The 288,358-nt window shown below is 37.5% G+C and overlaps 6 protein-coding genes and 1 long non-coding RNA gene across 10 annotated transcripts in view; 5 read left to right on the forward strand and 2 right to left on the reverse strand.

Annotated features, from left to right (window-relative positions):
- The first annotated feature begins 9,911 nt into the window (after nt 1-9,911).
- On the forward strand, nt 9,912-208,435 carry znf385c (zinc finger protein 385C). Its single transcript, XM_055005249.1, has 10 exons — nt 9,912-10,059; nt 75,187-75,516; nt 167,715-167,857; nt 182,435-182,545; nt 188,426-188,615; nt 196,860-197,228; nt 197,775-197,962; nt 199,864-199,962; nt 201,709-201,798; nt 205,717-208,435. The coding sequence occupies exons 2-10, from the start codon at nt 75,189-75,191 to the stop codon at nt 205,951-205,953; spliced, it is 1,755 nt and encodes a 584-aa protein (XP_054861224.1). The 5' UTR covers nt 9,912-10,059; nt 75,187-75,188; the 3' UTR covers nt 205,954-208,435.
- Nucleotides 208,436-224,433: 15,998 nt separating this feature from the next.
- On the reverse strand, nt 224,434-228,709 carry nkiras2 (NFKB inhibitor interacting Ras-like 2). The gene is made up of 4 exons (XM_023293506.3): nt 228,573-228,709; nt 227,544-227,666; nt 226,919-227,160; nt 224,434-225,641 (listed from the first exon to the last, which is right to left on the reverse strand). Exons 2-4 carry the CDS (start codon nt 227,635-227,637, stop codon nt 225,399-225,401), a joined length of 579 nt encoding a protein of 192 aa, XP_023149274.1. The 5' UTR covers nt 227,638-227,666; nt 228,573-228,709; the 3' UTR covers nt 224,434-225,398.
- On the forward strand, nt 228,602-241,167 carry dnajc7 (DnaJ (Hsp40) homolog, subfamily C, member 7). The gene is made up of 14 exons (XM_023293505.3): nt 228,602-228,747; nt 231,298-231,386; nt 231,521-231,645; nt 231,986-232,099; nt 232,386-232,460; nt 232,539-232,657; nt 233,594-233,747; nt 233,941-234,105; nt 235,791-235,882; nt 236,036-236,109; nt 236,993-237,139; nt 238,095-238,247; nt 239,727-239,789; nt 239,885-241,167. Exons 1-14 carry the CDS (start codon nt 228,674-228,676, stop codon nt 239,920-239,922), a joined length of 1,482 nt encoding a protein of 493 aa, XP_023149273.2. The 5' UTR covers nt 228,602-228,673; the 3' UTR covers nt 239,923-241,167.
- A 1,494-nt stretch (nt 241,168-242,661) lies between these two features.
- On the forward strand, nt 242,662-255,323 carry odad4 (outer dynein arm docking complex subunit 4). 4 transcript variants are annotated; one of them, XR_004845942.2, is made up of 13 exons: nt 242,667-243,122; nt 244,066-244,197; nt 244,271-244,424; nt 244,498-244,559; nt 245,217-245,373; nt 245,483-245,707; nt 247,930-248,137; nt 248,215-248,301; nt 248,585-248,781; nt 248,906-249,006; nt 249,094-249,195; nt 253,776-253,924; nt 254,836-255,323. XR_004845942.2 is itself a non-coding variant. In XM_023293513.3 (11 exons), exons 1-11 carry the CDS (start codon nt 243,003-243,005, stop codon nt 249,127-249,129), a joined length of 1,476 nt encoding a protein of 491 aa, XP_023149281.2. In that variant the 5' UTR covers nt 242,662-243,002; the 3' UTR covers nt 249,130-249,512. The 4 variants fall into 4 exon arrangements, 3 of the variants coding, with proteins under 3 accessions (XP_023149281.2, XP_023149282.2, XP_054861302.1); XM_023293513.3 differs by lacking the exons at nt 253,776-253,924; nt 254,836-255,323 and having other exon boundaries at nt 242,662-243,122; nt 248,218-248,301; nt 249,094-249,512; XM_023293514.3 differs by lacking the exons at nt 253,776-253,924; nt 254,836-255,323 and having other exon boundaries at nt 242,664-243,122; nt 244,066-244,176; nt 249,094-249,512.
- A 6,926-nt stretch (nt 255,324-262,249) lies between these two features.
- On the reverse strand, nt 262,250-263,499 carry LOC129347635 (uncharacterized). Its single transcript, XR_008599829.1, has 2 exons — nt 262,900-263,499; nt 262,250-262,755 (listed from the first exon to the last, which is right to left on the reverse strand). It is a non-coding gene; the product is annotated as an uncharacterized LOC129347635 (long non-coding RNA).
- Nucleotides 263,500-263,577: 78 nt separating this feature from the next.
- On the forward strand, nt 263,578-273,171 carry cnp (2',3'-cyclic nucleotide 3' phosphodiesterase). The gene is made up of 4 exons (XM_023293508.3): nt 263,578-263,714; nt 268,004-269,470; nt 269,546-269,673; nt 271,934-273,171. The coding sequence occupies exons 2-4, from the start codon at nt 268,042-268,044 to the stop codon at nt 272,372-272,374; spliced, it is 1,998 nt and encodes a 665-aa protein (XP_023149276.2). The 5' UTR covers nt 263,578-263,714; nt 268,004-268,041; the 3' UTR covers nt 272,375-273,171.
- A 2,849-nt stretch (nt 273,172-276,020) lies between these two features.
- Nucleotides 276,021-288,358, forward strand: part of aclya (ATP citrate lyase a) — a 35,343-nt gene continuing 23,005 nt past the window's right edge. The window contains 3 exon segments of the mRNA XM_055005181.1: nt 276,021-276,176; nt 281,609-281,789; nt 286,406-286,528. Of these exon segments, the coding sequence (XP_054861156.1) occupies nt 276,061-276,176; nt 281,609-281,789; nt 286,406-286,528 (420 nt within the window). The 5' untranslated portion in view covers nt 276,021-276,060.

Consider the following 288,358-nt stretch of genomic DNA (forward strand, 5'->3'; position numbering starts at 1 on the left):
TCACTATACTTGTCCATCTTTGTGAAGTGTCACTATTAGATTTGTTATTTCTTCTGTTCAGTTCTTTTCCATGGGGAGCCATGATGCAGACACAGACAGACACAGCGCAAAACTGAGAAAATTCTGCTGTTTCCAGCCCATTTTAGAACCAAGTTAATGCACTTAGACTGATTGGAAATCACAGGTGGATTGCAGATATACTCAGATTTGTTTCATATCATCTTAGTATTTTAAATATATTCTCTCTAAAGTTTGTGTTTTTGATTGTTCGTCAGATGAAACATTCTCATATTCATCTTAGAAATAACGCAGTTTTTGAGATGTGGTACAATTTTGAGTCATTTGACACTTAAGTGGTTCTGAACATGGCAGCAACGATGCTAACAGGACAGCGTCAGATGGTTTATTGTTCTTCAGGGAGCTCAGAGAGACTCTTGTGCATCACTTTGACAATTAAACATGCTGAGACCTGGTCGGCAATCATCATAATGAAGGTTCGAGAGTGAAACGGCCTCCGTTGCTGCCTGCTGAAGGGCTTTCCTCTATTTTCATTCAGTGTCACTGCTCAGATGCAGCAGATGAGAGATCCTTGGCTCCATTTAAATTGTTATTCTCAGCAGACTTTGTACAATAAACTATTTTTAGAGGTTGCACACAGAAACTCGCTCACATCAGGTATCCATGCCGGAGGCTGAGCTGCTCAGTATACTGTCAGTGGTTCAACTCCTCTGTGTGAAAGGTGTGAGAATAGACCTTCCCGCTTATTAATATGTATAGCTTTAGCTTCCCGGTGGAATAAAACCTGTGTAGCGGCGGTTTGAGAGCTGCGAGGCTTTGTTCCTCTGCTGCTGCCTCGCTGGGAAAAATGCCATGAAAGTCACCAGCAGCTCTGGGAGGTTAATTGCAAAGTTATAAATCACAGAAGACAGTGGGGCTGTGGGTGCTGTTAGCATATGGCTGCACTTATAGGTTATGGCAAAAGACTCTTTATACCACAACGTGAACCTTTGTTGTGATTTATCACACTCCAGCTGAATTAACCACGATCAAGACAAGTTGTATCGTCTGCAAAATAATCCAATCTGTGCATAATTTGATTAATCATGATAGATTCATCAAATTCTGCCAATTAGGCTCATTCTAAACTATCGAAGAACATTTTAAAAAGCACTTTGTGTTTTGATACTGTCAGTTTTTCTTTTTAAAAATACCATGAAATTTTTTTGATGCAAAATATTGAGAAGGTGCACCAACCAGTAATATCTAATATACTGTCTTTTCTTCTTTATGAGCAAATACAATACGATTTGTAACAAAGCTACAACAAAAGTTTTGAAAGGAACATGTAATAACTCAGAAGTAAAATCATAGAAATAAGATAAATCAATAGTTTAGGAAAACAACAACAAATAAAGACATACGTGAGACAAAACAAAAAGGCCACAAAATGTGATGCATTCAGAACAAAAAGACGAGTTCTTTCTCATCATTTACTATGACTCTGTTTGCATTTTCCAAACACATTTTCACTTTTTAAAATTTACTCAAATTTCATTGAACAGTGAATTGTAACCGTCCCTGACCAAAAGAAAATGAATCAAAATCTAAGCTTAAAAATGTGATATTTCATCAAAATCAATTAAAAAAATTCTCTAAAAATAAATAGTTTGAGTGAAATCCTGTAAAAAAAAAAAAAAAAAAAAAAAAAAAGTCAAAATCAGGTTGAACTGCAGGGAGTGTTTCTACAGAGAGACTGAGACGAAAATCAAAGCTACTGGATCAATAAAATAAATTTAAAAAACAGTGAACAGAGGAGAAAGTTGTTGAAGATACATCCAGCATGGAGAAACATGTTTCTACAGCTGCTGAGCAGAGTAGAGAGAAAAGTTTGATGATCTTGTAAAAATGTAAATAGTGAAACATCTATAGTATGTGGAGCCTCCTTTTTCTTCCAATGTTGATTACACCTGTTGAAAAAAATGGTAATTTAAATTTTTTCCCCAGTTTTTGTACATTTAAAAAGAAAAATCAAGGAATTTAACTTTTTAAATTTAAAAAAAAATAATTTACAGCCTTATAACTGTGCCAGGCTGTGCAGAAGATAGTTTTACTTTTACACTGCCTGGCAAAACAAAAAACAAAACAAAAGTAGCACACTAGTACTTTGTTGGACCGCCTTTAGCTTTGAGAAAGCATTCACTGTGGCATCATTTCGATAAGCTTCTCCAACGTCACAGCATTTATTTCTGGCCAGAGTTGCATTAATTTTCTACCAAGATCTTCTATTGATGATGGGAGAGTCAGACTGCTGCACAAAGTCTTCTCCAGAACATCCCTAAGATTCTCAGTGGGGCTGAGGTCTGGACTCTGTGGAGGATAATCCATGTGTGAAAATGATGTTTCATGCTCCCTGATCCACTCATTCTCAATGTGAGCCCCATGAATCCTGGCATCATCATCTTGGAACACGCCCACACTTCACTGATGGAAAGACCTGGTCATTCAGTATATTCAGGTAATCAGCTGACCTCATGCTTTGGGAACATAATGTTGTTGAACCTGACCAACCCCAGATCATAACCCTAACCCCCACAGGCTGGTAGGCACTAGCCTTTGCATTTGTATTTAATTATTATTAATTATATATTATTATTATCATTTAATTAATTTGCATTTAAAACTATTTAAAATAAGCTATAATAGGAAAGCAGTGGCAAACAGAAAGGTCTTGAGCTGTGATTTAAAAGATGTGAGAGTTGGAGCAAACCTACAGCTTTCAGGGAGTTTGGTCCAGATATGTGGAGCATAATGAGTAAATGCTGCTTCACCATGTTTAGTTGTAACTCTAAAGACTGAAAGCAGACCAGTACCTGATGGCCTCAGAGGTCCAGATGGTTCATAAAGTCACAGCAGATCAGCTGTATTTGGGGCCTAAACCATTCTTAACCTGATTTTAGTAATTTCATAAATCTCCTTAGTTGTTTTCTTTGATTGATGCAGGCCAATAATTTCACCCCTCTGAGACAGATTAACATCCTTTCTACGACCACACGATATGTCTTCCGACACGGTTGTTTAACAAATGAGAAGCTCCTCACTGCATCAGCTAGGGTTAAATAAGTTGCTCCAGCTGAAGCGTGTTCATCACTGCACTAATTATCCAATGGAAGGTTCTTATCTATTTGCTTAGTTAAATCCAGGTGGTGACTTTTTTTTTTTTGGCCAGGCAGATGGACAAAACAAAGTTTATTTCTATGTCAGAGTTGACCAAAGTGCTGCACATGTCAACAGTCAGGCAGCAACAAAATAAGTCCAAAAATCAAGAGAATAAAAATATTATGAAAAAATAAAATAAGGCAAAATCAGAAATGGAATCAAAACAGGATAATGAGCCAAAAAGAGTCAAAGTTATGATATGAAAAGAAAAGATTCATTTTATTCAAAACTAAGAAATATGTATAAAATTGATTAAAAAAATAATTAAATAATTTAATAGCATCTAGAACTAGTAAAATCCTGGTGCATCTTGAGATTTTTTTCTTGTCAACAGTAGACAAATGTTTTACTACAAGAGGAATGCTCTTCTATAAAATATGAGCTTCTTGGTTTTCAGAGGGTTAATACTAAAAGAACTGGTCCCTGATGCTGCATTCAGGGTCCCAAACATAAAAAGGAAGTTGTCAGTGATATTTAATGAAATGTCAGAGTTGGTTTAATGTGTCTCGTATCATTATAGCAACAAAATGTAAATTTCTCTCATCTTTAATGCCTCCACGTCTCCGTCTTCATTTACTAACTGTCAGTCACATCTGGATCTGTGAGCTCCAGTAGAAAACCAGAGACCGGCTGCAGTCTGTCGACGGATTATTAAGCAATTTCTCTTCTCCGAAGTCAATAAATGTCTGTGGAAGCTGCTTCTTTGGCGTTTTATACTCTCACCTGCATTATTCCAACACGTCACCCTTAGATTTATTCCAGATTTTTCATTCCATTAGAGCCTCGATGGCGATAATTAGCTCTCTGATAATCCCACCAGACTGTTCTAATTAAAGCCAAAGGCAACTGTACAGTTTGGATTTTTTTTTTTGTCAGTTTTTAGTCACTGGGATCCTGTCTGGAGCTTTGAAGTTCTTTGTATTCTCATTTCAGTTAATTCCATTTAGTTTTTTAAATAGATTTTTTTAAAATTTAAATTGTTTTATCATTCATTTTGTTGTCTTCTAAACTTTATTTATTTGCATATTTATTATTATTATTATTATTATTATTATTATTATTATTATTATTATTATTATTATTATTATTGTTATTGTTATTAGTATTATTGTTGTTATTATTATTGTTATTTTATTTTATTATTTATTCATTTATAGCCTTGTGCTTATTTTTTATTATATATATATTACTTACTGATTTGTTTTATTCCACTTTTTGTTTTTCCTTTTCTCTATTTTTGATGTGGCATTTTTGATGCTTTTATTATTTTATCTGGTGTTGTGTTGATTTATTTTGAAAATCTGTTCTCTCTATTTCTTACTAGCTGTTGTTCACCTTCTATTCCGACTGATTGGCCTTTTGCTGTTCTTTTGTATTGTTTGTTTTTAATTTCCCCCTATCTGTGAAGCACTTTGTAGATGTAATAAATGTAAATGTAAAACATATTATTTATTATTATTATTATTATTATTATTATTATTATTATTATTATTATTATTATTATTATTATTATTATTATTATTATTATTATTATTATTATTATATCGCAGAAGCCGGACAGACAAGAGTGACAATAAAGTGGCACTTAACACCAAAGCATGAAATAATAAAGAAATGCTTTTATGAAGACATGCAGGATGAAAAAATGCTTCTTACTGTAGAGTTTAAAAGCAAAGACAGCAGAAATCCACCATTAGATGCTCTGTTTTTGAACAAAAAAATCCTCTATTGCATAAATGCACTGTAAATGTGCACATTTTTACAGCTGCACATAATTTTAAAGCCTCACACTGTGTTATAGAGATGTGTGTTAAAAAGGGAATGTAAATGGAAACACTCAAGTATCTCCACTCCCCGTTAACATCACATTCCTTTATTCTTCTTAATTCGCACTCTTTGTCTAAAAGTTAGCTTGTTTTGCTCGACTCCACTCCACTTCCTCTTCTTATATTTATTTATTTTTAAAAGATGGCTTTTAAAGTTCACATCGAGTGGACACAGTGTGCCACTCCGGTTGCCGTGGAGACCAGGTCGACGCAGGGACGAGCAGCGTTTTGAGTGGGCGCTTGAGAGGCTACAGAGGCCCATCAAGATTTATGGATTGTTCTGTACAGTCGCACAGACCTTGTTGCAAATTATCCGCCGGGAGGAGAAAACAGAGTGCAGCGTGTTCACATGCAGATGCAGAAAATAGCCCGGACCAAAGGCATTTAATCAGAAGAGAGTGATTCACCTGATTTTACCCGAGTAAAATCATCTTTAGTAAGTGTAGGTGTTTGCTCTGGTGTAGAATTAAAAATAACAGTTTTACCATAGTAAAAAATACAGACCCAACAGTAGGACCAAACAAAAGCCAGCACTCAGCATAGAGGATACCAGGTTGGAGGGGTTGTGTTTGTGCTTCACTGTCAGGACTATGCATTCACTGTGGTAGTCCTGGTCAGGTTCACACCAAACATGTTGGACTCCATCTGAGCCCAACAAATTTATTTTGGCCTCGTCTGACCAAATAATGTCCTCCCAGCATTCGTCAGCATTTATCAACATTCATTGGGCTTCTCTTCATGTTTTTTAATCTGAAATTTTGCTCCAAACAACAAGCGAAGGTTTGTTTTCTTGTCCTTCATCCATAGAGGTTGTTGATCTGAAGTGTCCTCTCTAACTGAACTGTCACAGAAACTCTAATTTCCATTAATAACCCCTGTGGAGAGTATGAAATGCTCTGTTTTTCATGGCTAGATTATGAAATTCAGAATCTTTTCCACGTGGAGCCATGATACAGACATAGATAGAGCGCAGAGGCTCAAAACTGAGAAAATTCTGCTGTTCCTACCTCAATTTAAAACCATGTTAATGCAGTTAGACTGATTGGAAATCACAGCTGGACTCAGTTTAGTTTCACTGATTGCAGATATACTCAGATTGGTTTCATATCATCTTAATATTTGTATGTCTTTTTTTTAATCTTTGTGAAGTTTCCTGATCTGATTTCCGACTTCCTCTGGCAATTCTTTTCCATATGAACCCATGGAGTTCTTCACTGTCAGAACCATGCATTCAGTACATAATTCTGGTGTTCACTCCTCATTTTAGAACCATGTTCATGCATTTGGGTTGATTGGAAATCACTGTCCTTTTCAATGCTTTTGAAGTCTCACAATAAGAATTTTTCTCATTTTTCTGTCAATTGTTTTTCACATGGAGCCATGATGCAGACGTGCAGATAGACACAGTCCATTGGTCCAAAACTGAGGAAGTTCTGGTGTTCACAGCTAATTTCCCATCCATGTTAAGGAAGTTAGACTGATTGGAAATCACAGCTGAACTCAGTTTTGTTCAGTTTCTGTTTTGGGGCCTAAATTTTCAATACGGTCTTTCTAAAGTGTTTGTTTTTGGATATTTAAAAGGAAAAAAAAATCAGCTCTTCAAAGTAGAAATAATGCATTTTATAAGAGGTGATACAGTTTTGAATCATTTGAAATTTAAGCCATATTGAATGGGAGTTTACTCACTTTATTGTCTACTGTAAACCTCCTTAAAATGGCAAATTATCATTACTTTAGCTTTTGTACAGATTAAACAAAATAGTGTATTAAATGTGTTTATAAATAGATTCTGCTAACTTCCTATCCATTTCCCTTCATTTTCAGTTCCATGTCAAGAAAAAAAAGCAATGATATTGATCTTTTAAAGTAACTCAGTGCATCATAAATTGATTTGCTGAACTTTACAACAGGCATAATTCATAGCTTATTTAGAGGTCGTTGGTTTGTGAAGGCTCTGGACGACGAAGGTCACGAATGTTTACCCACCTCTTTATTTACCACAATAAGCGCTCTATAATCGGCGCTGTCAGCACCCAAAGGCCAAGTGGCAACAGTGTGGCCTGAATCCTTGCGTGAGGCAGGTGCTTGGTGGCTTAACGGGGTTCAGGGTTTGGGCAGCGACCAGTCAGATGCTTCTTAGGCCTCTGAATCTGGCTTTAGACACTCTGCATGCAGGCAGGAAGGATTGGTGCAAGGAAAAATAAGCATAAACTGGAAGCTAAGACGCCGATCTGTGGACAAGTTTGATTCTCGAAGGGTTTAACACCAGCAAGAAAACGATTAAAAGTGCACTAATGGACCGAGGAGTGACTGGAGGTGCTAATGGCTGCTGTTAGCGGTGTTGTGTTTCAGCCACTGTGGCGTTCGTGGCTCTGGGTTATTTTTACAGCCGCCACTCGTGCCAGAACATTTGCGTGAAGAAAGACGTATAGTGCTCATAAATAGGAGTCGCTGCTGACAACCTGTTTGTTCCATCAGTTAGTGGAGCTCCTGTAAAGGGACTCTGTGCATTATAATCAGTAGGAAAATGGAATTTAATGGAACCAGTGAATGACAAAAATGGTATTTTAGTCATATCAATCATGAGCAAAAATGTTTTTGTTGGATGAACAGGACAAGGCTGGTATTGTGGGATGTTTATTATTCCTGCAGGGGTTATTTTAGAGTCTGGGAAAAAAATCTAACAGCATAAACATGTTGAACTTCATCAATAATATTCACTTTTATTCAGATCAAAATGGTTAAATGTGGTGCAGCCCTTTATTATCTGTGTGGTGCATAGGAACCTAATTATTGTGCACATTGATTTGTTTTTTTAAACTAATTAACTACGTCCTTGTTGCTCAGATTGTCTTCATTGACGTGACGATTATAATTGAAATTGTATAACATTAGAGTGAGTGTTACGATGAGCTGGAGCAAAACCCAAAAACTAATAATGACCAAATATAGTCAGCAATGCGTTGATGTGAATATGTGATGTTATATGCCTGCATTTAAAGCATATTTTTCTTAGTTATATTTTGAGAACCGTGTTGAAGCTCCAGAACTCTTATATATGCTCAATCGGTTACAAAAGTTCAACGCCAATAACTTTTTTGATAATTTTTTTTGACCAAGTATTTCATATTAAAAGTATTCTAAATGTTGTGACATGCAACTACAAGTGGTTAAGAATATATCACTAGTTGACTTGGTAAAGGTGGACAGATCCATTTTGGTGAGCCTTCGAACATTGTGAGGGGTTTAACTAGTAAAAGGGCACCATGACAAAGTCTGCTGTGAGGCTCTGTGACCTCCGACCATCATATATGTATTCATATATGTGTATCAAATATTTATAGATGTTTTCTTTGATATTGTTGTGACATGCAGCTACATATGCTTTGGAAAATATAAATATTTTACTTCTGCATTATTTTTTCTCAATGAACTGAAAAATGGAACTTTTCATGACTTTTTAATTTTTTTCATATTTCAACTCAGCCGTAGATTCTGAATCAATGACATGATAAGAAATAACAATGAAAATTGTCCATATTTTCCTTGATTTGTTAAATTACAGATAATGAGAAAATAAAATAAAATTACAAGCTAAAACTATAATGGCCACATCAGAAATCTCTATTTTTTTAAAAATCAATGTTTATATGTTCTTTTACACCAATGACACCTTTTAACCCCCTGAGCTTTGGTTAGGCTTGCATTTTAGATTTTTTTCTAGTTATTTGGGATAAGGAGTATCCAATAAATATAATAATTGGATAATATATAATATTGATTATTATATTTATTATTTTTATGATATATCTATTACATTAATATTATGTTTATATTGTTATTTTTTATTATTATAATTACTGTGTCATTATTTTTTATTATCATTATTTTGAACAATACGCTCTTTGGGAAAAAAAAGATGTCACATCCTAGGAGGTTAAAGACTGTATTTAAATCAGCTAAAATCACCATTTTAAATTACAGGCATTTGCTGGTATTTTCACAGTTTTTACAGTTTTTCAACTTGCTCCTAGAATTTTACAGATTTTTTTTTATTTTTTATTCTTTGTCATTTGTTTATTTATTTAACAACCACCAGTTAAATGCATAGTTGCAAGGTTTAAAAAACAATAATTTAATTATTTATATGAACCTTTAAATTTGTGTTAGCATAATAATGCTGTTAAATTGCATCAGCTTAATATTGTGTGTAATTTAAAATCTAATTTCTGCTTCAAAACTAAATTTAAGTTGAAAACCTCTATCTTACCATGTGTTAATAATTCCAGACAGTTAATACTACTTGTTAAAAATAGATTTGACTGTCGAGAAAAAGCAAATTCCAGTAACTCAAACATAGTCTATTTTTTCATTTTTGTATTTATTTGTTGTTGCTGAGCCTAAAAACATACATTTTGAGAATGCTGGTGCAACGTATAGTCTACAAATAAAATAAGAAACTGTGAAACAAAGGGAAAGTTTGAACAGTAAAAAGGGTATTGTCAGTGTTGATTACAGTCTCAGGTGGGAAGAACGATGAAGCTCAACTGGAGTCCAGCAGCTGATTAGAACCGATTAAAATCAAGTCACAGGTAGAAAAACGCACATCTGGTGTTGGATTTCAAAATAAATGTGTATTTAAGTGGAATTGTAGTCGGTTATGAAAGTAAAATAAGGTAAATCTTTTAAATGTTGAGCTATGTTGTGATTTTTCTCGTTTTTTATGGCATTTTTTGCGCGTTTATGGAGCGTTTTTTTTAACCTGTCTCAAGCATTTACACGAGAAATGCCATTGTTTCTTGTCTTTTCTCATCTTTTTGTCCACAGAAGCTTTATGTGCCTTCATTGTGAAAACCCTCCTCCTTCCACAGCCTCTTTCACTGCGTCCACCTTGACCAAACCGCTGCTCTGGACAGGTCCGCTGCTCGCCTTGGCAGCCAGTCTTTACGCATCTGTTCCCGCTGTAGCTGGGCACTGACACGGAGCACTGGGGAAAGTAGGAAACGGAACGGGACCGGTAAGGAAACAAAAACGCTTTTCTGTTGCTTCAGTTTCACACACGAACATGGTCGAGGAGGAGGAAGAGTAGCGGTGTCGAGGCAAAAAGTTTGGTTTTGGCGACGCTGATTCCTGATGCGATATTTTCAGGTGGCTTGATTTACTGGAGTGAAAACGGCGAAACATGCGCTGCTGTGAAGTTTCATGTTAACACATTTCTGGTGGATTAACTGCGTCTGTGTGTTTGTTTGGAGAAATTGGTGATATTTTGGCGAATTTTTGGCGCTTATGCGTAATTGCGCATCAGCCGCGTAAACCGTCTTTCCCTGCTCAGGTGCTGGAGATCCACTTTTAGCTGGTTTCAGAGCGGAAAACAGGGAAGTTATTAGATTAATGTTCTAAATTAAACTGATGGATAAGCTAAATTCTTCAAACATAATACAAATATGGTTGTTCCTGTTGTTAAAAAAAGGACCACAGTGCGCAGTTCAGCGTGAATTTGGAGATTTTTCTGTCAAGATTTCTTGTAAATTCAAATTATTCAAGATGCTCACGTGCTCCATCTAATCCCTCTTCTTCATTAAGTTTATGCTCCAACTTTCTTGTATTTTCCACTGAAAATGACCCATAAGTGCACTTGTGAATCCGCACTGCTAATTAATATCAATTTGGTGCAATTATATCCAATTCAATGTTCGCTTTCCTCCTAAAACGAGCGCACTCTCTCTGCTGCAGACGTGTTAATTCACTTAAACTCGCTAATTAAATTACCATTTCTGCAAAGCTACAGGGGGATATTGTGGTTTGATGCATTTGTGATTTTTGTGAATTTGTGAGCTTTGACTGAAGCTCCAACCTGCAGGATTTGTTGGAAAAACCGCACAAATTCTGCACCAGATGTGGTCAAGTGGAATCCTTGAAGCAGCACATAAACACTGAAGGTGTGTATTGATGACAGAATCTCAGCTGTGGAGATGAAGCAGGGTCTGAAAGTGTCACTCCTATTGGATTCTGGGTGTTCAGCGGTGGTTGTAACAAATAAGAGCTGCTGATAAATCAGGTGAAATATCCCAGAGAGGCTGACGGAGGGCAGCTGCTCTCTGCACACTTTTATTTATGGACAGTTGCTGCTGAATGGCTCCGTCTGATGATTGCTGCAGTGTGTCTCCCTGCCGTGATAAAGCAGCCAATAAGTTTTCATACAGACATTTATGGGCTGTTTTGTTTTATTTTTTTAATTTGCAAGAGAGAGTTTTCAGACTTCCTACCAAGCATGAAGAGGAGATGTTTGTATGTTTGGTTTCAGGGATGCAACACTGTAATTATAGTGTTTATTGTGGATAAAATTGCACTCGGAGGAAGCATTGTATGTCTGTTGTTGGCTGTTATACCTATCAGACAAGTTGTGGTGGCACAAATTAGAGGGGAAAAGATGAAATGACAGTTTGAGAGTATTATAGGTTCCCAGTGGGAACACAGGGCAGATTAAAACCGTTTGAATCTTGTGTCACCTCACATGTGCATAGAGTCAGATTAAGGATGGGAAAGACATATTTTGCTTCTCTGTGATACAAAAATACACATGAATAACTGATTTTGGAAAGAATGGATCAGTCTAGAGCAGGGATGTCAGACTCATTTTAGTTTAGGCCACATTCAGCCCAGTTTGATCTCAAGTGACCATTAAAATCACAGCATAACAAGCTATAAATAACCACAACTCCAAATGCTTCCTTTGTTTTAGTGCAGAAAAGTGCATTCTGAAAATGTTCATATTTAAAGAATTATCTTTTTACAAAACATCATCAACAACCGGAAATTTCTTAAGAAAAATAAGTTCAATTTCAGCAATATTTTGCCTCAGTTTATCATTTACACATTACAACTTCCAGATTAGTGTTTCTACGAACGAACAAAACATTTAGTCTCATCTGTCTGGAACTGAATGACGTAGTATTTTACTTTATGATCAAAATGACAAAAAAAAAAAAATTTAAAAAACAAGACAAAATATTACAAAAATCAGATGACGACAAACGACAAAAATGAGAAACAAAATGACAAAAACATGAGACAAATGACAAATCAGACAAAAAAACAACAAAAACTAGACATTACAAAAATAAGACACAAAATGACAAAAGAATAATCTAGTATATTACTTTATCATCAAAACAACTTGTTATGGTCTAGAAATTATTCAGATTTATAGTTTTACAAATTTCCATCTACAGTTAATGTCTTCTCTGTAATTATTACACTTCACAAAGTCGTCTTGTGGGCCGGATTGGACCCTCTGGAGGGCCGCTTTTGGTCCGCGGGCCTCATGTTTGACACCCCTGGTCTAGAGTTATCAAAGTGATTTTGCACGGGAGTAAAACTGCAAAGAAAGCAAGAAATAATCTAAAAAAAAAAAAAGCCACTTGGAACCTTTCTACTGCTGGCAAAAGCTTCAAAAATAGTGTTTTTCTTTGCATGGCTGCACAATAGTGGAGAAAAACCTGATGTTGCAATCTAGGAATCTTCCCCACATGACTGGAATGACTCCATTTGGTAGTAAAATATCTGGTGCAACTCTGACAAAGATTTCTGAAATAGTGTGTTTTTGTTTTGGATGATATTCAGATTTGTCTTTGAGCTTTGTGCTGCTGATTTAAATGCTCACATTTGTCACTTTACTGACTCTGCTGACAGAAAACCAGGTTTTTTTTGTCAATATTATCCTTTCCAACTGTACTTTTGCTACCAAATCTTGCTTTTTAGTGTTTTTCTTCTGTTGTCTGCTCATTTTTCTGTGCACATGCGGAGTCAACAAACAACTCAGAGGCCTTAAATCAGATTAAATGATGTTCTATCAGACTTTTCTTGTAGTTTAGTTTGAAAAGTAGGAATCATGTGAGTTTTCCTGTTGTGTTAAGCAGCAAAATCAGTTGTAGCAGGATGTGTGGGGGTTAATTCAAGCACAAAAACAGTGTTTGTCTTTCTCCTTAAAGGATAAAGTCAGTTCTTCCAGCTCAAATCACTACTGACCTTCTGTTTAACCATCTTTGATTTACTTGAAATTTTTAAATCAAACTATAGATATTTAAAATAGCTTCAGTGACAGTTTAGCTTCATATGTCATATAAATTCCGAAGCCGTTTTGCAACTGAATATTTTAGTTTTTATGGCACAGCTTGTCAAACCTGCTCAATCAGTCATGAAAATTAAACAAAAATAACTTTTTCCCACCTGAATTTGCTGCAGTATAGTGTAAGTATTTCATATTAAAACTATTCTGTATGTTTAGTTTTGTGTTATTGTGACATGCAGCTACATGTGGTTCAGAAAATATCACTAGCTGGCTTGGTGGAGGTGAGCAGAGAGTATTATGAGGGGTTTAAATACTAAAAGGGCACCATGACATGATCTTCAGTGAGGCTTAATGGCATCCAGCCAGCATTATTTATATTATTATCTAGTTGTCTGTTGTTGCAGAATATAAATCAATGATATGATGAGAAATAACAGTGAATATTTCAGGTTTTTATCTTTAATAGTTCCTGAGATATTGTTGTTCAATCTTGATATTGAAAAAACCCGACTAGCTTAAATTTCACAGATACCATTTTAAATATCCAGAGTTTATTAAAAAAAAGTTCCATGCAAATCAGACATGACTGAATGGAAGAGTCGTGATGATTTAACGTGGAATAACCCTATTTAATATCTAGACTGGATTTGAGTTAATTCCGTAATTATTTTTTAAAGCATGATTTTATGCACATTTTCTGCTCATTTATTATGTTTTGCTAAGAAGATATCTGCAGCTGAATTCTGGGTTGAAGGTGTTTTTGTTGAACTTTTATAACTAACTCAGTAGGTTTTGTTGTTCCTGTGTTATTTCCACATTTTAAATCGTCTATAATGTGTGATTATTTGATCAACTTGTCCGATATTGCAGAATATAAATCAGTGACGTGATGAGAAATGGCAGTGGCAATTTCAGGCTTTTATCTTTAATAGTTCCTCAGATATTGTTGCTCAAACAACCTCAAAATTAATGTGAGAAAAAACCTGCTGAAAGTGGGTCACCGGTGTTGTTTTTTTGTGTGTCTGTTTGGTTGTTTCGTTTCTCTTAGTGGCTGTTTTATGTGTCTTTGTCATAATTTAGTGTCTCTTTGGGTGACTTTATGTCTATTTGTGGTCCATTTGTGTCTTTTTGTAGTTGTTTTGTGTGTTTTTGTGGTCATTTGTGACTTTTTGTAGATATTTTTCATCTTTTTGTCATTAACTTATGTCACTTTGTTGTCTTTTTGTGTCTCTTTATAGATATTTTTAATTTGTTTGTGGTGGTTTCACGTCTCTGTGATCTTTTGTGACTATTTGTAGATATTTGTTGTCTTTTTGTGATTGATTTATGTCACTTTGTTGTCGTTTTGTGTCTCTTTGTAGATAATCAGTGACATGATGAGAAACAACAGTGAGAATTTCAGGCTTTTAACATGAGAAAAAACCTGCTGAAAGTGGGTCAATGTTGTTTTTTTGTGTCTGTTTGGTTGTTTTTGTTTCTCTTTGTGGCTGTTTTCCGTGTCTTTGTCATGATTTGATGCCTCTTTGCGGAGGTTTTCATGGCTTTTTGGTCACTTTATGTCTATTTGTGTCTCTTTGTAGTTGTTTTGTGTTTTTTTTGTGGTCATTTGTTGTCTCCTTATACATATTTTTCATCTTTTTGTCTTGAATTTATGTCACTTTGTTGTCTTTATAGATATTTTTAATTTGTTTGCGGTGGTTTTGTATCTCTTTGTGGTTATTTTGTGTTTCTTTGTAGGTTCTTTTTGTTTGTGTGGTCATTTGTGTCTTTTTGTAGATATTTTTTGTCTTTTTGTGGTTTATTTATATCACTTTGTTGTCGTTTTGTGTCTCTTTCATAGATATTTTAATTTGTTTGTGGTGGTTTTGTGTTTCTTTGTTATTTTCTGTCTCTTTGTAGATATTTTTTTGTCTTTTTAGGGTTGATTTATGTCACTTTGTTGTCGTTTTATGTCTCTTTGTAGATCTCCATAATCAGTGACATGATAAGAAACAACAGTGAGAATTTCAGGCTTTTATTTTTAATAGTTCCTCAGATATTGTTGCTCAAACGGCCTCAGATTTCAATGTGTGGATGTGTGACTTGAGTACTTTGGATTCTGGAGATGTTTGTGAGTAAATTTTTGAGTTCTCTCTATAGAAAGATGTGTGACTGAAACAGAAACATTCAACAAATATGTGTATCCGCGTTTCACAGAACAATGCCAGAACTGTGTTTTTATAATCTGTCATCATCTCACCTCCAGGTCTGTGTTTGAATCACCCCGATATCCCATAATAATCCACCTACATGCTCCTGTGTGGATGATGCAGGAGAGGTTCAGTGTGAGAGCGGCTTTGAATCATTGTTGCAGCACAAATTATGACTGTAGAGCTGCTGCTGAAGCTTTTTAACAAGGATGGAAACTGATTTTATCCACTTCATTTTCCAGTAAACGTGCCTCAGTATTACCTTAAAATGTGACTTTTGGATTAAATAACATTCTGTGGGGACGATGTGTGTTTGTTGGAAGTCCTGTTTAGGTTTAGATCTTTAGTTTTTGGCAGCAGTGACGTGTGTTGTTTGTGTAAATGCTAGTTTTAGCATTTCTTCTAAGCTGAACATTTGAGTATATATAAGTACTTTATAAAGACTATGCTGAAAATAGAGGCCTATAGAAGCTCAACGAACCTTTGATTTCAGACGTACTTCTCAAATGAGCCGTGAAGCCCAGAACTATGTAGTGAATGCAGGGTCCTGACAGTGAAGAACTCCATGAATCCACATGAAAAGGAAGGAATTTCTTGCTTTGTGTAATTTTTTGCCTTGTTTTTGTCGTTTAGTGTGACGTTCTTGATTGTTTTACGTCTCTTTGTGACACGAAACTTTGATACATCCCATAATATCGATGCTCAAAGTTGCTTTTAAGAAAAAACAGGTTTAGTGTTTAGATTGTGACAACTGGATGGACATAGAACTGATTTATTTGGTCACTTTGTCTTGTTTTTATCTCCCTTCTTTCGTTTTGTGTTATTTTGTGTGTCTTTGGGGCAGTTTTTTCCTCATTGTGGTCATTTTGCTTGTCGTTTTTGTTATTTTTGCGTCTCTTTCCTCCTGTTCGTGTCTCGTTTTTCTCATTCTGTGTCTTTTTGTCTCCCTTCTTTCATTTTGTGTCAGTTTTGTGTTGTTTTGTGTGTCTATGGGACAGTTTTTTCTCATTGTGGTCATTTTGTTTGTCGTTTTTGTCATTTTGTGTTTCTTTCATCCTGTTTTGTGTCATGTTTTTCTTGTACAGCCTCTCATTTTTTTGGTTTGTGATTAGATTTAGACATTTTGTCTTGCTTTTCTTATTCTGTGTCTGGTTTTTGTTGTTTCGTGCTCATTTATGGCATTTTTTTTTGTCTCCTTGTCATTTTGTATCAGTTTTGTGTTGGTTTGTGTGTCTTTGGGATAGTTTTTTGTCAAGTTGTGGTCATTTTGTTTGTTGTTTTTATCAATGTTCGTTTCTTGTTTCCTGTTTTGTTTCATTTTTTTGTTTTTTTTTGACATTTTGTGTCTCTTATTACATATTTTGTGTCTTGTTTTTTGTCTAATTTTTGTCATTTAGTGTAATTTTTATCATTTTATATGTCTTTGGGACAGTTTTGTCTCTTTGTGACATGAAACTCTGATACATCCCATAATAAATAATAATATTGATGCTCACAATTGGTTAATAATAATACATTTTATTTGTGAAGCACTTTTCATTTAGGCAAAATCTCAGTGCTAATAGATGGTTATAGATATATGGTTATAAATGAAGAAAGAACTGATTCAGTTTTTAGATTGTGACACCTGGAGTGGCTGTAAAACTGATTCATTTGATCATTTTGCATCTCGTTTTTCTTGCTTTGTGTCTGGTCTTTGTTGTTTTTTGCACATCTTTGTTGTTTTTTTGCCTCATTTCTGTCATTTTTCGCTGTTTTGTGTGTCTTTGGGACAGTTATTGTTGTGGCCGTTTTTGTCATTTTGTGTTCTCTTCCTGTTTTTATGTCTCGTTTGTCTTGTTTTGTGCCTTGTTTTTTGCTTTGTCTAGATTTAGGCATATTGTGTCTTGTTTTTCTTGATTTGTGTCTCATTTTTGTCATTTAATGTGATCATTTTACATGTCTTTGGGACAGTTTTGTCTCTTTGTGACATGAAAGTATGATACATCCCGTAATATTGATGCTCAAAGTTAGAAAAAAAGAACAAAAAACAGATTTAGTGTTAAGACTGTGACACTTGGATGGATGTAAAACTGATCTGGTGTCAATTTTTACCAGAACTCAAATGTGTTTTTCATCCTAAAATGTCATGAGTCTCTCTGCTGCACTGATGAAGTTCCGAGGCTCAGAAATGATGGAAAAAGTCCATTAAAAAGCACAAAATATTCACAGTATAAAGGTAATACTTTGCATGGCTTCATTAAACAGACTAAGGTTACTGTAGATGAAGAATCAGCTGATTCTGAGGAGGTCTGGTGGAAACTTGTCTCAGACTTTTTAGATTTTCTAAAGAATGACTCGAACCCTTTGTTTATATTTCCACCTTTTCTTTCTTCTCTTCCGTCCTCTTGCTCTTTTATTTCCTGTTGTTTTCTCTCTTATTTTGCCCGTCTGCTGCTCACCTGCCCTCCGACTGTTTGTCTTTGACCTCCTTTTGCTGCTGTTGTTCTCTGCGGCTTCATGTCCTGCTGCTCGGAGGCGACCGGCTGCTTCTCACGCAGCTGGAAGCCTGCGAGGCCCAAACACTGAATCCGGACACTTTCTGGACGTTTGCTGACCTCCCTGGTTCGGGTTTTTTCCCTCCGTCTGGTGGCTGCTGCCCTTGAAACCCATCAGAGCAGCTCGGTGACCTCGGGCTGGATTCTCTGAAAAGTTTTTGAGCTAAAATTGCAATGCGCTCGCCGTTTGCCAGAATAAACAGGCAGCTAATTCCCCGATTATCCAGGGGTTGCTCTGCTTGGGGCTGGAGGACATTCGCTGCTCCGTTGTGACAAAACAGAGTCGAGGTTGTTGATGTGAAGCGCAGCAGGAGTTTATTTGTTGTGGTTTTAGTGCTTCAAATATTCGTATGTGGGATTTCTTGAAATTTCTGCAACATGTTTCATCAAGAGCTGCAGCTAATCTAAAAAGTCAGAGTTTATTTGATGAATGTGTTCGTTCAGAGGAGGTTCAGGATGAATTTAAAGTGCCACAAATTCTCACTGATCATATTTATTCAGATGTTGTATATCACATGGATTTAACCTTGTTGGTGTTTATTTAGTCACTTCTTCTCCGCTATGATTCGTTTTTCACTGCAATATAAAGTCCTGCACTTCTGTGGAAACAGAACAACCATGAAGGAGAGAGAACTCAGAACTCTTCTTGAAAAAAATTGCAAAAATCATAGGTAAAAATGACAGAAAAAGATGCAAAAATGATAGAAAATGTGTAAAAATGTCAGAAAAAGATGCAATAATTATAGAAAAATATGGAAAAATGACAGAAAAAGATTCAAAAATTACAAAGACATGAAAATGACATGATGTATTTTTACTCAGGGTAATTTGTTCTTTTACGTTTGACTATAAAAAGACACCATTTTCTTTTTAAAAATCAGTTATGAAAATTAAATAAAAATGAAACTGGCACAAATTTTGAGTGACGCATGCAAAATAAAGAGATTTTGATTAAAAAGAATCTTAATTTTAAAGTTAGATTTGGTAAATTTCTCTAATTAAACTGTACATTGCAGATGATATGTTCAAGGACTGCTGGGAAAGTGTGAAATCTGAGGATTATTTCTGTTTCTACAGCTTCCAGCTGTAATAAATGCTCTAATTTTTGGAGTTTTTAAAAATAAATCATTCTTTTCACACCCTCCAGAGGGTTTTGGGGATCAGAAGGTTGTGAAGGAAGCTGGATAAATGATGAATTTCTTCGCCGTTCTCCAGAGATCGGCTGTGAAGTGTATGATGAGTGGTGTGGGGTTTTGCATGACAGCAGCAGTGGGAACATTTCTATTAAAAAGGAATGAAAGTGGGCCTTCAGGATGAGTGAGAGGGAGGTGGAAGAGGTGGAGGGGAACCTGGAGGAGGTCAGGGAGGCTGACAGCCGCTCCTCCTCCACCTCCAGCCCCCCGCCTGGCTGCCTGGCAGCCCGACCCAGAGGCGCTCGTCCTGGGAAGGACTCGGCAGAGCAGCCTGGGTTCATTTTCTGTCTCTGGGCCTCTTTGTTGTCCTCCATCCATCCTCCTTCTGTCCTCATGTGACGTCCTCCTGTCCCTGCACTGTTTAAAAAAAAAAAAAAAAAAAAAGCATGTTTTTTTTAACTATAATTTTTTAACTGTAAAAGTATGAATGAAAGCTTATAAAATCTGAATAAAAAAGTATTAATTTAAATGTTGATGTAAAAAAGAAAAAGAGAAACAGGCCCAATTTGTGCATAAATATGTTTTTACAAATGCTTTTATGTTTAACTTTCAGTTTTTCTGCATTTAAATCAGCAAAAAGTAGTATTTAACAATTATTTACTGTTACTTCAAAAAGTAATATATAAAATTACATAGTCATTTTAAAAATATATTTTAACATATATATTCATATATATTTGTACCAGTTTTTGACATGTAAAAAAAACTTCTTCTGGCAGTTATCTGTAGTTTTAATCAAACTGTGAAAATTTGTAAAATAGCAATTAATGAATGTTTTTTAATTTTGTTCAGTAGAAAATTACTCGATAAGAAACATTTTTTGAACATTTTACTTTTTTTAATCACTGAAAAGTCCAAATTTACTTTTCTTTTTTCCTTTTTTTTTTTTTTTACCAATTTATTGTTTGAGATTTTAAAGACCCATGTACTGCTACTTATCAGATTTTCCTCTGTTTTGTTTTTGTAAAATCACTCAAAAGCACAAATTAGCATCTTACAATCCATTTCCTTTCTTCAGTAACATCAGAGGCGATTCAGATTCATTCTTTAATTAGTTCCTAAATGAGTTGTTCCCAGTAAACCTGTAGATTCACACATTAAAGCCTCACAGAGACTCAGTGTTTAGAGGAACTCCACAGAGCTGCGTTTATGCTGCTGCTGAATGAACAGAGCCTCAGTGTCTGCAGCAGGTAAACTCCGGCTCTAAATCAGCTTCTTGTTTGCTCTCAGGAAGGGCGGCGCTGCAGACGTTTGATCAGAAACCTGCTATTATGGGCTGCTTTCATGAATATGCAGATATTGTGCGCGGCTTTTTATGTTGTTTTTCCGCGTATTTGTGCAGGTTTGGGTTCGGCCGGCGACGCCCTGCTGCACATACAGACCCTCATTCACCTCCGTTCACACCTGTAATAGTCTTGCTCAAGGGCAGAACAGAGCTCTGCTTTCTGCGGCTCGGATTATTTATAACCGAGCTGACTGGTTCCTCAGTGCAGGATTATGATATTCATGTTGGTAAGCTCGGAGACTTAACTGTGAAATCCAGCCGGTGAAAAATAATAATGTCCCTCCTCAGCAGCAGCTATTTTAGTTGAATAAAATGCATTAGTTGAAGTAAAAACAACTATTTAGCTGCAGGGGATTAATCCGAATTTTGGGTTCATCCTCTTCTGAAAGCTTTGGACTGATGTCGCTTTTAAACTTTGCTCTGCACATTATCAGGTCATTTTTAAATAAAAGAAGCAGCTAAAGGTGCATTATAGTATTTTTGCTCTATGCTAGAAGACAAATCACAAGTAAAATAAGCAGAAAAAACACAGCAAGCAATCAAGGATGGGGAATTTCTGGGTTTCATACAAAAGAAACCAAAAGATTTGAATCCTGTTAGTTTGCGGAATCAGTTTCCAGCTTAAACTTGTGTGGCTAAAATACAGTTTGTAGAGTAGCTTTGAAGTGTTTAAGCAAAAACAAGCAAGGGCTGCATAATTTTCACTGTAAAAAGGACAGTTTTGTTATATTTTTATCTGTAAGTTGACTTGAAATTCAAGATTTACATGATCATAAACATTTTAAACTGTAGTTTTTCAACAGCTTAGTGTTACATTATGGAGTCTCCCTCTTTTTTTCTTGAAAAAAATCTATTAAAAGTTGAAATTTATCTTTTTAATTGTATTTTTTTTATTTGCAATTGTAATTTTAGGGACAATTTTCTGTTAATTTTGCAGATTTTGTCTTTTGTAAAATTTACATTTTGTTTTAAATATTTTGAAAAATTATTTACAGATTTGCCTGTTTTGTGGAAGTAAAGATAATATCTAGTGGAATCATTCAAGAAAACACAAATGTACAATGACGTTTACGTTGCCATAAAAACAAGCAAAAACAAGCTAAAATGGTCATTAAAGTCCACAGTTAATTTCTGTTCAACAGATTTTTACATGTATTTTATGTAATTTTACTAACATGTCTGGACTATTTTATTCTGCTAAATAACAAGCTTTTATTTTAATATTATTTTAATGTTTTAAATGCACATTCTAATATATTTCTGTTATTCTTCAGGTGATAATCTGTTAGTATTTAAAGGTAAATAATAATGCAATATTTTAATTTTGTTTAACATTAATTTTTATATTAAATTATAGTTTAAATTTGAGTTTTTAACAGTTTTTGATATGTTTTTACTGGCCCCTTCCTACTAGATTATTTATTTATTTATTTATTTTAAATTAACTACAGATACGATGACACAAATTTGTTTAATTATGATTGAAAACATCACTGAGGTCATAAATTATAAAGATTATTTAAACCTACACATGCTCCTGCTGCCTCCTACTTACCTACTCTGTAAATTAGGCTTTTATTTTATATACAAATCTGTAGATAAAGCTTGAGTAGAAATAAACAATATGTCTGACTGTAGCATTAATGCTGTGTAGATGGTTTTTTTTTGAGAAGCTTAAAGCATCTGACAGGACAGTTTGTGAACAGCAGGCTGCAGACATTCTGCTGGCGTCACCCAGATGTGAATTATTATCAGATGATGAATATGTAGAACCAATAAAGCCAATACTAGTCAGTTAAAAAATGCCCTTTGTTCATAAAAATGTGAATCTCAAATCTGAAAGCAGTCATTGTGGGGATTTAGCACAAAACGGGCATGATGACAGAGACTTCTTGGGTGATTAATGGTTGCCAAATATGCAGGAAATTGTCAACTGTACTGCCTTTTTGCTACCGATTTGTCAATTATTTGTCGGTAATGCTGCCAACTTTGGCTTTAAATTTGCATCCTTAATTTGTTTCATACTCAAATCTCTAATTTCTCTCTGAAGCTGAGCCTTGAGTCCCAGATAGAAACAGTCTTTTCTAAACTTCGCCAGTCAGCTGAGGATAAACCGGGCACACCGTGGAAGCAGCGACTCGCCAAACGGGTAAGAAATGGACGGCGACACGGCGAATCGATGCCGTGAACAGAAGTGATTTAGTGGCTCAGCGAGTCGATGAGTCTCGGCTGCTGCTTCGGGGCTGAGAGACGGATTTTAAACTGGAGGAAGTGGAGTTAATGTGGGAGCTTGAAGTGCAGAAAGCCGCCGCCGCTTCTTTCATCCACCCTCGACCCACCGGTTTGACAAGAGGCCCGAAGCAGCGTCACCCACTCACACTTGTGCAGCGGCGACATGAAAAACGCCTCCGAACAGATAAAGTGTGAAGGCAAACTGAGACTGTGGGGAGAATAAACAATCTCCTCAAGCTGCTTTGGCCTAAAGAGGGTGATAATCTGACTTTAATCAAAGGCCGGGCCTCCGCTGATCGGCTCGCTAAGCCTGGCTTCGTGGAGAGGAGATGAAAGAGGGGCAGCTGAGTGGTATAAGCGACTCTGAGTCACCGTCTTCGGCTGGATCTGAAGCCACGCCTGGACGCCCTCTGGTTCAATACAGTAAAACAAGAGGCTGCAGACAGTGATCAGCATGGATTAGATGTCTCTGCGGGCCGATCAATGGAGCTGCAGGAAGCTTCGGTTCCACCTCCTGCAGCGACTCTGATGGCTGAGGATGTTTGCTGTGCAAGACATAAAACAGATGCTTTCAAAGCCCAAAACAACAGAAACACAGTCCACAGACATTCGTGTACGAAGTTAAACACAAAAAATGATTTGTAACGCTTAAGGTGAAGCGATTTCTCAATTTATTTTCCCATTTTTTGCTAGATATATTGTTGAGATCATTGTGTTTTAACAAGAAAACTTGGGTCATGCGAAAAAGTACAGTTGAGAAAATCACACATCTACTTTATTAGACCAATATGAAGCAGAAAGAAGAAAAAATGCTTTTTTCATACAAGAAACTGCAAGGAACATCTAATTTTCACCAATATCGGCCTCATTGTTGCTCAGGGTGCTTTCTATTAAAGAAGATTAACCTAACAGGTTCAAATACTGTAGTTAAAACTCTATAATGTTATCTATGGTGTTATTTTATGTGAGTAATTTACATTTTACAGAGTAAAACCATATAAAAATGATTCTCAGTGCTTGATTTTAAGAGATTTCTCAATTTCTTTTCCTATTTTTTTGCTAAATAGAATGCAGAGCTCATTATGTTTAAACAAGGAAACTCGGGGTCAAGTGCAAAAGCAGAGTTGAAAAAAAATCGCACATCTACTTTATTAGACCAATATGAAGCAGAATGAGCTACTTTAACATGTTGATTGTGGAGTTTTGTACAGAATAAAAGTGGTAATTGATTTTATTTAATTTTTTTTTTACACATAGTGGAAGCAAAGCTGCAAGAAACATGTTAATCTCATCAAATCAGGTTATTGGTATTTAAATGAGTATATCAAGATACAGTTGAGGCATTTTTTTAACTGAATTTTTACTGGTATTGGCCTCATTTAGCACAAAAATACGTTTTTATATATGTAGCACTCTGGAAAAATGTGTGTTTTTCAGTGAACAGAACTATTATTGGTTATAGAAATGAACCTAACAAGCTCAAATGTTTGGTTTCAGATCCTGTAATACTATTTATGATTATAACAATTACACGTTGAGGATTAAAACCTTACAAAAACTCAGTAAAAGACTACATTGTTATTATATAATACATATTCCAAGGCCCTACAGTGTTAATAATTATGGTAAATTATCTAATGAATGTAATAATGTGGCTAAGATGCAATGGTGTTGTAAATTACAGAATTTAATTTAGACCTAAAGTTTTCACCGGGATACAGATTTCGACAAATACAATCTGATCAACAATCGGCAGCTTTGACGATCAATAACTGATCAGAAACTCATCAGGAAATACTATTTGGATGGCATGCATCATTTAACAATAGTTTTACAGAAAGTTAGCCTTAAACACATGAGCTCTGTCTAGAAGTCATTAAACATCACAGAAGTCTTAATCATTGTGCCCTAAATTAGTTTTAAAAAGCTGAAAAGTGACCAATGTGGGAGCAGATCTCTGTATATGTAAATGTAAAAGTGCAATTACAGCATTTTTCCTCCTAAAATCAATGAATAATTGCACTAAATATGCTCGCTATGATCTCATTTGATCAAAAATGATCATGCTAATGTCAGTTCTTTGTAGAGTTGTGCATTTTTAACCCACAAACAGCTCCTCTGGTTCATTAGTTTTCATCCTGACTCCTTCCTGCTCGGTTCGGTTCGTCTCAAACTCGCTCTATAATTGAACCATATATTTTAGTCTCGGTAAGAAGACGAAGGGACATTTTTCAGGCTCCTGGGAGCGTTTCTGCTGACAAAACAGGGTTTCTGTTAACAACAGCTAAAAGATAAAGAGACGAATGGATGAACCTGCTTTTAGTTTGTTCCTCCAAAGTTACAGAATAGAGAAAAAAGACTCTAAAAGTCTTCCTGAAACAATAAAAAATGCCTTTAAAAAGACCTTCAGATGGCTCGATGTGGGATTACATAACTCTGTTTAAAAAGAAACGTCTCTCTGCAGCGATGGATCATGATGTGGAAACTTTGAACCAGACTGACTTTAAAAAAGGATGTATAAATACTGTTTTAGAGAGGTTTCATTAAAAAGAAAAAATGTTTGAAAATGTTCAGTTTCTGCAGAATTATGTCTGTATCTGGTAGATATTTTATAAAGAACTTACAGTTAGAGGTGCAACGGGACACAAAAATCACAGTTGAATACAAAAACAAATACAAAACATTCAAGTACATCTTTTTTTCTTTTTAAAAATTGTATTTAAACATTGCCTTATTTAAAAAAAAAAAAAAAGCGAAAATATGTTATTTAAAAAAAAAATCTGACCATAACTGTAAATATTATCCACATCAAAAATCGCTAATTTTACCAATCGTCATTTGTTCATTTGCAATGTGTGAGTGTAAAATCACGCTTTTTCTCCTGGATTTAAATGTACAAAAATTGAGATTTTTTTTATATATTTGTCATTATTTGGGGAAAACATATAAAAGAAAAAAATAGGTGTATGGTGAAATCCCAAGGGGAAAAAAAAACACACATTTTGACTGTCAAACAAAACGGACAAAAACCAGGTCCATCCTGTAAACATCTATATATTCAGCATAATTTCTGGCTTTTTTATACAGTATCAACCATGAAATTACTCTCTAAAAACTGTATATAAAGCCACAAAAAGTGTGATTTTTTTTGAGAATAAAGTACTTTTAAAGTTAGAAAAAATATGTTAAAAAATATTGCCTGTTTTCATTAATTACAGACGTTATATAGTATAGTAAAAATATATATCTGCAATGTGTGCCTATTAAATGACACTTTTTCTGTATTTAAATTTCATGAATTTTATTTAACTGATATTTGTATATTAAGGATTTTAAAAAAGATGAAAAGAAGTTTGTTTTGTAAAATGACACTTAAAGCAGCACAATTTTAGTTTTTATTCTTTAAAAATAAAATATTAGTAAAAAATGTTTAAAAATTACAAATATTTCCTGTTTTCATAAATTACAGATGACTATTAGAAAAAAGAATTTCAGTTTTCACTGTAAAAATTGTTCACATTTATATTTTTGCAGTCACTTTGTGTTACTGTAAAATTATACAATTCTACTGTATTTATATCATTTAAAGTATCATTTTTACTACATGTATTTATTTCCAGTTTTTTCTTCTACCATTTCTAACCTACTTTTAAATGGATTTTTAATTAATTTATTTTTCCATGTACAGAACACAGTCAAGCTCTTTCTGTTCTTCAGACAGAATGAAACTTGGCAGCAGCATGAAAAGAAAACATCAGATCTCTCCACTTCTCTGCATGTTTTTCATAAGTTCGCTTGAGCGTTCTGCAGACGTTTGGCTGGAAACCTGCAGAGGATCCGTTAAACCCCCAACACCGCCTCAGTCTCTGCTGCCCACTTCAGAGTTGTGCAGCTTCTCGGTAAACTTTCCGGTGAGCGTTGAGGAGCCTCCAGCGTTCAACCCAACACTAACCGGCCTTGTTTCCTCTGGACGGACACTGCAGCCTTCACAGCTCCCACACATTGGAGCTCTGTGTTCCTGCTGCATCCCTCCCCCTCTGACTTTCTGCTTTTCTGTTTTTCTTGTCCACTCTGTGATCTCATGAAGCCCAGAACCTCTCAGCCAACTCACTTCCTCGATCCACACGAGCCCGAGAATCACCAACAGAGTTTGTAACTACATTTATGAATGTTTATTTCCACCTTTTCCCCAGCAAACGCTGTGAAAGCTGCTTAAAAATGAAGGACACACAGCAAAAGAATCTAACAAGAAGTCTTTTTAGCTGATTTCAGGTGATAGATGGGTCCGAATATGTTCAGTCGCTTCAGCAAATGCATCAAATTTAAACAGATTTTTTTTCAAATAATAACATATCTATAAACAAATCATTTTTGCTGGTTTAAATACAGAAAAAAGTGTAATTTTATGGTTGCACATGGTAAATGAACTATTGCAAAACTACAAAAATTAAAGACTCTTTCACTATTTCTGAAAATACAGATTTCTGCTGAGGACAATATTTCCAGTTTTCATAATGGTAAATGACTTTTTAAACCATTGTTTTGTTAAATTAAAAATAGTAAAGTCACCTGTTTTTCTTTCCTTTCTTTTGACAGGTGACAAGTAAAGTCATTCTTTTTTTCTGTGATTGCATTTTTTTGTTTGTTTCTAAATCCATAAAATAACTTTTAAACCAAACATTAATATTGCATTTTAAACAAGGTGGAATGCTGTAGTTTTTATGTTAAGTGAAAATAATAATGATTTTACTTTAGCAGATTGAACAGTTTATTATGTTCAGCTAATGGCAAATATCTGTGAAATAACTATTTGCTTCTGATTTAAATACTGTAAAATGGTATAATTTTAATTACTATTGTGGACATCATTTCCATTTTTGTCTTTTTCTGGAGAGTCAAGTTAAGTATTTAAATATATAGTTTCTGTGATTGTACTAATTTAACAAAAAGTCTGTCTCTATCTATATGTATCTCTATTGATCTGTATCTCTCTACATCTATTGGTCTTTATCTCTCTATCACTGTCTTTCTTTCTGTCTCCTTATTGATCTGTATCCTTCTCTCTATCGTTCTTTACTGATCTGTATCTCTGTCTGTTTATCTCTTCATCTCTATCTCTCTCTCTATTGGTCTGTATCTCTATCTCTATCTTTCTCTCTGAGATAGAGAAAGACAGATAAAGACAGAATCTTTATCTCTGTCTTTCTTTCTCTCTACTGATCTGTGTCTCTAACTCTATCTCTTCATCTTTCTCTATTGGTCTGTATCTCTCTCTCTCTCTGTATATCTCTTTATCTCTCTATCTCTATTGATCTGTATCTATCTTTCTCTCTACTGGTCTTTATCTCTATCTGTTTATCTCTCCATCTTTCTCTCTTGGATTGTATCTCTCTGTTGATCTCTCTCTCTATTTCTCTATCTATCTCTCTCTATATATACACACACCATTTCCAAATTCTAGTTTGTTTTAACCAGACATTAATTACAGGCTGCTATATTTCAGTCACATTTCCCTTTTCTTAACATATTATGTTGACATTAATTTCTGAATTCAAACCCTGATGGAAAAACAAACTCCTCAGTGAGATCAGCCTCTACAGTGGAGATGTCTCTATATGTTTGAGGTGAACATCAGTAATGGGTTCTGAGGACTCCTTTCAGCATCACGCTTCATAAAGGACAGAATCTGTTCCCAGGTCTGTTTGTGCCGATGATCCAGTCGGTCTGGAGAGGCTGAGAAAGCAGGAAGCGTTCTGACCTTGGCCCACTTCAGGGATCTGCTCTGGTTTCTGACTGATGGAGGATTCAGTCCTCAGAATAGCTCGGCACGGCCCATTAAGCAGCGTTTTAATTGTTAACACCATCACTCTGTCCTTGGCACACATTAACTACTTCATTTAAATGTCAGCCCCAATTAAAGGAGCCGCCACGTGATTGTTTAACAGGCAGGAAGCTGCAGCTCCCACCGACATTATTCTGATTATTATTATCATCTGGAGGAGGTAAAGAGCAGCAGCAGGTTTAAACGGCTCAGCACCTGATTTATTGTAAAATAATAAAAGAGGAATCCGTTAAACTTATGCAGCAAGTGTCTTTAAATTCAATCTGTAAAATACGGAAAAATCTACACATGTACCTGTAAGATTAGGATATTTCTGCCTTTAAATCAGCAAGAAATCATAAAATACTACTTTTTTTTAACCAACTTACCTTTATTTTACAAATTTTTTCCTGTTTTGTATATTGTACGTCTAGTAAAATTACAAAAAATGATGTTGATTGTAAAACAGATCAACCAACAAAAATCAGTATCTGCTGTATTTTTTCAGCAAAAACTATTATTTTACAGATATTTGCCATTAATTAAAAGAAAAAATCATGTATAATAAAGATTGACAAAATGGTAAATGACTTTTTAAACCGGTGTTTTGTTAAATTACAGATAATAGTTAGTAAAATCACAGAGAAAAGTAAAAATTTATGCATTCATTTTAAGAAAAACAGGCCCAACACTCCAAATAATGTCCACATGAAGTCAGTATTTTTACAAACACTAATTTGTTCTTTTGCAATGTCGGACTATAAAATATTTTTTGTATATAAATAATAATAATTTTGTAAAAATATTTGCTGTTATTTGGGAGAAACATGTATGTTAAGGATTTTTTTAAAAATATGAAAAAAGTTTGTTTACATTTTACAGATTTTCCTTGTTTTGCTAAATTACAGATAGTGTGTAGTAAAATCATAGACAAATTATAATTTACATGTTGACTGTAACACAGAACAAAACTGTAAATGACGTCTCCATCCAAGATCTGTATTTTCTCTCCTTCTGTGGTTGTTGTTGTTCTATGTTCTATTAAGAACCAGGATCTGTGGGTTTAATGGGGTCTGGACTGGACATTATTTGCTGGAACGCAGTGATAAAGCTCTGCTGTATTATATTTATATTTATACAGACATCTTTTTGTGCTTTTGTCATTTTGCATCTTTTTATGGCATTTTATGGAATTTTTGCATCTTTTTGCACCTTTATGTCATTTTTGTGTCTTTTTGTCATTTTTGCATCTTTTTGTGCCATTTTATGTAATTTTTTGATCTTTTTGTGCCATTTTCTGTCATTTTTGCATCTTTTATATGTCATTTTTGGATTTTGTTGCATCATTGTGTAATTTTTGTCTCTCTGTTCCGTTCTGTCATTCTGCACAAAAGACATTTCTGAGTTGTCTCTACTTCTAGTCAGGGGTTGTGTTGTTTCCATAGAGCTGCAGGACTTTATATTGACATAATTTTATTCATATGGATGTATGTTTACATTTTTGAGTTCTGTCTACATCTTTTTGGATCATTTTTGTATGTTTTTGTGTTATTTTTTTCTGTTAGATTACACCTACATCTTTCAGTGTTTTGTGTCAATTTCACATCCTTTTCCATGATTTTTGTCTCTTTCTTATGTCATAGGTACATTTGTTTGTGTCATTTTTGCATCTTTTTGCTTCTTTTTGATGTCATTTTGGCAATACCTTGTGCTTCTTTTTCATTGTCGCCTGTTATTGTTACATCTTTAGGTGCCCTTTTTGCCTCTTTCTTCCATTACACCTGCATCTTTCTGTGTTTTGTCATTTTAGTCTCTTTGTTCCATCGTAAGTGCATTTGTTTGTCATTTGTGCTTCTTTTTAATGTTATTTTTCCAATACCTTGTGCCTCTTTTTAATTTTTGCCTTTCTTCCATTACATCTGCATCTTTCTGTGTTTTGTGTCATTTTAGTCCCTTTTTTCATCTTTTTGCTTTCTTATGTCATTTTTGCAGCATGTGGCGGCTTTTTTTCCCCCAGTTTTGCTTGTGTCATTTGCGTCTTTTTGGTGCCATTTTGAGTTGCAGGACTTCATATTGCAGTAAAAAAAAAAAAAACTGAGTGAGGAGAAATGTGACCGGAGCAAAAAGCAAACAGGAGTGAAATGTGGTCAGGACTGGACACTATTTGTGACAAAGCTCTGCTATGACGGATGTTTGATTCCCAGTGTGTTCGGCTCCTCCCTCCCTTCCTTCCTCCGACTGTCGCCTGAGGCCTCACCCTGAGTGGAAACCTCCAGGACTGGCAGCTCCCTCTGGGCCTTCTCCACCCTCGTCAGCTGTGCAGCAGAGACACAAACCTCCAGCTTCCCCTCCGGAGAGCAGAGCAGCGTCGTTGGTCTTAGCTGAGGGCTCTGGCATGTCGCCGTCCGCTGCCAAGTCCGTTCCCAACGGTGTGGGACCAGATGGACGGCGAACGGGGACGCTTCCAGGTCCAGATCTTCTCCTGCAGCTGGACGATGGAGGCCCTCTGCGGGAAGCCCAGACCGGCATCTGATTGGTCGTTAGCCTTGCTGTTTACGCTGCACGTTTCTCTACCTGCTAATGCATCGGTGGCTGCAGGCCTAATGACAGAGACGGGTGGAAGGTGTTGTGTTGGCAGGCGAGCGTGGCGTTGTCACGGCGACGCGTGGGCCACAATAAAAGGTGCACATGCTTCCACACACATGCATGAATCAGTGAGGAGGAGGAGGCCGGTCCTGTCGCGCGGTGAATCAGTGTTTTAATCAACACACTCCGGCTACAAGTGACTCACTCGTGCACATCATTTGCATTCCTTGTCTCTCTGCCATTTTGATGCTAATGTCGTGCACCAGCGGCCCACTTCAGCACACTTTCCTGTCTTTTAGTGCGTCCTCGTGTCCCACAGAAAGCACATCTCCGCCTCCCATTAGGGAAGGAAATGAGGCGAGGTGCCGATGCAAATATCTGGGACCCTCGCTGCTCCCTGACTCGTCACCCGGAGACTGAAGAGGTTCAGCAATTAGACGGAAAAACAGGCTAAATGTGCTGCTGATTGGTGCACAATGCAAAAAAAAACAGCAAGTTTATTATCATGCAGAAAGCTTTCTGAGGCAACAGCAAAGAAACAAGCTGCTTTATTTCCTATTTCAGCCTCCATCATCCTTCTTCTGTCCTATCGTTCAGCCTGCAGTGATGCTTCTCTGCCTTTTCCGTCTCCACAGATCAGAATATGAAGTGTGTCAACTGAAAGCACAGCTTGATGATCATTAGTATCTTACACTGTAGAATAAAATAAAAAAAAAAGAAAATCTAGCCACAAAGGTTTAAAAACAAGTTTAAAAGATGGGAAAATAATGTCAAATATCTCTAAATTAGTAATTTTATGATCAGATATTGCAAAAGAACTGATGAGTACTTGTAAAATATTGGCTTGTAATGTGGACATTATTATCTATAATTTAACAAAACAGGGAAAATCTGAAAAACATCATTTTAAAAAACTATTTCTAAAACCTTAAATTTACATAATTTCCATTTCAAATAGCAGAAACTATCTGTAAACTAAAGAGAAAAAAAATATTTCTAATGTGGTTTGGCCTGTTTTTTTTGTTGTCTTTTTGCTTGTTTTTAGAGTCCACATGTACAGTAATTATTTTTCCTGTGACTGAAAAAGGTAATGTGTAAAATGACAAAAACATTATTTTAATTCTTAATGTACATATTTGTTCTTTCAAATCATAACTAATGTGATGCCAATTTAAATATAATCCAAAATTATGCCAAATTCATGTTCAAACATTTGAAAAAAAAACTATTTACAATTTGTATAAAACATAAAAAAATTCTATGATTATATGCTAGATATTTTCTTTATTTTAGCTACAGCTAAAGTAGATCTTATCTTACCTTTTATATTTTTTATATTATATTTATATTTTTGCTGTTTTAAATAAAATAGAAAAGAATATCCTTTATTAGTCCTACAAGGGGAAATTTGCAATGTCACAGCAGCAAAGTGACAGAAAAATCAAGAGAACACATCTATAAATTAAAGACATAAGATAGATACACTATATGTACAATATAAATAAGAAAAAATGCACACAAGGATACTGACAACACAAAATTCAGGAATATACACAAATGAATACAGCGAGAAAATGTAATTTTATGGTCAAACATAGTAAAACAACAAATTTCTATTTATAAAAATGCAGATCTGTTGATATTCTTTACAGTTTTTACCAGTTTTATTTCCACAGTAATACTTTTAAATGTGATTTTACTTATTTATTGTCTGTAATTTAGTAAAACAGGCAAAGTAACAATTATTTAAAAAATGCATTTAAAACATTGTTTCTAGAAATGATCTTGTCCTTCAGCCTGCAGAGCTGTTCCAGCAGTTGTGGGAGTTTCTTCCTTTTTTCTGGCTTCTCTATCTCCAGCTCATCTGATCGTTTTCTCGATTATTTTCGAAACTCGAGCGTCATCAGCATCTCAGCTTGTTCCACTGCTGTGTGTTTTAACTGCCGGACACATGATTGGTTCACGCTTTGGAGACAAAGAGGATGAAAGTGTTCTGAATTAGTCAGAACATAAAAACGTATTTGATGTGATAATTGGCAGAAAGCTGCAGCCTCCGCACACTTAGCAAAGCTGTCAGCTGCAGGTGAAACTCTAACGTTCAGCTTCTTTATCTGCAGATTATGAAAATGAAGATCCAGAATAGAAACTGGAAATGTCCATTAACTGTTTTCCTGGAATAAAAACTGCACAAAATGAGTTTTAACTGAAGCTTTGGCTGTATTTTCCATCTGATCTGTGGAATTTTTCTGCATGTAACTTCAAAAACATCTTAAAGTTGTTGCCCAAGAAAGTTGCGTTTAGAGGCACAAAATAAATCTGTGCAAAATGATCGGAAGCTTTCTGCAAGTAATAATCTAAATAGTGAATTCATTTTACAGAGCTGCTGCAGTGTTGTGCACACGTGCAGAATTTAAGGAATTGAACACATCTACATTTTCTAAAAAAAGAAAGGAAGAGTTAAAAACAAAAATATTCCACTGGTTGTGCAAAATCACTGTTACAAAAAATAAGAATCAAATACATTTTTCATAGTTAAAATACATCAAATTGACATGAGATCATGCATATTTTGGGACTTACAAAAATGAAGGATGTGTAAAAACTAAATATGAAATCACCAATCATATATGTTTGTAGAATTTATGTATAGTGATAGAGATAGACAAACAAAATAAAATCTGTATTTTGACAATTACTAATTCTTACAGACATTTTTGTTGTGAAAATAAGTAATTAGTTTTTATTTAACAAATAAATTTGTGTAAAATTAAAGAACCAACTCTTCTTTTTCTACTAATTTCTATTATTTTCACCAGTTCTGTCTAATTTTACAAACATATTTACAATATTAAACTTAAATTGAACAGTTTAATTTATTTGATAAAAAGGAAATATTTGAAAAATGTATTATATATGTGTGTATAAATTTAAAATATTTTAATAAAAAATCTTTAAAAAATATTTATGTTTATTTACAGTTTTTACATAAAAAATTTCACATAATGGTACATTAGATATGTAATATCAATTTTTTAAAAATATTTTTGTGTATTTAAAAAATACAGAAGAGTAAAATTGAAAAGGCAAATAATAATTAAATATTCTTTGGAGATGCTCATATGGATCCTGTTGCTGTCTGATGCTGCAGATATTTAAAAAAAACTCAGAGGAAATAGTCCTAAACAGCTGGAAGCACCAAACTAAACATCAGCTCCCGTTAGCGTTGCGTTAAAACCTGGATTACTTGGTGGAAATTATAGCACAAAATTAACGAGAAAAGATGTTTTTAGGTGATTTTTTTTTAAAAACTCTTTTGCCCTCTTGTGCTGAAATGTGGCTAAACTGTTTCCTCAATGCTTCAAACAGCTAAAAGTACTACAATTTGAGCATTTCTATCCATTATTGATGCTGCATGCAGTTAAGACCTGTTGAAATTGAAATGCCGCTGGGTCTAAGGTTGCTGCTGCTGGATGTTCATTGACTTGAAGTCGACAGAATTCGCCTGGAAGCGGCTTCAGAGTTGTTCCTGTATATCAGTTCACTGCCAGCAGATCCACTAATAAGACAGAAGCTGTACAGAAAACGAGGATGAAGTTTTATTGTTCTGTCGATGTAATGTGAAGACATTAGTCCCAGCTTGGTTCCTGGAGCAGCATGGCGGCTTTACTTTAAATTCTCGGGGAGCACAGTGGACTCCTAATGATTATCTGCAGCCAGCTGAGCCATTTACTCGGCTGGATTCTGACTTTGCTGCATCTCTGGCTTCAATCATGCCGTCTGATGGGACACACATGAACCGAGAGGCTTTTTTTTATTATCCTTAAAGGGGAAATATGGATCATCTCAAGGCTTTTCTTTTAGCTGCAGCGTCCAAGCTGCCTATGTGCATCTGTATTTGTGTGTTTACAAGCATCGAGGTCTGTGATTTTACTTCAACAAAATAATGCAAATCTGTAAAATAACGATTAAAGAGTTTACCATTGTCCAGTCATCAATATGCATTATTTTTTAAAGATTTAAAAAAAAATATATATATATAGTTTTATGTTAAAATGTCAATAATATACCAAGGAAAATATGAAAAATGACAACTGAAAAAATTACAATTTTCCAATCCTTAGCGTGCTTTGATTGCAGATTTAAGTCCAGTAAAATAAAATGTAGTTTTAACTTGAAATTTTATATAAATAAATAAATAAAATCACCATTTGTAAAAAAAAAAAAAAAATCTGATTTTTCTTTTTTTTAGTCATTGTATAAATTCAAATTAAAAAAATATTTTATCTGTAATTTAACAAAATGTAAAATATGCATTTTTCAGTGAAATAACAGCAAATATCTGTAAAATATATATTTTTTGCAGATTTAGTCACAGTAAAAAAAGTATTTTAAGTTTAAATACTTGTATTTGTAAAAATACAGATATCTGATCATTTTTTTTAGTCTTTATGTAAATTCATGTTTTAAAAGACTATTACATTAGCAATCTGTCATTTACCAGAACAGGAAAAATATGTAAAATGAAACTTAAAAAATATATACCATTTTGCTATTTTTCAATCCTGAATATAAATAATTTTTCTTTTAAATAACAGCAAATCTGTAATAATTGTATTCTTTGCATATTTAAATAAAGTAAAAAGAAATCTACTATTAAGTTGAAATGTTAAACAAAAAAAATAAACAACTATTTGTAAAAATACAGATTTTAGATCTGTTTTCTTTTAAAGTCATTTTGTAAATGAGTGTTTTTTTAAAATTAATTACTAGTTAAATTAAACTAGTTAATTAAAAAACCAAAACAAGTATTTGCCATTTTTCAGTTTTAAATATACAAAATTTATCTTTCAAGCATGACAAATATCTGTAAAATAATGACATTTTTGGTAATTTAAATACACTAAAAAATATATAATTTTACAACACTGTCAAGCATAAAATAATTGCTATCTGTAAAAATACATATTTTTATAATGGACATTATAATTTCGGCCTCTTTTTTGTTTATAGTCAACATTAACACCGTTTTTCTGTGATTTTACAAATTATCTGTAATTCATTAAACCAGGTGAAATGTGTACAGAGAAAGTTGTTTTTTGTTGTCCTTAAAGTGAAAATATGCATCATCTAGACATTTTTCTTTTCACTGCAGTGCCCAAACTGTGTATATGCGTCATTATTTGTATATTTTTACACATTCTGTTCATTAATATTCACTTTACCTTCAGTGTGTTGCTGCCTGGATTCACATTCTCTGCTGCTCTAATAATATTAGTTGGCTGGAACTGTGCTGAGAGCTAAATAAAAAGATAATTAGGCCACTGATTTCTGGCTAGAATTGAGTTTCTATTACAGTAACAGTGTCCACGCCCTCCGGACTCCCACCACACTCGATTAAAATACCACAGGACGAGACGTCTTTTTCTTTTTTATTCTCATCAGTGTGTTGGATTAAATGTTTGATGTATTTGTGCGCTTCAATGCTGAAATGTTTGCAGAGGAAATGGCAGATTGTGGAAATTGTACTTCTGCAATGTGGGAATAATTCAGAGGAAATAGCTGCTGGATCATAATTGTACAATTTTGGCAAAAACCGTCATGTTTTGTTTTTCTGTGACATTAAAATATCCAGGAATTTTCAGCAGACGACTTGAATAACTCTGTTTGGCAAGAATAAATTGTTCCAGAAGGGTTGGGGTGATTTTGTAGGTGAGTGCATCTATATTGAAAATAAAAATAGCACTTTTTGAGTGCAACTTTCTTATATGGTGTGACTGGTAAAGGCCTTCAAAATAGTATTTTGCTTTACAAAACAAGATTTCAAGTATTCTTCACCTGATTTCAGACCATCTAGAGGCTAATTATGAATAAAATTCCCTGAAACTCCTCATTTGCTGAACATCTGCCTGTTAAGACACTACAATTTACAGATTTCCCCTAAACGCATCGTATGGAGGCTTTAAGCTAGTCGACTGTGCACAGAGAAGCTTCTAGTCTCCACTCAATTAGTGCAGCTGCTCAGACAGCTGAGACTAAAAAGTAGTTTGAAAAGCCAGTTTAATGTTAGATTTACTTAAACTGACTTGTAAATTGTAAAAATTAACCAAGTAGGAGCTGCTTTCAAATACTGAGGGGAGACTAGAAATAAGTTTGAAGAGTGAAATAAGGTGTTCTAATGTTTGATAGTAAAAACAGTAAAAATCTGCAAACTTGTTTTGAGTTTTGTTTTTGTCATTTTAGTTGAGTTTCGAGTAATTCTGGACTTGGTTTAGGTAATTTTGGACAAATTTTTGTCATTTTTGAGAAATTTTGATTAGTATTGGACAGTTTTTGTTTTTTTTAAATATATCAGGCTACAGTACAAGCTAGCTAGTCAGCTGTGCACAGAGAAACTTCTCCTCTCCGTCAGTTACTGAAGACCAAAACTTACTACGAAAAGGGTAAAGTAAGGCGTTCAAATGTCAGACTTACCCAGATTGAAACCAAGCGGTTTTATCTACATTGGCTGTTTTCTATCACTGGAGCATTTTAAACATCAGTATCATACATCATGTTCATTTAATTGTGCGAAGCCAAGATCACCATTAATATTCTATTAAATATGCAGCATGACAACTAATGTTGCATCGCTTTTTTGCTACCAGATCTTCCTTCCCGGTGTCCGACAACCCTTAGATCGAAGTAAATGGCGTTCCATTAGACTTCTCTTGTAGATTAGTCAAGGAAAATTAGAACCGTATGAGTTTAGATTAATATCTTCTCTTTCTTGACTTTGAGTTTCTCCTTCCTCTTCATGAGTTCATGTTTTCCCTGCTCATCCCTTCTGTCTTTTTCAGTCCAGACAGCGAGGACAAATTAAGACGCAGCTTATTAAACGAGCGAGCCTTTAAATTACAACAGACCGGACCTGCATACTTGGCTGCCTGTCGAGGCCTTTTAGCCTTAAACCTCCAGCAGAACAACAAACAGCCTGGCGGAGGGTTTTAACAGTGATTTAACATGATGCTGATGTCCTGAGCTGTGAGTGTTTCATTAGAGGAGAAGCTAATGAAGCCAAATGTCGTCCCAAAAGGCCGAATCACGCAGAGGAAAGTCATTTTAGTTTAGTCTGATTGTGTTTGAATACAGAGTTTCTGTCGCTGATTGCTGTTGATGCTCCACTTATTGTGTTTTTGTGGCTGCTCGCTGACAGAAGATTGTGCTGCTGATAGAAAAAGGTTTAATCTAGAGGATGAAATCGCAGAGTTTTGTTTGTTCTAAGTGCTTCGGTTTGATGTTGAAGCTGTTACTGGAGCTGATTCTACGTTTCGTCTCGTTAAGGTCTTTTATGTATCGTTTATCTGCTTGTCAGTCGAGCTATAAACAAACTGAATTAGTTTTTTTTATAACCATGAAACACAGCTCAGTTAACAATGGAGTATTTCAAGAGTGTCTGAAACACAATTAGCTAAATTTAAAAGTGTTTTTTTTATTCATGATTTTAACAGAATACAGTAAAATATGTCCTTTATTCTGGATTTCTTACAAGAATGTAAACCAGTGGAATTTTTTACATTTGTGCAAGTTTACCATTTGTTTTGAAGCTTCTAAATGCAAAAATCCGACATTATATGTGATTGGACATAATTCCAAATAGTGAATAGAACCATCAGTTCCATTATTTCCTTAAAATCGCTTTTAAAAAAATACCAAAAATAAGCACTTTGCTATATCAAGGTTCTGTTAAAAATGAAAAATTCTGCAATTCTTTGCACAACCATGAAGTTAATTGTGATTTAGGTGCAACAGACAGTCACATGACTAAAATTCAAGGATTGTTCAGCTGAACTGCAGGCAGTGTTTACATGGAGAAGACTGTAATCTGTCCAGAATCGCAAAAAAAAAATCATCACAAATAGCTCATAATTTGTCCAAATTGTCAATAATCTATCCAAACTGACAAAAAATCCAAAATATAAAAAACTAATCAAACTTTTAAGCAGTAGAATATGTGTAATAAGAGTTTTGGTAACAACTGTGGAAAAATCGTTTCTTTTTTCTTCAAAAAAAAAGAAAAATGCTGAAAAAGGGTTGAAATCCTTTGACTGTTGATGTTCCAATGAATTAAAAGACAGGGAATCAACATGTCCAACATGTTTCCAAGTCCCCACAGGTGTTGTCAACACTGTAAAAAAAAAATGGTGGCATATTATACATATTTTACTACTTACACTCTTGATTTGTTTCCACACAGACTGCAATTCACTCTATTAGTTCCTGAATTTTTTTTCATGGACGTGTTAGTTGAAGCTGAGCCACTAATGGCTTAGTGGTTGCAACAAGAGGCACAGAATTTTTTGTTTTTTTCTTCAGCAAATTATTTATTTTTAGTGTAATTTATAAATGCAACATGCTGAAAACTTAATACGTGCATATAACATCATGATTTTAAGCTTGAAAGTCCAACATTTCTTTCTATTGTTATAGTTTCTGGCTCTGATAAATGCTGTAAATTGGTTATTGTTTTAAAAAATAACAAACCTTTCCAACCAACTGGTGGGTTTTAGTGTTAGAAGGTTTATTGTAATAATGCTAGATGCTTAAAAGGAACACATTTCCGTCATTTATTTCCTCTTTCATGTCCCAGTCTGCTCCCTGTAGCTTCAGTCTTGTTAAACTTCATGACCCTGTGGCTCTTCACCATTCAGCGCTCAGAAAATTAGCTGCATGACTCATTCGGATGTAACGTCGCTAATTTTTTGTTTACCTGAGGACAGAAAATGTCAAACACTCCGCCCACCGCCTCACTTCAGCTCTGCAGCCTCTGGTGTTTGTCATCGCTACTAAACAAGAAGAAGAAGAAGAAGAAGAAAATGTGCTGGCAGAACGTCCACAGCAAGACATCGGACCCGTGCATGACTCAGATGTTGTTTCAGACCTCGGCAGCCCACGTTTAGCTCCGCTGCTTTGATTTCAGGCTCTATATTTGGATATTTTACTCCAGTTTCTGCACGTTGGGTCAAAACGCTGCTTTGTGATGTTAAACAGCAGCAACAGAAGCCTACTACAGACAAATCTTCAATATGAATCAAAAGCCTACTAAAAAAACATTGAAAACTAATAAAAGACTCTAAAATGGACAATTCATAGTTATTCACAGTTACAAATTTTGAGTATTTTACATTAGAAAAATATATAGTCTAATTTTATAATTTTATTTCAGATTATTGTGCATTTTTAAAAATTATAAGAAAAATCACAAAATAAAAAATCACCTGTCAAACTTCCGCAATATCAGATAAAATGCAGTAGTTTTCTCCAGTTGAAATACATTTTTCATGCTTTTTGACTTCACAGTGGATAAAAATGTGTAAAAAAAATACTGAAATAACCTACAATGATGATGGTGATGATAATATATATAATGAAAAATGGATAGATATAATTGTTTAAAATGATTTTAACTGCATTTTTTTCTAAAATACAGAAAAAAATTAAAAGAAAAAATGTGCAAAAGATTTTTTAAAGAAATTGTGGTTTTACACTGCTTTTTTCATTTCTTGTCCAAAAAACTTGATAAATACCAGAAAATGGCCTTCTCATAAAAAACTGTAATTTTCTGTAATTAAAATATATTTTGTAGACTTAATTTTACATGAAATTGTATGTATTTTTTGCCTTTGTAATGTTTAATGAAGGATGTTTACATGTGTAAACACATTGAATGTGTAAAATGTGTAAAAATCTGTTAAAAAAAAAAACAAAAACTGAAATATCCTGTAATATATAATAATAATGCTCATGTCACTGGGTGCATTGGATCAATATATAATCCATTTTCAGAAAAAATATTTTAAAAACAGAAAAAAATCCCCAAAATAAAAATTCTATGAAATTATATTTTCGAAGAAGTTCTTTTAGAATGCTTTTCTCTTTTTTTTACTCACCTAAAAAATACTGTAAAATAACAGAAAATAGCAATCTCACAAAAAAACCCAATAATTTCTGTTATTAAAAGACATTTTCTAGCTTTCATTTTGAGATTGTGTGTATTTTCTGGCTTTGCAATGCTTGATTAAGGATATTTACATTAGTAAAAAAACTGAACTAACCTATAATACATAATAATAATATACATTTAGATGGATGGATAGATAGAAAAATTTAATGGTAAGGACTGTTTTATACACTGATAAAAACACATTTATTTAATGTTTTAGTTGCGATAACTTTGATAATTATGCAAAATATGTCTTAACAAATTTGTATGTCTTTGCTGTTGGTCAATAATTGTATCTAAATTTAGAAATATATTTAGTTTAATCTATTAAAAGAAACATATTTAATTTTGTTTTTCAGGGCTACAGATTTTGAATATTTTAAATTCATTCTACTTTTATACTTTTGTTCATATTTAGTGTATTTTAAAAACAATCTGTAATCTGTAAAATGAAAAATTTATAATTTAACAGTCACACAGCTATAATCGTAAGATTTACTAAATTAATCACACAAATTTCTTGATTATTAAATGTCTGTTTTTAAATTAAAGCTTCATGACGGTTTCTCCACCGTTTAGAAACTGTTTTAAAAGATTGTTTCTCATCAAACATAATTGAGAAACATTTTGGATGAAAGCGGAGCATCTATTATTCTAATAGATAATATTAAATCAAATATTTTCCACAGATACGCGCTGATGTTTGGACAGAACCTCTCAGTGGGTGAAGCTTAAATCGTAATAATCTTGCTTTTATTGAGTTCTCTTGACGGAAAACTCCATCAAACACATTCACGTCTAAATGCTTTTCATGCTGCTGCCACTCCAGATTCCTGCCATAATGCAGCCACTTGCCTTTTGACCTCTTTTTATTGTTGTCCTTGTCCATAATGTGAGAGTCCCATTAGCTGACTGGGGTCATGCAGCCCCTCAATGAAGCTTTAAGCCTCCATGCTGGAGATGAAAGAACTCAAAGAGACATATTAGACTTGCCTCTGGCTGGGAAACTGTGACCAATTTCCCAGAAAGTCTTCCCCATCTTGTCTGAAAAAGAGGCTTGGGTATGTGTTTATATATAGAGGCCATTCATTTAATAAAGTCAGCCACACAGCTTCCTAAAATACAGTCCGGCTCATCCAGGAATGACAGCAGGCTCACAGAGTCCGACGTTCAATTTTGATCTGATTCTGCCACATTCTCAGACTGTAATAACTGTGGAAATGATTGGAGTGACGCACTCCTTTTTTAATCCCATGTGGTTGTGTGTGACAATGTGTGTGTCTGCATGCGAGTGTGTGTTTGTGTGCGAACTAAAACCAAAATAATCCACCATGAAATGTTTGGCTGCGGGGCTGAGTATCGACGGCGTGGAGGAGTTGAGCATCCATGAAGCACAGATGTTTTTAAAGATGTAGGTGGGATGAGTGTCTTTAATAATTCTCGTTATTCTATCTTCTATATGATTGTGGATGATTTAGTTTGCACAGGCTGTATGGGGTTTCAGCAACGGTTATCAATTTTATGACTAATCTGCAAGAAAAGTCTATCTGATGGAACATAATTTCTCTGATTTATTGGTTCTTGGGTAAACTTTATTTAAAGACATGGAGTTTGTCGACCTGCAGGCTGCACATGTTCCAGCAAAATGATCAAACAACAGAAGAGAAATAATGAAAAGGAAGGTTTGGTTGCAAAAAGAAATTCAGCATCAGTCGTGAGCTGCACAATCGATCAATTCTGAAAATGATCGACTAAAGTATTGTAGTTTAAAACGCATTAGAATGTCTTATTTCACTCTTTTCAAAGTAATTTTGAAAAGTACTGCAACCTGAAATAAACAAAACCTTGTCCTAAACTTATCTCCTCCTTCTCCAAAATGATTTAAAAAAAAACCCCCATGTCTACATGTGTGGTTTTCAACCAGCTAAACACAGCACGTCACCCCGCTGTTCACACTTGAACTTGTTTCATGGCATTTATCCAGGTTGTTTTATCCTCACTAGATTCTTGCTTGTCTTGTGTCTACTCTCAGATGTGTGTCGCTTTGGATAAAAGCGTCTACTGAATGAAACTGTAGGATTGTAGAATTGTAGAATGTCCAATGACTTGTAATTTTTCCAAAATACGTTGAAGCTTTATCAAAATTTGCCAAAAATTTTGATAAACGGCTCAAAAAAGGCTCCAAAATTGTCTAAAATGCTCTGGACCTTGTCCAAAACAACAAAAAATATCTAACATTTGGAACACCTTATTTCACTCTTTTCGTCAAAATTTCTAATTGTTCTTCTCACAGCTGTCTAAGCTGCTGCAGTGACTTAGTGGAGACTAGAAGCTTCTCTGTGCACAGCCAACTAGCTAGTTTCTACTGGAGTTGGAAATGACAAAAACCTGTCCTAAATTAATAAAAATTACTCCAAATTAATTTAAAAAAAAAAAAAAAAAGTCCAGTGGCATAAAATTTTTCCAAAATATTGTAAAACGTTACCAAAACTAGTCAAAGATTATGCAAAAAAAAGTTCAAAATGGCTAAAAAAAAGCTCCCAAATTGACAAAAAATTCAAATTTTGAAACATCTTACTTCGCTTTTGATCAAATTTTCTTATTTGTCGTCTCACAGCTGTCTGAGCTACTGCAGTAACTGAGTGGAGACTAGAAGCTTCTCCGTGCACAATCAACTAACTAGCTTCTACTGCAGTCTGAAAACACAAAAAATGATCTAAAATGACTTAGGATTAGTCCAAAATGTCTCAAACATTTCCAAAATGACAAAATCTAATTAAAACTTCACCAAATTGACTCAAAAAATTGTCCAAAATGACTTAGAACTTGTCTGTGTACAATCGCCTAGCTAGCTTCTAATGTTTACTGCGAGGCATTTTGGGTACATCTTATTTAAATTTAGTCACTTGGAGTGCTATGAATTCAGATAAAGATTACTTTAAGTCTTATTTTGATGCTGAATGGCAGGAATTCAGTGAGCTTGAACATAAAAGCAGATCTATTTAAATGTGAAAAGTGTCAAAAATCTATTAATACTTGTGATAAATAATTGTAATTAACATTTTTGCCTCAATTGTGCAGATGACCAGAAACACCAAACTTCAAGCTATTTAAATCAGCACCACAAAGCTCTGTAATGCAAAGCAAAAAGCTATTTTTAGATGCCTTTGCCGGTGTTGCACCATACAAGAAAAGTTCCAAATGGCTTTTTAAAAAGCAGTTTTTTACTTTAAATTAAGATGCACTCCCTTATTAAATCACTCAGATCAGTCTAGACTGATTAATTCTCTCTAAATATCAAGATGTCTGGTGAAAATTCCTGCATTTTTTTCAATGTTTATTGCAGAAAAACACCACTTTCTCCAACATCACACAGCTCTAACACTGCATATAATTAATTCTGATTCTCTAGAACACCATTTGGTTTCTTATAGGCATTTGTAAACATTTATAGTCGCAGCCAGATTGATGACATTAGTGGATCCACATTGATTTGTTTGTGTCGGCGCTGATGCAGCAGGTGCCCTCCACATTGACTGGTATGTTAATCAGGTGGGATTAGGCCTCAAGTGAGTACAAATGTGATGGAAAATGGTTCGAATTACACGCTAAGCCTCTGCTGGCCTGTAATCCGCTGCCCTTCACTTGGAGGAGTCATGCACCGGCTCAAGTTTGTGTCTTTTCTAACAAGTGAAACTGCTTCAAGTCCTTCGCAAGACAGCGTCATCGACGGTAAATCCATTCATCTGAGCAGAATCTTAGTTAACGGGTGATGCTGTTATGTGGAGGAAACGGGGTAAAGATGGATTCTGGAGGCGTCCTCTCGACGTTTTCTGATCTAATCAACTCGTCCCCCCAGCCACAGATGGCCTGGATGAAGATCGTCTCGCCACTAGAGCAATAGATCAGTATCTCAAGGACAGTTTACCCCTGACGCCCATCGCCGGGGTAGATAGAGCGCCGGCTTTGGGACGGTTGTTTTTAACCGTTTTCATGCCGACCTCTTAACCTTCTCTGATAGAGTGCAGTGCAGAAATCCGTCTGACCTTCCCCCCATGGTGCTTCCTGCCTCCAGGCCAGGTGGTCGAGGCTACGACATCATCACGATTAACAGATGGTAAATAATCTGCACAGACTGGAATGAAGTTTCTTTAACCAATGAGGGAAAAGGTGATGTGGCCCAGTTAGAAAACTGGATGTGCACGGACAGTCAAGTCCTCTATTCCCAGTTATGTTTCGACAAAAACACATTTTCTACCATTTGTTTTTGGCATTTTACAAATTGTTTTACTGGTGTTTCTTTTCAGAAAACCAATCATAGACAAGATAGGGCAGGACTCATCACCATGGCAAGCTAGAAAAAGAAATAAAAGCTTCAAACATGTTCTAAAAGGGTTATATTTTAACCCAAATCATGCCATTTTCCTCAACCAAGCCTCTAGCATATAAAGTTGTAAGTCTCCACCAAAGCGTGATATTTTCTAATAACAAACCATGTATTTTTGATGCCTCACACTAAACCAATAGTAAGCAATGATCAAAAGCGAACCCTGAGTCGAACAACAATCACCACACGGCATAATAACCCCAGTTTATTGTATGAAATGTGGTATTTTCTGGGTTATTGCGTCTCAAATTATCAGGATTCTTCTGCTCAACTCTCTCTGATTTGCCTGAATTTTTTTGCAGCATAAAATGTAGATGTTTATAAAGATACTTGTATAATTTAAGCTACGTATATATATTACATGTATCTTAACATTAGTTAAATGTATCTTAGCATTAGATAATTGTATCTTAGCACTAGTTAAATGTATCTCAGAACCAGTTAAATGTATCTTGCCACTAATTATATGTATCTTAACATTAGTTAAACGTATCCTAACACTAGTTAAATTTATCCTAACACTAGTTAAATGTATCCTAACTCTAATTAAATGTATCTCAGCATTAGTTAAATGTATCTTAACACTAGTTATCAGAGAATATTTAATCTGTTTGTCCAGTATTGTACATTCCAAATCAATGACATGATGAGAAATCACAGTGAAAATTTCATGTTTTTATCTTGACTAGTTCCTGAGATGCTGTTGTTCAAACAGCCTTGAATTTAAATATGCAATATAAAGAAATGAATAAAATGTTTCCTCAGAAAGTCTTTGATGTGTCAAGCTAAAATTTCAAAAATGTCTTTATGAATATCCATATTTTATGCTGCAATGTGTAAGTAATGCACAAATTGTGCTGGTATTTCCAATTAAAAAGTATTAATACATCTAAATATAGTGTAACATGCACAAAGGAGAACTATAGAGTGTAATCAGGTGGTTTTAATGTTGTGGTTTAAACTATATAGACAGTTTTGGGTGCAAAAGACGATAAATCTTGAACAGTGACGTTTCTAAAGGTCAGTGAGGACTTCAGACATGCTGCTTTGTGAAAAACAATCATCCTTTTTTATAAGAAATTGTGTTATTTCTCAGATATGAAGCAGAAAAACTGTCGACTTTCCTGCATAAACAAACCTCTGAGCGATTTATTTTCACAAGATACAGATCTGAGTTTCCGGAGTGTGTGTGTTTAATGGTTTCCTGTTCAGATATGAGCACAAAGAGACCTGAACACACACACTCGTACATATATATATATATATATATATATATATATATATACATACATACATACATACATCTGCCTCATGAATAGATGGTCCCTGTGGAAGCAGAGGAAGGTAATTCTGTTTCACGCATCATTAGCTTCCCCTCGAGTTCAGCAGCCAATCAGAGCAGCTCGTTTCTGTCTGGACTGACTCTCCATCGCTTCATTTTTCCTCTCACTCTTTATAATGTTTCTTCTTTTTCCTGTCGGTGACGAGGCGACACAATCATAGTTGTTTTTCTCCCATGAGCGTGACGACTGGATGAATCGTCCGATCATTAACGTGAGAATCGTTTCGCTTCCGTTTCACATCCATCAGCCTCATTTAGTCACATGTAACACTGTCGGTCAGTACAGAGGAAGAAGAGGGTGTAAATAAGAGTGTAGGAGTGTCGGCAGCGAGCCAGCGTCGCTCACATTCAGATAAAATGAAGAGCTTTGGGAGTATAGTGAACATATGGACAGAAGATGAGTGGATTACTCTGCAGCAGCGCTTTGGGAAGCTGCTCAGGATCTCTTTCTTCTTTAAAGTTGTTGATTAAAACCTCCAAAAAACTCATCTCTGTGCGTCAAAGTTACAGATTTAGAAGTTTTATATACATGAAAATAATCCTTTCCTGTCTTAAAATGGTCTAAATTTAACTCTGCACACCAGCTCACCTACAGTTTCCTTCAAACACTGTGAAACTACTCTATGCTGCTTTTATTGTCTTTTAGTCTTTTTTTTTTTTGCATCTCCTTGTTTGTTTGTGTCATTTCAGTCTATTATTTCATCTTTTGTGTAATTTTTTCCATCTCGTGTCATTTTTGCATCTTGTTTCTTTTTGTCCTTTTTTGCATATTCTTGAGTTTGTCGTTTCTGCCTCTTTTTTGTATTTTCTGTAACCGTTTGTCATTTTTACATCTCCTTGTGACTTTTTTTGTCAATTTTGCATCTTTTTGTGTCTTTGTGTCATTTTTGTTTCATTTTCTTTGACTTTTGGGTGTCATTTTTTGCATCTTCTTGTACCTTTGTGTCATTTTAGCTTGCTATTTTGGCATCTTTTGTGCCTTTTTAAAAAAAATGCATCTTTTTGTGTATGTTTTTGGGAGATTTTTGTGTCTTCTGCTATTTTTGTGTAATTTTTACATCTTTGTGACATTATTACTTTGTCATCCTGCCCAGAAGTCATTTCCAAATTCTCTGTACGTTCCAGTCAAGGTTGTGATGTTTCCATTGAGGTGCAGGACTTCATATTGCTGTAAAAATGTAACAGGAGCGAAAAAAAAAAAAAACTGATTAAAGCATCAACTCTACATATTCACCTATCAGCAAAACCTTTTCATACGAGTTAACTCAGTGAACAAGAGTTGTTATTATAATACGTTAAAATTTAAAGGAGTTTCCAGAATCTCTCTGAGACTTATTTACTCCTGGATGGGAAACTGTCTAAAACATTATCCGTGCTCCATGCATAATTAATCCCTAATTAAAACTCAGATCCTGTAGTTTAAAGTCAGAGTTGTGACTCCTGCAGTCGATGAGAGAAAGTCTGAGACAGAAGCGAGTTCTTGGTTTCATGTCTGACTACATTTTTAGCTTGTCAGCGGCTGCCCTGGATATGGAAATGAGCTGTGGCTGAAAAGAAGCCACCCATGACGCCGAGTGGCCTTCGGTTGTTAGAACGAAACGTCTCCGCCGATGGAGGAGCTCATTAAGCAGGAGAGTTCAGAGCAGGTGGATGAGTGGCTGGATGCTGCTAGTGTGGACAGCAGAGGGGTGGAGGATGCCGTCACACAAACATCTGCAGGCCCACAGACTCTCCACACTCCGTTTAGTCGACTTTTTATTGGCTTTCAGAACCAGCAGCCCACACATGCAGCCTGATAAGAGGCTGTCAGATTTCTGTCAACAGAAATCTGGTGGGATGGATGATGGAGACTTTATGACTAACTAATCCCAACAAATACGAGATGGACAGCTCTGCTTTTTGCTGCTTTTATGCTGCTGGTTTGAATTTTTTTGTAATGTTGCAGCTTTAGCGTGACGTTAAATAAACAGAAAAGACATTCAGAATCAGTGTAAGACTTGATACCTGCCTGAACACATCAATAAGGAAACATTACCACAGCAAAAACCTGAAAATACAGTGTAATAATAGATGCCAGAACATGAATAAATGCCTCTTACAGTAGTTAAATGTGTCTAATACTAGTTAAATGTATCTTAGCACTAGTCAGGTGTATCTAATATGTATCTAATACTAGTTGAATTATCTAACACTAGTTAAATGTATGTAATGCCAGTTAACTGTATTTCAGCACTAGCTAAATGTGTCTTAGCACTAGTGAAATGTATCTAACACTCGTTAAATGTATCCAATACTAGTTAATTGTATTAAATCTAGTTCAATGTGTCTCAGCACTAGCTAACTGTAACTTTAACTGTAGCTCAGCACTAGCTAAATGTGTTTTAGCACTAGATAAATGAATAACATTACTTAAATGTATCTTAACATGAGTTAACTGTATCTAATACTAGTTAAATGTATCTTAGCATTAATTGAATGTTTCTAACATTAGATGTCTCTCAGCACTAGTTAAATGTAGAGATGCCTGAAGTTAAAATCTTCAGTTATTATAAATATACATGTACTCAAACTTCAACTTCCTGCACAGGCCGGATGTGACTTTAATCTTTTAAGAGCAGCAACTGTTCTAAAAAAGAAATGATTTTAGATGGAATTACCCACTACTGAAACGCTTTTCCATAGCAGTGTGGATATATGAAAATAAAAGCACGCTGCATGCACAGATATATCAAGAAAACTTAAAGGAGCACAGCTTCTATTAAAACAATGACCCTAACAAAATGAGGAATGCTGTCTGTTTCAACAGCAGGTTATTGTGATACCTGTCTAGAATGTGTATGTTGTGCAACACTATCTAACTCTACTTGTTATTCTGCTCGTGCCATGTGTCCTGGAGGGTTTAAGCTCTCAGGTTTGCTGTTGTCTCCCAGAAAGATTGAGTTCAGTAGCAGAAATACAATCTGCCTCTCTTTTATCTGTTCTATTACAGTCTCTCCGTGTGACCGTCGGAGCATCAAGCGTGTGCAGTTAGAAAGTTGATCAAACGGCTGAATTTATTTTCTAGCAGAAATCGATGAAAACAAAGCGAACCGCTGGGGACTCGAGGCACAAAGCCACCAGTTAATCCCAGTTCAGCTGATTGTGAAGTTGCTGTCTGGGCAGCCGTATGTCAGGTAGCGGCTAAGTTTAGTGCTGCTGTAACACCCAGCTACATTCTCACTTGTCACCAGTGAATCCACTGATCCATCACACTATTCTAAGAGTGCATCCTGTATAATAGCCAGGATGGAACAGCACTGGCAGCAGATCATCACCGTGTCACACTGACCCACTGAGGCGTTAGTCTTGTGCAGGTCGTAGAGGTTATTCATTACGGCTGGCTGGTACTTTCTCATAGAGTGACAGGAATTACTGAAATCACACAATTATTCTGGTTAAATGTTGAGTTACAGGATTTAAGTACTGACAGCTTTGGCTCCTATTTTAAAAAGCAACTCTGTGGGTATTTTTGGTACTTCTTGTGTGTTTTTTGCTTTCGACGTTTCCTCATAATGCTACAGAAGGACTTTGATTGTTGTAAACTGTAATCATTTGCATTTTAGTAACAAATTCAGATATTTTTTCTAACCATCTCAATTGCGTTTGCCAAGTTTGCTGTGGAAAACAACAAAATAAACAACCTCTACAATGTAGGAAAAATCTTTGTGGTAAATCTTCTAAGAGGCTCAGTTTTCCTCAGCATGAAGGACACCAAGTTTCTTGAGATGTTCTGCCACTTTTCATTTTATTTCAGCTGCTCTTTACTGGAGGGGCTGGATTGCTGTGCTTTTCATTTTAAACACTGCAAAGGTGTTCTGTTGGATTTAAGTTAGTTGTCAACATACTTGTCCAGGTTGGAGTTTTTCTCCTCTAGAAACTCTCGTGTAATTTTGTTGTTTGGATGGTTCTCATTCTGGAATATTCCTCTGGGGAGTCATCTAGTCATCCAGTATTTTGATGTATCCACTGACATTCATCTACAAATGTCATCTCCACAACATCTTTTACACTCATGTAGCCTTTTATCGCAGCTTGTCTTTGGTCGCAAGACCATGACAACGGACGTCCTTGAACTTGTCTCACTGTGCACCGTAGGACCACCGATTTAGATCCACGACCAAAGATATCGACATGATTCCCTCACGATTGTTATCTTTCATCTGGGACAGCTGAAAATCGCAGTGTGTAGTGACCTTTACACACAGGTGGAAAGTGCAAAAAGTGGGTATTCCTGATGAGTTTAGGCACAATTATGAGAATCCCAGAAGTTTCCCTTCTCAAACTTTGAGTGGATAATGACGTAAAATCTATGTGAATATAAGCTTTCGGCTGGGGGAATTAAACCTCTAATCTCCTTCTGCTCCACATTTTATACTGTTGCATACAAACACCTGCCACTTTAGAGGCTTCCTGGGCTTTTTGTACTTCAGTTTGTCCGCCTTTTGTGCCTTTAAACTTGAGGTTATTTCACATTTTGAATATTCCAGTGTCTCTGAGAGCCTTTCATCTCCACCTCCCTGCTCTTTGAACATAAATAGCAGTCGTCCTCTGTATATATATTCGTGCCTTCGCCATATACTCATCAACACCTCCTTGGCTATCCTCAGCTACTTGATCCTCTGCTTGTAAATAGCTGTTAGTATGTTTATTCCTCTGCCGTGCTTTAGCCGGTGACGGATGAGCAGCAGTTGGCGTTCACACGGTGATGGAGAGGCCGCTGATCCTCGCCGTTGTCCTGAAATACATTAGGAAAGCAGACGCACAAGCAGCAGCCATAAAGAGCAGCAAATCCTGTTTACTGCCAAGTGCTGAATAATTGATACGGTGATAAAACTATTTTCCTGGTGGAGTCGTTCCAGCAACAGTTATGACTGTTACTGGAGTGTTTTGTTATTAATAGTGCCGTAATTATGAGTGGCAACCTGATTGATTCACTTGCCGCCCCGCGAGAGCAATCGACAAAACGCACACGTCGCACACAGCCATGCGTTCGTGCACTCTGTCACGCCGTCGAAAGCGTCTGCTATATAATTAGCCCAGTTTAACAGTGTTAATAGGCTCCTCGGGGTCTTTTACATGCTGGTAGAAAGCGAGGAAGATGTGCCAGCGACTGCAGAGATGGAGGGAGAGGTTGTTATGTGGAAATCCAGCTGCTGTTTTTACATCATTTCATTACACGTTCGCACACTGCAGAGTTTTTCCTCCCTGACCTCCGTCTTCACGGCTCCCTCCACCTTCTCGCTTCAGACGAGGAGCTGGCATCCAGCTCAAAGGCAGCGACAGCTTTCAGAGCAGCAGAGACGAGAGGTTTTAGCTGCTGGAGGCGAATCTGCTGCAGCGTTAAAGGGCGACTCGATCGGCCTGCAGGGTTCAGAGGTCGCAGTAGTTTGGGTTTTACCGCGATGAGGCTGTTTGGTTTTATGCACTCATAGAAGCGCAACAGTTTACAACCATCTTTTTTGTGTTGATATTAACATTATTTGTGTGGTGTCTTTTCAAAAGCAAAGAAAACAGAACGAGATAAAAAAAAGTTAATGTTTTTTTTATGCAGCACATTAAAAGCAACAGCATCAGAGATGAAAAAGATTCAGATTTATTTTGTTTAAATATTACACCAAAATTACAGATTTCCTCATTTTGTTAATTTATAGATAACTAGAAAAATCAAACATTTACAGTTTCCATCAAATAAATGTTACATATAATAATAATAATAATAATAATAATAATAATAATAATAATAATAATAATAATAATAATAATAATAATAATAATAATAAAAAATTGCTAAATAATAATTTTTATATATTATATTTTTTTATTTCACATGTAAAAAAAATGTGTATAACATCTGTGCTTTGGTATTATTATAAATGTTTTCTGCTATTTAAAAAAATATGTATAGTAAAAATATTAAAGATTTTTAAAATACAGTAAATTTTTTTTTGGATTGCCATTTTACAGATTTCCTAAATTTCTTAATTTACAGATAACTAGTAAAATCAAACATTTAAAGTTTACATTTACATGTAAAATTTTAAAAATGTATATAACATCTATATTTTGGTATTATTATTATGAACATTTTCTGCTATTTAAAGGGAAAAATATTTATATTAAGAATTTAAAAAATTCTGTAAATAATTTTTTTGGAGTGTCATTTTACAGATTTCCTAAATTTATTAATTTACAGATAACTAGTAAAATCTAAGGTTTACAATTTATATTCACATGTAAAATTAAAAAAAATGTAAAAACATCTTAATTTTGGTATCATCATTATTATTACAAATATTTACTGCTATTTAGAGGAAAAATTGTGGGTATTAAGGATTTAAAAATACTGTAAATCATAAGACAAAAGTGTCAAAATAGCTTGTGAAAAGATTCAGATTTATTTTGATTAAATATTAGACCAAACTTGCCTACTTTAAAGATTTCCTTATTTTGTTAATTTATAAATAACTAGTAAAATCACAGATTTACAACTTACACTCACATGTAAACAATAACACATAACATTAAATAACATCTGTGTATATATATATATATATATATATATATATATATATATATATATATATATAAAAAATCGTAATGTTACAGATGTACAAAATCATAGAAAACATTATTTAAATGACTTGTTTTATTGTTAATTTACTTGTAAAAATATACATGATGTTCTCTCTAGACATCTCTATTTTTACACTATAAAATTACAGTTTCATTGTATTTAAATTAGCTAAACATTATTATGATTATTTTACTAATATGTGCTGTTATTCTCAGTTATTCCAGTTTTTTAATGTTGCAATTTTTAATGTATTTTTTCTGGCACCTTTGTCACTAGAATTGTCTCACTTTTTTTCTGACTTGATGATGCAACATTATTATGTTACCGCAACCCATCAAAATAATGAATCTAATTTGGCTAGTTCCATTCTTTTTTTTCAAATCACTTCTGCATTTATTAAATATTTTAAGTAGGTCCTTTCATTGAGTTTTTACAGTGTTGAGGTGTCACCTGAAGCACCCGAAGGCTGTAAATTGTGCATGTTTGTGTGTTTTCTGGTAATCGTGCTCCATCCATCATGGTGCATCCTCCGTCGGACTGACCCAGATACCAGACCGAGGTTGCTGCCGGCTGATTTATGACCACAAAACTCTCTGTTCGCTGCCGTGTTTCTCGCCGTAGCTCGTCGGCTCACATGGCTTTTTTGGAAAGCGTCCAGAACATGTGAATCGGTTTGTTTTCATCGGAGCCCAAGGGGTTAACGGAGCAGACACACCTCCTCGTCAGAGTATTAAAGAAACGTGGCTGGTTCTGCTCCATCTCTGACCTCACTTCTCTGATTGCTCCGACTTTGAGCATCACAGCGAGGATTCTGCATCATGGGCTGAGTCACATGAAGGGAGGCCTGATTAGAAGTCCTGCCACACCGTGACATCTATTATTCATGGCAAACTAAACAGGTTGTAATGTTTCTGATTGGACGTTTACTCACAATGATCATATATTATAATCTAAAATGGACATTTGAATGAAATAATTCAACACAACCTTGCAAGTTAATGCTAGTTCTTTGCAAAGAACAAATTGTTTAACCCCCACGAACCCCAAAACCGGCCTGTGGGTTTCTAAACGTCTTTGTTAAAAATTTGCTAAAAAATAAAGACGTTAGCAGGTGTGACTTTTGGTTTCATCTCTAAAATTTGCCAAATTCTCATGTTAAAATTGTGACACTTCATCAATATCCCGTCATTTTACACAAAGAACAAAAATGAAATCTTGACCAAAACTGCCACGACAAAAATTCTCTGACTTTTTGGTTAAACTGCAGGCAGTGCGTGGAAGTATGGAAATAAATGAAAAATGTAAATAGTAGAATACATATAATATGTGGAGTCTTCATTATTTCCCAGTGTTGGTTTTCTTTGTGTCATTTTTAGCACCTTTTTATGCAGTTTTGTGTAAGTTTTGCATCTTTTTGTGTCTTCGTGTGTATTTGCCCTGTCATTTTCCATTTTCTTGTGAGTTTCTGTTATTTTTGTATCATTTTGTGCAATTTTTAAATTTTTTTTGTAATTTTTTTGGTTGCTTTTTTCATTGTCTTGTTCAATTTTTTTGTCTTTTTAGTGTCATTTTTGCATCTTCTTGTGTCCCGTACAATTTTTGTGTCTTTTACATCATGTTTCCATCTGCTTGTGGCATATTTGCATATTTTTGTGTCTTTTTTTTGTAATTTTTACATCTTATTTTGTTTTAGTGTGTATTTTGTGTCATTTTTGCCTCTTTTGTGCCATTTTTGCATGTTCGCGTCTACCTTTTGCCTGCTACTTTTCCATCGTTTTGTGTGGTTTTTGCATCTTTTTACATATTCCTGTGTCATTTTTCAGTGTTTTTGTGTGTCTTGTGTAACTTTTACATCTTGTTTTGTCTTTGTATGTTGTGCTATTTTGACACATTTTATCATTTTTGCTTCTTTCATATCATTTTTGCCTGCCATTTTTGCATCATTTTGTGTGTTTTTTTTTACATATTCCTGTGTCCTTTTTGTGTCTTGTGTAATTTTTATATCTTGTTTTGCATTTGTGTGTATTTTTGCCAGTTATTTTTTGCACATTTTGTCATTTTTGCATTGTTTTGTGTCATTTTTGCCTTTTTATATTCGCATCTTTGTGTCGCTTTTGTTGTTATTACCACTTCATGCTGCACAGCAAATGTTCTGTCTTCTTCTAGTCATGGTTCCGTTCTTTATATTGCAGTGAAAAATGAACCTATAGTGAATAAAAATGTAACAGGAGTAAAGAAAGCTCTCCAGAAACCGCTGCTTTCTTTACACTCTAGTATATCTAATATATGTACATCCATTTCTAAAGAATATAGATGAGAATAAACGAGATCAGACATGATGAAAGAGTGGAACCTGACTGTGAATGATCAGCTGCTGTGTCTCAGTAGTAATCAGGGCAGTAAACATGCTATGAGTCTATTTGTGGATGTATGGAGATGTTCAGCAGTGGGAGCTCCACGGCTGATAATACGTTTACAGGTTCCACTGAAATGAACTCAGCGGGAGCTTCATGCGTCAGCGGCTTTTATTCCGCCTTTTTAGAGCATCGTTCTCCTCTCACCTACTTTCTCTTTGTTGTAGTTACAAAAGAAAATCAAAGAAACATCTGGGTTGAAATGATTAGGTTGTGTTTTTTGATTATTTAACGTTAATCATTGAAATCACCAGCTTATTTTACTTGGTTTAAGGTAAAGATGTTCCAGATTGTATCAACGTTGCACTTTTTTCTTCACCTGCATTTATAATTGAGATTATATTTTTTCAATAATTAAAATATAGTTTCTTGCCTTTAATTAACATAATGTGTAGTTTTGTTTTGTTTTTTTTGACTTTTTCAAGGCATTTACAGATGGAAAAACAATAAAATCACCAATAAAAACCATTAAATCATGTTAAAATACAAATAATCAGGCTTACTAGTAAGGAATTTCATGTAAAAAATCTTGAAAAACTCGTGTTTCGTTTAAAACTGCAAGAATCTACTGTTAATATTAGATCATATCAAGTGTAAGATGTAAGTTTTTATGTAACTTAATGTTTAAAACGCAGCTTTACAACATCACTGTAAACATCACTTTGACTTTTAATGTGTTTCGTTTGCAGATATCTACAATTGGGGGGGAGGGGGAATGGTGCCTCTTCATGTTATAATCAATAAACATGTTTTCATTCTTGTCTCCTATCAGATCTATATATACACAGCCTGCAGTTCAGCCGAATATTTTCTGAAATTTTTGTCACTGGCCTGTTGGTTGCAGCTGAGTCAATCATGGCTCCACTGTTGCATCAAGGAGTGCAAATTTTTTTGTCTTTTTTAAAGGATCTGTTTGCACTAAGTTTATTTTTTGGCATTTTTCTGAAATTGCTGAAAATTGATTTTGTTTGAAAATTGCAATTTTAAGCTGAGATGTGGTAAATTTTCCCAACAAAGCAGTCGGAAAGTTGAAAATTCAATGATTTCTTCTGCTTTTACATTTTGGTGAGTTTTTAAAAATAATTATCCCTCCAACCTTCTGGCAGGTTTTGTGGTTTAGTAGCTTAACTCAATCACCAACTATTTTGAGTAACTTTATATAAAAATCTTCTGATTTCAGCTTCTAAAATCTGAATATCTTTGGGTTTGTTTCCTTCTCTATGACAGTGAACTGAACATCCTTGGATTGTGGATGAAAGATGAGGAAGTGATCTTACGTTTTAGGAAACAACGATTGACATTTTTCACCTTTTTTGACATTTTATAGACCAAAAGCGACTAAATAAATGCCTGAATAATCAGCTGTAAAGTGAACTAAACAACTAAATTTGATCTTAATTTAGAAATGTGGCCAAAAATTGTGTCTGCTGGATGCATAAAAACCACGTTAATCTTGTGTTTTCAACTGTCTTTACTACCATAAATAGAAAAAAAAATTCAAAGCTGCTTTAAGTGACTATTAGTTAATAGTCCTGGCAGATTTTATGTTGCACAGTTGTATTTGCTTTGGATTACAGAATAATCTGCTTTTATGTAGAGTGTGACAGTATTTCTTGCAGCATAAATGCAGTTTTTAAAACATTTTACCATCATCTATATAAAGACCTGCGTAAAATTACTGTGTAGAAAGAAGTAAAGTGAAGCTGAGAGGGTGGAATTAGTCTTTATTTGTCAGTTTCCCTCAGAAAATATTCATATGTGGTAAATCCGCTCTTTGCTTGTGCTGAGTTTTGGAGGTTCTCGGCAGGTACAAACTGCAGGAAGTTGCAGCAGCTTCTCTTTGGATTGAGGCGGTGTTGGTTGCATCTGTCGCTTCATGTAATCCCAGACTGACTCAGTGATGCTGAGATCTGAGCTCTGTGGGGATCGAACCATCTGCTGCAGGACTCCATGCTCCTTATGTAGCTGGAAATAGTTCTTTGTGGAGCTGGATGCGTGTTTGAGGCTGATTAAAACCCTATTATCTGAATACTTAACGTTCCTGCCGCAACATGAGAACCTTGGTGGTTGAAGTGAATAACACGAATTGTCTTGTTACAATTAACTGCAGGAACACTTTGGGTTCTAGCATTTATGTTGATGATGCATGTCTTCTGTGTAGGATGACAGAAATGTTACGCGAAAAAGACACAAATTAGGCCAAAAAACTAACCAAAATGGTGCAAAAAGACACAAGAATATGCAAAAATGACACAAAAGGATGCAACAGAATTTAAAAAATGGCCCAAAAAGACATAAAAAATGCAAAAAATGACAAAAGATGCCAAAACAACAAACAAAAATTGCAAGAAGACATAGAGATACAATAAAAAAAACATAAAAATACAAGGAGATGCAACAATGACACAACAAAATTTTAAAAATTACACAAAAAAACAACAAAATTTTTCAAATCACTCAAAAAGGTATAAAAAATGCAAAAAATGACACAGAAGATGCCAAAATAACAAACGCAAATTACAGGAAGACACAAGAGGATGCAATAAATAACACAAAATGGCCTAAGAAGATTTTAAACATGACACAAAAAGACATAAAAAATGCAGAAATGACACAAAAGATGCCAATATAACAAACGAAAATGAAACAGGCACAGGAAGATGCAAGAAATGACACTGGAAGACACAAGAAGATGCAACAATGACACAACAAAATTTTAAAAATAACCCAAAAAGACAAAAAATTGCAAAAATGACAGCAAAGTTTTGATTAAAAATGACACAAAAAGAATGCAAAAATGACATGGAAGATGCCAAAAATAAGAAACAAAAATGCCACAGACAAGAAGATGCAAAAATGACACAAAAAGACACAATAAAGTTTTTAAAATGACACAAAGACACAAAAAGAATGCAAAAATGACAGTAAAGATGCCAAAATTGCAAACAAAAATGCCACAAACAGAAAAGAAGATGCAAAAATAACACAAAAGGACATAAAAATGCAAAAAGTACACAAAAAATGCCAAAATAAACAAAAATAACACAAATGGACAAGAAAAGGCAAAAATGCCACAAAAAGACATTAAAAAATTGCCAAAAAAATTGCGTGAAAAAAAAACAAATTCCACAAAGACAGAAGATGCAATAAATGACATAAAAGCTGTCTAATGTTGTGGCTGATGTGGCCTCCTTGGTAACATAAACACCGGGTCCTGTTGGTTCTGGTGCTCCTCCTCTCATCTGGCTCTGGAGGCTGGACGGTGTGATGGATAACAGTCGGATACCGGCTGTTAGACTCCTCCACTCTGATGCTGAAGCAGCGTTTCAGCTCCGCTTCATCTTCTTTTATTGTGACAGTTCTGCTTTGGTCCCCTGCTGCGTCTCTACACATGTCTAGTCTTAATCCCGCCTCCTCTTCCTGCAGATATGTGCTTGTTTCACAAATATCAGCTTCGCTAAATTCCATTTGTTTACATCCGAGCAGGCAGTTTGTCGCTGCGTCTGATGAATTTCCTCCTACAGGACTCATGTCATTAGCGACAGGTAGAGACGAGGCTAATGCGATCAAACCCTCGCAGTAATCACAGACTCTCCCCAGCTGCGCCTGAAGGCAGCATGAAGAGCAGCAGCTCAACAGGAAGGACTGAAAGCAACGTGGCTGTGGGTTTAATAAAAGCAGCTTTTACTTTGAAGGTGTCATCAGGCAGGAAGAAGACAGAAGAGAATGTGGTTTTTGTGCCATTTTTGAAGGTTTTTGTGCTATATTTTTGTATTTTTGCCTGTTATTTTTGTAACATTACATTTTTCTGAGTTCTCTCGCCGCCTAACATGATTGTTCTGTTTCCACAGAGGTGCAGGATTTTATGTTGACGTGTATTTATAGATACATTGTTGAGCTATCATGTCATTTTTGCTTGCCTTTTTGTATCTTTTGGTCATTTTTTCCATCTTATTGTGTCATTTTTTGCATCTCCTTGTGCCCTTTTTCCATTTTTGTTTTTCATTTTCACATCTTTCGACATTTCTGAGTTCTCTCTCATTCAAGCCACTGTTGTTTGGTTTCCATAAAGGCGCAGGACTTTATTTTGCAGTAAAAAATGAGAGAAAATGTGAACCAAAAAGCTGCCCAGACGCTGCTTGAGTTCGGCTAAACTTGCAGTGACAGATTCACAGCTGTGTGGTTCCGTGCTGCTGAAAAACATGAACGTGATTGTTTTAATATGGAGCAAACAGGAGTGTGTGAGTGTGTTTGGGTCACTGTGGATTCCTGAACTCTGCGTGGTTTAGAAGCAGCTGTATGAGAACACGTCTGCTGGAAACAGGAAAACAGACCAGAAGCTATTCCTGGCCGGCGATGGCGGCTGATTCACTGCGGTGGACTTCTTTATTTAAGGACTCACAATCATCTGCCCACTTGAAAAACATATTAGTTGGATAACATGTTTACTAGGAGACCGTGTGCAGGCAGGAAGAGCAGTTTCTCAGTGTTTCTGGTGTTTAATGTGGACAGAATGAAGCTGCACCTGAGTCCAGCTTCATCCTTCTGTTGTCCTGGAGGCTGAATCTGTTTCCTCCCATCAGTCCTTCAGCTCAGATTCTCCCTCGTTGTCTCCAGAATGCAGCACGCAATGTTGGTATCACAACACATGGGGGGAAATTACACACTTACATGACAAAAAAAATCCAATTTAATAAGGAAAATGTAAAAAAAAATATTGAAAATACCGTAATGTATGCAAACTTAAAACAAAAATGCATACTAAAAATATATGGACATCTTAAAAATTATAATATTTCAAGGGATTTAAATACAGTAACACAGTGTAATTTTGCAGTAATACATCATAAAAGAAAAAATTGCTATTTGGAAATTTTTTTTTTTTTACAGTAAACACGTAAATTTATTTTTCCTGTGATTTTACTACTCATCATTTTTAATTTAATTAAACAAGCAATATCTGTAAAAAATATTTTAAATCCCTAATTTTTCAAGATCTGTACATTAATAATATTTAATCATATATTTTGCTGATTTAAATATTTTTTAAATCTTTTAAAAAGTGTCATTTTATCATCAAATGCTGTCAAGGAACAAATTTTAATTAGTAAAAGTATAGATTTTTACATTATTTACAGTTTTACTCTTTTTTTTAACAGTTAAATTAATATTTTCCCCTTTAATTTAACAAAAGATCAATAAAATGTTTTATATTATATAACGCTACATACCATTTTTTGGTCCTTCATTTATTGTTATCTTTAAAGTTGTATGTATTTTACTGATTTAAATACAGTAAATTATGATAATTTTATAGTTACATGTTATAAACAAACAATTTTCCATTTGTAAAAACATTTAACTTTTCAATGTAGATGTTATTTACAGTTCTGGCCGTTATTTTATTGTTTTTTGTTTACAGTTAAAATGGACCTTTCTACTTTTTTTCTGGGTGATTTTACTAGTAATCATCTGTAATTTAATAAAACACGTAAAATAACAATTGTAAAAAATAAATTTCACAATCCTTTATTTTTCAATATCTGTAAAATATTAATATTTTTTGCTAATTAAATGCAGTCAAAAGAGGGTAATTATATGGTCAAATATTGTAAAAGAACTAATTGTATTTTATTTTTTTGTACAAAGTTTTTGATGTGGACATTAGTTAGTTATGGCCTGTTTTATTTTTAACCTCATGTTTTAACATCTTTCATTTATCAAAAGAGGAAAAATCTACAAATTGACTACTGAAAAAATATTGATTATCTATCAATTATTAATTTATTATATTCTAATTATTTATTAATATATATATATATATATTCCTGTCTGTAAAATAGTCATACTGTTTTCTGTTTTAAATACAGAAAAAAAGGTAATTCAACAGAAACTGTAAAAAAGAAAAAAACGCTTTAAAAATTTGTTTTTAAAGTCATTTTTTAAACGGTGTGTACTGTTAACTACTAGAATATATTAAATGATGATAATTGCATTTTGAGGTACATACAGTCATTTTTACCTGATTTATATATATTTTTAAAAAATATATTCAGGGTTACGGTCTATTTTCTGACAGCAAAAATCCACAAAATCTGCTGTAAAATCTCCGTCCAGTCAGTTTTAAATGAATCCTTTTATCCAGACGTGTGAGGCAGCAAACAACCTTATCTTGTGATCTTACAGTTAAAGTGGCTTTTAAAGTGATTTTTCTGCCGTTTATTTGATAAATCAGAGTGTGCATGTGGGAGCCAGCGGTGGCTCACGTCCTTGATGCTATTTCTGAGTCTGGCCATCAGAATACCTCCCTGGATTCCTGCATCACACCTCCACAGACACATGCTTCAGCCAGTCATTAGCAAATTAATTAGAGTTATTTCTGCCTTGGAACGCTCTTCCAAACGCCGCTTCATAACTGTCATGCAGATATGTTGTTTAGCCGCATGAGGCTGTTAAATAAACACCTCTCAGCTGGATGTTTGGGCTGAATGCCGTCTGAAATCTCCGTCCTCGTGTGTGTTGCTGCGGTTCGTCCACGTCTAAGAATATCTGCTGTTGTATGGAACCTCTCCCAGTGTCTGTGGTTACTCGTGTTTTTGGGCAGAGTTTGTGGTTGGATGTGAAAGAGGCGAACGCTGGTTCTGTTTTTAACTTTAGCCCGGCCGAGGGGATGTTTGAACAGTGGTGCAAAAACTAGATCGCTTGGTTTTCTGTGGTGGAAAAATGAAAAAGGACCGAGTTCAGGCCTGTTGGGTGATTTTTGGAGAAGCTGGTGTTTGGCTTCGATTTCACTTGTCAGGCTTGACTGGGTGCAAACACAGTAACACAGGAAGAGAAATACGCCATAATAGTAAGATACAGATACCAATTGTTGGTTATCAGGGTGACTTATAAGTAATATTTGGTACATTTGCAGAAAAATGGAAATCTCAGTGCCAAAATCCAACAGTAAATGTCTTTACTGACTCATGTTTTGCACATTTTTAACCCTCTGAACCCCAAAATCTGCTTGAATATTTACAAAACTTTTATAATTACACCATTTATTAAAGTCAGAAACTGTAAAAACTGAGAGATTAATGAGAATTTTGAACTTTTAGACATCTCCTGTGACATTTGATGTGCATTTGCAGTAAAAATGAAAATCCTGGGGCCAAAACTCAGCACAAAATTTGGTTGAAATGTCTTTATGTATGTATGGTTTGCACATTTTTAGTTGTCTGAACCCCAAAACCTGCATGAAAGGCATGTTCTATGTACAAAACCTTCAAAATTACATCATTTATCAAAACCAGAGACAGTAAAAACTGAGAGATTGACATTATAAAATTTTGGACAGTCCTTGAACTGTTCATCTGTGACATAGGAAACTTGACCAAATTGAAGCCCAAAATCTTTTTATTCTACATGTCTCAATCAAAATGTTGCCAAAAATAAACCATTTATTTCAACCAGATTCTGTAAAAACTAAAAATTCTGTTCCTCTGTCAATGTGACTGATGTAATATTTGGAGCAAAATTTAAAATCTTGGGGCCAAAACTTGACACAAAACTTAGTTGAAATGTCTTCTTTGACCCATGTTTTGCAAATATTTAACCCTTTAAAACTAAAAACCTGCTTAAAAGGAGTGTTCTATTTACAAAACGATCGAAATTACACCATTTATCAGAGTCCAAAACAGTAAAAACAGAAGATTTTGAACTTTTACTCATCTGCAATGTACCATTCCTTCAGGAAACTCAACCGAATCTGAGCTTAAAGCCGTTCTATTTCATCAACATCTCTTTATTCTACATGTCTCGTTTGAAGTTTTGCCAAAAATCCACCATTTGCTCCGACCACAGTCTGTAAAAACCAAAAAAATCTGCACAGCTCGGCGCAACTGGAAACCTGAAAGTGACTCAGCTGTGACCAACAGTGACTTGACAGAAATTCAGGGAGTTTTTGGCTGAACTGCAGACTTTGTTTACTCAGAGCAGAGAGGAGACAAGTATAGAACCTCTTTAAAACGTAGTAAAGTATCTCGTGCGTAGAGCCGCCATGTTTTCTGGGTATCAACTGGATGTTAAATCCTGTCTGAGAATAAGCAAAGAAGAGAGTGATTCTGTGGTTAGCATGGAAGGAAAATAGCATTATGAGAAGTTAAAAAGTAAACTGGGACGGCACGACATTGAAAAAAAAACTGACATTGCAATGTTTAGTTTTTCTGAGATGTGTGTTGTGATATGAGAACAAAGATACAGCGACTGTCAGCAGATTACTTGATATTTGGAAAGAATGAATCATACTAGAATGAGTACGGGGTGATTTAGTAAGAGAGGGTATCTGCAGAGAAAATTTTAAAAAAGTAGATTACTGTAAAATAGATTTTTTTTACAGGGTACAGTAGAAGCTAGCTACTGCAAATTAAAATCAGCAAATTCTGAGTCACTTTGGACAAGTTCTGAATAATTCTGGGTGTATCTGAAGTCCTTTTAGACAAGTTTTTGTCATTGTAGATACATTTCAAATGTTTTTGGAGAGGTTTTGACTAGTTTTTAACAAGCTTTTATAGTTTTGGCCATATTTTGAGTGTTTCTGAGAAGTTGTGATTAGTTTTGAACAGATTTTTGTCATTTCAAGTTAAAGTAGAAGCCAGCTAGTCAGCTGTGCACAGAGGAACCTCTAGTCTCCACTCAGTTACTTCAGGTCAGCTCATTTAAATGTTAGATTTACTTAGTTTGATTGTAGAGCTGACATGTTTTCTGATTATTGGTATCAACTGTGAGCACTTGGATTAAAACATTTTCTTATTTTTTTATTCTTATAAGAGGCGCAATTCAGTAGCCAGACAAATGTCTTTTAGAATTATTTCTGTATCTATTTCTAATTTCATGAAACAGCAGTGTTTATATTCTTACAAGCCAATGAGCAGATGTTCCTCCTCATCCTTATCCAGGTGTGCTACTAAGTAACTCATAAATACTCATCACTACAGCTCCACTTATTCCATCTCTTCTCCACATTGCCAACACTCTTTTGAAGTGCTCAAAGTTTAATTTAAATCTCAAAGAAAGGATTAAACTGCACTTGAGAAAATGTAGCTGCAGGGGGCGAGCAGGAGATTTGAATTCTTCACTGTATATCTTCCTTTAATCTGTTTTTGTTTGTAAGATTAATATCCGTCTTCGCTGTGAGTCGGCTGCGTTACGTTTCCCTAATTCCTTGCAGCAAGAAGGCATTTTACGTCATATAGAATGATACATTTGTACAGAGTTGCTACAAACAGCTGTTTGCATCCACGCATGCAGCAACACATAATCATTCATTTGTTTATGCGCTTACACACAATCATATTCAGAGTGAGAAAGTGGTTCAGCGTTTTGCACGATTTCAGAGCATTCAGCACAATAATAGCTCCTCCCTGGAGGCTGAAGGCTGGAGATGTGGAATTATATCCTGAGAATAAGCAAAGAATGGAGAGATTCTGTGGTTCGAATGAAAAAAGCAAAGCAGCATCATGCCAGATGACTTCATTGATCGTTCTAGATTGATTCAGGTGAATATGTAAGGGAAGACATCTACACAGAAAATTTGTTTTGAGTAGTTTTGGGCTATTTTGAAGGTATTTTAGATAGGTTTTTGTAATTTTATGTAAATTTCCAGTCTTTTTGAGCAAGTTTTGATTAGTTTTAGACAAATTTGGTCATTTTAGGCTTCAGTAGAAGCTAGCTAGACAAGTGTGCACAGAGAAGCCTCTAGTCTCCACTCATTCTAATGTCAGATTTACTTAATTTGACTTTATTTGGCAAAATTGACAAATATTGAGTAGTTTTGGAAAAGTTTTGAACGACTCTTGGGGTAACTTGGAACTAATTTTCAGTCATTTTGAACAAGCTTTTACAGTTTTGGACATATTTGGAGTCTTTCTGAGAAATTGTGATTAGTTTTGGACAGATTTTTGTCATTTCAAGCTACGATAGAAGCTAGCTAGTCAGCTGTCGACAGGGAAACCTCTAGTCTCCACTGTTTTTCACACATTTTTGTCATTCTAGTCAAATTTTGAGTAATTTTTGACAAGTTTTGATTAGTTTTGGACAGTTTTTTTGTTATTTCAGGCCACAGTAGAAGCCAAGTAGTCGACTGAGCACAGAGAAACCTCTAGTCTCCACTCTGTTACTGCAGCCGAGTGACCAAAACTTAGCAGTGTAAAATAATTATAATGTCAGATTTGCTGAAGCCGAAACCAACTGACTTTATCTACATGGGTTGTTTTCTATCTGTTTTCTAATTGTGATTAATAACTAATAAATTCCACAGCCGTACAGCTAAAACAATCTTCAGTTTCAGTGTGTTTTTTCCCTTGTTTTTCACTCTATTTGTTGCGCACATGGGAAGTCTGCAAATCAACAAACTCAATGTTGTTAAAGTACATGATGTTCTACCAGACAAACCACTCTTGTAGATTGGTTAGAAATACACTTTACAATGCAATGTCGATGCCGAAATATATTGTGCAGCTCTAAAGTAAACAAACAGCTGTAGGAGATGATGATGCTGCAGGACCGGGCTGGAGTCAGTTGATCTGGACAGAATGGACAATGTCTGATTTGATATTCCTCTAATTGCTTGTCTTATCCTGGTGAGCATACTGCTGTGAGATAAGAGCCACAAATAATAACTCCATCCTAAAGGGAGTTCACAATACAATTTAAAATAAAAATCACCCTCCTATCCTGTCTATCTGCTTTTCCATTTAGCTCCAAATTCTTGCTCTTTTATCTCCTCTACGTTAATAATGTGCATGCCTACCTGCACGCCAACCAAATACAGCCTCACTGATAAGATCAGTGCGGCGCTGTGCAAATTTCCCCAGTGAAACTGTTTTTTTTTTCTCACTAGGACACAAGCAAACACACACAGAAAACAAATGCCCTCCCTGCACACTGCTGCAAACACAGATTAGAGAAAACACATCAATTTATGTGCCACTGCTCTTTATTTACTCTGCGAAGGGGAGCTGCAGACACTCTGTCCTACCTTTTCGGCTCCTGAACCAGCAGCACAACAGTTGAGGCTTCTTTTCCAATTAGCGCCGCACTGATTCCTATATAATTACACTCAGAGAGAACTTAGAGAACCGAAGCCTGGACTTTTACATAATCAACACTGATGCACTGGACACAAAGACACGGAGTTTTCAAAGACCTCAGGCTGCTCTGCAGTTGCAGTAATGACAATGCAGCCGTGATGGCAGTAATGATACTTTGATGAAGCCAATTATATGAGAGCCTTTGTTCGCTGTGCTCTCTCGCTCTCTTTGCATGTTCTCTGACCTGATGTCGTAAAAGCCCTGAGCTCTGCTTGACTGTCAGGAGGATTTTGATCCTCGTCCGTATGAAACCCATCAGGCAGACTAACGGATCATCCTCGCCTGCAGTCATATTGCTTCCAGTCCACGCTGTCAGGGTAGCTTTGTGGAGAGGAATGCTAACTATTGACATTCAGTCAGAAATCTTTGCCTTCTGGTGCTACCTGTTATTTTATGCATGCGTCTCCTCTTAGGCAGAGAATGCACGACGCTCTTTGGCTTGATTGGATTAATTTTTCTTGTCAGTCGTGTTTGTTTATATTCCTGAGGTCAGTGGAGGATGTGCTTTATTTACTTGAGTTGGCATCTGCATGTTTGCTGAGTTTCTTCCTTGCTGTTTGCAGAATCTGAGAACCCCTTGTTTGTGCTTGTAACCAAACACATGCATCTGATGACAGTTTGTACTGGATGTGTGGACTAACTGGCACAACTTAATTAAAACTGCTTAAGTAAAACAAATATATACTGACGGTTTGATATCTCTATAGGATAGTTTTCAAACGGCTACAGCGTCTATAAAAAGTTGTAGTTTTCCTGTTTTATTGCATTTCAACATTGCAGCATGGTCAATTTAATTTGGTTTAGCAAAAGAAAACTCTTTCATGACAGCATATTTCTACAAAATAATAGTTAAAACCAAAATAAGTGATTGCATAAGTAGTCACCTCCTTTAAATCAGTATTTATTAGAAGGACCTTTGACTGCAGGAATTATAAGTGAAATTCTCTGTTAGATTGAGGTCTGGACTCTGACTCGGCCTCCAGAACTTTCACCTTGTTGTCTTTAAACCATTTCTGTGGAGCTTTGGCTGTTTGATTCGGCTCATTGTCTTGATGGAAAACAAATCTTCTCCAAGTCTCAGTTCTCTTCAGACTGCATCAGGTTGTCCTCCACTGTTTCTCGAGACTTTGCTGCATTAATTTTACCCTCCACCTTTGCAAGCCTTCCAGGACTTACTGGTGAGAAACATCGTGATGCTGCCACCACCGTGCTTCACAGTGGGGATGGTGTGTTTTTGATGATGTGCACTGTTTGGGGTCCAACACACAGAGCATCAACTTCAACTGCTAAAAATCTCATTCAAAGCTCAGACACATTCACTGACCTCAGATCATCTTTACTTCACTGACTGTGGGACTTCTAGCACAAACTGGCTGCACCTGTGTTGAATTAAGTCAGATTAAAGGGAGTGAATACTTTAGCAATCACTTATTGTATATTTTTAGTTATCTGACATTACTTTGTAGAAATCTGATTTCACTGTGACATGTAAGAATCTTTTCTGATTCATGATTCAGCCTTGTAACGCAAAAAAAAGGTGAAAACTTGCACAGGGGTGAATACTTTTTAATACACTTTATATAACAAGAGGAGTCACACTCAAAATGCAAATGGAAAAGCAGCTACAAATGCTTTCCTAGCTGAACTTTGACCCACATACCTATGCAGTGAATAAAATTGCATAAAAACAAGTCACATTTAGTGTCTAAGCTTGGCATTTTTCAGTGAGGAGATTGTGTCAGCTCTGTGCCAGACTCGTCTGTATAGTCATGCTTATGCCTTTGTGATCCACCTGAGGCCAAATTGTGTCACGAAATGGCAAACAGAAGGTCAAAATCCACTTTTCTGGCTCGACATAGAACCTGTTTTTCTCTTGCAAAATATGAGCAATGTTTGAGACCCTCTCTACATATTAAAAGCCTGTTTTATTTGAGTGTTAGGACTGCCTCTTGTGATGGAGGATGGAGGGATGTAATATTAGTTTGCAGCTTATGTTTCTGCACTTGTGTGTTCTGACAGCTTGTATTGGTTGTGGTCATGTGGCCTCCCATTACTGGCTTGCTGCTGGTGTCCCCCCTCTCATCAGGGTGATTTAAGAGCTGCTAACATGCCTGCAGTGTTTGCTCTGGTCCATCTGGAGGCCAGGAAGAAGCGACGCCTCCCCCTCCCAAGCTGGCCGAGGCCACGGCGCTGTTCTGGACGGGTGGGTGGGCCGGTGGTTAGAGCTGGTTTAAGCTGGGGGAAAGTGCGAGAGTATTTCAGGATCAGCGGGCAGCAGACGTAAGATCATAAATAGAGTTTTTATTGCCGGGCTGCTATGCTGAGCGAGCCCGGCTCTTTCAGCGAGATCTCAGCGGTGATTGATGGTTCCCATGTACCCAGAAGGGAGGAGGGGGTGCAGCCGACAGCGGAAACAGCGGACATGGCAAGGCTGGCAGAGCCGGCCACCCTCCCCCTCCCTGCCTCCCCCAGGGTTACCCCCTGACAATCTCCCATCCAGATAGATCTCAGTGTGCAGACACAGCTTCACCTTGAGCTGGACGGGCCTTGAAAGTCTCTGCAGGGCGTTCGGTACAAACATGTCCACAGGTGGAAGTTATACAGAGCTTTTTGGTCCTGGTGAGCCTCCGTCCAGCAGCTTGTCGTGTCCAGAACATTGATAGTAAAGTAAGAGACACCCGGAAAAAACATCACATTTAGCGTCCAATTCTGTCTCTGGTTGAAAACATCCAGCACCAGTTCTAGATTAAAGGCAAAAAAACCATCATAAGAACATGTTAATGATGATCAGCCACAACATTTCAAGTGTTACTGGGGTTCTGTTTCCATTACAAATTGGGATCCAGTGTTGACTCCAAATGCACCAAAAGAAGTGACAAGCAGTAGTTTATGGACATAACTTCAGTTCTATGTAGGAAACACAACAATGGAGGATTGTTATGTTGGAATATATGTTGGATTTTGTTGATTGTGATGTTGGAAAAGAGAAGACTGAGAGGACAGAAAAATTGCTGCATTTTGTTGTTGTCCTGTCTGATTTTAACGGATCAGTGTCGAGACTTTGACAAGAAACTGAATTGTGAGCCCTTAGGTTATCATTTATCTGTTTTCATTTGTGCATCTTTGTTCTTGAGGAAACTATCTCAGCATGTTTGTGTTGAGGCTGCTTGAGGTTCTAAGGAAAGGGGTCAGAAGGAAAGGTTGAGGTATATCTAAGAAGATATGTTTACATCCCTAGACGGCTTCTTGTCTTTAGAAAATGGAAATTAGCATTTCTTATATAAATTCATCACAGTGTTAAACTTACAAATGATGCATACTGTCCAATTAAAATAAGTCCCTGACTCTCTCTTCAGTATAAAAGCTGCTGTTTGTGCTTCTCCCTTGAGAATCTACACACTTATTCTCAGAGTTCACAGCACGTCTTTTCAGGACTGATCAAACCTTTCTCCATAAAACCATGTTCCTGTAAAACTAAACTGCATTTATGTTTTGAAATAAATGGAATTTTTTTCCGAAATAAATGCATCGTCACACATATCACTGTAAAGAGCCACTATAAGCAAGTCAGAGGGGAGGATGGAGGGAGAAACCAAACCTTTACCCAGGAGAAGAGGATTTGTGCCCCATGTGGAGCATTATACTCACTCGTTTACTTTCATTTCTAACTCACCATTTGACCGACACAATGTTACGCAGATGTTTTTAAAGTTGTGGCTTATTGGTGTAAATATTTACAGGATTTGTCTAGACATTGCTGCATTTATTTTTTAAACATTTCACTCTACAAACCTTCAAGGGCCTAATGCCAAGAAACATCCCCACATCATGATGCTGCCTCCCCCATGCTTCACATCATGATGCTGCCTCCACCATGCTTCACATCATGATGCTGCCTCCCCCATGCTTCACATCATGATGCTGCCTCCACCATGCTTCACATCATGATGCTGCCTCCCCCATGCTTCACATCATGATGCTGCCTCCACCATGCTTCACATCATGATGCTGCCACCACCATGCTTCACATCATGATGCTGCCACCACCATGCTTCACATCATGATGCTGCCACCACCAGGCTTCACATCATGATGCTGCCACCACCATGCTTCACATCATGATGCTGCCTCCACCATGCTTCACATCATGATGCTGCCTCCACCATGCTTCACATCATGATGCTGCCTCCCCCATGCTTCACATTATGATGCTGCCTCCACCATGCTTTACAGTGGGCCCTCAAAACTTAGTGTCTAGTCTGATAGCCAAAAAGGTACATTTTGGTGTCACAGACCAAAATTTTACCCTCCACCTTTACAAGCCTTCCAGGACCTGCTGCTGAGAAACATCATGATGTTGCCACCACCATGCTTCACAGTGGGGATGGTGTGTTTTTGATGATGGCCACTGTTTGGTGTCCAACAAACATAGCATCAACTGCAACTGCTACAAAGCTCCATTTTGGTCTCCTCAGATCAAAGAACCTTCTTCCAGTTGACTTCAGAGTCTCCACATGTCTTCTGGTGAACTCTGGTCCAGATTTAATATGAGCTTTTTCCATCAGTCTTTCTCTTTGTCTCCCACAAAGCTTTGACTGGTGAAGAACAGACAACAGTTGTTGTATGAACAGTCTCTCCCATCTCAGCTGCTGAAGCTTGGAATTCCTTCAGAGGAATCATAGGTGTCTTGGTGGCCTCCCTCACTAGTCTCTTTCTTGCTCGGTGTCTCCGTTTTTGAGGACGTCCTGCTCTAGTCAGATTTACTCGTTCCATATTCCTTCCATTTCTTAATGATGGATTTAACTGGACTCCAAGAGATACTCGTAACTTGGAAATGTTCTTGCGTCATCCCCTGACTGATGCTTTCCAACAACCTTTTCTCAGATTCTTCATGGTATAGTTTTATCCAGGAGTACTGATCCACCAGTGACCGGACCTTCCATATACAGGAGTCTACAGCACAAAAGAACTGATATTTTGAAAAAACTGGTTGAAATCAGTGTACATGAACCCAAAATCCCTTCTTTATAACATGCACATAGAACTTAAAACGACGCTTCTCTCACTTAATCGACTAATTAAAGCACTTTAAACAAATGTGCATTTTACTTGCAGTTAAATTGAGAATATCATGTCCCTATAAAAGATTTTCTATAACTCTAACATCAGGACTCAAGCACTCAAAATGCAAATTGTTAAAAAAAAAAAAAAAATTCTGAACTTTGCCCTGTTTTTCTGTCCTGCTGCATACATATGCAGTGAAGCTCTGAGGTTCGTGTTATTTACATCAAACTGCATCAAAACAAAAGTCACCTTTAGCATCCAAAGCTTGCTTGATTTTGTCTCGTCTCTATGGTAACGGTCATACTTCTGCTCCAGTGATCTGCATGAGGCCAAACTGTGTGATAAAATGGCAAGCCTAAGGTCAAGATTCACTTTTTTTTTTTTTTGCCCGACCTCCTGCTTTTCAACTCTTCGAAAATCCGAGAAACCTCCGGGACCTTCTGCTGGAACGGCCTCATGTCCTTTAAAGAAGCGGGGCTGTGATGGAGGCTTGTAATGTGTATATCGTGTTGCGTAGGTCTTCATTGAGGGCTGTGTTTTTACAACCATGCTAATTTGGGGCGGCTCGCTGAGCTGCTGGGCAGCAGCGCGAGGAGGTTCAGGACCACAGAGGGTTTTTTTCATTCTGTGCCAGAGAGCAGCGTTTCTCAGAGCTTTTGAGAAAACATCTGATGGAGCCTCTTGAGTGCTCCCAGATTGGCAACGTGAATAGCAGCTTTCATGGAGGCTGCTCGCTCTAATGTGTTTTTGAGCATCGAGTGTGTGTGTGTGTGTGTGTGTGTGTGTGTGTGTGTGTGTGTGTGTGTGTGTGTGTGTGTGTGTGTGTGTGTGTGTGTGTGTGTGTGTGTGTGTGTGTGTGTGTGTGTGTGTGTGTGTGTGTGTGTGTGTGTGTGTGTGTGTGTGTGTGTGTGTGTGTGTGTGAGCGGTTTGGGTGTTTGCGTAAATAACTCAAGGCGGAGGCAAAAAGCCGGCAGCAAAAATGCACAGCTGGGTGTATTTCAGGGACTTTTTTTTTTTTCCAAACGGTGATGTCTCAATCCGTCACAGAGCTGCGGCAGACCTGCCTTTTTATTTATTTATGGAGACAGTAGCTGCATTTGAAACAAACATCTCTTCACTCTGACTGTCCGCCCAGGGAATGACTCTTCTTCTTCCTCTAGTCTGATCGCCGTTTTGTGGTTTTCCTCATTTTGCACAATCACAGTTGTAGCGTTGTAGCTTAAAAGCCCGCATTATTGTCGAACATTTCCGTGTCCGTAATTCTGCCCTTTAAATTTGAACCTCGTCGTCAGCAAACCTTGTCGAAGTTGCTCTATAAGCAGTGCAGTTGTTTTCGGTCTGCCTGTCGGATCCAGCAGCTCCTCCGCTGAGGCTGCTGCAGCATTTTGGCTTGCAGGGCTGCACAGACTCATCACGAGTGAAACAGCTTGACAGAAGGGCCTCGCTGGTCCATCGAGAGCCACTCAGCAGCCCTCTGTCTCCCCCAAGTGGTGCCTGGTTGCACCCCGCGACCACTGCCGCCGCCTGGGCTTCACAGTGCATGCGTTGCTCCGTTCCGTTTCCTTAATGTCTTTATGAATGTGTGCAAACAGAGCAGGTGTCAGTGTGTTTGGAGGGCGCTGACAAGCGTGACTTACACCGGACATGAGTGGGGTCAGATTCCTCACACTCCTCTACAAAGCTTTAGGAATCGGGGGTATTTTTTTGCAGCAGCAGCAGCAGCTCAGGTTCTAACAGAGGGCAGCTTTGTACGCTGGGGGATCCAGAGCAGGCCAGGCAGGGAAAATGATACCGGCCTGCACAGGATTGGATGTACAGTCGCATTCTCTCGTATACTGTTAACACTGAGCTTCCTCAGAAACACAGGGAGCATCAGTCACATGTTCTGTCAGAAAAATAATGAGCCTAGTGTGGATTAAATGACCTTATGCATGTTCTGTAGCTTGTAGAGCTGTACAATATATTGTTTCAGCATTGACATTGTGATGTAAAGTAAGTCAAATGAACTCAAACACATTACCATTTGTTCTGCTGCTTGAGATGAAAACTCATTTTCTACGACTAATCTACAAGAGGAGACTGTTTAAAGAACATAATTTACTCAGATTTAAAGGTTCTTAGGAACACTTTGTTTCATTTGTTGACAAGCAGACTCCAAATTTGCACAGCAGAATGAACAGGGAAAGGAGAGAAACACTGTAAAGGAAGATTTGGTTGCAAAAAAGCAACACAGCTGCAGGGCTGCAATTAATCACTATTTAGGCTTCTCACAGTTAAATAAGCATGGTCAACTGTGATATCAGCATTCAAAATACTGTGCTCATAAAAAGGAGCCCATGTAGGTAAAAGGTTTCAGCTTGTGTAATTCTGACATAGAACATCTTATTTCACTCTTTTCAAACAATTTTTTGTCTCACAGCTGTCTGAGCTGCTGCAGTAACTCAGTGGAGACTAGAAGCTTCTCTGTCCACACCCAACTAGCTAGCTTCTTCTGTACCCTAAAATGACAAAAATGTGTCCAAATTAATACATGCTTCTCCAAAATGACTAAAAATGTCCACAATGACTTGAAATTCATCCAAAATATCTTGAAATCTCATCAAAAATTCTGCAAAATGACAAAAAATGTCTAAAGTGTCTCAGAATGTTTTCAAAAATAACTTACACATTGTCCAAAATGTTTTGAAACTTTAACAAAATTATGTCCCGGTTGTCTGAGCTGCTGCACGTGGACATCTGACTAGCTAGCATTTGCATTTGGGGAACATCTATAAATTGCACACAACAAAATGAGTGACGAAAAGGAGAGAAAAGAAAGATTTAGTTGCTCAAAGAAACATAATGTCAGTTGTTAGGACATATTTTGGCTACAGATGTTGACTAAAAACACCTGCTCTGTGGACAACATCTCGTTGTTGTTGCCACCACACGAGGAAACGCAACTAATTTGTTTAAAACATCCAGTGACTGTTGTTTAGAATCAGAAGCACAAAGCTCTGTATGATGAAGTCATATCTGAATGCCATCCAAAGCAAAAAACAGTTTTGGATGTCTTTGCCAGCTTCTTTCTGCAATTTTTTTTTATTTTTTATTTTTATTTTTGAAGAAGACACATTCCCCACAATCAGCTCAATCATTCCAGGATGATTAATTCTTGTCAAATAACATACCGCGTGTTGAAAATTCCATTGTTTTTAATGTCAGTTTGCCAGTTTTTCCTAAATCATGCAGCTTGTATGCCGTTCATGCGTTTGCATTCACCACCCTCACCCTCCTGTCCTCTTCTTCTTCTGTCACAGGTATGAAACGTCCGTTCAGCCCATCATCTCTGCTGAACGCCGATCCGGACCGGAGAGGCGTCGGTGCCGGTGCCGGGGTGCAGATGGACAGCGACGGTTGCTGCGACGCCCAGGACGAGACTGCAGTACCAGAGGAGCAGCCAGCAGGGGGAGCTCTGCATTCTGCACTGTACAAACCCAAACGGGAGCGGAAGCAGCGGAGCTACACTCTGTGTGAGGTCTGCAACATCCAGCTCAACTCAGCCGCTCAAGCCCAGATCCACTACAACGGCAAATCCCACCAGAAGAGACTCAAGCAGATCAGCAATGGCAAGATGCCGAGCAGCACAGGTACGCTGACCACTTTGTTTGTTTGCAAAACAAGATACAAGTGCAGAACATTGGATGAAGCACTCTGCTGCTGCAGTGTCTCATACAATAGGGTCACGCAGATTAACAGAATCCCACACATTGTTCACAGCACACTGTCACCAGCCTCCCTGTGCCAATCTCCTGCACTTGCACTCAATAGAAGTTAAACAAATTGGATTCTATTTGCTGAAATGTGTTCAGACAGAGCCTCTGGCTGAGGACACACAAACACACAAACATGCAAGTGCAGCGGCGCTGAGTGAAGTCGGCGAGTGAGAAGCTAATTAAGTGCTGGTGGTGTTTGATGGTTGTGTTCCTGGTAGTGAGGCGGCTGGAGTCGACTCGGACGTTTTGTCATTCTGCTCTCATTCAGGACTCTGCTGCTGCAGGGAAATCAGCCTCTTCGTTAACTTTCACACTTTGTCTGTTGCTCTTTCTCCTGCCTTGACAAAAGGATGCACACAAAGCAATTAAAATACACAAGCAAAGCGTGCAGGCTAACAATAAGCCCACATACGCCTGTTACAAAAACAAATATAGACATTTAAAATCATCTAAAAAGCCAGTTCAAGCACAAACTGGTGTGTAGTTTGTATATATGCAGCGATGAGTTGGTCTGGAGAACATGAGAAACACTGAAAGGAAGATTTGTAGGGCTGGACCTGAATATCCGAATATCCAAATATTCCGTCATTGTGGTGGTATCCAAATATCAATTTTGAGATATGAATACTAGGAATACACATCATCTTTAATTGGACCGAATATCTGGAGCCCAGAAGTTGCAATTTGGACCAACTCTAAAGATTTGGATGCAAAAAAAGCTGCTGCAGTAACTGAGTGGAGACTAGAAGTTTTTTTTGAGAGTAGCTAGATTCTACTGTGGCCTAAAATGACAATAATGTGCCCCATACTAATTACAAACCTGTCAAAAATTATTTTATAATGTGTCCAAAATGGCAAAGAAAAAATCCTAAATTGCCTGAAATTAGTCAAACTGAGTGGAGACTAGAGGGTTCTCTGTGCACAGCCAACTAGCTGGCTCTATCATAGTCTGAAATCACAAAAATTTGTCTAGAACTAATCAAAACTTGTCTAAAATAACATAAACATGTCAGAAATTACCTAAAATTGACCCAAAATGACTCGAAATGTGTCTGAAAAGACAAAATGACTCCAATTTAGAATCAGAATTAGTCGATTTTTGACAAGTCAAATTAAGTAACTCTGATATAAGAATGCCTAATTTTACACTTTTGAATCTTTTTTTGGGTCTCTTAGCTGTCTGAGCTGCAGTAACTGAGTGGAGACTAGATGCTTCTCTGTTGCCGACTAGCAAGCTTATACTGTAGCCTGCATGTGAGGCATTTGAGGAACGTTAGTAAATTGTAGTATTTATTGATAAGATGTTCTTCAAGTGAGGCATGTTGGGTACAATTTTATTTCTTCTCATTTTGCCTCTAGGAGGTGCTGTGGATCTAATCTACAAGAGAACATTGTTTAGTAGTTCTAGGACTAGCTAGCTTGTGCTATAGCCTGAAATGACAAAGATTTACGCAAGACTAATCTAATATTCCAAATAACTGAAAATGTCCAAAAATTTGTCCAAACTGATGTACAATGAGTTCAAAATGGCTCCGAATTTGTTAATTTTGATAGGTCAAATTATAGCACCTTTTTTCACTCTTTTCAAACAAATTTTTGTCTCACCGCTGACTGAGTGGAGACTAGAGGCTTCTCTGTGTACAGCTGGCTAGCTAGCCCTTACTGTAGCTTGAATTGACAAACTTTGATTCAAAATGACAAAAAGCTGCCCAGAATGTCTCCAAATTTTTAAATTTTGACCAGTCAAGTTAAGTAAGCTTTCTGAGTGGAGACTAGAGTCTTATCTGTGTACGCCGACTAACTAGCGTCTATTTTAGTCTGGAATATAATTTTACTTTTAGTTTTATTTTGATTGCCAAGATCATATTACAAATCAAATTGCAATATCTGTCAGAAAAATTGTAATTAGATACAAGCGCTTGATATTTTTGCACTTGTCTTGGCGTGTCGGCATTTTCAGATACAGCATGAAACAAATTTAATAAATGCTGCAGCACAACTTTGTCGCACACACGTGTCGTGCAGCCTAAACTCCCAGTTTAGCTGCCGGTGATGCAAACTGCATAAATAAAAGTTTGTGTGTTGTATGTGTCTGTGTGTGTGTGTGTGTGTGTGTGTGTGTGTGTGTGTGTGCGCGCGCAGCAGTGTGCCGAGCTGTTGTGTTGTTGCAGATTCTCTCTGACATGCAGTCACAATCGCACAGCCTTATCTCTGCTCACCTTCTGCTGACTCCCCGAGGCAGCCAGCCCTGCCGTGTCCTCAGCTCCACCACCGAATCCTCTGCATCCGCCTCACTTATATTTTTAGAAAACAGTCTGCAACTTGTGCTGTGCAGCTAGAAATTCATGCTTCGGTGCATCTGTGTTTATGTCAGCCCACATATGTACAGTACTATGGATGTTTGTAGGTTCGTAGCCTCCATGAATACAGACTCAAGAGTGCTGTCCTCCCTCTCTGCTTCACCGATCCGACAGCTTTTCTTCTTTCTGGCGTAAACGCCGGACGTGTGGATCAAACAGTCATGTAGGAAGATGATTAAGAGACTGTTGTCATGGAGAGAAATGCGTAGAGGAGCGTTGGATGGAGAGAAGAAGCCCAGATGTTGGGTGACAGTGTGAGTTCAGTTGCTAATTTATGCACTTTAATGCACATTTTTATCTTTTAGTGTTTTGTAACGGCATTAAAATATTCATAGCGAACACCAGCCTGCTTGTATTTCCTGAAGAGGGAATTAAACCAACTTAAAAATGGTTCAACAAGAGGTCAGCTTTAGGAACTGTAAGTTTTTTTTTAGGTTGTTGTACAGGAATCGGCTTTATATTTATTCATTTCACATTATTGTGTTCATATCTGTGTTTCTGTTCATTTTCAGTGTTTACAGAGAATTTAATACCTTTTCAAACTTAGAACACATTAGAGATTAAAGCAAAAATAAATAAATAAATAATAAAAATACCATTTGTTTTGGTTCAGTAGTTTTTATGGAAATGTGAAAAATATGTAAGTAGTAAGAAATTATTCCCATCAATAACTAACAGAAATAAACACTACCAGTCAAACATTTGGTGGAGTAATCAAAGCAAAAGGTAGCTATTTTGAAGGATCTAAAATATAAAATATGTTTTGACTTATTTCACACTTCTTTTTGTGTACTACATAATTCTGTAAGTGTTCATTCATAGTTGTGATGCCTTCACTGAGAATCTACAATTTAAATAGCCATGAAAATAAAGAAAAACCATTAAATGAGAAGGTGTGTCTAAACTTTTGACTGGTAGTGTATAATATATATATAATTTCACTCTCAAAGAATGGCAAATATCTGTAAATGTTTTTTTTCTGATTTCAATACAGTAAAAATATCATAATTTTACATACAAATATTGCTTAAGAACAAATTTGTAAAAGTTCTGACATTTGACATGGATATTATTTACATTTTTTGGCCTGATTTTAAAGATCACCATGTAAATTGGCACTTTTAATTTTACGGCTGAATGTTATAACATGGAAAATAATGCTTAAAAAATATTTTGCATATTTCAACCTTAAGTATAGTTTTTCTTTTTTTCATATAACAAAAAATGTCTGTAGAACAACACTTTTAAATACAGTAAAAATTGTATATTTTTTGTTAAAGAACAAATTTGTAAAAAATATGTGGCCATTGTTCACAGTTTGGGCCTGATTTTAATAATTAACATGTAAATTAATCTTTTTTCTGAGATTCTTCTAGATGTTATCTGTAATGTAACAAAATATGACAATTCTGTTTAAGAATTAAATAAACTAAGGAGTCAGTCTGCAATACACTTAGCACTATACAGTTCTTCTCTAGGATAAGGGCAAATATCTATACAATAATTATATTTTTTGCTGATTTATATACAGAAAAATAAAGAGTAATTCGTGTTTAAATGTTATAAAAGGAACAAATTACCATTCATAAAAAAATACAGAGATTTGATGTGGATGTTATTTACAGCTTTGGAATGAGTTTAAGGATTTAAATAAATTAAAATCTAAAATAACACTTTTATTTTTGTGTGATATTACTGGATATCCTCTTGGATATTTGCTATAATTTCCCAAAACATAGATTTGTAAAAAAAAATAAACAAAAAATTACAGTTAAAATGTTAAAGCTTTCTTTTTTTTTTTTTTTACAATGTAAGAAGCCTAAATTTCAATATCACTAATAACCATGACTGAATATGGTATTTATTTGACATTTCCACTTGTTTTTAGCTTCAGTATTTGAGTGTTTGCATGAAATCTGTCGACTTCCTGCTTCCTCAGACCTCAGCTGACCCACCCAGTCCTTGGAAGGAGACGAACTTTAACCCTCTATAATTAGCTTTATTATTAATTTCGGCCGAGGACGAGCACCAGTCAATTAAAACACACTCTGCACTGTCACATGCACTCGTGTAAATCACTCTCCTTTTCAGAGCAGATGATCAAATGATGATGGAAGGCCGTGGAGGGCGATGGGGGGGAGGTGGACGGCAGCTCGGCCTGATATGACCCAGCGTCGCCCGGGGAGCCATAAATCTAACAACACACTGTTTGTTTGTTTGTGTTCTCTGCTGTGTGAATCTTGCTTATCTTTGGCATAAATGTGGATGCGACAGAAAGCACACGCCAGAGAATTTGCTTTTTTTTCTCCTTTCCTCTCCTTGCTCCCCCCATATCACGCTCTCCTCTGAGATTTGTGCACATTTTCTGTCCATGTTCAGTTTCTTAGCCTCCTCTTCGTCATTGGTTTCTGTCGGTCTCCATCTCTCTGGCTCTGTTTTAATAAAGCGTGAGGAATTGGATTAAAGGCAAGGATTTTCTGCATGAATGCGTTTGCATATCTGCATTTTATTTTCGTGCTGCCTTACACCCCCCCCCCCAGCAGAGTGAAATAACTTCGCTCTCTGCAAGCCTTTGGACATACATGCGCATCCTTCATCGGCGTGTTTGGTGTTAACGGACTGACCTCATGTCCGTTTGGATCCTCGTAAGTGCTTGATGTCGCTGCTGGTTGATTTCTGCATCTAATTCCAGGCAACAGTTGCCTCCAGAGATGGATTTTTGAAGCCGGTGCCAATTTTTAGGGAGTAAAAAGTCTAATATATACCCTTCATGATGTATCGTTTCAGTGCTGGCGTTGAGATGTGAAGTGAAGCAAAGTAACTCAAACACATCAGGCTATATTCGCTCAGTTTCTGTGATTAATCTGCAATAGAATTTGGTCAGATTTTCACCTTTAAGGGTTTTTGGAAGAAAAGTTTATTGCCAAGACGTGAATCTGCTGTCATGCAGGTTCCAAATGAACAGTAAAAAAAAACTCCACTGAAAATGAGAATTTCGTTGCAAAAAAGAATAACCAGTTGTCGTGTTGCACAATTAATAAATAGTAATCACAATTTTGGCTTCTTACAGTTAAGTGAACATGTATCACTGTGTTATTGACATTTAAAATTCTTTGCTCATAGAAAACAGAAAATATAAATAAAATAATTTGGTTTCAACTAGGGTAAATCTGACATTAGAACATCTTATTTTACTAGTTTAGGCTATGTTTTGGTCTCACTGCTATCTGAGCTGCTGCCGTAACTCTCTGTCGCCCAGCTAGCTTCTGCTGTAGCTTGAAATGAAAAAATATTGTCCAAAACTAATCCAAACCTATCCAAAAGAACTCATAATGTGTCCAGAACGTCAAAGAATCTGTCTAAAACCCCCCAAAATATATCCAAAACTCATACAAACCTGGCCTAAATGAGTCAAATTTTGTCCACAATTACATAGTATTTGTCTAAAAACTACTTAAAATTTGTTCTGAATTACAAAAACATGTCCACAACAACTCATAATTTGTTGATTTTTACAATAAAAGTCAAGTTAAGGAAGCTAACATTAGAATGCCCTTGTTTTCGTTTCACCGCTGTCTGAGCTGAAGCAGTGACTGAATGGAGACTAGAGGCTTCTTTGTGCACAGCTGACTGGCTAGCTTTACTGTAGCCTGAAATGACAAACACCTCTCCAAAACTAATCAAAATGTATCCAAAATTACTCAAAATTTGTCCAAAATTATGTAAAATTTGTCCAAAATAACAAAAATATGTCCAAAATGAACTACAATTAATCCAAAATTACTCAGCTTAAAGTGACAAAAAAAGATGTCTATGATGACTCAAATTATCTGAGAAATTATCTAATTTTATTCTCAAAGTCAACTTCAATAACCACTTTATTTCACTCTTTCCAAAGCCTCTCAGGTGTCTCAGCTGCTGCAGTAACTAAGTGGAGACTAGTAGCTTCTCTGTGCACAGTCGTATAGTTAGCTAGCTTCTACTGTAGCCAGCATGTGTTGTGTTGAGGGAACATCTGTCAACCACACTACCTATTGATCAGCAGATGAAGGATTTTGGGTACAATTTTATTTGTATTTAGCCTCTTGGAGATGCAAAGGAGGAGAGGCAAAGAGTAAAGTCTTCTCAGAAAGTATTAACTATAACCAGAAGAAGCCTTTAAATAAATGGGATCGTCTGATAGCCGAGTTTCTCGCTATCTAATAAAAGCAAGAAATGGCAAAAAAATAACAGGATGGGAAATTGCACTGACCTATTTTATATCTGCCTGATACGCTCTCACATAATTGAATTTTAGTAGCTAAAAATACTCCCCGTCCGGCGCTGTCTTTTCCTGCTATGGACAAGTGTGTAAATGCTGTGGAGTCCTGCACTTTGTTCCATTTCTTCACCTCCGATCCGGCCTCCTCCTGCCCTCTCTTCTCCACTTTGCCCCGGGGGGCAGTTCTCGGCGGCTCCAGACTCCGGGAAAAGGTCGGCGGATGCACCGAGCCGACTCTCGAGGCCCAGTGGAGCAAGAAACATGAGGTGTGGCACTCATAAGGCCACATCTTTCAGAAATCATCCCATGTCTGTGTTTACCCGACAGGTCTGCAGAGAAGGCCAAGCGAATCTTATCTGGCCTGTCGGATGCACAAACCCGTATTGCCACAGCTGCCGTATCTGCCGGATGAGCTGAACTGTTTGGCAGTTTGCTAAATGTCAGAAAATACCAGGCGGTTTCAACGGTATTTTATCAATTTGGTCACTTAGTGAAACCCTCGTTTTCCCTCATTCACTCTCAGTGTGTTATTTTTTTATTCTCCATCTCCAAATAGTTTTCTCCTCACTGTGGACTCATTTTTCACTGCAATATAAAGTCCTGCACCTCTGCGGAAACGGAACAACCATGGCTAGAAGTCGAAAGAACTGGAAATATCTTCTGTGCCGTTCAACACAGTCAGAATGTATTAATCAGTTAAAACAAGAACAAAAGTTGATTATTTTTGTATGGTTCATTTCACAAAAGGGGAAAAATTGAATTAACATATAAAACATTTTTCTAAGTGTGTACAGGTATTACCAATAAAACAGTGACTTCACATACTGTAGATATTTTATGATTTACGTTTAGAATTTGTTTTTCACAATCTTCTCCCATCTGCCCTGTTTAAACACTGCCTGCAGTTCAGCCAGAAAATCACAGATTTTATTTCACATCACTGTTGGTCGTAACTGAGTCACTTACAGCTCCACAGTTGTCAAGGAATTCAGGATTTTTTGCTACTTACATTCAGAATTTGTACATATGAGAAAGCCTACGTTTAAACACTGCCTGCAGTTAAGCCGAAAAATCCCATAATTCAAATTTTTTGGCTTCATTATTGCATCAAGGAGCACATAATTTTATTTTTTTTCTGAACTTGGCCACTTTCATTCATAATTCATAAGTATAATAAAGATTTGAAGTAAAGTAAATTATGGAATACACAAAGCAGATAGGAGAAAACACTGCCTGCAGTTCAGTCAATAAATCCCAGAATTTTTCTCTAATTTCTGTTCGTTGGCGCTAAACATGTGGCCTTATTTTAGTTTCAAGCAGCACAGATTTTTAGTTTTTACAGAATTTTGCGCCTTCAGTTAGTAATTTGTAAGTATGAAAAAGTATGGGATGTATGGAATACGTTTCCCTTCTCTCCTGTGTGTAAACACTGCCTGCAGTTCAGCCGAAAAATCCCTGACTTTATTTCACGTCACTGTTGATCGTAGCTGAGTCACTTATGGCTTCACAGTTGTGTCAAGGAGTGAGGAGTAATTTTAAGTTTTTTCCAAAGACTATTTGCTACAAACAGAATATTTTTGGCATTTAAAAAAAAAAAAAAAAAAGAGATGTAGAAAAAGGTGCTTTTTGTGTAAAATTTCGTGATTTTAACCTTAGATTTGCAACATTTTTCTGGTGGAACTGCATGAGAAGGTTTTGCAGTTCAGCCAAAAAGTCGCAGAATTTTTGTCATTTGATGGTTAGTTGCAGGTGGGTCCATAATAGCTTCTTGGTTGCACAGAAAACCACAGAATATTTAGTTGTTTTTTTGGGCTTTTTTTGTTTTTTTTACAGAATCTGTTTGGCGTAAACAGTTTTTGTTTTTTTTTTGGTAAATATTAAATCATATGTAAAATAAAGTGATTTTTTGCTCTGATTTAGTTAGTCACACATCCAGTAGTTCAAAATCTGATGATTCTTCCAAGATAAAATGTCTTTCAAACCTGCTGTGGTTCGGAGGGTGAACTGATGGTCTTTTTTAAGGCTTAGGCGCGATGTATATTTGTGTATCTGCATTCAGAAATCCTTTTCACATCTCCTCCACAACACTAAGCATCAGCAGACATTTTCTACATCTAATGTCGAAACAGCAAATGTACAGAATGACCTGATAAGCCTCCCTTTCTCTCTCTTGGGGGTAATTTCGGCCTCCTCCCCCAGAGGCTCATTGCAAAAAAAGGCTCATGAAAGGCTTTCTTCCTGGGCAGAGAAGAGTCCCTTTAACCCACCTCATCTCACCTCTACCTTCGCCATCCTCTGATCCCTATCATTACACGGGCCTTTGGAAGGGCAAAATTACAGCCGAGTGACATATTACCAGCTGTATCTGAGGGCAGGAATGGAGGTTAGAGAGGGAAAAGGCGAGGCGGGAATAAAAGAGGAGACAGAGGCTGATAAAGGAAGCAGGGAAGATGGAGGGAGAATCACATTACTGAGATGGAGGGAAGAGCTGAAGATTAGGGACGACTTGAACAGAGAGAGTGGGTGGAGAAGCAAACACTGCCATTTGCAGAGCTGCTAATGGATGGATGATATATGGTTTCTGAAGGTTTGTTCTGCCTCATAGTTCCCAAAGTTCACATGTACATCCCATCTTTGCCAATAAATGTGATGCACTATGAGAATAGTCCATGTAGAGAAAGTAACTTGGTTTCAGCTTGGGTAAATCTGACATTAATACTCCTTTTTTCACTATATTTGGTCTCACAGCTGTCTGAGCTGCTTCAGTAAATGGATACTAGATGCTTCTCTGTGCACAGCCAACTAGCTACCTTCTGCTGTAGCTTGAAATAGCAAAAACTTTTCCAAAATGACAAAAACTCATTAAAAACAGTAACTGGATGGGAACTAGAGATTTTTCCGTGAACTGCAGACTAGTAAGTTTCTACTGTAGTCTAAAAGGAGAAAAACTTCAATCAAAACATGTCCAAAATGACTTAAAATTTGTTCAAACTGACAAAAACTCATCAGAAATGACTCAAAACGTCTCTGAAGTGACACAAAATTTTGTCAGTTTTGACTGTTGACTACTATTGGAATGCCTTATTTCACTTTCTTCAAACTAATTTCTGGTCTCACAGCTGTCTGAGCTGCTGCAGTAACTGATGGGGACTAGAAGCTTCTCTGTGCACAGCTGACTAGCTAGCTCCTACTATAGCTTGTAATAACAAAACACTTTTCAAAACTAATCAAAACTTGTCCAAAAAGACTCAAAACTTGTCCTGCACTGCAGTAACTGAGTGTAGACTAGGGGCTTCTCTGTGCACAGCTGACTAGCTAGCTTCCGCTGTAGCTTCAAATGACAAAAACCTTTTCAAAACTCATCGAAACCTGTTCAAAATTACTCAAAATTTGTTCAAAATAACAAAGACTTCTACAAAATTACATAAAAGAGTACAAGAACTTGTACGAAATGACTTAAAATTAGTCCGTAATGATTTGAAACATGTGACACAAAATTTTGTCAGTTTTAACCATTAAAGTTAAATTTAGTAAGACAGTAAATCTGACTTATTTCACTTTGTTCCCACTCTGAAAGTTTGTCCTGCCTCACAGTTCCCAAAGCTCACATGTACATCAAATCACTGCAAACAAACGTGATGCACTATGAGATACGCGAAGCATCTCTGCAGAAGGTCACCAAGGACGTCTAATTTTCTGCGATTTTGATCTAATGCCAGGAGATCGGTTGTATCACATCGGATGAGAGCTTTGTGCAGGAACGTGGTGAGACAGTGTCAGAACGTCTGCTGGCTTGTTTCATGGTGGACCTCCAGAGGCCGTTGCTGTGTCATACATGAAACCAAAGCAGACAAGCCTTTGTAAACAGATGTAAACCAGAGTGAGGAGGTGGGAGGAGGCCATGCATGGTGCAGCAGCAAAAACCACAAACAGACGTCTCACTGGGGGAGATGACAGCACATTTCTGCAGAAAAACACACCATAATAATATCCTCACAGCCATCTGCTGCTTTTTTCACGAACAAACACATCTTTTCATGTTTGTGTTTTAGTAATATCAAACAAAATGATGTGACACATAGAGAAAAAGATACAATTTTCTAATCTATTTTTAGTCTTCATGCTTTATTTGTTCCAGAAGTCATATTTTTTCTACTGTCTGTACAATATATAACACATAAAAGCAAATTCATGGTGTCTGCATGACTCTGAGTTTCCCTGTTTTTATAAATTGCAAATAAAAACTAGTAAAATTGCAGAAAATGATTAATTTTACATATTAATTGTTTAAAGAAAAAAAAAAGCCAAAACTGTAAAGAAGATTCACATAAAAAATCTGTTGTAGCAAATGTTAATTCATTAATTTACATGTATGTTAAGGATGGAAAAATGCCAAATTATTTCTTCGATTGTTATTTTACAGATTTTCCAAATTTGTTCAATTATAAACAATGGCTAGTAACATTCACTCCACAATGTTAATGTATATGTTTATTGTTTAACTGTATATAATGTCCACATTTTTGAAAAGTATTTTTACTAGAGATGTCCCATATTGAACTTTTTTTCCAATAACCAATATGCCGATATTGTCCAACTCTCCATTTCCGATGCCGATATTAACCGATATCAATATATGTGGGCTTGGAAACAATTTCAATCCACAGGCATATTGTTAGTCAGACACAGCAAGCTTGTTACTGCAGCCACATGACTTGTTTACACACTTCATGACGTAGTTTGATGATGTGATCATTTGCGCGCTGGTAAATGGTGGCAAAATCCAGGCATTATTTTATTGGTTTTCATGATAGGCAAAAAAATGAAGAACAATATTTACCGATATTACATTTTTATGCCAATAATATCCGATAATATCGTACTAATTATCGGATATCCCTAATTTTTACAAATAATAATTTATCCTTTTACAGCATTTGACGGTAAAATTGCACAATTTATTTTACTGTATTTAAATCTGCAGAAAATGATACTATTTTATGGATATTTGCTATTATATGAAAGAAAAATTCTGTATATTAAGGGCTGAAAAATTATAGACTTTTTTTAAGTTTTATTTTTCCAGTTTTATTAAATAAAGATTATATCTAATAAGATTACAGAGAACAGGCTATATTAGCAATTAACCAGATTAACAGGCCAACACGGTAAATTATGTGAAAGTCAAAAAAGCAATATTTTAACAAATATTAATTCATTAGTTTACAAAACTACACTATTATTTTACAGATTTTTAATATTTGAAAGAAAAATTATGTATATTAATTATTAAAAATGACTATATATGTAAACTATAGTTTGTTCTTTTATATATATATATATATATATATATATATATATATATATATATATATATAGAGAGAGAGAGAGAGAGAGAGAGAGAGAGAGAGAGAGAGATGTATGGTGTGATTTAATGCTTTATAATATGGTGGAAAAATGTCAAACTGTAGTATTTAAAAGATGAGAAACTCTACATACTTTTGAGTAAACGATGCATTTTACCTGTCTCTCACCTGCAGTACTGGAAGTGTGTTGTAGGCTTTATGCAAATATTCTCAGCTCCCTTGTGAGCTTGGTCAAAAAAAAAAAAAAGACAACTACAGCTCTTTCCTACAAACACACACACACACACACACACACACACACACACACACACACACACACACACACACACACACACACACACACACACACACACACACGATGCCATTTAGAGAGCAACTCATGGCTGATTTTCATTGTTATTCATGTATTAATTTATTCGCTCATGGCAGACGTGGAACAGGGGCTGTAATATGCAGATGTGGGTTTGTTTCTCGATGGGAATTTTCCGGTCCAATGCCTCTAGCTGCCACTAATAATAAAGACAGGCAACGGGAGAGTCGGGGGTGGGGGGGGAGGGATGGGAGGTGGAGAGGGAAGGTTGGAGTTGTCGAGACGCCTCCAGCTCTCAAACAAATCCCTGACCGTCCTCTTTATTCCTCGCAAACACACAGCGACCAGGTGTGATCAAGCTGTGAATGATCTCGTCCTTGACACGAAGGTGAGCGTGTCCAACAGACACCTTAGCAGCTGCAGGTTGTTGCTCTTTGGATTGCTAACTGCCTCTGATTTTTTTTATTTTACATATATATTTTTATATAAATGAATCCTTTACTGAAAAATCTGTAATGTAATATTTTACAGATTTTCCCTGTTTTGTTCAAATACAGATCATATCTGTTAAAATTATTTTTTATGTGGACTGTTATTCTGTAATTCATTCTTTTACAAGATTTGATCATAGATTGACACTATTTTGATCGTATTTAAATCAACAAAAAATATAATTACGTTACGGATGCTTGTTGTTAAATGGAAGAGAACTAGTAAATAATTTTCACATCAAAAATCTGTAATTTTACAAATAGTAATTCAGTCTTTTACAATATTTAACCATAAAATTGCACATTTTTTACTGTAAAATTACAGATAATAACTACTAAAAAATCACAGATAATTATTAATTTACAGATAAACTGTTAAAAACTATTAAGCACTATTTCGCAGATTTTTCAGTTTAAAAAAATATAGATATAACGAGTAAAAACACAGTTGATTTTAAAATTTTAGTTATTTATACTGTACATATTTAATACATATTTGCATATTTATTATCATAATTCTTTTGCAATATTTGAGATAAATTACAAGATTTTTATTGTATTGAAATAAGAAAAAATATCAATATTTTATAGATATTTGCTATTATTTGATATAAAAATCTGTATATTAATCTTTAAAATGATGGCATTGTAAAGTTTTATTTTATAAATTGTAAATATAATTTAAATATAATTTCCACATCAAAATCTGTATTTTTGGAAATAATAATTACTTCTTTTAAAATTGCATTGCATTTTTTCAGAAATTCAGATATTAGCTGGTATTTGAGAGAAAAATGTAAATAATTACAACTTTTGAAAAAAAATCTGCATTTTTACCAATAGTATACCATAAAATTACACAATTTGTGCTATTAAACTACAGATAATAACTATCAGAAATCACAGAAAAATTGTAAATTTTCATGTAAACTATAGTTTGTTCTTTTACAGTATTTCACTGCAAAGTTACGCAATTTTTACTGTATGCAAATGAGAATTGGCTATTATTTGAAAGAAAAATGATGTATATTTATGATTTAAAAATTATGAATATTTTTATTCAATCTGCTACCTCAGAGACAGTGATAAGTCATCAGCAATGAGGCTTTAAAAACTTCAGCTAGTCACTTTTTGACCCATAAAGCAAGTTCATAAAGCAAACAAATGTATTTATGTGCTTCTTTCTTGAAATTTCTTCTGCTTGGGTAAAGAAAATAAGCAGCCGAACCAACCGTCACAAACTGAGACATAAATAGCTAAAGAATTCCCTTCAGGCGATTGACTGTGAGACGTGTTGTTTTCTACGTTTTGCTCCTGCGGGAGGGTCATCGGCGTGGAGAAGCTGACATGCCCGAGGAGTAACGATGTCAAGGACGAGATGCTAACAGGCGGCGAAGGAAGCGACTATTTTCTGTTGCCGGCTGCATTTACAAGAGACATTAACCCTGCTGTGGCCCTGAGAGAGTTCCTGCAGAGATGCATGGAAGTCAAAGTCACAGTGGCGTCTATTTAGAGTTAAAATGGAAGGAAAAGCAAGAATAAATGGAATTATGGATGCATATGCTGTCAAAAAATGAAATAATGCACTATTCTCATCTAAAACTAACCTTGCAATTTGCTTTCCAGTTGCATTACTTCTCGATACTGTCTGAATATGGGATTTGATACTGTTCTAAGGTGCACTGCATCTGCTGAATAATGGTTTAATTGAAGAGCTTCTTTATTTAAAAGATGTTTTTTGTGTGGTTTGTAATGGTAAACCAAGTAGATCTATGAAGTACCATCTGGAATATGATTCTTAAAGAACCTATTTTGCATTTTGAAGTTCTTTGGAGCACCTTTTGTGATGTCTGAAGGGACCATTTTTTGAGGATTCTTTGAGACATCGTTAGAGAAGTTCTTGCTGATTCTTTCGTCTTTGTGGAGCTAAAAACTGTTCTTCTATGACATTACTGTGGCAAAGCATTTTTGGTTGGAGTTGTAAGTTAATCAAGAAGTCAGTCAGTAGAAGTCAACAGGATTTCTTTCTTCTTTTTTTGCTTCTTAAGGATATTTTACCTTCATCTATAAGAGGCTTCTTTGTTTCTGAAAAACCAATAACTTGTTAATGACTCTGTATGTGCCTGAGAAAGAATTTTCTCTGAACACAAAATCGTAGTGTTCTTCACACTTAGCAGCACAACAAGACAAAAAAGTAACGACAAAACACCCGAATCCAAGCTGAGCAAAGTTGTATGTTCAGTTTAATGCAACAAGGTTGTTGCAGACCTATATATAAGGGAAACTAAACAACTGAAACTGCTCAACATAGGAGATCCAGCTCCTTAGGACAAGACTCAGCAGTGAACCTGCTTTTAAAGGATAAAGAACACTGTTTTGAGGATAACAATGTCCACATTCTGCAGAGAGAGGACATTTTTAGAGATTAATGAAGGAAAATATCCATGTTAAACCACACCAGCCATCTTTAAATAAAGGAGGTCATTTATGATGCAACTTGTCAGATACTTACAATGCAGACCTGAAATCCCTTAGAACCCTTTAAGACCTGAAACAGTCCAGCTGAATTCTACTGAAGTTATTTGAATTCCTGGTTCACCCTGATGACAAAACACCAAAAGACAAACTGAGCAATGTTGTGACTGCAGTTCAGTGCAGGAAGTAGTGCACAGATCCATATATAAGGGAAACTACACAACCGTATCACAACCCAAAAGTGTCGACTCTTCAGGACAACAAATAAACTGGAACAGCTAACTCTCAACAAAGAGGGCGTCTATTACAACTCTGGTCAGGTACTTATAATGCAGTCTAGAACTGAAGAAGCCTCATGGATGAGAGCTGAAACCAGGTCTTGTTGCCTTCTACCAAAGCTCTTAGGATTATTGTGAAAAGCAATAAAACACAAATGCTTTATTAAAAGAGGTTTTCATTAAGCTGGTGTTGGAAAGACTACAAACTGAAGTCAGAGTAGGATGAATTAGCAACATCATCAGCTGAGGACGAGGTTTTGTAATCAGTCAGAACAGGCGTTCCCAAAGAGGATGGAAACAGGCCAAAAGGTAAACAAAGCAATACAATGACAATTAGTTGTCGACACAAAAAAACTGAAATATCTGCAGAGTGATGACAAACATGCAGTAGGTGTGATTGTCGTCCCTCTGCAGATGTTTCTTCTTAAGGTTCCTTACAACTGAAGAAGCCTTGTGGATAAAAAGTGAAACCAGGTCTCGTTGCCTTGAACTGAAGCTTTTAGAATTATTGTGAAGGGCAGTAAAACATGCATACTTGAACAAAAGAGGATTTCATTGCCCTAGTGTTGGAAAAACCGATGAGGGTCTAAGTAGGTTGAATTAGCAGCATCGTCAGCTGAGTAAGAGGTCTGATAATCAGTTGGAACAGGCAATCCCAAAAGAGGATGGAAACAGGCCAAAGGTAAACAAACCAAAACGATGACTATTACGTCATCGGCACAGACAAAATGAAATATATGCACAGCAACGACAAACATGTAGTTGGTATGATTGTCGTCCCTCTGCAGATGTTTCTTCTTAAGGTTCCTTACAACTGAAGAAGCCTTGTGGATTAGAACAGAAACCAGGTTTTGTTGCCTTCAACGAGAGCTTTTAGGATTATTGTGAAGGGCAGTAAAACATGCATACTTGAACAAAAGAGGATTTCATTGCCCTGGTGTCGGAAAAACTGACGAGAGTCCGAGTAGGTTGAATTAGCAGCATCGTCAACTGAGTAAGAGGTCTGGTAATCAGTGGTAACAGGCGATCCCAAAAGAGGATGGAAACAGGCCAAAGGTGAACAAAGCAAAACGATGACTACTACATGTCATCGGCACAAAAAAACTGAAATATCTGCAGAGCAAAGACAAACATGCAGTCGGAATGGATTTTTGTTATTATTTCGTGATAGTTTTCTGCCGAGACTATTTTAACCAATGGACTCCTGCAGCTGTAAACCTCCCAGCATCCATCATGCATGCTGACGTCCATTTCCCCTCCGATTTGTGGACTGGCAACACACACATGCATGACTATCTGCAGCCGAAGCCCACAGGCATGCGCCGAGGCCGGAGTCCAAGCCGTGTCAAATCAGCAGAGTCTTCACCAGAGGCCAAATCTGTAGCGTATAATTAGCTTTTAATCAGCACCCTCATTCAGGCGAGCAGCGAAGATTAGCCCAGCTTGGGCTCTGCTTAAAATAAGCATTCATAAATGCGTGTGAAAGCCTCTGACCCATCGCATCCAATCATACACTCACAATGCCGAGCTCCCTCCCCGCGGTCCTCACTCCTTTAAAGCTCCTCTTTATTCCCCCCTTCGCTCTTCCCTGAATTTGTTTCACATTTTCCAGGCGTGCTGTGTTTTTTTTTTTTTTTTTGTTGTTGTTGTTTTTTTTTGTTTTTTTTTTTTAAAGAAAAGCTCCACTGTAAAACCTGCACACACACTTCAGCAGCCAGCCTGACCTTAGTGACACCGAGCTGGCTGGAGGGCCTATTTGGATAATCCAATATGGCGAATTTAAAGTGAGTACTTTAATAAAAAAAAAAAAAAAAAAAAAAGCTGCCGGGGTTCGAGAGCGTAACGTTTTCGATGAGCTCGTCTCATCTAATCCTGCCTCTCTCTGGGGTGAGCCGCAGCATTTATGCCAGTAATGAAGTGCAGTGAGATGAAAGCCTTTTTAATGGGATTTAGTTAAACTGGGACGCAAACCAGAAAGTCGGCGAGAGAGCGGAGGAAAACACTTCCTCATTATCACTGCCAACGTCATTGTTATTCCTGCTCTTACGGATGACTCGCTGCAACCTAATGAATATATGTGTCACCTCGTTTTTTTTCTTTTTTCTTTCCTGTTGGCGATGGTAAATGTCAGTCACAGAACTCCTGCTTTAACACCAGGATCGTGTTACTGCTGCGGCTTTTCTGGTCGTCCTGTTTAAAGTTTACCAATCAACTCTAATTTTCCTCTTTCTTCTCTTGCTGCACTGTAAAAAAATGAATGTTTTTGAACCGTAGTTTTTAGAAATAATTAACTGTTATTTTACAGATTTCCCCTGTTATCTAGTAAAATGACAAACAAAATGAATTATTTATATGTTGAAAGTAAAAAAAAGGCCAAAAATTTTACAAACATTTACCTCAAAAATCTGTATTTTTTACAGATTTTATAATTTGTTCTTTTCCAATGTTTTATGATTAAATTAGTGTTTGCTTATTGAAATTGGCAAAAATATCATTATTTAAAGATGCATTGTTTTTTTGAAACAAAATGATATATGCAAAGGACTGAAAAGTGGTGAATTATTATATTTTATAATTTATTTTACTGATTTGCTCTATTATGTAGTAAAATGACAAAGTGACTTATTTACGTTGAAAATTTAAAAAAAAAAAAAAAAAAAACAGGCCAAAAATACAACACAAAAAATCCATGTCAAAAATCTGTATTTTTCCAAAGGTTAATTTGCTCTTTTACAATTTTTGATGAAAAAAGTAAAATTGTTAAAAATAACGGTTATTGTTATTTTAATGTATTAATTCTCATTATTTAATTAGTATTATTAATTAGTATTATGATTTTATGTTTTATGAAGGAAAAATTAGATATATGAAGGATTGAAAATTGGTGAATTTTATTATATTTATTTTCATTTCACAGATTTGTCCTGTTTTATTAATTTACAGATGAAAACTAGTAAAAGACAAAAAAAATGTCATGCATTTATATATTTATACCTTAAATGTAAATAAAAACAATAATGTCCACAACAAAAATTTGCATTTTTACGAATGCTAATTTGTTCTTGTACAAGATTTAATGATTCAATTACAATATTTTTCTCTGTATTGAAATTGGCAAAAATATATTTTTTTTTACAGATATTCTATGTTTTTTGAAAGAATAAATATATATATGTAGGATTGAAAAATGACTTTATTTACTGTATTTATTTTTTATTTCACTAGTTTATTCTACAGATAATCACTAATAAAAAAAGATGAATTTATGTATTTCTATATTAACTCTAAGAAAACAGACAAAAACTGTCATAATAATGTCTGCAACAAAAATCTGTATTTTGACAAATATTAATTCTTTTACAGCATTTGCTCATCCCTTTTTCTGTTTTTAAATCAGTCAAAAACAAACAAACATTATTTTACTGACATTTGATGGCATTTTGAAGAAAACTATGCATTTAAAAGATTTTTTTAAAAATCTGATTTAACAATTTTTTGTTTTTTAAACAGATTATGGCCCTTTAATTACAGATAATAACTTGTAAAAATCACCGGAAAAAAAACAGTTTTAATTTACATGTGAACCTCAAAAAGGTAACTATTATTAAGAATGCAAAAATGGTAAAGAACTGTTTCACTACTGTCTACAGAGATTTTCCCCCTTTGTGTTAAATTTCACATAATATTTAGTGAAATGGAGACAAATATTCTTTCACATTTTTACTGTATTTAAATTCTCCAAAAATGTCATTATTTTGCAAATATTTGCCATTATTTGAAAGAAAAATCATTTGTATTAAGGACAGAAATATCTTATTTTTAGTTATTAGTACAACATATGTGTGTGTGTGTGTGTGTGTGTGTGTGTGTGTGTGTGTGTGTGTGTGTGTGTGTGTGTGTGTGTGTGTGTGTGTGTAAAATTTACATATTGAAAAAATAATGATTTGTTAAAGATTCGCATTAGTTTACATGCTGACTGAATTATTTCAATAATACATATTCAAATTCACATCTATATATTTATCACATATCTATTGTCATAATTCTTTACAGTTTTTGGATATTACAATATTCCCTGTTTTCTATTTTGGATCTTTTTCTGGCATGCTTGCTGCCTGTTTTTACTGTATTTCACAGTGTTTTTCTTTACAGTTTGTGTTTCTGGGTGACAGGCTGGATGCTGCCTGGTTCAGGTTCACCTTCTCACACTGGATGTACTGATTCAGCTCTACATGATGTGTGTCTAACAGGAGCTGTGAGGCGTCACAATGCCAGAGAGTGTTTTTATTTGCCGCAAGTCGAGTGTTTCTACGCCGAGGTGTTGTGTTGTGTGCAGAAAGAAAGATGGTGTGCTACGAGTAGAGACATCGAGCTAACACCCCGGGGCGATAACTCTTTTCTTCTGTGATCTACAAAAACAAAACCCTGACACTCAGACAGAACACATCACAGGTTTTTTTAAAGCTCCAGACTAAGATGAAACGGTTCACAGACACAAACATCTGTATACACAACTGAAATGAAAGTGATGACAAAGATCAGTATAGGAGCAATAGAGGCTTTTTTTTTGCCCGATTGGTGTCAGATTTAACCTAACAGACGAGCACAATTTGTTCTGGGACACTTGAAACTTTAAAATCATTTTCTAATCAGCGATATTATCAATAGCATATTAAACAAAGTCTGCAATTATCCTGTGCAGAGATGTTAAGTCAGGCCATGGTAACAGTGCCTTCAGTTTGCTTTACTTTACTGCAAAATATGACGGCTTGCTGTAAATCCATCCACTCGCACTCTTATTTGTTAGGGGATTTTTTTTACATCACCCTGAACTGTTGGGTGAAATAGGTGCCATTTTTGTCACACCAAAAAGCCCCGAAATGAGGAGCCTAATAAAGTTTTGTGAGAAGATTGATTCTATAATTCTTTCTTGAATTTCCCTCGGGATTAATGAAGTATCTATCTATCTATCTATCTATCTATCTATCTATCTATCTATCTATCTATCTATCTATCTATCTATCTATCTATCTATCTATCTATCTATCTATCTATCTATCTATCTATCTATCTATCTATCTATCTATCTATCTAGAACACATCTATGTGATTGTACCTGTTTATTTGACTTACTCACCTGTTCTATGCTGTGTGCAGTTTAAATGGTTTACTGGTGAATGTTTATTTGATGAAGCAGCTCTCAAAATGTCATGTTTAGTGTAATTGTGATGCTCATTGTGTTGTCTAATGTATTTGTCTGACCGGTCACACTACAAGATGTGCCAAAAACTGCACAATTGAGACAAAAATGAAAATATATGTTGGAAACATCATTTAAAAAGATGCATTTTAGGCGTGATTTGGATGCAGCTGAAGAGGCTTTGGAGGCGCCACAGTCGCGACCTTCCGACACTGCAGACAAAGCAGGAAACAAACGTCGGGCCCGTGAGATCCGGTGTGTGTGACCGACACCGAGTCCAGCTCGTCGCAGCCGGCCAGCGATCCTGCTGCTGCTGCTGGGATGAATTTGGCTCATGACCTCCTCGGGGCTGCGCTGCCATATTGGCCCCCTGCTTATTGTTCTGTCAACAGCATCTGTTGGGCCCGATAACAGGATTAGACCAGCCCCCTATAGGTCCGCCGGAGCCCGGATTAACCAGCTATCTTTTCATACGTGTGAGTGTTTGTGTGTGTGTGTGGATGTCATTTTTAGGAGTCAATCCCTTATTTCCCATCAAAAAAAACCTCCATCACAGCAAAAGAGGTCAGAAAGAGGCTCTTATCCTTCCTGTCATCCCGTAGATTAATTTAATTTTTTCCCCTGCTGCTTCTTATAGCTTATATAACACACATATACTCCGGGTTCTTGGGACATTCGTATTAAGGATGGGCTCTGAAGTGTGCAGTAAATTGAGCGTGATTATCCCGACCGATGGACTGAAGGTCATGTCAAGGTCCGGTAAGGTCGCTCATGAATATTACATGAGTCTCTCAAACTTCATTACACGCCGTCCTGGTTTTCCAGGTAATAGATGATTTCCCAGGTCAGAGAATCAGGAGCACGGATGAATACCTGAATTAATATCACACAAAAGCTAAACCGGCGCGTTAATAATCGCTATTAAACTACAATTTATCATGAAATCATCACGAAAGACAAGGAAACAATGGCTCTTGACCCTGTGAACTTCAGTTTCTTTTTTTTAAATTATGCTTCCTGCATTTCTTTGATTTATTTAGCAATAATTGAAAAAAACTAGGCAACTGGACAAAAATGGTGACTACATACCATAAATATTTTACTATTTACATAGCCTGCAGTTCATCCGAATAGTCTCTGACATTCATCTCTTCTTAATTTTGGCAAGAAGATCATCTTTTTTTTTTTTTTTTTTTTTTTTTTTTTGACGGAGTCTGGTTACTGCAAATTTTTTATTTCTGGCAAATTTCTTCATGAGATATGTAGAATAAGTGATTTTGTTGATATAAAATCATGATTTTAAGCTTAGATTTGGTTAATTTTGCCAGTAAAACCAAAAGTCACATTATTTCAAGGACAGTCAGAAAGTTTTTAAAAAATCACTTACTTTCCCTGTTTTTGCAGTTTCTACCTGTGGTAAAAGGTGTAAATGTGGCTTTGTTTCCATATTTGCCTCGCCTCCTGTTTGCTCGGTCTAAATAAAGCCTGCAGCTCATCCGAATAGCCTCTGAGTCAGTCATAGCCTCTTGGTTGCTCAGAGGAACGCAGAAGTTTTTGTTTCAAACAGAATTTCGTCACTGTTGAACAATTGCTTTTTGCTTAATTTTGAAATGAGACGTAGAAAAAAAGCGATTTTCATTAAATATTGCGACTCTTGGCTTGGGTTTTGTTAATTTTTCCAACGAACTGCACATCACACAAACAGTTTTGTGTAATGTGCAGGCTGTGGATTTGCACTTTGTACAGCTGGTTACAGATTGTGGACTGTAGAATAAGGGGTGGACATACATTTGCACGGGATATCTGGAGATTTAAGAGATTCCTATAATAGAAAGCATACACAAATTAGCGCGCCTCCTAAGCCCTGCAGCCATTACTTTAATTTAGGGCTGGGATGTAAACACTTTGATTCTGATTATTTAATTACAGAAAAAAAGTGCGTTAAAAAAAACGCATTTAATCACACCTTCCTCAGTTTCCTAATTTCTGGCACACTGGTAACACTGATGAACACTCCAGCCCACTAGGTGGCGGTGATGAACCTAAAGTCTGTTTGCCAGCCATGAAGAAGATACACATGACCATAGACTGTATAATAAAGATCTTAGATCAATATAATCTTTATTATACAGTTTAGGCACAGGACGCACTGTAGTGGTCCACTAGCTGGTCACATGACAGCACTTTAGCTTCAGTCTGGTAGAAACATCGGACCAACATGGCGGCTCGGCTGCACGCTTAAAAACACTTAAGCAAAAAGTACTTCTGAAAGCATTTCAGGCAAGAAATAAGCTGCTGAATCTGTCCTCGTTTTAGTTCAGCGGCGGCTAGTTTAGACCTTTAATGAATATTTCTCGATGCACCGGACTTCCACTGCCCGCACTGAATTTGCATGAAGTAGAAATCGAGTCTACTTTATGCAAATGAGCTCCGGGGCGACGCACCGGAACACACCTCGAAATACGCTGCAACGCAACCAGCATGCAATGCGGTCCATTTCACATGGGATTCAAGAAACTGACGGATCCTGTGGACACATCAGCTATGACAGTCCTGGTACCAGCTAACGGTGTAGCCATCCTATAATAGACCACTTTAGAAGACATTAAAAGTGTTTGTTTACAAAAAGCCTTAAAATGTTTAATATAATAGCTATAATTGCACTTTGAGTTTTCAGTAAGCAGACAGATGAAAAATGCAGATACATATAAATGAAACATGAACATTTTTGTTGTTTAAATTTGCATATATGTCTATTAATCCATTCAAGTCATCAACCAAAATTTATTAGAATTAAAAAACTTTGCTTATTGTGCCAAATATTGTTATTTGATTTGATTTATAATTAATTACAAAGCCTGTAATTAATTAGATTTTTTTTTTTAAAATCACGTCCCACCACTACTTTAATTACAACAGTTTTAATGATAATTTCTAAAGGTGTGGATGACAGAGAATCTGTCTGGACTTGAGGTTTGGTTTTTCTGGCATTGTGGACCTAAATTTTGCCGAAGGGTCCACGCGAACCCTAGCAGACTTGGGGAAATGACGAAATTTACATCCCATGGATGCAGAAACCGTGATGTGGCCTTTGAAGCACACACAGTTGAAATAACTGCCTTGACACGGGATTCATGAGTCACATAGTAAGAGCGTGATTCATGGCCTCACAGCGGGAATCTCACAGGAACGTGGCAACAAGGTCCCCAGCCGCCGCCACTTCCCTGAGGAATACCCGAATCCCACATCCCCATGTTTTCCTCCACTGAGAATACCTACCTGCCAGAGGGTCACGGTGCTGTGACATTCCTGCCAAGCCCTGCACCAGCCGCTTCCTGGAATTTGGCAGCATTTTGGATTAAAAGCTTCTCTGCTGGATGTGAGATCTGGTTTACCGTGTGTGTTTTTCCCATGTCTTTGCGTTTCTGTGTCAAACAAACAGGACTAGTGGGGGGAAAGAAAAGCCGAACTTTACCCTCGATGCCTCAGAACAGAGTCTGAGAAAGAGAAGCTGAGGACGAGAGCAAATAAACCGGTTGTCAATCACTCTCCACCTTCTCTTCTCTGCACTGACTCTGTAATGCGACTTCCAGAGCCGTAATCAGCCAAAGACTTCCAGCTGCTTTAAGAATACCAAACCGCTGTGCAGCTTCATGTCATTACAAACCATAAGAGCTACAGTTTCCACTTTTCCTGCTGCCTTGACAATTTGAATTTGATTTACACTCTGTTATAATTTCAGGGAAACACAATTCAGTTTCTAATTATTCCCTTCATTGGAACATGGTTCAGGTGCAAATTCAGATTTTTATTTTTTCTTATTATTTTTGCGATTATTATGCAGTATTTATTATTTTTATAAGCAGCACAGCACATTTGGCACATTTTGTGTGTTATTTCTGCCCTTATTAGGCTTTTTACGTGTCATTAAACTGCATTCTCAGTTATGTTTTAAAGGGAACATAATTAAATAAACATTATTTGTCACCTGAGTCATAGTAGGAAAAGTTGCTGGTTTGAAAGAGTGCATGTCTGGGATTTAAAAGGGAGGACAGCAGCATAAAATTTATTTCCCGCTTTCGGTTTTCATGCAGTTCTTTTTTTTTCTATAAAACTATGTGATTTGGTGGAGACTGGGCTGTTTCATGATGCCAGGTTTATCCTCTTGGCTGCTCTAGTTTCAAGTTTATGGAGAAATCGCAAATGTACATGTACGTGTGGTCACAAAAACACAAATAACTGACCAATGGCGTCTGAGATGCTCATTTAAAATGCTCTAAAGCTGCAGAAAGAGTGAAAACGACTCTCCTTTCCAAGCCAATTAATCAATGATCGATGGAAGTGAATTACTGAGGCTTCAGAGGGTGACCGATTTTCCAACTGCCACGATACAGAAATGATTTCACCACCACCCAAAAAATGAAAAAGAAGCAACTGTTTTCCCATTTCCTCCTCTCCCAGGAGCTGCCTGTTAAAATGGTGATTGTTGCCGCGTAAGGCTGCTCCATTCATATCTGACCGGCCACTTTAATCAGAATACGAAGAGGCCGCCGGTCACCGTGCCTTGAACTTTCCAGCAGAAGCAGAGCTGAGATGCAGTTTTAATCTCCCTCGACGGCCTTGGCGTGATCAGTATAGGGCATAAAACATCAGTTTTATGAAACATGCATGCCATGTCAGCTTTGAAGCATTTTTATGTCAAACTCCTTCAAATAAATACCCGTTAGTTCATGGATGCTACGTTAGATTCTGTCTGATGGAGACGCCACATCGCACCACAGATGGGCGTTACAGTAGAACTCTGCCTTGACAGTGGTGGATGAACTCCCAGTGCACATAAATGTTGCCGGGTTTTGGAAATTGCAGCTTTTCCAAAGTAAAAAACTGTTGCTTCTTCGCTTAACAGTAGCTGCAAACCCACCTCTAATAACTAGCAATGATCCTTGATAGGAAGGTTGGATTATTCTAACGTCTTGTTGTGGAATTGCGTCTAAAACGGCACATTTTGTGTGCCATTCAAGGCGTTTTAAGGCCTCTACACACTGTGCTATTTTAACAGTCTTTAAGTTCACAGCTTGCTACACTGTACGACATGAGTCTAATAATCTTTGGGAACGACATGAAGTTTGCTCTGTGCAGATTGCACGATGAAAATGCAGCTGAATCACAGCCTACGATGTACGCGAGTCGACGTGAATGTGCAGGAATAAAATGTCATAAGCGTGCGCCATCCGTCCATGAAAAGTAAACAACCGAAGCATAAACGGAGCGCCTACAATCACAGGGAAACTAGCAAAACGTAAAGGGAGCCCTCACCCTTGTGACATCTGTGATTGGAGAGAAATCCCAAAAAAGGAGAAGGAGGAGAATATGGACGTGGTCGTGGCTCGGAAAGAGAGGCCAGTTTGGGATGAACATTTTGCAAAGGGAACTTGAAGGACTTTTTAGCATCTACTAACGTTCACCGCAAATCATCTATTTGGGTTTAGCGCCAGTGTCGCGCTGATCAGTACATCATTTCATACTGTATTTCTGATGGTTAGTTAATTGTCGTATGTCGCAGCAGCAGCAGTCACACTGTGAGACGATCACCCTAAATTTCTGACACTGTCAGACTTTTATCACAGCTTGTCTTTGGTCACAAGACCATGACAATGGCCGTCCTTGGACCTGTCTCACAATGCGATGTAGGACCACCGATTTAGACCCACGACCAAAGATATCGCCATGATTCCCTCACGTTTGTTATCTTTCGCCTGGGACGGCCGAAAATGCAAATGGCAGTGGTTAGAAAAGCACACATTGATGTTTGTATTCATATTTTGAGTTCTGAGTTTTGAGAAATCTTATCATTTGAATTTGACTGACAGATTTAAACTGTATTATAATTTCAGGGTAACCGAGTTCAGTTTCAAATTATTACCTTCATTGCATTACAGTTTCAATGTAGTACATACAAATTTTGTGATGCAAATTTTTATTTATTATAGGTTATTTTTTTAAGCAGCACAGCACTTTTGGCGCGTTTCACGTGTGATTTTGTACCGTTTTTAGGCTTTTCATGTGCCATTAAATTGCATTCTCACTTATGTTTTGAAGGGAACGTTACTGAATAAACATTTATTTCATCGGGTAGAGTAAGAAAGCTGGCTAGTGTGAAAGTGATTATAAAGGGAGGACGGCAGCAAAACTTAGTTTCCTGTTTTCATGCAGCTTTTTTGTAGAGCTATGTAATTTTGTGGAGACTGGGTTGTTTCATGATGCCAGGTTTATCCTCTTGGCTGCTCTAGTTTCAGGTTTATGGAGAAATTGGAGATATGCATGTACATGTGCTCACAAAAAACACAAATCACTCATGTCCTGGCGTTGATATTGTGTTTTCCTGTTAAATAACCAAAATGAACTGTGCATTTTCTGGACTGACCCAATAGATGGAGTCTGAGATGCTGCAGAAGGAGTGAAAATGACTCTCTTCTTCAAGCCAATTAATCAATAATCATTGAAGGTGAATTACTGAGGCTTCGGAGGGTGACTTCTTTGTAAGCTGGAGCTCTTTTCTTTCCTTGCAGTGCAGCGAGCAGAGTGTTGTAAGAGCTTGTAAGGGCACCGCTTCATCCTCAGCTCCCCTGACAGCCGCCGTCTATCTGTCTATTGTCTCAACATCACGTCGACTCGCTGTCGCTGCCTCCATCTATTATTCGAACTCTTCATTCTGTCAGTCTCCCTCCTCGCTGTTAGCCTGTTTCTGTCAAACAGGTTTTCAGTCTTCTCCTCGGCCTCGGCTCCCGTCTCTCTCTCGCTCGGTGTCTTTTTAACAGGCGTTTTATGGGATCTGAGCTGTTTCTGGGTCAGTTTTGATGCTGCGGTCAGGTTAGTTTAGGTTGCACAGATGGTTTGCAGGTGTAGATGAGACAGTTAGCAGTCCGTCACCTCCTTCAGTCCACCTTAAATTCCAGTCATCCTCCCCGGTTCCCTCTAGCCTTTGTGGCTCTGTAGTGATTTTTTTATTTCATTTATTTTTCAGCAGACCTCGTGTCGTCTCCAGTGATTGTCACTTGCAGGTTGTGTGTTTTTACCCCGTACACAGTAAAAAAAAAAACAAAAAAAACAACAGTTTCTATTTTTCATTTTTTGAGCAATTCAGTGTTATTTTCACAGATTTTCACTGTTTTGTTAAAATACATATAATAACTAATAAAATCACAGGAAAAAACTAAAACTTGACTGTTAAAAAAATAGGCCATAACTATAAAGAACGTCCACATCAAAAGTCTATTTTCACAAATGACAACTAAAAATTCTAAAATAATTACAATAATAGTAATTTGTTCATTTATAACGTTCAACTGTAAAATTACACAATTTGTACTGTATTTAAATTCATTTAAAAATATATATAATATTATGGATTTTTTGATGTTATTTGAAAGAAAAATTCTGTACTTTCAAAAACTGTAAAAAAAAAGTTATTAAAAAAATTAACCTGCTGTTGTAGACATGTTCCATGTTATATGTAATATAAAACTGTAAAAATGTCATTATTTAATAAATATTTTCCATTGTGAAAAAATAGCAAATATTTTTAAAACTGTTTTCGAGGTTTTCCCTGTTTTAAATTAGACATAATTTTTTTGTAAAATAGACTAATTTTGACCAAATATCATTATTTTACAGATACTTGCTTAATCCCAAAAAAATCTGAAAATTGTCACTCATTTTGCAGATCATATCTAGAAATATCACAAAAGTTTTATTTTACATAGAAAAATGCAAAACAAAAAACTGACTGAAACTGTTTTTAGTATAGTAAGATCACAGAAAAAAATAAAAATGTTCGTTGACTGTAGAAAAATAAATGAATAGAAATAAAACAGAAACGATGAATAGCATCCACATTATTTGTGGAAAATGTTCCTCTTTTTTTACATTACAGAAATTTATTATAAATACCAATTTTACTGTTGTCACGGTTTCCGAATGTGATGGTATTCCACCATTAATATATTACATTTTTAGAATATTTCACACATATTTTTCTGGCTTCCTTGCTGTTGGGACTTTTATTGTTTTTTTTCATAGATTTTGGGTTTTTTACAGTGCAGAAAAGTCACCAGATCGGGCATCCAAAAACACTGAAATTAACGTGTTTTGCTATAACTAGTTTCTGTGTGCATTTCTAAGCCTGTAATTATTCCACGATGATGTTTTACACCGTGATAATTCACCGCTGCTGTCACTAAAACCACAGCAGCCGGTACTGAGCTTCTACTGGAGCGGCACAATTACGCCTGCATTCACTGCTGCTGCTGTGAGGTTTGTTTACCTGCATGTGTGAGTGGGAGTGGGAGTGGGAGTGGGAGTGGGAGTGGGAGTGGGAGTGGGAGTGGGGGCGGCGGCTGCACATTGTTCTTCTGAAACCCTCCCAGTCAGATTGAAGCCGTCGCTCTCGCTCAGCCTCAGACTCCGGTTTGGTTCTGATCCGTCCTGACAGTCGGCCGCAGGAAACGCCGCCGCCGCCCTCAGCGGTCATGTGACCCGGCGTGTTGGACAAACAGGAAGGAGGCGACGCACAAACAGACCCACGACACCTTGGCAGACACACACGGTGGCACTGGGAGGCGACTGCTGCGATGCTTTATCAGGCTGAGTGGCAGTGAAATGAGTCTCAGCAGGACTGGATCTGGACCTTTAGCATGGAGCTGCTGTCTTTCACCCTGAACGCCTCAGCTGCTCCCAACAAACACAACAAACATGGAGGCAAACACACAATAAAAGCACACACATGCCAAGTTATAGAATATAGACACCGATTATAGTGTAAAGACACTGACAGTGACATGTTAAAGCAACTCCAGTGCTCATAAATGATGTTATGTATCACTTAATTATAAAAATTATGAACAGAAATTTTCAATTTGACAAACCTTTTGTAAAAATATGTTGCTCCTTTTATATTTTATTTGGTCATTTTTGCCTTTTTGGGGTTTTTTTGTGGAATCTCAAAGCTTGTTTTAATTCAGAAAGACAGTTTGCATTGATCTTTTTGAGTTATGGCAACTTCTAGTGAAATTATATTCAGTCAACAAGCTAAACTGAGTTTTGGGAATTAATTTTTCTTCTGAAATCAAATATATATTTTTATTGTATATGATTATAAGTTGATTACTTATTAAATTTAGTTACTCCAAGTCGTATTTCTGCATTATTTAAAAGAAATATTTAAGTGTTTTATACTTAACTACTGTAATTAGGAACACAAGATTTAATATCACAAATACTTAATAAATTAAGTTGCTCCACTTAGATTTTATTAGTAGCTTTTGGCTTTTTGTGTGTTTATGTTCATGCAGTATCTCACCAGTAGCACAAAGAAAAGTACACAGTTATGGGAAAACAGCCTCCCATCTGCAGTAAAAAACAAAGTAATAATTTAATTACTCCTAAAATGAAATTTTCCAGCTCTTATTTGCACGCCGTTTTACCTTTTAAAAAAAAAAAAAAATCTTATGTGCTTAGTTACTGTAATTATGAAGAGAAGTTTTTAAGTTGACAAATATTTAATAAATCCAGAAAAAACAACAGCAACAACATGAAAAAAAAATTAAATGTAGTTAACTGAGTCCTGTAAACACTTATTTACAGGAAAAATGACCTAATCTAAGCCTAGAATAGAAAGAAAAAAAAATCTTGAACCAAATTCTGTCAAAAACTAAATTTCTGTGCTCTGAAGTACAACTGAGAAGTCATGATTGACTCAGCTGTGACCAGCGGAAAAAATATAAACTGAGCTTTTAGGTTGAACTGCAGGCAGTGTTTCCACAGAGAAGAGACTGAGGGGAAAACTAAAGCTACTGGATCAAGAAAATAAATGCAGCATGGCTCAGAAACCATGAACAGAGGAGCAGGTTGTTGGAAGATACATTCAGCATGGAGAAACATCTTTCTACAGCTTATCAACAGAGTAGAGAGAAAAAGTTTGAGAGGAGAGGCTGGAAACATGGAAATAGTTAAATATCTCCAGTATGTGGAGACAAAACAACCACAAACAGATGCAAAATGACACAAATGAGACAGGAAAATGACCAAAAATAGACAAATTGACACAGACGAGCACAAAATGAGTTACAAAATGACACAAAGGAGACAAATCTGTCCAAACGAGACACAAAACAGCAAAAACAATGAGACAAGACACAAAACAGAGATGATAAACTGGAAATTAAGCAGGAAACGGGAAAATCAAACCTATTGGATCAATAAAACAAATGCAGCACGGCACAAAAACAGTGAACGGAGGAGCAAGTTGTTGTAAGATACATTCAGCATGGTGAAACATCTTTGTCCACCTTATCAACAGAGTAGAGAGAAAAAGTTTGAGAGGAGAGGCTGGAAACATGGAAATAGTGCAAAATCTACAGTATGTGGAGACAAAATGACCAGGAATAGATGCAAAATGGGACACAGAAATGACAAAAAAAATAGACAAATTGACACAAACAACCACAGAATGACAATGAGATGCAAAATGAGGAGACAAATCTGTCCCAATGAGACAAAAGGGCAAAAACGATGAGACAAACAAGATACAAAACGGAGACGATAAGAGACTGAGAGGAAAATCAAACTTACTAGATCAATAAAATAAATCCAGCATGGCTCAAAAGCAGTGAACAGAGGAGCAAGTTGTTGGAAGATACATTCAGCATGATGAAACAACTAATATTTACTTACAGGATTTATAGCAATAAAACAGAGTCGTGCAAAATAAAACTATTTCTGAATTCTTTCTTTTTCTAGTCACACCTGTGCTTTTTCCATTGAGGTGCCGTCAACGAAAACAACCAAAAATGCCCAGAAACTGCTTAGAGGTCAGAGAGTTAAAAAGGCTTCAACAAATATGAGACACTGTGTATAAAATTTTAGATACATTTCAGATTTAGACATTTTTCTTGCTTAATTCTCAATGTACCCGATGACAATTTAACTTAAATTAGTTTTAGACGATACAAGAAGTGATTTATGGCCAAACGTTTAGTGGCTTTTTGTCGGGTGGAGCTTTAACTCCAGAGTTTTTCCAACCTCTTCACTTTTATGGGCTTTTTTATTTTATTTTTACGGGTTTTCCAAGTGCTGTCAGTGTTTTCCATCGGATCATGTGCCGCCTTTCCCTTTTCACCTTCGACATCTTCTCGCATCTCTTCAGATCGAGCTTCTCGTCTTTCTTCGTCTGCAGCAGCGTTGTGTAAATCTGATGAACTGACGCGCGGCTCCTGTGGTTCTTTGTGTTTTAGCTGTCCCAATCTGAAGTGCGGCACACATATCCTCCTCCTTCCTCCTGCTTCAGCCAGATAAACGCTGAGTTGACCTTGCTCGGCGTGAGGATGGCCACTGCCCACATTTATTAGGTGAAAGGCTTTGCTTTTAGCGCCTTATCTCCACTGTACAAAACAGCATCCTGACTGTGCTGCTTCTCTTTTTATCTGGCTCAACACGTGCATCCACCGCCTGTCTCATTGTATTATTTATTGAACCCAAAGCTCTCTTCAAGGTGAACACTAGAAACAATATACAAATATTGTTATTATTTTTTTTTTTTTGCAAGTGCTGTCTCCTAGCTCTTCATTTTTCAGGCAACCAAACGATCTTCCTTGGATTACTGCATCTAAATTTGCCGCCTTAAGGCGAAAAAAAAAATTAGAGCAACCAACACAGCAAGATACTAATATGTGCTAAAGTGAAGCCCGGAGCCGCTCTGCTGATAATAAATAACACATTGATGTAGCATTTTGATGCTCAGTCAACCTTTCTGTGGTCGCTTTAATCCATATTTTCAAATGTACACGAATCAGCCGTGAAGCGCTGCCTCCTAAAATACAAAAATCACACACTGTAGTGCAAAAAAAATCACCGTAATTCCACTTTAAAGTCTTTCTGATGTGGCGGCTGAACTTAAATGTATAACTCCCTCTAATTACAGTTCAGAGCACAAGGCAGCAATTAAGGAATAAAAGTACAATCTAGTATTATTCATTCAGTGCATGGCGTTAGTCACTTCCACTGGAGTGAAAGATGGAACACTTACCACACTGACTCAGACATTATAAATACGTTTTTTTTTGTTGTTGTTTTTTTTTTTTATAAAATGCAAGTAAACAGATCCAGATCCACTCATTTCTAGTTGTGGAACAAAGTGTTCCACATTGACTTTGTATATTAGACATTAAAAATGTACCTAAATATCTAAACTTTAGTGTCAAGTAGAAGAATCTGAAGAATATTCAATTACCATTAACAGAGTCACAATTGACACCATCCATGAGCATTTGAGCTGCTGCAGTAACTGATGGAGACTAGAAGCTTCTCTGTGCATAGCCGACTAGCTAGATTCTACTGTAGCCTGAAGGTGAGGCATTTAAGGACCATGGATAAAGTGTGGCGCCTCGAGATGAGCCGATATTTAGCAAAGATGAGTGTTCTAAAGGTAACACTTATAAAGTTCTACTGCTGTGCAACGCCGTAACTTTCCAAGAATGACAGAAGAAAATGAACTTTTTGAAGATATTCTCTTTTACAATAAAAAATTTGCATTGCAATATCGCACATATAACAATGGTGTTGCACAAATTTTTTCACAAGTAGAAATACAGATCTAGAAGTACTGATACTGCAAATAATTGTTTATAAGTTTAAAAAATATACTGATACTACACAGACTCTTGTATATGTAGAAGAGATTATCTTGCATGAATTAAGTGAAAGCACAAATTATTCATGTTTCACAGCTTTAAATGTGTTGATATTGCACCAAAAAGGCAGTTTCTCGGTCTTTTGCCATCAAATAAGTGTCGTCCCCCAAGTATTTCGGAGACGGCAGAAGGGAATAAAGTTTTGTTTGAAGCTCAACGTGTTCTAATTTACAGCTGTGTTCAGGAGGTTTCACACGGAGCTTACACTTGGCCGGAGTTATTCTTGGCAGCCGTTACGTCAGTTTGACAGCAGATGCTCGTTGTGTTTTCTGTTCCACTGGAGGCTTGAGGTCGACGTCAGGATTCCCACCTGCCTTTTGTTCCCCTCAGCCAGAAGCATGAATCCTCTTCCTCACCCCCTCCTCATCCTCCCCCTCTTCCTTCATCCTCCCCCCGTGAACCCAGCTGAGGTGACGCGAACACATTGATGATTTATTTATGATCGGGAAGCCTTCCTCCACTTTCCTGTGTATGTGACAGTGATGCTAGATGGGGCGTCCTCCCTCCTGTTGTGATGAGCTGGAACGTGCAGGTAGCGACAACAACAGCACAAACAGACACACACTCCTTTTCCAGTGTCATGCTGCGATGTCTCCATCCTCTGGGTGAACTTGTAAGATCTGACTTGGTAGACTTGACCTGCTTTTTACACTTAGCAGCCGTCAGGTGACAATGTTGTCTGATAGAAGGTGAACTTTTACTAGAAGACAAATGTGGATACTTTCAGTGTTTCCAGGAATTCAAAAATATGAAATATTAAATAAGACCAGCTCCATGTCTGTTGCATCCAGGTTTTGGAGAGCAATTTTACACACCATAATAAAAATTGAATTTTATTTTACAGACTTTACATATATATATATATATATATATATATATATATATATATATATATATATATATATATATATATATAGTCATGGAAAAAATTGTTAGACCACCCTTCACCCTTGTTTTCTTCAGTTTGTTGTTCATTTCAGTGCCTGGTACCACTAAAGGTACATTACCTTAAGAATATAATGAAGACCACAAAAAATGCAGCTGATTGCATAATACTTCAGTTCAACATGCTTAAACTTAATTGTATTCCCAGAGTATATAAGAGGCCATTTCATGTCATAAGTAGCACTGTACAAGCAAAGGCCTAGAGTGGTTTCCTGTTTACATTCAAGCCATAGTTGTCAGCTCTCACATAATGCCTAAAACTAAAGAATTATGTGACGCCACAAAGGCAGCCATCTTGGCACTGCTGGAAATTGGCACGAGTGAGAGACAGGTAGCCAAAAAACTGAAGATCTCCAAGACAGCTGTTCATTACACCAAGAAAAAACATGCCCAACATGGTACTACCAAAACGTCAGGAAATGTCTTTCTGCCCCACAAGATGACCATCACTTATTTGTTCCTGTCAGGAATCATCATCAGACCTCCAGGGACCTTAAAAATGAGTGGACACTGTGGAGAAATGTGACTTGTTCGGTAGGGACTGTTGGAAACCGACTTCTTGAAGCTGGTCTGAAGTCACACAGGGCACAGAAGAAGCCCTTCATCAACTAAAGTCAGAGGAAAGCCTGGTTACTCTTTAGTGGGGATCACAAGGTTTGGACTGTTGATGATTGGGCTAAGGTTCTCCTCAGTGATGAATCCAATTTTCAGTTGATGCCCACTCCAGTTTTGTAGTATTTAAATCATCTAAAAATCATCATTATTTCACAGATATTTGCTCTTGCTTTCAGTTTTTACAGTTTTTGAACATTATTTTCAACATTTTTTACAGTATGCATGACAGTTCAGTTTGTATGATTTGGTAAAACATCCCAATCGTTGTTTTTAACTCGCCGTGCTGCGTCCACTCTAACATACCGATAAAATCTCCACCAGTGACAGTGAATCTTCAGGTTAACACTGACCGTCTTTGTTAATACTAACGATATTTACTGAGTTGCTGGGAGCCGAGTATCTATGGTGATGAGCAACAAACCCTGGAGAGAGGAGAAGGTCAAGCTGTCACACTCAGGTCTAATGAAGTTGTGGTTTCTTTCCACTATTCTGCTCTTTTTCACTTCTTTCCTGCTCCGGTTAAAGCCACAGATTGCTGCAGATCAGTCTGTGCTGATGTGAAAGTGCCAACAGGGATTAACATGAACGTTTGCATGGAGAAGCTGGATGTAGATGTGATTTCTGCTGCTGAAGTTGCGTTGTCGCTTTTGTTGTGGTTGCGAAGGTAAAGCTCCAGAGGAAGTGAGTGGTTTGTAATTGCCATGCAGTGTGTGGGATCGCTGTAGCGCTGCTGTCACCGTGGAGGCCGGGTGGGTTCGGCGGAGGTTGGAGAGGTTGGTGATGGAGGGGGTGGAAGGATGAAGCGTGAAATATGCAGATAGCTGCTGTCACCTGAGACGATGACGGCGCCGAACATGTCTAATACCATGTGACATCTGTTTAACGCCAGCATCTGGGCTTCGGTGCAGCTTCCTCGCCGCCACACGTTCGGCCCACATTTTCCCAACAGATGGCGACGAACCATGAAAAAAAAAGGGCTGGTGATATGGGGTTGTCTCTCCCTGATCAATACCTGTCATCCTAATATCCACCTTTTTGTTTTCCAATATGTGGCGGGCGTGATGAGGGCGACACAGCCGGTTCTGATGTGCCCATGAGAGCATGGGAATGAGGTTCGCTATAAAAGGCTGTTTCCAGTCCTCCGGGTGAATGGATGTGATGCATAGCTGCAGGTTATTTTCTTTATTCTACTGCCAACATCAATGTGCAGAAGCAGGGCTGCACGATACATCGATTCAGCAAGTAACTCAAATGCATCATGCTACAGTTTCTTTAGCTGCCTGACACACAAAGAGAACTCACATGATTCTCATTTTCAATTATTAATCAACAAGAGAAGTCTGTCAGATATGATAGACCAATGTTTACTTTTTTGACTTTATTAACATGACATGTTTGTATGTTTGTTGACGTCCAGGTTCCACATGTGTGCACAGAAACACTGAAAAGGAAGATGTTGTAGGGCTGCGCAGTTTATCAAATATTAATTCCGATTTTGACTTTTGACATGATTGTCTGTCACACTGATCTTTAAAATGCTCCACTCACAGAAAGCAGCCCATGTAGATGAAATCACTTGGTTTCAACTTGATTAAATCTGACATTAGAATGCCTTATTTCACTCTTTTCAAACTAAATTTTGGTCTCACAGCTGCTACAATGCAGCAACTGATGGAGATTAGAAGCTTCTCTGTGCACAGCTGAGTAGCTAGCTTCTACTGCAGCCTGAAATGACAAAAACTTGCCCAAAACTAATCAAAATCTGTTTACAATGACTTAAAATTAGTCCAAATTTACAACAATATGTCCAAAATGAAAAAAAAGACTTGTACAAAATGATTTGAAACTTGTCTAAAGTGACAAAAACTTATCCAAAACAGGTTAGAATGCATCTCTTTTCACTATTTAAGTTTTAAAATTAGTAGTGGGAATTCAATCTGACTTTAGAATTCTTCATTTCACTTTTTGTCACAGTAATTTTTGCTCTCATAGCTGTCTGAACCGCCACAATAACTGAATGGAGGCTTCTTTGTGCAGACATTTAGCTGGCTTCTACTATAGCAAAGTGTCAAAATCCTGTTCAAAACTAATAAAAACATTTACAAAATAGCTTGTAATTTGTCCAAATTTTTAAAAATGTTTAAAATTAAGTAAAACTTGTCTAAATGACCGAATTTGCCACTTAATACTACTAAAGTTAAATGTAGTAAGTCTGACTTATGATTAGCCAGCTTTTACTGTGGCTTTAAATGGCAAAAACTTGTCCAATACAAATCAAAACCTGTTTGTTCAAAATGCCTTAAAATTTACCCCAAATTACAACAACCTTGTACAAAGTAACAAAGTTGAAATTAAGTTTGTCCAAACAAATCAGAATTTGTTGATTAATAGTATTAAAGACAAATTAAGTAAATCTGCTTATTTAAATGTAAAAGTGCACAAAAATGTTTCGCATTTAGAATTGTAGTTATCATTTTGTCCATAATGGTGCAGCTCTAGTCGGTTGTACGGGAATATTTCAGCTACAGAAAGGGTGATGTTGAACAGTAATAGGTACTTTTTTCTGCAGTTTTTTGCAGTTGTTGGACCACACGTTAGGAGATAATTAGTTTGACCAGATGTGAGTATTACTCCTGTGTATAGGAATGTCATTTTTCTGAAACAGTGCTCTGCTGATAACTACTAATAACTCGATGTTTTCCCTCTTAGTTTCCCTCAGGTGCTGTTAGCTTCCACTGTCGCCCATCACAACGTGTTTTTCTTTTCCGCCCATCTTTTAAATTACTTTGGCTGCTCGCCGTCAACCCTGCTGTCAGTCTGTCTGTCACTTAGTCCATCAGTCCGTCAGTCGGTCCGTCACGCTCTGACTTCCTCCCAATGCAATTCATTTGTTTGTCAGAGAAAGAGAAGATTTTTGGTCCGGCGGGGGAAGAAGAAAATATGCCACTGAAGTCAGTAAATTGACAGAAGGATTGAGAAAAGGGGGGAGATGTCAATTTGGAGAGTGAGAGCTTAGTGTCAGACTTTGAAAGAGAAGAGTTTAGATGTTATTTTACAGAAAGAGAGAAATGAAATCGGTTGGTTTGGAGATGCTGCTGCTGCTGCCAGTCATTACCTGGTTGGCACAGGGAGCTCTAATTGAGGAGGCCGAGCAGCAAGTCGGCCGGCGTTAGCTCGCCTCATAATTTAGCCCGTCACTCATTACATCCTGGCATGTGTTTGGGATCACAAAACACTGTTGCCAGGAACATTTGCATTTGTCACAAGTTCCTGTACGACAAAACAGAAGCAGCCTGAGAATATCCTTCAGAATATGTTGTTGTGTTTATCTACAGGACTGCACGACGTTGGAGAACACTGGCATTGTAATATTTTGGTTTTCTGCAGGAATGCAGGACTTTTATCACATATTATAATGCTATTCTGTATCAGACAAATTACAAAAACCTGTCCAAAATTACTTGAAATTAGTCCAAAATGACTATTAAAATCAAATTAAGCAAATCTGACATTAGGATGCCTAATTTAAGTCTTTTCAAAAGTTTTGGTCTCTCTGCTGTCTGAGCTGCTGCTATAACTGAATGGAGACTCGAGGTTTCTTGGTGCAGAGACACTTGGCTGGCTTCTACTATAGCAACGTGGTAAAACCATGTCCAAAACTAATCAAAACATGTCCAAAATAGCTTAGAATTTGTCCAAAATGACCAAAAACGTTGGTTAAAAATGACTTAAAACTTGTCCAAATGACAATTTGTTATTCATCTCAAATGAAGTAATTTTGACATTAAAACACCTTATTTCATTCCTTTAAATCCATTTTTGGCCTCCCAGCCGCATGAGCTGCTGCAGTAACTGGGTGGAGACTAGAGGCTTCTTGGTGCACAGCTGACCAGCTAGTTCTATTAATCAAAGTCTCTCCAAAATGACTGGAAATATGTCCAAAATTATTTAAAATGAGTCCAAAATGGTTTCAGTTTTTTCCTTTACAGTTGTTTGAGCTGCTAGAGTAACTGAGTGAAGACTAGAAGCTTGTTGGTGCATAGACCAACAAGAAGCTAGCTTCTATTGTAGCCTGAAATCACAGAACTTGTCCAAAATAACTTCAAATTTGTCCAAAAATACAAAAAACTGTTTAAAATCACTTGTCCAAGTGTCTCAGAATTTGTCGATTACTACTATTAAAGTCAAATGAAGTAAATCTGAGATTAAAATGCCTTATTTCACTCTTCTAAAAGTAGGTTTTTGTCCCACAGCTGTCTAAGCTGCTGCAGTAAAACTTTCATCCAAAATAGCTTATAATTTGTCCAAATCATCAAATGTTTTCCTATCATTTTGTGTCAGACAACAGTAGAACATGATAGAACCATTTATAATAGTAAAGAAGCTGAATTTACTCAAACATTTGCAACAATTTCATGACATTTTTAGTGAAAAATGTTAAAAAAACACAACATTTTCTAGTCTTTTGTCACTTCTTTAGGTCATCTACAGCCAGAGGAATCTGTTTGCCATAAATAATAATAAAAACACACCATAAATCAAAATTAAGTATGTATGTTAAATCCAAACTTTGCATGCAAAATGTTATTTATTTGCAAAGCTAGCGAGCTAACTGTGCATCATTTAAAGTTAGTAGAATCATGAAACCAAATTTCAAGGCAGGACATTTTACAGAAAGTTTAACTGTAACTAATTTTGTTATTGTCCACTTGTACTTGTCCACTGTATTTTATTCGCACATTTCTGGTTGCATTTTGTGCTCCGTTTGCACATTTTTGGTTCCCTGCGTTGTTCTGTACGGTTGTATACACAGGATATTTCTTACAGGAGCAAAATATTTCACTGAATTCAGATTTGCACCACTTTGTTGAATAACTTTTCTGTCTGGAGGCGGTCAAAAATGTCTTTGACCAGCGTTTGCCCTCCTGCAGCATAACTTCTCACATCTTTTCCTGCAGCTATTTAATTCATCAGCACGGCCACTTAAAATCCATTTTTTTACAGTTATTCCTCTGCTGTGGATGTGATGGATAGTCAGAGGGAGATGTCTGAAGACGCTGTAAATGTTTGGAGATAAGTTCTTTCTAAATGTGCTTCGGTGCGACGCTCTGAAGGTAACTGATGGAGAATTAAATGATGTATTAATGAGCTGTATAAAAAGACAAAGGCACATTATGTTGGAGGATGTACAGCAGACAAATGGAGGGTTTTTTTTTACAACCTGGCAACCCAAATGTTATCACAAATGACTTGCTACTCATCTATAAAACATGAATTAATGATTCATCAAGCAAATTTGCCATCATATCCCCCATATGGGCTGATTATTGACCTACAGAGCAGAAATAAGTCCTTTAACCTTCCATAAAGCCATAAACCATTATTAAATAATCATATTAAATCGATTTAAAATGAAAAAATATGAACTAAATGTTAACTTACCAACTCATAGAAAGAACCTCATGACATATGGTTGAAAAAGGCTGGATTTTTAGTGATCGCTGTAATTTTAAATAAGTTTTCTTACTTCTAGAATAGAACTTTTTATGATTTGCCAGGTTTTGCTTTTGCATGTTAGCAAATGCATCTCACAAAAACTACATTCTGAAGAATAATTAACTAATTTTATATATTTTCTCCTTCAAAACTACAAACAACTAATATCGTTATTAATTAATTAATTATTTTCATTAATTAACTATTAATATTTAAAAAACATGATTCAAAGAAAATGTCCTGTGAATAACACTTTTTTTTGCCATTTTTCAATCCTTCAATCCATGATTTTTCTTTCAAATGTCAGCAAACATCTGTATAATATATATATATATATATATATATATATATATATATATATATATATATATATATATATATATATATATATATATATATATATATATATATATACACATATATATATAAAAAAACTCATTTAGATACAGTAAAAAATGTGTAATTTTATGGTCATACGTTGAAAAAAAATGGAAACTTTTTGCTTGTTTTTTGAGGGGTTAATGTGTTAAATACCGTTAATTTTCTGTGATTTTTCTAGCAATTATCTGTAATAAAACAAAACAAGAGAAATCTGTTAAAATAGGGAACATTATTTGTTTTATATTTAATTTTTTAAACCATTTTTGATCTCTAAAATAAGAGCAAATACCAATATTTTTTTGCTCATTTACATGCAGTAAACATTGTGTAATTCTATGGTCAACATTGAAAAAAAGGACCTTGTTTACAGTTTTTGCCTGTTTTTTGAGGGTTAACATGTTAAATAACGCTTATTTTCAGTGATTTTACTAATAATTATATGTAATATTACAAAACACGAAAAATCTGTTTAAATAAGAAACATTGTTTAGTCTGTTTTGGTTTTTTGTAACTATTTGCTTAATCTCTAAAATAATGGCAAATATCAATAATTTTTTTCATTTTTATTTATATATTTTTTTATTTAATTCCATGGTCAAATGCTGAACAAAAATTGGACCTTATTTTCAGTTTTTGCTTGCTTTTTAGGGGGTTAATTTTACTAGTTAGCTTCTACTACGAACTAGTAAAATGACAGTAAATTGTAGAAACAACTGCAGTTAAGAAACGCCGTTTTTTTCACCGTGCACTGAGAGGTGTGAGCAAAGATTCCCTCTCAACTTATAGAGCAAACAGGCCAGAACAAATCGTGTTGACTGAGGCCTACTGATGTACAGCTTGGAGTCGTTCCCGAGTTTCTAATTAGCCTCAACTGGCCTGAAGCCGGCTGGCAGGAGGCGGCAGGACGAGCCCAGCTGCCCCCGAGTCCTCCACCTGCCCCTGGGGAGGGTATCTGAAAAACCCTCACAAACCCACTGATGAAGAGCTTCATGGAATCAGAGGAGGCGGTGGAGCTTTTTATTATCACACAGAACATCCAAAGGCCTTAAAAGCAGCACTTAGCGGTATAACTGGAGACCGTTAGAAGATGGGAAAAGAGCAAGAATAAATAAAGGCAGAGAGGATATAGAATCAGATGGAGTAAAAGGGGGGAAGAAGGAGTGTGGAGGGCGGAGAGGGAGCAATTTAATGCAGTAATTAACTTCCTGATAGCGCCCTGGGAGATGTGCTTTGGCGGGGCTCCAGGATAGCTTAGCATCGCAACAAACAGGAAATCTAACGCGAGCAGGAGTCTCGGCGTTGTCAAGCCAATTTCAAATCCCAGAATATGTGTCGGCTTCACCAAGTGACGCATCGACATGAAGAGGCACAAAAGGAGGAGCAGACCAGCTGCGAGAGGAAGAATGGAAACCTGTCGCAGGAAATATTCATTCCACTTCCTCCATGCAAAAGAGCAAATTATTTGTAAAAGTTCATATTTTTAATGTGGACATTATTTCCACTGTGAAATAATAATAATAATTTAAAAAATTAACAGGTTGGAACTTTTTTTTAAAAAATTCCCAGTTTTGTTAAATTCTAAATAATATTGAATGAAGTCACAAAAAGATGAATTTATCCATATTTATTTTATGTATATTTGGGGATTTTAAAAATTGTGTTCATACACAAATATACATTTTTTTAAGCTAAAAGCAAATATCTGTAAATAATATTTTATGTAGTTTAAAATGAGTTTTAAAAAAATAGTGTAATTGTACTTTAAATATTTTAAAGAGCTAATTATTATTTCTCAAAAACAGATTTCTGAATGGGCATTATTTACAGTGTGGACCTATTATTATTATTCTTATTTTAATTTAATGAAATGTTTTTATTTGTCTTTGTACGATCAACATGGAAAAAATACACTTCTTAAATAATGTAAATGTTTGCAAAATAATTATATTTTAGATCATTTAAATTTAGTTTTTTAAAAAAGGTAAAAATTTACAGCCAAATGCTGTAAAAAAAAAAAAAATCAGAAAAAATATACAACAGTTAATATTTAATAATCTTTTTTTTTCCCCAGTAATTTTACTGGATATTGTCCATAATTTAAGAAAACGTGGGAAATCTGTAAAATAATAGTCAGTAAAAAAACATTTGAAAAAAAGCTTTTAGCCCCATTAATTTTCTGAGATATTATCTGTAATTTAACAAAAATCTGTAAAATAAATATCACAATTATTTACCATTTTTTGCATATAATTTATCTTTCAAATAGAGGCAAAAATTTGCAGAATAATTATATTTTAGACAATTTGAATTGAGAAAAAATTGTGATTTTTTTAAGGCCAAATGTTGTGAAAAAAAACATTTAATCAATTTTTTCCTGAATTTTACGGGATATTATCTGTAATTTAACAAAACAGGGAAAATCTGTAGAGTAAATGAAACTTATTTGCCATTTTTCAGGGTACATAATATTTCCTTGAATAAGCTGAACATTTCTGTGGACATTTTTTATGTAAAGTATCCCTTTTTTTCTGTAATTTTACTGGATATTGTGTGTAGTTTAACAAAAAAAGGAAAATATGTAAAATACAGTTTTAAAAAAGTACAATATTATGGCCAAATGTTATAAAAAAAATGAATCCAGGAACATTGTTTAACAGTTTGCAGTTAAATTAATCCCCTTTCCTAGAATGTCTATAATATATTTATTTATTTATGTTACATTCCTGGATATTATCTGTAATTTAACAAAACAGGAAAAATCTAAAGTAACAGTACATTTTTTTAGAAGAAAGAAACTTTTCCCCCATGACTGTTCCTAGATATTATCTGTAATTTAACATAAAATGGAAAATCTGTCAAATAAATGTGACAATTATTTACCATTTTCAAGCCTTAAGCCTTACATATTTCTTCCTTAAACTATATAAAAAAATTATGTGAAAATTATTGGCAGTTTAAACCTTTGACATTTAACATTTAAATTATTACTTTTTTCTGTAATTTTACTGGATATGATGTGTAATTTTCCAAAATGCTGAATTAAAAATGTAATTAATGAAATAATTATTTAGCATTTTTAGTACATCGCTTTTCCTTCAAATAATGGCAAATATTTGTAAAATAATTGTATTTTATACAATTTAAATTCATTTAAAAATTGTCATTTTTAATGTTGTAAAACAACAAATTTAGAAAAGTGATATAACAGTTAACATTTAATTCCCTTTTCCTATAATTTTACTGGATATTATCTGTAATTAATTTTTTTTTGAAAAATAACAGTTTTAATCAGGTAAAACTGTTAATTTTTTTTACAGTGTAGTTTCCATTCTCCTGTCAAGCTTCAGTTCTGCTTCTTTCTTCTCCTGTTTGGCTGCTGGATTGAAACCTCTCGTAGTTTTGACCTTTACAGCTCTTAGTTCTATGAGAAGTGGTTCAGGTTTGTAGCGGGAAGTTAGAGGAGGAGGAGGAGGGAGGAGGAGATGGCAGGAGAGAGAGAGAGAGGAGACACGGAGCAGCTCATCCAGCAGCTCCAGTCTTCGCCTCCTTCAGGCCGAGCGGAGCAGCAGCTGCGGCCGGATTCTAACGCGCATCAGTCGGATCCCAGATCTCCAGGTGGTCGGTCACCAAACACGGAGGTGGAAGGAAACAAAAACGGAATACAGTGAATTCAAAAGACCAGAAGAAGAAGAAGAAGCTCTTAAAGCGGAGCTGCACCTGCGCGTCGTGCACATCCTCTTTCGCTCTCTGCTTCTGTCTCTGGGGATAAAAGTGCGTAAATTTCTTTTTACCGATTTTACGCAAAGGTGACACGCCGAGCCGGAGACACGCGGATACGGTCCTGGAGGAACGATGCTGATCGGTGAGTGAATTTTTAAAAGCCCAGCAGAAACGCTGGCAGCTGCACGGCGCAGGTTAGATGCAGAAATCATCGCAAAGTGTCATTTTTCAGCCGACGGAGCGGAAAAAAAGACGCAGGAAAAGTCGCTAAAAACGCACCGAACACCCAAATTGAGTCTTTTAAGACTGAATTTATCAGCAGCTTGTTGTAAAATCTCTCGTCTGTGTGAATCTCGGTGCATCAGTGAAGTTACACGAAGCTCTGAACGGTTCTCCTAAAACCAAACGTGTGCGTAATGAGCCACGGTGCGGAGTCTCCAAACATCAGAATCTGGATTCCTCTCCATCTGGACGTTGGTTCCACTGATAAAAATGCTAATAATATTTGGTTTTTCCCTGGTTGGTTTTTTTGTAGATTTTTGCTTAATATATAGTCGAATATGCTTCAAAAATAGCATATATTACAGTTTGCTTTCATAAAAATTGGCTTCTGTTGAGGTTTTAATGGATTTATTAGATTTTTCAGGCTATTTCAAGGGTTAAAATGTAAAGTATTGGTTATGTTTGACATCTTTCTGATTAAATTTGAGCTGCCAGTGCAGAACCCGGCCCGTTGAGTCCATAACAGAGAAGTTCTTCACTTCATTTGCATAATTAACTCGCTGTTATCTCTGATTATATTGGGGGAATGGAGGTCTTTTGTGTGGGTTTGAGCCGCTGGGCTTCCGGTGATTCACCTGAAAATGCTGTTGTATGATTCAATCCTCTGCTCGTTTCTCCCGCCAAATAATTGTTACGTATTCTAAGAGTTGATTTTTAGCCTTTTAGTTTCATTTCGGAGACACAGAAATGGAACAGAATGCAAAAGAAAGTGAATTATTTGAAGGAAATACGTTGTCGTCGCTCGCTGACTTGGACGTAACCTCTGGATGTGATGGATCTCACCATGAGCGAGATCCACGTGCCGTTTTGCTTTGAGATTTCGCTGCTCTTAAAATGGCTTCGGTGCGCGCAAATGACTCATGCAAATGGATGCCACATTAGCATTTTTCTAGATATTTCCCAAAAAATAACACCTTCTTCTAATCTCGAGATCCTGGTGCCTCCCAGTGACTTAAACACCACCTTCAAGCCGTTTTTCATTGATGCTGGTTTGGGGGCTTTCAGGGGGCTGCTGTGGCTTCTTCTACAGCAGTTAGAGGATGGTATTTTATAGAAAAGTTGGTTGTGGAAGCTCGAATCGTCGCCCCTCACCCCTCCGTCCACCCACTCAGAGGTTTCAGGCTGATTACAGGCCTTTTCGGGAGCGGGTCTTCCACTTTATCTGCAGGATCTGAGGTAGAGGGGGTTGGTTGGGAATGCATGGGGGCTAATCTGCACTAAACAGGGTCCCAGGCTTGATCAGGGGGGTAATTACATGGGGTTAGGATTACAGTCTGAGAGGCCCGACCACACCCTGGAAGGAGAAGATTAATAGAAAATCAGACTCAGGCTGGTTTATCAGTTTATACGTTCAGATTTGTAGCCACAACAGGAGCCTAATATATTGTCTGGACCGTGACCTTGTGGCGTCCACTCGTCCTTCCAGTTGTAAAGCGACGAGCCTGCAGGGCTTCCAGAGCAGCAGGCAGCAGTAGAACGTCTGCTTTGAAGTGGCTGTACAGGTGGAGGGGGAGTAAACGAGGAGGTTAATGAAAAGGAAGGGCTGCCGGACTCCAGCTTTGGTCTGTTTCCCACCACCTTCATCAAACCATCAGGCTCCTAAAAGTCAACTATAAGCAGTTTCTGGGCAGTTTATTTTCTGCTCCTCACTCTGGGTTCATTTATCGCTGCATCTAAAGTCCTGCACCTCTGTGGAAACAGCACAACCATGAAGGAGAGTGAACTCAGAAATGTTTTCTGTGCAGTAATACACAGTAATATTGTCACAAAGAAACAAAAATGAAATTAAAATGTACCAAAAGATGCAAAAATAACAGACAAAAATGACACAGATAAATATAAAGTGGACCAGATGCAAAAATGACAAAGAAATATTCAAAAATAACACAAAGGATGAAAAATAACAGGCAAAAAAAATCTAAAAATGTCACAAAAATGATAAAGTAACAGACAGAAATGATACAAAGACACTAAATCGATGACGAGAACTCAGAAATGTTTATATAAATATGTCAATCTAAAGTCTTGCATCTCTGTGGAAACAGAATAACCATGAAGAATGAGAGCGAACTCAGAAATGTGTTTTATACAGTATGACAGTAATATTGTCACAAAGTGACATAAATAACAAGAAAAATGTTTAAAAAAACAGACAAAAATGACACAAATAAATATAAAGCAGACCAGCTGTTAAAATGACACAAAAAATGCAAAAATAACAGACAGAAATGACACAAAAGCACAGAAAGATGCAAAAAAAAAAAATGATGCTAAAAGGATACTCAGTGATTCAAACATAATAGGCAAAAATGACACAAATACACAAAAAACTGCAAAAAAGATCCAATAATGGCATAAAAGATGTAAATTAACAGACAAAAAGATACAAAGGCACAAAAAGGTGCAAAAATGCCACAAAAAGGTGCAAAAATGACACAAAAAGATGCAAAAATGACTTGAAATGCAACAATAACAGGCAAAAATGCCACAAGTAAATGTAAAGCAGACCAGATACAAAAGTGACATAAAAAAGATACTTAAAGATGCAAAAATAACAAAAGATGCAAAAATAACAGGCCAAAATGACACAAAGGCATCGAAAAATACAACAATGACCCAAAAAAAAATGCAAAAATAACAGGCATCAATTACACGGAAGGATGAAAAAAGACCAAAAAAAGGTCATAAAATGCAAAAAGTAACAGGTAAAAATGCCACAACTAAATGTAAGGCAGACCACATGCAAAAATGACACGGAACGATGCAAAAAACACCAAACAGATGTGAAAATAACTGGCAAAAAAGACAGAAAGATGCAAAAATGACACAAAAAGACACAAAAATTACACAATCTGCAAAATTACCAGATAAAAATGACACAAAACCTGAGAAGATGCAAAAAACAACAACACAAAAACATGCAAAAATAACAAAGATGACTCCAAAGAGTGTAGAAAAAAACTAAAAAAATTTTAATTTAAATAGTTCCACCAAAAGACCCTCGAATTTTTGTTCCATGTTTGTGGGTCACAGCTGAATCAGTGATGGCTTCAAAATTGTACCGTAGAGTGCAGAATATTTAGCTTTTTACACAATCTAGTTTGTGCAAATGGTTCTTTTTTGGCTATTTTTTTAAACGTGTTTAGAACGTGGTGATTCAACGCTTAAAACATTTGGATAGTAGTTCAAGGACCTTCAGAAAGTTGAAGATCTGCAGAGTTTTCCTGTTTTTACAGTTTCTGACTCTGGTAAATGGTGAAATTTGCCTATTTTTAAAAGGATTTGCTTCATTTCCTCCTCATTTGTCTCGTAGCACTCGGGTTATTTGACTTCTATCCTTTGTTAAAACATTTCTACTCGTCAGGGTTTTACTATTATGTACCAAAACACTGAGACAAACTCCTCGCATGTAAAAAAAAAAACGATTCTAATTCTGCAGTTCAACCGAAAGGTCCTTGAATTTATTTTTCATGTGATTGTTGGTCTTATCTGAGTCAGCCATAGTTTCATGATTTTGTCATGGAGTGCAGACTTTTCCTTTTTTTTTTTTTTTTTTTTTTTCAAAATCTGATTTGTGCAAAGTGTTAATTTTTGGGCTTTTTTTTTTTTAGATATAAGGCACGGAATTGATAGATTTTGATCAAACATCATAATTAAGGCTAGGATTTGAGTAAATTTCCTGATTGAACTGTACGTTGCACACAACAGGTTCAAGGAACTTCAGAAAGGTGAAAATCTGTAAAATTTTTCATTATTTACAGTTTCTGGCTCTGATAAATGGTGTAATTTTGGCGATTTTAAAATCTGATGTTCCTTTCCAACCTGTCAGCATGGTTGTTGTTTTACTGGATTCAAATTGGGTGACATACTTGTCCAGGTCATGTTTTTTCTATATTTTCTCTATGTTTCTTTGTTGGTTTTTGCTACATACTGTGTAATTTAGCACAATCCTGCACATTTCAAATATTACTAATACTTTCATAATACTTTGGATTAGACTCCCTTCTTATTTGTCTAGTAGCACTTTATTTGATTCCTAGTTGGACCAAAAGTCCTTGAATTTTTATCGTGATACTGCTGGTCATATCTGAGTCAGTCATGGCTTTATGGTTGTGATTTGCGGTGCAGATTTTTTTGTTTTTTACAGAATCTGATTCATGTGAACTATTCATTTTTTTTGGCAGTTTTTAAATAAATATGAGTCATGTAGAAATGAGATATTTTGATCAAATATCAAGATTTAAATCTAGTATTTGGTTAATGTCCTAATTGAACTTTACAATGTACATAAAAGGTCCATGGATCTTCACAAAGGTGAAAATCTCCTGAATTTTTCATTTTTTACAGCTTCTGGCTCTGATAAATGGTGCAATTTTGGCGATTTTTCAATTATGATAATACAAACGCCTTTGAAACCCGTCGGCTGGTTCCAGGGATCAGAGGGTTAAACAGGAAGAGCCACTTCGGCCGAGTGTTTTGCTAAATGTCTCTTCGGCTGAAGCAGCTGTGGGCTTCTGTCTGGACTGACTGAGTGTGAAAGCAAAGGCGTCGAGACATTATGATGGATGGAGCTCCACAGCCTCCTGTCTTCTCTTTCATCCCTCATGGACCGGAGGGATGAAGGTGGCAGCTCTCCAGCTCCTGGTCACATCCACCCAGCGAAGACAAATAACCGACTCTATTAGCTCCACAAACACCCAATGACAGAAACGCAGCCGCAATGACTTTTTTATTTTTCATCACCTCCGCCTCTATTAGTCCGTGTCCTCTACATAAAACCTCTGTGAAAATGAAAGAACTGCCTGCTGCTGCCACTAATAGTATATTATTTCATATTTATTGTTTCTCATCTTACTGCGGTTTATCTGCTCTCCCACCAGAGTGAACTTCTATCCCACTTTTATGCCGTTGTCGATGTCTTCATGTGGCACTTTTTCACTTTAATGTGCCAGGCTGCCACTGCTTCCAGGTAACAGGAACAATGGGATGTGTTATTATTCCAGAACTCTTTCTCCCTTCACTTTTTTTTTAGCTGTAGTCACTAATCTTGAGCTTGTTTTATCTTCCCCAGTAGAGATCAGTTCACGAGTTTAAAGACTGATTCTATTCATGGAAGCTCTCGTAGCGAATCGTCAATCTCTCGGTCCTCTTCAGGAGTCATTTTGTGGCGAGATGCTGCTATTCAGGTGTGAGTCACACCTTCTACTCATAATGCAGCGTGTTTTATCCCAGTCTTTTAGTGTAGAAATGAGTATATTTGACTCTGATGGATTTTCTTTGTGTGTGTCTGTTAATGGAAACTCCATTTATCACAGGAAAGTCTGTTTGCAGGTGTAGCTCTGGATGTGTAGAAGAGAAGTTGGGTGATGTGTTTTGTAGCTGCAGAGGGAGTTTTACATTGACACAAATGAAGACTAAAGTTGGAAAATAAAAGAAATTTAGGGCAGTAAGTTAGAGGCTCGAGGCTCCATTAGCTGCTGCTACAGCAGCATGATGCTCTTCAGACCATTTTATTGGTTTGGTTGCACGATATTGGAAAAAAAAAATCACATTGCAAGTTTTTTCTGCAATATATATTGCAATACAAAAAAGTATGTATAGCAATCAAAACATGCAAAAATGAATTAAAATATCTCAGAAAAAAGCAGTTCGGAACCCTTCCTATTTGGTGTATGAAGACATTTCTCTTATATGTTGTGCTGCATTCTTGCTAATGTGCTAATCTCTCAAGCAAAATAAATCATGAGTAAAACGGTTTCCCTCCAAGTTGTTGGAGTTGTTTTGGATTAATTGAGTCATTCTGGACAAGTTCCAATACATTTTTGATAATTTCTAAGTCCTTTTGGAGATTTTTGGGAGGATTTTTGTATTCTTGCACATTTTTTGGTAAAGTTTTGAGATATTTTGAATGAATTTCATATCATTTTGGACATTTCTATTGTAATTTTGGAAATGTTTTAATTTTGGCCAAGTTTTGTAATTTCAGGCTACAGTACAAGCTAGCCAGTCGGTTCTGCATAGAGAAGCTTCTAGTCTCCAGTCAGTTACTGCAGCAAATCAAACAGCTGTGAGACCAAACATTTGAAAATTAGACCAAAAGAAGAATTCTTTAATTTAACTTGAAGAAAATGTGTCATTACTTATAAGTAATTTTTAAGACATTTTGAGCCATTTTGAACAGTTTGTCATTTTGCTCATTTTGTGTCTCATTTAGGTGAAGTTTCAAGATAATTTGAGGGAATTTCAAGTCATTTTGGAGAAGTTTTGATTGGTTCTGAACAAATTTTTCACATTTCAGGCTACCTTTGGAAGCTAACTAGCCAGCCGTGCACAGAGAAGCTTCTAGTCTCCACAGACCAAAAAATTGTTTGAAAAAAATTAACATACAGTGTTCTAATGTCAGATTTACCCACATTGAAACCAAGGGATTTCATCTACATGGGCTGTTTTAAATGGCTGGAGAATTTAAAACCTCAGTATCACCGTGGATCATGATGATTTTATTATGAAAAGCCAAAATTGTGATTGTGTTCAGTCGTACAACTGATGTTGTGCTTCTCTCCTGTTTCTCGCTCAGTTTATTTTTCTGCACACATGTGGAACCTTCATTTCAACAAACTCTGTGTCTTGTAGATAAAGTTAATAACTCAGTACGTACAAGAAACCTTAAATCAGAGTAAATTATGTTTTGGCGGACAGACTTCTCTCGTAGATTAGTCTTGGAAAATGAGAATTGTGCAAGTTTCTTTTTGTGTCAAGCAGCAAAAAAAAGCTTTAGTTTGATGTGTTTGGGTTAATTTTCACATCACAATGAAACAATATATCGTGCAGCCCTAAGAAAAAGAAGATGTGGCGTAGAATGTCTCTGATTCTGCTGCAACATTTCTCTTTTACCCATCTATCGTGTTATTTGTATAAACGGTGTTTAAAAAGTCTAAATCAGTAGAGTGCTTTTTAACAATGGAGCAAAACCTTTGATCTGAAAATGCCGCTGGACTTGTGTCTTGATTTATGTCTTTCCTAAAATCCACAACTGCTGAGAGAAAATGTGGAAGTGGCTGGATACGTAGCACGTCATAAATCCAAGTGAAATTTCATATTTGTATGTAAATGTGTTTCAGAGTGGGTTTTTGTGTGGGAATGATATTCAGATGGGTGCAGGGTGAGTGGGCGGATAACAATAATTAGACCTGTCCACATAAAGCTGCAGGCGCCTTTCAGACAGGTTAGAGGTCAGCAAAGAGCAGAGGTCGCAAATCAATGAATTTACTATTCCATCCTGGCCTTCCCCCGATCCCCATCCATTCATGAGGTCCTTTCCTTTGTGTGTACATACAGTATTCACCCCTGAAGTCAACTGGAAGAAGGTTCTTTGGTCTGAGGAGACCAAAATTCAGCTTTTTGTTAATCAAACTACATGCCATGTTTGGAGAACACCAAACATTGCACATAAAAACACCATCCCCACTGTGAAGCACGGTGGTGGCAGCATCATGTTTCTCAGCAGCAGGTCCTGGAAGGCTTGTAAAAGTAGAGGGTAAAATGAATGCAGCAAAGTCTAGAGAAATCCTGTAGGACGACCTGATGCAGTCTGAAGAGAACTGAGACTTGGAGAAGATTTGTTTTCCTTCAAGACAATGAGTCGAAGCGAACAGCTGAAGCTCCACAGAAATGGTTTAAAGACAACAAGGTGAAAGTTCTGGAGGAAGAGTCAGAGTCTAGACCTCAGTCCAACTGGGAATTAGTGTCTGGACTTGAAAAGATCTGTTCACTTACAATCCCCGTGTAACCTGACAGAGTTAGAGCACTTTTACAAAAAAGAATGAGGTAAAACTGCAGCGTCAAGAAGTGCGAGGCTCAGTGCTGGAACTGCAGCTAAAGGTGCCCCTACTAAATACTGACTCGAAGGGAGTAAATCCTTATGCAATTCCTTATTTTACACTTTATAGTTGAATTAATTGAGATTACTTTGTAGAAGTCTATTTTCAATTTGAATTCTTTGCTAATTATTGTCCAAAAAGCAACAAATATTTTTCCTATGATTCAGTGCTGAAGAGCAATAAAAGGAGAAAAGCTTTGTAGTCACTGTACGCTCACATTTTATGTAGTAGAAGCTATTAGTGTGAAAGATTGTGACAGAAGCTACACATCTTCTTCTGCAAGTTCCTGGTTTGAATGCATGGATCGTACGTGGCCCTTTCTTGCCCCTCGGCCTCCTGTGGGGAAAATGCCTGTGTGTGAGTGACAGTTCAAGTCATCTCGGCAAAGTGACGGCGTGGGTTTGATTGGGCCGCCTGCTGCAGCGACGGCTTCTGGATGCCGAGAGCTCCAGGCATATGTGAGGCCCAGCGGGAGCCCTGACAACATGAGAAATGGTCCCACGTTGCCTCCTGCAACCAAAACCTCACCACTTAGCCTCCTGCTCCCAGGGCGCTAAGGCTAAAGATGGAGGCCTTGAAGGGAAACACGTCAGCCTCTGTGTATTTTTTATTTTATTTTTTTTAAATTCTTCAGGTAAGGCGGCTTTCAGCTGAAGTGGGCGACCGGTCCACTTCACGCTCTGACCTCGACTTAAATGAGTGAGAGAAGAGCTGAAGAGCAGCAGACTGGAGGAAGATGAGTGCAGGCAAGAAGGAGGAACAAGCCGGTGTGAAGAAAGTATAGAAATGCCAAAGCAAAATGCACCATCTTTCTGTCTCAAGTGCATTTCTAGAACATTGAACCAGACTGTCTGTATAGCTCGCTCTCCAAACATAAGGATCAGCAGCTGTGAAAGCAACAAAGGCTATCGATTTTTTCTTTTTTACAGTCGACTCCAGCTATCAGGACGTCTTGCCCTGACCACCAATCTGCAACACTCCAGGGTCCAATGCACATAATGGAGTGCAGCTAGTGTGTAAATGGTGGTAAGTGTAAACAGGAGGCGCACCGATCCGACTCTAACCGCCGTCTTTGCTGCAGCTCTTTGGTAGCAGTTGGAGATACTGACCTCCACCTTTAGAGCACCAAGTCTCACGAGTGTTTAACAGCCCGCCGCCCTTCAGATTAATTACGACGGCTGGGAATTAATATCCAATCATTGTCCTGGATGCACAGCATAATATATACGGGAATGCTGGATGCACACACAGTAGAGCGAAAAGCTGTAATGTAAATGAAAAAGCTGCCCTGCAACAGAAATTAACAGCAAGTAAAGTTAATATTTTCTCATGCTTTTAACCCTCTGAACCGTCTACTGATTAAAAATGGTGGCTCCACATACTAGAGATACTTTACTACTTACATTTTTAATTAGCTTCCATAGTCGTGTCCGATCTTGTCCATGTAAACGCCGCCTGAAAGTTCAGCACCAGTTTACTGGAAAGTGATCAGATTTTATGTTGCGAGTCACTGATTGGTTGCATGACCAGTGATGACTCCATGGCTGCATCAAAGAGCACAGATTTTTTGTTTGTTTAAAGCGGCAACATGCAAACGGTTTGTGTTTGAGGTTTATAAATGAGAATAAAATGATTTTGGTGAAATATCATGATTATAAGGTTGGATTTAGTAAATTTTCATTCAAGAACTGCCTGATGATGAGGTCCAGGATGATCAGAAAGTCAACAATCTGACTAGACAGACTAGATGCTATGTTTAGTGGTCACCAAACACTGAATATCATCACAAACATTCCCACCATGAAGCATGGTGGTGGTAGCATCATGATGTGAAGCATGGTGGTAGCAGTATCACTGACAAAATCCAATTCCTGAAAGATACAGTTTGCATTTTCTACAGCCAAGATGACGTCATCAGTGTACATATAGTAAGCATTTTTTGCACATATAAACACATTTTATTATATTAATTGTAAGTAATGTGTTGTGTGATCACATACATAAAGAACATATGAATATATATTTGTAAATAATAAAAGGCAACACAGGTACACGAATAGTGGGTGTCTGTGGAGGCGCAAACATAATGATGTATAGAACAATTTGCCAGCCAGCTGTTCGTGTCTGTACTGAAATTTTGCACTACAAAGGTGCATGAGTTGTTACAGAAATGTTGAAAAAGTTCAACAGAAGGCATGTGGGAGACTCTGAAATCAGCAGGAAGAAGTTTCTCTGGTCTAGTAAGAACAAAATTGAATTCTTGACCATCAGACTAGATGCTATATTTGACAGACTAAATATTGGACATCATCAAAAACACACCATGTGAAGCATGGTGGTGGCAGCATCATGAAATGAAGCATGGTGGTGGCAGCATCATGATGTGAGGCATGGTGGTGGCAGCATCATGATGTGAAGCATGGTGGTGGCAGCATCATGGTGTGAAGCGTGGTGGCATCATAATGACATAGATATAAATTGACAAAATGCAATCACTGAAAGATTTGTGTTTTCTGTGCATGCAGTCCAACTGTATATACTATATATAGTGTACTATATATAGTGTGCTTAGTAAACAACTCCTGCAAACATACTCACATTTAATTATATACATTCCTACGTTATAAAAATGCAGCGCAGGTACATGAAGTCAGTGGGTCTCTGTGGAGGCGCGAACATAATGATGTATAAAACAATTTGTGCCAGTCGGCCTGCTGTTTAGTTCAGGTGTCTGTGCTGATATTTTGCACTACAAAGGTGTGTGAGTGTGTGTTGTGACAGAAATTGGCATTCTTGCTTCTTTTGTGGAGCGAGCCTGACTGGAATGATCGGCTCTAATGATTTTATGAGAGTCTACATGATTAATGTTGGCACAGCAGTGTGTTTGTGAACAAACCTCTGCCTCTCACTTCTCTTCCCTCTTCATCCCCTCCCACGCCGCCCTTCCTCTCCTCTCCCACCCCCCTCCAGTTTCAGAGCGACTCGGAGGGAATATCCAGTCACGCTGTGTGCTGATTTCTGCGGCGCTAGCTGTCGTTCGCCACATTAGTGTGTGACAATGGGCCTCTTTGAAGTGGGTTATTCTAGCGCAGGCTCGGCGGCGAAGATGTGCCAGCTCGCTGTGCAGACATGGCCAGTAGCTCTGGGCGCGAGCATAGACAGAAGGTAGACATGCACGCCGGCTCGGGCTAAATACTGGAGGTCAACACAATGGCTTTCACACCCACATCCTCGAAATGCTCTTTATGTAAGCGCTTCCAAGCTGCACACTTCTTCCTCTGCAAGCACACATCTGCAACATCCATCCATCCACCCGTCCATCCATCCACCCATCCATCTGTCCGTCCATCCACCCATCCATACATACATCCATACATCCATCCATCCATCCGTCCATCCATCCATCCATCCATCCATCCATCCATCCATCTATCCATCCATCCATCCGTCCGTCCGTCCATCCATCCATCCGTCCACCCATCCATCCGTCCATCCACCCACCCATCCGTCCGTCTGTCCATCCATACATCCATCCATCCACCATCCATCCATCCGTCCATCCATCCATCCATCCATCCATCCATCCATCCATCCATCCATCTGTCCGTCCATCCATCCATCCATCCATCCACCCATCCATCTGGCCGTCCATCCATCCACCATCCATCCATCCATCATCCATCCATCCATCCATCCATCCACCCACCCACCCATCCATCCACCCATCCATCCACCCATCCATCTGTCCATCCATCCACCCATCCATACATACATCCATCCATCTGTCCATCCATCCACCCATCCATCCGTCCGTCCGTCCGTCCGTCCGTCCGTCCGTCCGTCCGTCCGTCCGTCCGTCCGTCCGTCCATCCATCCATCCATCCATCCATACATCCATCCATCCATCCACCCACCCATCCATCCATCCGTCTTCTTCCCCCCTCTGTTCCAATCTGACAGCTTACTTGGGCTCCGTCTCTCTCGGCTTATCTCCAGAAGCTTCCTCTTTCATTTGAGTAAACGCCTTCATTCCGGCTCCTCTATGAGGAAGCTGATAAGGGAGCAGAGTCTTTTATCCACAGCAGATAGACTGGCTGGGAGCTGCTGTGTATTCATACGCCTGCACAGCATATGCAAAATTATGTGCCAGAGATTATATTTTGCATGTTTTTGGGGTTTTTTTCCCCTCCCGCGCGACTTTTTATGCGCGAGAATAGCTAATAGTTCTGCAGAGCGTCTCGTTCCAAGCTGCTTATCATTCAAATGTGGCATTTCAGTGATTGCACATAATCACAGGAGACTGTTGCAACCTTGCAGGTGTCTCTAATAGGAAGTGATTAAGTGGGACAAGCTAATCATCACAGTGTGTGTGTGTGTGTGTGTGTGTGTGTGTGTGTGTGTGTGTGTGTGTGTGTGTGTGTGTGTGTGTGTGTGTGTGTGTGTGTGTGTGTGCGCGTGCGCGCGCATGTATGTTGATGAAGAGGCAGCCTAACGAATTGATTGCGGCTGTAGAGTGGATTTGTTGCCAGGCGTGGAGAGATTAGTTTGATCTGACTCGGTCTAAGCTGTTGCCAAATGCTGCACTTGTGTCTCCGCTCGAATGCAACCGATTCATCGATCGGCCTTTGATGCTACAAATGTCACGGTGACGGCGTTTCTCTGAACCGTGTGGGACTGTTTGGCCCACGTCCGAGCCATATTTACAAATCTGAATCCATGATTACAGTCTCTTGGTGCAGAAAGTAGTGATGGAGTTCTAATGTTTTGCTCTGATCTGCACTGTAGAAAGAACTAACTATAAAAAAAGTAATATTCCAGCAAAAAAAGTAACGTAGCAGAAAATCCGCATCTCATGAAATACAATCATTTTCCTTATTTAAAATGTTTTCTCACGTTAATTTGGCATTAAATTGTGTGTGTTTTTTGGCTTTTTAATATTTATTAAAGGAACATGTATATTTACAGATAAGAACTAAATACTTGTTAGATTTTAATTGATTTCTTTCATTTTATGTCAAAAAAGAATAGAAAGATAATTGCAATTCTTTTGCCTATTTAAAATTTGTAATATGTGATATTTTGTGTTTTTTCAAATACAAAAAAAACAAAAATCTGTGATGTTTCAGTGATTTTCTCTGATTTGGACAAAGGCTAAATGTATAATAAAATAAAATTTTAAAATCTAGACTCAGGAGTACCAAAAAAAAGTAAAAATACTGAAAAATACTGAAAAATAAATTAAAATGTCAGAAAAAATACAATAATTTTCAGTCAATAAAACTTTACATGTGTTTAAGTGTATTTTTGGGCACAGAAAAAAGAAATCTTTGGAATTACACTTGCAAATTTATTTTAACACTGAACAAGAACAAAAAAAATTGGCAGTTTTATTGTTTTTCAAAGGTATCTAATATGTGCTATTTTGTTTATTTCACAAATACAAAAAAATCTGATCTGAAAAAATGATGAATATGAAAAATTGTGTACATTTTGAGATTTTTAATTTTTTTAATTTTTAAAATTTTTTTGCAGCATGATATAAAGCTTTTTGCAGATATGGACAAAATAAATGAATAAATTCTAGCTAAAGGAGCACCAGTGAATAAATAAATAAATAAAAAGATGCTGAAAATAGTTTAAAAAAATAAATGAAAATGTCAGAATACAGTAATTTTCAGTCATTAACATTTTACGTGAGTGAGAGTATTTTTATTTTTTTACTTTCACTGTTTAATGGAGGATATTTAACTAAACTATTCACAAATAGCTGAAAATTTAGATTTTTTTTATAATTATTTGCTAGTTTTATGGTTATTTACAGGCACAGATTTTACTCTTATTTTACATTAGATGTGTAAGTTCTGTCTACTTGTGTAATTTTATTTATATTTCAGTTTGTTACAAAATACAGGAAAATATATCAATCAAAAAGGGAAGAAATATTACAGATTTTTGATGTATATATTTTTGATATTTTTCCTCCTGTGTATGCTCTTGACTCTTTTCTAACCTGAATAGGAAACTACAGTTTGCTTCTTCAGGTTTCACGTTTCTTTCCTCCTCTTAAAGCAGCAGCTCTCTGCAGTCTTTCTCTCTGGGGACAGATGAATAAAATTTGTAAAGCAATTGGAAAAAAATCCTTGTCTCCTCTCCCTGTGGAGCTCCGGCCTCTCCGAGTCGGGTTTGTTTGCTGGAGGCCAACGATTGCGTCGAGGCCGATCTTAGTTGGGAGTCAATGAGGACGAAGCATCAGCAGCTCTGCACCTATTAAAGCTGCTCGGCACTTTGCAGGGGTTTATCAGAGAGGTGATTGAATTCATTTGCCTACTAATGAGGAGGGATTGTTCACCTCCACAGCTACGCTTCCACCTGTTAAAACCGTTCACTCATTACTGCAATCAAACCTGCCGTTTGTACTCCGTTACAATCACACTCATTTCTGTCACCTCATCAGACGCTTTCGTGCCTTTTTGCTTTCGCCTTCCGTTTCATCTGAGCCGCTTTTTGTTGTCCGAAAAGGTTCAGAGCTGCTTTTGCACAGAGCCGAGCGGTGGGTACTTTTGTCTTGTGGCAAAATGCTAAGTCAAGTGGTCCTAGTGGCTGCAGGAGTCCAGAAGGTGACATTTAAGATGAATGTCTGTGGATAAATCAAAATACTGGTGACAGAAAATTATTATTCCAGCATGATAAAGAAGAATAAAACGAAAACTACAACCTGGATAAGAATGAGAACTTACTTGCGAGATTGAAAGTCATATTAGTTTTTACAAAATGCAAAAATTCAGAGTTAGAAACTGTAAAAACACAGAAGACTTGGATTTTCAAGTTTCTAGTGGTGCTTAAGCTTATCATGTGTGATGTTCATTTTTGTTTAAAATGAAAGCTTAAAATTCTACGTCTGGTTTAAAAATGTGCACAAAATAGAACCATATACACTAATCAGATTCTGTGTAAGACAAAAAAATTCTGCACTTCTTGCTGCAACTGTGGAGCTTTAAATGACTTGAGTAGATCCAACAGTCACATGACAAAAATCCAGGGACTTTGCTGCTTTTAACCCTTTAAACCCGCCGTCTGATTTAAAAAGCATGTTCAATCTAAAATATCACCAGTTGCTAGAGGCAGAAACTGTAAAAACAAAGAAAGAAACTCTCCAGATTTTCTACTTTCCCATTTTTTTTTTAGCGTATCTCATTTGTGACTTTTGGTTTTGTTGGAAAAATTAACCAAAGCTAAAAATTCATGACATTTAATCAAAATTACTTTAAAAAAAAAAAAAAAAAAAAAAAAAAAAAAAAAAAAAAAAAAAAACTAAAAATTCTGCCACAAGTAAAGAGCTATAATCAACCCAGTTACAAGTTATGACAAAAAAAATCAGTGATTTACTCTTTGAACTCCAAAACCTGGTGTCTGTTAGGTTTTTAAAAAAGTCACCTATATTACACCATTTGTTAGAGGCAGAAACTGTGAAAACCATCAGAGTTTATACTTTTCAAAGGTGTTTGATTTATGATTTCTTTGGGAAAAATGAACCGAATCCAAGCTTAAAATCCTGATATTTCATCAAAATTGCTTTATTGGAGTGGTCATATTTAAAAATGTACACATAATAAACAGATTTTGTAAAAGGCAAAAAATTCTGCACGCATCAGTGCAACCATAAAGCCATTGGTGACTCAGCTGTAATCAACAGTCAAGTGACAAAAATTCAGAGACTTTTCATCTAAACTGGGTTGATTTCCAGACAGTGTTATTATGCTAGCACCCAAATCTAAGCTAAAAATCGTGATAATTCTTATATCACATGATTTGTTCGGCCAGATAGTCTGCAGAAACCAGATTCCATGAAAAACAAAAAATTCTGCACATTTTGATGCAACTGGAAATCCATTAATATCTCTGCTGCAACCAACAATCACGTGACAAAAAATCTAGTAAGTTTTCGACTGAACTGCAGGCTGTGTTTTAACAGAGCAGAGAGGAGACAAAAATAGAAGATTTTCAGTGCAAGAAATCTTAAAAAAATAGTACAAAACAGTCTATTTACAAATATACATATAAATAACAGGGTGAATATAAATAGCAAAGTGAATGAGGTAGTGGTGTATATTGCACATTTTACATTATATTGTTGGCTGGGTTAGACAAGTATAGAAACAAATGAAAAATGCAACTCTTTAAACATCTATAGTATGTAGAGTGACTGTTGCCTTCCATTTTAATGCTTGTGAACAGTTGATACATGTTGATTCAAAGTTTTCAACATTTTTGTAGAATAAATAATCAAAGAAATGTAGCTTTTTAAAATGATTTTTGGTCATTTCTGCCATTCTACCTGCATCAAGCAGCACAGAGGACATTTCTGAGTTCTCTCTCCTCCTTCATGGCTTCAAATGAGCTAATTCCAGGCTTTTAATGGCGACTTTAAACCAGCTTAAATCATCTGTTGAGGTGACCTTTTTTTAATCTTTTGCATGATGCTATAAAAAACCCTCCGAGTGCAATCAGGTCCAATCAAAACTCTGCGTCAGCTCTGTTTCTTTCAGTCCATCTAGACGATTGATTGTATCGGAGGTGATTGCTCCCCGTTTGATGCTCGTGATGACTTGATTACTTCTCTAGAGAGCAGCTTCTCCGGCTGCTGTTAAGTCCAGATTAGCTTTAAATCCTCTTTGTCTCTGCAGACAGACTGGAGTGGGTTAGCAGAGACCAGGTCAAAGTATGGCAGCCAAAGGTCAGAGAGGTCGCAGTTGTACAGGAGTTATATGGTCTGGATCAGCTGGGCAGGGGCCAGGATGATGTGCATGTTGAGTTTTAAACATGGAGCTTTCACAATTCCTGTTTCTCAGACTGTGAAATACCAAAACGACAATGAAACCATATATAAATCCAGTTCTGTACAGGAAAAGAGAAGAATAGAGGTTTGTTCTGTTGGTATATAGGGTGAATTTTACGTTGTTGATGCTGATGTTAGAGAAAAGAAAGCTACTGAACGTTAACATTGGATTTTATTTTGTTTCTGTCACCGATCAGTATCTAGAAAGAGCTTCTAGATATTTGGTTCTTCTGGTTTAAACAAGCAGAACAGATTAGATTATGCAGCCTGATAATCCCCATGAGATATTTATAGCTTTAGAAATGCTTTAGAAATGCTGTAACTACACATTCAATAAGATTTTGAATAAATTACAGCCAAAATAATCAGGCTTGATAGTGTTTTAGTTCCAGCTGTAGCTCAAATCAAAGTATGAAGCAGTTTTAGTGTCATAAACCATTAAAAAAAATTTTTAAAATAAGCTGAATTTCTTTGATTATGTAATTTCCAGTAAATTTGTTTACAATATTCATATGAATGTTGGTCACAGGTCATGATTTGCCAGCTCTATTTGGGGGGGAAATTTTTGAAGTGAGACGTTGATTTTTGGCATTATATTGTTGTGACAGTTATGTCACAAATCATAAAAAATAAATATTAAAGTCCAGTTTTACAAAAATAAAGAAAATTAATCAATATTCTTCCAAGTGTCCACAGCAGGTACCAACACTGGAAAAAAATTGTCACAACATACAATAGATATTTCACTATTTACATTTTTAATTACTTTCAATAGTTGTCTCCTCTCTGCACTGTATAAACACTGCCTGCAGTTCAGCCGAAAACTTTCAGAATTTTTAAAATGTGACTGTTGGTCGCAGCTGAGTCATTAATGGCTTCCCAGTTCTACCAAGAACCAAAGAATTTTTTATTTTTTGCAGAAACTGTTTTCTGCTAATGATTAATTTTTAGCGAATTTTAAATCAGACATGTCGAATGAAGTGATTTTAATTGAATGTTAGTATTTTAAGCTGAGATTCGGTTAATTTTTCTGAAGGAAATGCATTTTACACATGATTCATTCATGAATTATTGTAATGTGACTGTTGGTCACAGCTGAGTCACTTGTGGCTTTATGGTTCCAGTGAGGAGCGCAGAATTTTTTGATTTTTAGAATATCTCGTTAAAGCAAGCTGTTTATTTTTGATGAAGTTTTAAATGAGACATGCAGATTAAAAGCGATTTTTGACAAATTAAGATTAAATTTAGTTAATTTTCTTGAGGGAATGAACGTTACTCATGATAAGTTCAAGGAAAGTTGAAAATCTGCTGTTTCTTTCTGCTTTTACAGTTTCTGGCTCTGATAATTAGGTCATTTTGGTGATTTAAAAAAATATATAACTTGCTAGACCCACTGCAAGTTCTCACATGAAGTTAGAATTATTTTGATCATTTTACATGAAAGAAAAAGTCAAAAAAGGCTGTGACAAGAATTCAAAAGCATTTAAATTGGAATTTCTCTTAATAAATACAACTTAAAGATGTTTTTCGTATCTTTGATTGCAGCTGATTTTGGTTACGAACATCTAACACTATGGAGGTTAAAAGGCAAATTTTTAGGTGCTTTGCACTAAATTTTTTCTTATTTTGCTCCAATTTTTTGTGTGTTTGGTTGTTATGTGAAAGAAAACACAATGAATATGAATATGCATATTTTTCATCAATATAATGTAGCATAGGACTAAATAATCTGGATTTGCGCTGACTTTCTGCTCCTGAGGCTCAGGAGACAGTGAGGCTCTGATGTTAAACATTTAAATCACCTCCAGGTGGTTCATGTAAGAGGAAGCGTTTCTGTCTGCAGCCAAATCTGTGATACTGATGCCAGTGAGAAGCATCAGATGGAGGCAGAATCCAAGTCTCACCACAGAGACGTCTGCTGGAAGCCTCCTTAATCTACTGCCGCGCACTTTCACGGTGTTTTCGTGGGCGTCCGTCCGTCCCAGATGACCGCGGGCCTCGTCCTCCGTCTTTTCCTTGGCTCGTCTCCACCCGATAAGTAGCAGCGCTTTGACGCTTGAGGACACTCGAGCAACTTTCAATCGAGATTAATCTGTCTTTGAGATCTGCCAAGGTCTCGGCGGAGGGAACGGGGGGGAGGCCGGTTACAGAGACGGGACATTTGTTGTCGGGAGTCGTGCTTCCATTTTCCACCGGAGGGGACGGATCGCTACATCATGCAGCAGGTTTGTTGTTGTCAAGCGTCCGTCGCTCTCTGCAGCCGCCTGAAGGTGAAAACGATTCTGCATGTTCTGTTTGCGTGCAGACGTCCACTCTGATGTTGTTGCATGAAGCAGTCAGGTGTCATAAACTGGATTCACTGTCAACCTCAACAGCAGAGATTTCTTCCAGCATTGTGTCTACAGCTGTGACCAATACTGGAAAAAATTCCACATACTGTAGATGTTTTAATAATTCGTTTACACACTTGTCTCCTGTTTCCTCTGTGTAAACACTGCCTGCAGTTCAGCCGTTTTTGATTGCATCTGTCACTTTCTGTAGCCGCCTGAAGGTGAAAACAGTTCTTCATTTTCATGCGGACGTCCACGCTGATGTTGATGCTTGAAGCAGGAGGCTTTTATTCTGAAGCCGTCGGATTCACAGTCAAAGTAAACAGTCCAAGCAGCAGAGATTTCTTTTCTGCTGCACCTCTCAGCTTCTGCATTTCATCCAGTGCAGCCGAACCGAAGCTCTCCTGGTGTTTATGTGCAGCTACAAGCCATCAGGTGTCTGTTTTGCGATCCCAGATGCTCCCCAGTGAGTCGTACTGTTTCTGCAGCTTCTTCGCCGGTTATTAAAAGCCAAAGGAAAGGTTACGGTAAATGCCAGCTGAAGTGCAGGACCTCCCCGACCTCGCCGCCACCCCGAGTCTCTCCAGAACATTTCCAGTAATTTCACATTACTCGCTTTTTCTTCTTTTATCAAAATTGACAACTGCAGCTGCACTTTATCCCCCCAAAAAACTGCAGGTTCATGTAACAATTTGCAGCTACGGGTAACTTTTTTCCTCGCAACAGGATTAGAAGATTCTCAGCGTTTTTTAGTCACTGTGGGCTCATTTTTCACTGCAATATAAAGTTTTGCACCTCTATGGGAACAGAACAACCGTGACTAGACGTGAAGAGAACTCAGAAATCTGTGCAGAATGAAAGAAATCATACAACAAAGAAAAAACAGAAGTTGAATTTCTCTAATGTACATACAACATTTTCAAAGTTTCCACAGGTACCACCAATATTAGAACATTTAAGTCGGCCAAAAAGTCTCTGAATTTTCATCATGTGACTGTTGGCTGCAGATGATTCACTGAAGGCTTCACAGTTGCATCAAAGAGTGCAGAATTTTTCGTTTTTTACAGAATCTGGTTATTGAAGACAGTTTATTTATTGCAATTTTTAAGCAAGACATACAGAATAAAGTGATTTTTGAATAAATTTTTTATAGGTTTGAGCATTAATTTGGTTAACTCTCCTTAAGAATAATGATTCGGGTTGAAAGTTACTTAAAAATTTCTAGAATTTTTGTGCTCTGACTGTTGGTTGCAGCTGAGTCACTAAAAGCTTCACAGCTGCATCAAATAGTGCAGAATTTTTCATTTTTTACATAATGTGGTTACAGCAGACGGCTTATTTCTCGCAGCTTTTTAAATGAGACATGTAGAATGAAGTGATTTTGATCAAATTTTGACAGTTTTAAACATAAATATGGTTAACTCCCCTTAAGAGTGACGATTAGGTTTGAAAGTTACCTAAAAAGTCCCAAAATTTTGGTGCTCTGACTGTTGGTTGCAGCTGAGTCACTAAAAGCTTCACAGTTGCCCCAAAGACCGCAGAATTTTTTGTCTTTGACATATTCAGGTTTGTGCAAATCATATATTTTTGGAACATGTTTAAATGAGAGATGCAGAATAAGGATGCAGAAATATAGTGATTGTGATAAAATATCCAAATTTTGAGCTTGTATTCGATTAATTTTTCCATTATCAGTTGGAAAAGTTGAAAATCTGATGAATCTGTGTTTTTACAGTTTGTGGCTTAATTAGATGCTTTACTTTTGTCGATAAACCTGCTGGCAGGTTTTTCTAGTTCAACATTTTAACATATTATGCACAATAAGACTATGATGTGACAAAGCAGAAATTGTTCTTATAAGATTTTTGCAGTTCTGTTTCCGTTTCTGTTCAGTTCTGAGATAGTTTGGTGTCCTATTGGCTGCATATTTTCTGTCTGCATGTTCAAGGGTAAATATGCAAAGAACAAAAGAAAGAAAAAAACAAATAATTAAAACAAGAGGAGTGAAGTTTTGCAGAGAAATTTTATTTTGGCCCAATTTGACCGTTTCTGGCTCTGATAAATGTTGTAATTTTGCTTGCTTTTCAAACCTGCCCGCGATGTTTTAGGAGTTCAGAGGGTTAAAGGCATGAAAAGGAAACCTGACTCCAAACCACCTGAGTCTGACAAATTGTCAGCATCCTCCCTCCTCGGCTGTTCCTCTTCGGCTGCCTCCCCCCCTCCCCTGCTCTGCCTGTCACCTCCCAGACTCCCCGGCGCTCGTCTCAGAGGTCGCGCACCTGTCGGCCGCCGTAAACATCCCATGAATAATTCAGGAGGTGTCGCTGGTTGACTGCAACAGCTGATGGTCCCTGCGTGATGAGCAAAGATTCATCCGAAGGATTCGCGTTTAATCCTCGGCTGGAATTGCACTAATGAGAAGCGCTCTCCAGAGAGTCTGAGGACTCCACACCGCATGTCCTTGACCTCCAACCGGAGATGAAGTTGCCAGAAAACTTCTGCTTCTGCTCGCTGCTTTGCATTTTTAGATTTGTGAGGAGATGGTGTCGATACAGTGAAGGCAGTTTCCGATAGTCTTTAAACTAATCAGTTGAGCAACATGAGCTTAAAATTGTGAAATTTCTTCAAACTCCCTTGATTCCACATGTCCTGTTTAAAAAGTTGTGAAAAATAAACTGTCTGCATTAACCAGATTTTATTTAAAAAAAAAAAATAAATAAATAAATAAATAAATAAATAAATAAATTCTGCATTCATCTGTGCAACTGTGAAGCCTTTAGTGACTCAGTTGCACCCAACAGTCATAGCACAAAAAATCTGGGACTTTTTAAGTACTTTTTAGGTACTTAAAGAACTTTTTGTTGCTTAAAATTGCAGAAAATTTTACCAAAATCGCTTTATTCTGCACAGCTCATTTAAAAATTGGCCACAATTAAATCGTCTGCAGTAACCAGATTGTGTGAAAACGTAAAATTCTTAGCTCCTTAGTGGGATTCAGGAACTTTTTAGGTAACTTTTCAAGCTAATCGTTAGTCTTATGGACAGTTAACCCAATTTCTGCTCAAAATTGCAGAAAATTTCATAAAAATCACTTTATTCTGCATGTCCTGTTCAAGAATTTGCCAAAATAAACAAATTGAAGTATCCAGATTCTGTGACAAACTAAAACTTTTGCATTTATCTGTGCAACTATGAGGGTTTTAATGACTCAACTGCAAGCAACACTTAAAGTACAAAAATTCTGGGACTTTTTCGCTAACTTTTGGACCTAATTGTTCTCTTAAGTAAAGTTAACCAAATTTATGCTTAAAATTGTAGAAAATTTTACCAGAACTGCTTTAATCTACATGTCTTCTTTCTAATCTAAGTTTCAAATTGTGACATTTCATAAAAATTACTTTATTCTGCATACCTCATATAGTCGTTTGCAATAATAAACCGTCTGCAGTCAACAGAATTTTTAGATCTTCACAGAGCACCTAAAAATTCAGCACTCATCTGTGCAACTGTGAAGCCTTTAGTGACTCCTCCACCTCCAACAGGTGATAAACTCCTGCTCCGCTTGCTGCTTTGCATGTTTAGATTTGTGAGGATGTGGTGCTGACATACAGTGAAGTCCTCACAGGGAGCCCAGCTATAACAGAAACACCCGAGCAGCGAGCTGAGAAGCCGGTCGGGGCTGCAGTGATTGGTTTTCCCTCCTTATCGCCTCCCCAGCAGGTGTCTGAGACGCTCTCTGAGGGGGATTCACAATTATAACACCCTGGTCACCAGCAGTAACTTAGGAATCCTGTTATGGCCACCAGACACCTGCACCGGCTCTGATAAGAATCCTTATCTGGCAGCTCCCATTTCTTCTGTAGGCCCTACAGCTGGAGTGGATCCTCTCTAACTCCTCCACTGGTGGTCGCATTGATTGTTTTTCACCCACATCAGCCCGTCTGGCTGTTGAATCTCCTCCTGCGGCGAAGTTTTTTGCTTTTCAGAAACACTCCAGGTGCCCGGTTCGACCGTGCAAACACAAGCGAGGAGCCGTCGCCGCTTTCAAGCCTTCGTCCCGTCTTTGTATTTACGTGAGGAACGAGAGGAGACATCTGCATGCCGGCGCTTTGAGCAGAGGAGGAAGGAGACAACAAAGGCCGGAGCAGATTCTCACAAAGGCTTTCCAATTTGCGGCTTGCAGCTGTTTCTCTTCAGAGAGCTTGTCGAGCCGCCCGTCCTCTCACGGCCCAGAAGTGCTTCACAATCCAATCGCTGATTTTTCAGCCGCCGCTGGCTGCAGCCTGACGTTTGGCACAAGATGACACTTATCCTCCTTTGTAGGAATGTTTTTGTCTTGAGTCTCAGTCTTCTCCTACTTTAACCCTCTGAATTAAACATGCCGGCAGGTTTGAAAGGCTTGTTATTGTTCAGAAAATCACCAAATGACACCATTTATCAGAGCTGTAAACTGTAAAAGCAGAAAGGATGGTGGGATTTTTGACTTCCTGACAGTTCTCGATCTACTCATCTTGCAGGAAACTCAACCAAATCTAAGCTTAACAATGCAAAATGTCATCAAAATCATGATATTGTGCAAAAATAAACAGATTTCATCAAAAAAAAAATTCCATGTTCCTTGGTCCAACAGTGAGGTCTTTAGTGATTCAGGTGGGTCTATCAGTCTTCTAAATTGTCAGGTTTTTCAGTGTCCAACAGTCCTTGAGCTAATCAGTTGGAAAACTTTAGCAAAACTAAGCATAAAATGGTGATATTCACTCAAAATTATTTTATTCTACATGCCTCATTTAAAAATTCCCTAAAAATGAACCATCTACAGCAACCAGATTCTATGAAAAACAGAAAATTCTGCATTCCTTAGTGGAACTGTCAAGCCTTTAGTGACTCAGGTACAACCAACAGTCATGTGACAAAAATTCAGAAAGTTTTCGGCTGAACTGCAGGCTTTGTTTACACAGTGCTCATAGGAAACAGGGATGGAAAAAAATCCAGTGGCAAAATGTGGATAGTATGTGGAGCCATAATTTATTTTCCAGTGTTGGTAACAGTTGTTGAAAATGTTGCACGATGATTAATTATTTTCAGTTTCTGATTCGTTTTTGGCTTTTTTAAAAAATGATTTTTGGCATTGAAACTTTCCTATGTTGTACAGAACAGAGTTCTCTCAAATTCTAGTGACGGTTGTTCCGTTTCCATAAAGGTGCAGGACTTTCTATTGCAGTGAAAAATGAACCATGACGGGAGCAAAAAATGCCCAGAATCTGCTTCTTTCTTTGTTAAAGTTTTGTCTCGTCTTGCACACTTTCTGATCACAGTCAGTAGTACTGATTAGAAAGCAACCCACAGCACACATATTAGCATTATTTAGCGCTCTGGGGCAGCAGCAGTATATATATATATATATATATATATATATATATATATATATATATATATATATATATATATATATATATATATCATGTATTTATGACATTGTAAGTGTGTCAAACTGCACAGAAGACAGTTCTTAGTACTGACACTGGGATATTTTGTTTATCTGTGACATAGAAGCTCTTTAGTAAATATAACTTGGGTATAATTTAACAACCGAAAATGCAACCTGGTTCACTCGTTCAACATTGTCTGTTGTTTTACAGACTCTCCTCACTGCTGCAGGTCCGTTGCAGCTGCATAAATATTATATTCTGGGACTGTAGGTGTGTGACGATGTTACGTAACCGGATCATGTTTTAAAACCCTCTGTGGTAACCGTGGTAATCGGTGTCATGTCTTTAGTGAAGTGAAAAGTTATCGCATCAGTGATTTCTCTCTGCTGTTTGCAGCAAGGTACGTTTTTTTGCTTTGGATGGTGTTCAGATCTAGTGTTAATATATCCAAACATATTCTGGATGTGGTTTTTTTTGTTCCTGTCACATTTTTATACTCACTGTGGGTTCATTTTTCACTGCAATATAAAAAGTCCTGCACCTCTAAGGAAACAGAACAACCACGAAGAAGGAGAGAGAACTCAGAAATGTGTTCTGGGGAGTATGATGCAATAAAAATGTCACAAAGAGAGCAGAATGACACAAAAAAGATGCTAAAGATGCTAAATGACAGAAAAGATTGAAAAACGCAAAAATAGGCAAAAACGACAAGCAAAAATGATACAAAACCACCAAAAGATGCAACAATAACAGAAAAGACAAGCATGGCTGGAAGGAGAGAGAATTCAGAAATGTCTTCTATGCAGAATAACTCAATTACAATGACAGAAATCTTCAAAAAAGCAAAAACGAAAGTTGAATTTCTTTAAATATTTACAAAAATGGAACAAAACCTGGAATCAACATGTGCATAATTTTTGTCCACATGCATTACCAATACTGGATATATAAAAAGAAGAAAAAGAGATTCTACATACTATAGATGCTTTATTATTTACATTTTAAATTTGTTTCTATAGTTGTTTTCTATCTGAACACTGCTTGCAGTTCAGCCGAGCATCTCTGAATTTCTGTCACAGGACTGTTAGTTGCAGCAGAAATCTTAATGGGTTTCCATTTTTAATTTTTTACAGAATCTGGTTTCTGAAAACAGTTTATCTGGCAGGACATATCAAGTGGTATAAGAATTTTCACCATTTTTAGCTTCGAATCGGGTGCTTCGAACAACAAAACAAAGTCCCACAACTACACTGCCTGCAGATCAACACGATTATGATAAAAAGTCTCCAAATTTTTGTCACATGACTGTTGTTAGCAGTGACTTCCTGGTTACACTGAGGAGTGCAGATTTTCATGCTTTTTGTAGAATCTGGTGAGAAAAAGCAGCAATTTTTTTTTTTTTTTTTTTTTACAAAACATATCATATAATATCAGAAGTGTCACGATTTTTAGCTTAGATTTTGATGCTCAACTGAATGTGACAAATGATTAGTTTGAGGACTACTGGAAAGCTAAAAATAAACCTATTTTTTCACAGTTTCCTGCTGTGATAAATGGCGTCTTTTTGGCATGTTATAAAAGCTAATTTGCTTTCCAAAAGTTAAATGGTGACATCTGTTTCTGGTCATCGTTTCTGTAGCCGAAACTGAGGTTATGTTGGTTTCTCGCAGCAAAATCTTTATTATTTTTCTGCACACATATGAAACCTGCATATCGACAAACTCAGTGGCATGTCACTATAATGAAAAAAAATTCAAGAACCTATTATTCCGAGTAAATTGTGTTCTATTTTCTGTTTTCTTTTTGTACCATGCAGCCAAAAACAGCTGTAATCGGATGTGTTTAGGGTCACAGTTTGTGCATTTTTCCCTTCACCTTCACCACCATTGTTACACTTTTGTTTAGCTGCTTTTGTTGCATGGCACCAAAAAAAAACAACAACAAATGAGTCTAATGTCTCCAGGAAAGCTCGACAATGCAACTCCTAAATTAAGTCCTGCAGATGTGTTTCTGTAGATTAATCTTCCCCGTTCACCGGCAATTATTCTTTTGGCGACGCTGAGGCCGATTTGAAATAATTACAGCCCAGGTTAGGCAGAGTTAGCCCGTTCAATCCCCCGAAGGCCGTTTTTTTTTAGAAAGCTGTGGTTTTTTTTTTATCACCGTCCATCCTTCAGCCGACCTCCAAACCTGAGCTTGGACACGTCGGGGTTAAATCCATTCAACAGACCTTTTCTGAGCAAACACGACAAATTAAAACGATCTTTCTCGAGGTAATGCATGCGAGACCGGAAGACACTTATTAATGCATTTGTTCTAACTGCGTTTCTGTCTCCCACGTTCTCGCTATGTCTTAAAAAGCATTAAAAAAAAAAGGGAAAGAATCACTCGGCCCTACAGCTAAAACTTAAAAAGAAACAGGAAAGCTTTGTCTCTTTATAGCCGCTACACATTTCCATTAGGAGTTTTAATTGGCCGTAGACACATGCCTGAAAGCAGAATTCAAATTAGGTGTGTTATAAGAAAAACAAAGAACCAGGAAAGAGGAGAGAGAGACATTTTGTACAAAAAAAAAAAAAAAAATTCAGGTGGAATGGATTTAGATGATCAGCAGAGCATTTGATGGCGAGAAACAGAAATGTGCTCCGGAAGGCAATTTACTGACTCGCTGCAATAAATAGCAGAAGCTCTTTTGCATAACAATGATTGTAATAACACACAAGCAGTGTAAAGCACGACTCTCTCTGCCAGCACTTTGGTTATATAAATAAAGGGAATGTTCTCGCCTGCGATGACTAAAAACCTCGCCGTATTTGCAGCTGTAAATGAATCATTAATTGCGAAGAGACGAGTATTCAGGGGAGGATACTTTCCACCGTGCAGCTACAACTTCATTTTCATTTCCAGCCTTTTTCATCTCCTGTTCGTCTCATCTCATCAGCTGACGAGTTAAAATTAGAAAGCAACCTCTGTCTTGTGCTTGTTTTTTTTTTTCTTTGAAACGTCCGACCGGAGCCACATCTAATCAGTTTCTAATGAGTTGTCACAGTCGCCGTGATGGCGGCGTGACGCTTCGTTGACCGGCCTGATATTTATTCATGTTAAAAACGATGTCGCACTTTAATGCCACTTCCACAAATGACTCAATTTGCCAAGGAAATGAACCTCATCTGAGTTCCTGTCAATCCATGCAGCAGATTTGTACTCATGTGGGCAACTTCGTTCAGTATTTCCACAGTTTGTCATCGTTTAGCCTTTGATCATTTTCCGTTCTTCTTTGTCACAAAAGTTCATTTTGATTTTACCTTCAGGGAAAAGTCCAGTAGCTGTCATTAGTGAGGGTCACTGACTAAATCTTCTCACCCAGATGTTTAAACTGTTCATCACATTTTACCCTTTGAACATTTTCCATCGTTCTTTGTCATGAAAGTTCATTTTACCTCGAGGGAAGAGTCCAGTATCTGTTATTGTCTTTGCAAACCAAAGACAAAGGATTAGTAGAAGTTACTTATTTAAGCTGCTCACTCAGATGTTTAAACTGTCATGTTTTACCATTGATCATTTTCCATCATCATTTTTCTGTTCAAGTCTAGTTTGGATTTACCTTCATGGAAAAGTCCAGCAGAAGTGACTTATTAAGACTGGTCATGCAGATGTTTAAACTACTGCTTCACCTTTGATAATTTTCCATCCCTCTCCGCGAGGTTCTGTTAGCCAATCATGCTGCTTGAATCTTTTCTGTTGGCCGAGGTAACATTTTTCACTTGAATTATAGAATTTCAGTTTCTCAAATGGGATAACTGTAATAGAAAATTGCAATTGAGTCGCATAATTAGAATTTTAATTCCTCAACTTGAATAGTTGTAATAACAGTTTGAGCTTGAATCTCAAAATTTTAACTTACAAGATTCATATCAGTTCCAACATATGGGCAGAAATATGCATCACTACTAAGGGAATTTGAATCATTTATATCTGAAGTTGAAGCTCTCAACTTGGAAAATTGTTAAAAAAAAAGAACTTGAATCTCATTATTCTTATTTTAAATTATTAGATTTATATTGGTTCCAGAAATATGTCAGTAGAAACTGAATTTCAACCACTACTCTTAACTGTTGTAAAAAATTGAACTTAAATAACAAAATTCGAATTTCTGAACTTGAAGAATTCTGATAAAATTTTGAACTTGAATCTCACAATTTGAATTTTTCAACTTGAATTACTGTAATAAAATGTTGAACTTGAGTCTCAGTATTTGAATTCTTTAGATTTATATTGGATCCAGTGTAAGGGCAGAAATATGTGCCGCTCGAAAATGAGTTTAAATCATTTATATTCGAAGCTTAATTTCCATTAGGAGTTTTAATTTGCTGTCGACTCAATCCCATCTGAGTTCCTGTCGATCCAAACAGCGTCTCCAGATGCAGAGCTTTGAATTCCTTTAGCATTTTGACAGATGTTTAAATGATTTGTCATGTTTTACCTTTGATCATTTTCCATCCTTTTTTGTCATGAGAGTTAATTTTACCTCGAGGGAAAAGTCCAGTCGCTGTCATTATCTTTGCAAACCAAAGAGAAGGGATTAGTGGAAGTGAAGCTGCTCACCCCAAAGCTCAAAGCAAAGAAACAAAAAACGATTTCAGATTTTTCCCTCCTCTTTTATTTTGTAACATGGAAGCTGCAGAGCTATGTCTGGCTATCGGCACCGTCTGCGTAGATTAATGCGTTTGATATTTCGCTTCCGCCTCCTTTTTTTCCGGGTGTAACATCAGGAATCGGCAGCGTCTCCTGCAGCCGGCTGCCTCGTAAGGCTTCGCAGTGGGGAAGCTGAGCAATTTGTTTCTGGATGGCTCCAGGCTCATCATCTCTGCTTGACAGATGGGCCTCGCCGTGCTCAGGTTGGGTTTGGTAGCATCGCTGCTCGCCTGACAGAACTCATTATAGACACCCCGAGAGAAGAAGCAGCATCTCCAAGAGGTTCTGTTATCGCGACCCAAACAAGCTGCTCACATCTTTAATGTGGGTTGAAGTAAAAGGTAAAATTCAAGTTCAAACCCAGGTCCCAGAAATATGTGTCACTAGAGGCTGAATTTGAATCAGTTATATCTGAATTTCAGGCGCTTATCTTGAATAATTGTGATAGCATTTTGAATTTGAACTTCACTAAAGCTGAATTTCTCAACTTGAAAATTTTAACTTGAATCTCATAACTTGAGCTGCTGAACTTGATTAATGGTACTAAAAATTGGCACTTGAATGTCTCTTCATTTGAATCTCCCAACTTGATTTATTATAATATAAAATTGAACTTCAATTTCATAATTTAAGTTTATTGACTTTAATAACTGTAATAAAATTTTATATTTCCATCTCATAACTTCAACTTGAATTTCTCAATGTAAAAAGCTGAACATGAGTCACATCATTTGAATTTACAAACTTTAATCCATTTTATAGAAAATTTGAATCTAATAATTTCTATTGAAATTCCGTGGGTTAAATATTTGGAATAAAAAATGTGTTTGGATCTAATAATTCCTCAGTTGAATTAGTTGCAATAGTGAATAATTGAATACTCATAATTTGAATTTAATTTCAAAGTATAACACTCAGCTGCAAGTTTACTGAAATACAGCTCTAATCTAATAAACTTCAATTCAAATTATTCATAGACTCAGTCAAATTTTGATCACATTTATTAATTCAAATTCAGTTGGTAGTGCCTCGTATTTCTGCCTGTGTCAACCTAAAAAACGACAAACCAGTGAAACTAAAATTCATGGACATTTTCCTGTTTAAAAAGCAGCTGTTAATGTTAATTTAGTAAGAAAAGTCTCCTACTACAGAGGATTATCGGGTCATGTTCGACACGTCTTTCACTGTGTTTCCTCTGATTGAATTCTGACTGTAACCTTGTTGTTTGTCAAAGCCGGTAACACAAGCTGAAGTTTGTCTGTCGCTGCTGAGCCCAGAGGCTGTATTTTGATCTAATTTAAACCTCAATGTCAGGTCACACTTTATATATCGACTGTAAATTAGTCTCTATATACACTTTTGACTGGTAGTGTACCTTATAAATCTCCTGTGTACAACCTTTCATTTGGTCTTCTGCAACTAACCTCTAGTCTCTTTCTCAATTTTAATACAGAAAGTCCAGTATGAAAATAGATAAACAAAGAAATTAAAGTGCATATTGAATAGAATAAATTCTCAAGCAGAGCCCAAGGCAGTGCTGAAATGATACTGCATCTAATTACGTCCAGCAGAAACATTATGTTATTATTACATAGACTCATTTCTCCACTGGAAAATATAGTTTTTTGCTTTTTGGATGTTGACCTTATGAACCCACAAATCGGCCAGGAGGTTCAAAAAACATGTTCTCTTTTTAAAAATAGCCACCATTGCATCTTTTATCAGAACAAGAAGGTGTACAAACTGAAAGAATTATTGGATTCACAGTGGTGGATCTGTAGTAGGATTGCAATCATGTGATCATCAGCAGTCAGTGTTCACTTGTTGTCATAGTTACAGTGACGCCGTGCTGCTAACTCTCAATGATACAGAAATCTCAAATTTCATCCAAATCCATTATTCCGTTTTTGAGTAATGTTGCGCACAGATAAACAGACAAATGTACGCTGATCGTCACGTAACTCCGCCATGTTCCTTCGCAGAGTAATAATGTGTTGATTCAGAGTCAGTTTTTCCAGCATTTGTAACATCTGAAGTCACTTGGAAAAATGTTGAGCGTCTTAATTCTGTGTTTTTAAAATTTTTGTACAATGAATAATCAAGAAAATTCTACTTTTTCCATTTTTTAAAAACAATTTACGGCATGAAAGATGGGTTATATTGCAGATAATCTACTTCAGGGTTCTCTCTACTTCTAGCCATGGTTGTTCTGCTTCTATAGAAGTGCAGGACTTTATATTCCAGTAAAAAAAAAAAAAAAAGAGCCCACATTGAGCAAAAATGTGACAGGAGCTTAAAAAAAACAACCACCCAGAAAGTGCTTGAGGTTAATGAAGCACCAGAAGGCAGCTTAGGGTCTGTGGCTGCAGAGACGTGAACTCAACAGATTCTGACTTTGTATAAATCCTCTAAAAATACACGTGAAAGTGAAGTTCATGAAGCCGTTTCCCTCCCTCAGAGCTCTATTTTCAGTCGGGGTCAAACTGTGCTTAGCTTTGCATATAATCAGGCCACGTGGAGCATCCTGCCACCTTCTGCAATCCTGGAAAAGAAGCAGAAAGGAGGACGAAACTACACAGGAGAGGGTTTTTCTTTAAAGCAGATTAGCTTTAAACGGTGTCACAGGAAAGGAAGTAACGGTGCAGAGATTAAAGTCAATCCTCAGAAAAATTCTTCACAGCCTTATTAGACATCAGCTGAAGCATCTCTGCTTGAAATATCCTTTGGTTTTCTGTGAGTTCCGCTACATGCTAAAGAGGAACAAAAAAAAACATTACCTGCAAGTTCTTATAAGTTTTTTCAGGAAGTTTTCTTTGCAGCAATATTCCTATAAAGTTCTAGAAATGTTTTATTTTCAACATCTAGAAGATTTCTGGAACACAAGTCTATGTTCACTGATAACAAAGGAAGAATGTTCTCAAACCAACATTAGAAAAATGTTTTCCAGATGTTACCAAAACCTCAGATGACAGAACGTTCCCTTACAGCGATATATTAACAAAGGTCTATTCTTGCTGCAATGTTCCGAGGATGTTTTGGGGTTGTTTTTGAGGAACATATTGTAGAATGTTCCTCTGTAAAACATTCTCCCAATGTTCCATGATGGCAACACAAGCATTTCCTCAAACCAATATTCAAAAAATGTTTTCCAGATGTTATCGAGGCCTCATATGACGGAACGTTCCTCTGTAAGATGTTTCCATGATGATAAAGAAGGAGGAACGTTCTCAATACAATATTCACATAAACATTCTCAAGATGTTATCAAGACCTCAGATGACAGAAACATTCTCACAGTGTTCTATGATAAAAAAGGAGGAACGTTCTCAAACCAACATTCAAAAAATGCTTTCCAGATGCCTCAGATGACAGAACGTTTATTTAATATGACGTATTACAGGTGGAACATCTGGTCTTTTTGCTGAGGGAACACATCACAGAACGTTCTTCTATCAAACATTCTTACGATGTTCGATGATAAGCAAGGAAACCATTATCAAAGCCTCAAATAACAGAACGTTCTTCATAAGACGTTCCTGTACTGAGGTATATTAATGAAGGTGGAACATTCTGGCTGCAATGTTCTCAGGATGTTATTGAGGAAACATAGAATCCATAAAATGTTTCACAGTGGTGCATGGTAACAAAAGAAGAACGTTCTCAGTGGAACATTCAGTTTTGAGAACATTACAGCTTAACAGTCTAACAGCCGAACATTTTTAGAACATCTTTAGTTATCCAGCCTCTAAGAAGAACTAAAAACGTCTCGCTGAAAACATCAGTAGAACTTTGCAGAACATCCTCAGAACAAAAACAAGCAGACGCCTGACATCCAACAGGCTGCAGTCAACTCAAACATTCCTTTCACGTATTTACTTCATATCCTCCCCGCTGTGCCGACGCTGAAATGCAAACTGTAATGTGCAGAAACACGCAATTATCATCTCACACACTCCACAACACAGGATCCAGCCGAGTGACCCGGAACGAAAGAGACAAAATGTAATTCAAATAAGCAACTTTAAAAGGCTTTAAGGTAACGTGAGGCAACGACAGATACGAAGCAGCAACGGGGATGAAATGAGAGGCTTGTTTGTAAAAAATGTAAATTGCGTTCCTCTAAGAATAGTGTACATTTCACAGGAAAATAGCTCGCAGACATAAAAATACGCCCAAAATGCTCCTTTCAATTCAAAAGTGGCTACAACCATACATTTAGTTTCACGTCTGCAGCTCATATTCAGAATAATCGTGTATGTACAATGATGTGATGACATCAGATGGAGACACATTTAAAGTTCTTTTATGATTTCTGCGCCATTTTATCTAATTTTCTGCTGCAGTATAAAGTAGTGCACCCCTATGGAAACAGAACAACCATGAAGAAGGAGAAAGAATTTAGAAATGTCTACTGTGCAATTTGACACAGAATGTCCCGAAAATGCATGAAAACATTAAAAAATGACCCAAAAATGCAAAACTAATAGACAAAAATGACACAGAAGGATGCAGAGAGAACTCAAAAAGGTCTTTTGTGCAGTTTGACGCACTTAGAATTTCCCAAAAGACAAAAATGACATGAAAATATACAAAAATGACCAAAAAAATGAAAAGGACCAAGAAGATGCTAAATTATGTTTAAAATGCAAAAACAACTAGCAAAAATGCCACAATAAAAATGTGAAGCAAATCAGATGCAAAATAACAGACAAAGAAGACACAGACAGATGCAGAGAGAACCCAAAAATGTCTATAAATATATGTCAATATAAAGTGCCGGAAATCTAAACAAAACAAAAGATGGAATTCTTTGAACAGCCTGCAGTTCAGAAGGAAACGCTCTGAATTTTTGTCATGTGACTTTTGGTTTCATTTGAGTCAGTCATCGTTTAAAAGTTGCATTGAGGAGTGAAGAATTTTTAGTTTTTTATGGAATCTGGTTGAAACAAATGCTTTATTTTTGGTGAATTTTCAAATAAGACATGTAGAATAAAGTGACTTTGACGGAAAAAAAAACAGCCTTCTGTTCATCCCAGTTCAACCACATTTTCAGAATTTTTGTCTGAAGAAATTCAGATTTTGTTGTTTTTTTAAACATTCTGGCTACTGCAAATGTATTTATTTTTGGTGATTTTTTAAAATGAGGCATGTAGAGAAAAGCGATTTTTAAGAATTATTCTGATTTTATGCTTGGATTTGCTTAATTTTCCTGACAGAACTCAAAGTCACACATTTAGTTCAAGAAGTGTTGGAAAGTAAGCTAATAAATGGTGTGATTTTGCAGATTTTTAAAATAACACGTTTTATAACTGCTGGCAGGTTTGGGGGTTCAGAGGGTTAATTATGGGGAAAATTAAAGAGCTATTTTTGCAAGTGCATAAAACACACTGACAGTTTCCAAAAAGCCCAATATGACATTATGAAAAACCAACAAAAACCCCCAAATCGTCATTTTATTACAACAAAGAAGAAAACTGCAAGTCACACCTGATTAGTTCAAGCTGAAACTCCTGCAGTTCTTTTGGTTTTTGCAGTTTCTTGCTGCTATATGGTGTAATTTTGGTGTTTTTCTACAGATTACATGCGTTCAAGCCTAGATTTTTGGGTTTATAGATGATCATCTCTGACACTTTTCATGAAATCAATGTGAAAATGCTCAATCTTAAAGTCATTTTGGCATCATACTTGACTTGAAGAAGTGGAAATGTGGATCCGTGGATGGAGAGGAATATAAAACATCAGCGTTTAATTAAAGCTGATTGTGGCTGATGTTCTCCGTCGGTGCTGTAATGGTTCCCATGGAGGCCCTCACGCCGCCGCCTGATCAAGTGGAAGCTAATTGGCTGTTAATAGTCACTTTTCCCTCTTGGTCTCACGGCGGAGAACGTTCGGACATCCGGAAGCAGCACAATGTCATTTCGTGGCCTCGTTTTTGAACATTTGCATGCACAGACTGTTTCGTCCCTCCTCTGTAAAGATGCTCTGTTGGTTGGGTTGCTGTATGTAGAAGCTCCAGTTGGATGTTTATGCAGAGTTGCTGGTTCGTCCTGAGCTGTCAGATCAGTTTAAATCAGTTTGCGGTCGGAGGGCAGCAGCTTGCAGGGCGGCTGGGGGTTGGGATGGTGAAACATCGAGGCAACACGGTGGCAGATGAGCAGCTTCGTGTCCGGACTCTGCACGTCAGGGCCGCTTCCTTGTCCACTCAATCAAAACACGAATGTTTTGTGAAGTTAATTCAACCTAAATATCTTGTTTTGTCTGATTTTGTCTGAACTTCAAATGATGACTCGATTTAATCTGCAGCCAAATTCACTGAATCAAACAATCAAAAGTAGGATTTTAGCACATTTCCCAGCATGAGAATTAAAAATCTCTTTTCTTTTCTGCCTTTCCACAGTGAAAACGTGCAGTGTGGCATTTAAAATGCAATAAATACTGGTTTGTTTCTTTATACATACCATGGGAGATTAGTGTTGGATTCATTCTGTCTTGCAAATAAAGAATGGACTCCTTAAAATTGAGCAAATGCTAAAGCAAAATATTAACACAAGTCTGCACTGTAACAAATTGTCCTGCAAAATTACAGTAAAATGCAGAAAGTCAGCTGTTGTTGACAGTATTTCACAGCTGCTACAACAGTGATTTCTTCAAACGGATAGCTGCTGTTATATAAGATTACAGTTGTCTGCAGTAGAATACGAGGTTTATTGTTTAATATTGTGTGTTTTCAGTAATATACTATACATATTGTGCCACTTTGACTGTAGTTACCTGTTAATTACAACAATTTGCTCTTTAAAAATGTATGAACATGACTGAATTGCATATTTATACCATAAATAACAACAGGAACCATCAGGGAGCCTTCAGGGAACATTTCCTGAAGGTTAGTGTTTGCTGGGATGTGTCTTTAATCTTTATGATCCAGAACTGAGCTCTACTAAATCTGTTTAGCATTTATTAATAAAAGTATCAACCACTAAAATACCTAAAAAGGCTAGTTACATGTTTATGGATTGGGAGAATTTATTCAGAGGCAGCATTATATGATAAATTGTAGTCTATTAAATTGATTTTAGAAAAGACAAGGGAAAATAATTTTACTTAATGGAAAAACAAGTTGTCCCTCTGATGTTTCAACCTCTCGTAACTGCAAGCAAGCTGCAATCACCTGCAATTTCTCCACAAATGACCCATTGTAATTATTGACGCGCTAATTTTCTTTAGGACTCGTAAGGTTTTGCATTATTTCTCTTAGTTGCCTAAATCAAGTCTAAAGAGTGCTTTGTGATCTGTTGCTAATACATTTTTAACATCTGTTAATTGTCATTCTTGGCTTTAGCTGGTAAAGGGGCACCATGACAAAGACTCATGTGATGCTCTTTGCTCCAAAATGGAATCACATTTTACCGTTTTTAATTGTACTCTGGAAAACAAAAGTACGTTTCTGTTATCATTTGGCAATATTTTCACAGTAATGTATTACAGCATGTTTGAGGGGCTTCACATTTAGTTTGATTTAAAAATCTAAAATTCTGAAAAATGTATTTAAATGAACCCGTAGGATGACGTTAATAGAAACGATTCAGACAAAGTTCAGTTAATTCATATTTTACAGGAAGCAGGGGAACTTGTCTTTCTAAGTTGAACAGACATCTAAAAAAAATTTTACAGTGTACATATTTGCTATGTAAGTAATTCAGGGAACCTTTTTCCATCACTTAAATAAACGTAAATCTACTTTATGTACTCACATAAACCTTTTAAGTTGTAAACATTATTTTAGATGCATGGGGTTGACATAATAATGTTGCTTTGTTGTTTGCAGTTTACAATAAATTCAAAATGAGGCAACCTAATTTCAAATCCCATCCACTATCTACTTAACATTGGAGCGACTTTGTTTTATTATATTTGCCCATTTAACATTCAGAATTATGGTAATGAAGTACATAATGCTTACAAATTCCTTTTAAAAATGTGGAAATTCTAGTTGAAAATAATTTTTTGGTGAACAATCAACATAAAAACTCACGTTTTTACTACTAATCATTAAGTAAGTGCTAATTAAAAATACCTGGGCCGAACTTCATGTCGTCAGTTGGTTGAGCATGATTTTATTTGAAAGTTGCCCCAACTCTTCGAGCCCAAACATTATTTTTTGTAGTCCATAAAGACTTGGCTAAATATCCCCTGAATAGAGGTTATTCTGTGCACTTGGCAGCCAACAAACGAATCATCCACATGCTGCAGAGTAATTATGCTCATGTTGTGCCTGCACTTAGAGCTCATCGTTTCACCGGTCAGCAATTTGCCTTGCAAATTCCTGTTCATTTAAGTTTAGATGTGTAGATGTTCATTATCACAGCTGGATAATCAGATCAGAGGGCTGATGATGAAGGTCTGGCTGACACTCTGACTGTTACTCAGCAGGCAGTCGCAGCTGAGCGGCAGAGATGTGGCACATAAAGCCCTTAAATTCTGCAGAAATCATAGAAGAAATCATAGAAAGAAATAACTCAAGCGACCCACAATCACTTGTCTCTACAAAGAAAAAAACTAAAGCAAAGGCAGCTGCATCTCTGGTGTATTCTTTTTAAAATGTTCTTGCACAAAGGATTTCATCATGTTTCCTTTTCTGCCGAGCTCTATAGGAAGCTGCATAATAAAAGTTGTTCTTTCTGCGAGTCTTACATCTCTGTTGTGGCTGTTAAATGACTTACCAGCAGGAGTGGTCTTGTAGTTTAGTTTTTTTCTTTTTTACTTCACGTCTCTTTATAGCCAAAGTCATGAGGGTCCTTGGGGGTCCACAGCAGTACAGTGTCCTTGTGTTTTTGGTCTCTGCGGGCTGTGAATGAGGACAAAGAAAGTTTTTGCCAGACTGCAGTTTGAGAACAACAAACCATGCAGAGCCAGAGTAAATGCTGCTCGCTCAGTTATGCAAGTAAACAAAACATCATCCAGGCAGGTTGAGGACAGTCTGTCAGTCATATATTGTGCAGCTCAGAGGTGTCAAATGTTTTTTGTTTTTTTGTTTTTATCCCTGATCTGAGTCATCTAGAATGTAGTGTCAGCCGATCTAGAGTTGCTTTCTGTTGTCGCATGGAAATGTAAAAGGAAAGGCCACAAAAATTGCCAATAAATGTAGCCTTATCAAGTTGTGTCATCAACAAATATACTATTGATTGTTAATGCGGATGAGATTTGCCTTTACAGCGTCTGTGGGACAGTTGATGTAAGCAAAAGATCGGGTTTTTGTTTGTGAATATACCCATTTTGATCAGCCTCAATCCTGCTCTTTGAGGTTTAATCTGGAAATCTTTTGTTCATCCGACCTATTATGGCTTTTTAACATCCCAAGTGAATTGACAGTCTGCCTTTGGAGGCTAGACGACAAGAGACAGGAGGAAAAAGAAGGTGGAGATCCAGTCACCCAACTACCGAGACCCTGCTGTGCCAGCAAACTATCCCACATAATTACACCGGGCCACAAATAGAAAAGCAGTTTTCTCTCCTTTGCTTTTTCTCCTTCCTGCGGTGCTGAGCAGCAGCAGGAATATTGGTAGCGTGGGGGTGGACCGGGGGTATTTAGATGTGAGGAAAGGCAATTTGTCAGAAACCTAAGGGAGCACTGGAGTGATGACAAGAGAATTACAGTAGGAGGACTTAAGGCTTGAACGCCTAATTCCGCACAGCAACGAGCAGGGAAGGCTCAGTGTGTTTGCTTGTGTACGTCGGAATCCATTATTTTCTCAGATGAGCTTGTAGGAAATAATTGAAAAGTCGATGTTTGAATTCCATGGGAGGAGATGCAGTGTGACGGTGGCTGTTGTGTAACGAAGCCCAGTGAGTCATGATGGTTGGAGGAGGAGGAGGTCTGCCTGGGGAAGGACTGGCACAGACAGTCAGATCTGTGAGCAAAGTCATCTGGGAGAGGCAGAGGAAGAGGCTGGACATTTGGTTTCAGGCCTTTGCCTCGGCTGCCAGTGGTTGTCTGGACCCCGAACCGCAAGTGGGGCGTGAATAAGTCTAAGCCGTGATGCAGACATAACTCCGGTCAGAGGGAACATATGTGCACACAACACATATGTGCAGAAACACACATCACAGCGCATCAAATCGGCGGAAACTGACACGAAATGAAACAAAGAGCTTAATAATCCTGCTCACGAACCTCAACAAACACAACAAAAAGTAGCCATTTTAACTACTAGCCGATCCTTTGTTTATTTCACAGTTTGTGGCAGAATGTCAGGGATGCTAATTCTCAATAATTTTCTTGTGTTTCTGAAACTGATTAGACAAATTAAGCACAATAAACACTCACCCTGTGTTGATATTGCTGTTATGGTTAACGGATATGCCATAAAACCAGTTGGTGGTTATGGTTTTATTGTTTAGTAGCATAAATAACAGACAAAAGAGGCAAAACTGCAAAGAAAAACAGGATCTTTAGGTGCTGCCGAATCAATTAGACAAACAAAAAAATTCAAAACACAAACTGTTCCTACTTGCTAATATGAATAAAAAGAAAACAACTAAACTCTCTACTGCTCCTACTAGTGTAGCTAGCAAACAATACCTAATACATTTTTAAAATACTACCAGAGAAAATATACGTAGTAAAGAGAAAAATATCCTTTGTGTGAAAATGCCACTTTGTGGGGGATTAGCTAGTAAAAGGGAACCATGACAAATATTTCTGTGACACTTAATGACCTCTGACCAGAGCTTATGGGTTTGAGACGAGTCATTATTGACTAATTTGGCACTGAAAAAGTATGCAATAATTAGAAAAATATCCTTTGTGTCCATGTGCCAGTTTGTTTAATATAAAAGCAGAATCTTGCTCACTTAACTTCAAGGGATTTAAAAGAAGCTTAGATTTTATTTATTCATTTTTATGGAGTTGTGCCGATTTAAATACTAAGTCATCTTAATAAGTAATTAGTGCATTTTTTATTGATTTTCATCAAGTTGCAGTTTTATCAAGATGCAGTTTTGCATGTCAGTATTAAAACTTTTGTTCATATTTTGTAGTGTGCTGCATTAGACAATGACATATAGTTGTCAAATTAAAATTAACTGATGGTTCTTTAGGTTTTTGGAGGAAAATTAATCATTAATTAGACAATAGATCAATGAATAGAAAATGTTACTGTCCAGTTGACTAAGATACAGCAACACAAAACCATTGTTTTTGGTTTAGTAATGTATTGTTTTGTAGCATTAATAACAAATGAAAGAGACAAAACTGCAACAAAAAAAAACAATTTCATGGGTGCTGCTAATTCAACTAAACAACAAAAAATTCTGTCATTTTACTAGATAATGTGTATGAAAATCTGTAAGATCACACTTAAGAAAATATTCACCATTTTTGATATATTTTTTAACATAATTCTTCTTTCAAACAAGGAAAAATATCTTTAAAATGACTGTACATTTTCGTAGATTGCAGTGCAGCAAAAATGGTCAAATATTGTAAATAAAACTGCTATTCATTTAAATACAGATGTTTTACATTATTTGCAGTTTGGACAATTTTTTACAGTCAACATCATCTCATTTTCTGGGATTTTAACACTTTTTTTTAATCTGTAATTTAACCAAACAGGGAAAATCTGTGAAAGAACAGTGAAATGTTTTTTTAAAAAATGGAGGTTTAAAAACTTCATTTTTCACAGTGTGTACATTGGATTGATTTTGATAACTTTTTTTGTACTTGAAGTCTATCCTGAAAAACAATATAAGATTGGGACTCGATATTGACAGATACAAAATATTTAATGACTGAGGCAAAAAATCCTGCTATCGCAAATGAAGCTACAGCGAAATGTGCATGGAGTTGCTTTAAAGTGCACTGAAATCATCCACAATATGTGCCAAGTGCAGAATTATACCTTGTTTGATTTTGTGAGTGTGTGTGTTGTGCATTTATATTGACTTCCCTTCGCCCCGGGAGCTATTTGTTTTCGGAGGTGCGTAGGCAGTTTTGTTTGTACGCGCTTGTGTGTGTGTGTGATACTCGTATTTGCGAGCCAAACGCGCACACACACAAACACACACTCCTTCATTCGTTCGCTTGGATTCAGGCTTCTGTGGCAGCGTTATCATCCAAAGAGGCGAACAGCCAGGCCCTGATTTAATAAGCTGCCTGGGGAGTCACAGAGAGGTGGGGAAGCACTATCAGCTGATAACTGGCCTCCCTGCAAGCCCAGCTTTTTCCTCTGATAGCGCTGCCAACACAAGCTTCTCCTGGCTATTTCTTTTTCCTCTGTGAATGTGCGTGTTGTCTGCTGCCCACGTGTCTTCGGGCTGCGTCCGTCCGGTGTCAAACCGGCCCACACATAGCAGAATCAGGGCTGAGGAGCGTATGCTGGGAGCTTCAGAGCTTCGACCGACCAACAACACACATCCTGCGTCACGGCTGCTACATCGTGCCAGAAAATAAAAGCCTTCAGACTACTGACAGATCCTCCGTCTATTACACAAAAGGCCGTGCAACAACAGCTTCGTCGTCATCATCCTTGAGAGCAACCTTAGTAAACAGTTGTATTTTAGGCAAAATGTGCAGATTTCCGAAACGTAAACCACTTATTTTGGTGCCCAAACTTAACCAAGCTTATAACATGTAGTTATTGTCGTGAGTGTCAAACAAAATGAGATATTTTTCCAAATGTAACCATTTTGGTGCCTAAACCTAACTGGGAAACAAAACTTAAGTCGAAGAATAACAATTTGACACTTAAAGGATGTTTTTTGTTGAAATCCATTTTTCATGACTTTAAGTATTGTAGATGAGCTGTAGTACCTGGTTGTTCCACCAGGTGGGGCTGTAGAGACCAGAGGAGACAAGCATTATGATGGTTTAGCTAATAAAGGGGCGCCATGACAAAGATGTATGTGATGCAAAATTACCTCCAGCCAGAGCTCATATTTTTTATGACAAACCTGGCTTGGCTAAGATGGCGTTTCGACAACTGAGTCACACATGTACCAGACCAAAATTAAATATTTGTTGACGAAAACAGCAATATTGAGTCAAATTATGTCCGTCCTGGAGCTTCAGTGCTTTGACCAATCAACCATGCATCCTGCTTTATGACTTTGGTGATATGATATCCTTTTCCATGATAATATACACATTAAGTGTTGTAGATTAGCTGTAGTACCTGATTCTTCTTTCTGTTCAGTACTGTAGCAACCATAGGAGGCAAGCATTGTGGTGGTTTAGCTAGTAAAGGGGCACCATGACAAAAATGTATGGGATGCGTAATGACCTCCAGCCAGAGCTCATATGTTTAAGACAACCCTGGCTTGGCTAAGACAGCATCCCCAAACCTTGTCACATCTGTAACGGACCAAGAATAAATGTTTATTGACAAAAACTGCTAAATCAAGTCAGATTTGCATTCATCCTGGAGCTTCAGAACTTTGACCAGCCAACCACACATCCTGCACCACGAATGCCAAAACCTCTAAATTTAACCATTTTGGTGCCTAAACCTAAGTAAACAACAAAACTTAAGTCTAGGAATAGTGGTCACACACATAACAAGCTGTTTAAACATATCACACGACTGGATGTGTATTGCACAAAGGAAAGTTTCTTCTTGTCTGAAACCATTTTCCAAGATATTACACACTTTAAGTATTGTACATTAGCTGTAGTACCTGATTGTTCCACTAGGTGGAGCTTCTCATTGTTAAATACTGTAGCAACCAGAGAAGGCGAGCATTATGGGGGTTTAGCTAGTAAAGGGGCGCCATGACAAAGATGTATGTGACGCATAATGACTTCTGACCAGAGCTCATGTTTTTAAAACAAACAAGGACTGACTAACAGAACAAAATTATGTGTGTGTCGATGAAAACAATCAAATTTACATCCGTCCTGTACCTCTACTGCTTTCCAGGCGTTAGACTGACCCCTACATAGCAGAATCAGGCGTGATCCCAGCACTGAAGAGCATATGCTGGGAGCTTCACAACTTCATCCAACAAACCAACCACACATCCTGCGTCACAGCTGCCAAATCCTGCCAGACAATAAAGGCCATCAGGCTACTGACAGATTCCCCATCCATCACTCTGTTCTGCAAATCACACAAAATGCCGAGCAGCAGCTTTGTCGTCATCAACCTTGTGAGCGATCGCGAGAAAGAAAAAAAAAAGTCAAAACTATACAAGAGAAAATTTTTGCAGAGCGACTGCTGCTCTTTATTTTGACAGCTTCTGTTGTGTTGCTGGGTGTGATGGCGGTTCAGGCATGTTGGAGTCTTTTAAGGAAGCTGAAAGTGGAGCGCGTTTCATCTAGATCCGTCTTTCTAGGAATTTATGCTCAAAGCTGCTGTGAGAAAGGAGTTTGTCTTTTTTTTGTAACAAGGGAAAAAATTCGACTGAGATGTTGGATTAGCAGCTTTATAGCAAGCTTTTTAAAGATTTAATACAGATTTCAACGTTACACTGAACACCTGGACTGTCTGTAGTTCAGTTTGGACCAGTCAGAATATCTCAGACGTCATTATGACTTGTCTGAATTATTATGCATGATGTTGCTCATGCAAGACTTCCCATTTGATTCCAGTCCAACCAAGCATTTGAACAGTGTTTGCAGAAGTAATGACTGTGGTGGATAAGATGGTGAGAAAATGCTGTGAAATCGAAAGAGCTCATTAGTGAAGAGTTTGTGGGAGAACAAGAGCTTTGTTCATGAGAGTCTAGTGGAAGAAATGTTTTGGAACTTCAGTCTCAGGCTGCTTTGACGTAGAGGTAAAACAGTTTATTGCATGTGGTTATGTTTTCTGTGTCAAAGTAGGGTGGAAAAGCAACTTTCCATAGAAATGTCATTTCACCAGGGCAAAACTAAGATAGGTTAGCACAGTGGATATGTGTCCTGTGCTGATATTACATGTTTTTTTCCTCAAACACTTAATTTTGGTCTCTAACAATTAAGTGTCATAGAAGTCTTTGTCATGGTGCCCCTTTACTAGCTAAACTTCCACAATGCTCTATGCTTACCAGCTTGAACTACCCCCCTCCTCTGGTTGATGTTATTGATTAAAAATGCTGCCGACTATTTAAAATGCCATATGTGATGCTTCTGAATCAGTTTGTGTTTTAGATTAATCGGTTATTGATTGCTAATTCTGCGTTTATTAAGAAAACAATTCAAATTTATCACAACTGTGTGACAGCGAATATAAATGAAAGATTGGACTCCTAACCTTACAACGCTCGTAATAAAATGATTCAGTGAATTCTTTTAATAATTTATTTAAAAACATTGATTAGTTAAAGGGGCACCACTACAAAGACTTGTGTGATGCTTAATGGTTAAAGGCCAAAATCATGTGTTTGAGGACTAAAGCAGTAATGTAAGTAATGGAAAAATATATACTGTGCTGAACTTGTTATCAACTAAACCACAGATTATTTAAAGTGGCGCAGTGATCAAAACTTATGTGATGCTGAATGATTAAAGGCCAAATTTGTGTGTTTGTAGATGAAAACAGTAAGACAAATGTTTACTGTGCTAAAGTTCGGTTATGAACTATGTTGTTATTGATTCAAAATGCTGCAGATTATTTAAAGGGGCACTATGTCAAAGACTTCTGTGACGCTTATTGGTTAAAGGCTAAAGTTATGTGTTTGTGGATGAAAGCAGTGATATGAGCACAGGAGAAATACCTGCTGTGCTAAACTTGTGTTATCAACTAAACCACAGATTATTTAAAGCGGCGCAATGACCAAGACTCATGTGACACAATGATTAAAGGCCAAGTTTTTGTATTTGTAGACAAAAATGGTAAGTTCAGCACTGTACAAATGTCCACTGTGCTAAAATTGGGTTATGAACTACGCTGTTATTGATTCGAAATGCTGCAGATTATTTAAAGGGGCACCATGTCAAAGACTTATGTGACGCTTATTGGTTAAAGGCCAAAGGTATGTGCTTGTGGAATAAAACTGTAGCACGGAACAAATGTTCACTGTGCTGAAGTTGTGTTATCGACTAAGCCACTGATTATTTGAAGGCACACAATGACAAAGATTCGGATAAAGCTTAGTGGTTACCGGGCAAAATTATGTGTTTGCAATGAAAACAGTAGTATCAGTACAGGACAAATATCCACTGTAGTCTGTGTTGTGTTGTCAGTTTTTATTGATTCGAATGCAGCAATTAGTTAAAGGGGCACCATGACAAAGACTTATGTAACGCTTAATGACTTCTGCACTGAAGTTATTTGTTTAAGATAAGCTGGGATCAATTTGTATTTTAGAGCAATCAGTTATTGATTGCCTACACTGTGTTTATAAAGAAAACTGTTCAAATTTATGAAAACAGATGCCATAGAAGATCTCCTTTAAATTCCTTTAAATCGTTAGATTGACCTAATCTAATAATTTAACAAAAAACATTGATGCTCACACTTAATCAGCGAACATAACGCTGATGCCGTTCTTTTATTTCTACTCTGTTGTCGTTTTTCAAGTGTCCGCATTGAAAGCGTTCTTTTTTACTGCCGAGCTTTTGTATTTTCTCCAAGGCTGGTGTCATTGTGCGGACAGCGATTGCTTTTTCTTCCTGTTGTGTTATCACAGCGGCGGCGTGTTGCAGGGCGTTGATAGGCAGACTTTGGGGTGGCCACGGTGACCCACGGCTGACACCAATGATTGATCCCGGTGCTGGGATAAGTGCCTGCACACCGCTGAGCTCACCGGTCCACTGAAATGCAGCCAAGCGGAAAATTAGAAATCTCTTCATCCCTGGTCCATTTGAAATCCGATATCTCCCATCTTCCCCTTCATGCAGCCACCTTTCCTCGGCCAATAAATCAGTAATTAAATGATGTGTTTATGTGTGTCCATGTACATTAGGGGCAGGTGCGCGTCCTTGGGGTATAAGACGGGGCAATTGGGGTGATGGGGGGTATTAAGTAGAACAGCCCATCCCCCACACAAAACATGTGCAGCTTCTAATGTCTGCATAGAAGAAGAAACACCTTTTTAAAATACCGTGTTGGAAAAAACAAACCAAAAAAATTAACAGTTTTAAACTGCAATTTTTAAAACTATTTAATGTTGTTTTCAGATTATCAACGTTTAGCTAAATCAGACAATATTGAGTCAAATTTAGCAAAAAAATGTATTAATTTTCATGTTGATTGTAAAAAAAACAAACAAAAAAACAGTCAAAAATCTGTATTTTTTACAAATGGTGATTTCTAATGTTTAAGGGTAAAATAGCACAATTTTTACTGTACTGAAAATAAAAAATTGTTATACAGAATTATGTATAGTGATTATAAAAAATGCAAAAAAAGTAATAAATTCAAATCATACGAAACATAAGTCACCGTTTTTTTTATGTTGACTGTATTAAAACAGCCCCATTTTATTATTTTTATTATTATTATTATTATTATTATTTTTTTTTTTTTTTTTTTTTTTTTTTTTTTTTTTTTTTTTTAACAGGTATTTCTTGTTATTTTCATGGTTATTTACAGTTTTCTGTGATTTTTAGAATTTTTTTTCAGGTAAATTTTACTGCTTTTTGTGGGGATTTTGAAAGTACAGGAGTAGGAGAGTAAATCACAGAAAAAGTATAAATTTTTATGTTAACTGCATTGAAACAGCCCCACTTTTTTATTATTATTATCATTTTACATATATTTCTTGTTATTTTCATAGTTATTTACAGTATTCTGTCTTTTGTTTTATTTTATTTATTTATTTATTTTTTACATTTTTCTGGCAGATTTTAACTGTTTTTTATGAGAATTTTGGAAGTGCAGGCACATGGCCACACACACTCGGTCCTAAGCACACTCCTGTATGTGGCTCCACAGAGCCACAATGCTGCCTCTGGTATCAAATAAATCAAAGTCATTCCCTCCTGAGGTGCTCTTGACCTCCTGGAGGCCTGAACGTTTCCCGATGCCTCCTAACTTCCACCATCCATCTCTGCAGGTACGTCCGCCCAGGGCAGCCCCCTGCTGGCCTCCCTCCCCGTCCCAGGACGGCCTCTGCAGCCTCAGCTCGACCTCAAACACCTCCTGCCCTTCAGACTCAACGGATCCTCCCCCCTCAGCCTCTTCCCCAACTTCAACACGGTGAGTCTGAGAAAGAAAAGTCTGAACAAATATCATGCAAAGCCCGAGATGGTAGGTAGATAACTCAGCATCTCATTAGAAGAGTCGTGTGAACAGGTGACTCATTTCCCACAAGATTGTTTTTGCTTTGTTTGGTCTCCAGGGAAGAATTTCTTTTATTTCTGAACACCAAAAGGCACTGACAGGTTTCAAAGGCAGGAAAATCAACATAATGACACAATTTATCAGTTTAGAAACACATTAAAACAGAAATAATTGTCAGATTTTACAGTTTCCTACAGTCTTTGAACTACTCAGTCAGAAAGCTTCAACAGATATAAGCATAAAATTGCAATAATCCATCAAAATCCCTTTTACATGCCTCATTAAAAAATACAAAAAAAAAACATGTATTTGCCATGACTAGATTCTTCAAAAAAAAAAATCAAGTATTTTTTAAAGAAGCACAAAAAGTCCTCACATTTTATCACATTTTCCATAGAGGTTTCTGCAAAACTCAGAAAGATTTTTTGCATCTTTCTGAGTCCTTGTGTCATCTTTGTATGTCATTTTTTGCGCTTTTGTGTGATTTTTGTATTTTTTTGTCATTTTTTCATCTTCTTGTCTCTCTGTGTATTTTTTTCCTGTTGTTTTTGCTTTTTTTAATGCCATTTTTACATCTTTTTGAGTCAATTTTGCGTTTCTGTGATTCTCGTCAGCTGTTTTTGCATATATTTGTGCCTTTTCGTGTTCTCTTGTCTATCAGTGACATTCTAACCATATCATCCTGCACATAAGACATTTCTGAGTTCTCTCTCCTTCCTCATGGTTGTTCTGTTTCCATAGAGGTGCAGCACTGTAGATGCAGAGAAAAATGAACCACAGTGAGGAAAAATGTGAGGCGTTGCACTAAAAACTGTTACTAATACGACAACTTTTATTTATTTCTTTCATGAGGAGACCCGATGTGCGAAAATAAATCATCGCTTTAAATACCGGCATGTATTTTCTGAGGGTTGCCACGGGTTATTTTTACCCGAAGCCTCGAGGCTCAGGCACCAGCGTCTTCACCAGTGAAACATAAGCAAAAAAACGCAGACGAAACAGCGACCGGAGACCTGCCCTGCTGCCTCCACCGCTAATATAAATACATGAGGGTGTTAGCGAGGCGAGTGTTTAGCATGCCGCCTCGCTCTGAGCATGCTCAGTCCGGCGACCCCTCGACCCCGGGGAGGTGGGCGGCAGAACAAAACGAACCAGCTGCGCTTTTCGCTTGGTGCAGCGAACGTTTATGTCTCATCCGCCTCCTCGCACATGTCCTCGAAACGTAAAGCAGCGGCCAGATGTCTGAGTCCACACTTCATTCTCCGCCTCTCATCCTCAAGTGTGAGCTCGGGCTTCATTTGCAGACCGTACGAGTGCAGATAGTTTGCAACGAGAGCAGCGAACGGTGTAAAACCAGGATCAAAGCAGCGTCTGCACACACACACAACACGACAACGGGCGTGTTGCTGCTAAGTAAAGGATCAAAGCTGCTAATTCCAGGCAGCCAAGGTGCTCGAAAACGCACCGTTTTGCTGCTGAAACAAAGAAGTAATGGAGACAATGGAGATTATAACCTGAACGGGAGCCGAGCTTTCTGCTTTAAGGACACAGTTTTATAGAGTCGTATTTCTTCACGCCACAGTGACAGAAACTCAGTTCGCATGAGGTGAAGCACTGACACCAAAACTGTGAAATATACGGATCATAAACCTGATGCTGCCCTAAAGCACTAAATAAAGCTAATATGTCCACGGGAGCTTTGTTGTTTTTTGCAGATTTTTGTTATTTTTGCACATTTTGGGGTCGTTTTTTCATCTATCATTGTGTGATTTTGCTTGTTCTATTTTACATTTGATACAATTTTTGCATTTTATTGTGTCTTGGTTGTTTTTTGTTTTTGGGCTTGTTTTTTGTGCATAATTATGTGTAATTTTTTTGTCTCTTTCATGTTGTTTTTGCACCTTTTGTGTCATTGTGTGAATTAGTTAAAGGGGCACCACTACAAAGACTTGTGTGATGCTTAATGGTTAAAGGCCAAAATCATGTGTTTGAGGACTAAAGCAGTAATGTAAGTTATGGAAAAATATATACTGTGCTGAACTTGTGTTATCAACTAAACCACAGATTATTTAAAGCGGCGCAGTGATCAAAACTTATGTGATGCTGAATGATTAAAGGCCAAATTTGTGTGTTTGTAGATGAAAACAGTAAGACAAATGTTTACTGTGCTAAAGTTCGGTTATGAAATATGTTGTTATTGATTCAAAATGCTGCAGATTATTTAAAGGGGCACCATGTCAAAGACTTCTGTGACGCTTATTGGTTAAAGGCCAAAGGTATGTGCTTGTGGAATAAAACTGTAGCACAGAACAAATGTCCACTGTGCTGAAGTTGTGTTATCGACTAAGCCACTGATTATTTGAAGGCGCACAATGACAAAGACTCGGATAAAGCTTAGTGGTTACCGGGCAAAATTATGTGTTTGTGCAATGAAAACAGTAGTATCAGTACAGGACAAATATCCACTGTAGTCTGTGTTGTGTTGTCAGTTTTTATTGATTCGAATGCAGCAATTAGTTAAAGGGGCACCATGACAAAGACTTATGTAACGCTTAATGACTTCTGCACTGAAGTTATTTGTTTAAGATAAGCTGGGATCAATTTGTATTTTAGAGCAATCAGTTATTGATTGCCTACACTGTGTTTATAAAGAAAACTGTTCAAATTTATGAAAACAGATGCCATAGAAGATCTCCTTTAAATTCCTTTAAATCATTAGATTGACCTAATCTAATAATTTAACAAAAAACATTGATGCTCACACTTAATCAGCGAACATAACGCTGATGCCGTTCTTTTATTTCTACTCTGTTGTCGTTTTTCAAGTGTCCGCATTGAAAGCGTTCTTTTTTACTGCCGAGCTTTTGTATTTTCTCCAAGGCTGGTGTCATTGTGCGGACAGCGATTGCTTTTTCTTCCTGTTGTGTTATCACAGCGGCGGCGTGTTGCAGGGCGTTGATAGGCAGACTTTGGGGTGGCCACGGTGACCCTCGGCTGACACCAATGATTGATCCCGGTGCTGGGATAAGTGCCTGCACACCGCTGAGCTCACCGGTCCACTGAAATGCAGCCAAGCGGAAAATTAGAAATCTCTTCATCCCTGGTCCATTTGAAATCCGATATCTCCCATCTTCCCCTTCATGCAGCCCCCTTTCCTCAGCCAATAAATCAGTAATTAAATGATGTGTTTATGTGTGTCCATGTACATTAGGGGCAGGTGCGTGTCCTTGGGGTATAAGACGGGGCAATTGGGGTGATGGGGGGTATTAAGTAGAACAGCCCATCCCCCACACAAAACATGTGCAGCTTCTATTGTCTGCATAGAAGAAGAAACACCTTTTAAAAATACCGTGTTGGAAAAAACAAAAAAAAAATTAACATTTTTAAACTGCAATTTTTAAAACTATTTAATGTTGTTTTCCGATTATCGTTTAGCTAAATCAGACAATATTGAGTCAAATTTAGCAAAAAAATGTATTAATTTTCATGATTGAAAAAAACAAACAAAAAAACAGTCAAAAATCTGTATTTTTTACAAATGGTGATTTCTAATGTTTAAGGGTAAAATAGCAAAATTTTTACTGTACTGAAAATAAAAAATTGTTATACAGAATTATGTATATCGATTATAAAAAATGCAAAAAAAAATAATAAATTCAAATCATACGAAACAGTAAGTCACCATTGTAATGTACTGAAATCTGCTTAAAAAACAATTGTTTTTATGATATTCTCCAAATATATATATATTTTTATCAGATGTCCCCTGTTGTTTTCATGGTTATTTATAGGATTTCATGTTTTTTTTTTTGTTGTTGTTTTTTTTGAGTTTTGATATTTTTATGGAGATTTTGGAAGAAGAGGAGTAGGAGAGTAAATCACAGAAAACAAGTATTAATTTTTATGTTGACTGTATTAAAAAAGCCCCATTTTATTATTTTTATTATTATTATTATTATTATTATTATTATTATTATTATTATTATTATTATTATTATTATTATTATTATTTTACAGGTATTTCTTGTTATTTTCATGGTTATTTACAGTTTTCTGTGATTTTTAGAATTTTTTTTCAGGCAAATTTTACTGCTTTTTGTGGGGATTTTGAAAGTACAGGAGTAGGAGAGTAAATCACAGAAAAAGTATAATTTTTTATGTTAACTGCATTGAAACAGCCCCACTTTTTTATTATTATTATCATTTTACATATATTTCTTGTTATTTTCATAGTTATTTACAGTATTCTGTCTTTTGTTTTATTTTATTTATTTATTTATTTTTTACATTTTTCTGGCAGATTTTAACTGTTTTTTATGAGAATTTTGGAAGTACAGGCACATGGCCACACACACTCGGTCCTAAGCACACTCCTGTATGTGGCTCCACAGAGCCACAACGCTGCCTCTGGTATCAAATAAATCAAAGTCATTCCCTCCTGAGCTGCTCTTGACCTCCTGGAGGCCTGAACGTTTCCCGATGCCTCCTAACTTCCACCATCCATCTCTGCAGGTACGTCCGCCCAGGGCAGCCCCCTGCTGGCCTCCCTCCCCGTCCCAGGACGGCCTCTGCAGCCTCAGCTCGACCTCAAACACCTCCTGCCCTTCAGACTCAACGGATCCTCCCCCCTCAGCCTCTTCCCCAACTTCAACACGGTGAGTCTGAGAAAGAAAAGTCTGAACGAATATCATGCAAAGCCCGAGATGGTAGGTAGATAACTCAGCATCTCATTAGAAGAGTCGTGTGAACAGGTGACTCATTTCCCACAAGATTGTTTTTGCTTTATTTGGTCTCCAGGGAAGAATTTCTTTTAATTCTGAACACCAAAAGCCACTGACAGGTTTCAAAGGCAGAAAAATCAACATAATGACACAATTTATCAGTTTAGAAACACATTAAAACAGAAATAATTGTCAGATTTTACAGTTTCCTACAGTCTTTGAACTACTCAGTCAGAAAGCTTCAACAGATATAAGCATAAAATTGCAATAATCCATCAAAATCCCTTTTACATGCCTCATTAAAAAATACAAAAAAAAACATGTATTTGCCATGACTAGATTCTTCAAAAAAAAAAAAAATCAAGTATTTTCTAAAGAAGCACAAAAAGTCCTCACATTTTATCACATTTTCCATAGAGGTTTCTGCAAAACTCAGAAAGTTTTTGCATCTTTCTGAGTCCTTGTGTCATCTTTGTATGTCATTTTTTGCGCTTTTGTGTGATTTTTGTATTTTTTTTGTCATTTTTTCATCTTCTTGTCTCTCTGTGTATTTTTTTCCTGTTGTTTTTGCTTTTTTAATGCCATTTTTACATCTTTTTGAGTCAATTTTGCGTTTCACTGTGTCTTTGTGCGATTCTCGTCAGCTGTTTTTGCATATATTTGTGCCTTTTCGTGTTCTCTTGTCTCTCGGTGACATTCTAACCATATCATCCTGCACATAAGACATTTCTGAGTTCTCTCTCCTTCCTCATGTTGTTCTGTTTCCATAGAGGTGCAGCACTGTAGATTGCAGAGAAAAATGAACCACAGTGAGGAAAAATGTGAGGCGTCGCACTAAAAACTGTTACTAATACGACAACTTTTATTTATTTCTTTCATGAGGAGACCCGATGTGCGAAAATAAATCATCGCTTTAAATACCGGCATGTATTTTCTGAGGGTTGCCACGGGTTATTTTTACCCGAAGCCTCGAGGCTCAGGCACCAGCGGCTTCACCAGTGAAACATAAGCAAAAAAACGCAGACGAAACAGCGACCGGAGACCTGCCCTGCTGCCTCCACCGCTAATATAAATACATGAGGGTGTTAGCGAGGCGAGTGTTTAGCATGCCGCCTCGCTCTGAGCATGCTCAGTCCGGCGACCCCTCGACCCCGGGGAGGTGGGCGGCAGAACAAAACGAACCAGCTGCGCTTTTCGCTTGGTGCAGCGAACGTTTATGTCTCATCCGCCTCCTCGCACATGTCCTCGAAACGTAAAGGAGCGGCCAGATGTCTGAGTCCACACTTCATTCTCCGCCTCTCATCCTCAAGTGTGAGCTCGGGCTTCATTTGCAGACCGTACGAGTGCAGATAGTTTGCAACGAGAGCAGCGAACGGTGTAAAACCAGGATCAAAGCAGCGTCTGCACACACACACAACACGACAACGGGCGTGTTGCTGCTAAGTAAAGGATCAAAGCTGCTAATTCCAGGCAGCCAAGGTGCTCGAAAACGCACCGTTTTGCTGCTGAAACAAAGAAGTAATGGAGACAATGGAGATTATAACCTGAACGGGAGCCGAGCTTTCTGCTTTAAGGACACAGTTTTATAGAGTCGTATTTCTTCACGCCACAGTGACAGAAACTCAGTTCGCATGAGGTGAAGCACTGACACCAAAACTGTGAAATATACGGATCATAAACCTGATGCTGCCCTAAAGCACTAAATAAAGCTAATATGTCCACGGGAGCTTTGTTGTTTTTTGCAGATTTTTGTTATTTTTGCACATTTTGGGGTCGTTTTTTCATCTATCATTGTGTGATTTTGCTTGTTCTATTTTACATTTGATACAATTTTTGCATTTTATTGTGTCTTGGTTGTTTTTTGTTTTTGGGCTTGTTTTTTGTGCATAATTATGTGTAATTTTTTTGTCTCTTTCATGTTGTTTTTGCACCTTTTGTGTCATTGTGTGATTTTTTTTCTTGTTCTTTTTACATGTTGATGCCATTTTGTGCATTTTCTTGTGTCTTTGCTGTTTTGGGTTTGTTGTTGTTTTTTGCATATTTTTATGTAGTTTTTTTTTTGCATCTTTTTGCGACATTTCTGTCTGATTTTTCACCTATTATGTAATTTTTGCATCTTTTGTATAATTTTTGTCTTGGATTTTTGCATCTTTTGTGTTATTTTTGCACCTTTTTGTGTTGTGTAATTTTTTGCTTGTTTTTACATTTTGATGACATCCTTGCATTTTCTTGTGTCTTTGCTGTTTTGGGGTTGTTTGTTGTTTATTTTTTCATCTTTGTAATTTTTTGAAATGTTATTGTGTATTTCATGTTATTTTTGCACCTTTTGCATCATTCCTTCATCTTTTAGTGTAGTTGTGTTGTTTTTGCTTGTTCTTTTTACATTTTGATGCCATATTTGCATTTTCTTGTTATTTCCACTTTTTTGTTTCTGGTTTTTTTTTTTTTTGAGGGAGCGGGGATTTTTGCTTATTTTTGTGTAACCTTTTCATGTTTTTGTGCCTTTTGTGACATTTCTGTCTGTCATTTCTGCATCTTCTTTTTTTCACCATTTTTTTAAACGTATTTTTATGAGTTTTTGGGGGGGATTTTTTTTACTTCTTTCATGTTATTTTTGGATCTTTTGTGTCATTTTTGCACCGTTTTGTTTCATTTTTTCCCTCTTTTTGCATCATTGTGTAGTTTTTGCTTGTTCTTTTTACATTTTGATGCCATGTTTGCATTTTTGCTTGTCTTTGCTGAGGGGTTTTTTTTGCATACTGTTGTGTTATTTTTCATCTTTTTGTGCGATTTTTGCTTGTTCTTTTTACATTTAAATCACCAACAGAACTGCACTGTTTCAGATTGTTGCTTTGCAATTCAGCCAAATATTTCTAGGGTTTTTTCAGAAGCACACATATTCTTCATGCAAGTGTTTGTGGCACATTTTAAAATGAGACAGTTGGTATTTGGGGATTTTGATTTAAAAAAAATCATTATTTTAAGCTGCCTGGTTTTTCCTTTGCAAATATTTCATGAATTTTTACAAAGGCACGCAGATTTTTTAATGTTTTTTTTACATAATATAATTCAACCAAATGGTTTATTTTTTTTAACAAATTGTAAAATTAGACAGGTAGAATGAAGTGATTTTGATTAAATATCACAATTTTACGCTTAGATTTGGCTGATTGTACTGTCAAAACCTGAAGTCACTCATAATGAGGACCGCCAGAGAATTGAAAATGCATCAATTCTTTCTGCTAAATGGTGTCATTCCCTTGATATTTCAAAGACAACATGTCTTTCAGACAGGGTTAACGATAAATGCAGCACGTTTGAACAAAAACTAACTGATATATTCAGAATCTAGCGCGAGACAGAATGGAGAAAATTGCGATAACCGTGGAAATGACATGAAATCGGAGCGTCTTCAGTCTCAGGAGGAGATGATTAGCCTCCACAGCTCCGTCTGCTGCTGCATTAATCACTGAGTCCGTTCAACAGGGATCCTCAGGTTCTCCGATAAGGCCGGCGTTGTCCCACAGCGCCGGGGGAAGACGAATGCACCTGTCTGCTAAACTAAATATCCTCCCCCACCTCCTCCTCGCCCTGAAACCCCATCACGGATTCAGCCACCCGGCGCTGGATAAGTTCTGTCTGCACTGGGACGGCGGACAAAAGGCGCATTTACAGCAGTCAGTTCAGGATGGCTGCCGGCAGACAATGGACACATTCTTCTCCTGCTAAAACAAATAGCTGCTCTGCTGAGGTGGACGGAGGCACCGGCTGGTTTTATGTGGTGGTGGAGGGGAAAAGGGAAAAAAAAAAATCTCCCCGAGGAAGTCATGTTGAAGAGGTTGGAATGAAAAAGGCAGCCCTGAGGGAGAGATCTACCTGAGGAGTGTTTGTGTTCCAACTCTCACCTGGAGGAAGTCGTAGTAAACACTCGCTCAGCTCCCTTGATCTGTCGAACAGAACGCTCAGGCCTGGACGGGTCGAGCCCTGCGGCAGCCCGATCCGAGGCCATCGTGGGATGTGAAATAAAGCCGAAGGGTGCCGCAGTGAAATCAGCTGTCACTGTGGAACGCAGATCTGATAATGAAGCCTCGGCTTCACTCTGCTGTTTATAGCGACGGCATCCTGGGACTCTGCAGACCACAGCTTAAACTCTGTCCAAAATCATCTGCAGAAATGCTTTACCGAAGGCTGCAGAGGCTTAAAATGTGTTAACCCTCTGAAATCCAGCAGTTTCTGGGTGTTTTTCCTGCTCCTTGCACAATTTTACTCGGTTTTGCTGCAATATAAAGTCTTGCAACTCCATTAAAAACAGCACAACTAGGGCTAAAAGTATAGATAACTAAAAAAATGGCACAGTTATAATGCCATCAATCTTTCAAAAAGTAGATTTTTCTTCCTTACTTTTTTTTTATTCTTTTAACAAAAACTGAAAAAAGCCTTGAATCTATATGTCCAACATTTTTCAAATGCACAAAACTGTTGCTAGCAGTAGAAAAAACTCTGCATGTTTCAGATATTTTGCTATTTATATTTTTTGTTTGTTTCCATACTCGTCTCCTCTTGGTGTAAACACAGCCTGCAGTTCAGATCAATATTCACAGAATTTTTGTCATGTGACGGTTGATCACAGCTGAGTGGTTTGTGGCTTTTTAATTGCAAAGAAGAACACATATTTTTTTCTTTTTTTCAGAATATGATTGCTGCAAATGGTTTGTTTTTGGCAAATTTTTAAAAGATCTATCTCGAATGTTGATGAAATGCCACAATTTTCAAGCTTCCATTCGGTTAATTTTATGGACAGAACAGAAAGTTGCACAGGATTTGTTTTCAAGGACTGTTAAACAATTCTTTCTAGTTTTTTTATTGATTTATTTTACAGATCAATGGTGTAATTGTGCAGATTTTTTAAAAAAGCTAGCTTTCCTTTCAACCCCACCGGTGGTTCAGACAGTTCAGCAGTCACATTTCTGAGCTCACAATAGAAGATATCACAATAAAACAATTTTAAGAGACACATTTCCAGCATTGTTGATATTCTGAACACCGTGTACCTCTCAATCAGAACCATCTGGACCCTGTTTCATTTTAGAAGTTGAGATGTTTGAATTAAAAGAGTTTTGTGTGGTGGTTTGAGGGAGGAGATGTTTCATTAATAAATTCCACTCTGAGTGCTGGCAGCACCGATGATTACTTTAGCCAACAATGCATCACGAGTGAATCTTAAACACTCTTAATTATTGTCTAAACTCAGTTACTTAATTTAGCAAAAAAACACAACACCCTCTCCTGTCTTTACTGTGGAAGTAAAAGAAGATTTAAAGCCTGAAAGCTTCCAATGCACAAAGGAAACAAACAGCCTCACAGAGAAAAATAATGCATCAGAGAGGAAATATTTTCCTTTTCATTTTTGTTGCATAATAGAGAACCACCAATACACACATTTCAGACTTTCAGACTTTAAATTACAGCGAGCAGAAAGAAGAATTACTGCAACAATGCTTTTACAATGTATTTTCCATGGACAGAACTATACTACGAAGTGAAATGAAATTGTTAAAATGTAAATGGTGCCCACCTCAGAGAGAGTTATTACAAAAGGGCAGAAAAAAGGAGGGAAATGATTCCACTTATTAAAAAAACTGCAATAATTATCTTGAAAAAATAGTACTGCAGAAGTGAGAAGTGTCACATATAACAGCGCTTGAAGAGATAATTGTGAGTCTAAAAACTGTAATTTACATGAGATTTACATGGAATTAGTCAAGTTTATTTCCTACACCGCACAGGGAAAATGGCTTTAATTGGGCCATTGGCAAGTTTGTATGATCACATGGTCAAAGTTACCCTCCCTGTTGGGAGAAAGTCCATGACTTAAATATAACGACACACAAGACTCCAGCATATGACCAAAGATCTGTCAGGTGATCATTTTTATGAGTTGTACTGGTGTAACTGTCATTTATTTCATGTTTTTTAAACTAATGTTTGGCCTTAAACCTGTTTGCTCCTGCACTGCAACAACCGAGTGGAGACTAGAGGCTTCTCTGTGAACAGCCAGCTATTTTTTTTTCTACCATTGCTTGAAAGTACAAAAACTTGTATAAAATGACTCAGACTGTTCCAAAATCAATAAGATGTGTCCAAAAATATGCAAAACTTGCAAAAAAATGACTCCAAGTAAAATAGAATAAATCTGACATTGGATACTAGAGGCTTCTCTGTGCACAGCCGATTAGTTAACTACTGCTATAGCCTGAAATGACAGAAAAACTAATACAAAACTAATTAAACTTGTCCAGAATGACTTAAAATTTGTTCAAAAGATTTGAAACTTATCCAGAATGACAACAACTTGCTCAAAATTACTCTTACTTCACTACTTTGACGCTGTTTTTTGGTTTCACAGCTGTCTGAGCTGCTGCAGCAACCGAGTGGAGATTAGAGGCTTCACTGTGAACAACCAACTAACTTGTTTCTGCCGTTGCCTGAAAGTGCAAAAACATTTATAAAACTTGTACAAAATGACTCAAATTTGTCCAAAATCAGAAAGACATGTCTGAAAATACACAAAACTTGCAAGAAATGACTCCAAATTTGCTGTATTTGACAATAAAAGTAAAATAAAACAAATCTGACGTTGGAAAGTGGAGGCTTCTCTGTGCACAGCTGATTAGTTAACTTCTGCCATAGCCTGAAATGACAGAAAAACTTGTGCAAAACTAATTAAACTCGTTCAATATAACTTGTCCAAAATGACACAGAATTTGTTGTATTTGACAGTTAAAGTCAAATTTAGTAAATGTGACATTGGGAGGCCTTATTACACGATTTACAAACTGTTGTTTGGTTTAACAGCTGTCTGAGCTGCTGCAGTAACTGAGTGGAGACTAGAAGCTTCTCTGTGCACAGCTGACTGCCTCGCTGCTACTGTACCCTGAAATGAAAAAAAAAAAAGATCCGCAACTAATCAAAGCATTTCAAGTCCAAAATGACTTAAAATTAGTCCCAAATGGCACGATTGGTTCCCTTGTCCCCGGAAGTCTAAATCTGTGGTTTGTGGCTTCCATTGATGCACTGCAGTTTCAAGGGGAAAATGCTCACTCTCATGTATCCTCTACCATATAAAAACATATAAAAATACATCATATGGACATGAAGACATGGTTAAAAAAAATTATTATTGGACACCTGAAGGGGTCTTTTATACAAGATTTTCTTGGACAGAAGAGGGTTTGACTATCAAGGTGAAATTGTATAAAAGGATTCATATCTGTTGTGTGAAGACAGAACTTAAGAGTTTAAAGCAAGGTTGGTTCATTCCTTGACTACGTAATGTTCATGTGTATATCAGAGCTCTTCTAGTGTTTCCTCTTTCTCCCTAATTGCACCCGATCACTGTTGTCCTGTAACAAAGTCGCCCAGAAAACACTTTGATCTTTGCTGTGTGACTGCACACAAAAAAGGAGGCAAAGAGCCTCTATTTTGTGTGCAGGTACACTGTTTTTTTTTCTAGTTGCAGCTACACAATGGCAGCATTTTGTGATGCATCAAACCACCCTGATTCATTTGCAGTTTTCCGAAGGCCTTTGGCGGCATTTGTTTGTTTTCTGTCTTCGTTCCACTGAAGAGAAGTTAGAAAGCATAAATTTGTTGCGAAGCATAACAATAAGGCTGAATTTATTTACTTTTGTACTTGTTATAGTCAGAGTTGTTCTCTGCATTCTGGCAGTTCAGCACCAGAACAGTTATTAGTTTTCCTGCATGATAAAGTAGGTCTTTCCACTGAGGTGATGCCTTGTTTTGTCCCCTTTCTATTCAATCTAAAGTCAGCCCTGATGTGGTTCATGAGATGAAGTTTGGCAATTTGATTCCTAATGAGTAATCAGATTACATTGCAGGGAGGAGCTGAGGTATCTGCTTCAAAGGGTAATGAAACCTCATGCTAATTCACTGTAAAGTTGTCATTTGTGCCTTAAACCTCTGCTTGTCCATTCTTTTTTTTAAGCTTTAGATGTTATACTTTATAAAAACAAATACTTCACAAAGACTATATTGAATATTTAAGCCTTAAAGTGGAACTCAATGCAACAAAACAGCAGAATTTTCTCAGTTTTGGAGCTGTGAGCTGTGTCCATCTGCATGTCTGCATCATGGTTCCACATGGAAAAGACTTGACAGAGGAATTTAAAAATCTGATTGTGAGACTCACAAAGATGGAAAAGGATGCAGGAAGATCAGCTAAAAATCAACGGAAACACAGCTGCAGCAGTTATCAGGTGGTATAGAAGGAGACACAGTACCACTCATCAGAGCTGCAGTGGTCGTCCTCCTAAAATGACTCCTCGGATGGCAAACTACTTTCACAGTCTAATTCTAAAGAAACAAACGGCAGTTGCTTTAGACTTGACTCAGTGTCTGTGACAAAATGAGTTGTGAACACCAGAACTTTATCTGCTTTGGACCTATGAGCTGTGTCCATCTGCATGTCTTCATCATGGCTCCACATGCAAAAAAAATTGCTAAAAGAACTTAAAAAAAAAACGGATTGTAAATCGTCACAAAGATGGAAAAGGATGCAGGAAGATCAACAAAATACCAGTGGAATCACAGTTGCAGCAATAATGAGATGGTATAGAAGGAGCCATAGTACCAGTAATCATGGCTGCAGTGGTTGTCCTCCTTAAAATGACTCCACAAACGGTAAACTATTTTCACAATCTAGCTGTGATAGACAACTGCTGCTTCATATTTGGCACAGGGGTGATCAATGGAAATCAGAGTTTCTATGAAGCTCAGAGGCTGTGAATGACAGTTCATAATATTAACCTTGATGGTCGGGATCCAAGAAAAACACCCTTTTTATCACAAAACTGCAAGACGAAACTTTGCTGAAGAACATGAAAAGAAACCTGACGGATGTTGGAGAACATTCTTTGATCAAATCAGAACAAAATAAACTTGTTTGGCCCAGATGGAGTCCAGCATGTTTGGTATTAACCTGAGCTGACTACTATAGTGAATGCATAGTCCTGACAGTGAAGAACAGAGTGATGATATGGAACTGAATGAGTGCAAAAGGTGTTGGGGAGATACATTTATAGATGCACCATGAATGTCTGTGGATAAACCAAGAGACAAGAAACTTAAATAAGAGGAATATTCAAGCATGAGTTTTCAAAAAAGAACAAAGCAAAAACAATGACCTGGACAGGTACGTCACCTGACTTGAGTCCAATAGAACACTTTTGGGGTATTTTAAAAAGAAACTCCAGCACCTGGTCAAAACTACCACAATGAAGTGAAGAACGGAGGTGGGAGTGTAATCTGGGCCTAGATGAGCACGAAGACTGTTAGGGAGATGACATTTATAGATGAATGTCTCTGGATAAACCAAAATATTATCTGACAAGATGACTCCCAGTCTGCAGAATAGTTTCTAGAGAAGAGAGCTGTGAAAACGACGACCTGGACAAGTGTGTCGATTGACTTGAATCCGGGCAGGCACTACCACAGGGAATGAAAAGTGAAGCACTGTATTCTAAAGAGAAAGATAGAGCAACACAACGCCTCCAGCAAAAAGCAGCTGAAAGAAATATTGAAAAATATCAAATTTGAATGTCTGTGTTGACAGGTTTACAGTTTTTGATTGCAGTGATTTCCTACTATGGGGCCTGAATTTTTAATATAGCAAATCTAAGCTGTTGCTTTTGCTCTTTTGTAAAATAATGTCACACAGATCTAATGCATTTGGTCGTTCATTGATGTTTTTCAGATGGATCCTGTCCAGAAAGCAGTGATCAACCACACATTCGGAGTCCCTCAGCCCCTCAAGAAGAAACAGATCATCTCCTGCAACATTTGCCACCTGCGCTTCAACTCCACGGTAAGAAATAATGCTTCATCGGTTTCATGCCGCTGTTTATGAGGAAGACGGGAGAGGCTGTCGGACAATGCGAAACAGAAAGAGACTTTAATTCATAGCACTAAAAGCAGCACTCTATAGCAGAGAGCCAGTCTTGCCTCAGAGAACAACATTATTCTGGGCTTCTGCTATCTTCTTGAATGTCAGTTTTTATTATTATCTCTGCAATTACCTCAGCTCTTATCACTGACTCACTGCATGAGTGTGCGTCTGTGCAAACTCGAAGTGTGCCCCTTTTTGCGAATGCATGAAATGAAAAGCAGTCTTTTTTTTTTCTTTCTTCCAGTTATGTGTGTTGAAGTTTGTTCGGCTTTCCTTCCCAGCGCACTCTGCATGTGTGCGACTTGTTTTGGTTTGAGGGATTAGACAGCAGGGAGAGCTGCCATTTATCAGCAACGAGCAGAAACAATCAGCCGCCGCGGCAGGAAAGCAGCATCCTCGGCTTCACGTCACATTTCTTTCCACCGCCGCCAACAACAAACAGCTGTACTGTAGATGGAGCGCAAACATCCCATGACATTTCATGCATATTCATTTAAACAAACAGATAATGGCGCAGAAAGCCTTAAGACATCTCAGGTCTGGGCACAGCATTTTTTTTTAGTTGGGCTCCATCTTCAAAGCAGGTCTGAGGCTCTGGAGACGGAAAAGCAGACGTGCTCTTCACACAGCAGAGCAAATCCCATTCGCTGCCTCTGCACAGCGACTTAAAGAGGAGTGTGAGGCCCGACGGTGGCTTTATCTGCCTCTCAGAGACCATCAATACTCTGCTGCAGCGCCGTCCTCAGAGTCGGCTCAGATATATCCAGTTATCCCTGTGCAGGATGCTTCACTCTGCTGCTTATTATAACCCAACCTGACCTCAAAGAGCAGTTTAGCACCTGCAGACTGTCACACTTCTAGACGACTTCCAGATGTTCTGGTTCTCACCCAGCTGCAGGGGTGTAGATCAGCCACAACATTAAAACCACTGATAGGCAGTAAAAAACAAAAAACAGTGAAAATCTGGCAGCAGAATATTACAGTGGAATACAATAATGTTCAAAAATGGGGGAAAAAAATAAATAAAATAATGAGAAATATCCAGAATATAATTATATTTTTGTTGATTTAAACACATTTTTAAAAAAAAAAAAATACTACAACTTTACAGAACAAACATTTCAAAAAGCACAGATTTTTGATTATTTACAGTTTTAGTCTGCATTTGTTAGGGTAAACATGTAAATTAATGCTTTCTCTTTAATTGACTTTTTATTTAATAAAAAAAGGGGAAATCTGTAAAATAACAGTTAATTTTTTCACCATTTTTTCAGTCCTTAATATACTCTTTGTTTTCAATTAATAGCAAATGTCAGCTTTTAAAAAGCCTTTTCTTTCATCTGATTTAAACGCATTTTTAAAAAAATTATTTTAGGGAGCAAATATTTTGAGAAATATTGATTTTTGATGTGGAAATTATTTCCAGTTTTAGCCTGCAATTTTTGAGTTAAGCTTGTAAATTAACGTTTTCCCTGTGATTTACTAATAATTTAATACAACGGAAAATCTGTAAAATAATAGTTAAACTTCTTTTTTTTAACCATTTTTTCAGTCCTTCACATACTTTTTGTTTGTTTGTTTGTTTGTTTTCAGATAACAGCAAATATCAGTTTAGCAGCCAAACAGCTTTGGCTGTTTAACATGTAAATTAAAATATTTTCTGTGAATTTACTAGATATTTGACAAAACAAGAAAAAATCTGTTAAAAACTGTTTCTACCATTTAGAATTTTTCCACCCCTTAAATACATCATTTGTCTTCCACATAACTCCACATATCTGTAATATAATGATAAAGTAGCATAATTTTACATTTCAGAAGTTTGCTTTAAATTTGCACGACAGTTCTATGGAATCACAGCTTAAATGTGCATGGAGGAGGTTGGGGTGGATGGATGGGTTAGAAAAATGTTGAATCACTAAACTCTCTCTGTTTCTCAGTTGACTGCCAGCACATTTTGCATGCTAATTTGGGTAATCCAATATTTCTACTGTAATTTGTACTTTATTTTAATTGCTGGTTAAGAAAGTTAACACCATTTTTTAATACTGTTTTTTTTTTTTTTTTAAATAGCGTAATTTGTAAAAGTACAAATTACTACTTGTAAAAATATAGATTCTTAATGTGAACATTATTTAGATATTTTTTTGTTTTATTTTTTTGTTTCCTGATTTTTGTTATTACAGTTTGTGGCTCAGGTAAATGTTGTCATTTTTGTAAGTTTTTCATAAAGAAAACATGCCTGTAAAACCCGGCATTTTTCGGGGTTCAGAGGATTGTTTTTAAAAATGTAGTTCAGCAAATGAAAGAATTTAAAGGATTATTAAATGTACATATTTTGCGTTTCTGAGTAATGTAGCCTATAGCACCACCTTCTGACACAGTTTCTTCTTTTTAATATCCCAAAGCAGTTAATGAAAACAAGACTGAATAATTTTCTTTTTGTAACATTTTAAAGAGTGCATCAAATTTGCTTGATAATTATCTGGAAATACACCTTAAATCTGCAGACGGAGGAGGTTGGGGTTGATGGACGGGTCAACAAAATGTTGTCTTTCTCAGTTTCTCCATCAACTGTCGATATATTTCACATGCAAATTTTTATCATCTAATATTTCTACTGTAATTCTTGCTTTAACTGAATCACCTTTTAAGAAGACAAGAGCAGTTCTGCCAGTTTTGACAAGATGGAGTTCATAGTTTTTATCACGTCTCTTTGTTATATATGGTTTCGTGCTGAAGATGATCGTTATTTTTTCAGCTTGGGTCTAAAATAACAGTAATATATTGCTATATATATTTTAGGTGTCTAGAATACATGAACAGTGATGCTGAAATAATGTAAAATTACTACAATAGGACTACAGTGTATGGGCGCTTTACTAGTGTGTAGAATTTATGTTTCAGTACGACTTCTGCACCCACTAAAAAAAACTACTTTGTATTATTTTACTTCCTCTTGTGCTCTGTATAACACATTGTAATACCAGAATATAATTGGGCTGCTCGTATTTATAGCTCAGCGCGGCAAAACCGACAAATGGCAATTCTGATAAAAAGGGAAATACTTCCACAGCAGCCACCCAGTAATGCAGAGAGTGACTCGAGGGAAACTGTTTTATTCATTGAGTTAAACAAACCAGCCACCTGAACAACTTTATCTGCTTTTTCTCTGCAGTTTCATGTTTTACACGCCCTCAACACGTGTCTGTCTGCTTTTATCTTCATCGCTGGACAATCTAGAGCCCTTTGAAGATCCCTGTGCCTCCTCGTACTCTAACCAAAGCTTATTTCACACCTTGTCCTTCTTCCTACAATGAAACTCAATCACAGGGTCCGGATTCGTCACATCGGGCGACTCTCCGAAGCCTTTTCACGGCCGATCGGTCACACGATGTGCTGATGTGAAGGAGTTGTTTCTGCAGATGCTTGTATCTCTGCAGAGTCTAGCAGCAGCCTTTATTTTATTGCAAACTGCACCGATTGTGTTGTAAAGTCCGCATTGAGTTTGCAAGCCGCGTTTCATTCCTCCATGTATTTATTCCTCACTTATGAGTCCTTCAAAGAAACGTCCAGTCCTTTTATTAATCCAGCTCAGTGCCTGAGGATTTGCATGATTTATTTCTCAAAGAAGGGTTAAAGTGAAGACGTCTCAGGTAGAAGGGAAAGCTGCAGCATAATCCACCTGCTTCTTAACCCTCTGAACTCCAAATGGTGTGTATTTGCATATTTTTCCTCACTATGGTTCATTTTTCATTGCAATATAAAGTCCTGCGTCTCTGTGGAAACAGAATAACCATGAAGAAGGAGGGAGAACAGTGTTACAAAGATGCAAAGAAAAAAGACCCAAAAGATGCAAAAATAAGAGACAAGAATGACACAAAGACAGAAGAAGATCTAAAAATGACACTAAAAGAGGCAAAACGGACACAAAAAGAAACAAGAAGATGCAAAAATGACTCAGAGACAAAAATGACACAAAAAGACATAAGAAGATGCAAAAACAATACAGAAAGAGACACAAATTACACAAGAAGATGCAAAAATGACACAAAAGGGCCCAAAAATAACGCAAAAAGAGACAAGAAGATGCACAAATTACACAAAAATGGACAAAAGCCATACAAAAAGACAAAAATGCCTCAAAAAGAGACATGGAGGTGTAGAAACAACACAAAAAGAGACAAAAATTACACAAAAAAACATGAGAAAGATGCAAAAATGACACAAAAAGGGACAAAAATGACACAAAAAGACACAAGAAGATGCAAAAATGACACAAAAAGACACAAGAAGATGCAAAAATGACACATAAAGACAAAAATGCTTCAAAAAGAGATAAGAAGGTGCAAAAACGACACAAAAAGAGACAAAAATGGCATTAAAAGACACAAGAAGATGCAAAAACGACACCAACAAAAATGACACAAAAAGACAAAAATGAGCTGAGTCAAGTCCAGGATTCGTGGTTGCAGAGAAGGGGGCAGAACTGCAACTTTTCAAACAAGACACATAAGACTTTAAAAAATTGTGACATAAAACTTAGATTTGGTTGCTTTTCCAGACAAAATTGAAAGTCACACATGATAATTTCAAGGACCATCAAAAAGTAGAATATCCAATGATTTTTTCAGTTTTTACAGTTTATGTCTGTGATAAATTGTGTAATTTGGGCATTTTCCTAAAGTTAGCAAGTCTTTCAAACTCGCTATTGGGATTTGGGTTTTAGGGAGTTAAAGATTCCTCCCCATACTATTGTAAAATTTTTTTCATTATTTTTTTTCAATACTTCGATTTCACGAGCAATATTTCATTATTTGTGATATTACTTTAATACTTCATTTCTGGTGTTTTCTATTCTAGTCGAAATTTCTTTTTAATTTTCTTTAAAGTATCATACTATAGCTTACTGTTTTTTTGTTTATTTTTTTTTATTAGGCATGGAATATCTTATTTTATGTAATTTTAAAGAAGAATTTCCTTTGGGATTAATAGGGTTTTAAGTAATCTTATCGGCTGTTCTTTTTGTTGTTGTTGTTTTTTAACATAGTGAGACAGCTGCAGAGTTAAACATAAAACTGTCCAAATTATTCTCCATTTGCTTCCATTTTCACTTTTGGGAGCCTTTATGTGATTTGGATTTAATTTCAAACCTCATTTCATAATGGTTGTACTGTGCATATTGAATCGGTGATTCTGTTGAACAATTTTCCATAATTTGTCTGGAGTCTTTCTGCTCTGTAACTGTGGCGCTGATGAGCCTCTCTGGTTGTTTCAGCTTTTAATGAGTGATCTCTGTATTGATTCTTGTGTATCGGCGGCTGCTCTGACAACAGCGAGGCTTTGTTCTCGGACTGAAGGGGGTCGTGAGAGTGATGAGAATGTGAAGGTGAAACCGCGATCCAGCCGGAGCGACATTTGCGTGTTTATTGCTGCAGTGCAGTCGGTCGAAAATGCATCTGATTTGTGCATCACGAGAGCCGGAGTGCGTTAGCATTAGCCGCCACGTGTCCCGGTTCTGCAGAGCTCGACTCTCAACGGTGCACATTAATGGGGTGGTTGTCGAGATGGAATCCACTCTCTTGTTGCATATTACACATGCAATTATACCTCTGTCCTCCCAGTGCACCGGTGCTGTTATCAGATGGTAACAGACTCGAATATTCAGCCGTGCATTTTAACATTTCCTCCACGTGGACTCCAGTCTCTCCAGCAGATAAAGCGCAGAGTGTCAAACTCTCTGCTTTTTTTCCCCACTCCCTGTTAACTTGGTTTTCTCTCTTTTTTTCCCCCTTGCAGAACCAAGCAGAAGCCCACTATAAAGGCCACAAACACGCCCGGAAACTCAAAGCCATGGAGGCTCAGAAGAACCGGCAGCGACGAGCCGGAGAGGCTTCGTCTGCGGGGAGGGAACGAGACCGAAACAAGACGTCCACCGCAGAGGCGACTCTTCCTGCACTGATGGATACGGGATTAGAGGAGGGAACAAGTAGGTATAAACACAAAGAGATAGGAAGCTGGCTAAAAAATGCATTCCTATTTCATCTTTAAGGAAACGTTTCTTACTTTTGAAAGTATTTATAACCTCTGATATGGATGGATAGTGGTTGAAATTGACTTCAATCATTGTTTCTTTCATTTTTTTTCTCGCTGTTTGCTTAGGTTTAACTTCAAAAACTCCAGAAAAGTATTAGAAAACATCATGTTTTCGTTGACACTTTCACGACAATAAGTACAGCTTAGAAGCTTGGTTAAGTTTAGAAAGAAATTTAACTTTGTCTTGAAACTAACGTATTTTCACCAATGTTTTCTCACATTTTGACCTGACACTTTTTAAAAAACACGCAAGAAGTGACAAATTGTTAACTGTAGCATTTAATTTCTGGGTGTTTTTTTTTTTTTTTTGCTCCTGTCACATTTTTCCTCACTGCAACATAAAGTTCTTCACCTCTATGGAAACAGACCAACCATGATGAAGGAGAGAGTTCAATGCAATATGACAGTAATGTTATAAAGATGCAAAAAACCCCAAAAAACACACAAGATGCAAAAATAAGAGACAAAAATGACAGAAAAAGAGACAAAAATGACACAAAAAGACACAAAAATGACACAAAAAGACACAAGCAGATATGAAAGCGACACACAAGCAGACAAGAAGATGCAAAAATGACACAAAAAGATGCAAAAATAACAAACAAAAATGACACAAAGGCGCAATAAGATGCCTAAAATGATACGCAACAGGATGAAAACAGCAGAACATGTAGACAGAACCCAGCTTGAGTTTAAGTTTAAGCACCAAAATTTCAAGTACATGTTAGAAGTTTGGTTAAGACTTGAAAGAAACTTAATGTAATTCAAACGTAATTTCTTGCTTGAGAAGTAGTACGAAAGTCCACATATGGAGGTAGAAGACTGAAGGCGTATGTCAGAAACAGGGCTTTCACCCAAGAGATCAAGTTTTGCATCCGTTTGGGACCATTATTCTTACAATCACAATCATTGTTTGGTTCGATTTAATAAAATGTCACATTTTGGCTGAATGTTAGAAGCTTGGTTAAGTTTCAGTTTGAGGACAATTTCACGGTTTGGATTAAAATTCAACTTTCTTTCATGACACGTTCTCCTACAAATGGTAAGACTAGTATCTATTTTGAAGATGTCACAAAGTTTGCATATAGAGGGTAAGTCAGCACAGGGCTTTCACTGAGAAGACTGGGGTTCGCATCAATTATTTTTAGAATTAGATTTTGTTTATGCTCTCTTCTTGGTTATTATAGTTCTGAAACAAACATATTTTCTCACTTGAGACTTTGTAGATAAAGGTTCTGGTTAAAACGAACCACAAGGTCCACATGAAGAGTCAGTAGCAGGACTTTCACCCAGAAGGTTTGAATCCTGTTTGGGACCATTATTCTTAGACTTTGGTTTTGTTTTCAGTCTGTTTGGTTAAGTTTGAGCCTAATTTGTTTTAAAAAGCAACTCTTCCATTGTGTGTTTGAAGCTTCTTCTTCATTTTCTGGGTCACTAGTGTGACGAGTCTGGCCCCATCTAATATATGATTTGTTTACTGTAAAGGAGCAACAGTAAAGCAATTTAAAAAATCGCAGAGATACTGTATGTTGCATTCAATCGAGAACATAATCTGTTTCCCTCAAAACATATTTTAGAATGAAGTTTAGTTGTACAGAAACTTCATTTTTCCATCCTTCTCCTCCTTCTTAATGATTGCTCTATCTCGCTTTGGGTTTTCTAATTCCCTCCTCTGCTCGGCTGCATCTTCCTAAACCCCCTCCATCACATTATTGACAGCTTCCATCCTCCTCCTCGGTATCTCCGCTGCCCTTATCTCGTCCCTCTGCTCCGAGGTGCTGCACTCGGAGATTACATCTTCTGTACACCTTATCCCTCCACCTCCTGCCCTCCGATCCCCTCTGCACTTCACACCTCCAGCCCCGGCCCTCCATCGTGCACCTCGTGATGAATGAAGGGCTCCGAAAGTTGTGGGATTGTTGGAAGTCGGGGAGCAAGAGATGCTGTGTAAATAAAGAGGCCGGCTGAGATCGATTGGACTTTCGCTGGCGTCGTTTGTAGCCCCTTCGCCTCTTAATTTCCACTCCTCCCCCTCACTCCCTCCTGCTCGCTGCCATCTATCTCGGCGAGATAAGAGCAGGAGAAGGTGGCTGCAAAGGCAGAATTGGTGTGTTTGTACAGCATGAAAAGAACGACGGAGTCGAGAGGCAGCGAAATGGTGGTGAGAGCTTTCATTTAATGGGCTGTCAAGTGGAAAATAAAGTTGAAAGAAATCAAAGTCGCTCATCTTCCTTTACAAAAAGTTCAAATGTTTTCACTTTGGTGGTGTAAATATAGACATTTTAAAGTTTGGATAAAGGGAGGGGAGCGAGTTGGTTTTCTCTCTCCATACAAAATGAATGTTGACTTTTCCAAACCACACAGCTGCAACTTTAGAGCATGAATCGCCCCGATGGCATTCTGACTGCAGAACGAGCCCATTACCATCTCACGTTGCACTTGTCGGGGTCCACACTTTTCATTTATCCATCCAAGGTGATGGCAACCGAGAAGGGGTAGAGCGCTTTTTTCCAGCTCTCTCTTCCACTTTTCAACTTCCCTGCCCCGGAGAAGACTGCTATCTGAGCAGAATTTCAAAATGCTAGATGGAATATCAGAGCAGAGATACGAAGGTGGAGGCAGTTTATACTTTATCCCCCCTGACAACGTGGTCATGTGCACATACACACACTTTTTTATTTTTTTATTTTTTGCCTCCAGCACTAAGAGTCTCCTTCAGAAAGGAGAAAGTGGACAAAAGACTGGCCGCCTGATAACGCTCTCATCAAATCTCATTTTAATATTCTGCTGTTGCAAAGGAGACTTCTGAAAGAGGGAAAGCAGCGGCGGCAGTGGAGACGAAACGAGATGATGAGTGGAAAATGAAAGATAAGATGAAATGAACGAGGGAGAGGAAGGAACAGGAGAGGAGTAGGAGGGTCAGAGTGTCGATAAGTCAGGGCTGGTGTATAATTTTACAGTTCCCAGGCAATTTTGTGCAGAGGAACACTCTTTAATAAGCCCAATTGTGTGATTGGCCTAATGTGAAATTGAAATGCAGCAACGCGAGCCAGTGCTGGCACGCACCACAATGCCAAACTGTAATGGAAGAGCGCTCCAAATTAACACTCTATGAAATGAGTTATGTCTGCCATGAAACTGAAGGCTGGCAGGGAGGCGTCGCAGGGTAGTGCCCACGTCGTCTGCCATCAGGAGCCAATAACACACCTGTCGGCTGGTCCTCTGAGCACGCCGACTGTCTGCCTCTGAACAAACACACCCCCTCTGGACACACAAGGTCGGCGTGATCAGCTTCATTAGAATGCCTACTAATGCATATTTAGACACAGGAGGCGGCTACCATTCACAAACCACGTTATGACTGCGAGGCCCTGGACGGAACTCAAAATGCACAAATTGTTTTCCGAGTCTATTTGGGTCATTGCCACTGCAGAATGGACCAGGTAATTAAAATTTGAGCCTCACCACGGCGTAATTAACACAACACAACCACTATTATGGATATCTTATACCATCGGGGAGACTGTATTTGGCACTATTCACATGAGAAAAACAACAGCATCAAGTGTAGCCCCCCAAAAAACAACATTTGTTATGTCCAACTGACAAGGCCCTCAAGAAACCTCAAGAATTATGACTCTTGTCCGTCGCGGTGTAAGAATGAAGTAGTGTGATGTTGTTATAGAGCTGCAAAATCAATAGAGAGACGAGGCTGGGGTGGATGGTTCGGGCCACAAAATGTATGGTTTGGATTTTGACAAACAATGTTATTCTGTTAGCAGTGGTGTGAGATACGTCACTTACAAGACTGCCTATAAAAATCAAAAACAGAACTTGATTTGAACTTCTAAGTCGAACTAGTTTCATTGTGCAGCGATACTCTGCTCACAGTTCAGGTTGTTTGCACTGAATGTTCTTCAGATGCCTCAGGATGTTAGAGTAGAACTCTGCCTGAACAGTTCATGGGGAAAGTTGAAGAAAGGCTTGATTTTCTTTGTCTGATTTTTCAAGATCCAGTCTTTTCTACTGTAAGAAATCTTGTTTCTAATCTTGTTGATAGCTGCAAACCCACTTTTGGTCACCATAGTGATCTTCCACATGAAGGATGGATCATTTTGACTGCTGACTGACATATTTTGATATTTTCCTACAAATGTGTACCTAACAGTGGCCACAAAACATAAATTTGACCACCATCTTCATTGAGTTAGTCTCATTGTGCAGCTATACTCTGCTTCAAGAGCTCCTGCAATTTTTGAGGTAATGTACTAAATCTCCTAAACTGTGTGAAAAAACAACTTGAACTTCATTTTTGGGCTGAGAACAAACTCCATGCAATCACATGCTATTGCGACACAATTCAGGTTGTTTGCATTGAATGTTCTCCTTCTGATGTCTCAGGATGTTACATTAGAGCTCTGCCTTGACAGTTCACTGTAAAAATTGAAGAAAACACTTGAAAGAGTTGACTGTTGTTGTCTGATTTTGGAAGCTGCCGACCTTTCCGCTGTGAAAACTGATGTTTCTTCTCTTAATGGTAGCGGCAGACCCACTTTTTCAATATTTTCTTCTCTACTCCAGTTTGCAGTCCATGGAGAAGTGTGCAATTCAGGTCCTGACTTGTGACAGTTACTGCTAACACATGCTACATGTATGTACTGTGACACATTCCTGTCGTCATATACAAGCATGTTTCTCCTCACAAATACCCACCTTTGTTCGCTTTACAGCAGATCTTTCCACCACATCTTCCTCTTTATGAATATCCTGTCGTGCAGAGAACCACAACAATTCACACATACTGAAAGGAGACAGCGAAGGCAAAATTTCCAATCATACAAAGGGACTAATCGATGCTTATGAACTGCATCTCGGAACAACAAATGACGGTGACTGAGCGAGTGAATGAGTGCCAGGTCGGCGCCAAGAGACACAGCGCCGGCATCAATCATGACAAGCATCAATCACCTTCGGCTTTGATTGACTCCGCTGTTGAAACCGTCTTCGCAGGGACTCTGTCTGTCAGTCACTGCCGTAATGATGATTTAAAGCAAAGGATTTTTTCCCCGGGGAAGTTGTTTATGTTCTGAGAGGTGCCTTGGATCAGCACTTGCCTGCTAAATCAAGCACTTTGTGTCTTTGTGCGAGCGTGTGCATAATGATATTTCGTTTGCTGTTTGGCTGTGAGATCTCTTACAGTTACGCTCCAAAAGCCTGTCAGATTTAACTGTTAAAAACTAAATTCCGTTAAGGTGAAAGAAACCTGATAACTACCTGCAAAGCAGTCTGACCCAGATATCCAGTATTTGCAGCTGTGTGGTTCTGCTGGCAGCGCTGAAATGCTGCAGTTTGGTGCCAGTTTCTGTTATCTTATACATAGTCAGAGTACAAATAGGACGAAGAGAGGTGTTTTTTACTGAAGAGTGGGACAGTTTTGGCATGAATCAAAAAACTGCCAATCACAATTTTTCACAGATATCATTTTGAAATTGTTTATTTTGTCCTAAAAAACAACCCAAAACTCAAAGGGATTTCATTAGGTCCCACCCTGCAACCCACAGGACCCACAGAATTCACTGCCAAGGGACATCTCCAGAGGTCCTGTGTCCATATCCCACTGGGTCAGAGGACTTTTAGCAGCATTAAAGAGACCAACACAATATTAGGCAGGTGGTCATAATGTTTTGCCTGGTTGGTGTATATTCCATATGGAACCATGATGCAGACATGAAACAGCCCATAGATCCAAACTGAGAAAGTTCTGCTGCTCACAGCTCATTTTAGAGCCATGTTCATGCAGTTAGGCTGATTGGAAATCACAATTAAGTTTCAGTGATCACTCATGTGTACTTTTGTTGCATTGGATTGCTACTTTGGGTCCAGTATTTTCATTATTGCCTTTTTGAAGTATTTGTTTTTGATTGCATTTCTGAAGAATTACTTTACTGTTCAGAAGAGATATAATGCAGTTACTGAATGGTGATGCAGTTTTGAATCATTTGGCATTTAGGTTGATATTGCACTTCTGCTGTGTGCTGTAGATAGATAATAAAACCTTGAACTCTTCTCTTTCTAATTGGCAGAAGTGGGCTTCCACAAGAATCAGTGGAGTGGACCAGCTTGATAAATGACTGGAAGTAATCATCGATATTACCTGTGGATTAGCTACTTGATTAATCGAATCGTCATTGCTGCTCTACTCTGAAAGTAACGGGGAAAGATTCTGTAAAAATTGAGTCACTTGAAACCCCGGCAGGCGCATTTGAAGTGATTTTCTGCTGAATAAAAGTCCCTCATGATCTGAATCCTTGGATTTTAGTCGCCTTTGATTCCCACCAACCTCCATGTCCTGCTGTGCAAAGGCTCCCACTAAATCCATTGATCACTATCAGTCCCCTCTGGAGACTTCTCAGGTGGCCTTGTCTTTCAGATATCATACCTGCCCACCTGAAACAGAGCTCAAATCCCTCCTGGGTCAGTCTCATTACAGCGAGGGGACTGTCTAATCTTGCTCCTATATGGTCTTTTTTTTTCTTTGGTGGGGAATGAGAGAGGAAGACCCTTATCTCCAATGATGAATTTACTCGGAGACATAAAAGGGAAAATCAATGGTTGCGCTCGAGGTGGGTGGTGTGTGTGCGCGCCGGACTCCAAATGAAATGGAGATATTCAGCTAGCGTAGCGCTCGGCGCTCTGGGGTGAAGTGTGCGACTCCCCCGGGAGGGCGGCGGGGTGAAGGGGAGATGTGTAATGAAACTCCGGCGACTTATCAGCCAGTCGATGGGTTTGTTTATATTGACTGAGACTCCAGGTCCACTTGATATTTGAATAGCGAGGCAGAGCGAGGCGAGGGAGAGCGGGCCGATGGCATTTACTCGCCTAAACCAACTCTAATCTCGTCGGTTCCACATGGTTTTAAACAAAGGCTCATATTATATCGGAGAACGGCACAAAGGCGGCAGTTGAAAAGCACCCTTAACGCGACATCCAGTGTTTCGCTAAGAGAGAAATGGCTATTTGGAGATTATTCCGGTCGACTTTGCATTTGCATTCGGAAAGTTAAATCAGTTTAAAGAGTGTTTTGCTGATTAGGCATGCAAGGATGTTTTTTGTCCTGTTTTCTTCTCGTCAATGTCACGCTCTGTTCGGGTTTTACTGCAAATACATTTGTTTGTTGGTATTTTTGCCTTTTTTTTTTTTTTTAAACAAACTGTTTCCCACCAGAATTCTGAATCCCAAGTGGCTTCTGGGTGTTTTTCTTTTCTCCTGTTCGATTTTTCCTCACTGTGGTTTAATTTTTCACTGCAATATAAAGTCCTTAACCTCTATCTAAACAGAGCAACGATGAAGGAGACAAAACTCTGAAAAGTTTTACTGCCATAAATCATAAACAGATGAAAAAAAAACAAAGTTGAATTTCTTTGATTATTTTTTACAAGCATTTTTATTTTTTTTTACTGTACATGTACAACATTTCCCAAGTGCTGATAGGTGTTACCAATACTGGAAAAGGAAATGACTCTACATGCTATAGATATGTTAATACTTGCATTTTTCATTTGTTTTCATACTTGTCTTCACTCTTTTTTTTTTTTTTTTATATAAACGCAGCCTGCTGTACAATCAAAAAGTTCCAGATGTTTTTGTCGTACCATAAAGCACAGAATTTTTTATGTTTTTTACCAAATCTGATTTTCGCAAATGGTATATTTTTGGCAAGATTTAAATGAGACCTGCAGAGTAAAGACATTTTGATGAAATATCCCGATTTTAAGCTCAGGTTTGGTTAATTTTACGATGGAAGAGCGCACCAGCGATAAGTAGTTCCATCCACAAGTACCAGTAAAATCCAGTGGTTCTTTCTGTTTTTACAGTTTTTAGTTCTGATAAATGCTGCAAGTTTGGCAGTTTTTTAAAGATAATTTAAATATTTGGGGGTTTCAAGGGTTTAAAAAGTTACCCAAGTCCCATTTCTCATCTTTTGGTAGCAGCCTCACAGCTGGTCAACACTAACCCAGTTTCTCTACTGAAAATAAGTCAACATTAATGCCAGTTGTGTGTTACTGTCTATAATAGTCAAGTGTTAAATGGATCACAGTTTGCTGATATTTATGTTTATTTACTCATATTTCTACAGGTCTCCAGACTGATCTAGAACCAGCCAACCTGGAGGGGAAGCTGGAGGAGAGTCCCAGAAGCTCCGTGATGTTGACGCCGGTATCTGAGGTTTCCTCCGTGGAGCTGGCCACCCTTTCCCCTCCTCAGATCTCTCCTTCCTCGCAGCTCTCCGAGACGGCGTCCGACACCAGCGCTCCCGAAGTCCCGGAGGCTGCCGAGGCGGCCGGTCCGTCCACCGAGTCCGGCAGCCAGGAGGAGACGTCCAGCACAAGTGAAGAGCCACGAACGGAGGATGACAAAGACCCGAAGAAAAGCAAAGCTCACCTCCACTGTCCTGTTTGTAAAGTCACAGTGAACTCCATCTCCCAACTGGAAGCACATAACAGCGGTGAGGGCATGACGAGGCACTAGCGATACCTGATCACCAATTTTGGGAATAATAAACACTTCAGCTATTGTAGATTAGCTAACGTAACGGATTTTAAAGGTTTCTTCCACCCAAATGGTACTTTTCTCCCTAATGACTTACATCTTCAAGGATTTATTCCATCCAAATACTATTTGTCTAATTATTGACTCATGGTTTGAAAGGCTTAGTCCACCAAAAACACCCATTTTCGTCCATGTGTTTAGAGATTTAATGGTTGATTCCATCCAAAAATGTACATAGTGTTAATGGTTGAATGACAATGCTGCATTATTAAATACATTACTCACATTCAGGACATCTGTGTGACAACAGATGTGAACAACGGACCAGGTTTAGATTTCTGTCAATAACGATTAACTAAAATTTGCATTAATCAGCCTCTGCATTGAGAGACCCCTACAATTTAAATTCGCTGCTGAGTTTTGGTTCAGCATAACCAGACAAATGTCCGTAATATTAATTTTGTACATCAAATAACCATTTTTTTTCTGTTCTCCCCACCAGGTACAAAGCACAAACTGATGCTGGAGGGTCACAGCGTTCTGCCTCGACGACGGGGTAAAGTGGTGGCAGCTCGAGCTGGTTGTAAGAGCAAACGTCTGGGCAGCAAAGGCAGCGTCGGAGTTCCCAGCAAGAACTTCCAGTGTGAAGTCTGTGAGATCTTTGTGAACTCTGAGACCCAACTGAGCCAGGTAAATATAAATCTGTGCATATAGAGACAGCTGACAAATTAAATCTGGCAGATCTCGTTTTGCTTTGGGGAACATTTTGCTGGCAAGGTTTGGACCCACAGACTTGGAGATCAATGCTAAGATGGATTGAAGCTGTTCTAGTGGCCCAAAATGTTACTTAGAGACTTAATGTTGTTTTTTCCTTCAATTTGTCACTTGTCTGCACATATCTAAATGACTGTATTACGTTATTTAAACGAGGGCAGTTGAGTCACAGATTTCTTGATGGTTGCACCAAAGAGTCTGGTTAGTGCAAATGGTTTATTTTTGGTGAATTTTTAGTGAATGTTTAAATAAATGTAAGATTTTGATGAAATGTCATGATTTCAAGCTTAGATTTGGTCGACTTTTTCAGATGAAACCAAAAGTCACAGTTGATTAATTTGAGGAAAGTTGAAATCTGATGATTATTTCTGTTTTTGCAATTTTTGGGGCTAATAAATGGTGTAATTTTCCAAAGATAGCATGTTTTTCCAATCTGCCTGCAGCTTTTGTGGTTTTAGATGGTTATTACAATTTAAACAAGCGAGTTATGTAAAAATTCACAAACATACCGTTGTTATGAAAGGTGAAATTAGCTGTAGAGATGGAAATTATTTTTGTTCCAGCTGTAAGCATGTTTGTTTCTCCTGTAAAGTTTAACATTTTAACATAGAGGTCAATGGGGATTGACTCGCTTTTGGAGCCAGCCCCAAGTGGTCATTTTAGGAACTGTCGGAACTGCTTTATTTTTGCTTGACTGGAGAAATACTTCACATGATATCTTATTTAATCCAAGTAAGTGGACAAAGAAATGGTCGGAAAAGGTGGCAGCAAAACTTCCAGATCAACCTTCGTGAACTTTTGGCATCGCTGAAGTTTCTGCTGCAGAAGGAGTAGGAGGACAAAGCCACCACTTTTTCTATGCTCCTTGTGCTGTGTGAAATGAAAGATGACGTGGGGAAGCGGGGGCTCGGGGGGGAAGTCCTGCAGATTTGCCGAGGCATACTAAACGAGAGTGCTGCTGACCTGATAGGATTTTGCTCAAAAGGCCGTAGAAGTGCCGTTGACAGTGCGGAGGAAAAGCACTCGAGCCCAATCATGGCAGGCGGCGGAGAAAACGCTGCATATAATCAGCTCACCTCCGCAGACAGATGACGAGGCTGCAGAGTTAATCAGAAAACAGAGCTGCCTGCACAAACTTTTGCCATTTGTTAAATACTGAACTTAGATCACACCGGCCTGTAATGTCACAGTTATAAAAGCAGACAACAATGATGTGTATTAAAGTGATAAATATGACTTGATGGGGTTTTAAAGGCCCAACTTAATCAAAAGGACGATTTGCACGTCGACTCGATTATGTGTGTATCAAAGCTTCATTTACAGTCCCATAAAGGAAGCCATTGACAGCAGGTTGTGAGTGCGGAGTACCTTTAAGCTGCTCTTTTTCAACATTACACAAACGCTTCAGCGAGAGGGGATTCATTTACAGCTCATTGTTGTGTTTGTTCTGGTTATTCTGGCGTCAGACCAGGTCGAGGAAACACTTTCTCTGCTTTTGATGTTCATTAAACGCTACATGTGTGTCTCTGCTGGTGATAAATGTGGAAAAGATGCTGGATGTGCTGACTTTTCTGTGCACCTTTAGCCTTAAATGCAATGCACTGGTCTTATATAAACACCCTGTTATCCCAGAAGGACTCGAGTCTGTGAGCGCTGCACCCTCAGAAGGAGTGGTAAAAAGTAATGTGATGTAATTTCCCTGCACTTCAGTTGGTGTGCATCCATTATTAATTCAGCAGATAGTATTTGAAGTTGTTCCGCCGCGGTACGACAGATGCTTGTTAGCCTGCTAATGGTGTTTCTGCTGCCCTCGACAGCACATGAATAGCAGACGGCACAAGGACCGGCTGGCCGGAAAACCACCCAAACCCAAATTTACCCCCCACAGCAAGAGCCAGCCGAGCTCCAGCTTAGCGGTAAGTCTGAGCACAAACACAACAGTGTCGCGCAAATATGCACACATGCACACACACTCCAGGAAGCATAATGGCCTTTTTATTTTCTTTCTCAAAGCAGATATCCTTGAACACATTTGCCCAAACTGGAATGAATTCAGCCAATCTTGTAAACAACACTGTAAAAATCAAATCTCTGAAAATCTGACAGCAAAAGTGCCAGAAAAATAGGTTACTATTGTAATGTTCAAAAACTTTAGTATGAAAATAATGGCAAATATTTGTAAAATAATGCTGATCGTTTTTTGTTTTGTGGTTTGTTTTTTTGGGGGGTTTTTTAGCTGATATGGAGTAAAACTGTATAATTTTATGGTAAAACACTGTTAAAAAAAAGTCAGTACAAATACCTAATGTTAAAAACAGATTTTTAACATTAGTTACCATTTTATTGATTATTTATTTATTTATACATATTGTTGACATGTAAGTGAATACTTCTTTCCTTTGATTTTACTAAATATTTGTAATTCAGCAACATAGGTAAAATCTGTAAAATAACTGCTTGTTTAGCATTTTCAGTCCTTAATGTACATCATTTTCATTTCAAACAACAGCAAATATCTGTAAAATAATAAAGAAAAAATTTCTTAATATTTTTCTTAATACATTTTCTTTAATATTTATCAACATTTTCCTGTGCGATTTTACTAGATGTTATGTATAATTTAAGAAAAGGGTACATTTGTACACCAACACTAAAAAATGACATTTTTTTCAATAATGAATACTCTTAATTTTGCTTTTAAATGCAGCAAAAAGCTGTAAAATATTGACATTTTCAGCTGATTTAAATACTGTAAAATGTATTTTTAGGGTCACACACTGTATAAACAAAAACCTAATTACTCTTTAATTCTTAATTTACATATTTTTTTCTTTAAAATAATGGCAAATCTTTTGCAGAACATTATTTACAGTTATGTGATGATTCGCGTTGGTTTGTCTGTCCGTTCGCAACATTACCAAAAAGTAGAATAACGGATTTTAAATTAAATTTTCAGGGAAGGTTAGAATTTTGATTAGATTTTGGCAGTGATGTGGCTTGTAGTCTGAATCCACAGATTTGTAAAAGTTTTCTGTATCATTGCGAGATAGCGGCACAGCGTCAGTGTAACTATGAAAACAAGTGAACACTACGTCAGCTGCCTGCTGACGATCACATGATTGCGATTCTACTTCAAATCTACCGCTGCGGACCATAAATTGTTTAAAGATTTCATCCGTCGGAAATCATACAACGACTGAGCAGCCTTGGTGGAGTACTGCACTCTCTGAGTGCTTTTCTTGTTTTACTTGATTATCTAGAATTTAACAGCACTGCTAAATTCTGTAATATAAAAGTACGTTTTTTCAGTTAAAACTGTTTCAGTTTTTGCATTATAATTCACTTTTAAACAGCGGTTTTAATACATCTACTGCGGTTAACTGCTTTGATCTCATCTACTGACTAACATACAGATTACTTTACATTATCGCACTCGGGGGGTTTCTCATGTCGTGGTGAGGCAGCATACTGTGTTCTGTAATAGAGGTTGAATTGTTGTGAGTCCCCTACCCCTAAGACAGGTCTAAAAAAAAAAAAGTCCCACCGCTGACCTGCTCCGACAACAGCAGCCTGAATCAGCACTCCAGATTAATCACTTCTCTGCTCCTGTCATACAAACACCTCCTCTTCATCCCCCATCCTCTTCCTCCTCCATCCTACAGAACGTGAGGTGGAGTGGCTATGCAGGCGTGGCTGTGTCGACCATGAAGAAAGCCTTCAGCCAGTACAACCTCACCTCCCTCTCCTCGCAGGTCAGTGGCAGGAGAGGCCGAGCCTGTGGTTGGATTGGAGGGCTTCAGCTGGCTGACCTTTAGGCCTGGCTGAGGGCAGGGGACTGGGCAGGGATCATAGAGAAGTTTGCATTTAAGGGATGGTTCAGATTTCTGCTCGGTGGTGGTGATTAATGATGTAGCTTTGCAAATAATCATTCGGTTCTTAATGGTTCCACACTACCGCTGTACAGTGTCTATAAAAAATGTTGACCTGTTTTGAAAGTTTTTCACTTTTACTGCATTTCAACATTGAATCTTACTGAATTTAGCTTCATTTTTTGGATGAGAATTTACCTCAAAAAAGACTCCTTTGTGTCAAAGTAAAAACATTTCTACTATGTCTATTGTACAGAGCTTATAAAAAGTATTCAGCCCACTCCAAAGTTTCCTACTTTTATTGCATTTCAGTGTTGAATCATGATCAGTTTAATTTCACTTTTTGGACAAGAATTTCCCCTAAAAAAAGACTCTTTCATTTCAAAGTGAATACATGAAGCATGGTGGTGGCAGCATCATCATTATGTGAAGCATGGTGGCGGCAGTATCATGGTGTCAAGCGCAACAGTGGTACCATTATAATGTGAAGTATGGTGGTGGCATCATCATCATGTAAAGCATGGTGGTGGCATCATCATCATCATGTAAAGCATGGTGGTGGCAGCATCGTGATGTGAAGCACGGTGGTGGCAGCATCATGATGTGAAGCACAGTGGTGGCAGCATCATGATGTGAAGCATGGTGGTGGCAGCATCGTGATGTGAAGCACGGTGGTGGCAGCATCGTGATGTGAAGCACGGTGGTGGCAGCATCATGATGTGAAGCACAGTGGTGGCAGCATCATGATGTGAAGCATGGTGGTGGCAGCATCGTGATGTGAAGCACGGTGGTGGCAGCATCATGATGTGAAGCACGGTGGTGGCAGCATCATGATGTGAAGCACAGTGGTGGCAGCATCATGATGTGAAGCATGGTGGTGGCAGCATCGTGATGTGAAGCACGGTGGTGGCAGCATCGTGATGTGAAGCACGGTGGTGGCAGCATCATGATGTGAAGCACGGTGGTGGCAGCATCATGATGTGAAGCACGGTGGTGGCAGCATCATGATGTTTGGATATTTCTCAGCAGCAGGCCCTGAAAGGCTTGTAAAAGTAGAGGGCGAATTGAGTGCAGCACCTAAAGACCTTTTAAATATCCACAATATACACAACATTTCAAGTGACTTTCTAATTATTTATTCTCCTTTCAGACCTGTTTGATTAATGAAGCTATAATGTTTGTTGCTAGTTTCACAATAGATAGATACTACTGTTATTAGTATCAAAGTCGAACTCCCAGGATTCTTAAATAGTCTTTTAGTTATTCATTAACAGAGGACAGTAGATGTGATGTCTAGAAATTTAATAATATGCTACAAGGAACAGAAAGTTATTTAATTAGAGTTTGACACAGTTTTAGTCTCCTAAAAACTAAAAACTTCACTTTCAAGCTCACAATCATGTTCGTATTTGCATTCCGGTTGGAAATACAGACAGGATTTCTTATCTAAACTAATGCCCGAGGATCAAAAATCATGACCAGTGAGTAAAGCATTTCACCTTTAGTTAAAGAAATCTGAACCATCATTTAAATATTGGAGAGTTTGAAAGTTACATCCTGCATTTTAACTCTGATCCTGATGAAAAGTGTCCATATTGTAAGTCCTAGATCTGGACTATTGTGTACAGTTGTGTGTAAGTTTGAGAACCACTGGGCAGATTTGCATTTTGTTGGTTTTGAAGTGAAAAGAAAGAAAGACAACCAATAAAGCAAACAGAAACAGTAAAACACTGTTGGTTTTAGTTTTTACCTTCATTTATTTACAGAACTTCAGTCACTTTCTGGGCGCTTTTTGCTCCTGTCACATTTTAACTCACTGCTGACTCATTTGTCACTGCAATATAAAGTCCTGCACCTCTATGGAAACAGAACAACCATGACTAGAAGTAGAGAAAAGTCAAAACTTTCTTATGTGCAGAATGACACTTTGATAATGCCAAAAAAATTTGAACAAAGATCAGCTGTGATCGACAGTAATATCACATAAAGTCTGTAACTTTTGAGCTAAACTTGGCTGAACTGCAGGCAGTGTTCACATGGAACAGATAGGAGACTAGTATGAAAACAAATTAAAATGTAGGGGGCAAAATATCAGGGGCTGCACAGTGGCGTAGTGGTTAGCACTTTCGCCTTGCAGCGAGAAGGTCCCTGGTTCGCGTCCCGGCTTTCCCGGGATCTTTCTGCATGGAGTTTGCATGTTCTCCCTGTGCATGCGTGGGTTTTCTCCGGGTACTCCGGCTTCCTCCCATAGTCCAAAAATATGCTGAGGTTAATTGATTACTCTAAATTGCCCGTAGGTGTGAATGTGAGAGTGATTGTTTGTCTTTGTATGTGGCCCTGCGACAGACTGGCGACCTGTCTAGGGTGTCCCCTGCCTTCGCCCGAGTCAGCTGGGATAGGCTCCAGCCCCCCCGCGACCCTAGTGAGGATTAAGCGGTGTATAGATAATGGATGGATGGATGGGGCAAAATATCTATAGTATGTAGAGTGACTATTTTATTGTCTAGTGTTGGACATGCCTGATAAAATTTTGCATGTGTGGATTCTAGGTTTTTAACATTTTTAAAAAATAAAAAATCAAACAAAATGAACTTTTTAAATATGATTTATGGCATTATAACTGTGACATACTGCACTGAAGACATTAAGTTTTGTTTACTTTCAGCCATGGCTGTTGTGTTTCCATAGAGGTGCAGTACTTCATACAGTGTTGAAAAATTAACCCATAGTGAGTAAATAAGTGACAGAAGTAATAAAACGCTTGTCTCACTTTTCACACTTCTTAAAATGGCTTTGAATATGAGTGGAAATGGGTGTGAAAGTGAAAATTTTATTAACCTAAGCAGCAAAAAAACATGACATAATGGTACCGATTAGAAAACGCCTGATGAACATATTAGCATTACCTATCATGTGTGACATGCTTTCTGTTGGAATTGGCCAAATCTAAGTTTAAAATTGTGTCTTCTACATGTCAAGTTTGAAAGTAAATGAAGCATTTGCATTAACAAAAATGTCCAGAAACTTCTGGGATTCAGAGGGTTAATGAAATATGAAGATTTTTTATTGTCTGTTTGCTTAATGGCTTGTACACCGATCAGCCACAGCATCATGACCACTGACAGGTGAAGTGAATGACATTGATCATATTGGTACTATGGTGTTCTGCTAGAAAATCTTGGGTTTTGTTTTCTGTGTTGATCACACTTGGACACCCAAATAAATATTGTCCCAGAACAAGAACAACACTCCCTTATGCAAATGGCAAATCCAAATGTCACTGTCCTACCTATGCAGAAAAATGCACCCCACCACATCTTAAAAACAATCAGGAACATCTTGAGGAACATGACAATCGCCCAACATGTTGATTTGATCTCTAAACTTCCTAGAACCCGTTCTGATCAAGCATCAACAGGATGAAATGGAACAAGTTTGATTCACAGAGGCCCCACTGCACAACCCAGAGCACCCAAAGGATCCACTGCCAGCGTCCTGGTGCCAGACCCCATAGGACACCCTGAGAGGTCCTCTGGTCCAGGCCCAATGGTTCAGAGCATTTTCAATCACATAAGGGGGACCAACACAATATTAGGCAGGTTGTCATAATGTTATGCCTGATCGGTGTATTTACTTCTTAGGTGCTTTTGCATACAACTGTTTCTGATGACAGGAACCCGGTTCTGTGTGATGCTTTTGGCATGAACATATGTGCGTCTGCTGCAGCTGCTGTGCACTAATCGTGTTTTCCCAGTAAATGTTCTTCCCTCACTGTGTTTCCCTGCTTCCTGTCCCCTCCAGACCAAACTGGCCTTGCAGAAGCAGCTGACTAAGAGCCTGACCACCGGCTTCCTGCCCAGCCCCTTAAACCCTCCGACTCTGTGCACGGTGGCCACCAACCCTCTGGCTCTGCGCCACCCCATCGGCACCGCCACCACCTTCATCCAGACCCCGTTCCTGGGTCCGGCGCTGTTCCGGCCGGCCCCAGGTCCTCTAAGGGCTGCCGCCCACACCCCCATCATCTTCTCCCCGTACTAAAGACTCGACCCGCCTTCCCGTCTGGAGCTCCTCCCCCGTCCCTTTACCAAATCCAAGGCCCTCCTTTCGGTGTGACCGAGGCCACACTCAAACTATGCAGCCTGCCAGACTCAACACGAAGTCCTGACGATCACGAGGCCGCCGGGTCTGAGAGCTGTTCTCATCATAAAGGCCAAGATCCCCCATCATGCCTTCTGTCTGCTCCTCCTATAATGACCTCAGGAGCAGGACGGGCCTCCAACGGTGTCCGGTGCACACGAGGCCGCTTTTATAGCCATTTCATGGGTCGACGTGGTTTGGATTCTGGATATTATTGTGTAATTTATTAGAAAACAAATATAGATGAGTCTAGATGTATGTTTAGTGTGGTTGCCACAAAATAAGGTCCCTTTACTTGATGCTTCTTTTGAAACATTTTTAACTTATTGGTTCGGAGAGGTGAATAAAGCAGCCGAACCCGAGCCATAACCGTGAGTGTTTTCAGCTTAGAGGATCCTCGAATGCTGTCTGGATACGATACGGACTTCACTTCTGAAGGACAAAAGTGACAGTTAATGGACCTGTAACTACATACAGTGTGTGCTAAAACCCATTAACACCATTTTGTACCTCCAGTCCTGCAACCAAACCCTGTTCCCTTAAAACACGTCTTTGTTTCAGAGTCACCGGCCAGCAGATCTCTTTTTCCATTTCTGTATCCGCAGGATTAAGCACTCATTAAGGTCTAGAAAAGGTCGGCCTGTCAAGTTGACTTTGTTTCAATTTGCAAATCTGTCTTCAGGATGATTTCTTTCCCTTTTCTTTTTGCTCCAGTGCATCATTCGCGAGATGAACATAACGTCTGTGCCGAGCTGGCAGCAGGAAAACGGATGTCATACATCGCAAAACGCCGTTGTTTCAGTTTCTGCAATCTCGTTCAATCACACATATAACAAAAACACAACGGATAACTTGAAGACTTGCTGGGATTACAGAGTTTGGGGTAGCTGTTCGGCCAGTTTTGATGGACATCCAGCTGCAGAGTCTGCACACAGCGTGGGAGGGAACAAAGCACAGTGCCATGGCAACCACATTAAAAGCACCTTAAAACTGATTTACCTACAAAAAGCAATGAAAATTGTGTTGATATTCAGCTTTTCTTTTTTTTTTTTGCTCTAGGTGTCTATTTTAAAAATCCCATGTCGGTTTCAGTGAGAGACAAAAAAACAAAAACAATCAGGTGTTGTGGTTCATCCGTGACTATGACAAATCTCACATTTAAAGCAATACATTCAGTATGTGTTTTCAGTGTATCAGTGGCTTTATCTATTCTATACTGTACACACATGTAACGACGTTTTACAAAAGTTGCCGAGGAGGAGTCGGTGGGAATAATGGGTCGTCCCGGTGCTGCCCTTGATGGTCGACGCTCGCGGTTCGCCCTCCACATGTCGGGCCGGTTTCCATTTATAGCTGCGGAGACGAGAGAAGGTTGCTTCAGCACCGTATGACATTGCTGCTTCACTTTTATTAGTGGAGCACCAGAACTTCTTTTTTTTGTGTGTGTGCGACTTCCACTGAGCAAAAAAAAAGGAAAAAAAAACCACCAGAGACAAGTGTTTTAACATCATATTTTGCTGTCTGTGCGCCTTCCATCCTTCCTCCACACCAAAACCTCTTGAAATCACAGTAAACGGAGCGGATCCTATGCATTTCTACGTTGTGCAATATGTGTAGTCGTGTGTGACGCAGCAGTGCCATCTGTCGTGAAAACCCCATAACTGCCATCCAGTACTAGTGCTTCGACAAAAACCCTCATCTCTGGTCCTTTCTGGGTTCCCCTCCCCGCCCCAAGTCGCACTACTCAGTGAACCAGCCAGCCTTTAATCTTCACTGTTTGTTTCTATCGCTCAGTGGGAGCTCTGACCTAAAGAACTTTTTGTTTTTTCTTAAAAGTACAGAATCTAGAGAAGGCAAATTATATGTAGAAAATCATAGAGTAACTATAGAGATTTTACCAGAGTTGCTATTGTTATCTGTATCATAAAGAACTGCTATCATAGAGGAGTATGTTATTGTAGGCTCTGTACGGCATACAGGGAGAGGATAAACGCTTTCTTTTTACTTCTTGTTTATTTACATGGTTTTACCGACATGTTTTTTTAAAGTACAAGAGAAGATGTTTAATTTTTTTTTGTTGTTCTGAGTGCGCTTCTTTTTTTTGGTTTCTTCCTTGTTGACAATGACTGAATTAATAATGTAATTCAAGGCCTTTTTTTAAAGACGATATCCTAAAGTCACATTAGCCAGGCCTTCTCAGGGGTGACCGGTTGAGCAAATGCTAACATGACCATCCATTCAGGGTATCCCTCCACAGCTCGACAGAGCAGGAAACACTGTACGCATGGATGGAGAGACAAAAAATTATCTTACAGTGCTGTACATTAGAGAGAAAAAGGGATGGATTTTGGAAAATAAAGCTTTTAGAACTTGTAAAAAAAAATGTTTTCAATTCTTATATAATTGTGTCTGTGTGTGTGACTGTTGTGATGGGCAGAAAATGAAAAACAGCAGCATCCCAGAAGGCAGCACTTCTAATGCAGAATGATATTTCAAGAAATAACAATATGTGTGTGGGTGTGTGAGAGAAACTCAGGCAGATGATTGCTAATGAATAAACAGCGACAACATGAATGCTCACATTTGCAAAGATCAAAATTCCACTTTCGCTCTTTCTTTGATTGAATTATGTGTTGAAAAAGAAAAAAAATCACAGTTTAACCCTCTGAACGCAAACCAATTTCTGGGAGTTTTATTGCTCCTGTCATATTTTTACTCCCTGTGGGCTGATTTTTCACTGTAATATAAAGTCCTGCACTTCTGTGGAAACAGAACAACCATGACTTGAAGTAGACAGAACTCAGAAATGTCTTTAGTGTAGTATGATACAGTTATAATGCCAGGAATCTTTTTTTAATGAAAATATAATTGCTTTTATTTATTTTACAAAAATTGAAGAAACAGAATCAACATTTACAACATTTTTTCCAAGTGTCCATGTGGGTTACTGATACTAGAAAATAAAATGGTGACTCCAAACATTATAGATTTTTTACGATGTCCAATTTAATTTGCTTAAATACTTGTTTCCTATCTGCTCTGTTAATACACATCCTGCAGTTCAGCCCAAAAGTCTCTTATTTTTTGCCATGTGACCATTGGTCTCAACTAGTTCAGTCATTACTTTTTGTTTGGATTGAGGAGAACGGAATTGTTTGTTTTTCACAGAATCTGGTTGGTGCAAAAGTAAATAATACACGATTTACGGCTTTGTAACAGTATGACAGTTAGAATGCCAAAAGTCAAACAAAAAGAAGAATGAAAATTGGATGTCTTTGATTATTCTTTTGACAAAATATATATTAAAAAAATGGAATCAACATGTACAGCAGTGCCTGCAGGTGTTACCAACACTGGAAAACAAAATGGTAACTCCATATACTGTAGATATTTTACGACTTCTGTTTTTAATTTGTTGAAATACGTGTTTTCTGTCTTCTCTATTAATGCAAAGCCTGCAGTTCAACTGAAAAGTCCCTGATTTTTTTTCCTATATGACTATCAGTTGCACCTGAGTTGATAATGACTTAAAGATTGTATCGAGGAGCATATAATTTTTATTTTTTCACAGAATTTGGTTAATGCAAAAGGCACACTTTTGGCAAATTTTTAATTGAGACAGGATTTATGACAGAAAGCCGTAAATTGTATCAAACAAATATACTAAAGCAAAATTTCTTTGGTTATTTATTTTACAAACTATGAAAAAACAGGAATCAATGTGTACAACATTTTCCAGGTACCCACAGGTGTTGCCAATATTGGAAAATATAATAGTACACCTGCATACTACCGATATTTTACTGCTTATATTTTAAATTAGTTTTGATACTACAAACAAAAGTTCCTGAATTTTTGTGATGTAACTGTTGGTTGCAGCAGACTCACCAGGCACTTCATTGTTGCGATGAGAAATGCAGAATGTTTTGGGCTTTTTTTACTGAATTTATTTAGTACAAAATATTGATTAAAATTAACATTTAACATTTTTAGACTTGTTGGGAAACTTTGTGTTTTTACCATTTCTAGCTCTGTTGAATGATGTAAATTTTGGCAGTTTGTTAAAGATAACATACCTTTCAATCCACTTCACTGGTGGGTTTTGGGGTTCTGAGGGTTAAACGTTACTGATTTTTTAAGCACATCCGGCTATGAATCAGAAGATATCTCACTAAAAAAATAAATATTTTTGCATGTGATCTCAAGCTTGCAGGTACAGGTCTGATCTGGCATCTCAGAAAGAACTGAACACCCTCACAGCACCTGCTCATGCGGCAACCGATTTCCAGCCATTTTCAGGAACGAGCGGTGACAGCTGGACTGGTGTTTAGCCAAGATATAATGGCAAAAGCAAATGGGAACCAAATAAAGCTACTGTATCCGAGCTGTTGCTGCAATAGCGGCTCACAGAGGAACGATACAATAATATACCTGAGTGGCTGATGCAGTTTAGAGACGGGCTAATCTTCTTTATCTCCACATGAGTCTCCACAGATGGCCAATACAATATGAGTCACTGGACCGACTCCAGCAGGAAGATGTGATGCTGAACAGTGCATCCTCCAGGATACTCGCTGCCGGGCTCAACTTCTACTCTGCCAAAATGATAAATGTGTTCTGCTGTGCTTCCAACTTTGACACTTTGCGTGGAGGAGCTGCTGTCATCAACTGTGCTTCACTTTAATCATGCGTTTCGTGCCGTTAGCTCTATATTAATTTCCTCTTGTTTACTTGAAGGAGAGCCCTTGAATTCCATATTGATGTTGTGCTTTTCCCCCCTGGCCAACATGTCAGCCTCGTCCTTTGTGGAAACTGTAGATAAGCACAACATCAAGTCCGCCACCTCCTGTGGTGCCAATCAAAGGGAAGCCATTGGATCCTCGGCACTTACTAAAGCCGGCAGAAGGTCGCGATGACCTTGCTGAGCCGTGCACCGGTGTATCTGCTGTATTGATCCATTATCTTATCTGACTGCTCTCCAAGGAGGCAGTGACACCATTTCTGCCTCTGTGGTCGGATACCAGCCTTTCAATCAGGAGTCACCTCGCTGAGTGTGTGTTCGGGCAGGTGTTACTCATGTTGTGGGGACCTGAACATGTTTACACAGTCACATTAAGACTGGTTTATCTGGACAAATAAACAAAGTATAAGCAGGTGTGTATATAGTCTTGTTTCCTGATTTGGAAGTAAGTTGTGTACTAAAAGCTTTTGAGCGACTTGGGACAGATTCTCAAGCACTGCTTAGTTGTGGCTTTAAGGGACAAAAATGTGAGGGGATGCTCCTGTGACTATAAAAGGTCACCTTGAAATTCTACTTTATTTAAATGCAGGAAGCCACAGATGCAAGAGAATGAATGTTCATAACTTCATCATCAGCATAGTATGACAATCCACCACATGAACATAGATCATATGGCACCACCATCAGTCTAAAACAAAATCAGTGTATAACTAAGTGTAGAACCAATTTATAACCACTCTGAAACCAAGGTAAAAGCCAGTAAAAAATCCCAATGCAAACCCCACTCCAAAACCAGTCCAAAGGCAGCTAAAAACCTGTCCAAAACCAATCTAAAACCAGCTTTAATCTATGTCCAAAAGCTATCCCAACCAATCCAATACCAAGTCAAAAACAATCCTAAAACTAGTCCAAAGTAAAGTACATAACCAATCTTAAACCACACCCCAAACCAGTCTAAAACCAGCTTAAAACTAAGTCCAAAACTATATCACTTAAATAAAACTGGCATTCTTTTTTCTTTCTTTTTTTTTTACAGTACAGTTTATACTTAATATTTGCAGTAATCAATAGCAAAAAAAAAAAATAACCAAGTATTTGGGAGAACATACTCAAGGAATTTCTTTATGCTCTTTAATATCAAATATTAACATAAAATTAAAAAGCATGTTACAGAATCAGGATATTGATAGTAGACTTTGCCCTGAAATAAAAACTTTGATTAAACTTCCCACAAAACTCAATGAACAAAAAATAAACATTTGATATGAGACTCCATTTGATGTTTTTCAAGTTACGTAGCAGGTTGGTTGTTCATTGCGTCTTGGAGAACTTATCACAATTCACTATGATTAAATACATCTCTAATGCTATGATACTTTGACAAATAGTTTATTTATTTCTGCTCCATACCTACGGTGCAGATATCCTCAAAATACAAGATAATTATTAATCATATTACATAATTCATATACATTTATTACTGGTACTTTTTTTTTGGATGATTTATTTCTTGCCTAAACTTGTCAAACTTGCAAAATACTTCACAGCTACTTCAGTATAGTTGCTGTCTTCCTGTTTTGCAGAAGATTTGCTCGTCACTGTCTATTTCCCGGTTACTTACAATTGCACAGTATTGATTAAACAGAAAATACAGGGAAGCTACTGCACTGTAAATTAGAGAGGCATCAATATTTCTGTGTTGATGCTACAAAATTGTATGTTCTAGGGGGAAAAAGGCACAGGAAGATGAGTGACAGATGGAGTGCAGACTCTGCCGAGCAGTGGAATAAATCAATCTCTCCTTCAGCTTCCACTGTGCCTTCATTTAGACCTTTATTTAACTTAGATTGTCTTTCTATTGACTGCTGGGACACAGTTTGTCAACATGTCCCCAAGCGTTTGTAAGAGGTGTCAATAAGCTCACTGCATGCACCATCAGACGGGGGGATTTAGTACAACATGCAGTATACAACTGCAGTAAGAACATCCCGGTTCAAACAATGTCAGATAATTAAAAACTGTTTCACCAGTTGAATACTTGCCCTCAGAAACAATCAAAAGCAGACACTTTAGAAAGACGATAATGCAAATTTAGAGCCTAAAGTAGGAATTTAGTGCCACAAAATTGAACAAGTAAGTCCCCCTGTGATTTCCAGTCAGCCTAACTGCATGAATATTGTTATAAAATGAGCTGTGAACAGCAGAATTTCCTCAGTTTCTGACCTATGAACTGTATATATGTCTGCATCATGGCTCCACGTGGAAAAGAACTGACAAAGGAGCTGAAAAATCGGATAGTGAGATTTTACAAAGATGGAGAAGGATGCAGGAACGTCATTTAAAAATCTGTGTAAACCCAGTTGCAGCAGTAATCAGGAGTTACAGGAGGAGTCATAGTAGCACTAATCAGGCTAGCAGTGGTGAACTGCTTTCACAGTCTAGCTGTGAAATGCAAATAGAAAAGAAAAATCTGAGTTTCTTGACATTAACATTAACATCACCTTCTATAGCAGACAATCAAGAAAAACACCCATGTTTGCTTTTTAGCACAAAACAGAAAGATGAACTTTGCTAAAGAACATTAAAAAAGACACCTGACGAATATTGGGAGCACATTCTTTGATCAGAAGAGACTCAGCTAAATTTATTTGGCTCAGATGGAAGTCCAGCATGTTTGGTGTGAACCTGACCAGGACTACCACAGTGAATGTATAGTCCTGACAGTGAAGCACGGAGGTGGGAGTGTGATGATATTGGGCTGTGTAAGTGTAAAAGGTGCTGGGAAGATGACATTTATAGATGACTATCTGTGGATAAACCAAAATACTGTCTGACAAGATGACTCCCAGTCTGCAGAAGCTTGAAGAAGAGGAATATTCCAGCATGAGAACCACCTAAAGAACAAAATCCATATGGAGTTTCTAAAGAGGAAAGCTGTAAAAACTATGACCTGGACAAGTATGTGGCCTGACTTGAAACCAATAGGGTATTTCAAAGAGACAGACAGAGCAACACTAGGACTACCACAGTGATGCATAGTTCTGATAGTGAAGCATGATATTTTAATGAGGGAGGAAAAGCATCACAACTCCTCCAGCAAAGAACATTCCTGCAGACATTCAGTATAAATGCTGAAAAGATTGAGTCCGTCATCAAAAATAAAGGTTTTATTTTTTAAGGAATTCTAAACTGTTAACTTTTAATTAATTTTTACACAGTAGAAAACACTGAACTGTTCAACTGAGAAGTGAGGCAGTTATTGAGAGGTGACAGGAGTTTGAATCATTTGACATTCAAGTGATATTGCACAGGGTTGTACTCACTTCTGTTGAATACAATCTATGCTTCCATTTTTTTTTTTTGCACAGTTCCCTTAAGCTTGACTTGTTAAGGTTAAATCACCCTGTGCTTCCAGGACAAATGATCCATCTCTGATGCTCACGGGCAGCCAGCATGACGACTAACATTTGACATAACTGATGTCTTCAGGGCAGCTGATATTTCCAGCTGGTGAAAAAAAAAAAAGCCTGATAGCACAGAGAATAAAGGTGACGCTGCCATTTAAACATGTGTTCACTGTAGTGTGGAATGGTTTTGTTAATCTGAAGCTTCACAACGGCGGCTGTGAAATGAGGGTCAGCGCTGCAGCTTCCAGGCTCTATTTTCTCCTGACAAAAAAAAAACAAAACACACACACAAGGGGTTATAAAATGTTATCTGTGTTATGGGAGCTGAACTACAGTCATGAGACTCGTTGTCACTGAAAAACAAAGTTCATCACTGGAGGCAGCATGAGGCCTGTGGCTGGAAATTTCTCTTTTCTGATTGGTGTTATCAAAGTGAAGAATGTTCATAAATCATGCTGGCAAGAGATAAATAATTTCTTGCACAGTGTCTTTTTCATGGTTTGTACTGAGATACTGTCTTTTCTATGAGAACTGTAGAAGAAATTCAGTGAAAAAAAATGAAAATCTTGCAGCAAAAAAAAAATTGAACATTCAAAGACTAGGAAAATAACAGCAAATATCTATAAAATAAATCTGTAAAAATAAGGAGTTTTAATGTAGACACTATGCACAGTTTAGGCCTGATATTATTTTAAAGACAACATGTAAATTAATATGTTAAATGTCAATCTGTAAAGTAACAATTTAAAATGATTTATCATCACATTTACAGCTTTGTACTGACTTGTACAGTTAACATTTAAATTAATTTCCTGTTTTCTGTGATTGTACTACATATTATCTGTAATTTTAAAAACAAGGAACATTCATAAAGTACTTATTAAAATGACTTAACCTTTTTCAATACTTAAACATTGAACTGACAAGGCAAAAAAAAAAATGTAGTTTATTTTTTACATGTTTTTAAATAGGGGGCTGCACAGTGGCGTAGTGGTTAGCACTTTCACCTTGCAGCAAGAAGGTCCCTGGTTCGCGTCCCGGCTTTCCCGGGATCTTTCTGCATGGAGTTTGCATGTTCTCCCTGTGCATGCGTGGGTTTTCTCCGGGTACTCCGGCTTCCTCCCACAGTCCAAAAATATGCTGAGGTTAATTGATTATTCTAAATTGCCCGTAGGTGTGAATGTGAGAGTGATTGTTTGTCTCTGTATGTAGCCCTGCGACAGACTGGTGACCTGTCTAGGGTGTCCCCTGCCTTCACCTGAGTCAGCTGGGATAGACTCCAGCCCCCCCATGACCCTAGTGAGGATTAAGCGGTGTATAGATAATGGATGGATGGATGGATGGATGGATGGATGGATGTTTTTAAATAATACACGATTTACGGCTTTGTAACAGTATGACAGTTAGAATGCCAAAAGTCAAACAAAAAGAAGAATGAAAGTTGGATGTCTTTGATTATTCTTTTGACAAAATATATATTAAAAAAATGGAATCAACATGTACAGCAGTGCCTGCAGGTGTTACCAACACTGGAAAACAAAATGGTAACTCCATATACTGTAGATATTTTACGACTTCTGTTTTTAATTTGTTGAAATACGTGTTTTCTGTCTTCTCTATTAATGCACAGCCTGCAGTTCAACTGAAAAGTCCCTGATTTTTTTTCCTATATGACTATCAGTTGCACCTGAGTTGATAATGACTTAAAGATTGTATCGAGGAGCATATAATTTTTATTTTTTCACAGAATTTGGTTAATGCAAAAGGCACACTTTTGGCAAATTTTTAATTGAGACAGGATTTATGACAGAAAGCCGTAAATTGTATCAAACAAATATACTAAAGCAAAATTTCTTTGGTTATTTATTTTACAAACTATGAAAAAACAGGAATCAATGTGTACATTTTCCAGGTACCCACAGGTGTTGCCAATATTGGAAAATATAATAGTACACCTGCATACTACCGATATTTTACTACTTATATTTTAAATTAGTTTTGATACTACAAACAAAAGTTCCTGAATTTTTGTGATGTAACTGTTGGTTGCAGCAGACTCACCAGGCACTTCATAGTTGCGATGAGAAATGCAGAATGTTTTGGGCTTTTTTTACAGAATTTATTTAGTACAAAATATTTATTAAAATTAACATTTAACATTTTTAGACTTGTTGGAAAACTGTGTTTTTACCATTTCTAGCTCTGTTGAATGATGTAAATTTTGGCAGTTTGTTAAAGATAACATACCTTTCAATCCACTTCACTGGTGGGTTTTGGGGTTCTGAGGGTTAAACATTACTCATTTTTTAAGCACATCCGGCTATGAATCAGAAGATATCTCACTAAAAAAATAAATATTTTTGCATGTGATCTCAAGCTTGCAGGTACAGGTCTGATCTGGCATCTCAGAAAGAACTGAACACCCTCACAGCACCTGCTCATGCGGCAACCGATTTCCAGCCATTTTCAGGAATGAGCGGTGACAGCTGGACTGGTGTTTAGCCAAGATATAATGGCAAAAGCAAATGGGAACCAAATAAAGCTACTGTATCCGAGCTGTTGCTGCAATAGCGGCTCACAGAGGAACGATACAATAATATACCTGAGTGGCTGATGCAGTTTAGAGACGGGCTAATCTTCTTTATCTCCACATGAGTCTCCACAGATGGCCAATACAATACGAGTCACTGGACCGACTCCAGCAGGAAGATGTGATGCTGAACAGTGCATCCTCCAGGATACTCGCTGCCGGGCTCAACTTCTACTCTGCCAAAATGATAAATGTGTTCTGCTGTGCTTCCAACTTTGACACTTTGCGTGGAGGAGCTGCTGTCATCAACTGTGCTTCACTTTAATCATGCGTTTCGTGCCGTTAGCTCTATATTAATTTCCTCTTGTTTACTTGAAGGAGAGCCCTTGAATTCCATATTGATGTTGTGCTTTTCCCCCCTGGCCAACATGTCAGCCTCGTCCTTTGTGGAAACTGTAGATAAGCACAACATCAAGTCCGCCACCTCCTGTGGTGCCAATCAAAGGGAAGCCATTGGATCCTCGGCACTTACTAAAGCCGGCGGAAGGTCGCGATGACCTTGCTGAGCCGTGCACCGGTGTATCTGCTGTATTGATCCATTATCTTATCTGACTGCTCTCCAAGGAGGCAGTGACACCATTTCTGCCTCTGTGGTCGGATACCAGCCTTTCAATCAGGAGTCACCTCGCTGAGTGTGTGTTCGGGCAGATGTTACTCATGTTGTGGGGACCTGAACATGTTTACACAGTCACATTAAGACTGGTTTATCTGGACAAATAAACAAAGTATAAGCAGGTGTGTATATAGTCTTGTTTCCTGATTTGGAAGTAAGTTGTGTACTAAAAGCTTTTGAGCGACTTGGGACAGATTCTCAAGCACTGCTTAGTTGTGGCTTTAAGGGACAAAAATGTGAGGGGATGCTCCTGTGACTATAAAAGGTCACCTTGAAATTCTACTTTATTTAAATGCAGGAAGCCACAGATGCAAGAGAATGAATGTTCATAACTTCATCATCAGCATAGTATGACAATCCACCACACGAACATAGATCATATGGCACCACCATCAGTCTAAAACAAAATCAGTGTATAACTAAGTGTAGAACCAATTTATAACCACTCTGAAACCAAGGTAAAAGCCAGTAAAAAATCCCAATGCAAACCCCACTCCAAAACCAGTCCAAAGGCAGCTAAAAACCTGTCCAAAACCAATCTAAAACCAGCTTTAATCTATGTCCAAAACCAATCTAAAACCAGCTTTAATCTATGTCCAAAACCAATCTAAAACCAGCTTTAATCTATGTCCAAAAGCTATCCCAACCAATCCAATACCAAGTCAAAAACAATCCTAAAACTAGTCCAAAGTAAAGTACATAACCAATCTTAAACCACACCCCAAACCAGTCTAAAACCAGCTTAAAACTAAGTCCAAAACTATATCACTTAAATAAAACTGGCATTCTTTTTTCTTTCTTTTTTTTTTACAGTACAGTTTATACTTAATATTTGCAGTAATCAATAGCAAAAAAAAAAAATAACCAAGTATTTGGGAGAACATACTCAAGGAATTTCTTTATGCTCTTTAATATCAAATATTAACATAAAATTAAAAAGCATGTTACAGAATCAGGATATTGATAGTAGACTTTGCCCTGAAATAAAAACTTTGATTAAACTTCCCACAAAACTCAATGAACAAAAAATAAACATTTGATATGAGACTCCATTTGATGTTTTTCAAGTTACGTAGCAGGTTGGTTGTTCAATGCGTCTTGGAGAACTTATCACAATTCACTATGATTAAATACATCTCTAATGCTATGATACTTTGACAAATAGTTTATTTATTTCTGCTCCATACCTACGGTGCAGATATCCTCAAAATACAAGATAATTATTAATCATATTACATAATTCATATACATTTATTACTGGTACTTTTTTTTTGGATGATTTATTTCTTGCCTAAACTTGTCAAACTTGCAAAATACTTCACAGCTACTTCAGTATAGTTGCTGTCTTCCTGTTTTGCAGAAGATTTGCTCGTCACTGTCTATTTCCCGGTTACTTACAATTGCACAGTATTGATTAAACAGAAAATACAGGGAAGCTACTGCACTGTAAATTAGAGAGGCATCAATATTTCTGTGTTGATGCTACAAAATTGTGTGTTCTAGGGGGGAAAAGGCACAGGAAGATGAGTGACAGATGGAGTGCAGACTCTGCCGAGCAGTGGAATAAATCAATCTCTCCTTCAGCTTCCACTGTGCCTTCATTTAGACCTTTATTTAACTTAGATTGTCTTTCTATTGACTGCTGGGACACAGTTTGTCAACATGTCCCCAAGCGTTTGTAAGAGGTGTCAATAAGCTCACTGCATGCACCATCAGACGGGGGGATTTAGTACAACATGCAGTATACAACTGCAGTAAGAACATCCCGGTTCAAACAATGTCAGATAATTAAAAACTGTTTCACCAGTTGAATACTTGCCCTCAGAAACAATCAAAAGCAGACACTTTAGAAAGACGATAATGCAAATTTAGAGCCTAAAGTAGGAATTTAGTGCCACAAAATTGAACAAGTAAGTCCCCCTGTGATTTCCAGTCAGCCTAACTGCATGAATATTGTTATAAAATGAGCTGTGAACAGCAGAATTTCCTCAGTTTCTGACCTATGAACTGTATATATGTCTGCATCATGGCTCCACGTGGAAAAGAACTGACAAAAGAGCTGAAAAATCGGATAGTGAGATTTTACAAAGATGGAGAAGGATGCAGGAACGTCATTTAAAAATCTGTGTAAACCCAGTTGCAGCAGTAATCAGGAGTTACAGGAGGAGTCATAGTAGCACTAATCAGGCTAGCAGTGGTGAACTGCTTTCACAGTCTAGCTGTGAAATGCAAATAGAAAAGAAAAATCTGAGTTTCTTGACATTAACATTAACATCACCTTCTATAGCAGACAATCAAGAAAAACACCCATGTTTGCTTTTTAGCACAAAACAGAAAGATGAACTTTGCTAAAGAACATTAAAAAAGACACCTGACGAATATTGGGAGCACATTCTTTGATCAGAAGAGACTCAGCTAAATTTATTTGGCTCAGATGGAAGTCCAGCATGTTTGGTGTGAACCTGACCAGGACTACCACAGTGAATGTATAGTCCTGACAGTGAAGCACGGAGGTGGGAGTGTGATGATATTGGGCTGTGTAAGTGTAAAAGGTGCTGGGAAGATGACATTTATAGATGACTATCTGTGGATAAACCAAAATACTGTCTGACAAGATGACTCCCAGTCTGCAGAAGCTTGAAGAAGAGGAATATTCCAGCATGAGAACCACCTAAAGAACAAAATCCATATGGAGTTTCTAAAGAGGAAAGCTGTAAAAACTATGACCTGGACAAGTATGTGGCCTGACTTGAAACCAATAGGGTATTTCAAAGAGACAGACAGAGCAACACTAGGACTACCACAGTGATGCATAGTTCTGATAGTGAAGCATGATATTTTAATGAGGGAGGAAAAGCAGCACAACTCCTCCAGCAAAGAACATTCCTGCAGACATTCAGTATAAATGCTGAAAAGATTGAGTCCGTCATCAAAAATAAAGGTTTTATTTTTTAAGGAATTCTAAACTGTTAACTTTTAATTTTTACACAGTAGAAAACACTGAACTGTTCAACTGAGAAGTGAGGCAGTTATTGAGAGGTGACAGGAGTTTGAATCATTTGACATTCAAGTGATATTGCACAGGGTTGTACTCACTTCTGTTGAATACAATCTATGCTTCCATTTTTTTTTTTTGCACAGTTCCCTTAAGCTTGACTTGTTAAGGTTAAATCACCCTGTGCTTCCAGGACAAATGATCCATCTCTGATGCTCACGGGCAGCCAGCATGACGACTAACATTTGACATAACTGATGTCTTCAGGGCAGCTGATATTTCCAGCTGGTGAAAAAAAAAAAAGCCTGATAGCACAGAGAATAAAGGTGACGCTGCCATTTAAACATGTGTTCACTGTAGTGTGGAATGGTTTTGTTAATCTGAAGCTTCACAACGGCGGCTGTGAAATGAGGGTCAGCGCTGCAGCTTCCAGGCTCTATTTTCTCCTGACAAAAAAAAAACAAAACACACACACAAGGGGTTATAAAATGTTATCTGTGTTATGGGAGCTGAACTACAGTCATGAGACTCGTTGTCACTGAAAAACAAAGTTCATCACTGGAGGCAGCATGAGGCCTGTGGCTGGAAATTTCTCTTTTCTGATTGGTGTTATCAAAGTGAAGAATGTTCATAAATCATGCTGGCAAGAGATAAATAATTTCTTGCACAGTGTCTTTTTCATGGTTTGTACTGAGATACTGTCTTTTCTATGAGAACTGTAGAAGAAATTCAGTGAAAAAAAATGAAAATCTTGCAGCAAAAAAAAAATTGAACATTCAAAGACTAGGAAAATAACAGCAAATATCTATAAAATAAATCTGTAAAAATAAGGAGTTTTAATGTAGACACTATGCACAGTTTAGGCCTGATATTATTTTAAAGACAACATGTAAATTAATATGTTAAATGTCAATCTGTAAAGTAACAATTTAAAATGATTTATCATCACATTTACAGCTTTGTACTGACTTGTACAGTTAACATTTAAATTAATTTCCTGTTTTCTGTGATTGTACTACATATTATCTGTAATTTTAAAAACAAGGAACATTCATAAAGTACTTATTAAAATGATTTAACCTTTTTCAATACTTAAACATTGAACTGACAAGGCAAAAAAAAAAGTAAAAACAAAAAATTTAAATCTGGCAGCAAGGGTGGCAGAAATAGTACATAAAAAAATGTTAAAGCGATAAAAAAAAATACCGGTAAAATAATCATATTTTTCCCTGATTCAATACAGTAAAATTGTAATTTTACAGTCACAAATTGTAAGAGAACAATTTACTATTACACTAGTGGGCATTATATCCAGTTTTAGACATTTATGTCTCGTTATGGCATGTTTTGATTACAGTCAGCATGTAAATAAATACTTTTTTCTACACATTCTTTTTCTTTGAAATAACACCAAATATCAGTAAAATACTGGAATGTTTTGTAGACTTTAATACAGTAAAAATAATGTAATTTGACAGTCAACAGTGTAAAAGAAGAAATTACCATTTCTAGAAATACATTCAAATTTACAGTTCTTGCGTGTGTTTTATTACTGTGAACATGTAAATTAATACTTTTACTTCTATGATTTTTCCAGTTATTTCTAATTTAACAAAACAGAAAAAATCCATAAAATTAACAGCTAATAAAAGTCAATCACTGGTTTTAAATCCTTGATATACATAATTTTTTCTTTCAAATAACAGCACATAAAATAATATTTTTTGCTGATTTAAAGACAGCCAAGTAATGTAAAGAAAGGCTTTTTTTTTTTTTTTTTTTACAGTGTAGGACAGTGCAGTCATGAAGTCATTCCAGAGAAAGACATCTTCCAGGAATCTGACCTCAGAGACATAAGATTAGCTCCGCTGTCGTCGTCCAAACGTATGATCCAATCACTGAAGCTACATCGCTGCTCCAGCTCAATTCAAGTCATTAAAAAGAACATGATTGAAATGAGATGGTACATGATAGCAGCCTCTGGGGGAGCTAAGGTGTGAGTGGAATATGATTTCATAAATGTTCCACTTGAGGTTTTCTCATTATCTTGCATTAACCTTTGCAGTCAACACGCTTGTTTCTGCTGAAGCCTCACCGACCTTGTCTGTTTTCACTACAACTCCCAAACTGCTTTATCGAACCCATTTCTTGATGAGTTTTTAATAATGTGCTCATGTTTTAGTAAATTTCTTAATAGATTTAAACCTATTTTCTTGGCTTTCTGCTCTCCAAAATCAATCAAATCTACAGTGCAGATAACTATACATACACTGGGATTGTACTGTTGGTGTCAATTTATTTCCAGTTTTTCTCTTTGGAATATTTCACTTATTCATGTTCAATACTTGCATTTTATAGTTGGTATCTAGTTTTCGACAAGTTTTGTTTATGATCCTGCTCCAGCTTCTGCCCTTCTTTCCCCTTCTTCCCCATTTTTCCTCCTTTCTCCCTTGGGTTCTGATCTGTTTCTGTTTTTTCCTGTCTCTTTGGTTCACTCTGTCTGTCACATCTCCCTCATGTCTCTCTCTCTCCCTGTTTCTCCTGCCTGCATTCTGTCATCAGCTAATTACTGTAACGAGCGTCAGCTGCAATAATCAGCTCACTCCATTCACCTGTTCTCCACCTCACCTCCACCTGTTTAGAGCCCCACCTGGACTCTTGTCACCCTCGTTCCTGGATAACTCTGCTGGTCCCCTCTGTCTTCAGCTCTCTGTCTGCCTGTCCTGTTTCCCCGCCAACTTCCAGATTCCCCATGTCTGCCTACTTTGCCCCATTAGTCCCGTCTCACACTGGTTTTGTAAGTACTTTGTTTGTTGCATAGCTTAGTTTATCCTGATTTGGGTTTTGTAGTTTAGCAGTGGGTTTTTGTAGGTTTTGTAATGTAGTTCATTCTTGTCTTAGATTTGGTTTAGTTTATCTCCTGGTTTGTTTTCCCCTTTCTGTATTGGTTTAGTTAGTTTTTGTTAAAATAAAGACCTGTTTCCGTGTCCACCTGTCTGACTTATCTGTGCCTGCACCCGGGTTCTCTCTGTTATTTCAGCAGCTCAGATAGCTGGGAATCCAAGATTTTTTTAATTTCAGATTTGATATTAATTGAAAAAGTTGTTTTGGACAAGTTTTGAGCCATTTTGGAGAAGTTTTCAAGATATTTTGGACAGTTTTTGAGCTATCTTGGACAGGTTTTAGTTAGTTTTGGACAAGTTGTTTTATCATTTTGAATAATTTTTAAATCATTTTGGAAATCATTTTTAAAAATTAGCCTGTGAAGACTGAAATAAGATCTTTTAATGAGAAGATTGACCCAAATTGAAATACAATTCATTTTACTGATATTTACAGTGTTATTATTCTTTAACATCTTTTTACAATGATATTCATTGCCATCTTAGCACCATAGCTAATATGGATAAGTAATATAAACCTAAAATCAGGAATTAAGTCACTATTATTTATACAGGGCACTTAAAACTACAGCCAGAGTCAAAGTGTTTTCCAGAAGAGAAATACAGTTAGTGTGTGGTGAATTTCCCAGGAAAAAAAAATAAAGTTACTACTGTTTTGACATTACAGTGTTACTCATCATGTGAGTATAATGAAAATACTCCAGTTAAAATCCTACAAAATGATTAAAAACATAATTTAACAGATTTGCTGTGGTTTAATCATACAGTAGATGGTGTTGCATCTTGTCAGTGTGAACACTGGAGGGCAGCAGATACTCATGATATAAAATAGACTAGATCCAGCATCACTGCCAGTAGAAATAACAATAAATCATCATTTGTATTAATTTTTAGCGCTCATTTTCAGTCTAGTTCTTATAAATAAGATCAGTGAACCAATTTTTGTCATAACTGTATGAACTACAAGATTTTCTACTGTGAAGTGCAAACGTTTTCACTCAGAAATGCTTAAAAGTACTGATATCATCAGCAAATGTCATAAAAATGCCAAATTATTTCCTCTCTTGTTCAGCCATTTCTAAATTAAGAGTCTTCCTGTGCTTTATAGGATTCAGCAAAACCACAAACCATCTTCAGGCACAGAAAAAGGCTTTAATTTGTTCACAGTACATGCAAACAAATATCAAGTGAGCCCACTTCAAGGACATTTATACATTAAAAGCTTGATGTTCCATTAAAAAAAACATTGCATGTATGATACATAGTGTTTGATAGATTCTGGCACAAACACGGTTTTCAAGATAATACCAACACTGTTCATATTTTCAATGAAACAGAATCCAAAGCTGCTAAAATCTACGTCTAGGTTTGACTTCAGCAGCAACTGATAATGTGAATTAAGTTTGTTATCAATGCTTTCAAGTGGAACAACCAGAGAAAGTAGCACCTGAGCCTGTAGAAACATCTGCTATTCATGTCTTATACTCAGAAGATTGTGCAGACGGCTGCGTGTGGTCAGGAATGTCAATGTCTCAGCAACAAATACATGTTTAGTGTAACAAATCTCTACATCAACTAACAGCACAGTGATGCACCTTCAGACGCTGATCATTTAACGTGAAATTCAACATTTGTGTGACCTTTTCCTGATAAAGCCTGTGTGTACGGAAAATACAAGCCAGTGTACATTGTGCAAAGTCCTGATTTATCGATACAGCGAACATAATGAGATAAACGGAGATCAAAATGCTGATTGTCAGTAGTTCAACAACTACAATATGTAGGATCTGAAGCCCACAGTTCTACGGTCCGAAAATGGCTGCTAATGCGTTCAGTGAAAAAGTTTGACCATAATTCTACAAGATTCTTCCATTTCATAGCTGACATGGACATAAAACATAAAGATAAGCAATTATACTGTCATAATTAAAGTAGTTTTCCACCACAACATCAAATATATATGCTATATTAACAGTATATATAAATAGCCATACAATCATCCTGCCTTTTCAAAATCCTGCATCCCTTCTGACATCAATATTAATTTATTCATAAAACCGGGTTCCCTTTAACACACCTCCAGATGTATGTGGTGTTTTAACTGTCTGTTGAGCCACTGCTCTTGTTCTTGTTGCGACTGAGAGGAAAAGTGGATTTGCTCTGTGGTTGGGTCATTTTGCTGGCCAAGTAGACAAAGGGTTCGATCAGCGTACGTCGGTCCACCACCGAAACTTCCCACAGACGAACCTTCTCGTTCTTCGCCCAGTTCTGAGCCATGTTAGAGTCAATTCTCCTTTCGTCCTGCTTGTCCAGCTTGTTGCCCAGAACCACAATGGTCACCTATAGATGAGGATTATCAGGTTAGATCCACAGCAGGGACATTTCTACAGCTTTAACTACAGCTTCAACTACAGCAGATTGTCTGATGGGAACTAAATAAAATTAGGAGGAAACAACATTTAAATTAATAGTTCACATCCAAGAGCATAAAGCAGATGAATCAATGTCTGTGTACATGACCAGAGGCAAGTGCTGGGCTCAAAAAGCTTCAAAGCTGTTTTATAAAAGCCTTGTATCCATCTTTAAACACACACTAAAGTAATTGCAAAAACAAAATTACAACAATAGCTGTCACACTGCTGTTACACTATTAATAAATTCTGTAACTTAATGCAGAATATTTTGCACAGTTGTGTTTTTATATTGTATTCTCCCTAGCATTTATAATAATTTACTAGAAATGTTGATAAAAGCAATTTCCACATTATATCTAAGTCAAGCTCTGAGTAGACCACAGGTTTATGTATTCTAAGATTGCAAGAACAAACAAAAGCAACTGTTTATTGATATCTATTGATCAGCAGCCTCTAAATTAACCCAGCTTTATTAAAATACCACTAAATTAAGAATCTGAAGCCCCCCAAAAAGCCAAACTGAAACCATTTCCTAGAGTAAAGGAACTGTAAAAAACAGAAAGAATCATCAGATTTTCAACTTTCCAGTGGTCTGTAAACAAATCAATCAGCTTAAGGTTGTGATATTTTGCTTTATTCTAAATGATTCATTTTAAAAAATGCTAAAAATTGACTAGATGCTTTAACTACATTCTGTAAGAAAGAAAGAATTCTGCGCTCCTTGGCACAACCATGATGAGATTAGTGACTCAGCTGCTATCAACAGTCATGTGACAAAAACTAGGGGAGTTTTCAGCTGAAACGTGGGCTGTGTTTACACAGAGCAGAGAGGAGAAAAGAATGTAAACAAATTAAATATGTACATAATAGAATATTATTTATATGTAGAACCTCCATTTTTTTCCAGTTTTGGTAGCGTCTTTGGGCACTTGGAAAACAGGTTATACGTGTTATTTCTATTTTTTTTTCTCCATTTTTGTAAAACTATTAATGACAGAAATTCAACTTTTGTTCTGATTTATGACATTCTAACTGTGTTAAACTGTACAGATGATATTTCTGAGTTCTTTCTCCTTCTTCATAGTTGTTCTGTTTTCACAGAAGTACAGGACTTTATATTATAGTGAAAAATGAGGCCACGGTGAGTAAAACTGTGACAGAAGCCAAAAAAAGTCACCTGTGTTCACTGTGTTCTTTTCTCACCTCTTTCTTGTCTCTGTGTCGATCGATGTCTTTCTTCAGGGCCTCCATTCGCTTGAAGGACTCTTTACTGTCAATGCTGTAGACGAGTACGAAGCCGTCGGCAAAAGTGTAGTAATGTCGAGGGAACTCCATCCCATCACGGAGTCCGCGGGTGTCATAGAAACGCACCTGCTCTCGTGTGCCACGGTCGGTTTCTATGGACCCGATGTAAATATCCTCCAGAGTCTCCATGGGCTCCGAGCCTACGAGTAGACAAACAACGGCAGACACAAGTATTACATTAGCTACTTGTGATATTACAAATTGTGACCAAACACTTTTACTTTACCTTACTTGAAACAAAGACGCTACACTATGTATAATGTGGCGTCAGGAGAAAAAGCACTTGCAAAAACCTGTTTAAGTGAGACACGAGTCTAAAATAGATGACACACAACGTTATTTTAGGTTTTGGTAATGTAATGATATGGTTTATTCTGACTAGTAGGACAGCAGTGCTGGTCTGAGGTTAATCCAGTGTTGGATGTTGCCTGATCAGTAAGTCTCAGGACCAGCTGATCAGCAGGGACGTCTTTATATGGACTAATTAAGGTAATACAGTTTTAATTAAAGGCATAAGACATACCTGCAACATGATTGGCATACAGTAATTGTTCCAGAACAGCCGTTTTTCCAACTGCAGCCTGGCCACACACCACCACCTTGCAGCTTTTACCCATGATGATGTCTCACTCTCTGGTTAAAAAATCTGTTTATCGATGAAGACACTGAGATTAAAAACTGTTGTTACACAATTTAATAACTTACAATTGGTGCAAAGACAACAGAAAGTTTTGTATAACAAGAGCAAAGCCAGTTCTGAATGCCATCCAAAGCAAAAACTATATATCTTTTGTAAATTTCATGTCATTGAGGGAAGGTTCCAAAAGGCCTTTTTCCTATAATTTTTCTATTATAATATCTATCACAGAAATTCAAGGGTACAATTTGTGGACAATAACTTATTTTAAAACTGATACGACACCCATCAGTGCAATCCTTGCATATTCATAATCTGTACATTGCAGCCTTATAAGGATTTTGCAGTGTACAAAACCACTAAAAGTTTGTTTTAATGCATTAAGCAGTTAGTAAAACATGAATAAATTTAGGATTATTCACCCATCAACTGGCCTGTTGAGACCCTTAGCTACAGCCTCTTTTGTCAGCTTTTTAGAGATGATATTTATTTTCCTTGCGGATGTATCGAGTTACAAAGTCATCCTAGAATAATTTGTTTAAAATAGCAAATAATATGACAAAATTTTTCTATGCATATGTCAGTTTTTTCCAGTATCGTGCAGCGTTAATACTATGATAAACATATGTGCACTAAATAACGCAGAGCTGATACATTGTTTATTAAAGGCAACAGACACTATCTCAATGATGTAACAGGTATATTATAAAACATTAGCTAAGCAAGTGGGCTAACTTCAACGGTGTGTTAGCTTAGCATTAGCTTTCGAGAAGATACAGAGCCACAATATCACAATTTCAGGCGCCTATTTAAACTGAAACGGACTACCCCGACTAAAACGTGTCTAATAATGACATACGCTGGTATTCACTAAGTTCTTGTTGTTATTAATTGGAAATTAGTGTGTTTTTCTACCTGCTAGCAAACCGTCTTCCTCAGCCAGCGGAGCGCTTCCTGTTTACAGTTGTACGTAACGACTGCAGCACGAAGCCACGCCCCTCCTCATTGACGGCAAAATGGCGGCGGAGAGCTGTGATGCTGTGAACATGGACCCTGACATGGAACTGCTCAGCGACGAGGAATTAGAAAGGTGCGGGACGCTACTGCGGCGTTGTCAGCGGCAGAAACGCATGTATAACGAAGTGTCTTGCTGTTGTGCGCCATTTCCAGCCCACGTCTCGCTAATTTTCTCGTCACACTGTGGGAGCTAACTGGCCGCGCCGCCGCTAACTGTTTAGCTAAATTTGGCCCCGGAGGGCGTCTAGCTAGCTCGTCCTCCCCCAACTTAGCCCCCCTCAGCCAAATTCGTGGGTTCCAGTTACTGTAACGTTTGTAAACATTAATCTGCCGTTGATTTCTGGCTTCACACGAATGCGATATGCCCAGAATGGCATTAGCTGGGTAGTGACACCATTCAGTCTCTGTGTGGTCGTGATGTAAAACATGAAAGGCCTCCAAAAAAAGTAATGGCAGTAGCCCACAGCATGGTGTCATATGTCCCTGGCTCTGCTTCTGCTCGCCTGCTTCATAAAATAGCTACGTGTTGGCTCAGAATAGACCCTGCTGCCCTGCTGCTGTGGCTCTTTCTATGTTTGGCTCTAACTCTCTAATGAACACTGTCATTCACAACCTTCTGCAATGCTTGCTGCACCTCCAGACATTTGTGATTGTGGGGTGGCTAGTGAAACACACACAATCTGTGATCTGATACTGAATTTAAGGGTTTCTATCTAAGCTCCTGCAGTATACAGTGTGGCTGCACATCACTGGAAAAGGAAACTGACATTGCAATGTGGGAAAAATGCAGGAATCTCTATCAGATGGCCTGAAAAACCTTATAAGAATTTCTTATTATCGAATGATTGGGGTGATTCTGCAAGGGAGTGCATGTGCATTGAAAGTCAAAAATCACTATTAAAAAGCTGCCTGGAACCTTTCTCTTGTGGTGTAACACAAGCAAAGACATAAAAAATAGTTTTTGCTTTTGATGTCATTGAGATCTGGCTCGTTGCACTCATTGCACTGAGGTTCTGATTCAAATGGTCAAATAAATTAGTTTTGTTGTGGCAACAGTTGTAAGACGCTGCCCCCACAGTACATGTTTTTGGTCATTGTTTCCATAACCAAAACATTTCTACACAAGTGACGCATCTTTTAGCAACCACATCTTGCTTTTCTGTGTTTTTCTCCTGTTATTGGCTCATTATGCTTTGCACATGTCGACACACATTGTCTCATGTAGGTAAACATTTAGAAATACTCCAGGAACCCTTAAATCAGAGTAAATGACATTCAATCAGACAGGCTTCTCTTGTAGATTAGTCATGAAAAATGGGAACTGTGCAAGTTATCTTTTTTTTCCTAGTAGCAGCTGAAGTTGAAGCATGACGTATTTGGGTTGATTTGCCTTAGTTTGCATTGCGTTCCCTGCAGTTTGACGATTGTGCACATTGCAGTGTCAATGCTGAAACGATCTTTTGTGCACGCTGTCATTTGCAATCTTGGAAATGCTTTCTCTGCTTGGTGGCACCTCCAGAAATTTTCTGTAGCTGTTGCAATAACTGAATTTCAGGAATTCTGTCATGCTGTTGTGGTTTGGAGGATAGTTGAAAACGACTTAAAGAGTCGCAAACTGACATGCTGTGGTTTCATCTTCATTCATGTACTGTATATTTTTGCAATTTAAATGACCATTGTTCAAAATAGTTGGAGAGATGAGATGGTGCTGTGCATCTAAATGAAAAAAGGTCACGTATAGGCAACACATCCCTCGTTTATGATTTCAACGTTGTAAATTGTGTCCATGGTGATAAGTGATCAAACTATAGCAATCAGTGGTGCAATGAAATATGTTTTTATTGTTACTGGGCTACCTGTTGCCATATTCTGGTTATTATTTTACTGATTAGAGAGGCTGTGCTCGAGCGCTAATGTCAGATGTCACTGCTGCAATTGTCCTGCTGTGAAAAGCTGCATATGACAGAAATAGTTTGATTAAAGTAGATGGGTCGAACTTTAACATCACGTAATATCCAACGGTGACGAAACTTAGGACTGAAGAACGTGTCTCTGTGTGACACCTCAGATATTATTTATATCATTTATGACAGCTCATGGATTATTTATAGGTAGTTAATGAAGTTAATGTGTAAATGGAAAAGCTCATATGGGTCCTGATGCTGCAGATGTTTAATAAACTAAGAGGAAATAATCCTAAACAGCTGGAAGCAACAGTCTAAACTTCAGCTCCTATTTTGAGGTCTATGTTTGCACCTACTTCAACTTAATCTGCCAAAGCTGTCTTTTACGCTCTCTGTGACGCTTATGGACAGCTGCACAGTCATTTAATGCTGCCTTCACTTTTATTTTGTATTGTTTTTCGGTCAGATGTATTGACCGAAATGTTTCAGTGAATGTAATTTGACCGGTTCGATTTTTTGGGTAGTCGTGACCCCGTCTGCCTGCTTTGTTGGTGCCTTGCTCATGAGTATGAATCATGCAACTGAAAAGCCTTACAGTTAAAATAATAAAAAAAGACAAGAAGTTTATTCCTCATTTGTAATTATGTAAAGCAAACTCACATCACTCATGTCTATCTCATCTACTAAAATTTCTGCTTTTTCTGCCCACTTTCACACAGGGAAGCGGAGGGCTTCAAAGAACAAGGCAATGCCTTTTATATCAAGAAGGATTATGCAGAAGCCTTCAATTATTACACCAAGGCCATCGGTAATTATTCCCAAATTATTTTTTGATAATATTTCATGCTATTAGTCAGCGGGATGCTTTTTTGTTTTGATGAAACATTGAAATTCAGTTTGTTCTTGATAAAATGTCAATACCAATTGTTTTTCTTTTTACAGATATGTGTCCAAAAAATGCAAGTTACTATGGAAACCGGGCGGCCACACTAATGATGCTGTGTCGGTACCGAGAGGCTTTAGAGGATTCCCAGCAGGCAGTACGGCTAGACAATTCCTTCATGAAGGTGACGAGGCATTTAATTCCATTTAAAGTGGAGATTTTTCCTCTTTAGTTGTCTTTCATTGCTAAATATATTCAGCTAGAGATTGACGCGAAACAGCATCTGCTTCGGAAGTTGAATTTGAGGTTTTATGCAGCTTTGATTGTAGTTTATAACATTGTAGAGCTTGTAGGAATTAGTATTGCAGGGCTCCTTAATACATTTGCTCCAGCTCATCCCTGTTGTAGGTGTATCACATGGTAAAGAAGTAATTAAAGACTAGCGATAAGTGTTTTTTACGTTGGGTGTGAACTGAGGAACATTATCACTTGAGGCTGTGAACTCTTAAATCTTCTACCCACAGGGACATCTGCGGGAGGGTAAATGCCACCTGTCCCTTGGCAACGCGATGGCCGCCAGCCGCTGCTTCCAGAGAGTTCTGGAACTGGAGCCGGACAACAGCAAGGCCCAGCAGGAGGTGAGCCGACCTCACCTTTCAGAAAACACGATGTGACAACTCGGACACGATTATCTGGTGTCAAATAAGCTTTGACCAAGCTGCCGCGAGTAAAGTTCAGAAGTCTGACATGGAGAGGTTTAAGCAGAGATCAGCCAGAGCCGCAGTTAATTCTCAATGAGAAAACAAGGAGGCGTTTAGGTTACAAAGTTGACCTGGTTTAGGAGCACTGAGCCTGTGGTAGCTGTAAATCTGACTACTGTGCATCTTCTTTATTGTCACTGAATACCTCAAATTCCTTTGACAGCTTAGGAATGCAGAATCTATCCTGGAGTACGAGCGAATGGCAGAGATTGGATTTGAGAAGAGAGACTTCAGAATGGTAAGTTTCTCATTTGTGAGGTGCAATATTTCACTAATAACAACCACTAGAATACAACTAAACTGTGGCTTTCTTTAGGTTGTGTTTTGCATGGACCGTGCCTTGGAGTCTGCCTCAGCTTGTCACAGGTTCAAGATACTGAAGGCCGAGTGTTTAGCCCTGCTGGGTCGATACCCCGAGGCTCAGTCTGTAGCCAGGTAAGGAGGCATTGTAAGAAAAAGGTTTGACAATAGTGGAGTCTGTCACATTCAGGTCAGACTGAAAAAAGAGGGGAAAAACAAGCCGCTGAGGTGTGGATGTTGCATAACACGAACTCCGCTCAGCTCTCATTTTGCCGATTTTGTTTAATGTTTGATCAGTCAGAAACAAAAAAAAGGATTTAGAGATGTGTAGAAACATGAAAGCAGTGATGTGCACATGGGCGTATGAAGGCTTGATGTTAAATTTGAAATCACAGTGCTGGAAAAAGCCTTAAATTTAATCACTCCAGCTTGTTAATTTACCTTGAAAGCGAAGATCATCAAGGGATTTCCGGCAGAAACTGTGGTGCTTCCTTGGTTTCTACATTTTAAAGCAGTTTTACAATCTGACAGCTGATAAATTTAACGTTGACACATCTGTTACCACACTTATTGTCAGAGTTTGCATGACTGCACCCTTGGGACAATGTAGGGAAGCACAGAATCGACAGTTTAGTTTTCATATGTGAAATGAATCCTTAAAGATAATGACACTAGAAGCCATAGTTGTTATGTTATTTGCTGTTTTTAACTGTATGTTTTCTCTCCCAATTTAAATGTCATTGTGCCATTGAGTAGGCGTCATGAGTGCTCATTATATATATGTGTGTGTGTCTAATAGTAGGGCTGGACCCGAATATCCGGGAATAACCTGTCGCTAAATATACCACATATTTCAAAGCTGCATTTCTTCTTTGTGATTTGGGTGATTTTACGTGCACGTACAAGAGTTCACAGGCAATATCAGGGTTGTTTTCTCTGTATAAATGATCAGAATGGATGATACTTGACCTACAGAGCCTAGTATAAAGTAGAGGAGGACCCTAATCGCTCATATGTGCAGGAATGTGCACTATTTTCCAGCACTAACATGAAAGATCTGTTTGCTTTCAGTGATATTCTGCGGATGGACTCCACTAACGCAGACGCTCTGTACGTTCGCGGTCTTTGTCTGTACTACGAGGACTGCATTGATAAGGCCGTCCAGTTCTTCGTCCAGGCCCTTCGTATGGCTCCCGACCACGATAAGGCTCGGCTCGCATGCAGAGTGAGTGTTTCTGACCTTTACAGTGCAAATCAATCACACAATCTGCTGTGAATTCCTCTAAATATAGCAAAAAACAAGCTGGAGATAGCCTTAGAAAACATAACTTTGTGGTTTTTCTTTTACTCATTTTGAGTTCACTTACTGCTCAGAGTAGCTTTTAACCTTGTTTTATGTGAATATGTTGTCTTTCCAGAATGCCAAAGCACTAAAAGCCAAGAAGGAGGAGGGCAACAAGGCGTTCAAGGAAGGAAACTTTGAGGCTGCCTATGAGCTGTACTCAGAGGCGCTAACAATAGACCCAAATAACATCAAGACTAATGCCAAGCTGTACTGTAACAGAGCCACTGTTGGATCTAAGGTGAGCAACGTGCATAGAAGTTGTTTTTTCATTTGGGCTGTAAAACTAACCTTACTTGGTTTTAAGATTTTGAGTAATTCTATTCATGCTGTGACCAAAAAAACTCCTAAAAATAATGCATTGTTAATATTGGTTTTTATAATACTGTCTCATGGCACTGAAAGTATTTTACTCTCAAAACATCCAAACAGTTTCTGGATGTTTTTTTTTTTTTTCATCCTGTCAATTTTTCACTGTAGTATAAAGTCCCACGACTTTTATGGAAGCAGCACAACCAGTATGTTCAGTATGATACAGTTATAATATCATAAATCATTTAAATAAGATGAATTTTAAAAAAAACAGTTCTTTAATATTTTAGATTTGAAAAATTTGAAATCAACATGTCCAATATTTGTGCCTGCAGGTGTTGCCAATACTGGAAATAAATGGTGATACTACATACTATATATATTTTACTACTTACATTTTTATTTATTTACATTCTTCTTTTATTTCTACTTTGTGTAAACACAGCCTGCAGTTCAGCCGAAAGGCTGTTTTTTTTTTTTTTTTGTTTTTGTCACGTTCCTGTTAGTTGCAGCTGAGTCAACAATGGCTTCATAATTGTGCGGAGGAGCACAGAATTTTTATTCTTTAACAGAATTTGGTGACTCCAAATGGCTTATTTTAGTGAAATTTTAATTGAGTCTTGTAGAATAAAGTGATTTTGAAGACATATTCAGAATTTAAACTTAAATTTGGATTATTTTGCCAACAGAATGGCATGTACAACACAGGACAGTCAGAAAGTTGAAAATCTGACAATTCTTTCTGTTTATCCAGTTTCTGTCTCTGATAAATGGTGCCATTTCGGTGATTTTTCTGGCAAATTTTTGAGTTTCAGAGGGTTGAATACAGGAAATTTCATTTGTGAGCAACTGTCAAGCACTGTTGCGTATCTCCAGAGATTTTACTCCCACAGCCATTAAATATGGAGGACACAGACAGAATAGTTTCAAGAATAGATTCTCAGAATACATCTAAATGACTGAATGACTCCAGCACAGTCAATTTTTAATTATTGGTTCTTGAAAATGGAAAAAAAAGTGCAACGTTTTTAAACGAGGATGATATTGAAGCCACAGAAAGTTCCTGTAAGTGTCCATTTATGGCCTGTGTCCATATTTCCTACTAAAATGCAGTCTTTGGTCGACATTTCATCCATTTTTGAGGCTGTAACATCAGTAGAATTTGTATCACAAGCCAAGGTTTCAGTTTTTTTGCTATTTTAACAGTACATGAGGCTTATTCTGCCTTACAGAATTGTTCTGGAAAAAAATTTTTTTTAAGGGGAATTTTTGTATTTTCACCTTCAAAAGATACATGTGAAGTCACTTTGCAAAAAATTTGGGGTTAATTCCTAATAGCCACAAGCTGTTCATATGATCTCCCATAAAGCAGAATATGTTTAAAGAAAAGGAAGGGAACCACAAACAAACAAAACTCGCCAATAATGCATAATACACATGCAATCATTTACTTCATTTCAGATTTTAGCACAAATCCTCATCTGTCTCCATGACAGTGTGAAGTTTTTCTATATTGTGTTCTTTCGTCTGTCGCATCAGCAGATCTAGGTCGCTGCTGCTGCTTTTTCCCTCTTTCTGCCTCACATGGTCACACATTTTCTCTTTCTTTGAAAGCTGAAGAAACTAGAACAGGCCATTGAAGACTGCACGAAGGCCATTAAGCTGGATGAGACCTACATCAAGGCCTATTTAAGGAGAGCGCAGTGGTACGTCGAGGATTTCTCACTTGGTTGTTGGTGGAGGTTCCAGTCGATCTTGTATTCAGTTTTCTGATGTTGTCACTCGACACTAGAGAGGACAGTCATTATCTGCACTTATATTTTACTGTTTAAACTGTAATATACATATTTGTGCTGCAGCTACATGGACACAGAACAGTACGAAGAGGCAGTGCGGGATTATGAGAAGGTATACCAGACAGAGAAGACAAAAGGTGAGAAGTGGACTGTGCTATTGTGACTAAGCTCAGTTATTTAATCTTAAACGGAACCTACTCTGCTGAAAACATCTGACTGTTATCACGAGTGTCGGGCGGTAGTGTCACTACAAGAGGTGGCATTATTAGTTTACCCCCCTCCAGTGAAAATATAGTTGTTGTTGTAAAACTACTTTTGCCATTTTTGTCTTGTTCAGCTTGCTGCATTTTTCTTGGTGTTAGCTTAGAAAATTGTTTTATATGCTGCATAAAGGCCAATTCGTGGTTTCTTCATGACAGATATTATGGACTTTTAAAGTGGGCAGCAGACAGCTATGTGTGCCCTTCATATCAAACACAAAAAACAGCTAAGGCTCCTGTGGATGTTTCTGAAAGGTTGTGAGTGGACGGCTCTTTTTTACAGGATATAGCAACTGGTTACTGATTGGGCTGTGGCCCTTTATCAGTGGTTATTCCTGAGGGGTGTCAAGCACAGGATATCTGGAGAATTTAGAACTTCCTGCCGTGTTTGAGCTCTGTAGATGGAAAGCAACTCAAAGCACATTGTTTTGGACTGTTTTTGGTTTGGTTTAGACCAGTTTTGAACTTGGTTTATCCTTGGTTTTAGATAAGTTTCATTTCATTCGTTGTCCTGTAGCAACTACTTCAATTACATCTCTTTTAATGATGAATTCTAAAGGTGTGGATGACACAGAATCTTCTACAGTCTCTTCTCACAACAAGTATTTCTTTTAAGTTTTCCTGGCACTTGCATTTTATGGGCATGTCCTTGTGGACTTAAAATAGCCAGCTTAAACTGGCATTAATGTGTCACTGAGAGCTTCTTAAATACAAAGTTTTTTTGATCTGTGTGGTCTCTTTTTTTCCCTTTATTCTATAGAACACAAACACCTCCTGAAAAATGCTCAGCTGGAGTTGAAGAAAAGCAAACGGAAAGATTACTACAAGGTTCTCGGTGTGGATAAAAACGCCACAGAAGAGGAGATTAAGAAAGCCTACCGCAAGCGGGCGCTTTTACATCACCCAGGTGACTGATTTCTCCAGCCCGTTCTTCTATTATATTTCTTTATAGGCATTTTGGAGCCTCGCTTTAGCAAAAGGAAATGACAAAATTCTAAAGATAATGTCGGAAATTTTGCACAAAGTGTTACCTTCTCTTGAGGTGGTTTTTGACTTTCTGTAAATATAGGAAATGTGCTTCATGGGAGATGAAAACATCCATCCATCTATGCATCCATTATCTATACACTGCTTGATCCTCATTAGGGTTGCGGGGGGGCTGGAGGCCGGGGACACCCTGGACAGGTCGGCAGTGAGATGAAAACATGTTTTTTGAATATGCGAACACTTCACTTCCATGACTGATAAGTTGTTGTGCTTCTAGAGACTCTGGACAGAATGAAACATGGTTGATGCCAACAATGATTACAAGTTGAAAAGGATTCTTGAAGATATCTTTCCATTTTTCTCTCGTAGATTGACAAAGTTAACCCAAAGAACTGATTTAAGGTCCAGCTTTTCCTGCTCTGTTTATTACAGCTATGTGTTACGCAGCTCCTTGCACCACCTTTATTCTAGTTTATACCCTCCAAAGCTGTTAATGGGAACACACCTAAGTCAGATTTTATTTTTTTTGTTATATTTTGAAAGTTTTTATCAGTTTCTCTTTAAAATTCCAAAGAAACGTGTTCAGTCGGCAGAGGGAGGAGGTGGGGGTGGATGGCTGGGTGAACAAAATATTACATCGCAAAAAGGGCTATTCCATCAAAGGCACTGTCCTCCATTCTCCAGAAAATGATGCGTTTTCTTCAATAGCAGAAAATATAACAAACATAAGACTAATTTGTGTTTTAAAAGTTCACCTTAAATATGCTTAATCATTATGTGGAAACACGGATATTGTATTGTTTTACACACAAGTACCAAATTAATTAGGATTGATACACTTCAACACTTCTGTTTTGTTTTGTTTATTTCTTCAGACCGTCACAGTGGAGCGAGTCCTGAGGTGCAGAAGGAAGAAGAGAAGAAGTTTAAGGAGGTTGGAGAAGCTTTCAGCGTTCTTTCAGACCCAAAGAAGAAATCTCGCTACGACAGCGGACAGGATCTCGAGGACGACGGCATGAACATGGGAGGTGAGTAAGCGTAATTATTTCAATCGACGTTTTTAGATAGGATTAATACTGAATATTAGTTTTGTAGGAGCCTGTTAACTCCTATACAGTTTCAGCAAAAGTTAAAATCTCGTTGTCAGGTTGTAGAATAACACAAACTTTGTTGAAATGCCTTTGTTTATTTATGATTCTCACATTTTTTTTATTGAAAGCGAACTTTTCAACATTTCCGTTAGGCTGTTTAAACTCTTCAGTCAGATTGTGCTGTGGTCGCAACGTTGCTCAAGAACACATAGTGACAAAAGATTAAGAGAATTTGCTGCATCAGAGTCAAAATAAAATAGACATATTTTGTTTGGAATCTTTTGTAAAAAGGCAGAATATGAAGTTTAATAATTGATAATATGCACATAGTTTAAGTTTTCTGTGTTGGTTCTTACTTCCTTTTTTTTTCTCTGCCAGAATTTGATTCCAACAACATTTTCAAATTGTTAAATTTATTCTACTTGAATGCAAAAATTAAGATTTTGCATTTTTTTCTCACATGTAGACCACATTAGACCAGGTCTAGATCAAATAACGTTTTATACAAATGGTTCACATCTGGATCAGTTTGTCTCTGAGACGCTGAAGATTCTCTAGAACATAGTTTCTGGTTTGTGAAACATTTATTCTATTTGTGAAAATGAAAAAAAAGAAAAGATTTTACTGCTTTTTTTCCGCATTTGAACCAGGTTCAGGTCCCAAATCGAAGGCTAAACACTCTTCAAAGCCCAGTTACTCAGTTGCTAAAATTTTGTTCTGTTCATGAAAATGCAAAAAAAAAAAGAGATTTCACTTCTTTTTTCCACATGTAGATCACATAAAACCAGATCAAGAACTAAAGCTTCTTGATATTTACTGTCAGATCTGGACTAGATTGTCTCTGAGATGAATAAAGCAGTAAAATCTTTATTTCTTTGCATTTTCGTAAACCGAATAAAGATTTAATTATTTTTTTTAAATAAAAAGCTTAAATAACTAGAATTTAATGCCAAGAACTAAAGCCACTCTGTGTTTACTGTCAGATCTGGACTAGTTCGTCTCTGAGATGTGACAAAAGCTGTAAAATCCTTGTTTTTTTTTTTTTTTGTTTTTTTTTTTATGTTTTCGGAAACCGAGTAAAGATTTCAAAAATAAGTTAAAAATAAGTAGCTCACTTTTGTTTTGTTTTTGGCAGAATGTGATGCCAATAACATTTTCAAGTTATTGAAGTTGTTAAATTTACTTCTACTTGAAGGCAAAAATTTAGATTTTATTTTTTACTTTTTTTTTTTTTTTTTTTTTTTTTTTTTTAAGATTTTTCTTAGTTGACCACATTAGACCTGGTCCAGATCAAAAACATTCTATACAGATGGGCAGTAAAAAGCGGTGAAAACCTCTTTTTTTTTTTTTTAACATTTTTCTAAATCGAAAAAGATTTTCAAAATAAATAACTTACTTTCTTTGTGTCTCTGGCAGAATTTGATGCCAACAACATTTTCAAAGCGTTCTTCGGAGGTCCGGGAGGTTTTAGTTTTGAAGGTAATTTCTGTTTTCTTTTTGTACAAAAAGCTGTCGCATTTTTGAGAAAACAGTGAATATATTTGAGTTACTAATAATATTTTTGTGATTATCAGCATCTGGACCTGGAAATTTCTTCTTCCAGTTTGGTTAATCGGAAGACTTGTCCACCTCAACAGCTACTACATCAGGACTTTTCAGCAATGTCGACCCCTAAACCCACCATCTGTATTTAATGACTGACTGAGTCAGGTTCTTGTCTATGCCATTGACTGAATGAATGCAACCCAATGACCACAGGCAGCAAAACGATTAAACGCCCATATAGCAGCAGGACACCACGGCGGCTCTGACTCAGTTGATAGCGTTACTGGTTTTTAGTTTTCTTCCTTCCAGAACGAAACAAACTTGAAGGTCAGTAATGACTAACAACACTGGTCCAAATATATTCTCCGGAGGTGTGATTTTAGGAGAGATTGTGCAGCTATTCAGAGCTTTTTAGGGATCCGATGCAGGATGAGTGCCATCCGGGAGGAAACTTGCTCGCTTTTACCCTGCTCATCTCGACTTACTGCTGAGGGGAGTTTTTTTTTTCTCTTTTTCTCTGCATGAAACTTAACTTGCTCACTGATTTCTGAGGAAAATCACTGAGCAAGCGGTGCCTCTCCTCCTCTTTATTTTTGAAGAAACCTGTCGCTCGGACAGACAGTTGGCTGCTACGAATTCGCACTGAAAACTGCCTCCCCGGTCATTTTTTCTAAAATTTGACAACAGCTGGCGTCTAAAGCTATTCTCACATAAACACACAGCGAAGCACAGTAGTACAGATGGCGGCGGCGCTGTCCCTCCTTGTTGCGTTTCTCGTTGTCACAGGTTTTCCGTTTGACGTTGCCATTCACAGATTGCTGCATTGTACATTTTACTGGAATGTAAAGTGTTGATTTGTGATGATAGTTGATTATTTTTTTTCCATTTTTTTAAAATTTTCATATGTATATTTATTGTAAATTTTGCTGTCTGATAGAAGCATTGGCATGAGATGAAGACGCTCTTCTGTCTGAAAGAGATTTTTAACTGAGATAAAAAAAAAACAAACCTCAGGAAGGAATTTGTTTTGCTCGGCCTGCATGAAATGTCGTGCTAAAGTTGAATATGCTGTACGTGTTACTCGACCGTGATGCAAACTGTTTAATTTTGCTCAGTTCAACAGATAGAATATCATAATAATGTCTGAGAAAGTTCAGTTACTTCCTGATGAGTGCAGAGGAGAAGAAGAAGAAGAGCGTCCTCATCTGTGTTCTCATTGTTTTTGACCTTTAATGGTGAAACCATCTTCTCTTTACCCTGGAAAAGTACCAGCCGTGTCAATAAAGTTGGCCTCCTCTGGGTTTCCCCTAAATTCTTTTCTTTCAGTTTGTATATTTGTGCAGATTAATTTTAACACACTGGGGGGACGATTAAAGCCAATTCAGCTACAGTTTAATATTTGAACCTATTGCTGATGGAGTTGATGATAAATTTGCAGTTTTAAAGCAAGAAAACAGTCTTAAAATGCTTTTTTGAACAGCTTCAGTAGCTTTAATCAACTTTATGATGCCTAGCATTTGTGATTACTATTTAATTCTAAGATTATTCATCCATTTATTGTTATTAACTAGAAATACAGTGTGAATGGAGAACAGCATCACCAACTTAACATATAACATTTGAAATCTACTTTCAGATGCAGTCATGCTGAGTTGTGGACATTTTACACGAGTAACTTCACTGACGTTGTGATGATAAAAATAATAATCTGTATTTAGTAGAGTACTTTTCTAAAGCCAAAGTGTTTTTCAAGGAAGAAATTAAAATACTAAGGCATAAAGAAAATAAATTTCTCCGGTGAGGGATTTAAAAAAAAAAACAACAATGAAACATTACACAAAATTTTTAAAAATGTTACTGCTTTTTTGATGTTTTAAGGTTGTTGGATCAGGTTCAAGTCCCAAATCTAAGGTTAAAGATTCTTTAAAGCACAGTTACTTAGTTAAAGCTTTATTCTATTTGTGAAAATGCAAAAAATATGTCTCACATGTAGATCACATAAGACCATAGAGACTCTTTGTGTTTGCTGTCATACATGCACTAGAAAGCAGTAAAATCTTTTTTTTTTTTTGCATTTTCGCAAACCAAATAAAATTTTCAGAAGTAAGTCACATACGTTTGTTTTGTCTCTGGCAGAATTTGATTTCAACAATATTTTCAACTTGTTCAATTTATTCTACTTGGATGCAAAAGTTGAGATTTTACTCGTTTTTCTTTTTCACGTCGACCACTTTAGAACAGGTCCAGATCAAAAACAGTCCAATCTAGATCAGTTTGTCTGAGAGGCTAAAGATTCTTTAAAACATAGTTTGTGGTTTGTGAGATGTTTATTCTATTTGTGAAAATGCAAAGCTAAGAATAGATCTTACTGCTTTTTTCCACATCTGAGCCATGTTAGACCAGGTTCAGGTCCAATATCATTTTACTTGGATGGGTTAAATTTGAGGCACATTCACATGATGATGAAATATTTAACTTTGAATTCAAATATTGCACAGGAAATTGAAGTACTGCATAAGAAAAAAACACATTCCACATCATGAAATATTGCACGTTATAATGAGATATTGCAGCTGATATTGGAACATTGCATGTTGTAACGAAGTATTCCACATTATAATGAAATATTGCACATGATGGTGAAATATTTAACTTAGCATTAAAGTATTGCAAATGAAATTGAAATACTGCTTGATAAAAAAAATCCATATATTGAAATATTACACATAACGAAATATTTCTCATTATAATGAAATGTACATGATAATGCAATATTGCACATGAAATATTGCTGTTGATTGCTATATTAGATAGCTAATTTGCATCAATACATAGACCTCTCTGTTTTCTGAATTGTAGGAGTGATTTCTAAACCATAAATTTAATATAAATGATAATATAAAGTCGAGTACACGGATAACTGAGGTGCGTGTGCTGCAGTAGTCGGCCTGCAGGCGGCGCTGCTTCCCGCTGGTTCATTTAAACAGCAGCGCTTTGTTGGTGCTGTTGCTAGGAGACCAGCGGCCGGGAGCCGTCTAAGTGCCGGAAACAGGTTAAATTAGCTGTTTTTTGAAACGGGTTAAATTATCAGCTTTAGAAACATTTTCAATTAACTGAGACCGCTTTAAGAACAGGTTCGAAGTGAAAATGTGGGACGGAGAGCTGGACGAGCAGAAGCTGAAGGGGGTTTTCTCCTCCCTGGTGGCCGACGGAGGCTGGTTGTTCCTGAAGGGGGAGAACCAGAAGGCCGCGGACAGCTTCACCTCGGTGGGTCCGGACTGTGGAGGTGGCAGTTAGAGGAGAAACTTCCGGAAAATGCACCTTTTAATGATGAAAAAGTGTGTTAGAACTTTTAGATAAACTTTCAATGCTGACTGAAGCTACTTTAAAAATGTGCGCAAGCTTTATTGTGTGTGTAAAAATGCAAATAATAATGACAGTTAGATTTTACTGCATTTGTTGCATCTGGACCACATTAGACCAGGTCCAGATTTAAACTCTATGTTTAAACTGGTGAAATCTGACCTAATTTGAGGCAAAAACAGTATTCCATTTGTGATTCACAGCTTTTTTTGCATGTAGACTACAGTAGACCAGGTCTAGAGCTAAAATTATTCTACTTAAATGGGTAATATCTGAACTAGATTGTGTTATGGAGGCTAAATTTTCTTTAAAACACAGTATCTAAGTTGTAAAACCTTTATTCAATTTGTCAAAATACAAAACAAAGGAGATTTCACTGCTTTTTATGTATCTGGGACACATAAGACCAGGTCTACATATCAAACCACTTCATATATACAGTCAAATCTAGAGTAGATTGTCCCTGAGGTGTAAAAAAGAAAGCAGTAAAATCTCCTGTTTTTGCTTTTTCACAGAATAAAGATTTCACAAATCAGGAACGGTGCTTGAAAGTAAGTTTAGTCTATCGAAGACAACGTGGTCCTGGTTTGACCCATCAAAGCATGGTGGTTTTAGATCTGGATCTGGTCTGATGTGGTTTCGATACGAAAAAAGGTGATTTTTTCTTTTTGGCATTTTTGCAAATAGAATAAAGATTTCCTAAATCAGAAAGAATATTTAGCCTCTTAGGGATAATCTAGCCCAGATTTGACAGCCTATATATGGTTGTTTTTGATCTGGACCTGGTCTAATATGGTCCAAGTGTGAAAAAAGCTCAGTAAGTAACTTGTTTTTGATCATTTTTTAGGCTCTGGCTTTAAATCAAGATGATAAGAACTGCTTCGTTGGTCGATCCAAATGTTACCTGAAGATGGGTCATTCAGACCAAGCTTTAAAAGATGCTGAAGCTTCACTGAAAGTAGACGCAACGTTTTTTGAGGTAAATGTTTATTCCCTCAGTTGGTATCTGTAAGTATGGAAGAGTTTATGTGTTTTATCTTGTGTGTTTTCAGGGATTATACATGAAGGCAGAGGCGCTGTACCACATGGCAGAGTTTGAATTTGCGCTGGTGTTTTACCACAGAGGACTGAAGCTGCGTCCACAAATCCAGGAGTTCAGGCTGGGAATCCAGAAAGCTCAGGAGGCCATGGAGAACTCCATCGGCAGTAAGTGCTCTGTCAATCATCTCAGATTAAATTAAATTTAACATCTGAACCATGTTTTGTTCTTATCTTACAGGTCCGTCATCTGTCAAGCTGAAGAATAAAGGAGACCTGGCATTCTTCAGAAAAGATGAGGAGGTGAGTCTGTAGAAACTCAGGATTTAACATAAATGCTACAAGCAGCAGAAGAAGAGATAAATATGATAAAAATAATATTTTTTCTTTCTTGTAACTCCTTCAGAGGAGTCATAGGTGTCTTGGTGGCTTCAATCCTTATTCTCTTTCTTGTAACTCCTTCAGAGGATTCATGGGTGTCTTGGTGGCATCTCTCACTAGTCTCTTTCTTGTACCTCTCTCAGAGGAGTCATAGGTGTCTTGGTGGCCTCTATCACTAGTCCCTTTTTTGTAACTATTTCATGGGAGTCATAGTTGTCTTGGTGGGCTCCCTCACTTGTCTCTTTCTTGTAATTTCTTTGTGGGAATCATAGGTGTCTTGGTGGCCTCTCTCACTAGTCTCTTTCTTGTCACTCCGTGTGAGTCATAGTTGTCTTGGTGGCCTCCCTCACTAGTCTCTTTCTTGTATCTCCTTTGTGGGAGTCATGGGTGTCTTGGTGGCCTCCGTCACTAGTCTCTTTCTTGTATCTCCTTCGTGGGAGTCATAGGTGTCTTTGTGACCTCTCTCACTAGTCTCTTGCCTCTGTCATAGAGGATGAAAGAAACCAGAAAATATTCCCATTTGAGAAGCTGAAGTTTAAGAGTTTAGGCTTTTTTTCCTTGTTTCTGAATGTCTCACAGGTAAAAAGATCAAAGCCGATTTCTGCGATTCAGAATCTGACGAAGGAGAAGAAACAACAGAGCCAGAAAACCCCGAAGAAGGAGAAAACAACCAGACAGATGCTGGGAGAGTTTTACAGTGACAGGAAATATCTGGAAAGTCTGATGAAAGATGAAGGTACCATCTTATTTTTCTGCTTTTATGCACCTTTACTTTGGGTTTGAGTTAACATATGCAGCCACGTTGTGTTTGTCGGTATTTAAAGCTGCTCTGTGATGATATTCAGACTTGGTAAAAGGTAAAACGAAGGGCGGCGAGCGGCTGGAGGACGTCATCCAGGGCTGCCTCTCGTATCTCGACACCTGCACCGATTTTTGGAAGCAGGAGAGTCCAATCTGTGACCAAGAGAAGAACCGCAAACCAGCGCAGCAAAAACGCAGCAAACCTCGACACGGTGCGCCTTCTGAGCACGCTCAGTTCCTCCTGAAGAGTCTGGACGAGATAGATGCAGGTAAGGTTTAACCTCAAGCAAATTTCTTGGTGTTTTGCTCGTTACAGTCTCATTTTTACTCACGGTGGGCTCATTTTTCACTGCAATATAAAATCCTGCACCTCCATGGAAACAGAACAACCAGATCATTTTCTTTGATGTATATTTATATTTTAAAAATTGAAATAAACTGGAATCAACGTGTACAACATTTTCAAAGTGTCCGAAGGTGTTGCCACATGCTGTAGATGTTCAGCTATTTCCATTTTTGCACACGTTTTCCATCTACTGTGCTCATCAGCTGTAGAAAGTTGTTTCACCATGCTGAATGTATCTTCCAATAACTTGTTCCTCTGTTTTGTGTCTTGTTGATTAGTATTGTTTTTGCCATTTTGTCTTGTTTTTTTTTTTTTTTCTGTGTCATTTTTATTGTTTTGTTTCTCGTGTTTGTTGTTTTCTGTCTTGTTTTTGCTGTTTTCTGTGTTGTCTTGTGTCTCTTTGTGGTGGTTGTCTCTCCATATGCTGTAAATATTTAACTGTCCATGTTTCCACCCTCTACAAACGTTTTCTCTCAAATCTGCTCATCAGCTGTAGAAAGATGTTTCACCACGCTGAATGTATCCTCAACAACTTGCTTCTCTATTTACTATTTTTGAGCCATGCTCCATTTATTTTATTGATCCAGGATGATTTACCTTTAAACACTGCCTGCAGTTCAACCTGAAAACTTGCTGAATCAATTGCAAAAACAGAGGAATTGGCCTCAGTGTTCCAATACTTTTGAAGGGAGGGTATGATCAGTTCAACAACCATTTTTCTGTTATTTGCAGCTTCTTGCTCAAATCAATAATGTAATTTTGTGATTTTTTAAAAAAAAATAAAACCTAAATTTCAAACCAGCCAGTGGGGTTTGAGGGTTCAGAAGGTTAATTTAGGCGGATGCTGGTCCAAAGACTTCAAATACAGTGAGATGAGTTGATTTTGTTTGGTCTAGATTAGTTCTAGATTTCATTCATTGTCTGATTGTCACACAGATTAATTCAAGAAAGTTAGAAAAAATAGGACGATTCAGTCCATTTTTTACAGTTTCTGGCTGATTTATGGTGTGTCTTTTAAAAAATTATTTTTAAAGAAAACCTGCTGGTGGGATTTTGACATGAGAGGATTCATTTAGTTGTACTTTAATAAAGCTGGTTGAAGTCAGACGATACTGATCCAAAGACGTCGAAACAGTGAGATGAGCTGCTTTTGTTTGTTCTAGTTTTAGTTGATGAACCCTCTGATGGGCTGACCCTGAAGCGTCATCAAAGTAGAAGACACCCTTAAGAAGTCCTCTCAGAACTTGCATTCGCAGATGACATCTCCCTCCTGGAAAACACTCTCAGTGAAGCAGACAACCTTCTGCATCGGGTAGAGTGAGAAACAAAACTGATTGGACTCTTCCTGAATGCTGGAAAGACGAAGTTCATGGACCTTAACCCAACATCTGAAGAGACATTGCATACACTAGATGGGTCCGAAATTGAAGAAGTTGATGATTTCCTTTATCTTGGAGGCTACACCCACACAACACATGATATAGAAACAAACATTGGTAAAGCTTGGGGAGCATTAAACTCTCTCAAAAATATGGGTATCTCCAATTAAAACGACAACCAAAATGAGAGTATTCAAGGTGTCAGTGGAATCCATCTTACTCTATGGATCTGACTCCTGGTCATTATCGAAGAGACTCTCAAAAAGAATTGATGGGACTTGTATCAGAATGCTACAAGACAAAACATCTCCTGGAAATTACACCTCACCAGCAAGTCACTATATGGCTCACATCCACGCTTTATTAGGCAACATAGACTAGCCCTGGCTGGACATGTGGTGAGATACAACGAAGCAGCTGGTCGAGTTCTGTTATGGAAACCTGATACTGTCAGAAGTGTGAGCAGGCCTAGCACAACATTAAGGAAGGTGCGAGAAGAAGATCCTGGTCTGGAAGGCAAAGAACTTTTGACTGCAATGCTGGACAGAAGGAGCTGGATGAAGAACTTTATTCATGTCACCGATTCTGTCAGATGCAATTGACTAGCTGAATTTTAGTTTGAGAAGCATCTAAATGTTAAAAATATGACTTTTCTGTCTGTTTTTTTACAGTTTCTAGCTGATAAACTGTGTAATTTTGGTCATTTTTCAAAAGAAAAGTTGTCTTTTAAATCCCAGAAGTGCTGACTGAGTGTTTGTAATCATAGATCTGGAATGTGGAAATGCAGAAGGCAGCCTGAAGAAGGCCGAAGAAGTCATGAAAGTCGTGCAGAGGTGGTCGGACAAAGAGGTTCCGGATAAAAAAGAGATTCTTGGTGGCCTGCACAGCTGCATGGGAAACGCTTGGTTGGACCTGGGAGACGTGGACAAAGCTTTGGAGCATCATCACAAGGACCTGGAGCTCTCTAAGCAGTGGTGAGGAGGAAGAACTGCACAACTACAGTCAAAGTTCTGTTCATGATGACAGGAGAATAAATCTTGAATTCCAACAGCAGCATGCCAGAAGCCTTATCCAGAGCTTTGGACAACATCGGTCGAGTTTACGCCCAAACCGGACAGTTCGAACAAGCTGCTGAGTTGTAAGTAAACAATGTGGAAAATATATTTGTTTTACACTGATAATGTCTGAAAAGGCTGCACAGTGGCTTGGTGGTTAGCACTGTGGCCTTGCAGTTAGAAGAATCCCCGGTTCACGTCCCGGTCTGGGATCTTTCTGCATGGAGTTTGCATGTTCTTCCTGTGCATGCATGGGTTTTCTCCAGATACTCCAGCTGCCTCTGATAGTCCAAAAACATGCTAAGGTTTATTGGTAACTCTAAATTGTCTGTAGTGAGTGTGATTGTTTCTGTATTTACGATCCAGCTGGCAGAAGAAGATTCCTTTGGTCTATGGTGCTTTAGAGAAGACCTGGTTGTTCCATGGACTCGGCTGTTGCTACCTGATGCTCGACCGACATGATGAAGCTCGAGAGTTCGGCCTCCGATCAGCCGCAGCCGCTGACGAAGCTGCAGACGAGAAGTGGCAGATAAATGCTCATGTTTTGGTCGCACAATCAGAATGTAATTATTTCTCAATTTGTTTATGTCCAAGCTTAGGAAATTCCTCATATTTAGACACATGCAAACCTGAAATTTCCCTTGTTCAACTGTTTAGTGCTATCAACACATTTTACTTTTCTTTCAGTGAAGCTCGGAAACTTTGAATCCAGTGTCTTTTACTTTGAAAGGGCTTTGACTCACGCCAAACTTCAGGAGGACGACTCCGCCATGGAGGCCATTCAGAAGGTTTCACCTGTGCTGTCTTCAGTCTCATTTTGCTGCCTTTTCAGCTCCATTTAAAGACACTTTTAACGTGTTTTATTTTGTTTTCAGGCTCTTGAAGAAGCGAAGCAGCAGCTGCCGCAGTGAGGATGGCTTTTTATTCAGAGTGCAGCTCCGGAAAAAGCAGAAAAAGAAAGATCAACTCCTCGAAAGGTTAAACACAGATTTGAAGCACAAATACACACTGTTGTGATGCTAATTAAACTCATAATATTATAGACAGGAGTTAAATATGTAAAGGTGCCCGGTTCTCTCAGGAATTAAAGTCTACATGGGGAAAAACAAACACAACTATAAGCTCCGTTTCTGGTGTTAAGCTTAGCCAAAAAAAAAATCATATTTACTAAATCTGATGTATTTTATCCAATTATTTCTGAAGAACAAATGTTTGGGTTTTTTTGTTTGGTTTTTTGCAGTATTGTCAAAGTTCCTACTCCAGTCATTGATTAAACTCATCTCTGTGCATCAGAGTTGCATTTTTAGATTTTTTTTTTGCCATGAAAATCCGAATCAGTCCTTTTTTCATATATGAAGAATTTGACCTGGTGTTTTTTAGTAGAAAAAATATAAAAGAAGGATCAAATATTCTTTTTACAGCAAACTTTGTAGGTCAAATATAATGCAAACATGGCATATACAAGATATAAAAGTAATAGACATAATAATAAATAATTGAAATAAAAAATGTAAAAGGAGAAAAAAAAATCCTATTAAAATGTTGTATGTATTCTACTAGATATTATCTCTGATTTAACACAGCAAGGGAATCTGTAGAATGACAGTTAATAATTTACCATTTTTCAGTCCTTAATATACACAATTTTCATTTCAAGTAACAACAAATACTTATATTTTCAGCTCATTTAAATACAGTAAATATAGTGTAATTTTACTGTTGAATGCTGTAAAAGAGCAAATTACTATTTATGAAAATACTGATTTTTAAAATTTGGTCATTATTTATATTTTTTGCTCTGCTTTTTACAGTTTTACAGTTGTAATTTAACAAAACAGGGAAAATCTGTAGAATAATTTACCATTTTCAACCCTTAATATACATAATCTTTCTTTCAAATTACAGCAAGTAATTATATTGTTGGCTCATTTAAATACAGTAAAATTATATGTTCGATTGCTGTAAAAGAACTAATTACTATTTGTAAGAGCACAGATGATTTTATGGGGATTTATAAATGTGTCCTTTTTTTTACAGGTAACGTAATTTTTTCTGTGATTTTACTAAATATTATCTGTAATCTAACAAAAAGGGAAAAATTGTAAAATAGCACGATATAGTTCAGAAAATTACAGTCAAGACAGTTAAAAGAAATAAGTTTTTTACAGTGTAGTTAGATGTGAGGTAGCAGTAAACATCTGCATGTTTAAACACAATAAAAACCATATGGCACCTTTTAATATGAATCAATTTATAGTTTATTCATGCTGGTATTTTTTGGTGACTTGATTTTCACCAGAGAGGCTTGTTGTTTTGTTTTACACAGGCTGGAAATGTGTCACTTCATACATACAATACAAGCAAGTTTTGCGACAAACTTTGACCCAAACTCTGCAACCTGCCACCCACTTAGAGACCCTTAAATAAAGTGTAACTTGCTGCATGTTGCAGCTCCACCACCTCCGTCAGCAGACCAACTGTGTGATTAACATACAGAACGCTGCTTCCTGCTTAGTTCGACTAATATTAGTTTATGTGTAGATCAGACACACAGTCGACGTTCAGTTCTTCTTTCTGTTTGTCTGAAAGAGAAAATAAACTTGTTCCTGAAGTGTTAAAATTAAGTCGCTTGAGCAAATGTCACCAGAACACTGTCCTGTTTATCTAAACTAGTTATGTAACTTTGGCTTGGTTTTAAAGGATGGAGGCACCGGTGTGGTTTACACTGGCCTGCATGTCAAACCATGTCTGATATTAAAGGAAATGCAGTATGAACATGTTTATGATAGGATGTTTAGTGCAGATATACCCTATATATGCACATCAAACAAATACAGACATATAACTACAAATTGCATTTTAAAATATTGAAAAAAATATTCACAACAAATAAAAAAAACTTATCAAGGATCTCTGTAGGAAATCTGTTAAAAAAAAAAAACTAAAAAAAAACACTTAAAATCTTCAAAGGTACAAAAAATGTTTAAAATAGCTGCTAAATATGTAAAATAATTATATTTTTAGTTAATTTAATTTTTGATCCTTAATATACATAATTTCTTTCAAATAACGGCAAATATCTCTAAAATATATTTTCTGAGACATTTTCTGTAATGTAAGAAAAGATTTGTAAAAATCTGTAAATTAAGAAAATAGTTCGCCATTTTTTAAACCTTTACATCCAGGGGCGGATCCAGATTAATTTTAGTGGGGTGGCACAGGGGGGTACAACAGATATTTTCGGGGGCCACCGAAAAGTTGTAAGAAAAAATGAAAGCTGCTACCGACCTCTTGCTTTTACAAAGTATTTCTCATGGGTTTTTTTTTTGGCTCTTTAACCCAATAGGAAAGCTGTATATGACCTTTTCATTTTGGACTGTTAACATTCAAATTATGATGGACTAGTTTCCTTGTTTATGTGAATTACAGCATCATTAGCTGCAACATCTGCCTGTTATGTAAAACTGGTAAGCTCAACGACAGTGACAAATATTGTGCAAGAACAGCACTATATACAACCCTGTCAATTTCCACTTCTTAGAATGTTTATTGCCAATTATCACACATGAAACAAGAAATAATATTCTGTACTTTTAGCAACCAGTTCTCAGCTGTAAACCATAAACATCATAGGGTTCTGTATGCTAATCGGTCTAAATCAAAACGAGTACTACCCAATACACAGTGAACAATAACAATCTTTACCCTTGATCTGTGGTAAAATTACAGGGTTCCCATGCGTCCTGGAGAACCTGGAAAATGATTGACCAATTATCTAGTCATGGGAAAACATATGGAAAATGAGGAAAAAAATGTCAAATGTCCTGGAAACGGTGAACTTATCCTGGAAAAATATTTATCCTCCCCCTGTCAATGCAAACGGGTTAAAAGTTATGCGCATGCATGTCTGTTGTCCCCTTATCATCTGGGCAACATTAAGGCATATAATATATATCAGGGGCGATTCTAGAATCAGAGGTTTAAGGGTGCTGAGCAGTGTTGCCAACTTGGCGACTTTCTTGCTAAATCTGGCGACTTTCCAAAGCCTCCTGGCGACTTATTTTTTTTTGTTAAAAGCAACTAGCGACAAATCTAGCGACATTTTCTGGCATTTTGGAGACCCCCCCGTGACCTGATTGGCCACCCCTTGTGCCCCCCCGAAAATTTTCGTTGGAAATTTGCATTACTGAATCTCCGATTTCCGAGGCTCCTGAATGCAACGTCATTGTCCCACTGCAACTGAATGCACCAATGACGTTAGTTTGATCTTTTGATTGTATTTCGTTTGAATCTGAAGAAGCCTTGAAGACGTTTCCTGATGCCGGAGAAAACGAGCAGCTTTGTACCTTTGCGGTAAGAAGACTATGGCCGTTTCTCAGTACGTAACTGTCCATACTTGCGTTCTCACGTATTCGTGAAACGTCATCATCGAGACTGCATCGGACCAAACTAGTGGCATAGATATGAATCAGTAGATAGAACACGCCCCTTTGAGCTGCGCGCTACGGCGAGGCTAAGCTAGCGGGGGCAAAGTTTCAGTGCATTCCCTTGATGTAGACAGCGTGAAAACGGAAACAACAAGTATGCCGTCTCACTGCACTGCATACAGTTATACACTACGTCGTACGATTGAGACAAGGAAACTTGGAATGACTTTTCATAGGTAAGAATAGTTTTTGGCTTTTCTTTCATTATGAAATCTTGTTGAGAGTTTCCAGTCTATGAGAGCTAACTAGTTAGCCACTAGCAAAACACTAACGTGAGCTGGCAGCTTGACAACCAAATACCAGACGATTAATAGTAGCTGTAGTATAGTTGTACAAGCAGTAGTAGTAATACTAAAAGTACAAGCAGCAGTAGTAGTATAAACAGCTGTTAGAGTCGTAGAAGTAGTATCAGCATTTGTAATAGTATTACAAGTTGCAGTAGCAGTGCCAGTATCAGCAGCAGTAGTCAGTGTACTACCACTACTACTAGTAGTAGTCACATTGCTATTACTACCACCAATACTACCAATAGTAGTTATAAAGCCTAACTCATATATATCCAGATTACCATCTATGTTCTTCCTCCAAACCCATTTTATGATTGGGATTACAGGCAATTCTTTAGGACTGCTCTCAAATAATTGAAATGTTACTAAACAAGGTTATACTTATCAAATTAAATAACTTTAGTCTCCAGTATATTGGCTAATTCGGTTCTTTGTGCTTAATTTATTAGCATGATTTCTTTTTAAATTTCTTGTGTACAGACTTAGTTACTTGTCTGTCTATTTTTCATACTCCATATAGGTTTCCACTTTTCATAGTCCACTTTTAAAAGTTCAGCAGACGGGTGCTCTGCTTTGGAGTGTGACGATGTCGTCGGTGATGTGGAGAGTGAAGTTTCCGTTTCACCCACAGCGTGCTTTAGGGCGCCCGGGTCGGACTTGATGTTTGAAATACTGACAAACAGCTCAGATTTAACTGTCTGTAGTTCCGTTTTGATGGATGTTAAATTTTCACTCAAAGCCGCCAGGAGCTGGGTCTTTAAAATAACCGCCGTCTCGTTACAGAGTGAAAGTAGCAGTTCCTCCTTAAGGTCAGAGATTGCAGCATCTGAGGGCCTCTTCAAAAGAAGACGTAGTTGATGAAGGCGTTCTGGAGCAGGACCAGAAAGACCACGACCAAGCAGCCTTGAGATCTTAGGCAGCGTCTCCCTCAGGTGGGTGTCAACAGTGTTCACGGTCAGGTCTGTGGTAATCCTGTCAAAAAGCAAAACAGAATAAAATCTAGATTATAAATCAACATGTAACCAAAGCACTCTGTGTATAACGCCATAGTATAGGATGTAGTTCAGAAAATGTCAAAGTATAGTATACTTTTCAAGAATAACATAGTATGGCCTGTAGTTCATAGTATAGCATGTCAGCAAAAAAAAAAAAAAAGATTATTATGTGGTTCAAAAAGCGCAAAATGATAGGATGTTGCCTAAAATTGTCACATATGATATGTGGTTCAAAAAATGTCATAGTGCAGTATGTTGTCAAAATAGTATGTTATTCAAGAAAACAGTATAATATGTCATCTCAAAAATGCCATAGAATAATATTTTATATTATAATATTTTATTTATAAGTAAAAGTATAGTAATTTTTAAAACTGTTCAAATTCTTATATGTTGCTAAAAAACAGCAAAAGAAACTAAAACAAAAAAAAACCATCACAGTAATATGTCAATTAAAAAAGCCTATGTATCATAGAAAAGCCTTTAGTCCACAAAATGTTGTTATGTCCTGGCTGTCTGAAGTAGGTGAGGAGCAACACAAAAACAGTCCAAACGCTGGTTTCCAGAGGGTTAGATGAGTATTTATTTGAAAGAGTGAGTTTAGACCAACAGAACATGTGAGGGGGTTAAAAGCAAATGTGTGTTAGTAAAATAAAAATAAACAGAACTAAAAGTGAACTTCACGTTGACATTGATGGGCATTCCAACCAGGAACAAAGTAAAAGATAATCAGTACGAAAAAAAAACTCTTCCTGTTCACCTCTTAAAACCCCCAAAACACACCGCAGTAGCACCCTAAACTAAAACTACCAATGGGTTCCCTGTTTTCCTTTCTGAATAATTCAAAGGTCCCTCTCCCCACACATCCACCAACCACTGCAACACATCTCCAAAGTTCTGCCGGGCCAGCTCAGCTTCCCCTCAGAAGAAGTTCCACCAGATGAAGGAGCCTTTTGAGAGGCAGCTGGCATCGTGATTGGACTGTACTTTGGTCTGTTCCAATCCAGCTTCAGCTCCAGAGACGGCAGGCGGGACGAGTCAACGGAGGCCGGGTGGACGAAGGCATGCAGCTGAGTACAATCCAGAAAACAACAGAGGAGGAGTGCAGTGGCCCAGAGCCAGAACAAACAGAGTCGCATCGTATGTCTCTTAGAAAACATCATAGTATAGCCTCTGGTATGAAAAAACGCCATCATATACATCGTATATTGTACAAATAAGTCAAAGGAAAGAGACATCAACTGTAGAATTGTAGTAATTCTGGGCTGACTGATTTACTGATTATCAGTATTTTATTTTTTACTGATTTATGGTAATAAATCCATTTAAAAATGGTGCTACTTTGGCTCTGAACCTTTATCTACCTGTGGTCACTCTGTCTTCTGGAGTGATTTGATTGGTTATACGTCACGAACAAAACTCCTTTAACTTAACATCTAATTAAATTTTTTCAATTCAATTTTATTTATGTAGCGCCAATTACAGTCAAATTGTCTCAAGACGCTTTACAGAACCCATGTGCCTGACCCCCAGAGCAGGCCAAAAGGCGACAGTGGCAAGGAAAACACCCTTTTAACAGGGAAAAAAACCTCGAGCAGAACCCGGCTCTAATGTGGGGGGACCCATCTGCCTGCTGGCCGGGCGGGTTGAGAAGGACAGAAGAGGTAAACAAAACAAAAACATCAACAAAGTTTTCTGTTAGGTTTTGTGTTCTTCTAAGTTTAACTCCAAGATTTTAAATACTTTCATTTACTGCAAATGAATATCTACTCCAAATGTCTCACTAATAATCATTATCAGCCTTAAAAACCCACGAAACACCCCTTTATACTCGGCCACACTTAGTACAGTCTGGTTCCCCCTTCTATAAATCTGCTTGGAATCTTCCACTTCCTATTTGTCAAAGTGGCCTTCTACCTGGACAGGTTTTGTTGGAGCTCATGCAACAAACACTTTGGGTAACTGCACTTTAATATGGATGGATGACACTGAATTAGAGTCTGTTTTAATGAGACTGAGTTAAGATGTGTAGCTCTGTCATTAAATAGGAAATTATTTCTCAGAATTCACAGAGAAAAGTCTGAAATGTTTGCTAGGTTAGCGTCCCACATGTTCTTTGGCTCAGCTAAAGCTAACTCTCTCCAACTTCTGGATCTCTTGAGTTGCTTGTTGTTAAAATATCTTGCTAGAGGTGCTGAAGCTCAGAAAGTCTGAGATGTTTGTTCAAAATAAGCTCATTCTCAAGTCTTATCTGAACTGTCCTGTTTTGTTTGAACTATCCTTAAACTTAGGAGTTAATGACAGAGCAGCACATCCAGACTCAGTCTCATTTATGTAGAGATTAAACTTCAGTGTCATTTATTGATGTTAAAGTGCAGTTTTTCAAATGTTTGTTGCACATGCTCCCGACCAAACCAGTCCAGGTGGAAGATGATGTGAAGAGAAAGCTCCAGAGGATGAATATCACACACTACCGTTGGAAATAAATGTCCTTAAATTAGACATTGTCGTGCAAAAGTTGGATTTCCCTTTAATGATGTTCAAATCTTTGTTGAGTGTTTTGTTGATGATGGTTTCTAAATGTTTTTTGACACTCGGCCCCAAAGATTAAAACCTTCTACGGCTCACAAGCTGCAACAATTCACACATTATCAACTATCTTTTTGACTAAACTAAGATAAAAAGTCAAAACCTGCCTGATTCCTGCATCATGAATGTAAATCTTTTTGGTTTTTATGACATTAAACTTAATATATTTGGATTTGATATTTTATAAACCAAAACAAGAATTGAAATACTGGAGAAAACAATCAACAGATTAATGGACAAAGAAAATGTGTTTTCCAGCATATATGGCTGAATTACTCCAACATTACAAGATACATACAATTTTAATTCAATTTTATTTATATAATGCCAATTACAGGTCAAATTGTCTCAAGACGCTTTATTTCTATATTTTTTGTCATATTTGAAATATGACAAAGTAAGAAATTTAAACCTCTTGACAAATCCAATTTAGTATTTGGTTTTTAAGAGACTAATCGACAATTAAAATAACTTTCTCCACTAAAACTAATAAATGAGGTCAAATAGAAGGAGCAGTTTTAAATACTGCAGTCCCACGACGACAAGAATAAAGTTTGTCAACAAAAACTAAATCTGCTGGTGGATTCCATTAAAGTCCTAATAAATGACAATAAATAAAGTGTGATACTGAAGGTTTGTGGTGCTAAAAATGTCAAAGTAAAGATATCAAGTTGAACATCTGGATGGAGGGTGATAAAAGTTGACCTCCCTTCATTTCTCTGGAGGGACTCCATGGATTTTATGGATGGTGGTTAAAGACCTGCTCTTCTAGTCATCTTCCTTCTAGTTGCTGTAAAAAGTCACTCCATCCTGGCCGACTTCAACACCTCTTCATGACAACTTGTTCTGCCTCCGACCTCGTGGAAACTCCAGAAACTCGGGAAAACCCATGGAGACTCGAAGAACTCGTGGCGACTCGAAGAACTCGTCGGGCGGGGGAAGGTGTGGTGGGTGGTGAGGGGAGGTGGGGGAGTAGAGGGGGGAGGCCGCCACCCACCTCCCCGCCTACTCTCCGCCCTGACCCCACCCAGACTCCGCCTCGGTTCCGCCCGTGTGGTCACTCCAGGAACTACGATGTCAAAGGGACGACGAATTTATTTCTTTTTATCTGATCTGTAGCTCAGTGAGTTAAGGATTTGCCTATGGAGCTGCAGGTCGCTGGTTCAAGACCAGACCCTTCTTAAGTTTTATCAAAATCCTGACAAAGACAAAGAAAGAAAAGTGCCGGTGGTGGGTCTTGAACCTGCAACCCTCCGCTCTGTAGTCTCTCCTCTTATCCCTCTGAGCTACTCGCTCAGATACTAATTCTTCCTTTTTTTGCGCATTTATCATCTATTTTTTGTCGTTTTCGAGTTTTTTTTTTAACTCGAGTCTCGACTCGACCGTTTTTCTCAGGAGGTTGGACTTCAGCCTTTGTGCTGGAGGGTGGAACCCTCAGTTCCAAGACTTTCCAAAGCCTCCACACCTCCCGAGTCCTCAGGACCTGAGCTTTCACACAGTCTGAGGGCTGAAATTTTCTAAGTCCCACAGTAGTTCTCTGTTAGATTGAACTTTCAGACAGTCCAAGGACTGATATCTTCTAAGTTCCTGAGTAGTTCTCTGTTAGTTTGAACCTTCAGACAGTCTGAGCACTGAAATTTTAAAAGTTTCTCAGTACTTCTCTGTTAGTTTGAACTCTCTGGTTAACAGAAGCCTTAAAACTTGTGACCATGAGTCTTGATTTCACATTTAGACCATCCATCTGTGTTCTTCTCAGACCTTCACCTGTGGGTTCTTTAGAAATCTTGAACAAACTTTGATTCTCTTCACTGAACAGTAAAGTTTGTGGAGATCAGAAGGTTGATCAATGCCTTCAACCTCTAGTAGACTTTATCTGGAAAGCAGTTTTCTGAAATGAGCACTTAGTAAATCTGTCCACAATCAAACCAAGAACATAGAAAGAGGAAATGTTTGAAGAAACAACTTGATGTTTTCATTTCAGACTTGAAAATGCTTTAATACCTTTATCTGTTTTTGCTCTTTTTGATCGTTTTATTGTCTCTTCTGTTTAATTTGATCTTCTAAAGTTTAACTGATGTCTTTTCAAATGTTTTGTCTTTAGTTTGATCCTTCTTAAATGTTTAGGGTTTTTTTGATTTCGAATGTTTTCTCTTTTTTAATGTTTAATTGTTGTTTTCTCAAATGTTTTATCGGCTTGTTTGAAAAATTTCCTTTTCTTTCCCAATGTTTAATTTTTCGATTAAATCTTTAAGGTTTTTCTTTCTAAATGTTGTACCACCTTTTGATGTTTAATTTTTTTTTTTAAATGCTTCATTGTATTTTCTGTTTAATTCCTATTTAAAGTTTTATTGTCTTTAAGATTTAATTTTCTAATTAAACATTTAATTTTTTAATTAAATGTTTTGTCTTTTTAAAGGTTTAGTAATCTAATTACATGTTTTGTATTTTTTTTAAAAAATGTTTAATATTCTACTTGTTTAATTGTATTTCTTAAATGTTTAATTATCTAAAATATTTCATCTTTAATGTTTAATATTTTTGTTTAAAAAATTTGTTTAATTTCATAATTACATGTTTTGTATCTTCTGTTTAATTATCTAATTAAATATTTTGTCTGTTTAATGTAATTTAATTGTATTTAATGTTTCATTTTCTTTTTAAAAGTTTGATAGTATTAAAGGCTTTTTTCCTTTGATTTAATTGCTTTTTTTAAATGTAGTTTATTTCTTTAATCTTTTTTCTGTCAAGACTTTAACCCCAACCTTAAAAATGAAACAAACCCTTAAATCACAATGAAAATACTTCTGTTGTCATAATCATGAGTTAGTCAATTATTCAGTTTATCACTTCAACTTTATTTGTTTAGCACCTTTCACACAGATGACAAAACTAAACAAGCAAAGAGAAAAAACTATGCTAAAACTATGATTAAAACTCAAAAACATTAAAAAAAAGATTTAACATGATAATAAAATATGTGCTCAGGGGATGGAGGGAGTTTATTGAAGTCTTCTTGGGCTCACATGGGAAATCATTTAAAATATAAACTTGATATTCAGTCTAAGGAAACTGCAGAGCGACAGAAGAACCAACAATATCTCCTGTTTTCTCCTTTAATGAGCCGACTCTTCTTGTGCTTTCAGACCAAAGAACTACAGACTCTTCACAACCTGCTCAAACTCTTGGTACAGGACCTCACCACACGGGTCAAGAAGGTTTCTGTCTCATTTCTACTCTGAAGCTCACCTTCTCCTGCTCAAACTGCTGACAAATGTTTCTGCTGCTCTAAAGTCTGGTCTCCAGAACTTCCTAAAAACTCTCAAAGTCTCTTCTGCTGCAGGTTGCTATGTAGAACTGTTCCAGAAAACCTCACTAAACCACATGGAGGGGCCTCAAGATAGTCGTCCAAATGAAACCATACAAAAACCAAACTAGCACAACCCAAACACTGAAGTCTCCTGCAGCCTACCAGAGAACGTCTGAGAACAGAGAATCAGGACAGGAACTCTTACCTTCTGGACAACCAACATCGGTTCTCAAACAAGAATACAGAATGTGTCTGACCAAAAACCTCTAAAGACTCACTACAGCCAAGATAAAGACACAACTCAGCTGTACCAAATCCACTAATCACTGCAAACATCAGCACCATGTGCTAACTGTGGCTAAAGCACCACATTTACCAAGACAACTATCCAGTACAAAGCCCTAAAACACACCAAGAAACACATTAAAGATGATTTTACTGCTGGAAGCTGCAAGCAAACGCCTAAAGAACAAATTAAAGCAATGGAGCCAAACCCGGTTCAGTGGTGAAGAGAAACAGAAGAAATGTTTGCCTGCAGCCACATAAACGAGGAAGACACTGAGCTGCTCAGGTGTTCCTGATAACACCAAGCAGCCACCTGGACAGCCAATAGGAACACAGCTTACTGGAAGTCCAGAGGGCTGGGTTAGTGAAGGAAATTTAATTTAAAGTTGAAGCAGAAAGTTAACAAAGAAAGTTGAAAACCACCTTCTGATACCTGAAATCTCTGAGTTTCCACACAAAGAACACCTGAACATGTCAAACTGGTTCCATAGTAGAACCCTCATTGTAAAAACATCATAGTATGGTGTGTTGCTCAAAAACCATTAGGACCCGGCTGTCTAAGGTCACTGAGGAGCAACACAAAAACAGGACAAACACTGGTTTCCAGGGGGTTAGGCGGCTATTTATTTGAAAGAGTAAGTTTACAACAACACAACATGTGAGCAGAAAAATCGCAAAGTCTGTCTTTAGTTCTGCTGAAAATATTAGTTTTTGTCTTTTTTATTGACCAAACTTTTCAGGAAGTAGATGAAGAATAATTAAAGCTCTCATGTAGAAGTCCAACTTATTTTGGATCCTTGTGGAGAGTTTAATCTTAGAGTTTGTACAGCTGTTGAGTTTTTAGAGTCACATGGATTATTTTGACATTTAATAACCGAGTCCTGAAATAAAATTACAGTTGTGGATTTTTGTAATTTAGTCTGGACTAAACAAATAACAGCAGCATAAATCTCAAACGTCATTATGAGGAGTCTGGATTGTAGGTGGAATACTTCCTGAAACCAACCTTTTAGGTCAACATTCAAAGATTTAAGGTGGAATATTCCTTTAAACCAACCAAAATTTCATGTTTTGATCATTATCAAGTGAGAAACCTCGAGGTCACACACTGTAAAAGAATTAAATGCTATTGGTGAAAATACTGTATTTTCATAAATATTAATTCCTTTATTGTTAACATGGAAATTAATATTTTTTCTGTGATTTTACTAGACAATATCTGTAATTTAAGAAAATAATTTGACATTTTTTAAACCTCAGTACAAGTAATTTTATTTTCAGATATTATCAAATTTCTGTTTAAAAAAAAAGAAAGATATTTTTAGCTGATTTAAATGAGTGCTTTTTTGGTAACATTATAAACAGTAAAAAAAATTACAAATTTTAATCCTTAATATACATAATTTCTTCTCTGAAGTGACGGCAAATATCTCTGAAATTGTATATTTTTTAGCTGATTTAAATACAGATTTTATTTTATTTTTAATTTTTTGTAACTTTAAGATCACACACTGTAAAATTGGTACTGATATTTTCATAAATATTAATTTCTTTATTGTTAACAGAAATTATTACTTTTATCTGTGATTTTACTATATGATCTGTAATTTAAGAAAACACAGAAAATCTGTAAATTAAGAAAATAATTTGCCATTTTTAAAACCATAATATACTTAATTTTCTTTTCAGATAATAGCACATTTCTGTAAAAATAATGACATTTTTAGCTGATTTAAATACAGAAGACAGTGCAATTGAATGGTAAAAGAAGACATTACTATTTACAAAAATACAGATTTTTTTTTATGTGGATATTTTTCACAGTTTCAGCCTATTTCTATTTTATTTATTTATTTATTTATTTTACAGTCAACATGTAAATCAAAAGGTTTTTGTTCCTGCAAATATACAACAAAACGGGGAAATAAATAACAATAGCAGTAAATTGTTAAAAAAAATTGCTGTAAAACTGTTTGTAAAACAGGTGTCAGGTAGCAGTAAAATAAAACTAAATAAAATTTAAGAAAATCATCAATCAGCTTTCACCTCAAACTCAAACAACCACCAACACAATAACAATGGACTTTCACCATGTGGGAGCTTTAATATGTAAAACATTACAGTTTATTCTCACTGGTGTGTGTTTTGTTATTTTCCATCCATCCATCCATTATCTATACACCGCTTAATCCTCACTAGGGTCGCGGGGGGGCTGGAGTCTATCCCAGCTGACTCGGGTGAAGGCAGGGGACACCCTGGACAGATCGCCAGTCTGTCGCAGGGCTACATACAAAGACAAACAAGCACTCTCACATTCACACCTACGGGCAATTTAGAATAATCAATTAACCTCAGCATATTTTTGGACTGTGGGAGGAAGCCGGAGTACCCTCTTTTCGACCGGGGTGGAGCCCGTTCGGAGTTGGAGCCGGCGCCCGACTTGGCGCCGGTTTTTTGTGTTTCGACCACCGGAGCTGCGGCTCCGGGCTCCAAAAACTGGGGCCGTTTCGGGCACCAACTCGTTGCTGGGCCAGAGGTGGCCAGAGTTGAGAGCCGAGCATGTCACGGGCAGAGGGCGGGGTGACATCTAAAAAGATAAACATAGATATGATCATCAACTTATTGTGTGTGTTTAACCGCTAAGTAATCAATGCAAGCGTAGTCGAAGCTAAGTAGCTAAGCTAACGCTAGCACGTTTACTGTTAAGTATCCAAACGTCTTTGATAATTACCTTTCTTCTCAAACGTGATCGCCGGACATTGGAACGGCGACGCCGATGGGTAACCCCTAACAGAAGGTTTTGCTGTTCAGCGATGGCGAGACACACTAGCAAAGCCTTGTACACCACTCCAATGAAGTCCTCCATTGTTGTTGTGTGGGTTTCCGTACGGCGTGAACGCTGTTGAACGGCTACGTACGCAGTGACGTACACACGTTTTGTGGTGGCGCAATGACGCAGCTCCAACTTTGCTCCTTCTGAATGGAAACACAAACCCGTTCTGGGGCGGCATGAGATTTGAACCAAAAAAGTACTGGCTCTCAACTTTGAACCAACCTAGCACCTGGTGCTCTTTGGTCGAAAGCCCCTAGGAGAGAACCCACGCATGCACAGGGAGAACATGCAAACTCCATGCAGAAAGATCCCGGGAAAGCCGGGACGCGAACCAGGGACCTTCTTGCTGCAAGGCGAAAGTGCTAACCACTACACAACTGTACAGCCCGTTTTGTTATTTTATTTATTTCAATTTTTCTATTCTATTCCTGTTTTTTTTTCAAAAATCTAAGCAAATGATATCAAAATAATAGAAAAGTAATAGATAAAATGATGTGAAATGGGCTTCTGTGCGTAAAAGTCTCTCCGGTGGCGCGTCAGGGGCGTGTCCGCGGCCCCGCCCAGCTGCTGCGCGCTTCCGGCAGCTTCAGTTTTTTTCCTCCCTGCTGCTCTTGAAGAGGGGCGGGTGCATGTGGATCTCCAGGATTGCCGTGTCATTGTATCCAAGGAGGAACGCGTGGTCAGCGGCTCCAGCAGCTCCAGCAGCCGGACCGGTGAGTTCCAGCCGAACCTGAGCGCCTCTGAGCGGCTCCAGCCTCCTGCAGCCTCCCTTTGTTCCCTCTAACCTCCAGTTAGTTCCTCTTTTACCTCCCAGCTCTTCTCCTTCTCTGGGAGTCCCTCAGACGTGGCAGCTGCTGTCTGATTTCCAGATGAGCAGTTTTTTGTCTCGTCGCTGCCACAACGTGCTGCTCCTCAAACGTCTCCAAACTATCGATTTTCTTTGTTTAAAGCCGCATTCGAACGCGGCCTTCGACTGCTACTGCAAAACACACTCATTTCTCAACAATATTTCCCTCAAACTCGCCTCAGATATGAAGATACGTGTCGCATTTCAGTGCAGCTCGTTTAAATGGAGATTTAAAGCTGTCAAAGTGCGCGTTTTGTGGCGTTTTTTTCTCTTTTTTTTGTCGCTGCGCTTGAGCGTCTTTGTTGAAACATTGTGTTGTTTGCTTCCTGACACCATGTGGTTTCTCACGGCGGCTGTATCCAGTAATTTAGAAACAAAACTTCACCGAATGACCTCGAAACACGTTTGAGGTGGAGAAATCAGCCCCGTTTTCTGAACCGGCCTTTGTTTGGTGGCGAGCAGCGAAGATTCTCACCCAAACTTTAAACAGTGTTTCTAAAGGTCATGTTTGTGTTTCTCTTTACCACTGTTCTGCTGTGTTTCAGTTTTATAGCTGATAAATGCAAATGAATATTTAAATAAGGTGCACTGTTCCTTCATTTAGCCTCCATGTGCACAGAGCTGCACCACTCCTACTGCACAAAAATGGAAGCTGAAGGGTGACATTGCCTTCAATTTTATACAATGTATCCACATATGCATCAATTTATTGGAAATCTGGTGCAATGCATATGAAGGATCCAGCCTGAAATCTTGATTTTTAGTTAATTTAACACAGGCTGAAAAAGTCCAGTTGGATGTGACAAAGCAAGTTTTTTTTTTTTAGCTAACAAATTGGAATTATGAGCTTTAATTTCACTTTTTACACACTTCTACATCTAAATACTTCATGAATAACCTTCCACATGCTGGATTTTACTGTGCTTTTAGGGAAAAACCTACATTTTCTTTGTTTGTTGGCAAATTTCGCCACATCTTGGCTTGAATCCAGTATTTGAGCGTTCATGTTTGTTTCTATTAACCACTGTTCTGCTGTATTTCTGTTCCTAACACACATATGTAAACTAATATTTAAATAATGAACTCCGCTCTATCATTTAGTCTCCATGTGCACAGAGCTGCACCCCTCCTGCTGCACAAAAATGGAAGCTGAAGGGTGACATTCTGTTCAGTTTTATGCAATTTATCCACACATGCATCAGTTTATTGGTAATCTAGTGCAATATATATGAGAACTCCAACACGAAATCTTGATTTTGGTAAATTTTTGGCCTTGAGAAGAACATATAGTCTGAAAAAGTGCAGTCAGAAGTGACGGAGCAAGTTTTTTTTTTTCTAAAGCTTAAATCTCACTTTTTACACATTTGTACATCTAAATAACCTTCCACATGCTGGATTTTGCCATGCTTTTAAAGAAAAAAAATTTTTTTTGTTTGTTTGTTGGCAAATTTTGCCACATCTTGGCTTATATCCAGTATTTTGGCATGCATGTTTGTTTCTTTCAATGACTTACTTCTGTTCCTAACACACATAAATGTGAATTAATATTTAAATAATGAACTCCGCTCCATCGTTTAACCTCGGGGTGCACAGAGCTGCAGACCCACTATGACGTTCTGTCATAGTGGGTCTAATTGTAAGATGTTTTGTCCATGTGTGCAAAAACTCAGTGGTAAAATGTTGAAATGTGTCAAAAGATCCACTATGAAGTCTTGATTTTGGCCCCTGGAAGGACATATATTGTAACAAAGTGCAGTTAGATGTGACAAAGCAAGTTTTTGTGCAAAATAAAATGCACTGTTGAGCTGAAATTTTGCTTTTTACACACCTGCATGTTTAAATATTGGATTGAATAAGCTGCCATACTGTGCATAAATGTAAATTTATATTTGAATAAGGTGCACAGTTCCATCTTTTAGCCTCCATGTGCACAGAGCTGCACAAAAATGAAAGCTGAAGGAGGAAATTCTATTAAACTGTGCAACAGTTTATTGGAGAAAAAAAGATGTAAAACTTGATTTTTTTTTTTTGCCTTCAGTTGCATAAAAGTGCAGTCAGACCTAAAAAAAATAGACTAATGAGCTTTAATTTCACTTTTTACTCACCTTCACATGTCAATATTTGACTAATTAACCTGCCATATTGTGGATTTTATTGCACTATAAAGTTAAAACCCTCAGTTGTTCACTGGAAAGTTTAAATCAAGTATTTTAAATGCATACATGTTTCTTTATACCATTGAACTGCCGTTTTTCTGTTCTGAGCAGATAAATGTGAATTAATTTTTGAATAAGCTGCGCAGTTTCAGTCTTTTTGCCAGGCTGCAATCAATCTATTGCACAAAAATGGAAGCTCAAGGAAGAATTTACGTTAAATTGTGCAACAGTTTATTGGAAAAATGATGTAATGTGTGAAAAGTAAACCCTGAAATCTTGATTTTTGTCCTTCAATTGCATAAAAGATTTGAAAAAAGTGCAGTCAGACAAAAAAAAATAGACCCTTGAGCTTTAATTTCACTTTTTATTTGCCTTCACATGTAAATATTTGACTAATTGACCTGATAAACGGTGGATCTATGTATGAATTCACATTTTTTTGCATGTATGCTTGTTTCTTTATGCTGTATTTCTGTTGCTAGCATATTAAAATTTGAATAAGCAGCTCAGACAGTCACTTTTCCTATACCTATTCCAAAAATGGAAGCTCAAGGAGGAAATCATAAGAGATTTTATCCACACATGCAAATGATTATTGAAAAAACGGCGCAATATACGAGAAAGATCTGCCCTGAAATCTAAAATATTGAGTAACATCCTGCTTGTGACCTCAATGAATATTTGATTCTGGCCTTCAGAAGAACTTCTGGTCTCTACAATGGACTCCAAAGTGACGGTGCAGGTTTTTAAATGTTAAATATTTAGACTGTTGAGCTTTGATTTCAATCTTTACACTCTGGCGGTCCACCTGCACATCTAAATATTTAAAATATTGCTGGTTGAAGAGCCTGTTTGCTTACATTTATGGATATTTACGATTTAATACTGCTTCAGAAACATCACCAGGACAATCTAAATCCATTTCAGTTGGATTTCATTCAGGGAAATGTGGAAATAATTCTTTTCCAGCCTTTGTTTGCAGCCAGAAACCACGACTATGCTGTGAAGTTTTCACACTTTTCTGCACTGCCACATTTTCTTAACTATCCTTAGTTTGCTTGTGAAGTTAGGTGCAGCTAAATAAGTGTTTTTGCATACATGCTTGTTTCTGTAAGCCTTTGAACTGCTGCGTTTCTGTTTTATTATTCAAATTTTGATTTGAATAAGGAGCACAGCGTTGTCATTTTCCCAGAACCGTCTTTGTGTTACTGTAACTAAAAGTAAGCTCCACTGTTGATTGATTTTCCAGAAAATTTATTCGTAGTATGTCAGAAAGTGATGCCAAATGTCTTGTTTTGTCCACAACCAAAATACACCCAGTTTACTGGAACAAAAGGAGGAACAAAACCAGAACGTATTCACATTTGAGAAGCCAGAATACGAGAATTTACCCCCCCCTTCTAAAAGCTTTAATTGGTTGCAGGGAAATTGCATTAAGTTCTATATTTTATTCACCTCCTGCACATGCAGAATTTACTGGATATCTATTTGATTTTGACTTCTAGAAGAACATAAGGTCTGGCAGAATTGGTGCATTTTTTTGAGGTTTTAATGCAAACAAATGTAACTTTTGAGCGTTAATTTCACCTTTTTAAGCTCAAATTATTCATTTGCATATCTAAATATTTGAAGGAATGCTGGATGCTAAGGGTTTTTATGATAAATACTGTTACAAAAATACAACCAGGCCCATCTAAGTCCATCTCAGTTGGATTTAATTTAGGGATACGAAGTACTGTAAGTAAAATTTTGCAGGACTTTAAGTTGCACCAGTAGATTTACACTATGGTTTTGACCTTTTTTCTGAAATACAACATCTGTCAGACATTTTAATTTGCTTTCTAATGTCAGTTGTAGCAAAGAATCTCTAAAAAAGTTAAGAATATGAGTATAAAACTCTTCTCCAGCCTTTAATCCATCTGTCTTTATTTGGTTTGCTGATTTCAGTCGTCTCTGGTCTGATTAAGCTGATTTCTGTCCACGTCATTGTGTGTTTAAGGTACAAGGTGGTGTGTAAAGTTGGACTTTAAACCCAACATGGATACTGAAATGAGCAGCGAGGTTTCGGACGCTGTAATGGAAAAAGAGGTTGCCCTGAAAGTGGCGACGCCAGACGAAGCCACGCAGCCTGAGAAGCCACCAGCTGCTGAGGAGGAGCCCAGTCAGCCGACGGTGAACGGCCTCAACTCAGACGGCCCAGAAACAGAGAATGTGACGCCGCCTGAGGAAAAACCAGAAGCGAAGGATGACGACAGCTCAGCCAAAGAGGCACATGAGTCATGTGAAAAGATCTCTGACCCAGTTGAAACACCAGAAAACACTAAACAGCCACCGGTGCCAGAGAATGAGCCAGAGCCGCTGGCAGAGAGCAGCCCTGAACCGGAGCCAGAGAAGTCGGCAGAATCGGTTCCAGAAGCCGAAACACGAGAGCAAACATCACCTGAACCGGCCGCCGTGCAGCAGCCAGTGGATTCGCAGCCGCCGAGCCAGGAGGACGCTGAGAAGGGACCGGAAACCACGATGGAGCCGAAAAGCGAAGTTGCAGCAGAGCCGAAAGAGGCCGGAGTTGCAGCAGCAGAGCCGAAAGAGGCCGGAGTTGCAGCAGCAGAGCCGAAAGAGGCCGGAGTTGCAGCAGCAGAGCCGAAAGAGGCCGGAGTTGCAGCAGCAGAGCCGAAAGAGGCCGGAGTTGCAGCAGCAGAGCCGAAAGAGGCCGGAGAAGCAGCAGGGACTGTGTTGGTGACCGAACCCGCAACAGTGAAGGTGGAGGAACCAAAAGAAAATGAAAAACCTGCAGAAGAGGAGGTTAAACCTGAAGATAAAGGAGCTGAGGCAGCAGCAGAACCCGAGCAGAAAGAAGATCCAACCCCAGCGTCCGGCTCCTTGTCCTTCGCACTGTTGGAACAGCAACAAACCAAAGACGCCCTGCGAATCTCCCGCACCCTCGTCGTCCTCAGAGGCCTCCCCGGCAGCGGTAAAAGCTTCCTGGCTCGCGCCATCGGCAATGCCTACCAGGACCACTGCTGTGTCATCAGTGCCGACGACCACGGGATCAAGCCGGAGAGTCCTTCAGCGGACGGCTACAAGGCTCTGGATGATGCAGTGGTCGCCCGATGCAGCGACGCGGCAGCTTCCTCCTCCGTGCTCATCGTGGTGGACGACACCAACCACACCCAGGACCGGCTGGCCCGCCTGGGCGAGATCGCCGAGCAGAACCACCTGGTGGCCATCTTCCTGCAGACCCAGACCCAGTGGAGCAGAGATGTTCCGGAGCTGAGCAAAAAGAGCAAACATGGGCTGCAGGAGGCCCAGCTGGAGGCCATGAAGGCCCCACTGGAGGAGGTGGACCTGCCCCTGTTCTTCGGCTGGTTCCTGCTGTCGTCGGTTCAGGAGAAGGTTCGCTGCACGTCGATGGACTTCCTGAAGACACTCGACACCCTTGAGGCCTTCAAGAAGCACCTCGCCGACTGTGAGTGTATTTAAAGTCAACACATTTGCACCGGTAAGAATGTTTTGTGCTTAAAGTCTTGCTTTCTGTTTGCAGTCACGGGAAAAGCTGAGAAGGAGGTGGACCTGGAGCAGTACTTTAAACCCAAAGGAGCTCTGCACTGCACTACAAAGTTCTGCAACTATGGAAAAGCTGAGGGTGCCAAAGAGTACGCAGAGAATCCAGTAAGAAACCATTTAATCGTCTGGTTAATAGCTTTAGTTCCTATTAATATCTGTGATTAATTCCATTCTGAGTCCATTTGTTCGATCTGATTTCGGGATATGTGGTAGAACAGAATCTTAATGCTGTACTTCAGGGTTTGTTTGCACTGAATAATTAATCCATTTCAAATGATATTGCAATTTGAAACAGTGAGGCTCATGCTTTAATTCAGTTATGTTTCAGAGGTTAAATCCTGTTAATTTGTCGAGCCTCTTAATGTTTAGTACTGTAGAGACCAGAGAAGGCATCGCTCAGACTACAGGCAAGCAGAGAACATTGTGGGAGTTTAGTTAGAAAAGGGGCACCATGATGAAGACTTAAGTGGTGGTTAATGACCTCCAGAAATTGCCAGAGTATTTAATACTAGCCAGGACTGTAATAGAGCCACTTTGTGTCCTAAATCATGTGTTTGTTAACTAAAATGGTAATATCGACACAGAACAAGCGTCTGTTATACTCAATATGAGTTAATGATTATGATAATGGTCCCGATTTTTAATTAAGAAATAGTTTAAAACATGCAACCCTAATGTCCTGCAACATATTGGGCTCTACCTTTTTCAGCACCTGTGTGACATAAATGACAAATCTGGCTCATTTTTGTGATATTACAGCCAGTTAAAATATTTCTTCTTCTCCTCCTTCTCCTTATGATTAAAGTTGGAGTAAAAAAAAACTTTTTAAACCTGTTGGCCTCGAATTTTCTGGCAAATGAAGAGGTCTTTCAGGATCCTCTGTGCATGTCTTCCAACAGTTTTTTTATCCATAATCATTTAATCTCTCCCAAAAATTTCAAATCCCTAATTTCACTTAAGAATTTCCACCATAAAATGTGAATATTTCTAATGATACTTGTGAAATCTGACCTCGACATATCGAACACTTTCTGAGATCTTTTATTTGCCGGTTGACCCACTTTCAGCTCATTGTTTGTGTAATTGTTTTGGAAACTCCAGATTTTTGTAGAGCAACTTGTCAAACCTACTTAGTTTATTAAAGTTCAACGAAAGTAAGTTTACTTGCATTTTTGTGACTGAGTATTTCATAATAAAAGTATTCTATATGTTTAGGTTTATTATTGTGACATGCAGCTACATGTGGTTCAAACAGCCTCATATTTCAATGAGAGAAAAAAACCTGCTGGAAGTGGGTTGACAGGTGATTTTATTTTTGAAATATCTCAAAGTATTTGATATATGAAGCTAAAATTTCAGTTATCTTTAATATGCTGACTTGGTAAAGGGGAAAATTTCAAGCAAATCAGACCCAGACTATTAAGTGCATTACTGTACATTTAATCTATTAAAATATATTCATAAGTAGATTATTTTATAATTCTCACATGCACTACTGTGTGGCATTTAACTGTAGTTGTTGGTCAAGATTTAGATTCTTTTAATCATTTTAATCTGCAACAAAGATATAAAATACGATAATTTTTATATAAGCTTAGCATAAGTTTTGTTTGAAAACATTTAATTGGTAAAAAGTGATTTATTTGTTCCTTAGAATCTCAGATTTATATGGACAAACCTTGTTGCATTCAGCCACTGTTAAGTTTATTTTATATTAATAAATTCTGTTTGTTTCAGAATTCAAATTGTACAATAAAGTGGAAAAAGGTGCAGTATGAATTTAAATATTTAAATTTGAGCTGCAGTGAGTGTGTCAGTTACACCAGTAAAAATAAGACTTATTTACTGCATTTAATGTTACAATTCCAAATAAAACAGATTAGAAAGCAATATATTATATAAAAAAAATATATGTAAAAGGAGAAAAAAACTGACATCCATCCAAGTGTCAGTCTGAACACTAAATCAATTTTCTCTACAACCAACTTTGGGCATCAGTATTATGGGATGTATTATAGTGTGAACAACAGTTTAAGTCGTGCAAAAAACAATCATATGACACAAAATGACCAAAATCGATTCAAAATGATGCAAGACAATTTTATCCACTTTAGGTGTCACAATCTAAACACTAAATGGGATTTTTGTTAATTTTCTCTATAACCAACTGTGAGCATCATTATTATGGGGTGTGTTGTAGTTCAAATTTAATTCAGAAAATGTATTTACAGCACTTAAATCAAGAATTTAATTAATATTTAACAGTGAAGCTGCAGGTAGTTTGAAGCAAATCCGAGCTGGTGGAGCAGAAGAACCCAGAATGTGTTGATAAACTTCTTGTTTTTTTTATTTCCTCCACCGTCAGGCTGTTAAAGCGCTCTACGGTTCTGCCTTCGAGGTCTCCCTCACCGCCCTCTTCGTCACTCCTCGGACCGTCGGCGCCCGAGTGTCGCTGACCGACGAGCAGCTCCAGCTGTGGCCGGCCGACGCCGAGCAGTCCTCCTCCCTGCCGCCGGGCAGCCGCGCCCACATCACGCTGGGCTGCGCCGAGGGCGTGGAGCCGGTGCAGACGGGCCTGGACCTGCTGGACATCCTGGCGCTGCAGCAGGACGGCCAGCAGGGGGAGCCGGCCGAGGAGATGGAGCTGGGCTCGCTGACGTACTACGGCGAGGGGAGGTGGCTGCTGAGCCTGAGGGAGCCCATCGGCGCTCCGGCCTGCTTCTCCAGCTTCTACGGCCGCAAGGAGCCGGAACCGACCAAAAAAGAACCGGAGAAGAAGAAGAAGCCAAAGTGCGCCATACTGTAAAGGGCAGGACGTGGCGGCGGGGATGTGTGGTCTGCAGGTGGATCCCAACTCAGCCGGGTTCGGGTTCCACGAGCTGTGTGCCTTTTTTTTCCTTCTTTATTTTGTTGTTGTTTTTACCGTTGATTTTTTTGCACCACAACCCAAGATGCCTTTAATCCGGTTGGGCTCGTCGTCGCTATGGTTCGGTATTTTCAGCACCCGGTGGTCCCGCTGAGGTCTCGTTTAGCTGCAGTGTGACGTAGAGTAGCCGCCTCCACTCCCACAGCTCCACAGTAACCCCTAGACTCTCTCCTCTCAGTGTTCCAGTACTCAAACGTGATAATAAACTAGCTTGCATGCATCATTAACTCACCTGCAGACAGTCTGGAGTCGTCAGTAGCATTTCCGTGTGTGTGTTTGAGCAGCGTAGGAAGTCATTGACGGTAGCATCGGGCCGAAGTTATCTATTTGATGAAGTGTATTAGAATGAATGTCATCTATAGAGATCCTTCCCTGTTGAGTCTTTGCACTGTGCATCGTTTGAAGGGGAGAATGCTGTTTGGCGTTTGTTTTTATTCCAGCAGTTTGCACTTATCAGACGCTGTGAATCCAAGTCCGTGTTGCGCAATCTTTCCCTCTGCTGCGCCAGACCGCACCGTCGATTCCTTTTATCCTCTTTGAAAAGCACTTCATGTATTGATTTGTATCCTCTGTGATTGTAATTTTTTGAAGGGCGAGTCTGCGCGGCTCTTACGAATCACTATTTTTGCACTTGTTTTGTACACTTAATAAAAAAGAAACATGCTTTGCTCCAGTAACTTTGCCCGTCTCTCTTTTACTGGGTCAGTTTATCTGCGTGTGGTCGTTTTCCCACAGTGTGAGCTTGTAGTTGACAGATTGGACCAGCAGGAGGCGCTGACGGCTCAGTCTGCTGCATGATAACCAACACTGAGGTTTTTGGGATGAGGTGATGTCGAATAACCTCTAGTAACTTCAGATCGGTGTGTAATCATGTATAATCTTTACACAACTCCCCAAATAGTGCATTATGAAACACTGTGCCCCTTGAGTAAGAATCTGGTGCAGAAAAAACACCAAAAAGCTTTCAGATTTTGCATCTCAGAGTGACAAAGCACAAAATCTGCAACTAATTTTCCTCCTGGTGACTGAAAAGATGCAGGAAGTTAAGCTTTTCTTGTGTGTGGACTGTTTACAAGTTAATAAATTCACTAAAAATAGCAATGTTATACACCAACCATCATGCGCAATCACTAAGTCTTACTCCAAATGTATTAAATTGCTGTAGAGCCTTTCAAATTAAAAGCTCAATCAGTTGAAAGTTCAGCAAGATTAATATTTTCAGTTTTGCCATCAGGTATTTCATATTAAATCTGTCCTAATAGGTTTAATTTCGTATGTTTGTGACATGCAGCTATATTGTTTTTTCAGAATATATCACTTATTGACTCCTGAATTATCACTTGTTTTGTTAATGAGCTCAAAGATGGAAGTTTTCATGACAGCTTCTACTTTTTGTCATATTTCAACTCACCTATAGTCAGAGATTATTTGATCTTTTAGTCCAATATTACAGATTCTGAATCAATTACATGATGACAAATAACTGAAAATTTCAGGTTTTTGTCTTTAATTGTTCCTGAGATTTTAGTTCAGATGCAAATTTTGTATGAAAAAACTTGCTATAAGTGGGTCAATGGGTAATTTTTACCAAAAATTCTCAGAAAATTCCTAACATATGAAGCTGAAATTGTAGATATACCTTAAAATAGCAGAAGTTTATGATTTGTAAAAGCTTTAAACCAATCAGAGATGGTTGAGCAGAAGAAAACTGATGATTTAAGTGTATTGAGTCTCCACAGAACCTTTGAAAATAAAAGCATTTGCCCCAGTTTGAGGTCAAAGGCAGGTAAAAGACCCTGACCTGCTGCTCTCAGAGCCATTAATAACTCCCCTCAGACTGCAGAATCATTGCTGTCAGACCTGATGTGCAGGATCAAGTCATTTCCTGATTGGCTGCTGCTCAGATAAAGAACAACAACAACCAATCAGATGCAGCGCTGGATGATTGTCCTGTTTCTTCCTTCAGTGGTGCGTTTCTGAGGAAACCTTCAGTCTGTCTGAGGAATCTCCTGTTTGTTTCCGCTTGTGTTCAGTAACCTCATGTAGATTTAGGAATGTTGGTGCTTTTGCTTGAAAAAAAGACATAAGAAGTATTTACAGCTTGTATTTAAGTAAAAGCTGCAAAACTACATAAAAAAATCACTTAATTGCAAAAAAAATTAAAGTTTTACCTGTTTGGACATGCAAAGCATTCAGAAAATGCATTTAATCTATTAAAAAGTAGTCTGAAAATGTTTAAATTATATTATTTTCCAATTATCATACATCAATTAATGTATTTGTGGCATTCAAGTGTTGTTGTTGCAGTTATTTAGCTTGTTTTAATTATTTTATTCTGCATCAATTGTATAAAATGTAATTATTGTCTAAGAAAAATGTTTAAATTTTGAAACCTAATTTGTAAAACGTGATTTTTTTTCCCTCAGTACCTTCAGATTTACATGGATAAACCGACTTATTACATTCAATACCTGCTAAAATTGCATTTATATTAATAAATTCCATCTGTTTCAGTCATCAAAGTGTACAATAAAGTGGAAAAATGTGCCTAAAAAATTGAACTAATGCTAGTTTTTGAAGCTGCAGTTAGTGTTTCAGCTCCATCAGTAAAAAATAAGAACTATTTACTGCATTTCATGTCAAAATTCAAAATAAAACTGTTAAGAAAGCAACAAAGATATAAAATAAATTGTGTAAAAAATATTTTAAAAAATACTTAAATAAATTTAATTCTAAAAAAATATTCACAGCACTTAAACCAGTTTTTAAAAAATTAAATATTCAGTGTATACAAATTAAATTAGATTTAATAATTATCACATATCTTTCAGTGTATTAGTAGCATTAAAATGTTGAAATTGGTTGAGATTGAGCTATTTTTTAATCAATTTTACATTGTTTATCTGTAACAATAATCAGATTTAATAAAAAATCATAATTTTTAAAGCTACAAAAACAATTAAGTGGAGTAAAAAGTGCAATATTTTCTCATATTTGCTCATATATATCATTATTATATCATGAAATATTGTTTCAGAGCTTCTGCATATTTTTAGTGACACAAAGTGAAAAATGCACACAAGAAATTAAATTAATGTTTACTTTTAGTGATCTAGTCAGTTATACAAGCAAAAATAAGCATTATTTGTCATATTAAATGCTATAATTCCAGAAAAGTTTTAAAAAATTATGCGAATACTTTCTTGAAGCACATTTACTCAAAGGCTTTCGGGTTTTACTGGAGTACTTCCATTTTCAAGTTTTTTTTTTATTTTAACTAACTCCCATTGTGTTTCAACCTCTTTTAAACTGACTCTTTTGTTTCTTTTAAATATGTTTTTAAATTTCCCAGCACTGTTTTGCTGTTTAACCGCAAAATTATGTTAAAATCTGATGTTTTCTTGACTTTTTTTTGCAGCTTTTTGTCGCTTTATGATTCGAAAAAGGCTCTGTAGATACAAGAAGAAGCTGCGTCGTATTTCCCACAGTCCCTGAAGGCAGCAGGACAGCATGGTATGGACTGAGCCAATCAGAGCTCAGGAAATGTCAGCCAAGCCTATCGGCAGATGAGATATTCCGACAAAAAGGCTGAGAGAGCTGCAGCTCAGATCCACAGAGGAGGAAACAGTGATCAGGAACAGTCTGCTGCTGCTGCTAGAACCAACAGAACTCCACTAAACAGGTAAACATGTTCATTTACTATCTGATTTCTAGTAGAAACCACTTTAACTCTGTCTGCGACTGATTTAAGAGATAAAACCAGTCAAACCAGCATCCACTGCTGCTGCATTGAGCTTAATGGGAAGTTTGAGTAACGAGTTGCTGATTTGGAGTTTTGCCAGAAAATGGATTTGCTGTCTGACCGGTTTGCAAATGAATGAAACAAGTTTAAGGAAACGTTGCTCCCTTTCATTGCACAAGTAGGTTAATTTTTTAAAATATCTTCCTGTCTGCTTGGTTTGATTCATGTTTCATCCATCAGCTGCTGCTTCTAGACATTATTTCTGACCTTCTGACAGTTCAGCTGCAGGCAGAAATCAGATGGTTTCTGGAGGTTTTTTGGAGGTAGAGCATTGTCTGGTTAGGAGGGCGACCACTGCAGCCCTGATTAGTGGTACTATCACTCCTTCTATACCTCAGAGACCTTTGGAGGGGCAGGTGCTCAGAGTTAAAAGGGGCCACATGGAGCAGGAATTTGAAACACCATACAGAAACATACCTTACAATATAACTGGCTGAATTGTAGCAACCCATATTCATGAAGAATGTAACATGGAATCATGACATACCAGATCATTGTTCACACCTCGTGTCTTTGTTAGTGGACAGTTTATGTTTGACTGATGGGGTTCATTAACAGCTTCTGTTGAGGAGGCTGCTGCTGATATAACTGATGGATAATCTCAGTGGTTCAATGGTTAAGTCTCAGGACTAGTGATCAGAAGGTCAGTGGTTCAAACCCTGATGTGGTCATAAGCAACACTTTACAGTGCTGTAATGTATTTGTGGCAAATTATTATTTTGAAGTTGAATTTAGATCACCATTAGACACTGGACTGTTTAACTGTGGCTGCTCTTCCTGGAGTCCTTACTTTTAAATTTCATACCCTTTCAAGACATATACTGTATAGCCACGGATTTGCTCCATTGTGCCGATTCATAATCTGCCCTTTATTATTTGTAGTGCTAATAATAAAGTTAAAAAAAAAATACGAAATGATATAGAAATCCTGTATTTAAATGTATTTGTGCTTTTATTCAGTTTGACTGTCCACTTTGTGCAAGACAACAAAGTTATAAAAGTTACATATTTTATATGTATGCATATTATATTTAATTTGTCTTGTGCATGTTGGACACCCCTGCTGTAGACTCTGAAAGCAGTGCATTCTCCATTGTCTTTTAGGAGGACAACCATGATTAGTGGTACTATGGCTCCTTCTATACCTCCTGATCACTGTCACAGCTGTGTTTCATTGTTCCTGAAGTCTCAGGTTTTTAACATTTATCTGGCAGTTATTTTCCATGTGGAGCCATGATGAAGGCATGCAGATGGACACAACTCATAGGTCCAAAATTAGGAAGCTTCTTCTGTTCACAGCTTGTTTTAGAGCCATGTTCGTAAAGTTAGAATAGTTGGAATTTGCAGGTAGATTCACTTTTGTTGAGTTTTCTTCTTTGTAGCCTGAATTGTCAATATAATCTTTCTAAATATCTGTTGTTGATTATTCATAAGCGGAAATGTTTCATCCATCAACTGCTGCTTTTAAACGTTATTTCTGACCTTCTGATGGTTCGGCTGCAGGCAGAAATCAGACGATTTATGGAGGTTTTTTTGGATGTTTTGCTGCTTGGATCAATAAAAAGAATAAGGCTTCATGACAGCCCCATTAATCCTGTTATTAACCAGCTGCCAGACACTTTTGGAACCTTTTCAGGGCTTTCAGCCTAATAAGGCTCAGAGAACAGAGCGGCTTCTTGGTCTCTGCAGGTTACACGAAACAGCAGCTGCTAATTAGAGAAGAAATCCACATTTTAAAGCCGCATTTCTCATCTCCGACCATCAATTTAAGGTGGAAGCTGTAAGAAGACTTTAGGAATTCAGAGTGTTTTGAAGCCTCTAATGGTTTAATTCAGAAAAGTCAGCTTTTTAAAAAATAACCTGTAAGTTTTAGATCAAAATTTTGTCTCTTATATGATTTCTACCTGGAATGGTTTGTTGTCGCTGCGTTTCATGCTCCTAACTGGTCCAGTGTTGCATCGAAAATCATGCAGGAATATAACAGAAAAGTTGCAGCTAAGATCATAATCATTAGTGACTGATCTGCTGGTTATTTTCTATTTGAATGGTTCATATATTTATTTGTTAAAGGCAAAAAAGCTCAGACCAACAGTGCAAAACCTTACTTCATTCTATCTGACTAAAGATGAGCAGTTAAAAAGCTGGAATCTGGTCATTTTTGGTATTTTTACTCAGGAAAATTAGCAAAAAGGATTAATACATCTTCTGCTGATACCAGTTTTAGCTCTGAACAGGATATCTGCATTTAATTTGCTCAAAAGGAGACAGGATTTGAAGTGAAATCAAAGCAGATGCCCTTCACAACAAATGCCTTTATTCATCAGACCAACACTAAAACCTAAATGTATTTATCCCATGTCATGAGAGAAAGAAAAGTAATTCCAACTGTGGAGCATTTGACATTTTTACGTGAAAGAAATGTGCAAAAGTGATTATAAATAATCAAAAGAGTTGCTGATAACAGTTTTACCTCTAAATGGGATGCTTACATTTAATTTGCACAGTGAATGGTTTATCTTTTTTATCTAGAGAAAAGGCAAAAGTCTTCGACAAATTTCCAAAAGCCCCAAAACAGTACAAAACCTAAATACATTTCATCTAAGTAAAGACGAGCAATAAAAAAATCTGAATCAGGTAATTTTTGGTGTTTTGCTTTGTAAAATTTATGAAGAATGATCAACAGATTAACAAAACAGTTGTTGCTGGTAACAGCTTTAGCTTGAAGAAGGGTATTTATATTTAATTTGTCAACAAATAAACTGTTTTTGACCAGTTTTTTCCTTGACCTTGACTCTGTTGTGTAATATCTGCTGTATTGGTGCATGAAAGGGAGAAATAACATATAATATAAAATGCAAACCCTGGTGCTGTGTCGAGTAAATAAAACCCTGATTAATCAAACTAGTTTATCACATTAAATTACTGTTTTGGATCTGGAGATGCAGGAAGAACTCTGCACAGAAAATGCCTCTAAAGATTTTTTTAGGACTGTTTATGTCAGAGTTTTGGTTGATTGAATTTATCTTTCTTCGGCTTTGGTCTGATATTATAATATCTGCTGTGTTGGTGCATCACAGGGAGAAATAACCTGTAAAATTACCCAAAATGCAAACCCTGGTGTCGTGTTGTGAGCTGTGAGTGTCGATCCTGTTTGACCTCATTGTGACTGCAGCTCCAAAGGTCGCATCTCCACCCTCCAGCAGTAAAATATAACGGAGGCTATTGCTGCTTATTGGATTTCTCACTTTACTTCCGTCACAGTGGTAGAAAGTGGCTCTAAGACTAATTCCTTCCTTATCACAGATGTGTCTGAGCTGCCAGTCTTTGCTGATAATTATGATGTGGAGGTTTGTGGGTCCAATCCAGCTGCTAAAGTCTACAAACTGCTGCAGCTTCAGCAGGATGTGGTTGTTTAATTAGCAAATATAGCTTCCAACAGAAATAAGTGAGTAAACTCCTGGTTAATATCACTTAAATGCCAAATGCTTCTACGTTGTGCCACCTTACAGTAATTGTATTAATTTTAAGTTGAACAGTAGGTATCAGGCCCCGCAGTAGGAACTTAATTGAACAAAAACAATAGTGTTCTTCTGTCATCAACACATTTTGCACTCATGTAGCCCCACATCATCACACTCCCACCTCCGTGTTTCACTGTCAGGACTATGCATTCACTGAGGTAGTCCTGGTCAATATTCCTCTTCTTCCAGTTTCTGCAGACTGCAAGTCATCTTGTCGGACAGGATTTTGATTTAATCCACAGAAATTCATGGTGCATCTTTAAGTATCACCTAACCAACATTATTTGCACTAATTCAGCCCCACATCATCACACTCCCACCTCCGTGTTTCACTGTCAGGACTATGCATTCACTGTGGTAGTCCTGATCAATATTCCTCTTCTTCCAGTTTCTGCAGACTGCAAGTCATCTTGTCGGACAGGATTTTGATTTAATCCACAGAAATTCATGGTGCATCTTTAAGTATCACCTAACCAACATTATTTGCACTAATTCAGCCCCACATCATCACACTCCCACCTCCGTGCTTCACTGTCAGAACGATGCATTCACTGTGGTATCTGAGCCCAACAAATTCATCTTCTGAGAAAGAATGTTTTCCCAGTATTCATGAGGCTTTTTTCATGTTCTTCAGCAAAGTTTCATCTTGCAGTTTTGTACTCAAGAGCAAAAAAAAATAAAAATTTCTCTGATGCCACGCATAGAGGCTGATATTTGCTGTGTCTGAGCTTAACAAGAACTCTGATTTCCATTGGTAACCCCTGTTTAAGTGTGAATCAGCTGCCATCTATGTTTCACAGCTAGACTGTGAAAGTAGTTCTCCATCTGTGGCAGCATTTCAAGAGGACGACCACTGCAGCTCTGATTAGTGGTACTATTGCTCCTTCTATAACTCCTGATTACTGCTGCAGCTGTTTCACTGATTTTTAGTTAATCTTCCTAGAACTTTATTCATCTTCGTGAAGTCTCACAATCAGGTTTTTCTGACAGTTCTTTTCCATGTGGAGCCGTGATGCAGACATGCAGATAGACACACTCATAGGTCCAAAATTGAAAACATATGGTGTAGATTGTGAAAGTAGTGCTGTGTCTGTAGCGTTATTTCAGTAGGACGACCACTGCAGCCCTGATTAGTGGCGCTAATTACTGCTGCAACTGTTTCCATTGATTTTTAATTGATGCTCCTGTACCATTTTGTATTTTTGTGAAGTCTCAGATTATTTTCCATGTGGAACCATGTTGAAGACATGCAGATAGACGCAATTCATAGGGAAAAAAGTGGGAAGCGTTTGCTGTTCACAGCTCGTTTTAGAACCATGTTCATGGAGTAAGGCTGGTTGGAATTTACAAGTGGATTCACTTTTTTTGAGTTTTCCTCTTTGGGGCCTGAATTTTCAGTCTAGTGTTTCTAAAGTATTTGTTTTTGATTGTTCATAAGAGGAAATGTTCTCCTGTTCAACTTAGCATTGATGGAAATATTAAGATCATTCAACATTTCAGTGATTTTGCATACGAGTGTTCTGTTTTCTACTAGTCTTTGTGACCTCATTAGTGTAGAGATCAAACAAACCCAGACTGATCACATTAGATTTAGCGTCACTGGCTTCACTGTGGTGCTTTGAGCAGGAGACAAAAAAGAGATGTGACTGTGCAAAAGGATTGGAGGCCTGAATCTGCAGCATCAGATATTTGTTGAACATCAGCCCTGTTACATACAAATCCCAAGCTGTCTTTCAGTTCCCTTGTTTCTTGGCTGTTGTGACAGCTGTTCTGATTGTTCATTATTTTCAGGTCAGTCCAGCTTTTAGCAGTCATGTCGGCCAAAGCCATCTCCGAGCAGACGGGGAAGGAGTTCCTCTACAAGCACATCTGCACGTCGGCGGCAGTCCAGAATCGGTTCCGTTACGCCAACGTGACGCCTGAGACCGACTTCACCCGACTGGCTCAGGAGCATCCATGGCTGCTGACTGAGGTGAGACAGAAAAACCCACCTGGAAAGAAGTAAAAATGTTGTTTAAACTGCAGCTTGGTAGAGGGCTTTTGAGAGTTTTGAGAGTTTTGCAGCCTCCATCGTGATCTGTTGCAGTGTGAAAATTCACCTTTTTAAAAAAAAATAAAAACAAAACTGTGGCTCAGTTCAAAACTTTCTCTCAAAACTCTCTTCCCTGATAGGATTTCTACCTGCAATGCTCTGTTATCGCTGCACTTCTTAGTCCAAACTGGTCGAGTGTTGCATCAAAAATCCTGCAGAAATCTAACAAATGCTGCAGCCAAGATTATTTTCATTATTGATTAATCTGCTGGTTATTTCCTATTTGAAAGGTTCATATTTTTTTATCTAAAAAAGGCAAAAGTCTTTGAAAAATGTTTCAAAAACAGTACAGAACCTGAATACATTTTTCGTGACTAAAGATTAGCAACTGAAACCCTGGAACCTGGTAACATTTGGTATTTTTACTAAGGAAAATTAGTGAAAATGAATAGTATATCATCAAAATACTTGTTGCTGGTAATAATTTTACCTTTAAATGGGACATTTACTTAAACATTAGGAGGAATTAAACTGTTTGTGAGCTGAAGTTACAGCAGAACAGATCTACTGGACAGGAATTTTTCTTAAAAAATGCCCTTAACAGCTCCTAAAAGCTCAACAAATAACTTTATTTTGTCAGACTATCAGTTAAAAACCTATATTTATTTGTTGAGACTGTCATGAAACAAAAGAAAGAAATCAAAAGGCATTTTGGCATTTTGGCAGTTTGGTGTTTTACATGGGAAAATTTGCGAAAGTGAATAATCGATGATGAAAATAGTTATTGTAGGACATTTATATTTAATTTGACAACAAGTTTTTGAACTGAAGTTAAATCAGAATATATCTAATGGACACAAAATCTTGTAAAAATGCCCTCTGCAGTTTCACAAAAGACTGGATATTGAGAATGTTTAGTACTTTTGCTTGAAAAATTACAGAGTGATGAATCAACTGTCAAAATAATTGTTGCAGATGACAGTTTTGCTTAAAAATAAACTAAAATTAGAGCATTTACAATCAAAAATACCAAATATTACCAGGTCCCAGCTTTTTAATAGCTTCTTTTTCAAATGGCCACATAAATGTATTTTGGGCTTTTTAAGTATTAAAAATTCAGTCAGAGCAGTCAGTTTGTTGTATCAGTAATTTAAAGAAGCGCTGCCTTTGCTTACGCTTATGGAAGCTGATCTGGTCTTTATAGAGACAATTACTTAGCTGGCAGCTGACTGGTCTCTTGGCGACGGTTAGCCGACGTTGCAGAGATCCATCAGTTCTATTCTTAGTGGGAATGAAGCAAAGTAAAAGCAGATAAGAAAACAACATCTGCAGGCTCCTGATTCTTTACCTTTCCATCCTCTTACTGCTCCTCATAGCAGAGCAGCTGCAGATGGATGCAACAGAAGCTAATTTAATCAGATGAAACGTCATTCTGCCAGTCGGGAGGTTTTATCTGGAGAAGGATGCGGAGGGCAGATCCACGGAGATGTGCACCGCTGCAGAATTGATTAGCAAATTGCATTAACTTTCACCCTCAACCCTCTCTTCCTCTGGCGAGCTCCCAGATAGTAATGGCTCCTCCGTCATAAGTCATCCTCTTTATCGGACGGTGGGGGGTTGGAGGTGATTCCACGTCATATGGAGACGAAAGATTCTAGTTAAACCCTCTGAACCCCAAAACCTGCCAAAGGAAAATGCCGATATTGCACCAAGTATGAAAGCCAGAAACTGTAAAAAGAGAAATAATTGGTGGATTTTTAACCGTCAAACTGTCCTTGAACTGCTCATCTGTGACTCATCGTCCTATCTGAATGTTTAAAATTGTTCTGCTTGGTTCTACACTTAAAAATAATGTCAAAAATAGACCATTTGCGCAAACAGGATTCTGTAAAAAAACTAGGGCTGGGACTTTAACGTGTTAATTTCAATTAAGTAATTACAGCGAAAATAATAACGCAATTAATTGCACCCTCCTCAGTTCCCTCATTTCTGGCACACCAGTAACTCTGATGAACACTCCAGCCCAGTAGGTGGCGGTAATGAACCTAAAGTCTGTTTGTAGCCATGAAGAAGAAGCACAGGAAGCACTGAGTGAAGTCAGGCACTGGTGAACAGTGAAGGAAGACGAGACTGAGCAGAAGGTTTTCTTTTAAAAATCTTCCTGATGGCAGCTTGGATAAAAGCCTGGTTGTGTGCAAATTGTACAACAAAGAGTTTTCTGATCACTGCGTCACTTCAAGCCGACGGTATCACCTCAATGGAAAACATGTTGCTGTTAGCACCAGAGCTAACGTTAGCTACAAGTCATGCTAACGGCTAACGGTGTAGCCATCCCATAATAGACCACTTTTCTAGACAGTGCTTGAGTTTACAGAAAGTCTTAAAATGTTGAATAAAATCGCTATAATTGCACTTAGATTTGCAGTAATCTGTGAATGTAGCAGACAGATGAAAAATGCTGATAAATAGAAATGAAACATTTTTGTGGTTTAAGTTTTTACTCCATCGAGGCTCTGCCTCCTTGGAGGAGGAATAACCTAAACAACAAAAATATCTCTTTTAATAACTTCATTATAAACTTTTTGTTTATAAAAAATTACATAAATAAAAATTGATATTTCTTTAAAAAGAACCATCAAAATTACACCATTTATCAGACCCAGAAAAGATGAAAACAGAATGAATCTCTGGATTTTCAACTTTCTGAAGCTCCTTGAACTACTTATGCTGATTTTATGTGCCATACAGTGGAAAAAACAACTAAATTCAGGCTTTAAGTCATCAAAATCACTTTTTTCTATATGTCCCATTTTCCTTTTTTAAAATAAATTTTAAATTATAAACACGTATCTGTCTATTCATTGATTCAACTGTCAGCCGCAATTTTATTTGAAATGAAAAACTTCACTTATTTTCAAATATTGCTATTTGACAAAACTGCAATTATTGCGATTAATTGCAAAGCCTGTAATTAATTAGATAAATTTTTTTAAACAATGAAGATATTAGTGGCTCGGCTGCAACCAACCATCATGCCACAAAAAATGTGAGACTTTTTGGCTGAACTGCAGGCAGTGTTTACACACAGCAGATAGGAGACAAGCATGAAAACACATTAAAAATCAAAGTTGTTCAACATGTTTCCTGTTGAAAGTACAGCCTTTCGTCGTCATTTCGCCAACGTTTGAGACTAACATCAGTAGAATTTGATGTGTGGAAAATTTGGCAAGACAAGGTTCCAGTGTTTAGATATTTTAACAAAACTGCGTTGTGGACATATTCGTAGGTCAAAAAAAAATGGTGTGCATAAATGTCTATATGTTGTCATCTTAGATAAATTCACATGATGCTTTGATGTTGCCTTCAGGTGATTCTTATTTTGCCTTGAAGAATCGTTTTGGAAACAGTTGGGAATTTTTGTCTTTTGACCATCAAAACTAATTGGGAACCCATTTTAGGGGTTTAGTATCTCCAGATATAAAACTCCCACAGCCATGAAATTTTGTGAGGATACAGACAGAATGGTTTCCAGAACAGTTTGGTCCATATCACCATTTTGACTTGTCAAAATGGCAAATAAACTGGAACCTTGGCTTGAAGTATAAAGTCCTCTAATGCTGAAGGCCTCAAAAGTTGGTGAAATGTCAACCAAAGACTGTATTTTTAGTAGGAAATATGGATCCATCCATATATAGACACTTATAGGAACTTTTTGGAGACACAATACCACCCTGGATTGAAAATTCTGCACTTTTTTCCCCCATTTTCAAAGGCCAATAATTAAAAACTAACCATGTTTTTAACTGCTGGAGTCATTCAGTCATTTAGATGTGCTGGAAACTATTCTGTCTGTGTCCTCACCACATTTAATGACTGCGGGAGTTTTGTTTCTTGTGATTCTGAACTCTTAAAATGGTGTCAAGTGTAGTTTTTGAGGGTGAAAATACAAAATTCAGAATAGCAAATCACTGAAAACTTGGCTTGTGATACAAACTCTACTGATGCTAGAGGCTCAAAAATTAGTAAAATGTCAACCAAAGAGTGTATTATTAATAGGAAACAAAGTTACAATATGAAAACATTGCACTTTTTTCCATTTTCAGGGGCCAGTAATTAGCAATCCGGCCTCTGCTGGATCCATTCAGTCATTTAGATCTGCTGGAAACTATTCTGTCTGTGTCCTCACCAAATTACATGTCTGTTGGAGGTGGATTTTTAACCCTTAAAATGGCTTCTCAGGTAATATTTATGGTAAAAATGCAAAGAATTGAACAATCTGAAAACATGAAAGTCTCATAATTAGCCAAAAATATCCTTCAGAACTTACTTTTGGGTTCCAAATAACAAAAAGACAAACAAAAACTGAGACAGTGGATGAAAACCGCCGTCTGAAATTACACGTGCATGGATCAGTGTAAGAAATTTGGCTAAATGTGTTGGAAAATGATGCCAAAATTCCAATATTGTGCATCCCTCAGCACACTGTAGCCTTTCTGCTTAGATAAATGTGAAGTAAGGACGTCTGTTGCTAACATCCAGACTGTTTCCTCCTGCAGAGGCTGGTGGTAAAACCGGACCAGCTGATAAAGAGACGAGGGAAGCTGGGTTTGGTCGGCGTCAACCTGGACCTGAACGGCGTCCAGGAGTGGCTGAAGCCTCGACTCATGAAGGAGACGACGGTACGTCATCCGTCCTCTCTGCAGCCGTTTAACCTCCACCCACCCCTCTGTTGGAAAAGACTCTCCTCCGATCAATACCATCCACTCAGACCCTCCTCTTCTTAGCCTTTCCTTCACCCTCCTTCATTTCCCTCTGATGCATGTGGTTTGTTTTCGTGCCTAAACTGCTGCCTCCATTTGCTGCTGACTTCAGTGTCGTTCTGTTGGTCGTAAATCAGCTCCGTCAGCTGAGGCGGTGAACAAACAATCAGGGAAGATCCATCGATGTAGCAATGAGACGCCGCTCGGCCTCATAAACCAGGAGGCGAGTTATGGAGCGTCGGTTCGTGAAGCTCAGTCTGGCTGCAGCATAGAGACGTATCTCCGAGCAGATTAGATGAAACTGTCAGCAGCAGCGACTAGCCGTAAATAAGAATAAATGCAGCCGCTGGTGCGCTGTGGACAGTCAGTGTTTCATCTTGTCGGGTTGTGTCATTTTTATCATCTTCTACAGAGGAGCATCATTTAGTAGACTAATCACTTTATTGTGGGGAAACACACATTATTTATTTACACAGTAGGTATTTGCTCTGATGTAAAATCAAAAACTAACAGTTTAGATTTGCTGTATCATAAATACAGACCCCACCGTTGCAGCGCAATGTATTTTTCCTCTAGAAACTCTTGATTTTGTCTATATTTTGGAGTATTCTGCAGACTCGGAGTGAGTCATCTTGTCAGCCAGTGTTTGTTATTAACTCACGATAAATCTTTTAGCCCCATATCATCACACTCCCACGTCCCTGCTTCACTGTCAGGACTATGCATTCACTGTGGCAGTCCTGGTCTGGTTCACACCAAACAAACTGGACTCCATCCGAACTTAGCAAATTTATCTCTGAAGAAGAATGAAAGAATGTGCTCCCCACATTCATCAGGCTTCTTTTCATGGTCTTTAGCAGATTTTAATCTTGCAGTTTTGCACTGGACTGGAAGCAGATGTGGTTTTCTTGTTCTCTGTCTATAGAGGCTGATGTTCTGAAGTGTCACTAAAACTCAAATTTCCATAGATAAGTCTGACTGAGCTGTTTTTAAAGCTAGATTGTTATGCGTCTGTGGAGTCATTTTATGAGAACAACCACTGAAGCCCTGATTAGTGCTACTAAACTGTTCTTCACTGATTTTTAGTTGATCTTCCTAGATCCCTTTCCATATTTGTGAAATCTCACAGTCAGATTTTTCAGTGTTTCTGTTCATTTTTTTCCCCATGTGGAGCCATAATGAAGATGTGCAGATAGGGACAGCCGATGGATCCATTGTTGGATGCCGTTTCTGCTTTGGGGCCTTTATTTTCAATATTGTCTTGTATTATAGTATTTGTTTTTGATTGTTCATAAGAGGAAATGCTTGACTGTTCAACGTAGAAATAATACAATTGTGAAGAAATGATTTAATTTGGAATCATTTCACATTTAATTGATGATGCACGGGGGTGTCCTCACTTCTCTTGTACACTATATTGCATCTTATATTAAGTCTTGTCTGACCGATAATCTGCTTCTGCCTCTTGTGTTTTAGCGGCTTATCATCAGATCAGAACTGTTTAGAGGAAGCCATCCACTAAAATAGCTTCTTATCCTGAAACCTGATCTGTTCTTCAGTTTGTTCACTTTATGCTTCACTTCAACCAATTCATATTTTGTGTCTTAATGTAATTAAATCAAAGCATTCACATGTAAATGGGATTGGGAGCATTATCTGTTTTTTTTTCTCTGAGAGTCACTTCATTTGTCTGAAATGGGCCGAGGTCTCTTGAGGGATTTTCAATCAGATAACCGTTCTATTTTTTCT

The sequence above is a fragment of the Amphiprion ocellaris genome, chromosome 19 (assembly GCF_022539595.1).
Source record: "Amphiprion ocellaris isolate individual 3 ecotype Okinawa chromosome 19, ASM2253959v1, whole genome shotgun sequence".
In the NCBI taxonomy this organism is placed as follows: Eukaryota; Metazoa; Chordata; class Actinopteri; family Pomacentridae; genus Amphiprion; species Amphiprion ocellaris.

Excerpts from the sequence above, each read along its gene's own strand:
- znf385c (XM_055005249.1), top strand. The coding sequence starts at position 75,189 with ATGAAACGTCCGTTCAGCCCATCATCTCTGCTGAACGCCGATCCGGAC. Across the intron at positions 167,858-182,434 it reads TCTTCCCCAACTTCAACACG|ATGGATCCTGTCCAGAAAGC; the intron begins GTGAGTCTGAGA and ends GATGTTTTTCAG. Across the intron at positions 197,963-199,863 it reads CTGAGACCCAACTGAGCCAG|CACATGAATAGCAGACGGCA; the intron begins GTAAATATAAAT and ends TGCCCTCGACAG.
- nkiras2 (XM_023293506.3), bottom strand. The coding sequence starts at position 227,637 with ATGGGTAAAAGCTGCAAGGTGGTGGTGTGTGGCCAGGCTGCAGTTGGA. Across the intron at positions 227,161-227,543 it reads GTATGCCAATCATGTTGCAG|GCTCGGAGCCCATGGAGACT; the intron begins GTATGTCTTATG and ends GTCTACTCGTAG. Across the intron at positions 225,642-226,918 it reads GACACAGAGACAAGAAAGAG|GTGACCATTGTGGTTCTGGG; the intron begins GTGAGAAAAGAA and ends CCTCATCTATAG.
- dnajc7 (XM_023293505.3), top strand. The coding sequence starts at position 228,674 with ATGGCGGCGGAGAGCTGTGATGCTGTGAACATGGACCCTGACATGGAA. Across the intron at positions 228,748-231,297 it reads AGCGACGAGGAATTAGAAAG|GGAAGCGGAGGGCTTCAAAG; the intron begins GTGCGGGACGCT and ends ACTTTCACACAG. Across the intron at positions 232,658-233,593 it reads GAGGCTCAGTCTGTAGCCAG|TGATATTCTGCGGATGGACT; the intron begins GTAAGGAGGCAT and ends GTTTGCTTTCAG.
- odad4 (XM_055005327.1), top strand. The coding sequence starts at position 243,003 with ATGTGGGACGGAGAGCTGGACGAGCAGAAGCTGAAGGGGGTTTTCTCC. Across the intron at positions 244,425-244,497 it reads CATGGAGAACTCCATCGGCA|GTCCGTCATCTGTCAAGCTG; the intron begins GTAAGTGCTCTG and ends CTTATCTTACAG. Across the intron at positions 245,708-247,929 it reads TCTGGACGAGATAGATGCAG|ATCTGGAATGTGGAAATGCA; the intron begins GTAAGGTTTAAC and ends TTGTAATCATAG.
- cnp (XM_023293508.3), top strand. The coding sequence starts at position 268,042 with ATGGATACTGAAATGAGCAGCGAGGTTTCGGACGCTGTAATGGAAAAA. Across the intron at positions 269,471-269,545 it reads CAAGAAGCACCTCGCCGACT|TCACGGGAAAAGCTGAGAAG; the intron begins GTGAGTGTATTT and ends TTCTGTTTGCAG. Across the intron at positions 269,674-271,933 it reads AAGAGTACGCAGAGAATCCA|GCTGTTAAAGCGCTCTACGG; the intron begins GTAAGAAACCAT and ends CTCCACCGTCAG.